Source organism: Myxocyprinus asiaticus, chromosome 12 (genome assembly GCF_019703515.2).
Source record: "Myxocyprinus asiaticus isolate MX2 ecotype Aquarium Trade chromosome 12, UBuf_Myxa_2, whole genome shotgun sequence".
Classification (NCBI taxonomy): Eukaryota; Metazoa; Chordata; class Actinopteri; order Cypriniformes; family Catostomidae; genus Myxocyprinus; species Myxocyprinus asiaticus.
Window position 1 is genome coordinate 6,545,015 of NC_059355.1, and position 217,479 is coordinate 6,762,493.

Below are 217,479 nucleotides of genomic sequence, written 5' to 3' on the forward strand. Positions count from 1 at the left end.
AACCACAACAGAAACAGAAGTACAGATATACATACCTGATTTTCTAATCTCTGATTCAGGTATTTTGTGTGTGTGTGTGTGTGTGCACATACAATAACAAGAATATACAGTATTTGAGCATGATCAGATTTCCATAGAAATAGGCCGGAGGGGGCTTAATGTTTTTGGTTCTCTCTCTCTCTCTCTCACACACACCTCTGTAAGCTAAGCACAGGACAAAGACTTAACATGGCACTGATTGTAACTGCCACATTTTAACAGACTAAAATAGGATGGATGTGCTGAAACACTACAACATATCAAGACAACTCACCTGAACCAACCATCATGTTTTCAGATGTCAATGAATTTGGGTTCATTATATGCACACTATTTAAAGATTTTTATGGAAAATTGTCATACAGCTGAAATGGGTAAATCCTAAAAAGAGTTTTCTGAGTGTGTCTGGTTTGCAGTTTTGACGTAAGCAACACGTCGTGCTGAGACTGTCAAAAAAAATGTATTTATTTTTTTGTTAAGGAAGAACCAGAATAAAAAAGATCTTTAAGGATTGTCATCTAACCGGTTAAGGATTTTAGTAGGAGTTTTGTCAAGAGTTTCGTTTACTTGTTGCATGATGTGTTTTTTTCAATGAAAGGAAGTCTCTCCTTGTAAAGGCATTTTAGCATTTAAAGACCTGGTGGCATGTTAAAATTTGTTTGCATCTTTTTACGCCTTACAATCACTTGTGCTGGGGTGTGGTTTGCTGTGATTGATCTGTTAGTGTTGACCTGAACTTTAGCAGCATGTAATCATCAAAAGTGTTGTTTTTTTTTTTTTGGTTTTTTTTCAGACAACTTTTTTTATGAGTTAAGGAGAGTTTAGAGTTGTCCTAAACATTGTTACAAGAGACACTGGCTGGAAAATCCTCTTATTGTAAGTGAACTTTCAGTAAGTAAAATGTTCAGCATATCCACAATGACTTGATTCCTGAAGTAACTTGTATATGACACAATGCCATTTTAAGTCCAATTGTGGTAGCACTCCATCTAATTCTTCTATTTCTTTGTACCACCAAGAATTGTGAGCATGAGTTGAATGTGAGTAACATCCAGTAGTCCAGTAACTTCTTTTAAGAACATTTAAAACAAAAATTAACAAGAGAGAATGTTACACAGTCAAAAAATTGTCTTGCCCCAAGCTCACATCTTCAAATTAAAAGTCCTAGTGAGACGATGTTGCTAATATTGTGCAACTTCACTGGAGCTTCAATTTAAATAAAAATAATAAACTGTTATAAATATTCAAATATTATATTATGCATTATTCTCAATTATTAAATCCACATCTATATAAAGTAAATAAATATTTGTATCTTAGTCTAATTTGTGGCTCTTACACCAATACATAATAAGACCACACACATATGCTATACAGGCATGCTAAACATATGTCTTACCTTTAGTCGTCAGTAGTAGTTGTAGGAGATCACATTGTCTTTTAAGAGATGACAGTAGCTGGGTGCATGAAACACTCAGGAAAGCAGCATTATGGAGCTGTTTTATTTTCAAAATGACAATTTTTATATAAAATTCAAATTACATTTATTTTTTAATGTGCATCAACCTACTAGCAGCTCACCAGGAAAAGTCACACCCCTCCCGAAGGTCAATCTGACAATGGTCTTTGTATATTTTCATCTTGAACTCTTATGAACGTATTCTCATGACTATGATTTATTTCATAAATGTCAAGCTGTTGCAAACCACATGCTGCTGCAGAACTGTGCATCAGACAGGGCTGTGAGCAATTCAGAGGCTTCTCAAGGTACTGTTTTAGTAAAGCCGCTATACATTAAATAGTGAATGAATCACTCCGTTTTAGTGAAACATTCTTATTCACATTACACATCTCCAACATCAGATTTAACCCTGGAACATGTTGACAATGAGGATATCAGTATGTATACTTACCATAGCAACACCAACATCTACTCCATTTATTCAAATAAAACATGACTTGTATTACACATAGACAAATAATATTGCCATTATATTCATGCTGTATAGTCAGAGGGGAACTGGCTCCCCCAGCTGAGCCTGGTTTCTCTCAAGGTTTTTTTTTTTTTTCTTCATTAACTAACATCTTATGGAGTTTTGTTATTCTTTCCACAGTCACCTTTGGATTTGAGGCCTAAAGGCAAATAATTTTTATGACATGATTTGCAATCACATTATTTATTTAAACCGCACAATGAGGACATTCAGACATTACAGCATAATTTTTTGTTACAGCATCACTTTCTGTACTTTCAAAAATGACCATAACCAGTAAACTACCCTTCTTTTACAGAATAGTAGGGTTAATCATGAGCGCCTTGAATTTTCTATACTTTTATTATAGGCTTTTTAAATTTGACACCACATATCAGGTCATGATATTGAATTTTAATCATGGCTGAAGCATATTTCACACAATAAGCTGGGATAAGTAAAAAAACAAATCTCAATGCTCAAACTCTATGAGTTTATGTCAAACTGATGTTTGCTCTGCTATTTATATGGACTCAGACATAATGAAAGGAGGAAGTGGATATTTGTGCTTTCAGTTTTGCAGACCATGGAATCCAAAGTATTTATTTAAAATAAATGTTGGGGGAAAAGTACCCTGTGTTTCCAATCAATGCTGCCTTTTTTAGGAAGACCTTGTTACTGTATGTGAATAATGTAATGTAAGCATACATACAGACACAATGAAAGACTATGTCAAACACATGCCACTACCTTGATAAAAAAACACACAAAAAAAAACACATTACAAATGCATTCACCAAAGATAAAAAATAAAACAATAAATTAATGTCTTCCACCAGTTATGAACCAATACAGAACTTAATAATATAAACATCATCTTGTTGATTAAGCATGGAATTAAACTAATAACCCCATCATGACCAGTAAAATCAACAAAGATGGCAGTTTGAAAATTCTTCCCTCAGTCTTTTTTCCACCAAAGTTCATAAATGCAAACTGAAATCACCACACCATCTCTTTAGCAGGAGAGTTGCCTAGAACCTCAATTAGTCAGTATTGATATCTGGCACACACTTGACAGTGCAGTGAACCTGTTCTTCATGTCTTGCCGATATTGCGTGACTGCAGTTCCTATCACAGGATGGTTCCTCATTCATTTTTACAGTTTTTAGATTCTTCTTTGTCCCATCGCCATGTGTTTCCAAGAAGCCACATGCAAATAACATTGTAAAATATTATATGTAGTACATTACTGTTTTAAAATTTCAGTAAGTAACATAAAACAGCATCTCTCTGTACAGCATACAAAAAAACTGCATACTGCTCAGTGCACTACTCTTATTATTTCTGCAATAATCTAGTATATCTTATATATACTGTATATATATATATATACTGTATCACTTCCCATTAAAGACACTATACATATTAGTTTTATTAGTACAATTATACAATTAATAAAGGTTTCTACATTATCATAATAAAAGATTGTAGTAGGTTTACCATCATATCTTTAATATGTAATAAAAATTAACAGTAAAAACAAATTGTAAAATAAATAAATAATAAAAAATAATAAATATAAAAAGATTGTACTGTACATAGTAAAAAAAAAAAAAAGATATGTACTTTTTTAATATATTTTCTACATTTTCTAGGTCTGTTTTGACCTCAATTTAAATGGCTCAAATTAAGGCATTTATTTAAGTCTTTTCAAACAAACTGAAACAAACATTTTTAAAGAAATAGATGTTAATTACAAAATTATTCGTCTTTTGTTTTTTTGTTTTTTTTGTTTTTTTGTACATAAACTTTCAAGTCATTCCAAAACACTTGCACTTTAGGAAAAACCCAAAATAAGTGTTTAATAGTTTCAGGGGTATATACAGTATATATATTAGGAGTGTATTTATTGTAATCCTCTCTACTAACTTTAAATCCATGCACAACTGTTAACTGGGTATATTGGATAGACAATCTTAGGTTAAAAGAAACCTTCACTCCTAGTTATACAATTCTTATGAGGTGTCATCCATACTTTGGTCCAGTCTTAACTTAAAATAATCCTTACCATACAGGTTGTAAATTCTTATTAAAGCATTTTACCAGGGCAATTTCCCTGCAGATTAAAATAATTATGCATTAAATAGTTTTTGACCTTTTGTCATTCTGATTGGTCAGTTCACAGCAGAAGAGACTTTAGGCTGTCAGGCTCCTCTGGCATTCATGCAGTGATTCCATGTAATTGTTAAAGCTCTACTTATCTCTACTCTTATCTTAACTCTACTCAACTTATCGATTTACTGGTAGTCTTTTTTCTCAATACAAATAGTTCCAATTTCCAAAAGAGCTTTAAAAAGAAAAGTGCCAAACAATGGCAAAGGTGACAGGGTGAAAAATTATTGAAGATGATAGATGAGGGCGAAACCTTTGTAGGTAATTATGAGAATCGTTCATTTTTCACATATCCTGCAACTGTTTAATGAAATAAAAAATATTCTGATAGCAAAATATTCATTTGTATTACAAAAGACAGGACAATTCAGTTTTACAAATGAACCAAATTTGGCATTTATAACCAACAATGCTTTCAAAAGTCTTTAAAATACTATTGAACAATACTCTGTTAATGGAAAAAGGCAAACAATATTTAACTAAACATACCAGGGTTGCTGCAGAGTTTTTAAAATCAAATTTAAGACTTTTTTCAAGACCTGAACAAATAAAATGAATACTGTATCCCCATCCCAAAACAAACCCACACAATCTCAAAATAAATCATGTATCATAGACTCTTACTTAAACAGGCAGAGGCACACATTCAACATGGCCTTAACATTGCTTATCAGTAAAACAGAGTAGGCTATATGCAAGTTTAAAACTTACATTTATATCACATTAAAATTGGTTTATGTACCATTATATAAATAAATACAAATTAGGGGTTGATCGATATTGGATTGTGCTGATTCGATAATGTGTTGAAAGGAAGCCAGTTAGTCTGCCAATAGTTTTTTTTTTTTTTAAATTGGTAGCCTATATTCAATGTTCTTAGTCTCTTTAAATAACAATTAAGACTTTTGTTGTATCATTTAAGGCTTTTTATGACCTTAAATTTTGGAAAACTGAATTTAAGACTTTTCAAGGATCCGCAGGAACCCTGCATACACTTCATTCATATGTGCAATCCTTAAAGTCCTCCTTGGTGATCAAAACCATTTCAGTTCAAATCAACTGACATCTCGATAAACTGCTCACAGCAAAAACCACAACAGAAACAGAAGTACAGATATACATACCTGATTTTCTAATCTCTGATTCAGGTATTTTGTGTGTGTGTGTGTGTGTGCACATACAATAACAAGAATATACAGTATTTGAGCATGATCAGATTTCCATAGAAATAGGCCGGAGGGGGCTTAATGTTTTTGGTTCTCTCTCTCTCTCTCACACACACCTCTGTAAGCTAAGCACAGGACAAAGACTTAACATGGCACTGATTGTAACTGCCACATTTTAACAGACTAAAATAGGATGGATGTGCTGAAACACTACAACATATCAAGACAACTCACCTGAACCAACCATCATGTTTTCAGATGTCAATGAATTTGGGTTCTAAAAATTACTGAAACCATGAGACCATGTTGAGGCAGTCATGCCATCCCTGATGTGTATGACTTTCTTTCTTCTGCATAACACAAATAAAGATTTTTAGAAGAATATCCAAATTTTATTTGAATCTCCAAAAATCACATAAAGGCAGCATAAAAGTAATCCATAATTCACCAGTGGTTAAATCTATATCTTCAGAAGTGATATAAGTGTGGGTAAGTCCTTTTTTACTAACAATCTCCACTTTGCCACATTCTTCTTTTGTTTTTAGCAATTTATATTCTTCGTGCACATTGGCACCTACTGGACAGGGAGGAGTAAAAAAGGATTTAAAAATCGATCTGTTTCTCACCCACACCTATCATATAGCTTCTGAAGACATGGATTAAACCACTGGAGTCGTATGGATTACTTTTATGCTGCCTTAATGTGAATTTTGGAGCTTCAAAGTTTTGGTCACCATTCACTTGCATTGTATGGACCTACAGAGCTGAAATATTCTTCTAAAAATCTTTGTTCTACAGCAGAAAGTCATGCATATCTGGGATGGTAAGGGTAAGAAAATAAGAGAATTTAAATTTTTGGGTGAACCATCCCTTTAATGATCTGTCAAAAATAGGTTTTTGATGATATTGTACAAAAAACAACTTCAAGAATTTAGTAATACCCCAAAAAAAAGTCATCATTTACTTACCCTCAAGTTGTTCAAACCCATCTGACTTGCATTTTATTTTATTTTTTCTTTAAAGTAATGACAGCCTCAGTCACTATTCACCTTCATTGCATCTTTTTTCCCTTTCATTGTGCAACCATTCACTTACATTGTAAGTCATACAGGTTTGAAACAATTTGCGTGTGAGAACATTATGACAGAGTTTTCATTTTTGGATGAACTGTCCCTTCCACACCATTACAGTCATATCTCTCCTCGTGAAATAAATCCACACACACATACACCTACGTGAGGCAAGACCCCTAGCATAGGCAAAAACTGATCTCTTTAGTCTTGCAGAGTACAGAGATCTGCTCCAGGAATGAATTGCATATAAAGGGTGAGTAAAGAACATTTTTAGGTATGACTCCTTTGCTTAAGAAGGTTGAATGAACAAACATGATATTTGTATTTCATCTCCAATCAGCGCCCACATGTTGAGAGCATCTTGGATCAGCAGCCCATAGAAATATGATTTTAATGGCGAACTGTTTCTATATCTCCACTTTCACGTTGTCTTCAGCCTGGCTTCCTCATCGTGACTTGGAGCAGGTTTTGTTGGTTTAGACTTCGTGACTGGCACATGTTTGAAGATCATCATCAGTGTCTGACAAATGGGCAGCTCTCTTCACAGGGTGGGTTACCTGAACACTCCCACATTGATCATTAAGGGCAACCTCTGGTTTGCAGTTTTTAGTTGGGCCAGACTTTTTAGGTCCCGTGTCTTGTGCACATTCTGCACTTGCAGAGTGCCCCCTAGTGGACAACACCAAATTAAATAGTCATTGAGACATAAGGTAAAAATGTAATACCATTTGTAATGTAATTTTGAAATGACTATACCCATTACCCTCTATCTCTTGTAATCTTTGGAAACAAAGGGGAAGAAAATGCACCTGGTCTTGTGATTGGCTACATCCTCCCTGAGTCTCTGCTGTCCAATCTCATCTTGCAGTGTACTGAATTCTTTATTATTGTCTACTAGCAGATTCTACATACAAAATAGACAGATACATATTGTTGATGACCTACTGTCTTAAAAATATTTCTTTAAAGGCTAACTGTGTAATTTTGGGGATTTTCTGTCATTCCAGTGTAATATACAGAGATAACTACTGTACAGATAAGCCATTAGTAGATTGATTTCCTTGAAAAGGGTAAACAGTAAACACTGATTAATTGGCACTAACAAAACATTGCTCTGTTTGTTTGTGCATTCCGACCAGCCCAACAAAGCAACATTAGCTCAACCAATACAGTATGCTTGAGTTGTGGGACTATCTGTTGGACCAACCAATGGAAGACCGGGAAATCTTTTTTATAAACGTTATTTTGGCAATTTGGCAACATTCGTGAAACAGAAACTACACATTTTACCTTTACATGAACAGACAATATAAGATTATTGTGATATTAATTATTATTGTGACATCATGATATTAATAGTGAATGTTAAAAAAGTTGACTTCGGGAGTGACAAACTAAAAACCTAACTGCATCTTTCATGAGCATGACAATAGCGCAGCAGTTTTCATAATGAAGAAAAAAAAAAGTGTCTAGTTTCTAGAAGAAAGTTATTTTTCACACTATATAATAATTTATTTTTTTTATAGAGTGCAGTCTGGTTCCGAAAGTTTAAATCATATTCATTTTTTTCCATAGAGGAATTGATTATTAACAATAACTTAAAACCTTTAAAAGGCAGACCTACCTTGAGTTCTGGGGTTGTTAAAGGGATAGTTTTCACAAAAATGAAAATTCTCTCATCATTTACTCGCCCTCATGCCATCCCAGATGTGTATGACTTACTTTCTACTGCTGAACACAAACAAAGATTTTTAGAAGAATATCTCAGCTCTGTAGGTCCATACAATGCAAGTGAATGGTGGCTAAAACTTTAAAGCTAACCCCCCCCAAAAAAAAAAACACATACGCAGCATAAAAGTAATCCATATGACTCTAGTGGTTAAATCAATGTCATTTGAAGTGATATTTTAGGTGTAGGTGAGAAACATGTTCAATATTTAAGTTAATTTTGTTATAAATTCTCCTCCCTGCCCAGTAGGTGGCGATATGCATGAAGAATGCAAATGGCCAAAAACAAAAGAAGAACGTGAATAGTGAAAATGGCAATTTATAGTTATAAAAAAAAAAAAAAAAAGAGCTTAAAATATTGATCTGTCTGTCACCTACACCTATTATATTGCTTCAAAAGACGGATTAAACCACTGGAGTCGTATGGGAAACTTTTATGCATTTTTTTGGAGCTTCACAGTTTTGGCCACTAGTCACTTGCATTGAATGGACCTACAGACCTGAAATATAATATTCTTATTTGTTTTCAGCAGATGAAAGAAAGTAAAAACACATCTGGGATGGCATGAGGGTGAGCAAATGATTGTGTTTAATAGCGGAACTGCTGGTGAAGAAAGTTTAAAGTTATTGATTATAAGTATAGAAACAATCTGAATCTTAATGCAAAATATTCAGATAATTGTAAATATATAAGTAGTCTGAGAGTGTAGGGAGACTGACTCGATTGCATCATTCACATTACGTCACGTGAGTGGGTGACCACTGCAGAGCTTGTTTGGGGTGCTTTGTTCACCATGATTCTCTGCTTGTTTGATTTTTCTCTTCTGGATCATAGGTAGTGTAGTTTTACACCATTTTAACTTCTTGAACCAGATAGTTAGGCACTATTGTTGCACTGTATTGCAAGTGCAGCAATGGATCAATTCATTTGTGTAATCACTCACTAAATACATTTTAAGTGTTATAAACCCAGTCAAATATATTTTTTAGCGTTATTTGTTGTGTTTAGTGTAACATAGTCACATTGATATGTGCTGCTCATGTGGGAAAAGTGAGTTAAAGGGTTAGTTCACCCAAAAATGAAAATTCTCTCATGGTTTACTTACCTTTAAGCCATCCCAGATGTGTATGAATTTCCTTTTTCAGCAGAACTAAAGCGAAGATTTTTATAAGCAGATCGATAAGGCCACTTCTGGACTGCTGGCAGGAAGCGATTTATTTTCAAGTTAATAAAGTTTTAATTATCAATTTGTTTCTTACACAAACCTATCGAATTGCTTCAGAAGACATTAATTGATCGACTGGAGTCGTGTGGATTACTTTTATGCTGCCTAAATATGCCTTTTGGACTGTAAAATAGCCAGCAGTCTGATGGCACCCATTTACATGCATTGTATGGACAAACAGAGCTGAAATCTGCTTATAAAAATCTTCACTTAGGTTCTGCTGAAGAAGGAAAGTCTTGCACATCTGGGATGGCTTAAAGGTAAGTAAATCATGAGAGGATTTTCATTTTTGAGTGAACTAACCCTTTAAGGGGCTTCCACATGACTCTGGCCATTCAACACTGCGCCAAGTGCTGCTTTGGTCTCCACACTGAAGAGAATGTCTTGTTTTGAAAAGTACTCTGTTGGGTCATTAAAACTTTGCTCATTTAAGAATCATGACCAGCCCAACACAGCTAAACTGGCTCAGCCAAAGGCGTGATTTTGGGCCGGGACCAACACGTTAGACCAACCTCTCAGCAGACTGGGGAAATGTTTGGGAGACCTGTTTGAAAATAGTCATCATTTCTGCAATTCCATTTGATGACACTAGTGATGCAGAATTTACACATTTCACCTTTAAATTGGGAGAAGACTGCGGTTTAGCAAGTTTCAAAAAAGCTCATAAGAACTGGTTAATATGTACAGATTCTTGATTCCATTTACCTTGACAACTATAATATCTCCATCTTTAAGATAGAAAGGAGCTGCCTGTAGACTCTCAGCTTTCCTCTTCTTCTTCCTTTTTGAGACCTGTTGAGTCTGATTATACAGAAGTGTTATTCGAAGTTAACCCGAAATTGAAAATTCATTTCTCATTTCTTTCGAAAGCCATATGACTTTTTTCTCCCCAATTTGGAATGCCCAATTCCCAATTCGCTCTAAGTCCTTGTGGTGGCGTAGTGACTCGCTTTCTCTAGTCTTCTCTAGTCTTTCTCTAGATCAGTAGTTTTTAACCTTTACAGACCCAGGGACCCAAATATTAAAACTATTTCTAATAACTTTCATTAAAAACATTTTCTTTAAGTATTATTAGGTGCTATTGGGTATTCAATCCGGGTGGCGGAGAACGAATCTCAGTTGCCTCCGCATCTGAGTCCGTCAATCCGCGCATCTTATCACGTGGCTTGTTGAGCACATTACCACGGAGACATAGCGTGTGTGGAGGCTTCACGCTATTCTCCGCGGCATCCACACACAACTCACCACGCACCCCACCGAGAACGAGAACCACATTATAGTGACCACAAGGAGGTTACCCCATGCGACTCTACCCTCCCTAGCATCCGGGCCAATTTGGTTGCTTAGGAGACCTGGCTGGAGTCACTCTGCACGCCCTGGATTCGAACTCGCGACACCAGGGGTGGTAGTCAGTGTCTTTACTCGCTGAGCTACCCAGGCCCCAGCCATATGACTTTATTTATTGGAACACAAAAGGTGTTTTATATAGTAGAATGTCCAAGCTGCTCTTCTCCATACAATGAGTAAATATGAACGGTGACCCCTGGCAGTCCATAATATTTCAGTCAATTTCAGTCTGTTTCTCACATAAAGCTATCATATGTCTTCAGAAGACTTGGAATATAGTGCACAAGTTGTAAGGACTACTCTAATGGTGCTTTTGTCCTTTTTGGATCCTCTGGTCACCATCCATTTACACTGTATGAAAGAGAGCAGCTCTGACATTCTGCTAAATCTCTTCCTTTTGGTATTCCATGTAAGAACAAATGTCATTCAAGTTTGGAATGACATAAGGGTGTGTAAATGAAATAATTTTATCCACTATTCCTGTTGATTAATCTCTCTATTGCCATTTTCACTTTTTTTCTCACCCAGTTGGAGATGGGAATCCAGGTGTGCTTGTCAGGCAGGTGTTTAGCCAGGAGCAAATTGTCAGGAGTGAGACTGTACTGGGAGGCCAGAGCAGCGTACAGGCCCCGGAGGGTGCCATCCTGCCCTGCGTTCCACAAAATCTCCTCCGCGGGATAATACGCTTTCTCTGCAGGCACCCCCATCTGGATCCTCAGCAATAAATCCTTCAGCCTGACCAGATAAAGAAAAGAGAAATCAGTTTCCTCTTCACACTGTAAAACATCTAATTTGCTGATGTTCTCACATGCCTTTGATCAGTCGCCTTATTTATTTGACATGCTGTCAGAATGCCTCACCCCAGGTCCTCCTCTTTCATCAGCCTCTGAACACACATCTCCATCCCATTCCCCAGCTTCAGCAAGGGTAGAAAGACATTAACCCCAGATACAAATTGGAAGTTTTGTCTGCTTTTCAGGAGAAATAATGGAGTCTGTGTTGAAGCTCCACAATGTTTTGCCCGCCTTGAATGTTATTCAACCTCCTTTTTGCCTAATAATATTGAGAAAAATATAGAACATATTGGCGTGAGAACATTGATACAACATTTTGAGGTAAAATCTTTCAATAGTTGGAAACATCTACAGGTATTTTTCCCTCCACCCGTATAGAGACGTTTGTATTCCTAAAACCTGGAAAAGAATTAGCAATATAGTAAGGAGTGCAACAAGTATGTGAGCTTACATGCTTGTCAAATTGGAAAAAAAGTTTGCAGCAACTTGGAATGGCAAATTCCCTATGCGCTCCAAGTCCTCGTGGTGGCGTAGTAACTTGAGGATTAATCTCAGTTGCTTCCATGTCTAAAACCATCAATCCGCACATCTTACATCTCACGTGGCTTGTTGTGCGTGTTACCGCAGAGATGCAGTGCGTGTGGAGGCCCACGCTATTCTCCGTGGCATCCACGTACAACTCACCATGCACCCCACCGAGAGCGAGAACCACATTATAGCAACCACGAGGAGGTTACCCTATTTGACTCTAACCTCCCTAGCAACCAGGCCAATTTGGTTGCTTAGGAGACCTGGAGTCACTCAGCACACCCTGGATTCGAACTCACGACTCCAGGGGTGGTAGTCGGCGTCAATACTCGCTGAGCTACCCAGGCCCCAGCAAATTATGTCAAATAGCAGCTTCAAAATTCTAGTATTGACTGAGTGTTATGTTAACGAATCTTGTTTTACTCACAAATTAAAAGCTGCTATTCTAAAAACCCATCAGAAATTTCAGAGAGAACCCATGGAAAATGTGTTGTTGGCCTTTATCAACATTACTTTGGGCGTTAAAATATGTTCTCAGAACTCATAAACAAAAGACTATGTTTATTATTAGGCTATACAGTAACAGTCCATTACAGTGCATCCGGAAAGTATTCACAGCGCTTCACTTTTTCCACATTTTGTTATGTTACAGCCTTATTCCAAAATGGATTAAATTCATTATTTTCCTCAGAATTCTACAAACAATACCCAATAATGACAATGTGAAAGAAGTTTGTTTGAAATATTTGCAAATTTATTAAAAATAAAAAACGAAAAAAAAAAAAAAAAAAAAAAAAAAAAAAAATCACATGTGCATAAGTATTCACAGCCTTTGCTCAATACTTTGTTGAAGCACCTTTGGCACCGATTACAGCCTCAAGTCTTTTTGAGTATGATGCTACAAGCTTGGCACACCTATTTTTGAGCAGTTTCTCCCATTCTTCTTTGCAGGACCTCTCAAGCTCCATCAGGTTGGATGGGGAGCGTCGGTGCACAGCCATTTTCAGATCTCTCCAGAGATGTTCAATCGGGTTCAAGTCTGGGCTCTGGCTGGGCCACTCAAGGACATTCACAGAGTTGTCCCGGAGCCAATCCTTTGTTATCTTGGCTGTGTGCTTAGGGTCATTGTCCTGTTAGAAGATGAACCTTCGCCCCAGTCTGAGGTTCAGAGTGCTCTGGAGCAGGTTTTCATCAAGGATGTCTCTGTACATTGGTGCATTCATCTTGCCCTCGATCCTGACTAGTCTCCCAGTTCCTGCCGCTGAAAAATATCCCCACAGCATGATGCTGCCACCACCATGCTTCACTGTAGGGATGGTATTGGCCAGGTGATAAGCGGTGCCTGGTTTCCTCCAGACATGACGCTTGCCATTCAGGCCAAAGAGTTCAATCTTTGTTTCTCATGGTCTGAGAGTCCTTCAGGTGCCTTTTGGCAAACTCCAGGTGGGCTGTCATGTGCCTTTTACTGAGGAGTGGCTTCTGTCTGACCACTCTACCATACAGGCCTGATTGGTGGAGTGCTGCAGAGATGGTTATTCTTCTGGAAGGTTCTCCTCTCTCCACAGAGAAACGCTGGAGCTCTGTCAGAGTGACCATCGGGTTCTTGGTCACCTCCCTGACTAAGGCCCTTCTCCCCCGATCGCTCAGTTTGGCCGGGCGTCCAGCTCTAGGAAGAGTCCTGGTGGTTCCAAACTTCTTCCATTTACGGATGATGGAGGCCACTGTGCTCATTGGGACCTTCAATGCTGCAGAAATTTTTCTGTACCCTTCCCCAGATCTGTGCCTTGATACAATCCTGTCTCGGAGGTCTACAGACAATTCTTTGGACTTCATGGCTTTCTTGGTTTGTGCTCTGACATGCACTGTTAACTGTGAGACCTTATATAGACAGGTGTGTGCCTTTCCAAATCATGTCCAATCAACTGAATTTACCACAGGTGGACTCCAGTCAAGTTGTAGAAACATCTCAAGGATGATCAGTGGAAACAGGATGCACCTGAGCTCAATTTTGAGTGTCATGGCAAAGGCTGTGAATACTTAAGTACATGTGATTTTTTCGTTTTTATTTGTAATAAATTTGCAAAGATTTCAAACAAAACTTCTTTCACATTGTCATTATGGGGTATTGTTTGTAGAATTTTGAGGAAAATAATGAATTTAATCCATTTTGGAATAAGGCTGTAACATAACAAAATGTGGAAAAAGTGAAGTGCTGTGAATACTTTCTGGATGCACTGTACGTCATCACTCCAGTGGAAACGTGGACCAGTTCCGAGATGTTTGCAGATTCCTCAGGCACCAGCACCATTTAAGTGGAAAAGTAGTAACAGAAAGCTTACACAAAAGGAAAGGAGAATGAAGAAAAGGCTAAATTATCAACCTGAGTGTCTGCAGTTTTCCTCTGAGTATCCTGATAAGCTTCTTTCCTTCCAGCAGCCACACACGCAGGAATGCAGGACTGGGCACACACACATCCTGAAGTGCCAGAAGAGTCATCACCTGCCAGAGCACAGACATGACTGTTATCAAGGGTTGATAGAGTAAATTCTGTCATTACTTTCAATATTTTAGTTATTTCTTTTCATTTCCATATAACAAAAGTGTTGAGCAATCAAAACGGCTGTCAAGCTCCAAATAGGACAAAAAAGCAACATAAAAGAACCATAAAAGTAGTCGTAGTAAGGAAATTATCATCATTTTTATTAAAGTTGAAGATTTGTGTGCTATACTGCATGCCTACTGTAGGAGTGAGGTGCTTTGGGCGAGGACATCATTCACTGAAAATCTTGCTTCCCTTAGGTCTCACATCCTTTACATTACATGTTTCGTGTAACATGAGTTTGAGTAGATGATTTCCATGTTCCATTTCCATGTCATTTGAAGGGATATTTTAGGTGTAGGTAAGAAACAGATCAATATTTAAGTCCTTTTTTACTATAAATCTCTACTTTTACTTTTAGTTTTTTTTAGCAATTCGTGCAGGGTGAGTAAATGATGAGAGAATTTTCATTTTTGAGTGAACTATCGCTTTAAGTTGTCATTTTCAGCTTCTGTCTGTGAGTTGGGAGGCCAACCTGAGATTTGAGGTCATCAAGTGACGCCTCTGATATCTCCACATGTCCAATGAATCGCATCTCTGATTCAGACCACTCTGAAACATCAAGACATACACAATAGCAAACATATACATAACTGTTCTGCGGGCTGAAATGGTCAAACATGACATGAACCTCACTTGCTTTACAAAAAGCATGGTACGTTTTTTTTTTTTTTTTTTTTTTAAGAAAGAAATATTGACAATGACTAGGCTGAAAGCTCTAACCTGTGGTGAGCACCTCATTGCTCTGAGACACTGCTGCCTGGTCCATCTCTGGAATGCAGGAGCCGTCAATCATATCCATGTACATCCTCACAGACAGCTTGAGGTAACCCTGAGATTTAGGTAAGAGAAAGAAAGAAGGCTTTAATGGTTGTTCATGGTTTCTTGGTAAGGATACAAATAAATAAATAATAAAGTTTCAGAGATTGTACTTTCAAGTTAGCCAATTAAAGAGCAATTTCTATGCGATTAAAGGAATAGTTCACCCAAAAATCAAAGTTCACACATCATTTGCTTGTGCCATCCCAGATGTGTATGACTTTCTTCTGCAGAACACAAAGACTTTTAAAAGAACTTCTAAGCTCTGTATGTCCATACAATGTAAGTGAATGGTGACAAAAAAAAAAACTGAAGCTCCAAAAAGCATATAAAGGCAGCATAAAAGTAATCCATAAGACTCCAGTGGTTAAATCTATATCTTCAGAAGTGATATAATAGATGTGGGTGAGAAACAGATCAATTTTAAGTCCTTTTTAACTATAAATTCTCCCTGCTCAGTGGGTGCTGAAATGCACTAAAAAAGTGAATCGCCAAAAACAAAAAGAATGGATTTTGATGGCTGTTTGAAAGTGGAGATTTATAGTAAGAAAAAGGACTTAAATATTGGTCTGTTGCTCACCCACACAGCTTTGTGTGAGAAACAGGCTGAAATTTAAATCAATTACAATGGAAGTCAATGGGGCCAATCCATAAACGTTACAATACTGTTTCAAAAGTATAGCCACAGGACGTAAACAATATTTGTGTTAACATGATTTTAGTGTGATAAAATCGCTTACTAACACTTTCTGTAAAGTTATATCCAATTTTAAAACTTCAATGCCATGGCGAAGTTATGCCGCAAACCTTAAAATGACTGTAAAAACAACGATTTAAACAACTTTACAGCTCAAATATAAAGCGAGTTTTAACAGAATTAATGTAAGTGCTTTTATAAAAATATAAGCTTCACATTTCTGCTTTTAAACCCTCCAAAAACTGGCCTCATTCACTTCCACTGATCACTGTAATGTCGATTTTTGCGTCTTTTTAAAAAAAAAAAAATTGTTTAAAGGAGGGAGGAATCAAAATTAATATTTGTGGTGGATCAACTGAATGCCAAAAATGCCATCAATTGAACTTAGCTTGTATTGAACCCGGAATATTCCTTTAAATTCACACACACCTGATCCCCGCATCACGTACACTTAAATACTCATAGACTACAACACACATACACACACATTTAATATGTAAAACCCTTAGAGTGATAACATTAGCAGGTTAGTGAATGATGCTGGTCACTTCTTATGATACTGTACCTGGAGGTAAAAGTTTTCCAGTTCGGTCCATTTGCCTTTCAACACCTATCCATGAATAAAAGAACTTTAAATGCAGTCTTTCTCTAGATCAGTAGTTTTTAACCTTTACAGACCCAGGGACCCAAATATTAAAACTATTTCTAATAACTTTCATTAAAAACATTTTCTTTAAGTATTATTAGGTGCTATTGGGTATTCAATCCGGGTGGCAGAGGACGAATCTCAGTTGCCTCTGCGTCTGAGACAGTCAATCCGCGCATCTTATCACGTGGCTTGTTGAATGCGTTACTGTGGAGACTTAGTGCGTGTGGAGGCTTCATGCTATTCTCCGCGGCATCCACGCACAACTCACCATGTGCCCCACCGAGAGCGAGGACCACATTATGGCGACCACGAGGAGGTTACCCCATGTGACTCTACCCTCCCTAGCAACCGGGCCAATTTGGTTGCTTAGGATACCTGGCTGGAGTCACTCAGCACGCCCTGGATTTGAACTCGTGACTCTACGGGTGGTAGTCAGCGTCTTTACTCACTGAGCTACCCAGGCCCCCACTATTGGGTATTATTGAGTGTTGTTACCACTGAGCTCATCCTGTAGGTGAACTTCCTCTAGAGCTTTCTCCTTCACCTCTGCCAGCAGCTGCAAGAATCACATATACCAAGTCAACCCAGGTGTTGAACTTTTGAAACAGCACACAACAGTCCTTATTTAGGTGTCTGTGTATATGTGCTCACTTACCATGTTCCCTGAAGCTGAGATTTTACACTTTTTCTTCTCCTGCTCCTCATCTTTATCTTCCTCCTTCATTCCACTCTGTGGACAAAACTCCACCTGCAGCCACCAACAGTCAGAAGGCGTTGTCACGGTAACTATGTCATCACTGAGGCTGAAACACAACGTGAGGGAAAACATCATGATAGAAACAGATCGATATTTAAGTAATTTTTTTTACTATAAATCTACACTTTCACTTTCACTTTGACATTCTGGTGTGGAAGTGACTTTTACTTTCACAGTCAGCCACCTACTGGTCAGGGCTGGTCAAAGGTGGAGATTTATAGTAAAAAGAACTTAAATATTGATCTGTTTCTCACCCACACTTATCATATCGCTTCAGAAGATATGGATTTAACCACTGGATTTGTATGGATTAATTTTATGCTTCAAAATTTTGGTATCCAATCACTTGCATTGTGAGGACCAACAGAGCTGAAATATTCTTATAAAAATCTTCATTTGTGTTCAGTAGAAGAAAGAAAGTCATACACATTTCGGATGGCATGAGTGTGAGTAAATGAGAGACTTTTCATTTTTGGGTGAACTATCCCTTTAAGTAATCACTTGAAAGAGTGTGTTTCATATAAATGAAACCCAGCTGGGACATTCTTAGCCAAGGTCAGTGCCATGTCTCCTTCCCAAAGATCCTGCATCTACAAATAAAGGTCAAATTTCAGAGAACTCGAGACATTTATTCAAAACATAATACTCCATCTTGCCTACACTCGACTCCAGTATCTCCCAGAAGATGGATTATGTGTAACAGAGTTAAAATATTTGGGTGAACTGTCCCTTTAATATGGCTGTGGATGGAGGACTAGTGACTGACAATTGATGTCACCTGGTAAATGGCCAATTGCAGGTCTCCGACAGTCTTCCTGTGGTCAAAGGTGACTGTGATGGAGTCATTGTCCGGGGCCGTAGGGTGCAGGGCTCCATTTTGGCAGTGGTAATGAGAGGCCAAATGCAGCCGCACCTCAATGCTGTTACTGCTGGCATCAAACTCGGCTCTACAAGAGACACAAAAGATTTTGAAATAGCAAAAAATGTGCCATGCTGGTGTGCGAGTGTTTATGTGTGTATGTGGAGCCACCTTCTCTGCTGCAGTCTTGCATTCTCCTCTTGCACCATCTCCAGCAGGTGATGGAGGCACTTTGACTCTTCCTGAGAAAAGGAACTGAAGTATTTATTAAGTACAGTTCATTAGTATAATTTATTACCCTTGGCCTGTCTGAAAAGTTTGCATATGACAAAAGTTGCAACAGTGCTTTGTGGCATTTCATTAATTCAAGTAAGGGATAGGAATGAGCCAGAATGGTCCACTACACATCCACTAAACCGAATGGTCGATTAGTGAGGTCAATCAGTTTATCTATCTTCTCAGATATGGTTTTAGCATGCTGACAGCATGCTGTGCTTAAGCTACAGATCACAAATATACATGCAAGTAACACTTAACTACTAAAAACTACTTAACACCTCCTATGGCTGCGAGCTCTTAAGGCGTACCTGAGCCAGAATGGATCCTCTGGCAATTCTGTAGAGACACTCTCATTCTTTCTTTCATTGGTTTTGGCCTCTTGTTTCTGGGTCTTGAATTTCACTTCTTCCTCCTGAGGACAAATTACAACAAAAAAAGACAAATGAGATCGGATCAGTGTTGGGGAAGCTGCTTCAAAATGGTAGCTTTCCAAGCTATAAGCAACTCATACATTTAAAGAGCTAAATTACTGTCAAGCGGGTTCATTCGCGTTACCGCACTGGATGCCTTTTCCTCTGGGTTTTGGGATCTGAACCCGACTCCTTTTCGATCAGGGTTCGTCCATCCCTTAGGACTGACTGACTCATGTTCAACCCTTAAGTAGTTATCTACACTACAAGTAAATATCAGATGATATTATTTACGGTAATAATTATGCAGAACAGAACTTATCTGGCACAAAAACAATGAACACTATTAATCAAGTCCCCAGACCTTACTACGGAACATTCCTTCCATTTGAGCAATTCAAGCTTGAAGTACCACCTGTATTCAGCAGGGGGCAGTAAGTGAAACTCCAGCTGAATAGGCAACAAACAAATGTACAGACCACAAACCACACTCAGGCTTGCTTGACACTTCATTTCAAAATAATAAATTGCTGTGGACAGTAGGCCAATGATAAGTAGTCTTCAATAATATAGAAATAAACAATATATTGCCTTCTAAAGCCAGTTTTTGTATGCTTTACTCATCTGCCTCTATAATGTAATGCATTTTAATTATTATATTTATAATATATTATTTATAATTATTTAAATATAACTGTAATTATTTAATCATTATATATTGAATTATTGTTAATTGAGGGCCTCTCCGCAAATATTTATAGAAGCAGTTCATTGCGATAAATTAATCAGCATTTCATGTAATTAATTCGATTTTAAAATTGTATCTATTGAAAGCCCTAAAATTTATATTAAATGCAATGTATACTAAATTGGACAATGAATGAACATAAATAAATGTATCCTAATTTTAACTAAATAAAACTAAAAAAGCCGCATGGACTTTTGCAGAGGGGCTCATGTTAATCGGTCAATTTTTTTTTTTTTTACTGGTTAATTTACATGAACTGTCCCATTGAACAGATTCACTTAAATATTTTGGACTTCCGTACAAAATATGAGAGAGAGAATGGTGAGGTGAGTGCATTTAATTATAACCAAAATGCAGCATTTTGTGACGCTACACCGCTATTTTTTGTAAAATGTAGCTCGTTACTAGAAAGCTATAGTGTTGGGACAAGAGCTACTGAAAAATGTAGTTAAATGAATTATTCATATCCTTAACTCACCCTTATGCCTTCCCAGATGTGTATGACTTTCTTCTGCAAAACACAAATGAAGATTTTTAGAAGAATATTTCAGCTCTGTAGGTCCATACAATGCAAGTAAATGGTGACCAAAATATTGAAGTTCCAAAAGCACATAAAGGCTGCATAAAAGTAATCCATAAGACTCCTATAATTTAATTAATGTCTTCTGAGGCGAAGCAATTGGTTTTGGTTTAAAAAAAAAAAAAAAAAAAAAGAACAAAATGTAACTCCTTTTTCACTGTACATCTTGCCATTGTAGTCTCTGAGCATGATCATGATTTCAAGCTCGATTACAGTTCCTTGTGCTTGTCGCATGCGCAGCACGCTAGATGGAGCTATGAGGTGTAATCGAGCTTTAAATCGTGATTGCCAAGGAGACGGCAGATGTCAAGATTTATAGTAAAAAAAGAGGGTTTTTTGTGTTGGATTGCTTCAGAAGACATGGATTAAACCACTGGAGTCATATGTATTACTTTTATGCTGCCTTTATGTGCTTTTGGAGCTTCAAAGTTTTGGTCACCATTCATTTGCATTGTATGGACCTATAGAGCTGAAATACTCTCCTAAAAATCTTCATTTCTGTTCAGCAGAAGAAAGAAAGTCATACACATCTGGGATGGCATGAGGATGAGTAAAGAGAGAGAGAGAATTTCATTTTTGGGTGAACTATCCCTTTAAATTTCAGGTATCATATGCCTTCAGAAGACTGGGAATATGACGCACGAGCTGCTTGGACTGCATTTATGATACTTTTAGGATCTTTTTTAAGCTTTAAAGAAAGTTAGCATCAACTGCCATTATATTGAGAAAAAAAAAACTGGTTGCCAACTCTTTCTGTAAATGAGGGTGAGTAAATTATAACAGAATGGTCATTTTTGGGTGAACTATTCCTTTAATCAACACACAAACTTTTATATACACACCTTTGCCTCTGGATTGTTCTTGTCAGCCAGACATCCTAATTCATCAGGTCCGAGGCTGAACAGCTCCTCTATGAGACATGAGTAAACAGTAACAATCACAAACATGATTCCATTCCATTTCCTTTTGAACCTCCTTTATCCAACTCACCCCTAAACTCTGGTGTGAAAAGTAGAGTCTGGATCAGGGAGTTCAGATAACAAGTGCCGCCTTGGTTCTTAATCCCTCAGAGTTTGAGTTTCCCTCTGGGCGGAGGAGGCTCAGACTCTCTCCTCTTCATAGCATTACCTGTGCCAGGTGTGGAGAACCCATCCCCGTCCTCTTCAAACAGATCTCCGAACATGGCCACTGCTGCCTTGTAACGCTTTTTTTGTCGGTATACCTCCGGTTCGTCAACAGAGTTTCGTTTAAAGAGAGAAAAGAGACAGTTTCACGTCTTGCTATCTCATCTTGGTCTTCCCCAGCTCTCGATTAACAATCAATGGACCCACTCTGGAATAAGATGATTTCACAGGGCTAAACATCGCTTTTATAAACCAACCGAGGTACGAAATGCTCTTTTCGCTGTGTTCAAACAGCGTGACGTGCCTCTGGATGAATCATGAGTGTCGTGAAATAATCTTAGTCTTTCAAACGCATAGTGGAAATCTGAGAGGTGACAGCACAACTTCCATATTTCAACGTTGAGATTTAATAAAACAGGTATTATTTGTTGACAGCCGCTGTATTAGTTTCGATTTATTACGGCACTAACGTAGTAACTAAAGAGTTTAGTCCGAATTGATCAGTTTTTTACAACTTATAAAGGGAGAAATTAAATCTGAGAACACTATGAATGTTTTTTTTTTTTTTTTTTTTTAAACGCAGCCACGTTTCCTTGATGAAGATGTGAAGTCGCTATGCATTGTGGTGTTTGTAGTTTTTCATGGTTAAGGCCCTCCTTTGTGCACGTGTTTTTGTTTAGTTTTGATTTGTTTTTATTTTATTTATTTTAAGAATTTCATACGGAAGCTCTGCCTAAGTAGTGCGGTTCGCAAGGTGAAAAAAAGAAATAAAATAACGGTGAAAAATAAATAAAATAAATAATAATAATAGTGTCTCAGTTCCTTTCTGAGTCTTAAATAAAATTCTCTCTTCCAAAATTATTTTTTTTCTCTTCAAAAACAAAAAAACAAAATAGTTTTCTCTCTTCAAAAAAAAAAAAAAAAATATTAAAATTGTTTTTCTCTCTTCAAAAAAAACAAAACAAAAAACTCTCTTCAAAAAAAATGCATGCGGTACCAATCTTGGCCACCAGGTGCCACTATCAGTAAACATGTAATCTTATGCTTTTAATGCTTTCTCTGTTGGTTTTTTTTGTTTGTTTGTTTGTTGTTGTTTTTTGAAAGAGAAAAAAAAATTTTGAAGAGAGAAAAAAATTTAAGATTTAGGCTTAGGAAGGAACTGAGACACTTTTTTTTTTTTTTTTCATTAGGGTAATTCAGGGCATGATGGGAAGTGTAGTTGCACTAAACAATTTATTTATATACATTTATAAACATATATAATATAATAATTTGAATGTGTACATAAAAATATAATAAATAATATAATATAAGGTGAAAAGGATAAGGTACAATATAGTCCCTGAAAATCTTTTTCTTTTTTTCAGTAAATGGTCAGTGAAATGAGGTTGCTAAACTTCAGAAATTGTTGATCGTCAGTCATAAATAAGTTTACTGATAAACGTATATTTCCCAAATATCAAAGAATTTTAATGTGTTTTCATCATTCTTACAAAAAGCTTGATAGCAGGTTTGAATGGTTGAGCATGAGGAATACTGTGAACACAATTTGTCTAAAAATTGAGAATGGAATTAAATTATTCACTTTCCTTCCCACCATGCTGTAGAAAGGTCCACATGATGCTTCATGGATGTCACAGTTCTAAGGAATGTTCTGTTCTTTATAACAGGATTAAAATCAGTATGTGGGACACATTTTACATTACGGTTTCGATAAAAAAAATTGGTGATATCAAAATAATGATGTTGTATATTTCAACAAAAAAGGGACATTTGATGAGTTTAAAACGAGTTACTTTTTAATGCTATGTTAATTCTATGTTAGACAATAGTTTATCTAACACACATAATAGTTCTCACTACAACAAACATTGGATTTTTGCCTCCAATGTAAAAAAAAAGTAGTAGTAATGGAACACCAAAGTGATCCCAATTTGAGAAAAGTGTCATAAATCATCATACTGTGTATTTAGGGAGAGACCGCACATATTCACATAAACTAGCTACGTAAATCAAAATAATTTTATTGTAGTGCAAAGAACAAATACTGTACATAAACATAATATATTATTACATTATTTTACTATACTGATTTCTTTTTCATCTTTATTATGTTCTGTGCCCTTATATCACCTTGGGGCACTGATGTCAGATGTGCACTGATGTTCATTTCTTGCAGAAACAAAACAGTCCTTTGCTGAATCACGATTTCATTTATAGCTGATTCACTACTCAAACTTCCCTTGCATCTTGACAGTCTTTTACAAGTAGATGAGGTAGTTTTCTGGAAATATCAAACTCCAACTTCCGCCCCTTGGCTATTGATTGCACCCTCAGTGAGTCCTTAGCTTGAAGACTTTGGAGAGCGGTGTTTTGGCACTGGAGTACATCAGGTATGAATCCACTGCTGAGGTAAAGAACTCCCAATCAATGCATCCAATAGTGGGTAATCGATGGACAGGGACAAACCCCTCATATCCCTGCCATCTGTCAAAGACAAGCGAAAATAGTGAAGTCAGTCTTTTACCCTATACTTACAGTTTACAGTGGTGTACTGGTGAACTCTTACACTGATCATTCATATCGCCATTTATAGTTGTTTTTCATCCTATGGTTGCTTTATAAGAAAGTTGTTTTTGAAGCTGCAATGTGTAATTTCTGCACCACTAGCGGTGTGTCTGCATGTTAAACTGGGATGGGAGAAGGCATTTTAACATGTGAAAAAATGATAAACAGCATCTTGGTTGTGATACAGCAAAATTTTACACATTTGTGTAGGTTTACTTGGCCGTTTATACCCAAACAAGTTGGTCTCGTCTCTTATATTACAGTAAGAAAGTGTTTGACTGAGGCAAGATCAACACAACTGTATTTTTAACACAGATAGACATGTAATCTTGTGTATATATACCATTTACGCTGTTGATCATTACCTGTATATAACACTGTTCAGAGAGTAGGACACTCCATCATAAGAGTTGGCAACCACTAAGAAGTGCTCATCTCCTATTGAAAAGAACTCCCAATCCACCGCACTGCCATACAAGAGGAAATCAACATGTCAATTAAGCCAAAAGATGTCCATTTTGAACACTATATTTCAGGCTTTACCTGTAAGTGACAGTATCTTGGAATTTAAGGAACATCTTTGTCATTATGTCCAGTTCATATATAGTTGAATTTGACATTCAATTACAGTGTGGGAGGTAATCGCCGTAAAGAAGAACAGCTCATATAGTCATGTCAATCAAAGTAGACTGCGGTCTCTGGTGTGCAGATTTTAAAGTAGATACACATGGAAGCAACTGCCCTATAATGAGCCACATCAGCTGATATGCCATTAAGAATAACAGGATTTCAAATCCAACCTCTGATGCAGTCAGATTTTGCAAATCCTGAATAAGCTACGCCAACTCAAACAGGTTTGATATCCAAAAGCCTGTACTTATGTTTAAGTCCACCTGAAGTTGAGCCAACTGAATTTCCAAAATGTCGAAAACATTTTTTGTATCTTTATGAAGTTGCATGTTGTAGATTATTATGGTAACACTTTATAATAAGATTCTATTTGTTAACATTAGTTAATGTATTGGGTATCATGAACTAACAATGAACAATTTATTATTTTTACAACATTTATTACTCTTGGTTAATGTTAATTTTTGAAACTACATTTGTTCATTGTTGGTTCATGTTAGTTCATAATGCTAACTAATTATAACCTATACAACTTTTAATATTTAAATTGTATAAGTAGAAATTAACGACCAAGATTAAAAAGTGCTGTAGAAGTATTGTTCATTGTTACTTTAACAATTGTGTTGATCTACCCACTTTCATGTCGCTCAAAACTCAAATTTTTTCCCCACCAGTGGAACCCAAAAGGGGTTCTCAAAATGTCAAAATGCTTTTATTCCTTGCAACAAAATTGTATGATCACTGGCTGTCACGTTCAATTTTAGACTAACTGTTAGACTTACATGTGTAACATTTAAATAAGTGTTTTTCTTTCTTTTTGTTGTGATTATTTTGTCTAAACCCAGGACTGTCAATGGTGCCCCCTTAAAAAAAATAAAATTAAAAAAATAAATAATAATAATAATAAAAAAGCCCCTGGAAATGTGCCAAAGTATCGATCTATGAAAGGGCAGCACACAGCATCAGTCCTCTTTGTACATAGTAAACACGAAAAACAATGCAATGCATTTTTCATGCCTTACAAGAAGAAAAAAAAAAGTCTTTCATAAATCTTTTTTTTTTTTATTTATTTCTTTTTACTGAACAATTCTTGAGAACAAATGATAGGAAATATACAAAGGATCAAATAAATTCAAAATTTCTTTGACATAAGTAATTATGGAGTTAGGGTGGGGCTTGTCTTCACCAGGAGGTAATTCCAGCTTTAAAAGTATAGTTCGGCCAAAAATGAAAATTCTGTGATTATTTACTCTTCCTCATGTTGTTCCAAACCTATATGACTTTCCTTCATGGAACACAAAACCTCCGTCACTATTCTCTTTCATTGTATGGAAGAAATATCAATGAAAACGAACTGAGACTAACATACTGCCTATTGGTATTCCACTGAAGAACAAAAGTCATAGGGGTTTGGAAGAGCATGAGAGTGAGTAAATGATTTCAGAATCATTTTCCTTTTAAATAAATCCAAGTAGGATTTTAAAGAAAAGACTCTGAATATGTGCATTACCAAATTTCCAACTTTGTTTCATATGAAATGTAATTGATTGTTTTAATAATTATTATAACTATTATTGAATTTGCATCCACAGACATAATCTTTTACATCATCCCAAATGATCAGTAATATAATCTATTTATAAACAAACAGTCGGATCTGATCTGAGTCTAAGTTGCTGCCTCATATGATTTTAATTATGATGCTTTTTATGATAAGGCATTGAAGCATGCATCAGCATACTGCCATCAACACAAAGCTGCATTTGTTATTTATCTCATAAAACTATGGACAGGTAAAACAAACAAATATAAAACCAAGACGGCAGTCCAAAATGGCTGTGAATCACTACCTTGTGTACTTGTTCTGTGATTGATGCTTGACTCTCTGTTGGAACACTGTCTGGTGAGTGTATAACATTTTGCATTCTTCAACACAAGCCGTTCTTCCACTCATCCACCCAATCACAGCAGAGGGAAGAGAGTATGAATAAAGTGCTCACACTGGTGGATGTACAGGGGATAGTACACTACAACACTCAGCACAGAGATTCTTCTCTCCTGTAGGAGGTTTGTGTCCTCATAGACATTCAACAGTCAATCCTCCCTGTCCTGGAGTGAGAGTGTGTGTGTGTATGTGTGTGTGTGTGTGTGTGTGTGTGTCTGTATTCAGGAGAGTCAGAGACCCAGAGATTTGCGCACAATCTGCTTGGCTAGCCGATTGAACTGTTCTCTGTCCTCACGCCACATCTTAGAAGCATCCACATTTGCTCCACTCTCGTCATTCGGCTCTGTAGGAGCAAAACAATAAATTAAGGACAAGCACTGCTGGGATGTAAATTATAATATGGATATTTTCTGTGTTTTTGCTTGTAGATACCCGAGAGTTACAGCCCTTCTTAAAAAAGCTTAAAAGAATGAGCTTCTGTTGTCCATACAATGAATGCTGATGATCATAATTATACTGCCAAGTTTCGAAAAGGACAAAAAAAGCACCATAAATGTATCCTAAGAGTAGTCCATTTAACATGCACTAAGTTCATAGACCGAAATAAAATGTTCCCCTCTACCACAGCTCTTAAATCTCATTTGTGATCCCATTTATCAAACTTGCTGCATCACAATGGGTAACGTGTCATGCAAGAAACAGTGGAGTTTGGAGCCAGCTTTGTCAAAACTGACAAGACGCCTAAATTATCAGTGAATAACGACTTCAATTTTGTTTTCTTTTTGTCACACTAAGCAATGTTATGGCTTCAGAAGACTTGGGATGTAGTGCATGTTGTATAGACTACTTTACGATACTTTTATGGAGCTGTTTTGGAACTCAGTAGTATTAACCACTGTCTACCTTCCCTGGTAAACAGAACCTCAGACATTTTACTGCTTTTGTGTTTCACAGGAGATCAAAAATAATATGTGGAACGACAAATGAATAAACCACAACAAATTTTCATTTTTGGGTCAGGGTGATCCATTCCATTACCACCAGGTCCACTGTGGCACAACACAATATAGGCTAAGTGATAAAAAAAAAAAATCTGTAGCATGCTGTTCCATGTTTTTGTCCTAACCAGTGTTGATCGCAACAAACGATTAGCAAGACAAGACATTTTGTTACTCACTTGGTTTCTATTTTTGCCATGCCACGCTGTGTGGCTCCAAATCTCATGAAAATAGCTGTATCTTAAACATCAAATGTGAAACTGTGTTGCTAGTTCACAGACGACTGCGATTTCAGTGAGGGCAGCAATTACTTCAGGGATAGGAATCGTAAGGATTTTAAGGATTTTGGTACTGATTCCACTTAACGATTCCAGTACCTTAACGCTTCCATTAACGATTAACTTTTGAGGAAAATTTTGTGGAAATAAGAAATGTAATTCTTATTGGATTTACAGTCCTCAGCAGCCTAATAGCAACTGATGAGATCATTTCATATTTTCACAGGACAAATTCTTTCAAAATGTGGTGCAGATATTTCATTAATTTTCATAAAATACCACTAATTACATCAAAACTCATAATGTGTATCTTTAACTACATATTGACAATCATCCAGTAATTACTTTGATAAGTCTTACAAGCCTTTCAAAACAGTGAAAGTTCTTTGCTCATTTCGAGTCGGACACGACGGAATCATTGACTTGTGGTTCAAAATAACCAACTCATAAGAGTAATTTCTCCAGGAAGCAAACTACGCTGGTTGCTTTGTATGTTTTGTGCTGCTGATTGAATAGTGGTGTTGCAGTGCCACTGAATTGTAGCCCAGGAAACATTGTCAGCACGGTGTTGCATCTGCATCAGTGAAAGAATGCACATTGGAGAACCATTAATGGAACCAAAAGTCATGAAAATCATTCAGTTCTTTGGCTGTATCTTTCCAGACCACTAAGCAATAAAGAGTAAACAATAATGAAATCAAAACACCACATAATAATGTAGAGGCATCCTGACTTCTTGGGGACCTCTTCTAGGAAAACAGGACTGAGAAGTAAACAATGGGAATCAGAATCCATCAGTAAGTGAATGGTAACTGACCAGCGAGCATGCTGACCACAGACAGCAGGATCTTCTCCACGCTCTGTACAGGACTCCACCTCTCAGCGCTGCTTTCGTAGCCCATGGGGTCATCACCAGGAGCATGCAGGATTGAGATACACACACGTCCATCTGGGTAGACTGCAGAAAACACACACACAAGCAATTAATCAACACTTTGGAAGAGTGAGTGTATGAGACACAGCTAAAGAGGATCGGGCCTCAATGAAACCATCCCCACACTGTATCAGCCGCTGGATGTTATCCTCACACAGCTGAGGATAGTGATCAGAATCTGAGTCGTCCAGCTCTGATAACTGCCTCCACAGTCCCGGCACCATCAGAGGCAGGTCTGCTGCTATCTGTGGCCTGCAGGAAGACCTTTTATCTGGGTCCACTTCCCTGAATACTGTATCCAACAGCTGGAGCAGAGGAAATGGTCTTACCATAAATAATCTTTGGGACTCTGATTCCGTACAGTTGTTTAGACTCTCAACAAGGATAAGGAACTTTTATTGCTTCAATTTGATTCGATTCAGGGCCCTGCGATTGATATTCCGATATTATGTGCCTATTTTACACAATCAATAAAAAATGTTTTGTCCTCAAATGCAACCAAAATATAATTTGAATATTTTATTGAGCTCTCTGAAAAGTGCAAATTTAGTATCCACACTGGGACATCCACAACAAAATAAGGTACTTCAGATGTTGAAAAAAATTATACAGATAATAAAATAAAAAATAACGTCACACACAAGTGATCATCAATTGATTGATTACAGCTTATTTTTCAGTTTAATCCAATTCAAAATACTTACTTGCCCATGACCTGTTTCCAACCACCCATGCTATCCGTGGTTTTCTTCCACAGTTGTAATGAAAAATTCTGTTACATTTAACTGGGATAAATTTTAGTAAGGGTGTTGATGTGTAAAGTCTTATAACTGATGCTGGATCTGAGCAGGTGTTCTCTTTCCCTCATTAGTGCTGTTCAGAATGTCGCCGTTGTCAAGACGTTTCACATGATGGTTGAACTGCTCCATGGTACATTTAAATAGCAAATTCTCATGTAAAATTCAAATGGGTTGCATGCGCAACGATATCGATGGAAGCCCCACATGAAAAGCATATCCCACATGAAAAGCATATTTAGCACTCATAAAGTGAAATTAATGTAATAAGGTTGCTTCATCGCGTACGGAAATGCTGACATGAGATTACCTTTATTAAAATAAAGGTATATCTTAAAAAAAATGTCTATATCGATATTTACAATGATCGTTGGTTATTGGATTGATGTATCAATCCAGATTGATGAATCGTTACACCCCTACGAATAATCGGCCGATAGTTTTTCAAATCTATTTATAGATATGAATATCTATTTATATAAAAAAAAAATCTTATTCTTTACTTACTATGACTGGCAGAGACAGAGGCTACAAGAGTCCAAAATTAATAAAATCCTAGATGCAGTTTATTGCGCAACCAAATTCCAATAATAATTAGAAAAAAATTAAGATTTGGTGCATAACACTGGACTTTTAACTATAAACAAGCCCAAAAAACACTATTGACTCTTATTTTGAAATTATGGAGACTTGGTTGCATTAATATGCTCTATATTAAGTTTTAAACCAAATTAAGTTTTTTATAGCCTATTTATTCACCAGATGTGTGTGTGTGTGTGTGTGTGTGTGTGTGTGTGTTATATACAGTTGTGCTCAAAAGTTTGCATACCCTGGAAGAAATTGTGAAATTTTGGCATTGATTTTTAAAATATGACTGATCATGCAAAAAAACTTTATTTTATTTAAGGATAGTGATCATATGAAGCCATTTATCATCACATAGTTGTTTGGCTCCTTTTTAAATCATAATGATAATAGAAATCACCCAAATGGCCCTGATCAAAAGTTTACATACCCTTGAATTTTTGGCCTTGTTACAGACACACAAGGTGACACACACAGGTTTAAATGGCAATTAAAGGTTAATTTCCCACACCAGTGGCTTTTTAAATTGCAATTAGTGTCTGTGCATAAATAGTCAATGAGTTTGTTAGCTCTCACGTGGATGTACTGAGCAGGCTAGATACTGAGCCACGGGGAGTAGAAAAGAACTGTCAAAAGACCTGCGTAACAAGGTAATGGAACTTTATAAAGATGGAAAAGGATACAAAAAGATATCCAAAGCCTTGAAAATGCCAGTCAGTACTGTTCAATCACTTATTAAGAAGTGGAAAATTTGGGGATCTCTTGATACCAAGCCAAGGTCAGGTAGACCAAGTAAGTTTTCAGCCACAACTGCCAGAAGAATTGTTCAGGATACAAAGAAAAACCCACAGGTAACCTCAGGAGAAATACTGGCTGCTCTGGAAAAAGACGGTGTGGTTGTTTCAAGGAGCACAATATGACGATACTTGAACAAAAATGAGCTGCATGGTCGAGTTGCACGGTTGAGTTGCCAGAAAGAAGCCTTTACTGCGCCAATGCCACAAAAGAAGTCCGGTTACAATATGCCCGACAACACCTTGACACGCCTCACAGCTTCTGGCACACTGTAATTTGGAGTGACGAGACCAAAATAGAGCTTTATGGTCACAACCATAAGCGCTATGTTTGGAGAGGGGTCAACAAGGCCTATAGTGAAAAGAATACCATCCCCACTGTGAAGCATGGTGGTGGCTCACTGATGTTTTGGGGGTGTGTGAGCTCTAAAGGCATGGGGAATCTTGTGAAAATTGATGGCAAGATGAATGCAGCATGTTATCAGAAAATACTGGCAGACAATTTGCATTCTTCTGCACGAAAGCTGCACATGGGACGCTCTTGGACTTTCCAGTACGACAATGACGCTAAGCACAAGGCCAGTGGTTACAGCAGAAAAAGGTGAAGGTTCTGGAGTGGCCATCACAGTCTCCTGACCTTAAAATCATCAAGCCACTCTGGGGAGATCTCAAACGTGCGGTTCATGCAAGATGACCAAAGACTTTGCATGACCTGGAGGCATTTTGCCAATCCTATATATATATTTTGAATATGTTGAAACCTCACACCGGGCGACGCACCCTGAAAACTGCACTGTTAGAATGCTTTCATGCTGAAGAGCCGCTTAAAAGTACGTTTTTTTTTTCTCTCTCGTAAATGTAAACGAGTATAAATGCCAACACCTACCTGACACACTCCGAGGAAGGCTGAAGGCCGAAATGCATCAGTGTGCAGTGTTTTAGTCATTTTAATGTTTGTATTGTGATAACCATGATCTGAATAAAGGCTTTTTAACTTTCTGGGACCGGAAGATGTGCCTTGAACTTTCTTCTAGAGTATATGTTTGAAACCCAACCAAAGAGCACCTTCTGGGATTACTTTGCAAGGTGCTTTCAGCAAGAAGTGTTCCAAGAAGCTTTCTTTGACCATCATATGTCGAAAGGATTGAAGCCTGTCACGCAAAACATGAGCTCACTGATGTCATTAAATATCATTCTGCTTTTTTATTCCAACCCTTACTCCTGGTCGGAGTCTGCCGTAAATATTTAGTTTACACGTAGGGTTACGTCCTAAGTTTAATGGTGCAATGCTCAAATATTTAGTAGTGCGTAAATTGTGACTTAGTGCCCATTTACGCCACAACTAGGCTAAGTTGTAACTAGGGCTGCCCCCGACCAAAGATTTTCCTAGTCGACTAGTAGGTGTTAATTTAAGCCATTAGTCGACTAGTCGCACGTTTATGATATTAATTTAATTACTTAAATATAAATATATTTTGGGGGGGCATCAGAAAATGGTTTGAGTTCCAGGGTTGAGAATGAATGTTATAAGTAACATTGCTAACACTGTTCTACATTACAGAGAAATACTAAACCGTAATAATGAGCCTTTAAAATATTAATTTTACAAGCGCACCCAGGAAGCGAGCCGCAGCGACACCGGCAAAAGCGGTAATGATTCTGAATGTGTCTGAAAAACTAGCAAGGAGACTGTCTGAACATTTTGTTAATTTATAGAGAGAAATACACATTAGGGTTGTGCCAACAGACGATGATCTCGGGGATTGACGATGGTCAGAGTGATCGCCAATAGCTGATGCCTTTGACGATGTCAAGACGATATTTGGCTCGTTTTCCCATGTATTAAATAATGATTATTTATTAGGCTATTATTATCAAATTAATATTACAAATAATTTGCCCACAGACACACAGACATGCACTTGAAGAAACACTATTATATTATTAAGAACAGATGACAGAAAAGCCATCTATGCGCATGTATGACGCACTGATACGGAGGCGTGCAGTCTCATTGAACATGCGCATCTAAAAGGATTCTCACTCTTTCTTTGTTTCTGTCTTCTGAATTTGTTTTTTTGCAAGAACAGTATCGTCTATGAGTGCTGCGAATGACCTCAGACATCTCAGCTCAGGAGGTGCTTCGAGTTCAGTTCACTTTATTTCTACAGAGCAGTTTATTGTGACAAACTCTGCAGCCTACAGCCTACATCTATGATTAAAACATAATACAAAAACACGTTCACCTCGAACCATTATTTATATTTCAGTGATTATTATCATCATTATAATTATTAATTTTATATTTATAATTGTTTTTATGTCTTCATTTGTGTAAGTAATTTTCCACCTGCATGTTTAGACGGATATATGCCTGACGGTAAATGGAAAGGTGTGTGTGTGTGTGTAATATATATATTATTCTTTTAATCACATTATTTTATTTGCTTTTTCGTTTCATCTGGAGTGCAATTTGAATTTAGAAATGTATTTGATTTAAGTTTTTTTATATAAATTAATTTAATTTTCAATGCAAAATCACTAAAGCAAGAATATTCACCGATACTTCAGCCCAGGGGTTGCCGATGTAATTGGATATTGTGAGATATATATTTATATATATATATATATATATATATATATATATATCGTGAATAAGGGAACAAAACTAATTTATTCGCACACATGATGTATTTTCCCAGACAACGAAATACTCGACCGGTAAAGAATGCACAGATGAAGTAGGTTCTTTGCCAGAGAGATGTTGACAACTGTTGTAAAACCATCTTTCAAAAAGTTGAACACCACACATTTTAATTGCACACTTTTTCCAGTTTCAATTGAATTTTTAGTTAAAATAAATAAAAAATAAAGTTCAAAGTTTGAAATCAAGGTGTCTTGCTTTATTGTGTAGGCTTAACCCTAACCCTGCTTAATGAAAATTACCCCATAGTACCACCTAGCGTCCAATACCGGTGTTCGTCTTTTTTATGTGGAGTTTTTCTGCGACCAAAAGGACAATAAAAACTTGGTCGACCAAGACTCTTCTCATCGACTAACGTTTGGTCGACTATCAGGGGGCATCCCTAGCTGTAACGTACGTATAGCTGGTGCAACCGGCCAGCTTATATTCTGACGCTGCAGTGTATTGTTCACCATGTTGCAAAAGGCAAATGTTAGCATCGTTGGCAACATTTGTTACCGTATTGTAACAGTAGACATACAAGGCACGGCGACCCCTCAGCACACTAGAGCAGAAGGACAAATAAAAATTGCCGTTTATCAAGAGCTGAAACTTTGCTTGGAGCAGAACAATCTGGAATAATGCTATTGAATCAGTCACCTCTTTGCAACCTGAACTTGTTCAGAACGTTAAATCTTTGTGACACATGTGCTAAAAACAATCTAGATGCAAGTTTTTGAGTGAAACAGCGTTTTTGAGACCTAAAGTTCTTTTTAACTTTTGACACTGTGTCTAAAAACGTGCCGGTCCTGTGAGACACTGAAGAAACAGCAAGACGCAGAGCAGCAGGCATGGACGTTTGTCCAGCACATTTACATAGGAAAACAATGGAAAAACAGAGCAGACGCGGGCAAAAAACACATTCGGTATGAACGGCCCCTAACTCATCCATTTGCATGTATCTGTGAGTGAAAGCATGTGGGCGAAACAAGTTCGGAAGGCCTGTATATTTTTTTTTATAAATTACAATCCTTAACTAAAAGTCCTACTTGAAAAACTGACCCAATCCGGTGGACCTCTAACATGAACAGCTCTGAGAGTGCTGACAACAGTGTATTTGCACATGACAACAGAACAACATGTGACATGCCACCCTTCACGCAGTTTTTGCGGAGCTTTCCTACTGGGGCGGGGGCCCCCCGATGTCCGGGGCCCCAAGCAATTGCATGGTGGTTAAAACCGCTACTGGCGACATGAGTCTCAATGTGTTTCAACTGAAACTGAAATAAATGTAGGATATTACAGACACTGTTTGATGTTCTTAACCGATTTACTTTAACCAATGTCTTTGTTTATATGGTTATTTTGCTGTGGTACCAAGTATGGTGTGTGTGTGGGTGAGATGAGAGCAAAAGAGAGAGAGAGAAAGAGAGGGTGCCCAAGGACATTTTTCAATCGAAATTGAAATAAATTTAGGATATTATAGACATTGTTTGTCATTCTTATCCGATGTAATTTACCAATGTCTTTGTTTTAATTGGTTATTTTGTTGTGGTAGCCTGTAGGGCTCTTTGAAATAACTGAAATAATTTGGCAAAGTGATATGGAACCGTTATGCGGTCAAGACCTGGAACTACTTTATGTAAAATAAGTGCACACATTGGAAAGTTCGTCAACCAATCAGAATCAAGCATTCATCAGACCTGTAGCATAAGACAGAATTGTCCTTTTTTGATTAAACTTTTCATTTAAAGTACATCAATCTTACACAAGCATATTTGAGACATCAAACACCTCATACAACGTCTGAGTGCTGAATGTGTTAATGTAGATCTAATTTAAGTTTAGATTAAAGAGCACTCACTGTTAGGATGGAACATGTCACAGGTGAACTTCATCTTGGGGGGGCTGAGAGGGTAATCTGATGGGAAACTGAGAATGGCAGGGAACACACCACCCTCAAAACATGTGTCCTCTGGTCCCCTGAAGAAAAAGCAAGGAAGGTTAACTTACTGCTTTTATATTTCCTACAACATATCCAGCACAAACACATGTAATCTGCAACTGAATACCTTTCAAACATTTTGAAAATAACCAACACTACCTAGGTGCTTTTTTACAAAGCTCTGTGTAACCGTACATAGGAAGAAAACAACTAAATGAAGCATTCCTGTAGTGAACACTCTGGCCCACCCTAAGCAGTGGCTACAAGTGGATAAGCTATTATTGTATTACCCACAAATCCCAAGAGTTTTATTACAGTATATATATATATTTGTATTGGTGATGTAGTACAAACAGATGGGTTAAGTATGAACACATTTCAACAACAATCCACCACATTAAAGCTTTATACACACATTATTTAAAGAATTGCTCCAATCATATTTTTCCAGAATGTAATAAAATGGACCTGCTGAGAGTCTCTCAGACAAGACAGTGCAATTGACTTCTGTAAATGGATATACAGTATATTAAGATGAAAACAAAATCCAGTTAAGTCTTTGTTTATTATGTTTTGAGGAGTGTTGGTTATTCATGTTTTTGAGACATTACAGACATTACAGCTGATTTTCTGTAAAGCTGCTTTGGAACAATCTGTACTGGGAAAAGCTCAAATAGAAAAACTACACTAATAAAACATTTTTTTTTACTTGATTTGACTTATGTTACAATGTTTTTTATACATTGGCAACAAAATCTCAATGTTCTCTCTTTGCACTGTCAAAAAAACAAGTAATAGCCAATGCGGAAACATTTTACCAATCAGAAAATGGTCAGCCTCGTCCGATCACTGCCAACCATGTTAAAATAAAATTAAGCATTATAAATTCTGAATCTATGTACTGATTACCATTGCCCCATGTCTGCTAAACATGTTGAGTGGTCCAAACATAATCTGCAGTCTGAAACTGAACTGTTGGTCGGAAGTTGGGAGTGAATGCACTTCTACAGGATGCTCCCTTGCTGCCTATTTAGTGAATGACCTCCAATGTACTGTCTGTATGCACTGGTCTCAGAACAGTTCGAAATGCACCTTATTTGTATCCTAACTCCATATAAAGCCTCTGTCATGTCGTTTTGTCACTTGACTCCTGAGTCAAATGTTTAACCCTTTACTGACAGCCCAGAGTGTCCTGAACTGAGATTAGTTGGTTTAAATGAAATGAAATTATGCATAGCGTATCGTGAAGACAAAACACACAGTCCATGTAGAAGGACACGGAGTCGCTCAAGGCCAATTTAGCATCTCTTTAATCATTAGGTCTAATTTTCATCTCTTTAACTGAATCATCCAAAACCTTCTAAACAAAATATCACCTTCCAAGTATGTTAGTTACCAACCTTTGTTTAGTCATGGTATCATTCTTGCTTTAAAGGGGTCTCTTTAAAGGTGCTATATGTAATATTTTTACTGTACTAAATCATAAAATGACCATAATATGTCATTAGAGAATTAGGAAACGAAAAGTTGAAATACTGGCTTCTCCGATAACAATGCTATAGCCAGTAAATTCTACTTTGAAGTTTCCATTCCGGGCTGGAATTTCTGTTTATGTTTTGGCCTGTGTGATCCCCCCACTGCCCACTCACCAATAGTATTTCGACACCACCGGGTTGACAGATTTGAACAAGTTTGCAGGCAAACAACACTGCGTGCTGCAGCCATGGAAGCCATCAAACTGGATCAGAGATAACAGATTCCACCTGACCTAAAAAGCCTCGCCATCCAGATAAAAACCACCATGACCAGAGGCGTAGTAAAACAAGGATAAATATTGGAGATGCCTTTGAAATATGGAGACAGCTTAAAGCCCAGAAATTCTTTAAAACGGATGCTGAGTTGGCTATTTGCGTGTAAACATTCTGGCAACCCGCATGAGCTTCGAGTCTGGGGCGGGGCAGACAACTCTCCAATATTTTGAATCTGGACTGCAGTACCCATTTCAAAGGCTTGTTGTCAATCTTACATATAACACCTTTAAGTCACTGAACAAGGCAAACAAATCTGTATGCCAAGAGTACCATTAAAATCCCATTAATTTTTCCATAAAGAAACTGATTCTTAACATAAACCTCCCAAGACCGACCTACCATGAGATTCAAAACTGTTAAGCAATGATCTTTGCTTTTAACTTTTCAACATTAAAAAACAAAAAACTGTTTAACTCATACATTTTCCAAGAAGTAAATCACAGAAATTCACTCACCACACCTACGAGTGGTGGTAGAACTTCATGGAATCATTCTCAAAGGCCCATTTGAAAGGCAAATATCTCTCCGTTTACTTACTGTACACAACTGTCTATCAAAAACGGTTTCTATGGGCAGATATTGATTAGTAATCGCAATGAGAAGTGTGCATCAATGGGCACATCAAACAAAAGCACAGAGTGAGAAACCATGGGGTACCAATAACAGCTCTGAACATTGAGCCCAAAGAAAACACTCCAACAACTCTGAAATTTGCTGAAACAGCTATTACATTGAAATGGGCTCATTGAGCCCTCTTGTGCAGCTCAACATCTATGCATAGTACGCCTTGTAGCACAGCTCCACCTCCAGACTCAGTGGGCCCCATGTTGCAACTGCACCTCTGGGATCAGTAAGCCACAGCCAATATAAAATAAATCCTTTGTGTTCTGAAATCTTTAGATTCTTTTGTATTTGATGTTGATTACATTTTACAGTTAACAACCATAACTGTTCAGATTGAGAATTTAACGCCATAAATTGTCTGCCACACTCTGTCGGATCGGGTGGGCATGCGTGTGCATGACTGCATGTGATGCCAAACTTTTTGCTACCACAGCAAAGGGGCAGTGTATTTTTGTAGGAGGGGCACCTCATCAAAAGGGCAGGGGCTCAAGGCCCAGAACTGCTGAATCTGTGTCTGTTTTTAAAACTCATTTGTACAGACTTTTATTACTGTGTTGTATTTTACTGAGTGTGTTTTGATTTTATGTTTTGTGAAGCACTTTGAGCTAAATTGCTAAAAGATGCTATAAAAATAAAGTTATTAAAGTTATTATTATTACAAAGGTAAAACAATGCCCCTAAAAATCAACTAAAATAATTAAATAAAATATTGTCAAATATTGAACCTTATTAAAAAAGTTAATTTTTGGCACTGTCCTCCACATCAAATTCCATGCCCTGGCATCATGGTGGCAAGTTTTATACTGGAAAGTACCACTCACATTTTTGTCAGAAAATGTAAAACGTTTTTAATTTAACACATTGAGTGTCTGTTTCTGTATTTCTAAGTTTGCCTGTTTGGCATCTGATTCATGGATATACAAATGACTAGCTAAGAATTGTAACTATCTACAAGATCTAAAATTTTAAATAATCAACAAATGATAAATAACTTAAAAAAAACTTTGAGTTTGGCGATATCCTGGAAAATTAGTCCAGTGATGCAGACAAGATTGAGTGAGTACTTGTGGCCCTCTGCTGGACACTGCAAACTGGATACACAACAAGACTGTCTAAAATTTTAAAAGTGGGTCATTACATTAAAACAAACAATATGTTAAAACAAAAGAGGTAATACCAGTAATAAAAAAGCTCTGTACTTACATAATCAGAGCCTCCCATTCAAAAAAATTCTCCTCGTTTACAGGCCCTGTGAGGAAGTGATGAGTGCCATTAATCAATGCTATAAATATAGTAATAAATACGTGAATAAAGAAAATTATTATTAAGATTCTTAAAAATGTACTGTAAATCCAGGTCAATAAAGCAGTTCCGTAATTGCACTAATTCCTACCTGCAACAATGCCTTCTGGAGGGTTGAGGGTTAGCTCTGCAAAGGAAGAAAAATGTTGAACACAACTAGCTGTATCCATGACATTATGTTGAGCAATAATTATGTGCAATACACAGCTTAGTCTATTTATATTTATCCAACATATCCTACCTCTTCTGCCATTACATTCCCTTGCACTATCTGTATATAACAGATTTGTATTTGTACATACGTGTGTATATATATATATATATATTTACACACACACACACACACACACACACACACACACACAGTTGAAGTCAGAAGTTTACATACACTTAGGTTGAAGTCATTAAAACAAATTTTTTAACCACTCCACAGATTTCATTTTAGCAAACTATAGTTTTGGAAAGTCGTTTAGGACATCTACTTTGTGCGTGACATGAGTAATTCCAACAATTGTTTACAGACAGATTGTTTCACTTTTAATTGAATATATCACAATTCCAGTGCGTCAGAAGTTTACATACACTAAGTTAAATATGCCTTTAAGCAGCTTGGAAAATTCCAGAAAATGATGTCAAGCCTAGGAAATTAGCCAATTAGCTTCTGATAGGCTAATTGGAGCCAAATGGAGGTGTACCTGTGGATGTATTTTAAGGCCTCTTTGCTTGACATTATGGGAAAATCAAAAGAAATCAGCCAAGACCTCAGAAACAAATTGTGGTCCTCCACAAGTCTGGTTCATCCTTGGGAGCAATTTCCAAATGCCTGAAGGTACCACGTTCATCTGTACAAATAATAGTACGCAAGTATAAACACCATGGGACCACGCAGCCATCATACCGCTCAGGAAGGAGATGCATTCTGTCTCCTTGAGATGAATGTAGTTTGAAGCAAAAAGTGTAAATCAATCCCAGAACAACAGCAAAGGACCTTGTGAAGATGCTGGAGGAAACAGGTAGACAAGTATCTATATCCACAGTAAAACGAGTCCTATATCGACATAACCTGAAAGGCTGCTCAGCAAGGAAGAAGCTTCTGCTTCAAAACCGCCTTAAAAATGCCAGACTAGTTTGCAAGTGCACATGGGGACAAAGATCTTACTTTTTGGAGATATGTCCTCTGGTCTGATAAAACAAAAATTTAACTGTTTGGCCATAATGACCATCGTTATGTTCGGAGGAAAAAAGATGAGGCTTGCAAGTAGTGCCCAACCGATTTATCGGTCAGCTGATATTATCAGTCGATATTAGCCTTTCACAGATATATCGGTATCGGCGTATATGTTTTCCGATATGCGCAGATATGAAAAAAAAATTCAGAACATATAATGCAGAAAACAATGCTTGGGGTGATTTAAAATTGATGTCATAACATAGTTTGTCCAGCAGAGTGTGCTCCGACTCCACTGTTTACAGAGCTGAGGTGACATGGTTCTGCAGACAGTGAGGAGTTAAGCAGTGTCTTCACAGTAAGGTGCTAACTAGTTTGTGAAATACATACTGGAAAGTTAATAAACAATGACCCCATCGTTTTCCCTTTTCAATATAACCAATATAACATTAACCCTGTCCCTGACAACCATGTCACTCATGTTTATCACATCTGTTTTCTATGTTAGCCAGCTATAGTTTGTCAGTGCAGACAGTAACATTGCAGGTTGAAAGGTAAACATCATCTTTTTGCAGACAACGGTGCAGTGGTGGATTGTGTCTGCTGAGTGTTGATTTCACGCTATGTTGTTACCTAGTTGGTGGGATGCAATGCTGGAAACTAAATAAACAACATCCGTCTTTTACTCTCCATAACAACGAGCTTTTAGCTAACTAGCTAACCACATAGCTACTTTCATAGCTTGTCAGCTGAGTGGAAGCTAATGTGTAAACATGTATTCACCAAACGGTTTTGTTCAGGATTCGCAATTTGGTACCCCCTTCAACCAAACAATTCCAGTCATTGCATTTACAAAATTTCATATACAAAAGTCTGGTTTTCCACCGTTGAATGTTTCCCCTGAACTTGTATATCAGAATACGGTGTAGTACCGCTACCGCTGTTTATCTCTTGACTCGGCAGGTGTAAATGCTTCTTGTTTTACAACCTGCCCATAATTGACTGGCAGTATAAAAACAGTCAACATCTGACTGATACCAAACAGTGCTGATGTTTATTTAGCTATTTATTTTATTTGAATTTAGTCTTTATTTTAATGGTCAGCCACTGACTGATACAAAACATACAGTACTGATTTTTATTTAGCTATAATTTTAATTTATTCTTTATTTAAATATGGTCACTAACTGATACTGAACATGCAGTACATGTTAATTTAGCCATTTATTGTATTTTTATTTATTCTTTATTTTCTCAGTGTTCATTTCTAGAATTGTTGAGAATGTATAATAATAATGTCATATATTCTTTGATAAAAATATTTGTTTAAGAAAGCAGCCTTGAGTACCTTTGCACAGTCATATGGGTGCAAAATCAGTGCACAATCCACATAGAAAAGGTCTGTTTTCATTGCCGCTCAAAATTGAACTATATCGGCCACCATATCGGTAATCGGTGAATTTTCCCCTTCTAAAATCGGTATCATCTCAAAAATCCCATATCGGTTGGGCTCTACTTGCAAGCCGAAGAACACCATCCCAGCTGTGAATCATGGGGGTGGCAGCATCATGTTGTGGGAGTGCTTTGCTGCAGAAGGGACTGGTGCACTTCACAAAATAGATGGCATCATGAGGAAGGAAAATTATGTGGATATATTGAAGCAACATCTCAAGACATCAGCCAGGAAGTTAAAGCTCGGTCGCAAATGGGTCTTCCAAATGGACAATGACCCCAAGCATACCTCCAAAGTTGTGGCAAAATGGCTTAAGGACAACAAAGTCAAGGTATTGGAGTGGCCATCACAAAGCCCTGACCTCAATCTGATAGAAAATTTGTGGGCAGAACTGAAAAAGCGTGTGCGAGCAAGGAGCCCTACAAACCTGACTCAGTTACACCAGTTCGGTCTGGAGAAATGGACCAAAATTCCAGCAACTTATTGTGAGAAGCTTGTGGAAGGCTACACAAAACGTTTGACCCAAGTTAAACAATTTAAAGGCAGAGCTAAGTGTATGTAAACTTCTGACCCACTGGGAATGTGATGAAAGAAATAGAAGCTGAAATAAATCATTCTCTCTACTATTATTCTGACATTTCACATTCTTAAAATATAGTGATCCTAACTGACCTAAGACAGGGAATGTTTTCTACGATTAAATGTCAGGAATTGTGAAAAACTGTGTTTAAATGTATTTGGCTAAGGTGTGTGTAAACTTTTGACTTCAACTGCGTGTATGTGTATGTATTATATATATGCTTACATTTTCTACTCGCTTTTTATCAGTCTTGTTGCTGTATTGTTTGTGCACTGGAAGCTTCTGTCACCAAGACAAATTCCCTGTATGTGTAAGCATACTTGGCAATAAAGCTCATTCTGATTTCTGATTCTGAACAGTAAACAAATATTATAAGAACCAATAACTTCTGCAGTAACACGATAGTACCATGATCTGAGAGCGTATCTGTCAAAGTAGCAGTATGTCACACAAGACACAGACAAAAGAAATGCTAAGAAGTCCTAAGTAGGACTTCATATGATTTGTTTACTTAACCGTGTTAATAATTAAAACTGCCAGCATGTTGGTGAAACCCACTGAAGTTCTGGAAGCATCCGAGTCTATATGAAGCAAAGCAGCTGACAAACTGTTGCTACCAGGACAAGTGTACATCCAGAATGTTTGCAGGTTTAGTTTGCTTTCTTTAACTTACGTTTGTACTCCGCCATGAGTCTTTTTAAAGCTGTTCCAGCCATTTTCTATCAGGGTCGACAAAGAAGTTGTTTTGGCACGAAGGGTGACGACAACTGACACGATGAAATATCGTGTTCTTCCGGGACAAAATAAGAGCAAAGAATTTCACACCACGCGGAATATCCACTTGACGTGCACTTCCGCACCCGGAAGAGAATGAGCATTTTCGAGCCGGTGGTACCCATTGGAATAACTGCAATGTTTTGTGTAGGAATAAATCTTTATTTTTTGATAACAGGTTTAGGAATGGGTTATTATTAGTGGGTCAGTTGTTTAATAATGAAAGGGCTTTGTTTGAGTTTGCAGAGTTTATTTCAAAATACCTATTACATTAAAATAATTTAATATGGTTACCAGCGCTATGGTGTAGGCATGCTTTTTAAAAAGAGTAACTATACGCATTCACTATCTGTCTGTCCTCCTAGATCTGAAAATACCCCAATTGGCTCCATTTGCTTTTCCGCGTTAAAGTCTAATATCTATAAAATTAGATCTTTATTTCTAAAAGAAAATATCTATACTCCCTCTGTTATCTTTTTACTGGAACAGTCTCTTTAATAATATAAACTGGACTTGGGTCTCAGAAATTCCTCCTTACAAATAAGTTGAAAGAAATGTCATACAAAATAATTCACAGAGTTTTTCCTACAAAACAGTTTCTTCAAAAATTCAGGAGTGATATAGAAATAAAATGATCTATTTGTTTAAGTTCCCATTTGTTTTGGTCCTGTCCATATACCCAGAGTGCCCTCTGAATATCGCGTCTCCCACTGACGTCACAGCAATTCCATTGGCTGAGGGACCTATTAATGGGTACTATATTCACTGCCTGAGTAGAAATCCTTTAAACTCGTTTTATGATGTTTGTCGATATAACTTTGTAAATGCGATATTTAATGACTTTTAAACCATAAGTTACACATAATAGTATATAACTGAATTTATAGATTAAAGATGAATTTAAAGATGTGTCATTGTTTGTGTTTTTCGGTTAGCCTAGACATAAATGACATGCTATCAGGATAATGTGATATGTTTTTGCTCAGGCATTACAAACGGTTACCCTCGATTTACCGGGCAGACTCAATTTATCATGACACCGGTTCCCTACACCTAATATAGACAGGTGAACAATGATAAAATATTAATAACAAAGTATCAATGGTAAATAAAATAAAACTGCATTAAGTAAAAAAAACAAAAACAAATGTAATTAAAGGTTTAAACAACTGAATATGAATAAACATAATGTCTTATCTCACATAAGACTTATTTTTTTTCCTACTGCTACTTTTCTCTCTCTCTAAAAATGTATTACATTTATTACCATTAGCATGATTTTTTAAATATATAATGTATAAAACAAAATGTATATAGGGAGCAATTACTTAATATATAAAGGTTAACAATGACAGACATTTAAGGTTTAATAGTTAAAACTTTAGGGTTCGGTTTTTAAATTAAGTCTTGAGGTCAGTATTGTAAAACACAATACACAAAGGCATTTTTGTTTGATATCATGTACTTATTAATGTACAAATGTAATGTTTTATGAAATTGTATATAACGCTACTACCTTTATTATTATAACTACTACTACTACTATTTCATCCTAAAGTTCAAAAGAATTTATCTCTTGGCACTTTGTATTTGGTCCTGTACTGTCAGTCCATCGCAGGTAGTTCACAACAACAGCTGCACTTGGGAACAGTGAAAAGTGGAACGGCTAAGCAATAGACCAACTATGTACGTAGTTAGAGCCACACTGGCCTCTAGCGGACGCGTCCGTGAAGTGCAAAAGAGTTGCAATGGCAACCATAACAGAGTTGAAGAGCGGTGAGTTGATTCTCAAGAAGATTGTAACGTACTATGTTGTTGTTCCAAGTTCATGATAATTTACAAAGTGTTTTATTTTATGTTGCCTCGTTTGATATTAATGTTATAATTAATTAATGTTATAAAAAATATCAAAATAATATTCCTGACTGAACCACCGAATCTTTAAACTGTTGTTGTGAAAGCTGCAGTTTTGCACATCAGCAGCCAAGTCACTTTCACTATTTCAAATAAATAATCTATAGCTTTAAAAGAGACACTGGAGGACCGCGGAGTCCTCGGGCACCTGAAGGCGAGGATCCGGGCTGAGTTGTTCAGCGCACCGGATGATCAGACCGCACCATGCATGCTGCTGTCCCACGTACCTAACCTCGGTTCCCTGAGACGAAGGGAACGAGACATTGCGTTTATTAACGCATATGGGGAGTGCCTTCTTACAGGACCTAGCTGAAACTAGTGATGGGTCGTTCATGAACGATTCGTTCAATTTGAACGAATCTTTTATGTGACACAGAAGAACGAGTAGTCTCAGAGAGTGATTGTTAATTTTGTGTTGGCCGCGCATGAACCTCCGTTCGTTTGTTAAGTGACAACCACATAGGCACTGTACAGGAAACAGAAATTATTAGTTCACCTTTCAACTCTTTTGGTCCGAGTCGTTCGTTCTTATGTCACTTGACAGCCGTATACACTATGCACACACACAGGAAACAGAAGTGATTAGTTCACCTCTCGAGTCATCTGGTCACGTGACAAAAGAACGAACGACTCGGACCAGATGACTGGAGAGGTGAACTATTCATTTCTGTTTCCTGTGTGTGTGTGCATAGCGTATACCGAGTAATCATTTTGAATGGGCGCTTAGTGAATGCACGATTTAAATGTCTCAGATCCAGGATTGGCCGAAGTCAGCTGTCTTTCTTTGGAACAAGAAAATAGCAGCTGTAAAACTCTTGTGTTTGACAATTTGGCACAATCTCTATCACATTTTTCACAATGAGATAGTGTATTACGGCTTGTAACATTGGTGCGTCTTTGGGTGAAACCGTGGAAGACGTTGATATGGTGTGGCCGGCATGCAAATTGGATCGTATAACCATGTTCGATCGTTTTCTCGAACCCATGCACCCATTCTGAAATACCCATTAGGGCTCGCCACACTTCCGCATAATGGGATAGAGGGCAATTGGTTTGCTCACCGTATTATATGATGCGACACTCACTATAGGGAAGCGGTTGCGCATAATGTGTGTGCTTTGAAGAGGAAAAGGGCTCTTTTTTGTGAATGTGTGAGCATCTCATGCATTTGCAATGAGTGCTGTTCTTTTTTGCACTTATTGCATTTTTTATTGCATTTATTTTGAACAATATTGTGAACAACAATATTCCTTTCCCGACAAACAGTAGTGGGGAGATGGGGAACAGTGTTTTGTGTCTCCAGTCGAGCCTTTTTTGGAGCAGACCCAGAGGGAACCGCAGTCTCTGCTTTCCACTTCAAAGGGTTGTGCCTGTCAGGAGCGCTTTTGCTGCACATGCTGATACGCAGGTGCCGGTGAGGCAGCAGGTATGGGGCTTTTAGTCAGGTGCTGGCTGTCTCATAGCCTGTGACTGCTGCTGAGTTGCGAAGTAATGCTCAGCAAATGTATTCACAGAGCCGCCAAAGAGGCCGGCTGGAGACACTGGAGCATCCAAAAGAGTGGCTTTTTCCTTATCACTCATTTCTGTGAGGATCAGCCATATATGCTGATTCAGAACCGCCAAGTTGCCCATGGACTTGTTGATGGCTTGCGCAGTGACTTTCGTGGCATGCAGCGCTAAGTCTGTAGCGGTGCAGAGCTCTTTGAATGTCTCTGGACTGAAGCCGTGCTCTTCCATTTGCTTGAGGAGCTTGGCTTGAAATACCTGAGGCACCACCATTGCGTGGAGTGATGATCCAGCTTGTCCTGCTGCTGAGTAAGCTTTTCCCGCCAGTGCAGACGTTTGTCGACACAGTTTGGAAGGATGTATGGGGTGTGATTTCCATGCCTTGTTACTCGCTGGGCAGAGGTATGCCGCTACCGCCTCCTCCACAGGGGGTAGTTGGGCATAACCGTTTTCTTCCCCGTGATCCACATTAGAGAGGATGGCGTCACTGCGCGAGCACGGCGAGAAGGGTGCGCACCAGGACATAGACAGTTCGTTTTGAACTTCGGGGAAGAATGGGGCAGATTTGCGGGATGCTGCCGTTTGACGGCATCCGGACTGCAGGAACCATTCGTCGAGGCGAGACTGTTCAGGTTCCACTGGGGGAGACCACTCAAGGTGAAGCACTTTGACCGCCCTTGTAAGGACACAGAGCATCTCCCTGTCAGTGGTGCGTGCATGTTCCTCTCCCTCGCTGGGGGGAGGGGCGGCAGCATCATCCACTGACCACACGCCTGATGCAGCGAGAGACATGACATCATCATTATTATCCCCAGCGTCAGAACCACTGAACGAGACGAGGCCACCCGCTCTTTCAGAAGGCTGGAGCTTGTCTCACACATAGCGTATCGGAAAACACGCGCTTCATAGTGAGCTTCAATTGAGCTAAACTTGTATTGAACCCGGAATATTCCTTTAATGACAACTTTGCAATGGTTTTGTCTTTCATATGTCCAATGTCTTTCAGAATCAGGTCAGCCTGAAGTTCCCCTGGACTGGCAGTTCATGGCCAATGAGCTCAATGTCGCTGTAGATTCAAGTGCCAAAGCTGTGTAAGTATGATTTGTGAAGAACTCCCTCAAAATCATAAGCCATTTGGTGAACCACTTGCTCATATTAAAGCTATAAAGCTGGGGTTTTAATTCAAACAGGAGCGTCCATTTCCAATTTTTACAACAGCTCCCACTGTTTCTAAATTGGGGTTTTGTGGCTATTTGTCCATGTCTGTTAGCTTTGAGGTCATGTTTATGATAGTGTTCTCTTAAAAGTTGATAAACTTAAACAGATATAAAATTTGCAGTCTTGCTCTTCTAGGACAACGGACCATAAATATTGATGACATTATCTTACACCTCCACATTTTTGTCCAATAAAATGTTCTCTAGAATGAGAACACAGCATGCCGCCATCTAGCAGTAGTAGCAAATCATAGGTCATGGCTTTAACGTAAACTAAAGCCCAATGGCTATTTATGTCCCACCCAAACTTCCTGTTAAGGAATTGCCTCAACACAGGAGAGAAAAATGTCAATTGGCAAGACATTTCATGGAGTCTTATGTTTGCTTTTTGCACTGCCAATTCTTGCGGTTGCTTTTCAGGCCTCTGCTGTATAGTTTGCTCCATCATTTCCTCAGCAGTAAGGAAGAGAGCAAAGGAAAACTCTTCCTAACAAGCTCCACAACAGTGCCTTCAAAAGAGCCACACAGTCATGTGAATGCAGATACATCATAACACTAATAGGTGAGTGAGAGAAAATAAAGTAAGAACAAGTCACTGAGCTTGAGTTTGCTTTTACATTTTCTTTTCTGTAAACCTCAATTTCTTCACTTCTAGATGTCTTCCAGTTTCTAAGAGGCAACATTTGCTGGAGGAAATCGTATGATCACAATTAATCTGTCAAGGCGCGATTTCGGTGTTAAAGTGGCCAAAATACTCTGTTCAGCTTACTCTGGTTTTAGATATTAAGTGCATTTTATTTGTTTTGTTTGTATTAGTGGTATCAGTTGTATGGCTTGATCCAAAGTGATTCAGTTTGACTTCTCAGCTGCACATCTGAAATAAGGCACAATGGGATTACAATGATTTTTTAGGTACAATAATTTATAATATAGCAATTTTTCAACTCTCAATGTAAATAGTCTTGACATTCAATCAAATGATCTTTAATTGTATGTTTTTGTACCATTTAAAAAAATAAAAGCAAAATAAATTTTACATATGTAGTAACTGGCTTTTGGGGGGGGGGGGGTGATTCGCCTCAGTCCGGGTGGCGGAGGATGAATCCCAGTTGCCTCCGCGTCTGAGATCCTCAACCTGCGCATCTTACCATGTGGCTTGTTGAGCGCGTTGCCACAGAGACATAGGCTTCACGCCATCCACCGCGGCAACCATGCTCAACTCACCACGCGCCCCACCGAGAACGAACCACATTATAGTGATCACGAGGAGGTTACCCCATGTGACTCTACCCTCCCTAGCAACTGGGCCAATTTGGTTGCTTAGGAGACCTGGCTGGAGTCACTCAGCACGCCCTGACATAAATCAGCTTCAACAAACATAAACACACAGACACACACACAGCCGCCACGTGTGTGTGTCTCTCTCTCGAACTGGCGCCTCCGACTCATCTTTATCCCCCTCCCGGCAGATTAGGACAATTCAGCGTCAGTCCTCATGGCCTGGCCACGCCCTCCCCCTCGTCACACTCAACCGCCCGATTCAGGCCAGGGAAACCTGCGGCGTGACGTACTCCCCTCCCTTCCACTCCTGGAGGGGAGGTGTTGCCCTTCCTACCATCTTTCTGCCGGCAGGTCTTCCCTGCCTCTCTGGAGCCTCTCTGGAGCCCTGGGAGAGATGAGGGGAGGGAGAGGGAAGCAGAAAAGAGCAAGGGGGAGAGAGAGAGAGAGAGAGAGAGAGAAAAACTTGCTCGCCGGTCCCCGGACATACCGTCGCCTGACTCCTCTGCCCTCTGGCGGATGACAGCCGCTCCTCCCCTGGCGGATGGTAACGGCTCCTCACCTTCCTGTCAGACGGCAGCAGTTCCTCCGACTCCCGGCAGCCAGCAGTGACTCCTCTGTCCCCTGGCGGACGGCTGCGTCTCCTCTGCTTCCCGGCAGACGTCAGCAGCGAGGACTTGACGACAGCGCATCCCTCCTTCCCGGGTTTCGGCACCAATGTAACATGGTTCAGGATGGGCAAGGAGGATGCGGGAACCTGCAGAACAGTCAACATAACTAATGACATAAATCAACTTAAACAAACATAAACACACAGACACACACACAGCCACCACATGTGTCTCTCTCTCTCTAATGTCTTTATCCCCCTCCCGGCTGATTAGGACAATTCAGCGCCAGGCGTGCGTCTTCACAGCCCGGCCACACCCTCCTCCTCGTCACAGTTTGGCTTTATTTCACCTCACAACAGCACAGCTCACAAACATTGTAAACAACATCTGTTGCAAAGTTTTAAAATTTCCTCACATTCCTTAAAAGGTAAGTCAGTACTCAGGGAATTAAGGAGTTCTCCCAGAGCAATGCCATGACTGTCATGGCAAGGAATTTTACTTGCCTCAAAAGGTTTAGGGTTAGCAAATATGCAAGAAGATCATGGTTAATGTTCTCTCCATTAAGCCTTAAATGCATGGCCGTTTTGCCAAACAGTATTATAAACCTTGGGTCTTTGGCGACCCGGCGCTTTTATCTGTCACAAATGGATCTACAAAATGCCCAGATAGAATACAATATATTCTGTTATATTTTGGTTTTATTTCCCATATATCAAAGAGATGATGCAACAAATGATAGAACAGTGACATTTTGTGAGACTCAGCTAGCTGTCAAACGCATATTGAAAAATTCACCCAAAAATAAACATTCTTTCATGCCATCCCAGATATGTATGACTGTCTTTCTTCTGCAGAACACAAACAAATATTTTTAGTAGAATAAATCAGCTTTGTAGGTCCATTCAATGCAAGTGAATGGTGACTAAAACTTTGAAGATCCAAAAAGCACATAAAAGTAGCATAAAAGTAATCAATACAACTCCAGTGGTTTAATCCATGTCTTCTAAAGCGATCTAATTGATTTTGGATGAGAGCAGACCAAAATGTAACTCCTTTTTCACTATAAATCTTACAATTATCAGTCTCCTTGGCGATCATGATTTCAAGCACGATTACACTTCCTATAGCGTCATCTAGCGTTCTGCGTGTGTGCTAGGAAGTGTAATCGAGCTTGAAATCATGGTCGTGCCAAACGCAAATTGAACATACAAGCTACATATACAGTTAAGTTACGTATATGAATTTTCTCAGGCACTTATTGAGTCTAAATAGATATACAACCTACAGAATTTCAGTAGAATACCCAACAGAAAGCTGAGGCTGCAGTGGGGCTACAATCTGTGTACCTCAACAGAAACTGAGATTCATTTGACCAGGCTACGTTTTTTTTCTCTCCAGTTTTTAACAGTCCAGTTTTGGTGAGCTTGTGCCCACTGCAGCCTCAGCTTTCTGTTCTTGGCTGACAGAATTGGAACCTGACGTGGTCTTCTGCTGTTGTAGCCCATCCGCCTCAAGGTCTGACGTGTTGTGCATTCTGAGATGATATTCTGCTCACTAAAATTGTACAGAGGGGTTATCTGAGTTACCGTAGCCTTTCTGTCAGCTCGAACCAGTTTTGACCTCTCTCATCAACAAGGCGTTTCCGTACGCAGAACTGCTGCTCATTGTATGTTTTTGGCCCATTCTGAGTAAACTCTATAGACTGTTGTGCATGAACATCCCAGGAGATCAGCAGTTACAGAAATACTCAAACCAGCCTCTTTGACACCAACAATCATGACTCGACCGAAATCACTGAGATCACATTTTTTTCCCATTCTGATGGTTGATGTGAACATTAACTGAAGCTCCTGACCCATATCTGCATGATTTTACGCATTGCACTGCTGCCACACGATTGGCTGATTAAATAATCGCATGAATATGTAGGTGTAAAGGTAGGTGTACCTAATAAAGTGGTCACTGAGTGTATATTGTGACACAATTACTTATCTTGGGTCACTAAATACCCTAAACACTTTTGGAAATAAAGCACTTCGTTCTTTTTTTTTTTTTTAGTTTTTTTATTGTAAGAAGATTCATAAGAGAAAAGTTGAGGAATACTAAAGAAATGTGGGCATAACTCCAAAAACTGGATGAGTTAAAGGAGAGGAATGAGGGCCCGGGTCATTAAAGACCTGAGGAATGCATTTAAGGGTTAAATGTTTCCTGTAATATGTTATCATCAAACATTCATGTCATGTGAAACATTCTGATTAAATATTAGCAGCAAAAATGTTTGCTTGCTCTCCTGCTGCTAAGTTGGAACTGTGTTGCAACAGAGGAAAATATATCTACTCACATATTGACCCTCAAAATATTTTGTACTTTCATGAGTTTTTCTCAGCAAACAGGCCATTTGTGTGCTATATGTCCCCATGACTCACTACTGATATTTACATGTACTAATCTAATAACTTAGCTTTTATCCAAAGCGACTTACAAATGAAAAACATCACAATCAATTATCAATATAATTATCAGATAATTACCAGAATGCTGAACATAATCACATTGTCTAATTCTACCAAAGTTTAGCTTTCATGCAGAAAATGTAGAATTTATTTTTATTATTTTTTTAACCCTGTTATGTTGTTACCTCAATTTGTATGTATTTGTGTTAAATTTGAAGGACATTGTCAAATGTTTTTTTGTCCACATGGTTCAAATAGATGTTTTTGATTAAGACCAGCAGTTAAATCAATAATCCCATAACATTGCTACAAAAAAAAAAAAAAAAAAATTTGAAAAACTGGCACATACACAAACTAAGATTTTTAGAACAATATATCAGCTCTGTAGGTCCATACAATGCAAGTAAATGGTGACCAAAACTTTGAAGCTCCAAAAAGCACATAAAGGCAGCATAAAAGTAATCCATATGACTCCAGTTGTTAAATCCATATCTTCTAAAGTGATCTTTTTGATTTTGGATGAGAACAGACCAAAATATAGCTCCTTTAAATCTTGACATTATAAGTCGCCTTGACGATTAAGCTTGATTACACTTCCTATAGTGCCATCTAGCATTCTGTGCATGCCTCAAGCACTAGGAAGTGTAATCTAACTTGAAATCATGATCACGCCTAGAGACATGTGACTGTGTGTCTTGCAATGGCAAGACACATGGTGAAAACAAGTTACACTTTGGTCTGTTCTCACCAGAAACTGATTAGATCATCACATTAGAAGAAATGGATTTAACCACTGGAGTCATATGGATTACTTTTATGCTGCCTTTATGTGCTTTTTGGAGCTTCAAAGTTTTGGTCAACACAGAGCTGAGATATTCTCTTTGTTTGAGTTCTATAGAAGAAAGAAAGTCATACACATTTGGAATTGCATGAGGGTGAGTAAATGTTGAAAGAATTTTCATTTGGGTAAACTAATCCTTCATTAAGCTATAATCAGCCATAGAAATTTACCAATGTCTATAGCGGTTACAGTGTGTGTATTTGGACTCTTTTATTCACTATATTACATTTATAGTACTCTGTTTTTGTATGTTTTTGGGTAAGCAAAACCCCAGAAAAACTTTGTTGCTGTACTCAGCTTCTGACATCATCAAATGCCATATACTGTACACTAAGATGGTGTTGTCTATTTTATTACTAATATAGGCAAATCTTAAAGCACCGGTTACTTTGAATGGTTTCAATCCAAATGAGTTTTTGGCCGGGTCTCAGGAGGCTATCTGCCCTGTGCCTTGCTCAGCTTTAATCTAGCACATATTTCCAGATCCCTCCTCTCCATTAGACAGTGTCAGGTCTAATTCCTGAGATAGGGTTCTTCAGTGCAGTTACAACTATGGTATGTATTTAGGACATCTTCAACAGGTTTTTAAGTGTCTCAATTACTGTAAATCTGCATATTGTCATTTCTTATGAAGCAAGCCACGGTGCAAAACATTTAACATTATTATAACACTTTAAGTAGATTCAATAAGACACAGGAAATACATTACAAACAGGGCCTTATAGCACATAATTCTGGGCCCCCTCACTGTTTATTGACCTGGGGCCCTTTAAAAAAAATACAGTTTAGTAATTGTTTTGGGCTCCAAAGATTATTCCTTAGCCTTTCTCTGACTTGCTTCTGCAAACTTTGAGTTTGAGCTTTATTGACATTTAACCATATGCAGATGCAATTGATAAACGACATATCGTTTCTCACAGACCATAGTGCATTCATAAAACAGAAATGTTCATAATAAGGTACACATTATCCTCAGAACAGACAGTATCAATTCACACTATACACATTGGAACAATGAAACAATGAGACATGGTTTGCACCGAGCTGTTTTGATCCGGAGTAGACACTGCGTCCACTCGCACAGCCATTTTTACAACCTTGAATGAAAAATTGAAAATACTGTAAAATACAAATGAAACTAAATTAAAAATCCAAAACTATAAAAACCTACCAGGAATGTGTCAAATGTACCTATTCACAGACATATGAACAGAGTTGGGAAGTAACAGATTACATGTAATCTGGATTATGTAATCAGATTACAAAAGACAAATACTTTTGTAATACTTGTGTTATCAGATTATAGTTACTTTTTATGGATTACATGATAGCATGGCCTAGTAATTAATTACTACTTTTCATTTCATGTTTGTTTAATACATTTACTTATGATCAGATTTACATAAAAAATGCAACATGTACTGCAAAAGTCATCCAAAAGATTGCTAATCAGATTAGACTGCCTGAAAAGTGTAATCTAAAAGATATTTGTCTTAACAATAACATTGCTCCTGCACCATATTTAGTCTTTTGGTGTTCCCTTCGAAACACAGAATACAGCCGAGATTCCAGGCAGACCCCATTGTCCTTATATGGCACAATAGAGATCTTACAGAGACATGCGTCTCCCTCCCTACCTGTCTCTCTCATAACCTCACACTTTTACTCTCACTGTACAACGCCAACCTCCTCTCCACCCCCAAGACACTTGCTCTACCTACTTTCCTTCCCTTCGCACAGAGGAGCTTGATGCTGACCAGAGACAGAGCCACTGCTTCGCTTGCAGACTTTGTTTTCTCCTTCATCTTTCTCTTGGGCCGCTGCAAGGCCTCAAGGCATACCAGCCATGGGCAGGGTTGGGGAGTAACGGGATTACGTATTTAAAATACAAAATATAAGTAACTGTATTCCACTACAGTTACAATTTAAATCATTGGTAATTAGAATACAGTTACATTCAAAAAGTATTTTGATTACTGAAGAGATTACTTTGCATTTTATTTGCATTTGTTCCATTTAATATTTAGTCCTTTTAGATGGAAAATATTTATGCATATAAATGAGGCGATCCAAAGTGCATTTGAACAGAGAAATAAGTTTGAAGTCAGTTTGGAGCAGAAGAAATAGAAATAAACCTTGTGTAAATTGTCAGCTTTACAATAAGATAAAATGCTATTTCTAGCCATTTTACATGCACCTTACCAGGCACGACCATATTTTTTTATCAAGAAAATTAACGTTGGATCATAATTTCTTTTTTTTCTAGTAAGACCTTTGATATTAGGGCAAAAATCTTATTCTTGATAATAATTTTTGTATTGTTTTCCTGTAAAAAACATCTAAAAATCCTTAAAACAAGATCAGTTTGATTTATCTTGTTTTAGAAACAACACTACATAAGATATTTAGGTTTTTCAGAGAATGTATTTTTAACATGTGTATTTTGTCTTACTGTACTGGCAGAGTTTTTATAGTCAAAACAAGTGAAAAAATCTACCAGTGCTGAAGAAGTAATCCAGAGTATTTAGAACACATTACTGACCTTGAGTAATCTAATGGAATACGTTACAAATTACATTTTACAGCATTTATTCTGTAATCTGTAGTGGAATACATTTCAAAAGTATCTCCGCCAACCCTGGCCATGGGCCTGTTCCCTGGAAACATTGCAGATGTGATTTACTGAACGCAATAGGAGATTGTCCTTATATAGGAAGTTCCATTAGATAGCAGGAGCACGTTGTGGGAATGGAGGGGACGGAATGCGATGTGCCTAATGATAAGGGTCCCAAAAAGGATCTCAGGGGAATCACCTCGTCCAGGGAATCTCCCTCTCCTCCCTCTCTCTCTCTCTCTCTCTCTCTTTCTTGCTTCCATTGAAGCACACAAGATGCTTGGTTGACTTTTCTCAAATCATGCTGGGATAACATGGATCATCGGGTTTTGCACAAACTTGTTGGTTCTATGCCAGCCTAAGTGCATGGTGCAAATACCAAATACTACATATTTTTAGTTTTTTCCTCTACACTTTTCACTAAAACTGTTATGTTGATAATATATTGGTTGAGTATTTTGTATTAATGCAAAACAGAAGCATTTCTACTAGTGGTCTTAGACATTTGGACCCCACTGTACATTACATATTTGGTATGTTATTTGGAGGTACAAACATAGCCTACGTGGCATGTTACACATTAGACAAAGCGGAAAATCTGGAATTGGTCCACATTCTGAGCATGCTAAAACATAAATTCTACTGATAATGATATTGTCAGCACAAAACAGTGGTTTCAGAAGTGTACGTACTAGCCCAGAAGTTAAATTTGACCATATTTATTGTGCAAATGCAAAGTACGTTTAACCAAAAAACAAACAAACAAAAAACTGTAAGGATTATGAAAAATGACAAGATCATTACATCGTGTAGCCTACTAATAGCCTACTGTTCATTTTTCCGTTTAATCAGTGCAGCCTCAAAACGGAACATTCCAGCAACACTGAAGCGTTAAACATTATCAGGTAAACTAGGACGTTTAAATGGATGCTGCGCGTGCCACTGTCGTTCACCTGACCTGTCTAAAGCGCTGACCAATCACAGTGCGGTTCGCCTGAGCGGCTCCGCCCACTCCATCCACAGCGCTCTTTAAATGATGTTCTCAAGCTTTTCCGTCTAATTTGGACTGTTCGTCTTTGGAGTACCTCGTTGTCGCAGGACTCTCCAAACCCTAACTTTCCAAATCACAACCGCTTTGCTCCAAGTTTTCATCAATCTTGTGAGTATGCTTTGAGTTTGAGTCCTATAATTACTTATACTTTACGTTTGATTAATTACGTATTCGATTCAGCTGTTTTTGTTGTGTATGCATGGCTCAGTGATGCCTTCAGATATGTAAATGATCTGTGACTGTATGCCAGTAAGTTGATAATGCACTGTTAAGTGTGAAAAGTTTCTTGGTTGCTGAACTGTGTGAGAAATTCACAGTGATCTGTCACTGAAACTTGCTGTCAACATTGAAATGTGTTTCAAGTGACTGACAGTTGTTCATTCAGTTATTTTATACTGTGATTTAATCTAGTAGTTTTTTTGAGCAGAGCATGCTCATACTGTCTCATCAAGCCATGACCTCCTAGTCAAAAACATCAACATAAAGTATCATCCATAAACTTTGCTCTTTAATTGATAAAGCAAGGCTGTCTGTCCACTCTTATGCGAAAGTTTGACTTCAGCAGAGTCTGTCATAGGAAATGGCTGGGGAAAGTGCACAGAGTGAGAAGCAGTGAGCATGACAAACCAAAGAGTTTCCTGTTCTCCAAATATGGTTGTCAAATGCAGCTTTTTACTGAATGTTGTGATAAACAGCAGACCGTTTCAACTGACTGTCTTCATGACATGTATAGACAGCCAACCATAGACAAGAATGTTATAAAGTCAGTCCAAGAAGCATCAATTTCTTGTAACAAAGTGGAGGTGAAGTAGTCTATGAATTCGGTTCTTTGTGTCTCAGTTTTTTTTTTTTTAATAAATTAATGGCTAGATCAGTCACATAAACATTCTTAAGAGTTATTCTGTGGTCATAAAATAAAGGTGAAAGTGATGAAAAATTATTGTGACCTATGGTAAATTACAGCTGAAGTCAGAAGTTTACATACACCTTAGCCAAATACATTTAAACTCAGTTTTTCACAATTCCTGACATTTAATCATAGAAAACATTTCCTGTCTTAGGTCAGTTAGGATCACTACTTTATTTTAAGAATGTGAAATATATTTCAGCATTTATATATTTCATCACATTCCCAGTTGGTCAGAAGTTTACATACACTTTGTTAGTATTTGGCAGCATTACCTTTAAACTGTTTAACTTGGGTCAAACGTTTTGGGTAGCCTTCCACAAGCTTCTCACAATAAGTTGCTGGAATTTTGGCCCATTCCTCCAGAAAGAACTGGTGTAACTGAGTCAGGTTTGTAGGCCTCCTTGCTCGCACAGGCTTTTTCAGTTCTACCCACAAATTTTCTATCGGATTGAGGTCAGGGCTTTGTGATGGCCACTCCAATACCTTGACTTTGTTGTCCTTAAGCCATTTTGCCACAACTTTGGAGGTATGCTTGGGGTCATTGTCCATTTGGAAGACCCATTTGCGACCAAGCTTTAACTTCCTGGCTGATGTCTTGAGATGTTGCTTCAATATATCCACATAATATTCCTTCCTCATGATGCCATCTATTTTGTGAAATGCACCAGTCCCTCCTGCAGCAAAGCACCCACACAACATGATGCTGCCACCCCCATGCTTCACGGTTGGGATGGTGTTCTTCGGTTTGCAAGTCTCACCCTTTTTCCTCCAAACATAACGATGGTCATTATGGCCAAACAGGTCAATTTGTGTTTCAATACATTTCTCCAAAAAGTAAGATCTTTGTCCCCATGTGCACTTGCAAACTGTAGTCTGGCTTTTTTCTGTGGCAGTTTTGGAGCAGTGGCTTCTTCCTTGCTGAGCAGCCTTTCAGGTTATGTCGATATATGACTCGCTTTACTGTGGATATAGATACTTGTCTACCTGTTTCCTCCAGCATCTTCACAAGGTCATTTGCTGTTGTTCTGGGATTGATTTGCACTTTTTGCACCAAACTATGTTCATCTCTAGGAGACAGCATGCATCTCCTTCCTGAGTGGTATGATGGCTGCGTGGTCCCATGGTGTTTATACTTGCGTACTATTATTTGTACAGATGAACGTGGTACCTTCAGGTGTTTGGAAATTGCTCCCAAGGATGAACCAGACTTGTAGTTGTTTTTCTGAGGTCTTGGCTGATTTCTTTTGATTTTCCCATCATGTCAAGCAAAGAGGCACTGAGTTTGAATGTTGGCCTTAAAATGCATCCACAGGTACACCTCCAATTCAGTACACCTCCTATCAGAAGCTAATTGTCTAAAGGCTCGACATCATTTTCTGGAATTTTCTAAGCTGTTTCTATTTCTAAGCTTAAAGGCACAGTTAAGTTAGTGTGTGTAAATTTCTGACCCACTTGAATTGTGACATAGTCAATTAAAAGTGAAACAATCTGTCTGTAAACAATTGTCGGAAAAATTACATGTGTAATACACAAAATAGATGTCCTAAATGACTTGCCAAAACTATAGTTTGCTAATATTAAATGGAGTGGTTAAAAAATGAGTTTTAGTGACTTCAACCTAAGTGTATGTAAACTTCTGACTTCAACTGTAGGTGTGACTGTAAATCTCTAGTAGAAACTATTTTAATACTTTGGAGAGAAATCATTTTAAGGAATAATTCACCCAATAAAAAAATTTATTTCATCATTTACTCACCCTCATGCCATCCCAGCTGATGCGGAATGCTGTGTCCTCCCAGACATAGGCGGAATGCTGTTATGGAACATGCACGACACGGACGGGTAAAGCCGTTGCGCACTGTCTCCAGGACGTGAACGGGGTCTGAGCTGAGGCGGCAAGTGAGGTGGGAATGCTAATTTTTAAGGTGGCAGCTACCACCCCGTGCCACCCTTCTTGCCCCGCCCCTGCAAGTGAATGGTGAACAAAAATTGTAAGCTCTAAAAAGAGCATAAAGGCAGCATAAAAGTAATCCATAAAACTCCAGTGGTTTTAATCCATGTCTCTTGAAGCAATCCAATCGGTTTTGAGTGAGAACAGAGAAACATGTAACTCCTTTTTCACTGCACATCTTACCATTGCAGTCTCTAGGCATGATCATGATTTCAAGCTTGATTACATTCTCTAGTGCTTGACGCATGCGCAGAGCGATAGATGGTGCAAGGAAGTGTAATCAAGCTTAAAATCATGATTGGCAAGAAGACTGCTGATGTCAAGATTTATAGTGAAAAAGAAGTTATACTTTGGTCTGCTTCAGAAGACATGGAGTCTTATGGATTACTTTTATGCTGCCTTTTATGTGCTTTTTGGAGCTTCAAAATTCTGGTCAACATTCACTAGCATTGTATGGACCTACAGAGCTGAAATATTCTTCCAAAACAAAAATAATAAAAAAAATCTTCCTTTGTGTTCAGTAGAAGAAAGAAAGTCACACACATCTGGGATGGCATGAGGGTGAGTAATTGATAAGAGAATTTAATTTTTGGGTGAACTGTTCCTTTAACAGCTTTTCCAGAATACCATTCATAATAACGGTAAAAGGTGTGTGTGCATGAAGCAGAAGTTTTAAGTAGGTAGAAAAAGGAAGTTGAAGTTAGACAGTTAGAAATATGAGCTTGTTAGACCTAGCCAGGTTTTACAGTTAGTTTGTAACTAATAATCAGTAGGTCAGGATAGCCAAGACTGCTGTTTGATTGATTTGGACTTTTTGGTGGATTGCACATTTGCTGTCTATATTTAGATTTGACTTGTTACAATTTCTTTTTATTTTTTTTTTATTTTTTTTTTTTTTACTTTGGCAACAAAATCTCAATGTTCTCTATTTGACAAACAAACAAGTGATAGTCAGTGCTGAAGTATATTACCAATCAGAAATTAGCATAATTAATTCTGATTCAAAGTAACAGCCAGTATCATCATGTTAAAATAAAATTAAGCATTATAAATTATGAATCTATGTACTGATTACCATTATCCTGTGCCTGCCAACCATGTTGAGTGATCCAAACATCATCTGCAGCCTGAAACTGAACTTTTGGTTGGAAGTTTGGAGTGAATGCATTTGGCTGCATTGGAAAGCTATAGGACGCTCCCTTTCTCCCTTTTTATTGACAGACTTAACCTCCAGTGTGCTGTCTGTCTACACTGGTCTCAGAACAGTTCGAAATGCACCGTATTTTCATTCTAACTCATAAAAAGCCTCTGAAAGCAAAAAAAAAAAAACGTTCTCAACGTGGAAATGCACAGTAAATATAGAGTTTCTAAGGGAAAAGTCCTCGTAAGTAGTCATTGTGTTTAATAGCGTGCTGTTTCGCAATAAATTGCTCAAATTTAAAAAATGGCATATTGAATTAAACTAGAGACAAATGTTGACAAACAGGTTTCAATGTAAAAACTTAATTAGGTTTCTTGCCAGATGTACAGTAGTTTTGTTGGTGTTTCTCCAAAAGAAAAACTCAACTGTGATCGGCGCCATATTGTTTTGTCACATGACTCAGTATGTTTAAACCTCTTCTGACAGCCCAGAGTGTTTTGAACAGATCAGTCAGTTTAAATTAAATTATCTATAGCATATAGCGAAGACAAAACACAGTGTCCTCGCAGAAGGACACAGGGTAGCATGAGGTTAAACTTCCAAAAAGCACATAAAGGCAGCATAAAAGTAATACATAAGACTCCAGTGGTTTAATCAAAGTCTTCTGAAGAAATCTTATTGGTTTTGGTTGAGAACGGACAAAAAAAATAAAAAATAAAATAAAATAGTTCCTTTTTCACTGTACATCTTGCCATTACAGTCTCTAGGAAGGATCATGATTTCAAGCTCGATTTACACTTTCTAGCACTTTACACATGCACAGAGCACTAGATGGTGCTTGGAAGTGTAATCATGGTTGAAATCATGATCGCCAAGGAGACTGCTGATGTCAAGATTTATAGTGAAAAAGGAGTTATTTGTTGGTCTTTTCTCATCCAAAATCTATTTGATCGCTTTAGAAGATATGGACTGATCCACTGGAGTCTTATGCATTACTTCTATTTTGCCTTTATGTGCTTTTTGAAGGTTTAACCGTGTGCTACCCTGTGTCCTTCTGCGCGGACATTGTGTTTTGTCTTAGCTATATGCTATGCATAATTTTATTTGATTTATATTATGCTTTTTGTAGCACCAAAGTTTTGGTCTCCATCCACTTGCATTGTATGGACCTAAAGAGCTGAGATATTCTTCTAAAAATCTTAATTTGTGTTCTACAGAAGAAAGAAAGTCATACATATCTGGCATGTGGGTGAGTAAATGATGAGATAATTTTTGTTTTTGGGTGAACTATCCCTTTAATAACAGAAGCTGAAATGACACAGCTGCTCATGAGAAAGAGAAAACCAGATTTATGGAATGAGAAAAGGATGAGGAGGAGTAGAGAAGAGAGGAAACCTTTCACAGGACCAAGGGTCACAAAAATCAATCCACACAACACATGATCACATGATCTTCTGGGAAGTTTGCCCACTTGAGCACAGGCCAAGGACCCTCAATCATGCCACCTTTATTTTCAGCCATTAAAAATATCAGAATGGCTGTTAAAGTAAACACAGGCTTAACTTCTTTAAATTGAGTGTTGTGCTGAATGTTTGCGTTTTATAGTGAGTAAAACTGCTGAACCATAAAGGCTAAATGAAAACAGAGTCTTAGAGGAATATCCCAGGTTCAATACAAATTTAGCTCAATAGCATTTGTTGCATAATAATTTTGATTCGTCCCTCCTTAATTGCCATGACGACGTAACAGCATAAACCCTAAACCCCTTGAAAAAACATACATTTAAACAGCTATTAAACCATCAAAAAATTGGTCCCATTCACTTCCATTGTAAGTGCCTCACTGTTACCCAGATTTTTGCTTTTTTTTAAAGAAATGGATGAATAAGTTGCAGTTATTTTTTGTGGTAATCAACAATTATGCCACAAATACTGTCGAGCTTAACTTGAATTTAACCCGGAATATTCCTTTAAGACAGACACAGGAACACAGGAAGTTCCCTGTTTTAATTAAATCAGCTTATCTTAGAAAACGTTGTTTGTTTGTCTCACCCCCAAATGATTAAAGGGCGTTTAAATGACCCTTTTCCCTCCGTTGTGTTTTTCAGTGGCCGATTATTTTCCTTGGTAGAAAAAAAGGAGAATTTAGGTATTCATTTTGCAGAAGAGCTTAATATTTTAGCATCTTAATGGTTCATTTTTTTCATAATTAGAATTAGTAAAGGAAGAGGTCCATGGAGCACTTAGCGCCCAACAGTCAACGAATGTAGAAAGGAAGTCCCGCCTTACAGTTAAAAGAGCCAATCACCTTTTAGATACAGACATCACCTGTCAATCAATGCATGTGCATTAGCTATACAAGCCGGGAAAATTGTGTTTATTAGTGTAATATGAGGTTAAAAAAAAATAATCACAATTTATGATTCCAGTATCGTCAGATTTTTTTGTTGATTTGAAATATGTTCTTTGATCTTAATCTTGACTAACGGTTTTTGAGATTTTGATCTTTCTCCATTCAAGTAGAGAGGAGATGCACTGGCATGACTGGAAATAGCCTCCCGAGAGCGTTCCAAAGATGGCCGACCTTTGCTAGAAAGACTTTGTCTCTTTTTTTTTTATTGTCCACTGCAATCCACTTCCTGGCTGTGAGTTGATTTACTTTAGAAGCTGGTTGCCTCTTGTCACTCCTTATCAGTAAACCGTCAGCATTTTAAACGTGTCTAGTCTCCTGTCTTCGCCTCGGCTTGCTCTACAGTACACACTCTCAAGATACACAATGGATGTCCATTTACTTTAAGTCAGACAACACCAAAAAGTTAGAGACTTTCTCCTTGGTCTAATTGAGCAAGTGTAACAACTGTCTAATTTTAGGCATTATTCAAGTTTGATTTGAGACATTATACAGATTGTGCTATATTTCAATGGTTCTGTATCTCTTTTTTAAAAATTTTTTTTTAATTTGGAATGCCCAATTCCCAATGTGCTTTTAAGTCCTCGTGGTGGCGTAGTGATTTGCCTCAGTTGCCTCCGCGTCTGAGACCGTCAACCCGCGCATCTTATCACGTGGCTTGTTAAGTGCGTAGCCACGGAGACATGGCACATGTGGAGGCTTCACACCACCCACCGCGGCAACCACACTCAACTCGCCACGTGCCCCACCGAGAACGAACCACATTATAGCGATCACGAGGAGGTTACCCCATGTGACTCTACCCTCCCTAGCAATTTGGTTGCTTAGGAGACCTGGCTGGAGTCACTCAGCATGTCCTGGGATTCGAACTAGCGAACTAACAAACCCCAGGGGTGGTAGCCAGCGTCTTTAACTCTGAGCTACCCAAGCCCTCCAATGGTTCTGGATCTCAACTAATAGAGCATGGTACTAGCAACATCAAGGTCATGGGTTTGCTTCCCGGAGAACACACATATTTTGAATGCACTGTAAATCACTTTGGATAACAGCGTCTGCCAAATGCATACATGTAAATGTTTGCGCTTGATGAAATGGAGGTAACTCATTCTGGTGTTGGATGGTACTAGCAAGCTTTTTAGTCTTCCACGTACAGAGCCCCTTAGAGGACAGGGAAGGAATTTATTTTCTGAAATAGTTTTGTCTTTCCTCACAATAGTTTGTGTTCCCTCGCAATAGTTTTTTTGCAAAACTTATTGCGAGGGAATGCAAAACATATTGCAAGCCAACGTAAAACTTATTTCAAGGGAACACAAAACTGTTGTGAGGGGTAATGCAAAACATATTGCAAAGCAACACAAAACTTATTGTTTGGGGACACAAGCTATTGCGAGGGAATGTAAAACGTATTGCGAGGGAATGAAAAACATATTGCAAGGGAATGCAAAACATATTGCAAGGCAACGTAAAACTTATTGCAAGGGAACACAAAACTATTGCAAGGCAATGTAACACTTACTGTGAGGGATAATGCAAAACTTCTTGCAAAGCAACACAACTTGTTGCAAGGAATGCAAAACATATTGCAAGGGAATACAAAATTATTGCAAGGAAATGCAAAACTTATTGTGAGGCAACGCAGTACTTATTGCTAGTGAACAAAAACTATTGTGAGGGAACACAAACTATTGCATGAGAATGCAAAATTAATTGCAAGGGAACACAAAATGTATTGCAAGGGGTAATGCAAAACTTATTGTGAGGCAACGCAAAACTTGTTGCGAGGGAATGCAAACTATTACGAGGGAATGAAAAACGTATTGCAAGGGAACGCAAAATTATTACGAAGCTACGAAAAATTTGTGGGGAGGCAATGCAAAACTTATTGCAAGACAATGAAAAATTAGCTGCGAGGGAACAAATAATTGTAAGGGAATGCAAAAATGATTGCGAGGGAATGCAAAGCTTATTGCAAAGGGGAACACAAAACAATTACGAGAGAACGCAAAAGTTTTTTGTGAGGGAACGGAAAACTATTTCAGATAATTAATTCCCTTCCTCTAAGGGGCTCCATAGTTAGCCTAAGTCCTACCTGCTAGACACAATTTCATAGTATCATAATTTCAAATATTATAAAAAAAAAAAAAAAAAAACAAAAAGAAAAATTGGGAAAGTTGAAGCAGTACACCTAACACTTCATTTAGCTTCTGCTAGAAACTATGCAGGTGGGAAAAGATTTGTCCTATTTTCAGTTACTTGCTGAAAGGCCATTAGATCATACAATGTAAATGAACAAACAATGGATAATTAAAAAATAATTTGTAAATGTAAAAGGAAATTGTTCATTTGGTTCATATCGAAAATGTAGCTTTAGCAATGTTTCCCAAAATTGCTTCTAAAGCTCCTCGGTTGCAAGAACTCGAAAGCTGCACCTGCTGCTTGATGCCTGCACACTACAAAATACTTGTATAAACTTCCCTATATCAGTCCACCAGAGAAAGAGAAGCGTGGGGGAAAGCAGGAAAAGTCCAGTTGTAGGCATACTATTCCCTATAAGGGCTTTGTTTGGGAGTTCACTTTATTCTGCTGTTTGGGTCGTCAGAACGTCCACTGCCTAGAAGGCAGCCTTATATGGGCATTGCAGCACGGGACCACAGCTGAACTGCAAAAAAAAAAAAAAACAAGAAAAACAGCTTGTGCTATCACACAATTATATATGTTTTGAGTATGAAGAATGTTTCATACTATGATATGTATGGCTAAAGTGATAAATTGTTTAATCAAAGAATACAAAATGATATTTTATTTCCCAGCCTTTTTATTTGTCATTTCATCTAAATAGGGGATGATAGTGGAGTCCCTTGTGACCTGTGTCATGTTTATTTAGAAAGATGGCTGGTATGATGGTTCAACTTGGCAAAAGGTATACATCAATGCTTCTGAATTACAACCAGCTCCAAAAATCTTCCATAAAATATTTGGTTGATGTTGCAAATTCCATCAGGAAAGCATATACAATACTAAAGCTAGCATTAGACCCTGGATGTTTAATTTCGTGTCATTAAATCATTAGCTACAAACTGTTTTACTTATAGACCATTATACACTCTAATGACCAAAAAAAAAAAAGAAAGAAAGAAAAAAACCCACGAGCTATATCACAATCCACCATCCACTCTACACTGTGAGTACTGGTCAGAGATTCTTGTAAAAACTGTATATAGCAATTGTGTGTTTCAAAAGTCTGTTTCTTTAATTTGTAGTTGTCTTAACCACAACCCCAAAATGACGAAAAAGAGCATGACTGAGGATGAGAAATTCCTTTACACGGACAAAGACTTCATTAACAGCCCTGTCGCCCAGGCTGATTGGGCGGCCAAAAAGCTGGTATGGGTCCCCTCCGAGAAACATGGTTTTGAGTCGGCTTGCATCAAAGAGGAACATGGGGATGAGGTGCTGGTGGAGCTGGCGGACAACGGGAAGAAAATCACAGTCAACAAGGACGATATCCAGAAGATGAACCCGCCTAAGTTCAGCAAGGTGGAGGATATGGCAGAGCTCACCTGCCTGAACGAAGCTTCAGTTCTCCACAACCTGAGGGAGAGATACTACTCGGGACTCATCTATGTGAGTAGGCATTGGTGATCTTATTTTAAGTCAAATAAATGCTCAAAGTATACACATAAAGCAGTAATAGTAGTAGACACATTAAAAGTAGTGTAGCAGACGAAATTGCAGTCCATTTGTTTGAGCTGCCTGACTGGACTGGACATAAAAACATTTGCCCAACCAATGGTGTGAATTTGGGTCAGGAATACCTTTCTCCAAACAATGGCAACACATGCGGCCTTCAAGAATCGCAAATATTGTAACTACATTAGTAAGTTCTGAGCACATTAAGGACCAAGCAAAGTTGTATTTAGTGGGAGAATCAGAATTCGAGATAATAACTGAGATTACGAGTTGCAGGACGCTGTCACAGTGAAAGATGATGCAAAGCAATGATTAGCAAAATTATTCAATTACAAATTATTCAAATTATTCAGTGCTTTATTTCAATAATATTCATTTGTTAAACATAAAAGATCATAAAGTCAACTAATGTAAAGCTAATGACTCAGCCTTTGCGGTATAGTTTATGCAAACTAATTAATAGTTTGTAAGATACCATGCATTAATAAATCATAAAAATTATGTAAAAGTGATGCAGGTGTATTTGCTTATGCTTATTCAGAATCAGAATCAGAATTAGCTTTATTGCCAAGTATGCTTACACACTCAAGGAATTTGTCATGGTGACAGAAGCTTCCAGTGTAAAGAGAATGCAACCATATATACATGCATACAAACATATATATATATATATAAACATATATACATATCCTTCATTGTGTATTTCTTTTAGTTTTGCTTGTTCTGTATTTGTTTCATACCCATGCGTTTATAATAACGAATGCCCAACTTGAACGTAAGAGCTGGTGCACTTGAAAGCAGCAACAGTCATTATTTTTGCAGTTTTATTTGTTGACGCTATTGGAGCACAAATTGCACACTTCAACTTTAGTGTTTTAGATCTGTTTTATTAAGTATTTGAGTAATGGCATTATAAGGCATGAGTACATTCTTGCTGATGTTAGGACGTCAAGTTAACACAATTCGTGCTTATAACACATTAATAACATCCAATACATACAATTTATGAAGAACGCTACTGTGGCCAGACTTGGGTCAAAATGTTGAATAAATAATTTTGCATTGGCAACATTTTAACATATAATGCACTTAAGTCTGTGCTTAAGGTACTAAGGCACATTTCCTTAAAAAGAGGGATTATATAACTTCCACAGGCCTCCAAACTGTGTGTAATTTGTTTTGGTAACAAACTATTTATTAACAACATTTTTGCTCCGAAGATGTCTTAGGAGTCTCTCGAACAGGAGTCTTCCCTACAGAATGTATATCACCAGAGCTTTCAAATACCAAGAGCTAAAACATACAGATTCAAAGCTAGCTTCCTTAGACCAAGACTACTTTGATGTCATGTCTGATTGTTGTTCTTTACATGATGGATTCATACCCTAATGCTATAAATGCAATGGGCAATCTGAAAAGTTGATACGTTGTCTTTTTTCAGACATACTCTGGGCTGTTTTGTGTGGTGGTGAATCCCTATAAAATGCTTCCAATCTACTCTGAGAAGATCATTGAAATGTACAAAGGCAAAAAGCGGCATGAGGTCCCTCCACATATCTACTCCATCACGGATAACGCCTACAGGAACATGATGCAAGGTAAGGCCTTTTGGAGTCTAGAATCTGCATGCTAACTCTTAGCATGCTACTGTAACTCTTTTAGTTGACAAGTATAACTGTTCTTGCTTATTCATTTAGATGTCAACAATAACTACGTTTCCATACAAGGATTTTTTGCGAAAAAAGTTTTAGCGCATCAAAATAAAGCTGATGGAAATGCAAATTATCGCTAAAATTTAAAAGTGTCGACATAATATTTTTCCGTTTAAATCTAGCGCATAAACTCTAGGTCGATACATCAGATGTCGCGAAAAACTGGTTTGGAAACACTTTTTGTCGAGAAAATTGGCATTAACGCAAAAATGTAGTTTCACATGACAGAATTTACCCCAATCGTTAGCCTGTGTTAATCATGACAACAAGGTATAGGATCCTTGAAAGCCAATTTATTGTACGTGATTATGGATTGATCTGAACAGCATAAAGATCCAATCACTGCAAACATGACACTTCCAGGAGTACCAACACAAATATCTCGTATCATGTACATGGACAAGTGCACGGAGAACAAATTAATGGTCACTGTTTGTGATTAATGTAATCGCGGTAGCCATCTTTTTATTTATTAAAGTTGCTTTTTCACACCATTCAAAATAATAGACAGCAGTCATGGAATTAGCCCACAATAATAAAAAAAAAAAAAGATATATATATATAAAATTTCTATGCAAAAAGATGTTTTAAATTAAAAATAAATACACAATACTAGGAGAAAAGCTTCAGTGTGCTTTTTTAGAACACGAACATATAGCACAATTCTATAAAATTATTGTTTAGCTTTTGAAAAAATTCTGGCCAAATTCCCTATATTAAATTAAATAAATTACCAAATGAAAAATGCATTAAATAAAAAAAATAAAAAAAATAAAATAATAAAAAAAAATATATATATATATATATATATATATATATATATATATATATATATTTTTTTTTTTAGACATATATATGCCCTTTCTTTACACAAACTTAAATTAGCCGTACTCTGTTCTGTAGATGAATGAAGTCGGCTGAATGACATTTTCTACACTTCAAGACTATAAACTATCCGAACTATTTGTCCAATGAGTTCACTTTCAGAAAACGAGCTTTTGAACCTTTTAAAACTTTTACATTTTTTAAATCTAACCCTCTTTACCTCGGATCGCATTTGCTGAGCTTCTTCAGAAAATGTAAATTGCATTATGACGCTAAAATTAATTTTAGATGATAATCAAGTTCAGCTGGTCGTTAAAAGTTGCTGGACAAATATGCAGGACATAATGCAGTTGAGATGGTGATGCTTTAGATTAGATGATTGTTCAAAATAGCCTATTGAATATCAGGAATGTATCATATGTAAACCCTGATATTACACCGCATCAGTTTTTCTTTAATAGCTGTGCACACAGCATATACACATGGATGGATGGTCCTTATGCTAAGACTAAAAGTTCCCCCACTACTTGGTGCAGGTTTCCAGCTTGAACAGGGCGTGATGATTCGCTTTCGGGTCGGAACCGATGGCAATTTGCAATAGGCGCAACATTAGGACCAATATTACAGTACTATCAGAAGGGCAACTGCTTCATTTTGATTGCAATTCCTCATCTTCTGATTGCATTTATTTGTGAATTAAAATGACAGTAAGCTGGTTAATTTCAATGAATTGTCTCAATACTCTCCCCATTTTACCAAAATTTCGGAGGAAACAAATTAGGGACATCTGGCAGGTGAATTAGCGATAAACATGCATTTCTAAATGGAAACGGCTTCAGGGCAGATTTCTTTTGATCTAAACCAAAACTTATGCGACAAAGTGTTTTTTTAGGCATGACGTCATCACGCACGCCATTTTTTATCGATAAAAGGCCATTTGAATGGAAACGGGCAGAAGACGGCAAATTTCTCACATTTTTTTTTTTATGCATTTTCACTTTGTTGATAACAAAATAGCGTGAAAAGTGGATGGAAACTAGGTTAATTCTTGTTAACCATTGTCCTCGATACTTCAAGCTCAAATGAAGTGTGACAATGATAAGCTATTTAAATTTAGATTTGTAGTTGTTTATATGGGGTGTGACAGCTCTAAGAGCTCACGTTAGCAAGTCAGTGGAGTGGAGTGTGTGCGTATGAATTTGCTGTCAGAGGCCATATGTCTAATGTTGTGTCTTGTAAACAGCTGTTGTCACCCACAGGGTCAAAACAACTGCAGCTTGATGCAAATACAGTGCATTCAGAAAGTATTCAGACCCCTTCAATTTTCTCACATTTTGTTATGTTGCAGCCTTATGCCAAAATGCTTTAAAAAAAAAAAAATTTCTTCATCAATCTTCACTCCATACCTCATAATGAAAAAGCAAAAAAAACTTTGCAAATTTATTCAAAAGAAAAAACTGATATATCACATTGACATAAGTATTCAGACCTATTGCTATGACACTTGAAATTTAGCTCAAGTGCATCCCATTTCTCGGGATCATCTGTGAGATGTTTCTACACTTTGATTAGAGTTCACCTGTGGCAAATTCAATTGATTGGACATGATTTGGAAAGGCACACACCTGTCTGTATAAGGTCTCACAGCTGAAAATGCATATCAGAGCAAAAACCAAGCCATGAGGTCAAAGGAACTGCCTGCAGAGCTCAGAGACAGGATTGTGTCGAGACACAGATCTGGGGAAGGCTACAGAAAAATTTCGGCTGTATTGAAGGTTCCCAAGAGCACATTGGCCTTCATAATTCTTAAATGGAAGAAGTTTGGAACAACCATGACTCTTCCTAGAGCTGGCCACCCGGCCAAACTGAGCATTCGGGGAGAAGGGCCTTGGTAAGAGAGGTGACCAAGAACCCCATGGTCACTCTGGTTGAGCTCCAGAGATCATGTGTGGAGATGGGAGAAACTTGCAGAAGGACAGCCATCACTGCAACACTCCACCAATCTGGGCTTTATGGCAGAGTGGCCAGATGGAAGCTTCTCCTCAGTGCAAGACACATGAAAGCCCGCTTGGAATTTGCACAAAAGCACATAAAGGACTCTCAGACTGTGAGAAACAAGATTCTCTGGTCTAATGAAACGAATATTGAACTGTTTGGCCTCAATTCCAAGCATCATGTCTGGAGGAAACCAGGCACCGCTCATCACCTGCGCAATACCATACCAGTGGTGAAGCATGGTGGTGGTAGCATCATGCTGTGGGGATGTTTTTCAGTGGCAGGGACTGGGGGACTGGTCAGGGTTGAAGGGAAGCTAAACGCAGCAAAATACAGAGATATCCTTAATGAAAACCTGGTCCAGAGAGCTCAGGACCTCAGACTGGGCCGAAGGTTCACCTACCAACAGGACAATGACCCTGAGTGCACAGCCAAGACAACACAATTGTGGCTTAGGGACAACTCTGTGAATGTCCTTGAGTGGCCCAGCCGGAGCCTGGACTTTAACCCATTCGAACATCTGTGGAGAGACCTGAAAATGGCTGTCCACCGATGGTCCCCATCCAACCTGACAGAGCTTGAAAGGATCTGCAGAGAAGAATGGCAGAAAATCCCCAAATCCAAGTGTGCAAAGCTTGTCGCATCATACCCAAAAGGACTTGAGGCTATAATCGCTACCAAAGGTGCTTCAACTAAGTACTGAGTTAAGGGTCTGAATACTTATGTCAATGTGATATTTCAGTTTTTTCTTTTTAATAAATTTTCAAAGTTATCAAAAATATGTTTTTTGCATTGTCATTATGAGGTATGGAGTGTAGATTGATGTGAAAAAAAATTATTTAAAGCATTTTAGCATAAGGCTGCAACATAACAAAATGTGGAAAAAAATGAAGGGGTCTGAATACTGTCTGAATGCACTGTATGTGATATTATTGAAAATAGTTGCTGTGCTAGCTGTGAAGAGCGAGAACCACAAGATATATTAAGCTGTTGACACATCAGCTTATGTTAGTAGTAAGCAGTTGTATATCTTCACATTTATAGTAATGCTATATTGTTTTTACAGTGACTACATTAATATAAATTTGACTAAAACGTGTGGAGTTATTGTGAAATTTCAAACTTGCAATATATACAGACAGCACATTACATGCCCAACCAGAGACAGAAATATACTGGATCACTGCTACACAACAATAAAGGATACATATTGCTCTGTCCCTAGAGTAGCTTTGGGACTCTCTGATCAATGTCTGGTTCATCTTCTTCCAAACTACAGACAGAAACTGAAATCTGCTAAGCCTATAGTAAGCTCTGTAAAGAGATGGACCAATGAAGCAGAGCTGGAACTACAAACCTGCTTTTACTGCACTGATTGGAGCGTTTTTGAGGCTGCAGACACCAATCTGGACGAGCTCACAGATACTGTTACATCATATATCAGTTTCTGTGAGGATATGTGTATCCCTACTAGGACTTATTTAATGTTTAACAATGACAAACCATGGTTTACAGCAGAACTCAGGCAGCTTCGTAAGGCCAGAGGATACTGACAGAGGTGGGGATAAAGTATTGAACAATCAGGCCAGGAACACACTGAATAAGGAAATCAGAGTGGCTAAAATAAGATACTCTGAGAAGCTGAAAAACAAGTTTTCAGCTAACGACCCTGCATCAGTGTGGAGTGGCATGAAACAACTCACAAATTACAGGACTCCTACCCCCAACCCTGTAGGGAACCAACAACTGGCTGACGACCTGAATGTGTTCTACTGCAGATTTGAAAGGCCCAATCTCACACCCCACACCCGCTCTGACCTTCACTTCACACAAACACCAACACCTCCTGCAGCCCCCTCCTGCTACTCAACCTGCACTTAAGATCTGTGAAAATGATGTGTGCCGTGTCTTTCGAAAACAAAAGATAAGGAAAGCACAAGGCCCAGACAGCGTTTCACCTGTATGTCTTAAATTCTGTGCTAACCAGCTGGCCCCCATCTTCACATTGATTTTCAATAGATCACTGGAGCAGTGTGAAGTTGCCTGCTGCTTCAAACTCTCAATCATCATTCCTGTCCCAAAGAAACCAAAAATCACAGGACTTAATGACTACAGACCTGTCGGCCTGACGTCTGTGGTCATGAGGTCATTTGAGAGACTGGTGTTGGCCCACCTGAAGGACATCACTGGACCCTTTCTAGATCCCCTTCAATTTGCTTATCGAGCAAACAGGTCTGTGGATGATGCAGTCAACTTAGGATTGCATCATATCCTGCAACATCTGGACAGACTAGGGACATATGCAAGGATCCTTTTTGTGGACTTCAGTTCGGCTTTCAACACCATCATCCCAGCTATTCTCCGGACTAAATTACACCAACTCTCTGTTCCCATGTTTGTCTGTCAGTGGATTACCAGCTTTCTGATGGACAGGCAGCAGCTTGTGAGACAGGGGAAATTCACTTCCAGCACCTGTACAATCAGCACTGGTGCCCCCCAGGGATGTGTGCTCTCCCCACTACTCTTCTCCCTCTACACCAACGACTGCATCGCCAAGGACCCCTCTGTCAAGCTCCTGAAGTTTGCAGATGACACCACTGTCATCGGCCTCATCCGAGACTAGGTTAAACAGCTTGCTGTCTAGTGCAGTCAAAACAACCTTGAGCTGAACACGCTCAAAACGGTGGAGATGATTGTGGACTTTAGGAGGAACACCCCAACACTGTCCCCCCTCACCATTCTAAACAGCGCTGTGGCAGCAGTGGAGTCATTCAGGTTCCTGGGCACTACCATCTCACAGGACCTGAAGTGGGAGACCCACATTGACTCCATTGTGAAAAAGGCCCAGCAGAGGTTATTCTTCCTTCGCCAGTTGAGGAAGTTCAACCTGCCACAGGCGCTGCTGATAGAGTTTTACTCAGCAGTCATTGAGTCTGTCCTCTGCACTTCAATATCTGTCTGGTTTGGTTCAGCTACGAAATTGGATATCAGAAGACTACAAAGGAGCGTTCGGACTGCTGAGAGGATTATTGGTTGCTCCCTGCCCTCCCTTCAAGAACTATACACTTCCAGAGTGAGGAAAAAGGCTGGAAAATCACTCTGGACCCACTCACCCTGCCCAATACCTTTTTGAACTGTTGCCTTCTGGCCGACGCTTCAGAGCTCTGAGAACCAGAACCGTCAGGCACAGGAACGGTTTTTTCCCTCAGGCTGTCATTCTCATGAACAGTTAAAACTGGCCCATTGAGCAATAATTAATGTGCAATATACAGCTTAGTCTTTTTATATTATCCAACACATCCAACCTCTTCTGCCATTACATTCCCTTGCACTGTATATAACCGATTTGTATTTAGATTTGCACTGTCTTTGTGGGTGTGTATGTATGTGTGTGTGTGTGTGTGTGTGTGTATGTATGTGTATGTGTGTGTGTGTGTGTGTGTGTATATGTATGTGTGTGTGTGTATATATATATATATATATATATAATATAATATAATATATTGTCTATTGTGTATTCTATATATACTTTATTTTCTTTTCAATATTTATTTATTTTTTATTCAATTTTTAAGTCTTGTTGCTGTTTTGTATTGTTTGTACACTGGAAGCTCCTGTCACCAACACAAATTCCTTGTATGTGTAAGCATACTTGGCAATAAAGCTCATTCTGATTCTGATATCAGCTCATTTAAACACAATTCTCACAGTTCTCACTCAATAACCGTCGAATGCATACTGCGGATCTTTTAGTAAAAGTATTATTTTATATATATATATTTTTAAATATATTATATACAGTATAGTGTATAGGGTCTTTAGTGACACAAGGTATGTAATAGTGTCGCACTATACTGCATATTTCCACTTCTGTAAATCAGATGGTTATGATTTTTATGATTTCATCTATTTAATCTTTACTATTTAAATTTGAGACAAATGAGTGCCATATTCATACAAATTACTATATCATAACATTTTCTGTGCTATGGTGGTGAATTGTCAGCATCCCATATGCATTACACATTCATATTGTACTTTACGTGTTATTTGTTACTCAAGGTGGCACTGATGTATTAATGATTTACTTGATTTACATTTGACATACAGTTGAAGTCAGAAGTTTACATACACTTAGGTTGAAGTCATTAAAACTAATTTTTTTAACCACTCCACAGATTTAATATTAGCAAACTATAGTTTTGGGAAGTCATTTAGGGCATCTACTTTGTGTATGACACGAGTAATTTTTCCAACAATTGTTTACAGATAGTCAATTAAAATTGAAACAATCTATATCACAATTCCAGTAGGTCAGAAGTTTACATACACTTACAGTTGTGCTCAAAAGTTTGCATACCCTGGCAGAAATTGTGAAATGTTGGCATTGATTTTGAAAATATGACTGATCATGCAAACAACTATGTGATAATAAATGGCTTCATATGATCACTATCCTTAAAAGACAGTTTTTTTTTTTTGCATGATGAGTTATATTTTCAAAATCAATGCCAAAATTTCACAATTTCTGCCAGTGTATGCAAACTTTTGAGCACAACTGTAGTTTACTGTGCCTTTAAGCAGCTAGCAAAATTCCAGAAAATGATGTCAAGCCTTTAGGCAATTAGCCAATTAGCTTCTGATAGGAGGTGTACTGAATTGGAGGTGTACCTGTGGATGTATTTTAAGGACTACCTTCAACTCTTTGCTTGACATTAAGGGAAAATCAAAAGAAATAAGCCAAGACCTCAGAAAAACAATTGTGGACCTCCACATGTCTGGTTCATCCTTGGGAGCAATTTCCAAACACCTGAAGGTACCACGTTCATCTGTACAAACAATAGTATGCAAGTATAAACACCATGGGACCACGCATCATACCCCTCAGGAAGGAGATGCATTCTGTCTCCTAGAGATGAATGTAGTGTGGTGCGAAAAGTGCAAATCAATCCCAGAACAACAACAAAGGACCTTGTGAAGATGCTGGAGGAAACGGGTAGACAAGTATCTATATCCACAGTAAAACAAGTCCTATATTGGCATAACCTGAAAGGCTGCTCAGCAAGGAAGAAGCCACTACTCCAAACCGCCGTAAAAAAGCCAGACTACAGTTTGCAAGTGCACATGAGGACAAAGATCTTACTTTTTGGGGAAATGTCCTCTGGTCTAATGAAACAAATATTGAACTGTTTGGCTGTAATGACCATCGTTATGTTTGGAGGAAAAAGGGTGAGGCTTGCAAGCCGAAGAACACCATCCCAACCATGAAGCATGGGGGTGGTTGCATCATGTTGTGGGGGTGCTTTGCTGCAGGAGGGACTGGTGCACTTCACAAGATAGATGGCATCATAGAGAGACCTGGAAATGGCTGTCCACCAACGGTCCCCATCCAACCTGACAGAGCTTGAGAGGATCTGCGGAGAAGAATGGCAGAAAATCCCCAAATCCAGGTGTGCAAAGCTTGTTGCATCATACCCAAAAAGACTTGAGGCTGTAATCGCTGCCAAAGGTGCTTCAACTAAGTACTGAGTTAAGGGTCTGAATACTTATGTCAATGTGATATTTCAGATTTTTCTTTTTAATAAATTTTCAAAGTTATCAAAAATCTGGTTTTTACTTTGTCATTATGGGGTATGGAGTGAAGATTGATGTGAAAAAAAAATGATAATACTTAAAAGCATTTAGCATAATGTGACAAAATGTGAAAATGTGAAAAAAATGAAGGGGTCTGAATACTGTCTGAATGCACTGTATGTGATATTATTGAAATTAGTTGCTGTGTTAGCTGTGAAGAGTGAGAACCACAAGATATATTAAGCTGTTGACACATCAGCTTATGTTAGTAGGAAGCAGCTGTATATCTTCACATTTACATAATGCTATATTGTTTTTACAGTGACTACATTTTTACTACTAAAATGTGTGGAGTTTTTGTGAAATTTCGAACTTGCAACATATCAGCTCATTTAAACACAATTCTCACAGTTCTCACTCATTAACTGTGGAATGCATATTGTGGGTCTTTTACAAAATTTATATATATATATATATTACATTTTTTTGTAATTATTTATTTTATATATTATATACAGTATAGTGTATAGGGTCTTTAGTGACACAAGATATGTAAAAGTGTCACACTATACTGCATATTTCCACTTCTGTAAATCATATTTTTTTATTTTTATGATTTCATCTTTTTAATCTTTACCATCTAAGTTTGAGACAAATGAGTGCCATATTCATACAAATTACTATATCATAACATTTTCTGTGCTATGGTGGTGAATTGTCAGCATCCCATATGCATTACACATTCATATTGTACTTTACGTGTTATTTGTTACTCAAGGTGGCACTGATGTTTCAGTGATTGACTTGATTTATTTTTGACATACGGTAGCTACTGGATGAAGAAGCAACATGAAAGTAAGCTATAGCAAGTATAACACATGAACAGTATGATATTGCTGTTAACATTTGGGTGTACTACTGAAATTCTGTAAGTTTTACGTCTATTTAGACTCAATAAGAGCAATACATGTGTTATGTTTAGCTTATGTGTTAAGTGTAGCTCAAAATGCGTTTGACAGCCAGTTGAGTAAAACAAATGTCAACGTGGAAGTATTGAATACCTTTCTATCATTTGTTGCATCATCTCTTTGCTAGATGAAAAATAAAACACCAAAATATAAAGATAGAAAATATTCTATTCTATTATTTTCTAAGTGTCTTAAAAATGCTTTGAAATTCGGGGGGCCTGGGTAGCTCAGCGAGTGAAGACACTGACTACCACCCCTGGAGTCACGAGTTTGAAGCCAGGTCTCCTAAGCAACCAAATTGGCCCGGTTGCTCGGAAGGGTAGAGTCACATGGGGTAACGTCCTTGTAGTCGCTATAATGTGGTTCTCGCTCTCGGTGGGGTGTGTGGTGAGTTGTGCGTGGATGCTGCGGAGAATAATATGAAGCCTCCACAGGCGCTGTGTCTCCACGGTAAATTTGCTTAACAAGCCACGTGATAAGATGTACAGATTGGCGGTCTCAGATGCAGAGGCAACTGAGATTTGTCCTCCGCCACCCAGATTGAGGCAAGCCACTACGCCACCATGAGGACTTAGAGCGCATTGGGAATTGGGCTTTCCAAATTGGGGAGAAAAAAATGCTTTGAAATTTTGTGGCGGGTTGCTAAAGACCCATGGTATGTAATCATGTTTGTCAAATCAACCATGCATTTAAAGGTTATAAAGATACTTGAGTCTGTGACATGGTCATTGAAAAGATAAAAATATCAGGGAAATTTCAAATAGTGATTTACAAGAATGTTTAAGTTATGGAAATTTCTATAGCGATGATTTTTTTTTTTTTTTTTCTAGACATGCTCAGCTCTAAAATATTTAACTGGCTAAAACGCATATTGTGGGTGCAGTCTGCATAAATAAAATAATAAAAATTTAAAATCCTTTTCACAACAGTAAATATCATGGAAAAGCCATGGAAATTCATTGGTCTAAAGGTGTGGTAACTGCTTTTGGTTTGTAATTGAGTCTCTCAGAAACCAGTATCTTACATGAAACATCAGAGCGTGTTAGAAATTGCTTTCAAAAGCAGAAGTAGATGATGCATTGTCACGCTGTCCCTCAAAGGTATAATGCTCTGACAGTACAGTTCTCATTAAACTGCTTACATTAATCCATTATATCCCTTTATTATACATAATTTTGGAATGTTAAGAATTTTAGAACTATTTTTAGCAATGATTGAATATGGACTGACATTTCCTGAAAAACCTCTCCAACACCATAAAGTCTGAAAATGTTCTCATTCGTTAAGATCATCGCAGAATGTCATGTCATGCTGCTACAACTGGACTAACTTCCTGTTATATGAAGACAGATAACCAATAACAAGAAATGCGTTTTGCAGCAACTAATTACCACATGGAAAGACAACCTAAATAAGTTTTGGGAGATTGCTATATCCTGAACTCCAGTGTATTGTGTGAGTCGATTGAATGAGTCGATGACAAGATTTAGAGTATCTTGATACAGCATAATCAACCTTGAGTGCCAGTGTTGCGCTCTCTCATTTGAGGATACTACACATTCCTACTCAGGGGCTTACACTGATCTCTCTTTGAAGTCCAGCGATGTTTCCATGCTTGACTGAGTATGACATGGCGTACCCTTGTCATAATTGAAAACATGAGGAGCTAGTTTTGGTTGGAATGGGAATCAAATGGCTACACATAGAATATTATAACTGTATATCACAATATGAGTCATTGTATATCATGGTAACTGTGTAATGTAACACAGTATTAACATTTATGCTGGAAATTCTTTACATATTACATAATCATGTGGGCATACATATTTTTTAATAATCCAGTGAATGAAATAGAAATGAAAGGTAAAATAATTTTTTTTCAGATTTAACATAAATTAAGCTCAATCGACAGCATTTGTGACATAATGGTGATTACTACAACAAATAATTTCGACTCGTCCTTTCTTTTCTTTAAAAATGGCAAAAATTGCGGTTATAGTGTGGCACTTACAATGGAAGTGAATGAGGCCAGTTTTTGGAGGGTTTAAAGGCAGAAATGTGAAGCTTATAATTTTATAAAAGCACTTACATTAATTCTTTTGTTAAAACTCATGTATTATTTGAGCTGTACATTTTTTTTTTTTAAATTTACGGTTGTTTTAGGGTTTACGGCGTTATGTCGTCATGGCAATAAAGTGGTAAAATTGGCTATAACTTTACAAAGAAAGCTATCACACTTAAATCATGACAACAAGCATATTGTTTACCTCTTTTAGCTATACTTTGAAAAAACATTGAGTAATTTACCTTTACGGATTGGCCCCATTCACTTCCAATTTTTTTTTTTTTTTTTTTTTTTAAGAAAAGGAAGGACAGGTCGAAATTGAGCTTAAATTGTATTAAACACAGAATATTCCTTAAATCTCATTTGTTTATTTTATCTTTTTAGTTAGAAATTTGTGGATGCAAACCAAAAGATAAGATTATTACAAACGACTGATGAGTCTGGTATCAGTGCAAAAAACGCTTCACATTAATGCATGTAACACTTAAGTTTAAAACAAAATACTTCAATACCTAAAGGTAATATAATAAAACAAATAGTTCTGATTCTGAATTCTGATTTCGGAATTCTGATTACTAGTATCTTGGATAAAACAAAACCTGCACATCTTGTTTTCCATCAAACGCTCTGGCTGAGGTGCAGTGTTACCCCATCATTGTGTTTAGATTTGGCTTTCTGAGTCCCGATTGCCCTGGTTTGTGCCTTAATTAGGAAGAAACAGGAACAGACTTCATGTGCATGGAAACCTGCCTAGCTTAAGTCATATCCAAAATGAGCAAAAGCCTTTCATTTTGTTTACAACAGACAAAGGATACATGAGCAGAACAGGCTTGCTTGCTCATATTCAGCTGATTAGGGTGTTGGTCCAACCTCCAGGATCATAGATAAAACTCAGTTTAGAGTTCATTGACTCAGGTTTCAGAGAGGTTCATATTTCTACAGTATATGAACTCTTTTGACTCTATTCAAATTCTTACTGGATCTAATAGCTTTTTATTTCAATTCCACCTTTATGATCATTAATAGAAGATCTGACGAAAGTTTAAAAACCAAAAATGGAGCCAAGATCATCTATGAAGGTGTTCAGCTTCTAATTTTAGAAGTGTAAGTTCAAGATGGTCCCACTGCTGAACACAGTTCTCACAAGAATTGATTCATTTCCCAAGTAAAAAGAGGAGCACATATTAATGGTATTTGACAGTACACTAGTTTAGTAGCATGGCACTTTCTTGACTTTAGAAAACAAGTTGTTAATTGGTTTGTTCTGGTCTTAAGAGTTGTCACCAGACCTTATATGTTCCATGATGTTCAGTACAAGTGTCAACATTTTTATGTATTCAGATAATTACATTGTATCATGTCTTGTCTCCTCATATCCCATGAGCACTAGCCTGACAGTTACCTTGACCCATTGTAATGTCTGTCTTTTCTCTCAACAGATCGAGAGGACCAGTCTATTCTTTGCACGTGAGTTTCATTTTTTTATTTGCATCCACCATTAACTGCCTATAGTCTTACTGGATCTAAAGATTTCACTTGTGACGAATGCCCCATACTGGACAGTTTGTACAAATTCTTGTACAAACATGGTTAGACGTGGTTAACTATTAGCTTAATTGATTAAAGCTTTAAAGATAAGGCTTGGCAGCACGGCCGGTACTAGGATGATGTTTTTGGTGGGACACTTGTATGTTTAGGGGGTGCAATGTTGATTGTTTTGCCGTCAGTCCGGTGGCAGAGTGCCCTTGATCATTTCGCTGTCAGTCATGGCAGGGTATCAGATGTTTCTGGGGGGGCTCGAGGCAAATCTAGGAGGGGAAATGACCCCCTGACTCCCCCATATACCCAGCCATGCCTTGCAGCCCAATTCTGAAGTGCACTTAACTCAGCTCTGTTTGTTTAAGTATCAAGACCTGCACTGACACTGCAACATTGGTTCAACCAATGGCGTTAGTTTCAGGCGACACTACTTGTTTGGTCGACCAATGGAAGATGGGGGGAGTGTTGAGGAAACAGTTATTATTTTTGTAATTCCTTTTGGTGCCACTGGTGTTGCAGAAATGACACACCCCATTTTTAAATCTGGAACTATTTCAAGCCCATCCTAATATAATGTTAAACTATAATGTTTAATTAAAATAAATGTTTGACAGCGACCAAATATGAACATACATCAAGCTTAGTATATGTCAACATGATAATAACAAATAGAGTTATCCTACTTGCTAGGATCCTGAGTTGGTTCAAATGTTCCTCTGCAGTGGGAATAAGGCAGAGTCTCCTCAGAGTTTGCCTTCTCACAGGAAATGTGCCCCCTGTCCTGATTCTAAATCCAGATTAACTGCACGTTGGCTTCATCGATATTTGTTTTTTAGTTCTGAGTCATTATGGAGCACTTGGTTAGCTCTTATTGAGTACTTGAAGCCCCCCACACATAGAAAACTGGCCAGTCCTGACAAAAATCCATCCAAAAATAGCAAATAACAATATAGCTGTTCACAGTTTATATCAATTGTTTCACATCATTGTGATAAGAAAAAATAAAAAAAAAATAAAAAAACAGTGAAATACAGTATGAGGATGTTAAAACACAACAACATGGTATTGATGCAATGGGTCAGCGTGGGAGGCTCCCACAGACACTGTTTGCGAATTTCCTCTGAATGTGGAAAAGGAAATGGAAGCTGTTTAAACTGTTACAGGGCAACTGCTGCTAGGGCATAGAACTCTGTAATGACATCAGGCTGTTTCCATATGTCTCAGCCCAACTCTCTCATGGTTTTGTTCTTTTTTTTTTTTTTTCTTGAAGCTGTCCCAAAGCAAAGTTGTTGTTTTTTTTTTTTTTGTAATGAGTCATTTGTACTGGGAATAACCACATAAAGTATTTACCCCCAGCAACCCCCCCATCCCCCATGTTTTTTTCCCACAATTCATATCTAATGCAGTGTGTAGACCAATACCTTAATCACCATTCAGTCAGATTGTTGGCATCAGTAAAATAATCATCATGAAATGTACTATACAATATATCATAAATGGTTTAAAACTGTGTATTTACAAACATTGCAGTATAAAGTACTGTATAAAATGGCTTTATAACTGTTGGATGTGCTGATCTAAGGGCACCCTGCTCCTGCCAAAGAACCCGCCCTTCGGCTGCAACAGAGCCTTGTGGATCCCAGACTCCACTTTCCTAATATGGAAATGTTGGCATCAGTCATATCACTCTCGGATATCATAGAAGGCTCATAGAACACTGTGAGGCGGTTAACTGCACCTCATAAGGCCTAGATGGAATCTGCTGACATATTTAGCATTTTCTGTGCAGATTTTTGTGGAAATTCTATGGAATTCTGCAGAAGGGATTTAAACAGTAAAATGTATTAAATGGAGCTGTGAGTACTACACTCCTATTGATAGTTGAAAGCATCATGAAATTATCCTAAATATTTAATAAACAAACTTATTTAAAAATTAGTCAAACTTTTTGAATGAAAGATGTCACAACTCTGTGAAAGAGTTTTCTGCAGAGTTCTGCACGCGCAGATTCCGTCTGGGTCTAATCATAACAGAGACAATTATTGTGTTTAATTTAACATAAATGTAATACCTTTAATTCCTGTTGCATATTCTCAATAACTATTTATTTAGCTTAAACAATTTTTAGCTTCTATTTTGTTTTTTTTTGTTTTTTGTGTGTTTTTTTTTTTTAGCTTCTAATTTTATTTAGCTTCTAATTTTCTCCTGAGAAATTATTTTGCAAAGTTTTACATCATGCTTTGAAAACTAAATTAGGCTAAAAGGCACCATTAAAAATAATTTGTAAATGCACTGTCAGAAAACAAGCTACGTACTGCACATGTGCATTTTTGTTCTCAAAGGAAAATTTTTAAAGGCACAAAAAAGGTCCAGGGTACAATTAAAGTAATAATTCACCCAAAAATGAAAATTCTCTAATTAATCACTTACCCTGATGTCATGTGGATGACTGTCTTTCTTCAGCAGAACTCAAATTAAGATTTTTAGAAATATATTGAAGCTCTGTAGGTCCTTATAATGTAAGTAAACGGGTGGCATCAGGCTGCTGGCTATTTCACAGTCCAAAAGTCATTTTTATGCAGCATAAAAGTAATCCTCACGACTTCTGAAGCAAATCGATAGGTTGGTGAAGAAAAAAATTCTTTTTTAACTTTAAATCATTGCTTCAGCCCAGCGCTGAATTTCTGTTTGAAATGAACTAACTCTCGCGTGACGTTCATTCCTCTGTTATATACAAAGAGCGCGCTTCAGACTTCACGCATGAACGTGCCATAGCGCTTACATCACTGATGGGTCGACTGCCGGCAGGAAGCGATTTTTTTTAATTAATAAAGTTTAAATTATCGATTTATTTTTTACACCAACCTATCAATTTGCTTCAGAAGACATTAATTGATCGACTGGAGTCATGTGGATTTTATGCTGCCTAATTATGCCTTTTGGACCATCAAATAGCCAGCAGCCTGATGGCACCCGTTTACTTACATTATAAGGACCTACAGAGTTTCAACATTTTTGAATGTAATAAGCATTCTTTATAAAGAAGTTATATACAAGTTATATTCAAAACCATAACTACAAGGTCCCCTTGTGGGCCCTTATTTTAAGCATTTTAACACCTTATTTTTTTTACCTTTATATACTGTATATATATATATACATACAGTGCATTCATAAAGTATTCAGACCCCTTCATTTCTTTTCGCATTTTGTTATGTTGCAGCCTTATGCTAAAATATTATAAAAAATTCACATCAATCTACTCTCCATACACCATAATGACAAAGCAAAATCCACATTTTTGATAACTTTGCAAATTTACAAAAAAGAAAAACTGAAATATCACATTGGCTTAAGTATTCAGACCCTTTGTTATGACACTTGAAATTTAGCTCAGGTGCATCCCATTTCTCTGGATCATCTTCAAGATGTTTCTACAATTTGACTGGAGTCCACCTGCAGCAAATTCAATTGATTGGACATGATTTGGAAAGGCACACACCTGTCTATATAAGGTCTCACAGCTGAAAATGCATATCAGAGCAAAAACCAAGACATGAGGTTAATGGAACTGCCTGCAGAGCTCAGAGACAGGATTGTGTCGAGGCACAGATCTGGAGAAGGCTACAAAAAAAAATTCGGCTGCATTGAAGGTTCCCAAGAGTACAGTGGCCTCCATAATTCTTAACTGTATAAATATGTATATATATTATTTTGAATCATGTCATTCATTGGAAAAATACATTTATCATTCCATGTTACTTTATTCCTAGTGGTGAATCTGGTGCTGGCAAGACAGAAAACACCAAGAAAGTCATACAGTATCTGGCATTAGTGGCCTCGTCCCATAAAGGCAAGAAAGACACAAGTGCTGTAAGTATGAACTTGGTTTGAAAACTTCTGACTCTGTTTGATAGCCACTGTCATCTCCTCAGGCCTGCTCAAATAGCTTCAGAGAGCATTAAGAACGAAATACATTTTAATCCACTGTAATGCTTTCCCCTTGCTTTGACCCTGTTCTTTCCGATCAGATTCTGGCATTTTGAATCTTTTCATAATTAGTTAAGTAATAATGTGCAAAGGTTATATTGTGAGTATAAAGTGAAAAGATAAGAAAACTCCCTTGAGTCTTTAAAAGTTTGAAATGAAATCCCATTTATAACAAGATTATGCAGGCTCTATGGGCTCAGGAATAGCCAGATTAAAAAAAGAAAATTATATATATATATATATTTATGATTTTCTGATGAGCCATTTTAATCGAGACTTCAGCAGACTCTAAGGGAGAACCAGTGAATGTAATAGAGTGTTTTTAGTTTACAATCATCTAATGACAAATTCTTTAATGAATTTCCTCACAGCAACATTCAGGACAACAGTTTGCCCATGTGAGTAAAAAGGAATGATCAAAATTCCTTCATGTGTGGGTTTGAAAAAAATTGCATGCTTGAGTTTGACACTAAGAGTGACATTAGAAAACAAGTCTTAATGGAGGGACCCTATAGAAAACAACCTGTAGGCTGCTGTTCAAACAGTTGTAAACAAATAACCTATGTGCCATAGGGCTGCAGTGTTCACAAGATGTCTTTTAAACAAAAAACAAAAAAGAAAAGAAAAGAAAGATTATAGCAACAGATCACATGTGTGCCATTCCCCCATCTGAGATGTGGTTAACTCTTTCTTTGCCAGAGTGGATGCCTGGCATTGAAACGGTCTGTCTGAACACAGTGTGTGTGCATGCCAATTCATAGCCTATAGAATTGATGATCTCATATCCTGTCTTATTTTTCCGTAATCACCTATTAATCTACCACAGGTTAATGTGCATCATCTGACAAGCTCATATGTGTGTGCATTAGGAATGTAATTACAGTAACTGTAGTTATAAATATATTGTAAATGTAAATCTGTAAATCTGATGATATACTGTATGAATGGGATACACAATGAACAAATACTTATGCACACATTATAGCTGTTTCATAACTCTTAATTCATTTGTAACTGCTATACATATGAGCTTAATAAGGGTGTCTGTTGTAGTTCTTATTTGAAAAAGTAGCTTTATTGTTATTGCTACACTTACTGTACATGCACAGTTTTTATATTTAACACTTCTGATACACTTATAATAGTAGTCCTCTGAGAAGTTAAAGGTTGAAATTATTAGTTTTCTTCTTTTTTTATTAAATTTTTTTATTTTATCCCCTTTTTTCTCCCAATTTGGAATGCCCAATTCCCACAATTTAGTAGGTCCTCGTGGTGGCGCGGTTACTCACCTCAATCTGGGTGGCGGAGGACAAGTCTCAGTTGCCTCCGCTTCTGAGACTGTCAATCCGCGCATCTTATCACGTGACTCATTGTGCATAACACCGCGGAGACTCCGCATGTGGAGGCTCATGCTACCCTCCGCGATCCACGCACAACTTAACGCACCCCATTGAGAGCGAGAACCCCTAATCGCAACACGTGAAGGTTACCCCATGTGACTCTACCCTCCCTAGCAACCGGACCAATTTGGTTGCTTGGGAGACCTGGCTGAAGTCACTCAGCACACCCTGGATTTGACCTCATGACTCAGGGGTGGTAGTCAGCGTCAATACTCGCTGAGCTACCCAGTCCCCCATTAGTTTTCTTCTTAAGGTTAAACCAAAAGAAGGTTAAAGGAATAGTTCAACCTAAAAATGTTGTTCCAAGCCTGTGTAATGGGAGCCAGCTGTATGTGATAGCTGCGCTGTATTTGTAAACCTCACTCCCCTGGCCTCAGGTGCACTAGCGACTAATGCTAGGGGCTATAGACTTTAGCCTCCTCGTTAGCGTGCCTGCCTCCCATGCCAGCTGATGTCGAATCCAGCTTGGAACGAGTCGTACAGCACCGGTTACAGTGGTACCGTGACCTGGATTGGAGTGAGGGTTAGGTGGGTGAGTGTAACGGGAGCCAGCTGGTACGTGATAGCCGTGCATTATGTGTAAACCTCACTCCCCTGGCCTCAAGAGGCGCACTAGCGACTGACTCTAGAGGCTTTAGTGTTTAGAACAGACTGAAATTTAAGTACCGGTAATTATTCTCTCTTATTACATGGCTCTCTGGAATACTCGATTCTGATTGTTCAATGGCGCCATCCAGCGGTCTGTACTGTAACTACCACACATCCGGGGTTTAAGACATATCAGACTGCTCATCCGAGTTCTGCGAGCCATCTCTCCTGCTTCTCGGCTCCCTGTGCAATTTCTACAAGTAAGCTAATAAAATAATTTCAACTCAAATCAATGTTTCATATTCATTTATATATTTATTTGGCAAGTAATCTTGTAATAGGCTGAATATTGAGGAGTCAGATGGTCATTTTAACAGAGTAAACACAAACAGAACTCCGACGCAAACCAGAGGTGGATTTCAGCTGTTCAGCGATTTATTTCTTCTCAAATTACATAATTTCAATGCAAATCAATATTTTATGTCCATGTATTAGTAGCCGTGTAATAACCGGGATAATGCACAGTCAGCAGGTTGTTATTGCAAAATAAACACCTTCAGGGTGATACAAGACCCCTCTGCTTCACGTTGGGGTCCTGATCACCCTGTCGGGGTTTATTGTGCGATAACAACCAGCTGACTGTACATTATCCCTTACATCTTCACGTCCACGAAGCTCACGTCGAGCCCACGTATGCGTCCAGTTAAAAAAAAAAAATTCAGCATTGAAGCCAAAATGGCACTAATTCTCTCATATGTATTAGCCAAACATGATGTGCCATTTTTTTATTATATGTGAATGCAAAACGAACTTGGGGTAGGCCAATATCATCAGTGAATAACAACTTAAATATCAGTCTGTTCATCACACAAAACTATCGTATCATATCGTAAAAAATAGCGCATACTTTGAAAGTAGTAATTTGTACGAGTTTTATGATACCTTTATGGTGTCATTGTATGGCAAGAGCTGCGTAACGATTCTTCAAAAAATTCAACTTTTGTGTTCCACAGAAAAAAATAACAGCATTCAGGTTTGGAACTACATGGGTGGGTAAATAGTGACAACATTTTTTATTCTTGTGTGAACTATTACTTTAAAGCAATAGTTTAACCAAAATTATCCTTCTCTCATCGTTTACTCATCCTTATGCCATCTCAAATTCGAATTACTTTCTTCCTTCCGCAGAACACAAACAAAGACATTTTAATAGAGATGTGATGCCTGTGTGTCCATTCAATGCAAGTAAATGGTGACCAAATTTTCAAGCTCCAAAAAAGGACATAAAGGCAGCATAAAGGTAAACCATGCTACTCCAGTGGTTTAATTAATGTCCTCTCAAAGTGTTCCAATCGATTTTTGGTGAGCACAGACCAAAATATAACTCCTTCTTCATTATAAATCTTGATATCATCAGTCTCCTTGGCAGTCATGATTTAAAGATCAGTTAGACTTCCTAGTGCCATCTAGCGCTCTGCACATGCGTCAAGCACTGGGAAGTGTAATCAAGGTTGAAATCATATTTTGGTCTGTTTCTCATCCAAGACGACTGGATCACTTCAGAAGACATGGATTACACCCCTGTCCTTTTTTGGAGTTGAAAATTTGGTTACCATTAACTTGCATTGTATGGACAAACAGACATCATATCTCCATCAACATATAATAATTAATTGTGTTCCGTGGAAGAAAGAAAGCCATACGAGTATGAAAAGACATAAGGGTGAGTAAATAATGAGAGAATTAACATGTTTTGGTGAACTATTTCTTTAATTGTACACTGAGGAGTGAAAGAGAACGCCTCTGTTCTCTATAAACACAGAGGGGTTGAAGCATCAGATGAAGTCAACATCTGCTACTTGCTGTTCTGTGCCTCAGGACCACTAAAAGAGACAGTCAAACCTTTTCCCAAAGTTTTCCTCTCAAATTGAAAGTGTTTTATTATGAATGTTTTCAGTCTTCACACTATCCTCTTTCTTCCCAACAATCCATGTTTAACTGTTTGTCAGCCTTATCATCATAAATGTCCCTTTTCTCTTTTTCTTTTCTATTTCACTTTATTGTTCTCTGTCAGTGTCTGAAGCTATCAGGAATATTCTTTCCTTTTCAGCGGCAAACTCTCTCTAGTACAGTCTTCTTTTCCTCAATAACTGTTTTGATTCTCATTAAGATGGTAATTGAAACTTTGTGTCATGGTTGAAACCTTGCACTGCACCATTTAAGTCTTTCTCCAAAATGAGAATCTTAATTATTACAACCCCAATTCCGAAAAAGTTGGGACAGTATGAAAAATGCTAATAAAAACAAAAAGGAGTGATTTGTAAATTATATTCACCCTTTGCTATATTGAAGCACTACAACTACACATTACATGATGTTTTACCTTGTGAATTTCATAGTTTTCTTTGAAAATGTGCATTCATTTCAAATCAGATGATTGCAACACACTCCAAAAAAGTTGGGACAGTCGATTGTTTACCACTGTGAAATATCACAATTTCTTCTAATAACACTTATTAAGCATTTGGGCACTGAAGACACAAGTTTGTTAAGTTTAGAAAGTGGAATTTCCCCCATTCATCCATTATGTAGGCTCTTCGTTGCAATCTAATGCACTTCATAATGCACCACACATTCTCAATTGGAGACAGGTCAGGACTGCAGGCAGGCCAATCTAACACTCACACTCTCTGCTCACACAGCCATGGATTTGAAATCCAGGCAGTATGTGGTTTGAAGTTGTCCTGCTGGAAAATGCAGGGACGTCCCTGGAAAAGACGGTGCTGGATGGTAGTATATGTTACTTCTAAATTTGTAGATATCTGTCTGCGTTCATGGTGTTCTCACAGATGTGTGAGTTACTCATGCCATGGACACTTTACATATAAGATGAGATCGAGCCCAGAGAAGTCGGCAGTGCTTCTGGACAGTGTTGATGTATGGCTTCTGCTTTACAAGTCTTAACTTGCATCTGCGGATGCAGCGGCAAGTGGTGTTGACTAACAAAGATTACTAAAGTTATCCCAAGCCCATGTTCATGATATCCATTACAGATGAATGACGTTTTATAAGACAGTAACGTCTGAGGGATTAGAGATCACGTGCATTCAGAAGTGGTTTTCGTCTTGCCCTTTACGCCCAAGATTTGACCAGATTCCTTGAATATTTTAACTATATTGTGTGCATAGTAGAGGGTGAAATGCCAAAAATCCTTACAATTTGTCTTTGGGGAACATTGATCTCAAAGTGCTGGATTATTTGCTGAAGCATCTGTTGGCAAATTGACAAGTCTCAAACAATCCTTGCTCTTGAAGTACTAGGCTGTTTTTGGAGCCTCCCTATATACTATGACACGACTGCCTCACCTGTTTAAGATCTCCTTTTTCACATCGCCTTGTTATTTCAACTCATCAAATTGTTATTAGTCTTAAACTGCCCGTCTCAACTTTTTTGGAGTGTGTTGCAATCATCTGATTTTAAGTTACTGTACATTTTCAAAAAACAAGGAAATTAACAAGGAAAAACATAATATAATGTGTAGTTGTAGTGCTTTCAATATAGCAAAGGGTGATTGTAATTTACAAATCACTCCTTTTCGTTTTTATTAGCATTTTTCATACTGTCCCAACTTTTTCGGGATTGAGGTTCCTTGGGATGCAAAGGCAGCATTGTCCTTTCTTAGGGTTCAATGATTCATCCTACTGAGTTTGAGATGGTGTTAGGTCACACAGTAACTTTTTTTCTTGTAAAGTGAACAAAATAAGAAAGATCTATTCTTGAGATACATTTCTTAAACCCCATTAAACTGGCCTCTCTCACCATGCTTAGTATTCCAGACTGACCTCAACTGCTCATTTTGACATCCTTGTGTGAAGTGGACCTGCTTGGCAGGCTTCTCAATGTTTGTAATTTGGCTGCAAAGATAACAGCACACTTTTGATCTAAAGTATTAGGCCCATCTAAATTGACACAAGCTCATTTTTTTGCACAGCTGAAGGTACTTGCAAATTAAATATTGCTTCAGGCCTTTGAATCAGTTCATGAAACTGAAAAAATCTACAATCCAAAGTTGTGTACTTTCATCAATAGCATGAGACTTTAAATTATTTCACAAGTCTTTTTGTGTTATTTTCTGATTCTGAGTTTTTTTTTAAATTATTATTATTATTATTCCAATTTTCTGGCATGTCCTTTTCCTTTTTCTGCATGGCTTGTTTTCTATGGAATAATTCTTTTAATTTTTAACCTTGGCAATTTAGGGTGAGCTGGAAAAGCAACTGTTGCAGGCCAATCCTATTCTAGAGGCATTTGGTAATGCCAAGACCATCAAGAATGACAACTCATCCCGATTCGTAAGTTTGAAAACACTATATGATACCAAATGTCATCAGATTTAAAATACTCTGGAACAAGAATGACAAAGATTGTAACTTATTTGAGTTCTCATATCCATTTTTTCCACAGGGAAAATTCATCCGTATTAACTTTGATGTCACAGGCTTCATAGTTGGAGCCAACATAGAGACCTGTATCCTTGAAGACTTCAACTTGAAGTCATACACAGATGCCATCTCACATCCTGAATTAGCTGACACATTAGTAGTATCATACACACTCCTTCTTTCTCAGATGTGGATGACTTTCTTTGCTCTGCAGAACACAAACAAAGATTTTTTTGAAGAATATCTCAGCTCTGTAGGTTCATACAAAGCAAATTAATGGTGTTCCAGAGCTATGGATCTTCAAAAATCACCTGAAGGCATCATAAAAGTAATCCATAAGACTCCAGTGGTAAAATCCATAACTTCTGTCGTGATATGATGGGTGTAGGTGAGAAACAGATCAATATTTAAGTCCCTTTTTTGTTATAAATCTCCACCTTTGACTAGCCGAGACCAGTAGGTGGCGATATGCCCAAAGAATGTGAATCGCCATAAAACAAAAGAATGATGTGAAAGTGGAGGTTTATAGTAAAAAAAGGACTCAAATATTGATCTGCCTCTCACCCACACCTATTATATCGCTTCTGAAGACATGGAGTCTGGAGTCGTTTGGATTACTTTTATGCTGACTTTATGTGATTTTTAGAGATTACAAGTTCTGGTCAGTATTCCCTTGCATTGTATGGACCTACAGAGCTGAAATATTCTTCTTAAAATCACTTTTTGTGTTCAACAGAAGAAAGAAAGTCATACACGTCTGGGATGGCATGAGGGTGATTAAATGAGAAGAGAATTTTCATTTTTGGGTGAACTATTCCTTTAACTCTACAATGTTTTACCTTAAAATCCAAACCACCTTAGATCTGTTGGAGAAATCTCGCTGTATCAGACAAGCCAAAACAGAAAGAACCTTCCACATCTTCTACTACATGGTAGCTGGAACAAAAGACAAATTACGTGGTAGGTGGAGACATCACCTCAACAAGTGTAGAAAATGTATATCTCTGTTCGTGGCTGCTAATATGCCCAGTGTCTTTCAGCATGACGTGTCAGATCTTTACAGATGTTGACAGTCAAAGTGAGACTGATGAAAGCAAAGCTGTGTTGAAATGTTCTTGTATAAACAGCACTGTTGTATTCTGACCAACATTGCAATGTCATCGTGATTTGTATCTTTTGACAGAGGAGCTTCTGCTCGAAAAATTTAGCAGTTACCGATTCCTCTCGGCTGGCCATGTCCAGATTCCAGGCAATCAGGATGATGAGATGTATGACGAAACCATGGAGGCCATGAATATCATGGGCTTCACTGCAGAGGAAAGAGCAGGTATTGAATGCAGTGAAATAAGCACTTAATGGCTTTGCAGGATGGTCTTAATAAAAACAGGCATTTTCTGCTCATTGCCATATAATGTAGGGATGGAATTAAACATAGGAACCAACATTGGCTCAAAATTAAGACTCCTTGGGTCTTTAGAAAGATGATCCATTGTAACAAATGTCATCTCCATTTTTCCTTGTTGTTAGATGTCCTCAAAGTGGTCTCAACTGTGCTGCAGCTGGGCAACATTGAGTTCAAGAAAGAGAGGAACCAGGAACAAGCTACCATGCCAGACAATACAGGTCAGCCACTATGGGGAAACTTCCAAATGACTTCTCAAGCTAATATAAATTCACTTTAGTGACTGAAATTACCTCTGAAATGTGTTTTCAGCTGCCCAGAAAGTTTGCCACCTCCAAAGCATTAATGTTACAGACTTCACAAGAGCCATTCTGACGCCTCGTATTAAAGTGGGCCGTGAGGTTGTGCAGAAGGCCCAAACTAAAGAACAGGTAAAGCGCTCACAAAGTAACTCTAATAGAATGCAACAGTCAGGTTCCGGAAGTAAAAACCTATTCATTTTCTGCATGGAGGTATTGATTTTTAATGATAACATATAAACCTTTAAAAGACAGACCTAGCGTAAGCTCTAAGGTTGTTAACTGATGGTTTATGCTTCTATTGAAGCCATCAGTCCACAATATCAACTTCATTTAAAAAAAAAAAAATTCCAGTAGTGGAATTCCTGGTGAAGAACTGCACTACCCATGATCCTGTAGAGAATGATCTACTAATAGGAGAATTGTGGCAAACAAGGCACGCCAAAAGAGCTATGCACCATGAAGAAACGTGAATTATGTAATCTGTTTACCCTCTCAAACTACTTTTTATTTTATTTAGCGGAATATTTTCAGTAAACAAAAAATATATTGTTTAGATATTTATATGTATACAAAATGAATGGGAAAAATATTTCCAAGATGGCTGAAACAGTGGGCAGGCACTGCAGTTGTGCTGTGAAGTTGTAAATATGGTTGATCAAATCTGGAATGTAATTAATGAAGCTGATTCCAAAAATCGACAACCCCTGCATGATGGACCATAATGGAAGGACATATTTTAACCAATGAATGTTTTTTTTAGTTATCCCATTTAATGTTTTTTCTCTTTACAGGCTGATTTTGCTGTTGAAGCCTTAGCTAAAGCCATGTATGAACGTTTGTTCCGTTGGATCCTTCAAAGGGTTAATAAGGCACTGGACAAGACGAAACGTCAGGGTGCCTCTTTCCTGGGGATCTTGGACATTGCTGGCTTTGAGATCTTTGAGGTTTGGCAAAATTGAAAAGAAAGACAATTGAATTTGGTAAAAATATGTGAAATGTTATGACAAATGGTATACTGCATTTCTCTTTCAGGACAATTCCTTTGAGCAGCTATGCATCAACTACACCAATGAGAAGCTTCAGCAGCTATTCAACCACACCATGTTCATCCTGGAGCAGGAGGAGTACCAACGTGAAGGCATTGAATGGAACTTCATTGACTTTGGTCTGGATTTGCAACCTTGCATCGAGCTAATTGAAAGACCGGTAAGTTTTTGTGTGTGTAGATTAGCAAGGACAGCATGATTCATATTCTCTGCATTTTTAAACAGAACCAACTGCTTCCAACAAAAATGTTATGAGTTGACCTATGTTTTTGATTCAATAAATTGTAAAACCCAGGGCATGATTGCGGCAACAAGCATGTTGCTAGTCCAACAACTATTGCCTTCAAGTTTACAAATGTCTAGTTTATATGATCTTTTTAAGATTTTGGAAATATATGGTTTTGGGAATACTTTTATTGGATGGATTAAGTTACTTTATAGAAGAAGAAAGCCTTTATTATTGTCACACATTATACATTTTCATATATACAGTGAAATTTGGATTGGATTAAGTTACTTAATCCATGGATTAAGTTACTTTATAGAAGAAGAAAGCCTTTATTATTGTCACACATTTTCATATATACAGTGAAATTTCTTTGTTTTCACATATCCCAGCTAAGCTGGGGTCTGGGTGCAGGGTCAGCCATGATACAGCACCCTTGGAGAAGATAGAGTCAAGGGCCTTGCTCAAGGGCCCAACAGTGGCATCTTGGTGGTGTTGGGGCTTGAACCCCTGACCTTCTGGTCAGTAACCTAAAGCCTTTAACCACTGAGCCACCACTGCCCCTTAGGGCACCCAGTAGACCTGTATGAGAGTGGAGTGTTGAGATCTTTTGAGAATTTGGTTCAACATTTTGGGATTCCCAGATCTCAGTTTTATAGGTATTTACAGCTGCGCCACCTGCTCTGTATTGTTTTTGGGAGTAGCACACTCCCCCATAAAGCGGCAGATACTCTGGGAGAGGTGATTACTGCTTTCGGAAAAGGTCACGAGGCATCAGTGTATTACTCCCTGCTAATTCTGAGTCTGGGGGATGGAGCTTCAACTCCTCACAAGAGATTATGGGAGAAAGATTTAAATTTGGTATTGGAGGAGGGTGTGTGGGATAGGATTCTAAAAAAGGTCAAGTCTACATCTAGAGATGCAAGGGTTCGCCTTATGCAATTGAAGATTTTACTTAGATTCTATTGGACCCCCGCTAGATTGTATAGGCTTGGTCTTAAAGACACACCCACCTGCTGTCGATGCCAATCAGAAGTTGGAGATTCAACCCATGTCTTTTGGGGGTGTATTAAGATCCAAGAATTTTGTTTGAAGGTTCAGAGTTGTTTGTGTGACGTTTTGGGCACTCAAATTTTACTTTGCCCCAGACTTTTGGGCGATGGGGCAGTCATAAATTTGGGGGTAAACATATAAAAAATTGGGTTCTGACCAGTATCATGATTGGCAGACATATTATTTTAAGGGGTTGGAAGTCGGACGGAGCGCCATCGTTTCCAGAGTGATGTGCGGAGATGGGGAGGGTGGCAGCTTTCGAGGAGGTGGCAAATAGAAGGCAGGGGTTTGGGGACGTGTTTGTCAGGAAATGGGGTAATTATTTAGTGTTTTTGGGGGACTCTCGTGGAGGGGATGGGGAGAGAGAAGTCTAATTTAATTATGTATGTTTATTATATATTTCATTTTTTTAATTTTATTTTTTTAAATTATTATTATATGTGACCACAGGGGTGTTCGCTGGGGGTTAGGGTGGGGTTGGTGATTGGGGAGTGATATTTGTGGGGGTTATATGTTGATTCATTGTGTATGTGATGTGTTTTTCTCTGTTGTCTATTTTTGAATCAATAAAAAATGTTAATTACAAATGTCTAGCGTATAAATTAAGCCATACACAATGACACTGTTACTGAATCTGTTCAACAGAACAATCCTCCAGGCATCCTGGCTCTGTTGGATGAAGAATGTTGGTTTCCAAAGGCAACAGATATCTCCTTCGTGGAGAAACTTTGCAACACTCATGTTAATCATACTAAGTTTGCTAAACCTAAGCAACTGAAGGACAAGACTGAGTTCTCTGTGCTTCACTATGCTGGAAGGGTGAGTTCAGACATGTGGAGAGCATCGAGAACAGACAATGAAAACACAATGGATATATACTATGTATTCAAAAACATGGCCGAAACCTATTCTTTCTCTTTCAGGTGGAATACAATGCAACAGCATGGCTGACCAAGAACATGGACCCTCTAAATGACAATGTAACAGCATTGCTGAATAATTCCTCCAATCCATTTGTGCAAGATCTTTGGAAGGATGGTCAGTATTAGCTATAAATATTTCTCACATTTCATATACACTGTCTAAGCTACAAATGAGAAGGATTTGGACCTAGTGAATTTTGACCACTGAATTTATGTTCATAATTGGTGTCACAAAACCTCCCTATTTAGTTGATCTACATCTAAATGTTAATAAAATGTAGTTTATCAATATAAAGAATAACTCGAATAAGAATAATGGCTGACATGTTTACTTTTCTTCCTCAGTTGACCGTGTGGTTGGATTGGAAACCATTGCCAAGATGTCAGACAGCTTTGCGCCAAGTGCCTCTAAGACCAAGAAGGGCATGTTCCGTACTGTGGGTCAGCTTTACAAAGAGTCTCTGGCTAAGCTAATGACCACACTGCACAACACACAGCCAAACTTCGTCCGTTGCATTATCCCCAACCATGAGAAAAGGGTATGTCACCTCGCTTTCAAAGAGAGTGCAAAATAGAATCTATAGTTCAAGGAGAAACTATAACCTATCTTATGCCTACCATGTTAATATCGGTAGTACCAAAGAAAGTACCAATGCCTTATGAGTACAGAGTGCAGTCTCAGACTAGTTGTGAGAAATACAGAGGGATAACAGCTATTTTTAAATGTAAGGTACTTTTTCCACTTTCAGGCAGGAAAGCTGGATGCCCACCTGGTGCTTGAACAGTTGAGATGTAATGGTGTTCTGGAGGGTATTCGTATCTGCCGCCAAGGGTTCCCCAACAGAATTGTCTTCCAGGAGTTCCGCCAGCGGTGGGTGCTTTACTCTTAATAATTTAGTTTAGTCATGACAGCTCTAAGAATAAATTTTAAATGTTATAATGGATGTGACAAGTTGGTAGGTTAGGTCTTGGTGGGCTAGATATGCTTACACTGCTGCATCTAGACTAGATCTAGACAGTGGTGCTGGGGAGAAGAGGGTTTTAGTGAGAAAACTATTGTAACGTACTGCAGTGAAACCGGCTTATCTGCAAACAACTGTGGCTATTTAAATGTCAGACAAATAGACAGTATGAAAGTTGATTGGCTAACAGATTACATTTCAAAGGACCTATCAGTTTGGGCCATACAATATGTGAGCCGATTGGCTATGATATAACATGTTCAAAGGATCCATCAGCTTGTGCCATGTAGAGTTTAAAAATCTGAACTTCAAAATCATTTGTAGTGGATTATCTCTTTAATGGACAAGTGTTTTTCAACTAGAGAGACTTGTAATAGACTAATAGATGGGGTGTCATTTTCTTGATATTATATCGACATACAGATATGAGATCTTGGCAGCAAATGCTATTCCAAAAGGCTTCATGGATGGCAAGCAGGCCTGCTGTCTGATGGTAAGATGATGTCAACCAATAAAACTTTATAACTGAGCATCACACAAACTCGTAATATAAACACTTCCTCCTACCCAACAACGTCTGTAGATCAAGCACCTGGACCTGGACCCAAACCTGTACCGTATTGGTCAGAGCAAAATCTTCTTCCGCACAGGAGTCCTGGCCCAGCTTGAGGAGGAGCGTGATCTGAAGATCACTGTCATAATCATTGCCTTCCAGGCACAGGCCAGAGGATTCCTAGCTAGAAAGTGTGTATAACTTAAGTTTTTCCAAACATTTTGAGATTAAGCTATATATAATTTGAATTATTTATATTTAAAACCCCATGTAGGGCCTTTGCCAAGAGGCAGCAACAGCTGACAGCAATGAAGGTGATCCAGAGGAACTGTGCTGCTTATCTGAAACTCAGGAACTGGCAGTGGTGGAGACTCTTCACCAAGGTGAGAGATTTCTTGTCCTCTGAATTTCTCGTCTGATGAATAGTGTCCACAAGCATGGTTTATATTAGCATAGTTTATTTAAGCATTGATTATACAGGGTATATAGTAGTATACAGGTTATACAGAGAATACATAGTTCCAGTAGCTCAACTGATAGCATTGTGGTTTACATACTGATACAAATGCATATCTTGAATGCACTTTAAAGGGATAGTTCACCCGAAAATGAAAATTCTCTCATTATTTACTCACCCTCATGATATCCCAGGTGTGTATGACTTTCTTTCTTCACCAGAACACATTTGAAGAAAAATATCTTAGCTCAGTGGGTCCTTAAAATGCAAGTGAATGGAGATTTCTCTTTTGAAGCTCTAAAAATCACAGACAATCAGCATAAATGTCATTGATACGACACCAGCTGTAAAATTAATTTCTTCTAAAAACATAAATATTTAAGTACTGTTTTTAACTCTAAATCATGCTTCCGGTCAGGAGCGGTATGCGTGTGTGATGTAATCGCATTGGCATTTGAAACACGCGAGAACTAAGGCATGTGCGTCACAGCTGGAAGAGCAGCGCTGTTTACAAGTGAGAAGGAGGAAAGCTATACAGTAGCTTGGTTGGTGTTGGTTTAGATCTGTATTTATTTGTTTCTTTACTCACAATGGTGCATTTGTGTGCTTATCCTGGATGTCTCAACCGAGTGGAGAACGTGCGATTACATCTGTATCATGGCAACGGAATATGTCACACGAGAGACCGCTTGGACTCCACCCTCTCCTGAAGCCGAACGGAAGCAACGGTTTATAGTTAAAAAGTACCTAAATATTGATATTTTTCACACCAAAAGTGATCATATCGCTTTGGAAGACATTAATTTAACCTTAAAATATCAATCCCTCAAACATACAATGGCCCAGCTTAATAAATTCAAGGTTGGTTTAATGAACACAAAAATAAAGTGAAACACCTTTCATGGCCTCAATCACAAGATCTAAATGTCATTGAACCTTTCAGATGTTTTGGAGTGCAGAGTGCAAAGTAGATCTCTTCAGCTCTGACTGAGAGTGTTCTGAAAGCATAACATAGCCCTACTGTTATTAGGGCCTTTATATGTTGTAAATAAGAATACTTTATACCTTTCTATGAATAAGATGCAGTTTCTATAATTTGTCCAACCCTGTCTAATGAAACAACTATCCAGGATCGGTTATGGTTACAAATTACTGCTCATCTAAACCCATCTCCATTGATGTCCACAGGTGAAGCCTCTTCTGCAGGTGACACGCCAAGAGGAGGAGATGAGTCTGAAGGAGGAAGAGCTCCAAAAGGCCAAAGAATCTGCACAAAAATATGAAATAGAACTAAAGGATATCGCACTGAAACACTCTCAGGTAAAGGTCCTGAAGTTATTCTGTCAAATGTGCCAATTTAATGACAATCATGCCCTGAAAAACATACAATCCTTGCACATCTGCAGCTTGTGGAGGAAAGGAACCAGCTCCAGGAGAAGTTGCAGGCTGAGACGGAGCTCTACGCAGAGGCGGAGGAAATGAGAGTACGGTTGGCCAGCAAGAAACAAGAACTTGAAGAGATCTTGCATGAGATGGAGGCCAGGTTGGAGGAGGAGGAGGATCGTGGTGCAGCCCTACAACTGGAAAAGAAGAAAATGCAGGAACAGATCAGGGTAAGTTTTTATTTATTGTCATAACTATGGTGGGCAGCCAACACTTTTTTGGAATGCTCCTCTGATATTGTGGCAGTATTTAAACATCCTTAAACTCTACCATTTAGTCAATGGCCCTCTTTTGTATCTAAATTTACATGTTCTAAGGACCTTGAGGATCATCTTGAGGAAGAAGAGGATGCTCGTCAGAAGCTGCAGTTGGAGAAGGTTACCTGTGATGCCAAAATCAAGAAGTTAGAGGATGATATCCTGGTGATGGAGGACCAGAACAACAAATTGCTGAAGGTTTGATGTCAACAAATTTCTCTTATCTCAAGATAGAATATCTTGGTGGGAATATTGTTTCATTATATTATATTACGATTTTTTTTTTAATTAAAAGTACTATATTTGCAGGAGAGGAAGCTTCTAGAGGAAAGGGTAGCTGATTATAGTTCAAACCTGGCTGAAGAGGAAGAAAAATCTAAGAACCTGACAAAGCTGAAGAATAAGCATGAGTCAATGATTTCTGAGCTTGAGGGTTTGTTTATTATTCAGTTTGCTAAAATACTCATTTGGATATTTGCTTCATAATAATATCACATTAATGTCTTATTAATAAAAACAGGAATTAACGATCCAGTTGTAAGTGATATTCCCTTGTTTGTTGTCTATAGTCCGTTTAAAGAAAGAAGAAAAGACTCGTCAGGAGCTGGAGAAAGCCAAGAGGAAGTTGGAGGGTGAATCCAATGACCTTCAAGAGCAGATTGCTGACCTTCAAGCTCAGATTGCTGATCTGAAAGCCCAGCTTGCCAAGAAAGAGGAGGAGCTCCAAGCTGCACTGGCACGGTATGCTGCTGTTAAAGGGATAGTTCACCCAAAAATGAAAATTCTCTCATCATTTACTCACCCTCATGCCATCCCAGATGTGTTTGACTTTCTCTCTTCTGCTGAACAAATTTTTAGAAGAATATTTCAACTCTGAAGGTCCATTCAATGCAAGCGAATGGTGACCAAAACTCTGAAGAAAAAAGCACATAAAGACATCATAAAAGTAATCCATACGACTCCAGTGGTTTAATCCATGTAATCCCTTTCACCATCAACCACTAGGAAGTGTAATTGAGCTTGAAATCATGATTGTGCATAGAGACTACAATGGCAAGGTACACAGTGAAAAGAAGTTAAAGTCTGTTCTCCCCCAAAACCGATTAGATCGCTGCAGAAGACATGGATTTAACCACTGGAGTCATATGGATTACTTTTATGCTGCCTTTATTTGCTTTTTGGAGCTTCAACATTTTGGTCACCATTAACTTACATTAAATGGATTTACAGAGCTGAGATATTCTTTTAAAAATCTTCATTTGTGTTCTGCAGAAGAAAGAAAGACGTACACATCTGGGATGGCATGAGGGTGAGTTAATGATGAGAGAATTTTCATTTTTGGGTGAACTATCCCTTTAATGCATTTGTCGTAAGTGTTGCAATAAAAGCCATTTAAAATGTTAGATGTTAAAGTGCATCATCTTGTGCTCAAGATGAATATCTACACTACAGTACCGATCAAATGCTAAATGCCTGAAATCAGTTTTGTAGACCAATATTGGTTGCACTTTATTTTACAATACATGTACTTTCAGTATACTAACAGTGTACTTACCCAAGAAAGTACTGTGTAATATTAGGTAACTATATGTACTTAATATGGGTTAAGGTTATGGTTGGGGTTAGGTTTAGGGTTAGTAATTACTGAAGTTGTTGTAATTGTATAGTATGTAAATGTAGAACAGTACTGTAAAATAAAGTGCTACCCAAATATCAGTTGTGCATATTTATGAATTACTTTACAAAAGTTACATTTTGACCAGTTAGAGAAGCAAAAGCAGCCAACAAGTGCCCAGCACATACTCCTTCAATACTTAAAAAAAAAGCATTTACATATTTAAAAAATATGTTTAAAAAGGATTAGATAAACATTTGTGTCATATTGGACACTGAAACTGAGAGTAACTGACTGAACTGTATTCTCTATCCATTTACATCAGACTTGAGGATGAAACAGCTCAGAAAAACAATGCACTCAAGAAGATCAGGGAGCTGGAAGGTCACATCTCAGATCTACAGGAGGACCTGGAATCAGAGCGTGCTGCCCGTAACAAGGCCGAAAAGACCAAGAGAGACTTGGGAGAAGAGCTCGAAGCTCTCAAGTCAGAGCTGGAGGACACACTGGACACCACAGCCACTCAGCAGGAGCTCAGGTGTGTATTTGTGAATGTGTGGATACAAAGAATTGTATTGTAATCTTATGTTTACACACTGACATACTGGATTCCTACAGGTATGCCTTAGTCAGCTTAACATTATGTTATCTGAAGGAATATTTCACCCAAAAAAAAAATATTCTGACATAATTTACTTACCCTCATGTCGTTCCACACCCATATGACTTTTGCTGTTATGCAGAACACAGTAGGTATAATGATGTTCCGGCCTGTCTTTTCAATGGCATGTTTTTCACTGAAAAAGTGACTTAAGTTGCAGGCTGTTTCTTACCAAAATCTATCAGATGCCTTCAGAAGACTTGGAATGCATTTCCTTGCATGGAGTACTTTTATGATACAGTACTTTTTGATACTTTTTTAATCTTTAAAGTGAGTCGCTATCCACTGCCATTGTATTATAGAAGACGTACCGGAATATTAATTTAAATGATTTTTTTGTTTTTTTTGTTTGTTTTTTCGCATAAGAAAGAAAATCATATACTGGAATGATATGAGGGTGAGTAAATCATGACAGAATTTTCATTTTTGGGTGAACTGCTCCTTTAAAACCATGCATCATGATTCTTTACATGATCCTATAAAATGTATACGATCTTAGATGGGGTTTACTAGACACCATGAACCTAATCATAAGGAGGCATGTTTTGTCAGGGCCAAACGTGAACAGGAGGTGACTCTCCTGAAGAAAGCCATGGAGGAAGAGAGCCGTGTCCATGAGGCTCAGGTGCAAGAGATGAGACAGAAACATACTCAAGCCTTGGAGGAGCTTACAGAGCAGCTGGAGCAGTCCAAGAGGGTAAGCACCCATATCCAACAATCAACTTTTTTCTGTCGATATGTTTAAACTTCTGAAGAATTCCAGTTGTTAAATGATGTGCTTTACGCTTCTTAGGTGAAGTCAAACCTGGATAAATCTAAGCAAGCTTTGGAGAAGGAGACGTCAGAACTCCACGTGGAGATCCGTTCTCTTACTCAGGCCAAACAGGATGTGGAACAAAAAAGGAAGAAGGTAGAGGGACAGCTTGCTGACCTGCAGTCTCGTTTTAATGACAGCGAGAAGCAGAAGGCGGAGCTTGGAGATCGGGTCTCTAAAATCACTGTGAGTGATGGAGGATGGAATACCATTCAGTATTTTTTATATGTTGTTGGAAGAATCTTCAATATGTTAGTTATTATTTAACAGACTGTTCTTGCCTTGTCCTTTCCAGGTGGAACTGGAGAGCGTTACCAACCTTCTCAATGAAGCCGAGGGGAAGAACATAAAGCTTAGCAAGGATGTGGCTACTCTGAGTTCTCAAGTCCAAGATACACAGGTACTAGCAATCAGTGCTGGGTAGTAAGTGATTGTGGAGTGGTGGTGGTGGAGTGGGTTAAAGCACAAAACTGGTAAGCAGAAGGTTGCCGGTTCAATCCCCAAAGCCACCATGATTGTGTTCTTGAGCAAGGCACTTAACTCCATGTTGCTCCGGGGGATTGTCCCTGTAATAAGTGCACTGTAAGTCACTTTTGGGAAAAGTGTCTGCCAAATGCATAAATGTAAAAGATTGATCTGTTGATTATTTCTTTGATTAATCGATTAATTGGATTAAAATGGCACATTTTATTTCCTACAATAAAAGATTTGATCTTTAATAACAAATATAAATGTATTTAAATTACTATTAAAGGGCTCATGACACGAGGAATCAAAATTTCCTTACATTTTTCCTTAATTTTCCTTTTGACATATAAGAGGTCATTGTACTTTAAAAACATACTGTAAGTTTCAGAACTCAAAACTTCCTCCTCACTGCAAAAAGAGCATTTGTTTAAACCAAGCTGCCAAAATGACTCGTTCTCTGCTTCCTCAACATTTTGAGTCACACTGTGGTAGACATTTGCATCTGACCGCCTCCACAACAACACATCAACGCCTACTTTACCTTATCACTTCTGTAGCTCACCCAGTAGCGGTGAGCAAATCAGAACCAATCATAACAGTGGCCGTTTACTGTAAAGTCTTAAAGGAGAAGCAGCACCAAAACTGAGCATTCTGAGTGTCAGAATGAGGGTGGAAAAAGATCATGTTTTACAAATATATGACTGTTTTGTTTTTTGTTTTTGTGCAAAATATTTTACTAATATTATAAGTGAATCTCAAGGAACATATTAAAATAATAATAAAAAAAGGCATGTCATGACCCCTTTAAATTTAAATTACAATTTAAGTTTTAACTGGTAAGGGGTAGAATTTTCTGCAGGAAACACACATTTACTCCACTCATAGTGACATGTATATGTCATTTCTTTATTCTAGAAATATTTTCATTATTGATTATTATCAATTATTATTTTTATTACTTGGTTTGAGATGTTTGGTCATGGTTTAGCTTGGATTTGGACTCTTGACACCTTGTGTTGGTTTTAGGAGTTGCTGGCTGAAGAGACAAGACAAAAACTCCACTTCTCTACCAAACTACGACAAATGGAAGATGACTGTAATGCCCTACAGGACCAGCTAGAGGAGGAAACAGAGGCAAAAAGGAATGTGGAGAGACATGTCTCGACATTGAACATGCAGGTAAGACATTATAACAAAATTAATATGCCTTGCTCAGTACACCTTATAAAGCTAAAGATGTTGAATATTTGAGTCCTGATTGTCCTTTGTATTGATAGATCTCTGACTTTAAGAAGAAGCTTGAGGAGGTGTCAGGTAACGTAGAATTTTTAGAGGAGGGAAAGAAGAGGCTGCAGAGAGACCTGGAAGCAGCCAATACTCAGTTTGAGGAGAAGGCAGCAGCCTATGATAAGCTTGAGAAGACCAAAAACAGACTGCAACAGGAACTTGAGGACACACTGATGGATTTGGACAACCAGAGACAGCTGGTGTCCAACCTTGAGAAGAAGCAGAAGAAGTTTGATCAGGTTTTTGATCGTTTCTCAAAATATACTTGAGCTGTGGTAAAATGGAAATCCAACTACACACACTTTGATGTGGTCATGTTCTTACCTTTAGCTGCTTTGTTTCCTTTCAGATGCTTGCTGAAGAGAAGAGCATCTCCAGTAAATATGCAGATGAGCGAGATCGTGCAGAGGCTGAAGCCAGAGAGAAGGAGACCAAGGCTCTTTCTTTAGCCAGAGCTCTAGAAGAAGCACAAGAAGCCCGCGAGGAGCTTGAGAGGGCCAATAAAGCCCTTCGCGTGGAGATGGAGGATCTGGTCAGCTCCAAAGATGATGTGGGCAAGAGTGTAAGTCCAAAATGCATCAACCTTTACTCCACTAACCTAAGGTGTCAATTTTGAAATGTTGCCAGGTAGTGTAGAAAAAAAATTGCCCTTTTTTTTTTTTTTTTTTTTTTTAAGGTGCATGAGCTTGAAAAGTCAAAGCGTGGCCTGGAGGCTCAGGTAGAAGAGATGAAGACTCAGTTGGAAGAGCTAGAGGATGAACTACAGGCTGCAGAGGATGCCAAGTTGCGTCTGGAGGTCAACATGCAGGCTCTAAAGGCCCAGTTCGAGAGAGACCTCCAAGGCCGAGATGAGCAAGGCGAAGAGAAAAAGAGGCAGTTGGTCAAACAGGTACAATGAGTCTTCTTCGCTCATTAAATTGTACTGTGCTATAAACACACAGGTTTATGTGCTATAGTGTAAATACGGGTTAAACAGATATCTTCAACAACAGGTGCGTGAACTGGAAACTGAACTTGAAGATGAACGCAAACAAAGGACTGTAATAGCTGCTGCCAAGAAGAAACTGGAGGGAGATATGAAGGACCTTGAGGGCCAGATTGAGACATCCAACAAGGGACGAGACGAGGCCATCAAGCAGCTCCGCAAGCTTCAGGTGAATGGATGGATGGATCATTATTGACTGTATCGATATAAATGTAATAATTTTTAGTAATTAGTTTAGTGTGTTTTTTTCACTTAGGCTCAGATGAAGGACTTCCAAAGAGAGCTTGATGATGCTCGAGCTGCCAGGGAGGAAGTTCTGTCCAGCGCTAAGGAGAACGAGAGGAAGGCAAAGACTCTGGAGGCTGAACTTTTACAGCTCCAAGAGGTGAGGCTTCTGTGAAGAACTTGCATAATTAATTTGCCAGAAAGGAGATGTGTAAGGTGCTATCTATAATCTCAACTTTGTTATTTCCAAATCAATACCACGTTGGGCTTTATTTGCATTGGCTAACACAGGGTTTCCCAACCAGTGACTTGAGTGCAACAGGTGCAATTGTGTGGAAAAATTACAAAGTAATTAATAACTGAAAAAAATCAAATGAAATAAAATACAAATAATTAGATATTTAATATTGACATTGTAATTGACATTTTAACATTAAAACCATAGAATAAAAACATAATTATATTTTACAAGTGAACATGGGAAAATGTAAAAGATATAATATTTAATGAAAGGTTTGCGTTACTCAAAATTTTAGATGGTACTTTAATTAAATAACTTCAGTCACTGGTGTTAAACAGAAAAACTGGGAACCACTAGGCTAACTGATTTGCATGATGATATTACCTCAGCTATTGAAGAGTTAAATTAAATTCTTTAAATGTAGGACTTGGCAGCAGCTGAGAGGTCTAAAAAGCAAGCTGAAGCTGAGAGAGATGAACTGGCTGATGAGCTGGCCAGTAACACATCTGGAAAGTGAGTACGGCGAAATGATTCCAGCATAAATCACCACATAAATGTTCTAATCCTTTGGAATTCATGGTAATCCTGTGATGTATGAACTTCCGTTGGAATCTGTGATTGACTGAAACAATTAATACGGCAGGCACACTTTAGTAGTGTGAAATAGCTCACTTTTTAGACATACCAGCATAGTTTGTGTCACAGTAACGAAACATTATAGCATAAATGTCTTCTATGTATATTCTGAATTCAGTGGTAATTGTTAGCTTCAAACTCTGATATGTGGCTTGACTGAACCTGAAAGGTCTGCTCTGGCTGACGAGAAGAGACGTCTAGAAGCCAAGATCCTACAGCTTGAGGAAGAGCTGGAGGAGGAGCAAGGCAATATGGAGGTGCTGAATGACAGGCTGAGGAGGAGTGTACAGCAGGTACATATATTATATAGGGTTAATATACTTAAAGTTAATCCAAGACCATTATTGGCAAATGTCACGAAAATAATGGTGATTTCTGATTTGGTATAAAAATACTTTGTCACATATAAGTCACATATTGGGATGAGGTCTAAGGTAAGTAACCATAATCACTGTCAACATTAGTCATGAAATTGCCATTACAGATATTACTATTACAGTCATTTTTATGAAAACCGTAAAGTCATTTCCACATCCTCCAGGTTGACCAGCTTACCAACGAGCTCCAGGCCGAACGCACCACATCCCAAAAAAACGAGAGTGCCAGACAGTTGATGGAGAGACAGAATAAGGAGTTGAAGGCTAAACTGCAGGAGATGGAGAACCAAGTCAAATCCAAATTTAAGTCCTCCATTACTGCTCTGGAGGCCAAAGTGGCCCAATTGGAGGAACAGCTCGAGCAAGAGAGCAGGCAAGTAGAAAAAAAAGGCTTGATTTGGAATCTGAGACTTTATATTTTTCTTTAATGTGAGCCTAAAACAAATCTTGTTTATTACTTCTAATGTCATATGTAATGCTTTACATTAACTCAATTACATAGTCCATCACATTAACTTAACTTTAAGCTGAAGTGTGTAATTTCTGTGCCACTAGCGCCATCACACAGAAATACAAAAATAATGACTGTTTACGAACAGGTTTCCCAAATAAACACCACCCCTGACATCCATTGGTCAAAACAAACAGATAGTTCTGTCCCACTCTTATGGGAATCTTAAACAAACAGAGCACTGCAATGAGTAATGCCAAAGAGAAACAAAGTTTACACTTCTCTGAGGGAATCAACCCATTAATCAAATCAAATTAATCATATTAAGCTGGGATATTATTGTAACATTGAAAAACAATTACACACTTCAGCTTTAAAACATACTTGAACCACTAAATCATATTTAAAGGGGTCATGAAATACTACTAGTTTTTATCTTCCCTGAGGTCCACTGCTAATCTTAGTAAGGTTTTTGCACCAAAACAGTCATAATGTAGTATTATAGGACTGACCCTCTGTCTAAAACTCTCAAATTTGACCTCAGCATCTCCTTTCAAATCTCAACGTAAACACCCACTTTAATGATTGGCAACATCGTGCAGCCCCTTGAAAACAGACATATTTTAAACTCAATCAGAAGAAAATGCTCCACAACATTATAAAAATAAATGTCAGGGTTTACACATAACGCACATCCATCGCATTGCATCTGAATATATTAAACTGTTCATCTCAAGTACATCAGCACCATACACAATCATAAAATTTTTTAATATTCATGAATGAAACTGTTTCAAATACTTACGTTTTTTTTTCCCGAATGGATCCAATAGTATTTTTAACTGCCCCATCCTTCAATAACAGTTCCTTTACAAAGCTTGAATTGTATTATGACTTGTTCACAAGCAATCCATGTAGATATGAGCTGAAATAAATGGTGCACTGGGCACACATTGCCGGAAACAAATCAAAATGGTCAAAGTCATCCATCTAGTGCATGTTTACGTACACCACCAATTAAAAATAGTGCAGATGGGTGCAAGAATGCGTCCAAGATGCATTTGTGCTCAAAACAGCAAGAGGCAGAGCAGCTGATGAAACCACGATGGAGTCTCCTTTTCAGAGTTGTAACTCAGTGGCGAATTCTCAGGGCCAGCAACGCCTTCTCTGCTGGCCTAACATGCCTGATAAGTATTTTTTCATCCTGTCATTCTCGTTCACCTTTTTGCCTATGTATATTATTATTTATTTATTTATTTTTTGTGATTAAATTTTTTTTATTGATTTACATATCAAACCAAGAAAAGCAAAACACAGAATCAACATTTAACCCCTCCCAATCCCCAACCCCACCCCGTCCCTCAACAAACACCCCTGTTGTCACACATGAGCACATACACACACACACACACACACACACACACACACACACACGCACGCACACAAAATATATATATATATATATATATATATATATATATATATATATATATATATTATATATATATATATCTATATATATATATATATATATATATATATATATATATATATATATATATATATATATATAATAATCACACACATTAATAACTACACCTCTCTCTCAACTGCCCCACCTCGAGAGCCCTCCAAGAACGGAAAATATTTGCCCCATTTCCCAACAAACAAATCCAAATTCCCCAGCATTCTAGATGACCCTTCTTCAAAAGTCGCCACCCTCCCCATCTCCGAGCACCACTCCTGAAATGGGGGCACTCCAGCTGACTTCCATCCCCTTAAAACAACTTGTCTAGTGACCCAATTTTTTATGTGTTATTCTCTATATTGATGACCACCCCATTGCCTAAAGTACATAGTCTGGGGCACAATGAAATTTGAGTGCCCAAAACTCTGAACCTTCAAATTCTTGGATCATAACACACACCAAAAAACATAGGTTGTGTCTCCATCTTCTGATTGGCATCGCCAGCAGGTGGGTGTGACTTTAAGACCAAGCCTATACAATCTAGAGGGAGTCCAATAGAATCAATGTAAAATCTTGAATTGCATAAGGCAAACCCTTGCATCTCTAGATGCAGACTTGACTTTTTTTAGAATCCTAGCCCACATTCCCTCCTCCAATACCAAGTTTAAATCTTTCTCGCATAATCTCTTGACAGAAGTTAAAGCTCCATCCCCCAGACTCCAAATTAGCAGGGAGTAATACACTGATGCCTCATGACCTTTTCCAAAAGCAGTAATCACCTCTTACAGAGTATCTGCCGCTTTATGGGGGTGTGTGCTACTCCCAAAAACAATACAGAGCAGGTGGCGCAGCTGTAAATACCTATAAAACTGAGATCTGGGAATCCCAAAATGTTGAACCAAATCTTCAAAGGATCTCAACACTCCACTCTCATATAGGTCACTGAGTGTATTAACCTCCCTCACAATCCACTCTGACCAGCAGAAAGGGGACTTATTAATACATAATTTTGGGTTCAGCCATATGCTCGAGGCAACATTTAAATAAATGTCTGAATGAAACACTCTGGACACTTTTGTCCATACCGCGTGCAAATGTGAGATAAAGGGGTGTAACTTAACTTCTCCGATTAGTTTGATAGAAAGGTTTTGCAATGGCAAAATAGGGGCAAGAACTTCCTGCTCAATACAAAAACCAGGGAGGGGCTCTCTCAGGTGGAAGCGACCAATGAACCAAATGCCTGAGACCGAATACATAATAATAAAACAAAATCTTGGGCAGGCCTAGCCCACCTTTGTCAATCGGCCTATGCAATTTACTGAAATGTAATCTGGGACGTTTACCATTCCAAATGAAGGACTTCGCTATGCTATCAAATTGCTTGAAATAAGAGAGGTGGATATCTATAAGGAAAGACTATAGCAGGTATTTGAATTTTGGAATACAATTAATTTTATTAACATTAACCTTCCCAATCATAGATAAATGTTATGAAGCCCACCTTCCCACATTGCTTGAAAACCTTTTTATTAATGGGTCAAAATTAACTCTGACTAAATCACACAAATTTGCTGGGAATAAAATACCCAAATACTTAATGCCCTGTTTGGGCCACTGGAAGGCGCCCGGCTGAAAAGCCGTTACCTGACAGTACCAAAGCTTCGGATTTAGACCAATTAACTCTGTATCCCGAGAATTTAGAAAAGGAATAAATAATTCTGTGGAGGCAAGGCATAGATCTAGTAGGGTCAGAGACGTATAATAAAATATAATCTGCATAAAGCAAAAGCTTATGCATCACACCTCCCCCCACCACCCCTGGAAAACATCCAGACAGAAAACAATAATGGGGAAAGAATGCAACCCTGCCGGGTGCCCCTATCCATAGTAAAATAATCAGAAATTAATCCATTCGTTTGTACCGCTGCTACCGGGTGTCTATAAAGTACTACTCAAAGTATGACTGTCTTGCCCTGAATAGCCAAAATAGTATAATATCTGTATTTCAATCAGGTCAATTCTCTGAGGATATCAGACAACATTTGGTGCTTCAGCTCTTCCTCGGCACTTTTAATATTCCCTTCCAACTCCACGAGTTCTCGTGCTTTGGATTTTTTGGTGAATGAGGCATACTGTATGATCCGGCCCCTAAGAACCACCTTAAGTGCCTCCAAAGCCACGCCCACAGAGGATACTGAGGACCAGTTGGTCTCCATATAAACATTGATTTCAGCCTTTAACATTTGTTGGAATTCAAGATTTTGAAGAAGGGATACATTAAAGTGCCAACTATATGATTTCCTTTTCTCCATATGTGGCAACACCTCTAAACTCACCAGAGCATGCTCTGAGACTAAAATGTTTCCAATTAAGCAATCAACAACCGATGAAATGAGGGACTTAGATATTTAAAAAAATCTATTCTAGATTAAAAATGCCCTGATCATCAAAGTTAGGTGCGCAAATATTAGCCAAAATAAGATTTTGCCCCTGAATTTCTGCTAAAACAATAATTACTCTTCCTAATTGATCTTTAATCTATTTGAGACATCTGAATTGTAAATGCTTACTTATCAGTGTAATGACTCCCCTGCTCTTAATCGAGCCAGCACTAAAGAAAACATGTCCTTATGGGATCTTCCCAAATTTTTCAGCATCCTGTGGGGAAAGATGCATTTCTTGAAGAAACACTATATCATATTTCTTACGCTTAAGAAGAGAATTAACGTTCCTTCTTTTTATGAGGTACCCCAGCCCATTCACATTCCACGTGGAGAGAGGCAATCCACTCATATTAACATTTGACATTTTGACAGAATAGAAAAAATAGATTGTGTGTCAAAAACAAATTTATAAAGCCCACATTCCAACATTAGTGCAACAATCAAAACTTAAACTTCCCCCCGAACCAAACAAACAGAAAAAAAGAAAAATTTGCGCATTAACCTTGCACATGAGAGTGCCAACTGGCATCACTCTAAGCTCAAACAGTCCATATTTGCCTACGAGAACCCCCGCGACAACCTTGCCATCGGATTGCTCAAGTCCGGTGATTCTATATAAATTTTGTGAGACATAATTACACAACAAATGATAATCTCTAAAACAAACTCCAGCTAATAGGCAGAATAAACACAAAGAACGTGTAGATTCATCCACTTAACTGTCCCGAAGGTGTGTTCTTCCACAAAATGAACTCCAGCTGCTAGGCGGACCCGACACACACAAAAAAAAGGGTGCTCAGTTTTCTCGGACAGTCAAATGAATGTTCAGTGAGCCGGTCCATTCAGCTGCTACATGAGTGCAACAAATGACCTAATCACTCCAATGACTTGCAAAAAATACTCCACAAAACAAACTCCTGCCAATAGGAGGCATAAGCACAAAGAACGTACAGCTTCACCAACAAAACTGTCCCAAAGGAGTGTTACTTCACAAAACAAACTCCAGCCGCTAGGTGGAACCAGCACCAAAAGAAACAAAAAAGGCGCTCAGTTTCCTCGGACAGTCAAGTGAATTTTCAGTGAGCCGGTCCACTCAGTCCACTCAACTACAACGTGAGTACCACAAAATAACTTACTCACTCCATTGACTTTATGAAGGACGTTGCTTGCTGGGGACACGTGAATGTTTTACGGCTATCCTTATCATCTATTCTCAATTTGGCCGGGAACATCAGTGCAAAAGCGACCTTCCATTGATGTAAGAGTTTCTTGCATTCCTTGAATGAATCACGTTTCTCTCTTGTCAAATTCGCAAAGTCTGGGAACAAGAAAATGCTGTGGTTCTTCCAAGAAAGCCTTCCTTTATTCCTCACCTTGCATAACACGAGATCTTTATCGGATGATCTCAGAAATTTGGCCAGAATTGATCGGGGCCTGTCTCTCTCAGCAGATCACTGAGCCAGAACCCTGTGAGCTCGCTCGATTTCCAGCTTATGGACTGTTATAACGAGCAGACTCGGAAAGAGCCCGTCCAGGAATTTCACCATATCCTGACTCTCTTCGGCCTCAAGAATTCCAATAATACGGACGTTATTCCGCCAGCTACGGTTCTCCAAGTCCTCCAAGTTTTCCCAGACATGCTCCAAATCCACCTTGGTCACTAGCAGATTAGCAGCTTATTCCCTCTCTGATGACTCCAGATAATCGATCTGTTTCTCGACATCCCCCACTCTTGTAACCACCAATTTCATCTCCATGGCTGTGATTGATTGACGCATTACAGCAAGATCCTCCATGTCAGCAATGACCTTCGTCAGCATTGCCGACATGTTCAACATTTCTCACCGAATTTCCCTCAGTTCTCCGACCCAATCGACTCCCGGGCTCAGGGTCTCTGGGGGTGTCAGCTTGAGCACTTAAGTGTCTTTTAATGTCTCCAGAGCCCAAGGATTTTGAATTTTTTGACATATTGTCCTCCTAGAACAGTTATGAAACAGATAACTGAGGCATGTTGTGGGGCATGTAAATACAACAGAGCAATGTCTCGTGACGTCACGAACACACATATTTCAAAACGAGATGTTTCAGCAGGGTGGTGACTATAAATGCTCTTTTTAGACTGGGGAGGAAGTTTTGAGTTCTGAAACATGACCCCTTTAAATCTAAAGCAAACCAAATGAAAAGTTAGTTTTTTTTTTTTAAACACATTCAAACACCAGTGATATAGTCATTCCATCTTGTTTGATGCAGCTGTAAATGACCGTAATGATGTAATGAATAATACTAATGGTTGTAAATGAATTAATTTTTCTCTAATGCAGAGACAAGCAGAACACAGCGAAGGCAGTGCGCCAAAAGGATAAGAAGCTGAAAGATTTGATGACCCAAGTGGAGGATGAACGAAAACAAGCAGAGCAACACAAAGACCAGGTTGGCAAAACTGCACTACTGGTCTCTCTGTCCTCTTTTCCCATAGTTTTCAAATAGTCTACTGCGGGATTTCAACTGCTGCCTGTTAATTCTGATGTCTCTTAGGAGCAAATTCACAAAAAAATTATGTCACTGTTTTTAAAAAGAGATGTTAGTGTACAGTACATTTCCTATTGATCGTAGCAGAAGTAGTTAATCAAATGATGCTCTGAAGCCTAAATCCAGATGTGTGGTGTACCGTTTTAAAGAGCCAGTTTAGGTGCCTGGATAAAAGTATGCCAGATCGTGGTAGTTTGCCAGATCCTCTACAACCTAACACTCAAAACTGACCCGCAAACACAATTTGCTTGGCGCAATTCCCAATCTTGTGGGTCAGTTCTGAGTGCTTGGTTGTAGAAGATACAGCAGACTACCACAAAATAGCATACTTTACTGGGACTACACGGCAACTGATTTCAACACCATTTCAGAATTAATTTTTTAAAAATTACAATTCTCTCATTTACTCACATTCATGCCATCCCAGATGTGTATGACTTTCTACTGCTGAACACAAATTAAGATTTTTAAAAGAATATCTCAGCTCTGTAGGTCTATACAATGCAAGTAGATGGTGACCCGAACTCTGAAGTTCCAAAAATCACATAAGGGCAGTATTCCATATGACTCCAGTGGTTAAATCCATGTATTCAGAAGTGAAATTATAAGTGTGGGTAAGAAATGGATCAATATCCTTTTAGGTCCTTTTTTTTACTATCAATCTCCATTTTCACTTTCACATTCTTCTTTTGTTTTTGCCAAATCACATTCTTTTTGCATATCGCCACCTACTGGGCAGGGAGAAGAATTTATAGTAAAATGGGACTTAAATATTGATCTGTTTTTCATCCACACCTATCATATCACTTCAGAAGATACAGATTTAACCACTGGAATCTTATGGATTACTTTCATGCTGCCTTTATGTGCATTTTAGAGCTTCAAAGTTCCGATCACCAACAACTTGCATTGTGAGGACCTAAATAGTTGAAATAGTCTTCTAAAAAATCTTTGTGTACTGCAGGAGAAAGAAAGCCATACACATCTGGGATGGCATGAGGGTGAGTAAATGAAGAGTGAATTAAAATTTTGGGGTGAACTATTCCTTTAAGCTATTCAATTCAGGATCCAGATTTTTTTAACTACATACCACTTTTCATGTTCAGTTCTTCTGAAGTGTAACCATGGAGTTCTGGCAACCTGGCTGCACTGAAACTAAGTATTTTTCTTTTGATCTCAGGCGGATAAGGCGAATGCTCGCGTGAAGCAGCTGAAGAGGCAGTTGGAAGAGAGTGAGGAAGAGTCCCAGCGAGTCACTGCCAACCGCAGGAAGCTTCAGAGAGAGCTGGATGAGGCCACTGAGGCCAATGATGCCTTGAGCCGTGAGGTCGCTTCCCTCAAGAACAAACTCAGGTACGCATACAATGCAGTCCAATGCCAAAGTGGCTTAGTACCACAGAAAGTACTGAAATCTTTGGACAATAACTACTCTGTGATTTTCAAGTGGCTTCTAGAAGCTTAGAACAAACCCTCAGCACTTGTTTGTGCAGCCCAAATCCCATTCTATTATAAACTTCAAACCAAAGATATCTCTGTTACAGAGGCAATCCTGAACCCACACAGTGACTATGCAGGCACCTCTGTGCTCAAAAGTTGACACAGAAGTTGTACTCTTCACAAATCTTCCCTTTTACTTGTCACAAATATATTTCTTGCCTGAGAGAGTGAAATATGGTTTATTACATACACTAAGGAACTTTATAATGTGTTGCGCAATGCAAATATAGTTTAAAAGGGAAGACTGGAAGGAAGGGAAAGGAAGCTTCCCTAAGCAATATGGTAAAAGAGGTTGTGCTATATTGTGAAAAGAGTCACAAGCAAGGGTGCATTTGTTTAATTAGGCAAATTTGTTAAAGGAATTGTTACCCCACAATGATAATTCGCTCATCATTTACTCACCCTTATGCCATCTCAAACTCGTATAACATTTTTTCTTCTGCAGAACACAAACTAAGATTTATTTTGAGGGATACATGATGTATTTTTGTCCAGACAATACAAGTCAATGGGGTCCAAAACTTTGAAGCTCAGAAAAAGACATGAAGGCAGTATAAAGGTAATCCATAAAACTCAAATGGTTTAATCCATGTCTTCTGAAGTGATACGATTGGTTTTGGGCAAGAAACAGACTAAAATGTAACTTCCATTTCACTATAAATCTTAGCATCTGCAGTCTCTTTGGTGCGTTCATGAGAGAAGCTTGTTCACACATCCTTACACTTGTATACAAGAAAACCTGATTGTATCACTTCAGAAGACAGAGATTAAACCACTCAGGTTGTATGGATTACCTTTATGCTGCCTTTATGTCCTTTTTGGAGCTTCAAAGTTTTGGACCCCATTGACACAAACACATCATATATCTTCGTTTGTGTTCCGCAGAAGAAAGTCATAGAGTTTGAGACAGCATTAGGGTGAGTAAATAATGAGAGAATGTTTTGCAGAAACTATGATAAACATTTAAGTGTCATCTTTTCGCTAGAAGATATAGTCTCTGACATTTAAATTAAGGTTATTAGTTGTCCTCTATGGGTGCTGCATAGTTATATACACAGTAGCTAGATGAACAGGTGTTTCACGTCATAGCTGTTCCTACATATATTGTGATTTCAGTATTGATCAACATCTATGAACAAAACTATCTATTTTATAATTAAACTGTAATTTAAAATGTATTACTTATTATTTGCTAATAGTAATCTTTGAAAGACAGTAACTTATCTTGGACCATATTTCCCTCTGTCCCACAGCATGGTTCAGTTTTTTTAACCAACCTCATTTAGCCTGTTTACAGGTTTGAAATGAGGTGGTAATGCTGCCTTGAGCCTCTTAAATCTTAAAGTAATAGTTCACCCAAAAATCTAAATCATTTACTCACCCTCATGCCATCCCAGATATTAATGACTTTCTTTCTTCTGCAGAACACAAAGTTTTTAAGAAAAATATCTGTGAGAGACAGATCAATATTTAAGTCCTTTTTTACTATAAATCTCCACTTTCACTTTCTTCTTTTTTGTTTTTTGGAGATTTGTTTTCTTTGTGCATATCGCCACTTATTGGTGGGAGCTGGTCAAAGGTGGAGATTTATTGTAAAAAAGGACTTAAATATTGATCTGTTTCTCATTCACACCTATCATATCACTTCAAAAGACATGGATTAAACCACTGGAGTCATATGGATAACTTTCATGCTGCCTTTATGTGCTTTTTGGACCTTTAGAGTTCTAGCCACCATTCACTTACATTGTATGGACCTACAGAGCTGAGATATTGTTCTAAAAATCTCATGCCATCCCAGATGAGAGAATTTTAATTTTTGGGTGAACTATTCCTTTAACTGAGTTCTACCACATTTTCCACTATAAAGGAAACACTTGCGGCTGTACTCTGGTGGCATGCCTAAACATTAAGATACTGGAACATTTAGATATAATATAACTTTTTGTATTTCAAACCCATATACAGTATCGCTGCAAGTAATCTAAGCCAATCAGTAGTAGAGTATTTGTCAGTTTCGTTGAAACAAAATCAGACAGTTATGTGGCTCTAGTTTTAGCTCTTATGGACTTTTAGTAAAACCTTCACAATCTTTTAAAACAAGGCCTCTGTAATTGTGGCAGATTTTTTTTTTAAAAGTATACTTTTAATAATAAAGCTAAGGTGCTAAGGTCTAACACAAATGAACCAGATACCAGGCCATCTAATATGAGAGTCATTGTGTCCTTACTTTTTTTAAGCTAAGATTTTGTTGTAAAATTTCAGGAGAGGCAATGAGCCATCATCTTTCAGCTGCACACCGAGGCGCACGGGAGGTGGTGGCCGACGGGGAATGATCGACAGCTCTGATGCTGCAGATGATGACATAGACATGCAGAGTGACAACAGCAGAGCCAAAGCTAGTGAATAGACACCCCTTACCACACTGTCCAAACATATTATTATTATTTTAAAAAAACCTTCTTATCAAAGAAACACATTTTTAATAATACATTTTTAAGGTCATTATTTAGATTCTAATTATGTTTTGATTTAATAGTTTTGTTCATGAAGCACAACCGTTTAATAAGCCCAATGAGTTTTACATTACTCCAATCTTGGGAAAAACAAGTACAAGACCATCAGTTTTTTATTTGTACAATGTCTCAACTGTGGGTAAATTGTTGTTCACTGTTTTGTACTGTGTAATGTCCTTGAAGTATACTGCACAGTCTCATTTATCCTGAATTGTATCCCTGCCATATATATATGGATCGGACAAGTTAGCAACTTGAATTTTCTGATAGGTTTTGCAGAGCAGTAGATTTATTTTTCCAATATTGAACTGATCCACCTGTTTCAGCTGTTAATCAAGTGATAAAGTGAAAACTGAAAACAGTGCCACCTAAAGTTTAGAACAACTGATACACAGCCCTATATGTTTCCCATGTCATCACTGTCGTTACTGTAGACATAAAACTCTTTATCTTTGTGTTTGGATGTAGTAGTTTGCACTACTTTCATGCTCAAGAATAGGATTTAAAGGGATAGTTCACCCAAAAATGAAAATTCTCTCATCATTTACTCACCCTCATGCCATCCCAGATGTGTATGACTTTCTTTTCTTCTGCTGAATACAAACAGTCAGGTATCTTGGAGAACTAACCAATCTTCTATAGCATTTTACGTTCCCTCTGAATGTTTGCTGTACGTATTATGTTATAAAGAAACTTTTTTTTTTTAAACAGACACATAATAGTTTTGATTCTCCTGCAAATATTTTAATATTTTAAAAAGTCACTCACAGTGAAAGCAATTCATATCCATCCTATCAAACAGATGTCTATTTCCAGACATTGCCTGTATAGGAATTTTGAATTAAATAAATATATATGTACTGTAAAGCTTTTCTTTTTTTCAACAATTTCACTTGTCACAAGTAATTTACTTTAGCAATAATATATCACTTATATTTACTTTTATCTATTAACTTGTGAAACCACATGCACATGAAATAAAGTCTGAAAAAATGCTGTTGTGTTTTCATTTGTCATTTGCTTAACAAACCAAAACCAGGAAAAAAAAAAAAAAACACACATATATATATATATATATATATATATTTGATACTGATTGTTTTTTATTCCTTAACCCTTTCATAGGTAGCATCACACATATGTGACGGTTAGTATCTGGGTCCAGCACAGTAGCGTCACACGTTTCTGCAACAGTAAGTCACGTCACAAGCTGCCAGATTCAAAACGGCATTTGTGCCATGCTGCTGACATGGAGAGAGACAGACTCGCTATGCAGTTCACAGAAACAGCTGCTCAAACATCCTTTTCAACCAAATAAGTCCTAACTGTTTTTATATTCTTTGCATTCTTATGAACATAATGTTGTATGCGTGAAAATAACTCTGTGGGGCATTCAGGGGAAATTAGAACCTACTCATGAAAGGGTTAAAGCTAAATCAAGCACCCCAACCTTTAAATAAAAACTACTGAAGTATGAACAAATACCAAGTATGACATTTTTAGTAACGGGATAAGAATTTATTATTTCAGGTGTTCATTACATATTTAATAGCTCCATCATTTCAGTTTAAAAAGCAGTAGTGTTCCCAATACAATGGTAGCTATCATCAGCAAAACCAGACAGAGATGCTGAACATGTCGGCAATGCTGATGAAGGTCGTTGCTGACTTGGAGGATCTTGCTGCGATATGTCAATCGATCACTGCCATGGAGGTGAAGTTCTCTGATGTGGTTACAATAGTAGGGGATGTCGAGAAACGGATTGATTATCCAGAGTCATTGGAGAGGAAATTATCTGCTAATACGCTAGCGACCAAGGTGGATTTGGAGCATGTCTGGGAGAAGTTGGAGGACATGAAGAACCATAGCTGGCGGAATAACGTCCGTATTGTCAGAATTCCAGAGGCCGAAGAGGGTCAGGATGTGGTGAAATTCCTGGATGGGCTCCTTCCGAATCTGCTTGACATAACAGGCCATAAGCTGGAGCTCAAATGTTCCTTCTCGGAGATCTGCGGAGGGAGACAGGCTCCGATCAATTCTGGCCAAATTTCTGAGATCATCCAATAAAGATCTTGTGTTATGCGAGGCGAGGAGTAAAGGAAGGCTTTCTTGGAAAAACCACAGCATTTTCTTGTTCCCAGACTTTGCGAATTCAACAAGAGAGAAACGTGATTGATTCAAGGAATGCAAGAAACTTTTAAATCAACGGAAGTTTGCTTTTGCACTGATATTCCCAGCCAAATTGAGAATAGACGCTAAGGATGGCCATAAAACATTCACATGTCCACAGCCAGTGATGTCCTTCATAAAGTCAATGGAGTAAGTCATCTTGTGGTACTCATGTTGCAGATGAGTGGACTGACTCACTGAACATCCACTTGACTGTTTGGGGAATCTGCGTGCTCTTCTTGTGCTGGATCCGCCTAGCGGCTGGAGTTTATTTTGTAGAGTAACACACCTTCAAGACAGTATTATGGATGAATCGACATGCTCTTTGTGTTTATTCCACTTATTTTGTTGGATGGCTGGATTTGGTTTTATAGAATACAGTATCTTTTACCATGTTATTCTGTCTCACAAAATTTGTATAGAAACAATGGACTTGAGTAATCCGACGGCAAAGTTGTCGCAGAGGTTCTCGTAGGCGTGCATGGACTGTTTGAATTTGGAGGGTTAGACACCTGTTGGCGCTGTCATGTGCAGGGTTAGTTTTTCTGGGTTTTTTTTGTTCCGGGAGATGTTCAGGTGTTGACTGTTGCACTAATGTTGGAATGTGGTCTTTATAATCTTGTTTTTGTCTCTCTTCACGTGGAATGTGAATGGGTTGGGGCACCCCATAAAAAGAAGGAAGGTTATTTCTTTTCTTAAGCGTAAAAAATATGATATAGTGTTTCTTCAAGAAACGCATCTTTCTCCACAGGAAGCTGAAAAATTTGGGAGGATATGGGGTGGGCATGCTTTCTTTAGTGCTGGCTCAAGTAAGAGCAGGGGAGTCATTACACCGATAAGTAAACATCTACAATTCAAATGTCTCAAACAGATTAAAGATAAATTAGGAAGAGTCATTGTTTTAGCTGAAATTCAGGGGCAAAGTCTTATTTTGGCTAATATCTATGCACCTAACGTTGAAGGGATGTTGCAAGCCGCTGGCACCCCTCATGATATAAACACTGGGAGGAGACTTTAATCTTTTGATGGACTCAGTCCTTGATCATAATGAAGCAAAATTGTGCAAGCCCACTAGAGCAACATTGACACTTCACAGGATGTGTAAAAATCTTGGTCTTACAGATATTTGGAGACTTTTGAACCCATCTGGGAGGGACTATAAATTTTTTTCATCAGTCCATAAGATTTACTCTAGAATAGATTTTTTTCATATATATATTTAAGTCCCTCATACCATCTGTTGTTGATTGCTCAATTGGAAACATTTTAGTTTCAGATCATGCCCTGGTGTGTTTAGAGGTGTTGCCACATATGGAGAAAAGAAAATCATATAGTTGGCACTTTATTGTATCCCTTTTGCAAAATCCTGAATTCCAACAAATGTTAAAGGCTGAAATCAATGTCTATATGGAGATCAACTGGTCCTCAGTATCCTCTGTAGGCGTGGCTTGGGAGGCACTTCTAGGGGCCGGATCATACAATACGCCTCATTCACCAAAAAATCCAAAGCACAAGAACTCATGGAATTAGAAGGGAATATTAAAAGTGCCGAGGCAGAGCTGAAACACTGAATGTCGTCTGATCGCCTCAGAGAATTGACCTGATTGAAAAACAGATATAATATTATTTTGTCACGAAAGGTGGAGTTTTGGCTATTCAGGGCAAGACAGTAATACTTTGAGTTGGGGGACATAGCAGGGAAGCTTCTGGCTAGATATATAACACAGAGAGAGTTTTTTTCTACCATTCCCTCAGTGAAATCTGCTGGTGATGATATATTTACCTCGGCCACTGATATTAATAATGCTTTTAAAGAATTCTATCTTGATCTTTATAGTTCCACATCTTCATCTACTGAAGAGGATATTAGAAACTTCGTGGAACCATTAGAACTTCCTAAACTGTTGGCTGAGCAAAAAAATTCTCTTGATTCTGAGATAAACTTGGAGGAGCTTGGCGAGATAATTAAGGCCTTGCCTACAGGCAAGGCTCCGGGGCCAGACGGCTTAGCTGCTGAATGTTTTTAGATCTTATGCTATAGAACTGGCTCCAATTTTGCTAGAAGTTTATATGGAATCATTAAAGAATGGAAAGTTTACGCCAACCATGACACAAGCCTGGATCAGTCTGATTCTTAAAAGGACAAAGATCCAAGTGAGTGTAAAAGTTACCATCCAATTTCCCTGATCCAGCTAGACGTTAAAATATTGTAAACAATTTTGGCTAACTGATTGATTCGATTATTCGGGGATGTAACTCTTCTGATAACACTAGGGGTTTCATCAATGTCATGTGGGCAGTGGCGAATGATCAGACTCCGGTTGCTGCCATCTCGCTTGATGCTGAAAAAGCATTTGATATGATAGAATGGGATTATCTTTTTAAGATTTTGGAAATGTATGGATTCAGGAATACTTTTATTTGGTGGATTAAGTTACTTTATGGACACCCGGTAGTGGCGGTTCAAACGAATATATTAATTTCAGATTATTTTACTCTGGATAGGGGCACCCGGCAGGGTTGCCTTCTTTCCACCTTATTGTTTTGTCTTGCCCTGGAACCATGAGCAGCCACGATAAGGAAGGAGGATGATTTTTCAGGGGTGGTGGCGGGAGGTATGGCTCATAAACTTTTGCTTTACGCAGATTATATTTTATTATTTGTCTCTGACCCTACTAGATCTATGCCTTGCCTCCACAGAATTATTCATTCCTTTTCTAAATTCTCAGGATACAGAGTTAATTGGTCTAAATCTGAAGCTTTGGCTCTGACAGCGTACTGCCCAGTAACAACTTTTCAGCCGGGCGCCTTCCAGTGGTCCAAACAGGGAATTAAGTATTTGGGTATTTTATTCCCAGCAAATTTTTATGAATTATAGTTAATTTGGACCCTTTAATAAAAGGTTTTTGAGCGATGTGGGCAGGTGGGCTTCATTACATTTATTTATGACTGGGAAGGTTAATGTTATTAAAATTAATTGTATTACAAAATTCAACTACCTGCTACAGTCACTCAATATAGATGTCCCCCTCTCTTATTTCAAGCAATCTGATAGCATAGCAAAGTCTTTCATTGAGAATGGTAAATGTCCCAGATTACACTTCAGTAAGTTACATAGGCTGATTGACAAAGGTGGGCTAGGCCTACCCAAGATTTTGTTTTATTATTATGCATTCGGCCTCAGACATTTGGCTTATTGGTCGCTTCCACCTGAGAGAGCCCCTCCCTAGTATTGAATTGAACAGGACGTTTTTGCCCCTATCTTGCCATAGCAAAGCCTTTCTATCAAACTAACTGGAGAATTTACACCCCATTATCTCGCATTTGCATGCAGTATGGACAAAAGTGTCCAGAATGTTTAATTCAGACATTTATTTAAATGTTGCTTCGAGCATATGGCAGAACCCAAAATTATGTATTAATAAGTCCCCTTTCTGCTGGTCAGAGTGGATTGTGAGGGAGATTAATACGCTCGGTGACCTATATGACAGTTGAGTGTTGAGATCCTTTGAAAATATGGTTCAACATTTTGTGATTCCCAGGTCTCAATTCTTTAGGTATTTACAGCTGCGCCACCTGCTCTGTACAATTTTGGGAGTAGCATACATCACCCTAAAGCGGCAGACACTCTGGGAGTGGTGATTACTGCCTTTGGAAAAGGTCATGAGGCATCAGTGTATTACTCCCTGCTAATTCAGAGTCTGGGGGACGGAGATTAAACTTCTCTCAAGAGATTATGGGAGAAAGATTAAACTTGGTATTGGAGGAGGGAATGTGGGCTAAGATTCTAAAAAACGTCCAGTCTACATCTAGAGATGCAAGGATGCGCCTTATGCAATTTAAAATATTACATCGATTCTATTGGACCCCCTCTAGATTATATAGGCTTGGTCTTAAAGACATGCCCACTTGCTGGCGATGCCAATCAGAAGATGGGGACACAACCCATGTTTTTTGGTGGTGTGTTAAGATCCAAGAATTTTGGTTGAGGGTTCAGAGTTTTGTGTGTGACGTATTGGGCACTCAAATTTCATTTTGCCCCATACTCTGTATTTTAGGCAATGGGGCGGTCATTAATATAGGGGATAAATAATAAAAAAAATTGGGTCCTAGCCAGTGTTATGATCGGCAGAGAAATCATTCTATGGGGATGGAAGTAGGCTGAAGCACCCTCGTTTCAAGAGTGGCACACAGAGATGGGCAGGGTGGCAGCATTTGAGGGAATGTCATATAGAAGGCTAGGTAAAATGGATTTGTTTAATAAAAAATGGGGCAACTATTTGGCCTTTTTGGAGGGTTCTCGGGGAGAGGCAGTGGAGGGAGATTTGTAGTTTTAAATGTATGATTTAATTTTTTTTATTTATACTTGTGTTTCCTCATGTCTGTTTTAATTTTTTTAATTTTTTTATTTGTATGTGTGTATACTTTCATTTTGTGTTGGACCACTGGATTTTGTAGTTGGGGGGTATGTTCAGGGGCAGGGACATATAATTTGATATAATTTGATTCTGTGTGTGTATGTTCTGTTTCTTCAATCCTGTTTTTTGAATCAATAAAATGTTAATATAAATTTTTTTTTTTTACTAAATTATATTTGATGGAATTTTGTTATGAAATTGAAATGCGTAAATCTTAAAATTAGTTTTTGGAGTGTAGGCAACATGCAGTGTATACTGCACAGTAGTCGATAAGTAGTAGCCAGTATTTCAATACAAACATAGCCCTCATCACCTCCTCTAAAAATGTGCTGCTTCTATTGTTTCAGTTGCTCTTGTCTTGGCCACGAGAGGGGTGAATTTCAACTCAAGTTCTTTGCTGTTTTTGGAAATCAATACAGCAACTGAAAATTGCAGTTTCTCTACTGGCTTCTACTAAATACAGACAGGTGTTGCTCATTATTCAGCTAACATTGAACATGTAAAATATTCAATAATTCTTCACTGTTAGCCATTACATTATAAACCACTCAGTTCCTAAATCTAGCTATGACCTTTACCTCGCTTATTTCCAGTAACTACTCCGCACACAACAGAGCGGCAGACCTTTCAGTCATTCACTGCCATCCAAAGATCAATAGTTGTAGGTAAATTTAGGCAATGGAACAGACCTTTACTCACTTATACATCAGGGTACAGACAAATGCACATACACACTCACCCTTACATGCGCAATCCCTCTGACACACCATTGACACTGTCAAAAATAAAGTATACGTTTGTCGAAACCGCAGAATACACTGCGTGATCGGTTTGTAATTACGTGAAGACTGCATTGCATGATTCAGACTGTCCTGCCTTCAGTGTTCCAGCATATGTACAAGTATTCGAACAATCAGATCAAGCACTTAGTAATGAGCAGTGACATTTAGGACTGAGAATGATACCAGGAACACTGTGGATTATTGCAACGGCTGGCATATGCTTAGGCATTCAGAGTACAGGTAAGTAAGCTATACATTTTCGATTTAATTCGATTAAGATTTATACATTTGTATAAATTTGCTAGGATCGCACTGCACTTAAAAATAAATTTAAAATAATAATTTTAAGATATATGCATTTCAATTTCTTAACAAATCACCATAAAATAGAAATTAGTAATTTTTAATAAAATTAAATAAAAAACTATATATTTTAAGTATTATTCATTTAATTTTGTCAAACATTACACATTATTCAATTTGATGACATTTTATAATTAAACTAAAATGCACAAACTTTAAAAACAGGCTAAAACATATTTTTAGTGTTTGTCTAAAATAGTGAAACTCGTTATTTAAAATATAATCATCATTTACTCACACTCATGTTGTCACAAACCCAAATCCTGTCATTTGTTCTTTGGAACACAAAAAGAGAATTGTTCAATAAATTTTTGACACTCGTACAACGACAATTCATAGTGACCATGGCTGTCATGCTCCAAAAAGGAGCAAAAACACCATAAAAGTAGTCCATGTGACTGATTACCTACACAATCTCACAAATGAGATTCAAGAGCTACGCCTGAGGGAAAGATTTTCAGTGAATAATGACTTAAATTTCAGTCCTTTTCTCATACACAGCAATTGTATGACTTCAGGAAACTTGGAATATAGCACACACAAGTCATTTGGACTACTTTCATGATACTACAGTATTGTGCTGCTTTTTTGTCCTTTTTAGAGCTTGGCAACCCCTGGTCGCCATACGCTTTCCTTGTATGGAAAAGAACACCCTATATACTCTACTAAACTTCTCATTTTGTGTTCCACATAAGAAGAAAAAGTCATACAGGGTTGGAAAAAGATGATGGTGAATAAATGATGACAGAATTGTAATTTTTGGGAGCAAAATTCCCTTCACAATTACTATCTCTAAGTTATTGTATGTTTCAGTTACAGCAGTTCATTTGAGGACTATGGAGCTCTTTATAACTGCTTTCCAGCACTTAGAAGATTTAAACCCAAGAATGAGTTCACTGGCTTTAGCGACAAGTCTACGCAAGATTGCAGGTCAAATTGATGATTTCACGTACAGTTTGGAATCATCTGACAATCACACTGCTATTCACTCTTCAAACTCCAACAACAGTTTTATCCCACAGCAGCTGAATATGAACAGAAAGCTCTTCAATTTCTTTAACCATACCACTCACTATTTTATAACAGACAGTCATGAGGAGGGGGGAGTTGTCCTGACTCCTGATGGAACGACTGTTGCCCTCGCTCCCCTCCTTCAAGGTATTGAGCTTGGCCTACAAGCTAAGGAAGACAGTAACCAGACTCATGGTTTCTACCTACTCCCACTGGCCAAGAGCCTAAGCTTGTCATTTCTGCAGTTTCAGAATTCAACACAGCCTGAGCGGCTTGGCCCTGAAGGTTGTTGGGATGATGTATCTGCTCCTATGGTTTTCACTCTTGCAGGGGTGCCATCTTTGGCCACTGATGCTCTGGTCCATGGAGGAATGGATGGAGCCATACTAGGGAAGCACCTTTCTTTTGTTAATAGCTCTGAAATAAAATTAAATGAAATGCTGAGGAGCTATTACTCAGGCAGCATGGAGGAGTTGGGTCACTCCAATACTGCTCTGAGAGGCCGCTATCGTAGACAGAATTTTCAAAAGATTACGAATCCATCATTGCTTCAAGAGAAGGTAGCAGAAGCATTACAAATGAATCAACAACAAGGGGACACTGTGGTGGAGAATCTTACAGAAGAGGGAATTAAAGAATTTGTGTTGCGATATATGGGTAAGTTCGACTGTGTTTTAGTGGCATGTTAAATTAAAAATAAAAAAGTACGATTTCGATAATAAAGTTGTAACATTACGAGAATTAAGTTGTAATGTTTTGGGAATAGTCTCATAATAGACATTTTACAAGGATTTGCAGAATAAAGTCGTAACATTAAAGGAATATTCCGGGTTCAATTCAAGTTAAGCTCAAACATTTATTTTGACACGTCCCTCCTTTTCTTTAAAAAAAAAAAGCAAAAATCAAGGTTACAGTGAGGCACTTTAATGGAAGTGAATGGGGCAAATTTTTGGAGGGTTTAAAGGCAGAAATGTGAAGCTTATAATTTTATAAAAACAATTCTTCTGTTAAAATTTGTGTATTATTTGAGCTATAAAGTTGTTTAAATCGTGACTTTTACTGTATTTTTACGGTTTTAGTGGTTACGGCGTTACGTCATGGCAACAAAGTTGTCAAATTGGATCTAACTTTCCACAGAAAAGGTTAGTAAGTGATTTTATGACACTAAAATCATGTTAACACAAATATTGTTTATGTCTTATGGCTAGACTTTTGAAAGAGTGAGTATTTTAACGTTCAAAAATTGGCCCCATTCACTTCCATTGTAAGTGCCTGTGCCTCAGTGTAACCCAGATTTTTGCTTTTTTTTTTTTAAGAAAAGGAGGGACGAGTTAATTTGTGTGGTAATCAGTATTATGCCATAAATGATGTCGATTGATCTTAGCATGTATTGAACCCAAAATATTCCTTTTAGATTGTTAACAGGCACCATATTACGCCAATTATGCTTAAGTCGGCAACGTGTGTGTTCATGTGAAGGTCTTAAACAGGTTCCCTTTATCAGGGTAAGGTCATATAGGATTTAAGCATAAACGGATCTGTGAATGTAGATTTTTGACCATTATCCCACTTTGGCATTGCATGTAAACACCTTTACCTGCATTCTTACCTGCTTATCCAATGTGTGCAAGTGCGCATGACTGTTTACGTTTTGACATCAAAAGCAGAGAATAATCTGATGATTTCAAATTTCATGCAAACACGGTTTTCTTGCTTGGTCAGATTTTTTTTGAATAAGCTGATATGCTGTAGCTATCGTCGTATTTGTGTGCATGTAAACTGACTCATTATGTGATTAAAGTAGTAATATTTTGAGAATAAAGTCCACATTATGCGAATAAAGTCAGAGCATTACGAGATCAAAGTCATAATATCATGAGAATAAAGTCGTAAGAGAAGTAACATCATGTGTTGTGGTGGAGAACAGCAAAGTTGACCACTGGATGCCATTTCAGATTGCACAAAGAGAAATTCCCTGAATGTCTGCCGGTTTTTTAGTCCTAAAAAAGTATAGTTTCCTTTTTAAACCGCTGCAGTGCCCGGATAATAATGAAAACTCAATGCTGATAAGCTAAAATACCAAGGATTTGTTGGTAAATCCTATCCTAAAGTATGATTTAACTAAATCCTCCAAATCTTGCATTGATAAAGCTGCTGCCTCTGTGGCCAATTCCCCCTGAGCCACCAGGGGCTCCCACAAAGCAAGGATGTTGTTTTTTTTAATATACTAAAAACTTCGAGTAAGACTCAGGCATCCGTTATGGCTCAATTTGACAGTTACAGGGGGCCCCCTTGTGGCCCGAGAGGGAAGGGAAAATGTAATGGTATTGCGGGGGGCCTCCAAGAAGGATTTTGCTTAGGGCCCCCATATGCTCAGAAATGGCCCTGCCTATTCTTATTGTGATAATCACACTTTTTCTCTTAATATTGTGATTTCTGTTCTCAAAATATTTATTTATGCAATTACGCATTTAATTACATAATTTTAGGATTTAATTCTCAAAATATTACTACTTTTATCCATTGCTCAAACTGTCTCACAAAACAAAGCCTGGTGCACTTGGGCATTTTTAGAATGATTGACAGAAAAAATCAAATTTGGATTACTTATGAAAACTAGGACAGAGAATAGACAACGTTGCGGTGTGTCAGACTCGGCAAAATAATTTAAACAAAAACTCGTGTTTTACGTTTCTAGTATTCTAGTTTCAATGAAACACCAGAGGGGTCCCTCTACCAGCCCCCACTCATTTCGAACACTGCTTTTATCTCATAATACTACTGGCTTTAGTCTAAAAATAATACTACTTTAATCTCATAATGTTATGAATTTATTCTCATAAAACGCCTATTATAATTTTTCTTTCTCAAAATCTTTATCAGTTTTTACTTTTATTTCAACATGGCTCAAAAAATCCCATTGTAGGGCAATTAAGGTGCATGTGGTTGGCCAAGTGTGCTCTCTTGCCATGGTCACGGTTAAAGGGACATTCAGTTGTTCTTCACTGTTTATGCATAAAATGAAGCTGATCAGTCTCATCATGCTGACAACAGTGTCCTCCTTCAGACTGTCCTGCTATCATTCCGAGATGTATGTGGGGAGCAGCACCGCCCAGTGTTCCTCTCGTTCCTCTGCCTCCATCCCTGCCTTTTCTGTACATTCACCATACAGCGATTCCCAGCCAACCCTGCCTAAACTTTCAGATGTGTTCCACAAAAATGAGAGCAATTCAACAATTCCACCAGAAAGGTCGTGGTTGGTATGACATCGGCTACAGGTGGGACTGCCTAATCCTGCATGATGTGTCACGTCACAATTTTGTCACAAATACAGTTAAATTAGGGCTGTCAAAGTTAAACCGTTAATGCATGCATTTACATGAATATTCCGGATGCAGTGCAATTTACGCTCAATCGACAGCATTTGAAGAGAACCAAAAATAATCATTTTCTTAAAAATAATGCACAAATCCGGGTTACAGTGAGGCACTTACAACGGAAGAGAATATGGCCAAACTGTAAACATTGAAAAGTTTTCAAAAGTATAGCCACAAGACATAAACAATATGCGTATTAACATGATTTTAGTGTGATAAAATTGATTACTAACCTTATGTGTAAAGTTATTTCCAATTTTACAACTACATATATAAGGATGACTTATTTATAAATCACACCCTGATGTGGTTTCACAAAAGTCATTTGCATTCTTTGTATGGTGAAATTTAATCATCAAAGCTCAACAAGAGAAATGCTGTTACCCACGAACGAGCGTATTTCATAGAAAATCTTTTCATAGAAAATCCATCTTCACACATAAGATTACTTCTACAGTATAAGGTGTGAGGAATTTTGTTTATTATAAAATTATTGCAGATTTGCAATTTTAAGTGTGCATTTTCTGTGTGCTTTGATGCAGTTTTAGGCTACGTCCACACTAATAGGTTTTCATATGAAAACGCATACATTTTGCTACGTTTACACCTCTCATCCACACTTGAAAGGCGTTTCCCACCACCGAAAACGGTGCTTCAAAAACACTCTTCATTACCGCATAGTTTGGAAAATGAATGACATTAGCAAACTGAAAACAGAGTTTTCAAACTTGGCCTGAGCAATATAGAATCTGTTTTTTGTTCGATTGAGATGAGTAAACAGCACTGTTCATAAATGTCTACATCAACACAAATTGTCGAGCCTATAACACAACAGCCTATTTAGTTTGCTTTCTATAAAAAAGAACTGAATGCGTTAACATGTAAACAACAAAAAGGCCACGTCTCACACTGATACGTTTTCGCTTAAAAGCGGATTGATGTTGCCATGTTTACGCCTCTCATCCACACTGGAATGGCGTTTTTTTCCACCGAAAACTGAGACTTTCGAAAACGCTCTCCATAACCATTCGTTTTTCAAACGAATACAGTTTAGTGTGGACGTGGCCTAAGAGAGTCACAGATTGACGGCCCTAGTATACGTAAAAAGTCTGTTGTATATTTCGGTTCGGCTCTAACCAACTTTGTGTTGTTGTACAACCTGACGAGAGCATATACAACCATTTTTTTTAGTACAATGCAACATATATTACAGTCAATGTAATACTCAGATTAATTTGCAAGTATTATGTGTATCTACTGTATATGTCTTCCAAAGCTTTTTGGTTGGGTCAGATGGGTACATCTACGCAGGTCGAGGTTGGATGTCACAAGGGGCTCATACTAGAGGACGAAATACTGTAGGGTATGGGGTTGCTTTCATCGGGAACTACCATGCCCATTTACCCTCCCATTACACAATGGAGCTAGTGCGCCATCATCTGGTCAAATGTGGAGTGTGGAATGGATTCCTGCAGGAAAATTTCACCATGCTGGGTCACAGACAAGTAGTAAACACAGGGTGCCCTGGGGATTCCCTGTACGCTGAGATAAAAACTTGGGAACACTACAAAGTAAATATACCTATGTTTTTATTACATATACTTTAATGCTAGAGATACTTAAGTCTTCCTTACTAACATTTTGTGTCTGTACCATATTTTCCACAGGATATGGATCCTTTAAAGTAACAATGAGGACATCTGCTGTCACTGACATGATATGATACGTCTTACAGTGCATGATTTAAAGTTTTTTTCACAGGCTATAATCCTACCACCCCTTAACCCTTATATGCATGGCCATTTTGCCAAACATTATTACAGTATATCCCTCGGGTCTTTAGCGACCCCGCACTTGTATATATCACAAATGGTTCTACAAAATCCCCAGATGGTGTAACACTGTCAAAGCATTTAAATAATAGAATAGGAAATAATAGAATAGAATAGAATAGAATAGAATAGAATAGAATATTTTCTATTATATTTTGGTGTTTTATTTTTCATATATCAAAGAGACGATGCAACAAATGATAGTTTTTCCCACACTGAAATCTTACAGTATGAGACTCAACTGGCTCTCAAACGCATATTGAGCTACACTTAATAAATTCACATAAGTTACACATATGTATTTATTCAGACACTTATTGAAAATAGCCATACAACTTACTGAGTTTCAGTAGTACATCCAAATGGCAAAAGCCAAATCATACTGTTCGTGTGTTATACTTGCTATAGTTTACTTCCACGTTGATTCTTTGTCAAATATCAATGTCAAACGTTAATCAAGTCGATCACTGAAACAACAGCACCACCTTGAGTAACAAATGTGTATAATATGTATGTGTGCTCTCATATAGGATACTGATAATTCACCACAATTGCGCAGAAAATCGTCATGCTATAGTGGTCATTTGTATGAATATGGCACTCGTTTTTTTTAATAAAAGAAATAGATATCCTGTGATTGTAAATTTAAACAGATATGAAATCATCATAAAAATATGATTTAGAGAAGTGAAAATATACAGTATATTGCAACATTTTTGCAAGAGGCATAAAAAAAAATAATAATAATAATAAAAAAAAGAGGTATAGGAGGTGGAATGAGGTCCTTGTTCATTAAAGACCCGAGTTATGCATTTAACGGTTAATCAATATGAAAATATTCCTAGAATTTAAAAGTAACTAGGTTGGAATTAAAACAAAGTTATCAGTATTCAACAGGTCTGAAACAGATTCATATTTTGGTTAAATAAATGAGAGTATGTTATGAATTGCTATTGTCAGTGTGAAAGGGAATTACATGTACAAAATTAAAAAGTATGATATCTCATATCTTGCATGTTAGATTTTACATGTGACTGTTTAGTTTGAAACAAAGATTGACTAGTTTACTTTGAGTCTTCAACACGACAGGAAGCGGTTTTCTTAGCAGGCCCCAGAGTAAGACAGGAAGCGTTGCTGGTGTGACAGGAAATTAAACCGTCATTGAACAAAACAAGTAGGTATTTTGCTCCATTTTATTGGCAAAATCTAGTTTTGACAATGTTTTATTGCCATGATAATCATAAGCATGTTTACAACCCACAACCATAACAGTTAATTTCAAACTTAAATGTAGTGTGTTCGGATGAAATATATATAAAATCAGATCAACAAAAGTTCAAATGAAAGATTTCAAAGCTTTGCTAAGAATGCCCTTAAATTGCACAAGAATAAGAAGACTATAAAAAAAGAACAAGAACATAGCATAAAAATTTCAGGGTTTGTTGGGTCAACCTGGGAAATATCCACACCCATCATGCCTTCATACAACCTTTGTATTTCAACCTGATTTCCCCACCCACATATTGACTGGTTTCCTGAATGTTGGATGACAAATATACGCTGAAAAAAAAAACTTACAACTACTAGCGCTGAGGACCACAAAGCACTGCATCTTGCATGATTTTGAACAAGGAGTACCAATTTAACAAAGACAAAAAAGGAATATTTTCAACAGTAGACCACTAGACGATTTAGGACAAGAAATGCATTACTTTCAATAGACAAGACCTTAGTGAACTGATAGAATTTTGAAATTGATGATGTGCAAAGGAAGTAGTCAAAAGGCAACGTGAGTGGAGGATGAGATCTGGAGCTTTGGGGACACACAGACGGTACTTGAAGACGTGGAGAGCAGCTAAATATTTTTGAATGCCTCTACAACTGGTAAGTGCAGAGGGAGCTTTCTGCAACAAAATACAGACTTTACATTCCACAAAAAGCATCCAAAACCCTGAATACTTACTAAGAGTTCACACGTGCGTAAAATTAAGATGGGTACAAACAAGGAACCGAGTGCTGAGCAGTCAGCTCCACAGATTGAAGAAGAGATGGAACAGTTCCCCGAGCAGAACAGTCCAGTTGAGGAAGAACCCCGACAACCAGAGGATGGTAAGCTACTAAACACTTACAAGTGGCACACAGGGGCCAAGACTGAGACGGTTGGACAGGGGACTATTGAAAGGCTAGAGAAAGGAGCTTCAAACAAATGGAGTAAAATGCAGAGTTGGCGCAAAGCTCTGAGTGAAGATGCTGGAGAAAAGTGCTCGACTGCACCTCGAGGGGCCGACAGCCCCTCAAAACCAGATAAGCCTGCGACTTCAAGGAAAAATCCTTTCCGCAGAGCTCTTTCTGAGCCACCAGGGTCCCTCCTGTCTTCGGTGTTGTCCTCTTCTTCAGCATCAGGGTCCAGCGTCCAGGAAACAACACAGAAGGGTAAAATAAGGAAGTATCTACAAACGGTCTCACAGAAATTCAAGAGGCCTCGTCTGCAGAGTACCATCAATGTAGATCATGGTAAGAGCTTTATATAAAATGTTAAACACAAAACACAAGCTTCTGTGGTACAAAGAAGCTAAAACCATTCAACTGATATAAAAGTATTTTTAAAATCTAAAAAGGACCTCTACCAATGGACAGCATAAACCTACTTTCTAAGAGATTGTACATGTAGATCACTTGCTACTAACTGGCAATAAAGATTAAGATTTCAACAACAGGATGTGCAAAATGGAGCAGTAAACAATGAAATAATGAGTCCATATAACTAAGATAACTAACATTGACTTTACAACAAAAACATGGTTGCAATTTTAGAGCAAAGAGCAATCATCTTATTTCTCCAATGAGTTACTGCCTTTGTGCCTGTAAAATGTCCTATAGAGATATTTTTTAAATCATTTTGGAAGATAAGTCACTGCTATTGTAACCAGTCCTACTTGACCCACACCAAGCGAGATTCGAACTGGGATCTCCAGCATGGGAGCTAACGAGGAGGCTAAAGGCTACAGCCTCCAGCTTCAAACGCTAGTGTGCTACTTGTGGCCAGGGTAGAGAGGTTTACACACTGCACAGACACCTAGCACCTGGCTACCATTACACTATTATAATTTTAACTGATTAAGCTGTATTGGTGTTTGAATTGGATTGCAATTGCTTTTTGATGCCTTTAAGGTGTGATGTTTGGGTGATTCTCACAAAACCAGTAAAGTAAATGACCTGGTCCTATTTTACTCCAAAATCAAAAGGAACAAGTAAGAAATTATATTTTGCATATAGAAAATGAAGCTTAGTTTTAGAGCCATTAAAAATGTTTTTTTTTTTTTTTTTTTTTTGGTTTTTGCATTATTTTCATGACAGTTATGCACAATTTACCCCCCAGTTTTAAAAAAAGACTGCAATTATGATATTCTCATTACCACAACGTGAAAAAATATATATTATTTAAATTGTAACGTATTTAAACAGTACATCATATTCATACTCCCTTGGTACTGCTTATCATTTTCTCTTATTTTAATTTAAAGTATCTTTGTACAACAACATCTTTTTTTACTGTAATAGGATGATGAGATCATTTTTGAATGATCATTTTCTATTATGAGAATCATCAGTAAACAATGGGAATAATAAAAGCAAAACTTTCGGAAGCATTACTGCAATGAGTATTTTATCTTTGCAACATCTGCTGTAGGTAATTTTAACTGAAATGTTGTTTTTTAACTTCAACTTCCACTTTTTTTATTTAATGAGAAGACAAAGTGAAGTGCGAGTTTGAGAATGTGGTCCAAGAGCCTGTTCGGCTCTCCTGGGCCCCCCAACAAGACGTTCCCGTCTGGGACATTAGCAACTGTTCCCTTCAAGATGGACAGATCTTTATCCCGCGTGAGGAAGAGGTAATGGACACACATTCAACAATGCTAACAGATGACACCATTATACTTAAAGGCATAGTTCACACAAAAATTAAAATTCTCTTATCATTTACATGCCATCCCAGATGTGTCTGACTTTCTTTCTTCTGCAGAACACAAATTAAGATTTTTTGAAGAATATTTCAGCTCTGTAGGTCCTCACAATGCAAGTGAATGGTGACCAGGGTGCATATTACAGAAACATTTGGAATCTATATCTTATTTGCTTTATTACCATGGCAATTTCAGTTAGGATCTCATTTAGGAAAAAAGCTATAACAGAACAACATTTCCTAAATGCATTATCTTAACTACAGTTAGGATTTGCTTCTGTAATATGAATTTGTGAAAAATCCTAACTTAACTGATCAGATCTTAAGTTAAGACTTAAGATAGGAAGTTTTCTGTAATATGCCCCCAGAACTCAGAATGTCCAAAAAGGACATAAAGGCAGCTTAAAAGTAATCCATAAGACTCCAGTGGTTAAATAAATTTCTTCAGAAGTGATATGATAAATGTGCGTGAGAAACAGATAAATATTTAAGTCCTTACAGTAAATCTACACTTTCACTTTCACTTCCACATTCAGCCACCTAATGGTTGGGACTGGTCAAAAGTGGAGATTGATAGGAAAAAGGGACTTAAATATTGATCTGTTTCTCACCCACACTTATCATATCACTTCAGAAGAAATGGATTTAACCACTGGAGTCTTTTATGCTGCCTTTATGTGCTTTTTGGACCTTCTGAGTTCTGGTCGCCATTCATTTGCATTGTATGGACCTACAGAGCTGAGATATTCTTCTAAAAATATTTGTTTGTGATCTGCAGAAGGAAGAAAGTCATACACATCTGGGAATGCATGAGGGTGAGTAAATGATGAGAGAATTTTCATTTTTGGGTGAACTATTCCTTTAAGAGAATAATTCAGATTAAGCTAATAGATGCATCCCAGTCAGTCAAGAGTCGGCCCAGACTGTTTAGAAATTCTACTTGATTTAGGTGAGCATATGCAGCCATAATTGTTTAATCTTTGACTTTATCTCAGCCTATGATGCGTGTACGAAACCGGGCCAGCAGTTGCCTCTCCAGCCTCAGTCTTCAGAACATCAGTGGAAGTCACACTGGTAAGTATCACTATCTGTCTGCTTACTGTCATTGATCTTTACGTTGGGGTCTTGACATTTACCAAGATGTATGTTTCAGCATGGTTTTACAATAAAAAAAGCTAAGATATATTTAAGCACACTATAAACAAGCAAGCACAAATGTTTAAGATCATCGGGGGATTGCAGTACATTTCACTAAAGTTACAGCCCTCTGAGTTCTGACAATTTACAAGTTGGAGATGGCTTTGAGAGATGAGAGGTATCATCTGTCTCTATCTATCCAATGGCTGCCTGTCAGTGATTGTAGTGATGCTAGATAACATATTCACAGAGGAAATGGCTGACGTGGTTCTGTGTGCGAGTGCTTGTAAAATAGCTTCCTTTGAGTTTTGGAAGATAGCATCTCAACTGGGTGTTCCAAAGCAGAGAACGAATGAAGCTTATGGGGTGTGCTGTCTAGCTTGCGCAACATAAGCATGCAGGACACTCACGTTAAAAGAAAAAGGTCATGAAAGGGCGTTTAAGAGTCTAATCTTTTGAAAGGAATAAAAGCTGTTTCTAGTCATTTTCAAGCATGGGTTTCAGGCGATGGATTGTTTGTGGAGGGGCACTAGGTGAGCAAAATTATTTATTTCATAAACGTTAACTTCTTAAATTATTGAATTAAATGATTTTGTTGGAGATTATAATGCATATGAGATGCTAGCTTTCTAATAAATTCTAATAAAGTTAATTCAGTTGTTTAGCAAGGGACAAATATTCATTATGAGTACTGTTTTCAAATGCAGTACAGTTTATTGAACTTGCAGTCTTTTGCTGGTACACTCGATATGAAGAGGGTGAACAAAATAACAGAAATGTCCAATGAATACATTTATAAATTAATAAGTGGCAGGGACATCAATTGCCATCACTACAGTCCAAGTCCTCCTAAGCATACCATCATACAAATCTTGATCTGTATTTGGTGGGAAGACATTTAGATTTGGTAATAATTGTGAAGACCATGGAAAAGACATTTAACTTCTAGTGTTTATGGAACCAAGCTTGATTTTGTTAAAGGGATAGTTCACCCAAAAATAATGGTAAGTGATGTAAATTATATCAGAATGTTCATTTCTGGGTGAACTATACCTTTAAGAAGTACATACAGTATGTGGGTATAACCATCTTGGGATATGACAACATTTTGAGATAGATACGCATAATATACCTGGTCATGTAAAAGTCGTATATTCCTTGACTGCAGAGACCATCCTGTCCCGTTATGGACAAAGTTGAAAGACTATCTGGTGAAGTGTCTGTCTATACATATCACAGAGTTTTAAACATTGTTCCTCTTTTCAAATGTGGTCTGTCCATATTTGTCAGAGGTTGTATTTATTTTTGAGACCTTTAACGTATATCATTTTGCAGTATTTGTAACCAAAAGACCAGTGATTTAGGCAGATAATTTTTTTTTTTTTTTTGGCAGTTGTGTCATGTTGCAAAGTGCAAACTTCCAAACCTATTTTACAGCAGACACATTTTGTTAATGTAACAAATATGACTCAACATTGCATTTGCATAGCTATTTTTGGTTTCTTTGTTTTTTGCGATTTATTTACTTAAAATTTAAGCATCTATATGCCAAACCCCGATAATCAAATAGATGGCTTTCACACTGTATTTGGTACAAAAATCTAAACCACATCCTCTGCATGATGCAACTTATCGTTACTGATCTTCTAACTTTCATAAAGGTACTTCGATGATCAAGTCAAAACATTTTTTGACATTTAAAAATTATGAGATTAGATGAGATTGGGCAGATTTAGTGATTTGGGGGCCCTATAGGCAAAGTACAGGGATGGGGCCCTCTTTAATGACACATATTTACGTCGGTTTTCTCTTAAAGGTGCTGTAAGAGAAATATATATATATTCCCAATTCCAAAAAAGTTGGGACAGTATGAAAAATGCTAATAAAAACAGAAAGGAGTGATTTGTAAATTATATTCACCCTTTGCTATATTGACAGCACCACAACTACACATAATATGATTTTTACCATGTGAATTTTATTGTGTTTTTGTTTTTTAAATGTACAGTAATTTCAAATCAGATGATTGCAACACACTCCAAAAAAGTTGAGACAGGGGCAGTTTAAGACTAATAACTATTTGACGAGTTGAAATAACAAGGCAATGTGAAACAGGAGATGTTAAACAGGTGAGGCAATCGTGTCATATACTGTATAAGGAGCCTGCAAAAACAGCCTAGTCCTTCAAGAGCAAGGATTGTTTGAGACTTGTCAATTTGCCAAGAGATGCTTCAGCAAATAATCCAGCACTTTGAGAACAATGCTCCCCAAAGACAACTTGGAAGGATTTTGGGCATTTCACCCTCTACAGTGCACAATATAATTAAAAGATTCAAGGAACCTGGTCAAATCTCGGTGCGTAAAGGGCAATGAAAACCACTTCTGAATGCGCATGATCTCTGATCCCTCAGACGTAACTACCTTAAAAAACGTCATTCATCTGTAATGGATATCATGAACATGGGCTTGGGATTACTTTAGTAAACCTTTGTTAGTCAACACCACTCGCCGCAGCATCCACAGATGCAAGTTAAGACTTTACTATGCAAAGCAGAAGCCATACATCAACACTGTCCAGAAGCATTGCCGACTTCTCTGGGATCGGTCTCATCTTAGATGGAAAGTAGAACAGTGGAACCATGTTTTTTGAAAAACACAGCCATCGTGTTAACCAGGCCAAAAAGGAAAAGGACCATCCAAGCTGTTATTAGCTTCAGGTCCAAAAGCCTATATGGACCAAGGATGCGTCAGTGCCCATGGCATGGGTAACTCGCACATCTGTGAGGGCACCATTAATGCAGACAGATATGTAAAAATTTTGGAGCAACATATACTGCCATCCAGGACCGTCTTTTCCATGGACGTCCCGGCATTTTCCAGCAAGACAACTTCAAACCACACACTGCCTGGATTACAAGTGCATGGCTGTGTAAGTAGAGAGTGTGAGTGCTAGACTGGCCTGCCTGCAGTCCTGACCTGTCTCCAATTGAGAATGTGTGGTGCATTATTAAGCACACCATCCAGCAACGAAGACCCCATACAACTGTGCAGCTGAAGACCTACATAATGGATGAATGGGGGGAAATTCCACTTTCTAAACTTAACAAACTTGTGTATTCAGTGCCCAAATGCTTAATAAGTGTTATTAGAAAACATTATGATGTTTCACAGTGGTAAACACTAGACTGAGAACTTTTTTTGGAGTGTGTTGCAATCACCTGATTTGAAATTTCTGTACATTAAAAAATAAATAAATAAATAAAAGAAATTTACAGGGTAAAACATCATATAATGTGTAGTTGTAGAGCTTTCAATATAGCAAAGGGTGATTATATTTACTGAATGAACTATTTTCAAATTATTAGACTAAAAGTTGACTTTGCATGTTTCCAGAAGGCTTTGATCAACTTTTAAATTTTAAAACATAAAAAAGTTAGCTAGATTTATGCTGCTAAATTAGGTGAAAACGAGTCAACAGTCTGAGAAAAAAGTTTTCTTATTTATGAGTGTCAATGCCCAGATCATAAACATCATCAACACTGTGTATTGGTGACTATAGTGAGTGCTGTGCTCATGGAAGCAGCAGTGGGTGGCAGTGCAGGCTGTGCAGCAGTCTGATCCATTTGGAAAGACAGTGTTACCATAGGAAGTCTTGATTCCGTTTAATTTTTTTCTCTCCACAAATTCAATTCAAACTGAACTAGCAACAATGTAGCTTAGCTTGACAATTGCACCAGAGTATACGGTGAAATCACACGAAACTGTCCGAGCGGTTTGGCTCACTTTCACCTTTTTATAAATTGTGGAGATGCATAAAACCTTGGAATATTCCATTACAGCCTGATCTGAGGGAGGAGGGGGTTGCTTGAAATGATGGTGCTAAAAATAACACCGATATCAATCATATCGGCATTGTAACCGTGATATCTAAAATTTTAGCACACATTATTTAGCATTAATGATAATAAAAAAGCATATTATTTGTATTTTTAGGGGGCCCTTGGCTTCTGGTGCCCTAGGCAGTTGCTTACCTTTGCCCAGTGCTAAGTCCGCCCTTGGTTAGATTTCCATTCAGTGCTGTATTAACGGAACTCAACCAGGGCCGGCCACGATATGGGGCCACATGGGCCGCCGCGTTATGCAGAAAAGGACAGCAACACCCCACCCACCCCCCCTCCCCCCACACACAACAACTTTTGGACCAGTTTCTGTGTAAAATCCTGGGCCAAAGTTTCTTCCCAGTCCGCCCCTGAACTCAGCTACATAACTTCACAGTTATATTTTCAGTTAAACTGTACATTATTGATCTGATCTGCAAATGGAGGAAGGAAATAGCTATGCTTTCTGTCATGGCCCACAGAATCTATTTTTGCCTTGAGAGACCATCAGACCGAAATAAACAGAAAGATATACAGTATGCACATTGACATATAAGCATAAATGGTCAACGACAGCATTATGGATATCTGTTTAAACAAAGGAACAGACTACCACCTTTTCAGGGTGCTTCAAATATCATATTGTGTACACGAGAAACAGTCTTTAGAGATCTTGCCGGAAAGTATGGGTTCCATTTTGTACGTTTCTCAGCAAACTGCATGGCAATCAAATACTGTCTTGAGTTTATTTTAAGCTGTGTCTCAAAAGACGCACTATACACTGTGCACTTACACTATGCACTATTTAAAGGGTAGTATCATCTCAAATTGAACACTTAAGTTTTTTAACTACATGGTCTACATGGAAGCATTTTCCACTTTTTAGTAGAAGAATGCAACATTTCAAACACATGTGATGCCGCTAGCTTTAGCTAGTGCTGTCTTCACATAATTTTCGGTAGTTGCAATATTCACCATTAATTACAATTGTTTTGTCAGGACAATTTAAGGCTAGGTAACTCCACCCCTTCCACTACGTAGTGCAAGTCGTGATCACTGAGTGCATGAAGTGTTCAACATTCCACACTCCGTTTTGACGGTTGAAGGAGGACATCATCTGGGTACATGTAGTACTTTTTCATGTTGCATTTTCCAGTGTGAACAGTATGTACAATACAAAATGACGTGGAATAGTGCAGAAGTCTGCAATTTGGGAAGCAGCTTTATTTTAAAGAGGAACAATTGGGTATCAAAAAGTGATCATCTAATACAGAAAGTGTTCCATTTCTCTCTTTAGAGTTAAACCCAGATCCTGTGGTCCCCTCAAGTGGTAGCAAAATAAAAGGGCAAGATGGCGGTGTCAAAGTGAGTAAACATTAGTGGGCCTCAAACATCAGTACAAATCTGAAACTCTTGCTCATGTTAATTAAATGCATGTATAAATATGTCTGTTTAAATATTAAATAATCAGTTTCTCTCTTCAACCCCATTCTTTCCTTGCCACTCCCTTTATCTCATTCTCTCTTCTTTTGTGTTGTCAGAACTTAATCAAACGGCGCTTACAGGGTGAGGATAGACGAAAAAGCAACACCCAGCTCAATACTGCAGGACTTAGTAGTGCTGGAAGGTGGGGCAATATTTTCATAATACTTTGATATAATAATTTGACCACAATTCAATCAGAAGCACGGTCTAATCTCTCTCAGAACAAGCATATATCATCCCATTGTTTCTCACTCTCTACCAAGGTATGGTTCCAAGGAATCTTTATCTATTCCCATCAGTGCTGCAAAAAGCCTGGATCTTAGTGCAGACCAGACCACAGTCATCAGGCCAGTCCATAGCTCTATTCTAGGAGAGAAGTACTGTTTTCAGGTAGATTTTGCTGTTGCCTCTATATTAAAGTGTAAACCATGCCAATCATTAGATCTTTATCTGAAACCCTAATCTTAAACAGCTGCCTCTTTTCTGGGTATCTCTTTGTCCAATTCATGAAAGGTCATAAACTCAGAAAATAACCACTGCTTTGGGTGCAGTTCAGCTGCAGAAAGAGACCGCTGGATTGAAGACTTGCGTCGTGCTGCTCATCCAAACAAGGTACAAAGATTATTCAACTTAAAAGCCCATCAAAATGTGTTATTATTTGTGTGTTAGTAAGAGATAAATCTCTGAATTGGTTTTATATTGTCTTGCTTTCTCTTGCTTCCTATTCAGGACAACTGTGAGCGCACAGAGAACTCACTGAGCCTTTGGGTTAATGAAGCAAAAGACCTTCCGCCGAAGAAGCGATATTACTGTGAGCTCCACCTTGATGGGACACTGTTTGCTCGCACCAGTAGCCGGGCCGTGGGGAAGTCCACTCAACGCTCCAGCCAAGCAGGTGATGGAGGATCTGGAGCAGCTGGAGCGGGCCATGGTGGTGGTGCTGGAGGTGGTTGCCAGCTATTTTGGGGTGAATTTTTTGAGCTTGACAACTTGCCCCCTGTCACCCAGATCACCCTGCATCTCTTTAGAGATGAGGATCCCAAGAAGAAGCGCCATTCCCGGGATGACTCTATCATGCATCCTCTAGGAAGTGTGGCTCTTGCTCTGGCAGACATAAAAGGACGGGCCTACCAGGAGAAGTGGTATCCCATCATTCCTTATAAGTCCCCAGGAGCAAGTACAGTGAAGGACCAAGTTGGATCACAGGCTTCACTACGTGTCAAGGCTAGATTCCAAAACTTGAAAGTTCTGCCTATCGAGAGGTACAAGGAATTTGCAGAGTATGTCACAGTGGATTATGTGGGTATGTGCAGCAGCCTAGAACCCCTCCTTAATGTGCGGGAGAAAGAAGAACTTGCAGTGGCACTTGTTCATGTGCTCCAGAGCATTGGGAAAGCCAAGGTGAATGACAATGCCAGTCATTGTTGAAAATACAGATAGCGCTCTTCGGATTTCTAAATTTTTCTTATATGTACAGGAGTTCTTGATTGATCTTGGCAGTGCAGAAGTTCAGCGCTTGGGAGAAAATGAGGCTTTGATTTTCAGAGAGAATACATTGGCCACAAAGGCTATTGATGAATACATGAAATTAGTGGGCCAGAAGTATCTCATTGACACACTGGGTAAGGAACATTGTACTGTATCTCAGCTGTTATAAAACTGCATGTATCATTTTCTTTACCTGTAATCTTCTGTTTCATCATGTTCACCCACAGGAGACTTTATAGCCAGACTGTACAGTGGAACAGAGAGCTGTGAGGTAGACCCACTGAAATGTTCTGCCTCTGAATTACCGATCAACCAGAGGCATCTAAAAGAGACATGTGGGGATGTTGTAAAGAGAATCACTGACATGCAGGAGTAAGATAAACCTAAACTAACACACTCTGAATATTTTTGACATTTGGGAAAATTGTGCGATTGGATTGTATTTTTCACTTTCCCCTCTATGAACAGTTCATTTCCTGCAGAGCTGAATGAGATTTTTTCCAGTTGGGTATCAGATTGTGAGGAACGAGGTCCAACAGAAATCGGACACCGTCTCATTTCAGCATCTCTGTTTCTTCGATTCCTATGCCCAGCCATTCTCAGTCCTTCACTCTTCGGTCTCACTCAACCCTATCCAGAGCCAAACATTCTTCGTACTCTCACTTTGACAGCCAAGGTCATTCAGAACCTTGCAAACTTCACCTTGTAAGTCTGTCCCTAAAGCAATATGTATGGACATGGTTTAGTGCTTTGCTTTCCGATTACTATGCACAGTACCATACACACCATGTGTCTTGTTGACTTGCATGAGGACTACAAAATTAAAAGTTGTATTCATTTATAACATATCCGCAAGGATTTAAGTTTTTGTAAGGCTAGTTCTCATGTGTTAAGAACCATATTTTTTCTTTACCATATGGTCCACCTTATAGGTTTGGTGAAAAGGAAGAATACATGCTCTTTATGAATGAGTTTCTAGAACAACACTGGGACACAATGCGAGGATTCTTACAGAGGGTGTCTGATTCAGAAAGTGAAATGACCATGGCTCGATTTGATGGCTATGTAGACCTGCCCCTTCGTCTAGCAGTCCTTCACAATCTATTGGTCGACATTATCTCTGCAATGAAACAGGTAAAAAATATTCCTACCCTCCAAAACATCTGGGATCATCTTTTGCTTTCATCTCAGATTAGACCACTATGAAATAACTGACATTTTTCCTTCAAAAATATCACATCTTGTGAATTAAACAACATACTCATGCGCAAAAAATATGTCTGTAGGACACAATAGACAACCTGCATCCCTTGCCTTCAATCCTGAACCAGATCACAGAATTCCTAGGCCAAGGTGCTCAGCAGATCCCGGTTAGCAGGTGAGGTTATTCCAAGAGAAGCTGGATCAAGCAATTAGCTTGACAATTTTTACCTGTTTGTTCAAAGTTCTGTTGCTTGACTGCAACAAGATTTCCAATTACGAACACACCTCTCACCTGTGTCTCTGTTCTTGCTAAAACAGCATACATGGAACACCAAAGCCAATGTATGTACCGCCAAGGGACTTGCCCAAGTACAGTCCCTTACATAACTCCATGCAGCAGCTTCCAGTGGATTCAAAGCCCAACCAAGGCAAAGAGCGTCAGCAAAAGCAGTTACAGCGGGCTTTCAGTGTCCCCAACAGACCAGCACGAAATCAGCGTCAACCAGTAAAGAGGCAGGCAAGCAATGAAGAGCTCCCTGCACAGTCCCAGGACTGCAACCAGGATCAAGGAACTGATAGGAAGTTGTCAATTTCATCCCCTTGGAATGTGAGTAAACTTGGTTACCAGACATTCTGGCCAGTGAGTCGGCTTCAGAGATATAAATATTTGATTTAATGCACATTTTCTCATCTTTGTGTAAAGGGCATAAACCACAAAGCTCCACCAGCTCCAGTACCCTGGATTGTAAACAACATCAACAAGGAGCCATATCAAATGACAAGGCAAGAACAAGAGCAGACAAACATATTGGACAGGGTGAGTTCTATTCTGTAGAAGCAACTGGCTTCATTTCCGTCAAGTTTATAATATATGCGTATAACAAAGCATGGTAATACACATTAATTCACTTTATGACAGCCTCTTGTAAGTGTATTTGTGTAACCAGACTGGTTTACATAAATCTTCTTCCTCTACTTTGAGGTTTGGTCAGAAATACTCTGGTGTAATGGAAATGGTGTAATAAAATGCCACAGTACTGTTCGTTGACAAAGATTTGGTGTCCCATAGCACGCGCAAGAGTTGGCCGAGTTGCGTTTAGGCGTGGAACAGGTGACTGAGCGTGAACTGGAGATGGCCAAGCGGTTAGAAGACTTCATAGTTCAGAGCCAGAACCAGAATACACAGCTACAAGCACAGGTTCAGGAACTCCGTAATCTGTTAGCCATCCGTGAGGAACAGCTGGCAAGCACAACTTTCAGGTAAAGAAAACAGTCTTTTTTTTTTAATGCTGAAAGAAGAACATTGTACAAATTTGTAAATTTGTATTTTACTCCAATTTGTTTGTCTAGACTGGGCGTCATTGAAGAGGAGAGGGAGGAAGATGAAAGAAAGCTGAATGTCGCTGTGGCTGCAGTAGAACGTATGAATGTTTTGGTAAGTGATATGATTTTCTCCTCTGCCCAGTTTTACAAGTGCATATGATTCAATCAGGCTTGTGTATCTGTTATGGCAAAGTTAACACTTGCATTTGTGCATTTGTTAACAGGAGGAGCAGTTTGCTGGATTGTTGAAAGATGTCCACCAACTCTACGCAGTTAATGCCGATGGCATAAGAAAGACTTGCATTAACACCTGATGCAAGACATGAACAATACTGATGGCGGTGCTACATGCTGCCATATTTCATTGCTTTTAGATTTTCAGACGACATTCATTCATTGGTAACATTGTACCTAAATAGGTACGTACCTAGATGTCAATATCATTGCAAAACTGGATTGTATAACAACAAAATTAATTGAGCTGAACATAGGACACCAATTTGTTGACTATTCATTTCATCTTAGCCTCAATTAAAATGTGTATTAAACAAATTAATTTGATTCTTTGCTCTCATTTATTTTATCTTCAGTAAGTGTTCCATCAGTCATTATAGCATACAAGCCTATTACTCGCAGCTTACCAGTTAAAGGAATGTTCGGGTTCAATACAAGTTAAAGGAATAGTTCTATGGAGCCAGATTTCTGCCAAAAGTAAACAAAGAAACAGAATGTTTTGCAAACAAACACAATCTGCTTCGCAAAGGAAAACTCGACTCTCAAAAAAACAGAAAGCGATTTGCAAATACAAAAGGCTATTTGAGAGAAAATGAAGAGTGGTTGTCCTGTACCACTGGCTTAACAAACAAATGCACAGTGTTTTACAAATATATATATAAAAAAATGTTTCATATGAGCCTACATCATATTTCACAAATAAATACAATCTATTCTACAAATTCTACAGGATTGTTGAACAAAATCTGACGTGAACAAATACATACCACTTGTGAGTCACGTGACTTTTGGCACAATGTTCTCAAACACAGTCCTGATTTTCTCACAAATGCATCACTGACTTTCTCACAAATGGGCAGAGTCATGTCCTCGTTTAAAACAGTTGATGGTGCAGTGCTGCCACATACTTTAACTCAGTTATGTCCTTACTACATATTACATGGTAAAAACAAACAAACAAACAAACAAAAATTAGATCCTTTCTAGTAATAACAAAATATGTAAAAAAAAAACATATTTTATCCTTATATATGTATATTTTTCCTGATCAGGTAAAAACTAGATATTTTCTACTAATAACAAGATAAAAACGTTCCGTCCCCTTCGGTAGTGTTCGCGGGCCGGGGCACCCTGTGATAGCAATCTCCAGGGGGCCCGCACCGGTTACGAGGGATGGGGAGGTAGAACCGATCGCCATGGTGCCCCCACATAAGCGCGGGGCCTGGTGCGACCGCACCAGTTGCACTGCCCTAAGGACGGCTCTGACGGAAGCTGTCTTATACAAAAGTGCTGAAATACAGACGAAACTTTCATCAATATGTCCAGGAGTATGTCTCATCAACACGAAAATAATGTATAAATGCTGGCAAACATGGAAATTGCATGTCATTTTGTCTAAATACGTATTAAGGTTATTGAACATTTATTTAATAAGGGAAACAATGGTGGCTTTGGGAAGAACAGGTTTCAGAAGTATTGATGCTCAGTTTCTTAGGGATTTATAAGAGTGGCCCGAGATAAATGCATTTAGAGTGACACTCGATTTTATCATTATAGTGGGCTCTTTTTCATCAAACCGCAGAATGAAGACTTTAAGACATTACAGCTTCATTTTTTGTTACAGCATAATTTTCTGTAAAGCTGCTTTGAAAAAATTTGTGTTGTGAAAAGCGCTATACAAATAAAAATGACTTGACTTGACTCTGCAGTAACCACTCCTTTAGTTGAAAACAGATGCAAACAGATATTCAACGATGGCCTCAGCATTGTAACTATTAAGACACTTCATTCAATCATTGGTCTTCTGGTTTCAGGTCTAAGCACTGTGTGTCGTAAAATATTGTAGCCCTCAATGTAAGATGATCTTTAAAGCATAAATTGCAACATTATCTGGAAACAGCTTTAGGCATAAATCTATTAAAATTTCTTTACGGTTAAAAGTAAGGATAATGTATAAATAGATCACTTAAATTAACTATGCTATTATGACTAAAAATGCTACTCCTGTAGGTCATTTTTATCTCATTATTAGTCTAAAATTTCTCATTTTTACGGAGAATATAAGGATAAAATATATTTTTTTACTAGAAAATATTGTAATTCATTGCATATTTTGTTATTACCAGAAAGGATCTAATTTTTGTTTGTTTGTTTTATCATGTAATATGTAGTAACGACATAACTGAGTTAAAGTATGTAGCAGCACTGCGCCATCAACTGTTTTTAAAGAGGACATGACTCTGTCCATTTGTGAGAAAATCAGGACTGTGGTTGAGAACATTGTGCCAAAAGTCATGTGACTCACAAGTAGTATGTATTTGTTCACATCGGATTTTGTATTTGTTCGACAATCCTGTAGATTTGTAGAAAAGGTTGCATTTATTTGTGAAATGTGATATCACATATGAAACACATTTTTTATGTTTTGTAAAACACTACGCATTTCATCGTTAAGCCAGTGGTACAGGACAACTACTCTTCATTTGCAAATCGCTTTCTGTTTGTTTGAGAGTCGAGTTTCCCATTGCAAAGTGGATTGTGTTTGTTTGCAAAATATTCTAAACTCAGCAAAAAAAAAGAAACATACCTTTTTCAGGACCCTGTATTTTAAAGATAATTTTGTAAAAATCCAAATAACTTTACAGATCTTTATTGTAAAGGGTTTAAACAATGTTTTCCATGCTTGTTCAATGAACCCTAAACAATTAATGAACATGCACCTGTGGAACTGTCGTTAAGACACTAACAGCTTACAGACAGTAGGCAATTAAGGTTACAGTTATAAAAACTTAGACACTAAAGAGACCTTTCTACTGACTCTGAAAAAACCAAAAGAAAGATGCCCAGGGTCCCTGCTCATCTGCGTGAACGTGCCTTAGGCATGCTGCATGGAGGCATGAGGACTGCAGATGTGGTCAGGTCAATAAATTACAATGTCCGTACTGTGAGACGCCTAAGACAGCACTACAGGGAGACAGGAAGGACAGCTGATCGTCCTCGCAGTGGCAGACCACATGTAACAACACCTGCACAGGATCGGTACATCCGAATATCACACCTGTGGGACAGGTACAGGATGGCAACAACAACTGCCCGAGTTACACCAGGAATGCACAATTCCTCCATCAGTGCTCAGACTGTCTGCAATAGGTTGAGAGAGGCTGGACTGAGGGCTTGTACGCCTGTTGTAAGGCAGGTCCTTACCAGACATCACTGGCAACAACGTCGCCTATGGGCACAAACCCACCTTCACTGGACCAGACAGGACTGGCAAAAAGTGCTCTTCACTGACGAGTCAGTTTTGTCTCAGCAGGGGTGATTGTCGGACTCGCGTTTATTGTCGAAGGAATGAGCGTTACACCGAGGCCTGTACTCTGGAGCGGGATCGATTTGGAGGTGGAAGGTCCGTCATGGTCTGGGGCGATGTGTCACAGCATCATCGGACTGAGCTTGTCATTGCAGGCAATCTCAACGCTGTGCGTTACAGGGAAGACATCCTCCTCCCTCATGTGGTACCCTTCCTGCAGGATCATCCTGACATGACCCTCCAGCATGACAATGCCACCAGCCTTACTGCTCGTTCTGTGCATGATGTCCTGCAAGACAGGAATGTCAGTGTTCTGCCATCGCCAGCGAAGAGCCCGGATCTCAATCCCATTGAGCACATCTAGGACCTGTTGGATCGGAGGGTGAGGGCTAGGGCCATTCCCCCTAGAAATGTCCGGGAACTTGCAAGTGCCTTGGTGGAAGAGTGGGGTAACATCTCACAGCAAGAACTGGCAAATCTGGTAGTAGTCCATGAGGAGGAGATGCACTGCAGTACTTAATGCAGCTGGTGGCCACACCAGATACTGACTGTTACTTTTGATTTTGACCCCCCCCCCGTTCAGGGACACATTATTCCATTTCTGTTAGTCACATGTCTGTGAAACTTGTTCAATTTATGTTCATACAGATATTTACACATGTTAAGTTTGCTGAAAATAAAACAGTTGAAAGTTAGAGGATGTTTCTTTTATTTGCTAAGTTTATTTGTTTGTTTACTTTTGGCAAAAATATGGCTCTATATTATAGTTCACTTAAAAATTGGAAAAAGATGTAAAGAAAGTGAATGGTGTGTGACTGAGGCAAACATTTTGCATAGCATCTCCTTTTGTGTTTCTCCTTTAGAGTAAAGACCTTAAGGGTGAATAAATGATGAGAGAATTTCCATTTTTGGTTGAACTATCCCTTTAAACTCTATCGACTGCATTTTTAAGTGAATTTACATATTGCCCAAATAGTGTCTATAACAAGTCTATACACTTTTGCCACCAATTATTGAGTCCTGTGTGGTGACTCACAAAATCCGTTTCTAATAGAGCGCAACAGTCAGGTTTCCGGAAGTAAATATCCTATTCATTTTCTCCATAGACTAATTGATTTTTTACGATAACTTACAAACCTTTAAACACAGACCTACCATGAGATCTGAGGTTGTTTAAAGATGGTATGTGCCTCTCTTGAAGCCATCTGTCAGCTTATTAAAACTTCATTGTTGAAATATCGTGTTTAATAGTAGAATTCCTGGTGAACTAGTATGCAATCTATGATCCAGAAGAGAAAGATCCACCAAACAGAGAACCGTAGCCAACAAAGCCCACCCAACGAGTTCAGCGAAGACCACCCACTTCCATGTTGCGCTGTGAATGACACAATTCGGTCTCCCATTATGCTCAAACTACTTATATATTTGTATATTTTAGAATATTTGGCAATAAAAGTGAAATATATTATTTCTATACTTATGATCAACAATCTAAAATAAATGGTTAAAATACATTTCCATCATTTTTTATTCGATTATGTCATTCGCAGTGCTTCATGGGATTGTAGATAGTGCCCCTGTGAAAGACGGTAAGTAAACCTTTTGCTTTTGGTCTGACTTTTAAAATACTTTTTGATTTAAATCAAAATTTGTAATGTTGTGATTCACCTCGGAGCTGGTTGGTTTAGTTCATGGCTTAGAACTTTTTTATGCAAAGCCTATGGGAAAAAAAAAATATTGGGAAAATACTTCCGGAACTCAGGCGGCCATATGGTTTGGGGAATCCATGTATCTCACTGGAAGTGAGTGGCTTACCTATAGCCTACCTGTACCTTCGTAAACAATTTTCAATTCTTTAGCTAGCATTTAATCTTAAAAATTCAGATTAAGCTAATCTTCTTAAATCAAACCATTTCATTCGCTATGGCCTTTTAAATCATACGGAATGCAACATCGTCGTACTCTACTACCTTCGTCCTCGTGTCGTGTTGTCTGTATCGATTAGTGCTGCCTAGTGCCACAGTTCAACTGTGCTCTTTTGATTAATGTGCCTGCCTTTCCTCCTGTAACCCCTGGTGACAGCGACATTTCACCACGGTAAGTTTTTTTTTTCTTTTTCTTTCTTTTTTTTTTTTTTTTTTACATTAATCTCTTTTCACCTTTTGTTTTAATATGGCTGACTACATGTTGCACACCGGGCAAATGTGTTTGATCAATTATCTTGCATGATAAATAATTAGCTCATGCTAGCTGCATGTGCGCGTCCGCGTTTTCACGAAATTGATGCAGGGGATAAAAAATATATATATCATTACCAACAAACACCAGTGAGTCCAGTCGTGGTTTAAATAAACGGTCTTATTCAGATTTGCCCACTATCCTTAATCAGAGGCGGAAATTTAAAACGAGCGAAGTGAACGAATGATTTGGCACTCCGTAAACATTCCCCTTGCATATATTCACCATGGTAACCATAACTTCCGCCAAACTGCATAGTTACTACAGTCATTGCTACTACTATATAAGCATAAAAAATCAATAGGAGATATCTATCAAACATAGCCTTTCTGAATGTCTGTAATTTTGATTTGTTTATTTATTTGTTTTTTTCTGTGAAAGTGGTGTGTAATACCAAATTATTATTATCACTAATATAATACCAGTTTTGTCGTAGTAACTGTAGTTAATATGTGTTTGGCTAAAACCATTATGAGTTTTGTAAGTTTTTTTTTAGTTTTATTATTTACATTTTATATTTTGCAGCTGTCCATGAAAATTATTAATATCTTTGTGCTGTATAATTTTTTTCTTGTCTATCCATAGATAAATTGCAATCTTGGAAGAGAGTGGTCTAAATGTGTCATCTGTGTTTTTCTTCAAGTGCCAGGATGAGATTCCAGCCATGGAAAAGACAGCACCAAATACAGGTGCATCTCAATAAATTAGAATGTCGTGGAAAAGTTCATTTATTTCAGTAATTCAACTCAAATTGTGAAACTCATGTATTAAATAAATTCAGTGCACACAGACTGAAGTAGTTTAAGTCTTTGGTTCTTTTAATTATGATGATTTTGGCTCACATTTAACAAAAACCCACCAATTCACTATCTCAAAATTAGAATACATCATAAGACCAATAAAAAAAAAACATTTTTAGTGAATTGTTGGCCTTCTGGAAAGTATGTTCATTTACTGTATATGTACTCAATACTTGGTAGGGGCTCCTTTTGCTTTAATTACTGCCTCAATTCGGCGTGGCATGGAGGTGATCAGTTTGTGGCACTGCTGAGGTGGTATGGAAGCCCAGGTTTCTTTGACAGTGGCCTTCAGCTCATCTGCATTTTTTGGTCTCTTGTTTCTCATTTTCCTCTTGACAATACCCCATAGATTCTCTATGGGGTTCAGGTCTGGTGAGTTTGCTGGCCAGTCAAGCACACCAACACCATGGTCATTTAACCAACTTTTGGTGCTTTTGGCAGTGTGGGCAGGTGCCAAATCCTGCTGGAAAATGAAATCAGCATCTTTAAAAAGCTGGTCAGCAGAAGCATGAAGTGCTCCAAAATTTCTTGGTAAACGGGTGCAGTGACTTTGGTTTTCAAAAAACACAATGGACCAACACCAGCAGATGACATTGCACCCCAAATCATCACAGGCTGTGGAAACTTAACACTGGACTTCAAGCAACTTGGGCTATGAGCTTCTCCACCCTTCCTCCAGACTCTAGGACCTTGGTTTCCAAATGAAATACAAAACTTGCTCTCATCTGGACTGTTGCCCAGTCCTCTTTTCAGTTCTTCTTCTCCTTAGCCCAGGTAAGACGCCTCTGACGTTGTCTGTGGTTCAGGAGTGGCTTAACAAGAGGAATACGACAACTGTAGCCAAATTCCTTGACACGTCTGTGTGTCAGTCCATTCCTTGTGAAGTTCACCCAAATTCTTGAATCGATTTTGCTTGACAATCCTCATAAGGCTGCGGTTCTCTCGGTTGGTTGTGCATCTTTTTCTTCCACACTTTTTCCTTCCACTCAACTTTTTGTTAACATGCTTGGATACAGCACTCTGTGAACAGCCAGCTTCTTTGGCAATGAATGTTTGTGGCTTACCCTCCTTGTGAAGGGTGTCAATGATTGTCTTCTGGACAACTGTCAGATCAGCAGTCTTCCCCATGATTGTGTAGCCTAGTGAACCAAACTGAGAGACCATTTTGAAGGCTCAGGAAACCTTTGCAGGTGTTTTGAGTTGATTAGCTGATTGGCATGTCACCATATTCTAATTTGTTGAGATAGTGAATTGGTGGGTTTTTGTTAAATGTGAGCCAAAATCATCACAATTAAAAGAACCAAAGACTTAAACTACTTCAGTCTGTGTGCATTGAATTTATTTAATACACGAGTTTCACAATTTGAGTTGAATTACTGAAATAAATGAACTTTTCCACGACATTCTAATTTATTGAGATGCACCTGTACAGCTAAGAAAAGTTCTGCCACTTTTCCCATAGAGTGTCTGAAGCCAGACTTAAATAAAGATATGGATGACTCGGGTTGTAAGTACTTAAAAGACACCAGAAATTAGATGATAAACTCTTCTTAACTCTGATACACAGGCTCAATTTATATTAAGGACTGGACATTGTTTTCTTTAGAGTCAATGTGAAATGCAACCAGTTTTACTTATGTAATTTGATATACACTCACCGAGCACTTTATTAGGAACACCTGTACACCTACTTATTCATGCGATTATCTACTTATTCATGTGATTATCTACTTATTTGTGCGATTATCTACTTATGTGATTTTCTACTTATTCATGCGATTATCTAATCAGCCAATTGTGTGGCGCAGTGCAATGCATAAAATCCTGCAGATACAGGTCAGGAGCTTCAGTTAATGTTCACATCGACCATCAGAATGGGGAAACAATTTGATCTCAGTGATTTCGACCGTGGTATGATTGTTGGTAACAGACGGGCTGATTTGATTATTTCTGTAACTGCTGATCTCCTGGGATTTTCATGCACAACAGTCTCAAGAATTTACTCAGAATGGTGCCGAAAACAAAAAACATCCAGTGAGCAGCAGTTCTGTGGACGGAAGTGCCTTGTTGATGAAAGAGGGCAATGGAGAATGGCCAGACTGGTTCGAGCTGACAGAAAGGCTACGGTAACTCTAAACCCTCTGTACAATTGTAGTGAGCAGAATAGCATCTCAGAATGCACCACATTGTCAAACCTTGAGGCGGATGGGCTTGAATAGCTGAAGACCACTTCGGGCACTTTATTAGGACCATAGTGTTCCTAATAAAGTGCTCGCTGAGTGTATATACAAGTGATACTGGATAAAATGTCCTGGGATTTTGATTTTATCCATCTGATTAATTGGATCATGAAAAGTAGGTTTAACACACCAGAATGAGGGCAGATGGTTAGAGAGATGGGGTTTGAAAAGTAATAGGGATTTGTGACGTCAGCCGAGAAGCATGGATGTTTCAGAGACCGTGCAAGTTATTACATTTTGGTAAAAGATTAGACAATGAAAAAGGATCAGAAAAAGAGTAAGGAAGTGAAAAGTGTACATTTTAATTTAGTGTTAACTATAAGTAATCGTTTGCTTGTAAGCTCTTTAAAGATCCCTGACATTCAGACCCTATTTACACCTAGTGTTAAGATGAATTTCGATTGATTCGATCACATGTGGTCAGCGCTAAATACAGGCCTAAACGGGTTCTAAAACGTTTTGTGATCGGAAAAGCGGCATACAAAGGTAGTCATAAACGCATATGACCACATTGCATTTGAGGTGTAAACACTTATCCATCCTGAATGCATCCCGGACAGCAGCAAAGCACCACCCCTCACCTGTCAATCAACTGCTGCGCTAAAACAAGAGTTGAAACTTTGCTGGATATGAGCGGCTTTAAAAGGAAATAAATAACTGTCCTGATGGAACATTTTATATAAAGCAGATACATACACAAGCACGGGAACTTCACAGATCTTCGTCATTAACTATGTTTCCATCCAAGGGTTTTTTTGTGACAAAAGGTGTAGCGCATCAGTTTACTGATAGCTGATGGAAACGCAAATTATCGCTAAAATTTCACAAGTGTTGACATAATATTTTTCCGTTTAACTCGAGCACAAACTCTATGTCGATACTTTAAATATTGTGGAAAAACTGGTTTGGAAACACTTTGTCGAGAAAATTGCCATTAACACAAAAATATTGTCACTTGACAGAATTTACCCCAATCGTTAGCCTGTGTTTATCATGACGACAAGGTATACATCCTTGAAAGCCAATTTATTATACGTGAAGCATTACTCGCACTGTTGTGGATTGGTCTTAACGGCATACCTGTACAGGTCCGATGCTGCAAACACATCTGCGTCATGACACTTCCAGGAGTGCCAGCACAAATATCTTGTATCATGCACCTATCATCGACAAGTGCACGGAGAACAAATGAATGGCCACATATTAATATTAATTTAATTTATTAATGTAATCGCAGTAGCCATCCGTTTATTTATTAAAGTTGCTTTTCCACACCATTCAAAATAATAGATAGCAGTCATGGAATTAGCCCACAATACAAAAAACATATAATTTCTGTGCACAAAGATGTTTTAAATAAAAAAAAAAAAATAAAAAAAAACGAATACTTGGAGAAAAGCTTCAGTGTGCTTTTTTGGAACACTAGCATGGCCTAATTCTATAAAATTATTGTTTAGTTTACTTTTGAAAAAATGCCGGCAAAATTCCCTGTATTAAATTTAAAAAATTACCAAACGAAAAAAACATTAAATTAAAAAAATAAATTACCAAACGAAAAAATTAGATTGTTGGGCATATGTAATTGCCTTTTCTTTACACAAACTTAAATTAGCCTTACCCTGTTCTGTAGACAAAAGAAGTTGGCTGAATGACATTCTCAGAATGTTCTGCACTTTTTTCAAGACTGTAATCTATCAGAACTTTGTCCAATGCTGAGTTCACGTTCAGAAAACGAGCTTTTGAACATTAGAAAACTTTTAAAAATATTTTAAATCTAACCCTCTTTAAAATGGATGGCATTTGCTGAGCTTCTTCACAAAATGTAAATTGCATTATGACGCAAAAATTTATTTTAGATGACAATCAAGTTCAGTTGGTCGTTAAAAGTTGCTGGACAAATATGCGGGACATAATGCAGTTGTGATGGCGACGCTTTAGATTAGAGGATTGTTCAAAATAGCCTATTGAATATCAGGAATGTATCATATGTAAACCCTGATATTACACCGCATCAATTTTTCTTTAATAATTGTGCACACAGCATATCGATGGATGGTCCTTATACTAAGACCGAAAGTTTCCCCACTACTTGGTGCAGGTTGCCAGTTTGAACAGGGCCATGATGATTCACTTTGGGGTCGGAACCGGTGACAACCGGCAGAAGATGGCAAATTTTGCAAAAAATATTTTTTTTGCATTTTCACTTTGTCGATAACAAAACAGCGCAAAAAGTGGATGGAAACTAGGTTACTGTGTCTGATATCAACACAGATGAGAAGCATGAACATCCGAAGCTCCTTTTATACAGGTAATCCACTAAAGTAATGGTTAATTCTGCTCAGAATGTTGCGTTTGTGCTTAGATTTCATTTCAACTGCATCAGGGAGTAAAAACGCGCCGGTTTTATTCACGCTTTCTTTGTCTTTTCTGATTTTTTTTTTTTTTTTTAGATTTATTATAATGCGGTAACACACTGACATAGTGATTGATGTATGACGTCATTAAATCAGAGACCCTCCCCTCGAAATCTGAACACAAGTGGTCACAGGAGATGCATTTAAGTGACCAGGTGTAAACAGCGATGTTATTGGTTCACCAGAGATGCATCTTAATACCAGGTATAAATGGGGTCACAGTTGCTGTTTTACTTGAACAAGATGGTTGTTAATGTTGTGGTAATTAAACTATAGATGCTTGAGAGAATTACAACTTTCAAATTAAAAAATCTGGATGCATTTGACATAAAATATTAGTTCACAATCCAAACAGGTGTCATCATATTGTGCATTATAATTTACTTTCTTACAGTAGGTGTCCATGTTTGTGAGGGGTGTGGGACCAACTTTGAGACAAGGCGAGGTCTCTCCAGTCACGCCCGATTTCATCTCAGGCAGCTAGGCGTGGCTGTGTCCGACAGCAGTGGAGCACCAATAGACCTCTTGTACCAGCTAATCAAAGAAAGAGGTGGAACTCTACCTAAACTCAAAACTCAGCACAGCCCTGTTAAAAAATCCAAAGCTCAGTCACCCATCATCAAAAAGGATGCTGGACCCAAACTAAAGATTAAAATATCCAACCTTGTTAAGAAAAAATATGCCATTTCCTCATCGTCCTCAACTGCTGTGAAAGGATCAGTCAAGTCTGGTCCACGTTCTTCGCCTCTGGTTGTAGCGAAACCTCGTAAAGTCTCTTCAGAGGGGACTGCAGTTTCCACGTCATCTTTATCCTCTGCTCTCTTCAAGGCTGTTGAGTCTGAGCTCAGTGATGCCAGTCCATCTACCTCCTTCTCACTAGCCTCAGTCAAGCCTCTCTGGGCCCCTCAGGAAACAGACGCTCCACTCAATTTAAGTAAGTAACAGTAAAGCATTTAAAGGGGTCATATCATGAGGAATAACATTTTCAATGACCTTTTGAGAGAAAAATGTTTATTGAACCATGTGAACACAATATAACTACTGGAAGTACTATTAACCTACTGGAAGATTATTTTTATAAGTAGACGGAAGTACAAGATGTTAGAAAACAAAAAACCTGGGCTCTGTAAAGCAGGCTAGTTAAACTGCAAAATGAAGCAAACTTGTGTGTAACGTTTGAATCAAGTTTGCAATGTGCTTTGCTTTTTCAACAGCAACTATGATGAATTCTATAGTGAGGGATGATGTCCATGTGTGTGAATTGTGTGGAGCTTGGTACGAGATGCGTAAAGGTCTCGCCAGTCATGCCCGGTCCCACCTGCGCCAGTTTAATGTGAACTTGGACTCTAAAGGTGCTCCCATAGAGGTGCTCCATAAATTTATTCAAAGTGAGGATTTCCAGAAACAGGCCAGTGCCGTGCAGCTGGAGGGTTTTACTGTCTTTGAAGATTATACTTCACCCTCCTCCACTCCTTCTACCTCTTTACCCACCAGCAAACATCCCTCTCTTTTCCCTGTCTCATCCAAAGGACTGACTTCCATGCATCGAACACCACCCCCAAAGAAAAAGAAGAAAAGTTCACTAGATGTATCAGAGAGCATGACCCTTGGTGGAAAAGCAGCATTGAAATTAATATCTTCAACCAAAAAGAAGAAAAGTTCACTAGATGTTTCAGAGAGCGTGACCCTTGGCGGAAAATCAGAATTGAAATCGCCTACCCCAACCAAAAAGCAGAAAATTTCACACAAGGTGTTTCAGGGAGCTTGCCCCTCAGCGGAAATAAAGAAATGATATCACCCTCTCAAGGTGAGTTTGTTTTTCCATTTTTATTTTTATTATTTTTTTTTATTTTTTATATTTTTTTTGGACTGTTGGTGGGCGTTTAAAAGCAAACATTTACAGTTATATATTTATAACAATGAATGTGCCAAATATTAAAGAAGAAATGCTTTTTGTCTTAAAATTAATCATTATGGCACACATCATAATTTAAACATTTTTATAGAAAGTGATTGAAAATAATTCCGAAAAGTCCTTTTGGCTTAAAACAACATCCAAAGTAATCAAACACACAATTGAAGATTGTATTTAAAAAGTCTTGTGAATTGTAATGAACATTTGTTATACAAAATAAATCATTAATATTTTAATCCAATCAAAAAATAACAATTCTTTCTTTTTAGTTAAACTTTTAAGTGGGCTGTGAATCGATAATTTTTTTAAAACTAATTAATCACATTTTTCTATGATTAATCGCAATTAAATTATGGTACATAATCATCATAAATATATTTACTTTATATTTTGTCTCAAAGAAATTGGTAAGTCATAATTTATTTTAATTATTTAAATATCTACATGTTAAAATGTACTTTTTTTTTTTTTTTTTTTTTTTTTTTTTTTTGCAGATAAAGTTAAACACATTTTTACAGGTATTAATCTTTGATACAAGTATATGTATACATGCCATAAAATCAGTGACATGTTGTGATTACAATTAGGGCAAAATCTTCTGGTGTTTTCCTGTGGACTTTTTTTTTTAATAATAGGATCAAATGGGCAGATTCAATTTATATCAAACTTTATTGGCAAGAGAAACTTAAGTGTACATTGCCAATGCATTAATATACACTATACATACAGATATAAAACATATTGAATGATTAAAAATTCTATTTATGCCAGTGTTAGCCACAGAAAGTGGGGAGAGAATTTTCACCCATTGTACAAAGTGCCTGGGTTTGTTCCTTGCAGGCAGCAGATGCCCTAACCCTGCCCCCCACCATAATCACAGCCTTTAAGGCTGAGTAGCCTGACAGGAACAACGTGGGGCACCTTTCTCCTATCACGTGAAGTTTTAGGAAGTAAAAAAAAACGGATACTGCATTCATATTTTTTAACACGTTACAAAATATTAATCGTAGAAATTAACACTAAATTTCCCAGCCCTACTTTTTGTTGTTTGCTTTGATTCTGAAGCAAACCTCTCCATCACACATTCCTTTGCCTAGTTTCACATTTTGATTGTAGCTTTCCATGGCATACAGGAGAGTGTGTTTACATGCACATCAATACACTGATAACTACCAAAAACATTGTGTTCAAAATATACAACAACAAAAGAAAACCGATTTAACATGAGTTTGTAAATTAGTAAAAGCATTGGGATCGTTCTCTACCTTTGAAGTCAAAACGTAAACAGGCATGCACACTTGTGCACATTGGATAAGCCGTCAAGAACGGCAGTATTGGTATTTACATACAATGCAAAATTTATATGTGCCGAATAGTTTTAGCTTAAACCGTTGATGAACTTACCCTGATAAAGGAAGGGCATTTAATAACATGACCACATACATTGTTGTCTTATTAAGCATATTCGGTGCAAGATCATGCATGTAAACGCACTCGTTGACAGCTAGATATAATAACGCTCTGTACAATAGAGTGGGATTTTGCACAACCAAACATTTATTCCAGTTGACAAGTTTCTATCAGTTTACTTTTTCAACTGGTTTATCACTTACCCCTATAGGTTTAAAACTTTGCAAGATTAAGAAATATTCTGCTGTGAGTGTCCTGTTACGTAAGTCTGCATCCAATGATGAACAAACAAAATTCTTAATTTCTATCTTTAACTACCCATGATACCATCAGATACAGTTATGTAGCAAAAGAAAAAAAGTGTCCTAACTCATATGGCTCTGATCAAATGAGACGTTCTTTTTTACACCCAAGGCGAATCATCAAAAGATTTCAAATGTGAGTTCTGTCACGAGACGTTTAAGAAGAGTCAGAGCTTGGCCAGCCACGCCCGCTACCACCTGCGACAGCTGGGCATCACCGAGTGGACTGTCCGCGGGTCTCCCATGGCCACTCTGCAAGAGGTGATGGCCCGCCGTGGTGCTTCTGCTGGTTCTCTCAAACCCCTTGGGTCACCCTCGCTGCCCCCACTTGCATCCCCTTCTTTGTCATCTACTGCACCGCCTCTGCCCTCATCCCCTAAACCCATTACTCAGTCTTCCTCTTCTCCTCTTGTTCCTCACAAAGTCCCGAAGGCCAGGAAAGGCTCAAGCACTGTGGTCCTAACACCAACGGATGAGCCTATGGAGGTTGATACCTCTATCTCAGAGTTTCCCAAGCCACGAAGCTCACTGACCATGCCTTTACCACCCCAAAATGTGTCTGATCCCACCACAGTTAAACCACCAGTGACAGGTGTGTAACATAATTGCAGTGCTATTCGCTGATACCATTCCTTTAACAAGTGGTGAATTCTTTCTCACATGCAATTGCTTTATTGGCTGTTAATGTGTTAAGCTTGTGATAGAGCAATATCAGAGCAGTCTTGGCACGGGAGAGAATGCAGACACTGCTACTTTTAGAAACGTTCCCCGCTCCGGGCAAAATTTTGCAACTGTGCTTCCCATGGCACACTGCTCATATACTCTGGCAATGAATTCAGTACCAAAATAATTTAATCGATTGATTCTTTTTAAACTTTATATTTCAGTCCAATTACTAGCCACTTGAAGTTTTTATGTTGTTTTGTGAATCACTTAGTTGACCTTGTTCAGTTTATAACGTCATCTGTCATTGCTTTCTGCAGCCCCCAAGCCTGAGCAGCAAGACCCCACTCAGTTTGTGTGCTGTGAATACTGTGGCGAGATGTTTGATAGTCGTAAAGCCCTCTCCTGTCATGCACGTGGTCACTTACGACAGCTGGGTGCGAAGTGGTCCTTAAAGGTGCCGCCCATAGAAGCCCTGTATGTGCTGATGCAGAGGGAGGGCACAAAAAGGGCATCAGAAATCAAACCAGAACCTGCCGTAGGGGCGGCAGTACAGTGGAAAAAGCCAGAATCCTCACCCCGCACGGTTACTCCATCACCTGAGAAAACAGCCTCGGAGAACACGACTACAAGTATGCAGAGCTAAGAATGTCACTTTTTGTTAGTTTCATAGCATCTGAAATTATAATGGCCCAAAAATGCACGCAAGGCAATTGGCATACTAACTAATATTTATGTAAGAAAATAGTATTTATTACGTACAGTATACTGTGCACAGTATGCAAGGAATACCCGAGTATTCCTGAATCATATTCCCTGAATTACATTCTGTGCCACAGTGTAACTAGACTGCATCCAGAGATTATTGTGAATTAGGGCTGCAACTAACTATTATTTTGATAATCAACTAATCTAACGATTATTAGAAGGATTATTCGACTATTCGGGCGATTATTGCAACGATTAATCATTAGCTCTAAACCGACTATTCAGCTTGTGCCCCAACTTAAAAGGTTGTATTAAGCGTGCTTGCTAACAATAAAGAGGACAAAATTGTTATTGTTATCAATTATCAAGTGTATTTGTCTTTTTCCATTTAAAATTGTCTAAAAATCCTTAAAACAAGATACATTTACTTGAGACGTAACGTATAAGATATTTAGACTTGCTTTAAGAGAATGTATCTTAAATATAAGTGTATTTTGTATATAACTGTATTTTTCACTTGGTTATACTTCTGCGAGTGCAGTAAAGACAAAATACACTTATATTCAAGATACATTCTCTAAAAGCAAGTCTAAACATCTTATATGCTGCTTCTCAGGTGAATGCATCTTTTTTTTAAAGGATTTTTAGATATTTTAAAGTATTTGTAGTTTTAATATTATATTCAACATTCTCAGATAAAAATAAATAAAAAAATGTGCAGTATAGCTGCTAAAGTAAATGTACGTTGTTTTAAAGGAGTTTTAAATATTTATATTGGAAAACAAGCCAAAACAAATAAAATGTATTTTGTTGCAGTGTATAATGGGGTGAAGACTACCCTCTCTCACCTTTTTGTTCACTTCAATCCATCTTTAACTCACAAAAAAACAAACTCTCTCTTATTAATAAAGCTGCGTATCGCCAATTTTCTTCACGATAAGAAATGCACAGTGACATATATTATGATTTAGTAAGTTGCCATCATGTTATAATCTAGCTGCATTAAGCGCACGCACTCGAGGGATGAGTGTCCCCGCGACAGAGTGTGCCTCGGCCGGGTGCAGTTTCAATCTCTCCCCCTTAGATCGGGACACTTCGCGCAACTCATAGAAGAGGCGCTGACCGCACAGAGAAATGCCAGTTTCCTTGTTATTTTAACTTTAATAAAGCTATAACGCATTAAATAGAACTGCATTAAAGATGTAACGCTGAGGTGTTTCCTTTAAAGACGCTCGACACGCAAGTTTTGCTTAAGCTGAGCATCAGCTCTGGCTCTGCTTATTCCACAACAAGAGTGCTTCTGTATTTACTTATTTTGTATTTTTGCATTATAATTCCCTCATACTTTGCGATCTACTTCACCTGAAGCTGTTTGGAAAGTTTAGAGTGCGTCTGGACTGTGAGATGTGTTTTCTTCCTCAGTCAGGCGCGAGCTGCAGTGCTGCTCTTGTGTGCAATCATTAGAGTTTCATATGATCTTATGTTACGATAAGATCAAACGACTATTCGACATTGAAAATTTTTGTCGACAACTTTTTATTGTCGATAATGTTGACTAATCGTTTCAGCCCTATTGTGAATGCTAACAGATGTTTTTATGCGAGTAATGTGTCATCTCCGTGTCATATCTTGTGTTCTCCACTCTTACCTCTGTGCTACAGGCTGTGATGCCACCTGTGAACTGTGCGGTTTTGATTTCGAAAATCGAAAGGCACTGGCCAGCCATGCAAGGGCCCACTTGAGGCAGCAGGAAGTGTATTGGAAAATCAATGGCTCTCCTATTGAGACCCTGACTGCCTGGATGCACAGTGAACCGGGGAAGGTAGCAGAGCTCCACAAACGCTACATGCAGGGGCACCTGCATGTAGACAGGCCTTGTTTAGACAGGCTGCATAAATCTTTCCTTTTTTTTTTTTTGAGTATCTGACTCAGATGTGTTCAGAACAGAAAAAAACACATCCAGACCACATTTGAATGTGGTTTGAAATTAATTTGAATTGTTTTTCCTCATTTGGGTTATGAACATCATACCAGTAGTGTAACTACAAGCAGTCCAGTGTGGGTAGCCGCCCTGGGGCACGGGGTGAAAGAGGGACCCAAGATGGCTGCCCCAAAGGGAATGATTAAAATGACCGCAAGCTTGAGGACCGATGAAAACGAGTGCCCCCAGAAGGTGGAAACGACGTTTTTGCTAGACATTTTAGTTGGAGGCGCAGCTCTGCTGTTCAAGAGATGCAGGCGAGGGAGATGAGCAGGTGCGCTGGTCAAACTCCGTTGGCATGGATTTCGAACAGCGCTGCCGAGTATTCACTTAGCGAATCTCTGCTCTCTTCCTAACAAAACAGACGAACTACATCTCCTCACCTGCACAAACAAGGACTTTTCAACCTCTGCTGCCTTGTGCTTCACAAAAACATGGCTGAGTGAAGCCATTCCGGACAGCCCGTTACATCTGCTGGGCTTCCAGCTGTTCAGAGCGGATTGCATCGCGGAGTTAACGGGGAAAACGAGAGGCGGTGGAACATGCTTTTATATCAATGAAAGTTGGTGTACAGATGTAACGGCGTTAAAGAGGATGTGGTGTCCTAATTTGGAAACGCCCTTTATTAACTGTAAGCCTTTCTACTCACCGCGGGAGTTTTCCTCATTTATTCTGATGAGTGTGTATATCGCACCAAACGCGTGTTTGAACACAGCGCTGCAACAGCTGGCTGATCAAATCACAGACACAGAACAACAATACCCGGACTCAGTTATTATTAGTCTTGGGGATTTTAACAAAGCAAATCTCACGTGAACTGCCCAAATACAAAAAGCACATCACATGCCCCACCAGAGACAGGAACATACTGGATCATTGTTACACAACAATAAAGGATGCATATCGCTCTGTCCCTAGAGCAGCTTTGGGACTCTCTGATCACTGTCTGGTTCATCTTCCAACCTACAGGCAGAAATTAAAATCAACCAAGCCAGTAGTAAGGACTGTAAAGAGATGGACCAATGAAGCAGAGCGGGAACTACAAGCCTGCTACGATTGCCCGGATTGGAGTGTTTTTGAGGCTGCAGCCACAGACCTGGACGAGCTCACAGATACTGTTACATCATATATCAGTTTCTGTGAGGATATGTGCATTCCTACTAGGACTTATTTAAAGTTCAACAATGACAAACTGTGGTTTACAGCAGAGCTCAGGCAGCTTCGTCAGGCCAAAGAGGATGCTTACAGGGGTGGGGATAAAGTCTTGTACAATCAGGCCAGGACCTCACTGAACAAGGAAATCAGAGTGGCTAAAAGAAGATACTCTGAGAAGCTGAAAAACAATTTTTCAGCTAACGACCCTGCATCAGTGTGGAGTGGCAACTCACAAATTACAGGACTCCTACCTCCAACCCTGTAGGGAACCAACAACTGGCTGACGACCTGAATGTGTTCTACTGCAGATTTGAAAGGCCCAATCTCACACCCCACACCCACTCTGACCTTCACTTCACGCAAACACCAACACCTCCTGCAACCCCCCTCCTCCCCACTCCTGCTACTCAACCTGCACTTAAGATCTGTGACGATGATGTGAGCCGTGTCTTTCGGAAACGAAAGACGAGGAAGGCTTCAGGCCCAGATGGCGTCTCACCAGCGTGTCTTCAATCCTGTGCTAACCAGCTGGCCCCCATCTTCACACAGATCTTCAATAGATCACTGGAGCAGTGTGAAGTCCCATGCTGCTTCAAAAGCTCAATCATCATTCCTCTCCCAAAGAAACCAAAAATCACAGGACTTAATGACTACAGACCTGTTGCCCTGATGTCTGTGGTCATGAAATAATTTGAGAGACTGGTGTTGGCCCACCTGAAGAACATCACTGGACCCTTTCTAGATCCCCTTCAATTTGCTTATCGAGCAAACAGGTCTGTGGATAATGCAGTCAACATAGGACTGCATCATATCCTGCAACATCTGGACAGACCAGGGACATAAGCAAGGATCCTTTTTGTGGACTTCAGTTTGGCTTTCAACACCATCATCCAGCTATACTCCAGAATAAATTACACCAACTCTCTGTTCCCATGTCTATCTGTCAGTGGATTACCAGCTTTCTGACGGACAGGCAGCAGCTTATGAGACGGGAAACACACTTCTAGCACCTGTACAATCAGCACTGGTGCCCCCCAGGGATGTGTGCTCTCCCCACTACTCTTCTCCCTCTACATCAATGACTGCATCCCCAAGGACCCCTCTGTCAAGCTCCTGAAGTTTGCAGATGACACCACTGTCATCAGCCTCATCCGAGATGATGATGAGTCTGCATACAGAAGGGAGGTTGAACAGCTGGCTGTCTGGTGCAGTCAAAACAACCTTGAGCTGAACACGCCCAAAACGGCAGAGATCATTGTGGACTTTAGGAGGAACACCCCAACACTGACCCCCCTCACCATTCTAAACAGCACTGTGGCAGCAGTGGAGTCATTCAGGTTCCTGGGCACTACCATCTCACAGGACCTGAAGTGGGAGACCTACATTGACCAAAAGGCCCAGCAGAGGTTGTACTTCCTTCACCAGCTGAGGAAATTCAACCTGCAATCTAATAAAGAATATAAGCAAAATATTGTTAATACACAGTGGATAAAACAAAAGCCTTAAAAATACCATCATAAATTAAAGACAATAATGATACTGTCGCTGCTGATACAGTTTTACTCAGGAGTCATTGAGTCTGTCCTCTGCACTTCGGTAACTGTCTGGTTTGGTTCAGCTACGAAATCAGACATCAGAAGACTACAAATGACAGTTTGGACTGCTGAGAGGATTATTGGTTGCCCCCTGCCCCCCGTTCAAGAACTATACACTTCCAGAGTGAGGAAAAAGGCTGGAAAAATCACTCTGGACCCCACTCACTCTGCGCACTACCTTTATGAACTGTTGCCTTCTGGCCGACGCTTCAGAGCTCTGAGCACCAGAACCGTCAGGCACAGGAACAGTTTTTTCCCTCAGGCTATCCATCTCATGAATGGTTAAATTGCCCCATTGAGCAATAACTATGTGCAATACACAGTTTAGTCTTTTTTGTATTTATCCAACACATCCAACCTCTTCTGCCATTTCATTCCTCTGGAAAAAAACAAACAAAAAAAAAAACATTTGCACTGTACATAACAGATTGTATTAGATTTGCACTACCCATGTGTATGTGTATGTATGTATGTGTCTGTCTGTACATATGTGTATTATTATTTTTTATTTTTTATGATTATCTATGTCTTGCTGCTGTTTTTGTATTGTTGTACACTGGAAGCTTCTGTCACCAAGACAAATTCCTTGTATGTGTAAGCATACTTGGTAATAAAGCTGATTCTGATTCTGATGTTTACATAGAAAAACCTTTCTAAAACAGCATATCAAGGCTACTAGTCGTGAAATCGACAAGTGTTTCTGTTCACTTGAAACACACTGTTTCCTATTCATGATAATCTTATGAAAAAATTGCAATGTAGTGTATAATTGATATTCACAAAAAGGCCTCTTTGTTTCCCTCTTTTAGGGCTCCAAAAGAAGCTCCTCCTCTCCACACCCTTCCTCAGACTCAGAGTCTGTCCATCTTGGTTCTCAGAAAGCTTCATCAGTGGCTCGAGTCTCTGCAGTTCAGCCCCAGGTATACCAGCTTTCTAAAGGACCTGCGGGACCAGTACCATTTAGAGAGGGCAAAGCAGGGATAAGCCACACTTCCTTATCACAACACAGGACACAGCCCTCACAGGGTGAAGCTTCACTGTCCTCAGACAGCATGATCCAGACCCCCGCGGCCCGCAGTGAATTTGGCTTTCACTCATCTAGAGGTAGGTGATATCCAAAAATATTCAAACTGTGTATATACAGTGGGTTACAATGGTCAAAGACCACTTTGTGAAAATGTATGTGTTATTTTATTTCTTCATTTACACCTGGAAACAGATAAATAAAAAGTTAAGATAAAAAAAAAAGTAATACAAATGGAATGAGGCCATTCCATTAAAATACACACTGTTTCAAAAGTATAGCCACAAGGCTTAAACATTATACATGTTAACATGATTTTGATGTAAGAAAATCACTTACAGGTTTACCGCCATCACGTCATCATGGCAACGAAGTTGTGATATCTGTGTAGTTATGTCCCATAAGGTTATGAAGCAATTTTACAACACTAAAATCATGTTAACACATATGTTTATATTTTGAGACAATTTGCAGTGAGTATTTGAATGTTAATGGACTGGCCCCATTCACTTCCATTAATGTAATCAAGTTTTTCTGCTTTTTTTTTTTTTTGTTTAATAAACAAACAAATTGCCCTTATTGTGATATTAATTTACAATTTTGAATTTAATGTTAACCAATAAAGAAAATATGCATAGTGCCAGTCACTGTCTGTGAAAGAAAATAATTAAAACAGTGTCATAAAACCAGCTAATCAAGGATCTTAAATGCAAAAGCATGCCATGAAATAACAGCCAGTTTACAGCCCGAATCACCACTCTTTCTCTACGTCTTAGGCTGTGAACGACATCCTCCTAACCATTTATCCCACCATGAGAGCATATCAGGGGAAACAGAGACTTCAAAGCCCTCTCGGGCAGGAAACATTCCGTCCTTGGTGCCTAGACCACCAGATACCAGCCTGGTAAAGCTGGTAGGGAAGGTGTACTCTCTCAAGTGCAGGTGAGCACAAGCTATTGCAGCCCTGCTATCTCTTTGTATTCAGTGAAGTTGGTGGATTTGCTGCCTGGATGCGGTGTTGAATATTTTGTGTTTGAAGTTTTAAAGATTGATCTAATAATGAAATGGAGGTTTTTCAAGGGCCACACTCCATACAGGAGGACTGGGTCATGCACTTACAGCAACACATCCTCAAGCTTAAAAACAATTCATCTTCATCACCCCAGTCGAGTCAAAGCAGGGGCCCCGTTCAGTCTCCTCTCACCCACACAGAAGCACCACTTCTTATCAGCTCACAGGCTGTGTAGATGCTCTCTCTGCTGTGGTCTTTCTTTTCATAAGTTTCAAAATATGCAGTTACACTACACTGATTCTTTATTGGGGATATAACTTCACTACCTGGACCTTAACTGTCAGCATTGATTTTGTTTTCAACTTTTAGCCATTATTTTATTTTTTTTACTTTTAAATGAGAATGTTTGTACAACACTACTGAAATAGATAATGACCACAGCTTTTCTCATCTATCGATTGTTTTCCAGAGATTTATCTGAATGTATTTTACAGTTTATAGTGTATTTCACTGTTTTATAATGCTATCACATTTTTAGCTGGTACTTTTCTTGGTTGGCAAGATTTCAACCATGTTTCGTACTGTACTAGGTAGATTAGTAGAAGTGCTTTAAGTTGAGTTTTAAAGATGTTTTATTTTTTTTATGAACAAATTTAAACATGTTCACCAGAATTTATGTGCTGAAATGTAGTAATAATTTTTACATTTTAATACAGTACTTAGAATTTGGAAAAACAGTGCTCTTCACATAAAAAAAAAAAAAAAAAAATGATATCTGATGTTTCAGTGCAGAAAAGTCAAATAAATGGATTCTCACATTACACTATGTAACACATTTTTTGTTCCTAGGTAGTAAGTGTTATTTATTAATTGCTTATGCCTCAAAAGTATAGAAAATGGCTATTATTCCCCACAAACTTTGCTTTTGTGACCAGAACAGTGATATTTTGAAATTTACCTATTTCCAATGAGAAAACGGGCAAATTTGTGTCTTTTCGTTCACATAAAGTCAGATAAAGTCACTTTATCTGTGGTCCAATGAAGACACCGGCTTTGACCTTTGCCTCAGACAGCTTAGGGAAGAAGTCTTGAAGGTACTTGACCGACTCCGTATCTAGAGCTCTGACAGATTGTTTCATAAGGCCCAATTTGATGTGCAGTGGTGGCATCAGCACCTTCCGGGGGTCCAACAGTGGCTCCCACTTGACGTTGTTCCTCCCCACAGTGAACTCGGTCTGCTGTGGCCAGTCCTGCCTGTGGTAGTGCGCATTGGTCTGCTGTCCCAAAGGCAAATATAGCAGGGAAACTTGGTAAAACCGTCTTGGAGACTCATCAGGAATGCCACCATTTTGAAGTCTCCTATGACCTCCCAGCCATACTCATCATACTTTAAGGCGTCCAGCAAGGTCTTGATGCTGTTGTAATCCTCTTTGAGATGCACCGAGTGAGCCAGGGGAAGAGACGGGTACTTGTTACCATTATGGACCAACACGGCTTTGAATATTACTTAAGTATAAATACATGTTCATTTGGATTCACATGTTGTTTTTTTCTGAATTTATGTGAACGAAAAGACACAAATTCACCCATTTTCTCATTGGAAATAGGTCAATTTCAAAATATCACTGTCCTGGTCACAAAAGCAAAGTTTGTGGGGAATAATAGCCATTTGAGGCATAAGCAATTACAAATAACACTTACTACCCAGGAAAAAAAAAAAAAAACATTTGTTACACAGTGTTATCATTTATATGCATTGATGTAAATTGTTTAAGGATTTTTACAAATCAAACCATCTTTAATAAACCAGCACTACTCATGATATGTGATCACAACATTAAATCTCTCTTGTCTTAACTAATTAATTTTTGGGGTGTTTTTCCTATATCTTTAACAATACTAGTTTAATTATTAGTCAACGGGCTACCTGTTTGACTGATCATTGACAGACAGGGAGTGTTTGGGAAACATGTTTGAAAACTGTCACTGTTGCAATTCCTTTTGGTGCCACTAGGTGTAGAAGTTACACACTTAACCTTCAACTTGACATTTGAGAATGTTCAAAATGTGGAAATTTATATATATTTAAGGCTTATCATTTAACCATCTACTTTGTCTCAGGCTTTGCCAGGATTTAAAATAGAGGTTGACCGATATATCTGTTTTACCGATAAATCTATGCTGATAGTTGCCTTTTGGAACTATCGTTATCGGAAAAATAATTGTCAATAGTTGCTGAGTTTTTTTTTAATTTATTATTATTATTATTATTAATATACCTGAACATTTTTATCCCTTAGGGCTAAAACCCTTCATCTGGTGAATAGATTTAGGCTTTAAAAAAGCCTAATTTGGTGAACAGTTACAAATAGAGCACTGTAATAGAGCCAAGTCTCCATCACCATCACTGTTTATGGATTAATACATGATTATTAATACGAAATGTTATTTAAAAAAAAAAAAAAAAAAACATATGAAGCATAGGTATTATTAAACATTTATTTATATAACCTTTTTTTTATTGTTGAGTTCATGAAGATTTTGAAAAAAAGTTTTTTAAATACTGGAATGCCCTGATATTTGACAAGCGATCAATGGTGATCTAGTATTGATGAATTACTGCTCATACAGTAGCCCATATGGAAATGTTTACTTTACTACTCTATTGTAATACATTGAAGATGATTGTAAGAGGTTATGTTTTGTTTCCCTTGTGTGTTTGTGTGAGCTGAGAGCACAGGAATTTTAAAATAAGAGTCGCCGGTGTATTTCGGACTTATAATTAAAACATCTTTACAAATCTGGTTATTACTGGGGTGCTAGCTGCGCAATAAATACAACACATCGCAACTCCAGTGGTAAAACCCATGTCTTCAGAAGAAAGGTGTGGGTGAAAAATAGATCAATATTTAAGTCCTTTTTTACTATAAATCTCCACCTTTGATCAGCCCCAACCAGTAGATGGCGATATGCATGAAGAATGCTGATCAGCCAAAAAAAATTTTTATAAATAATAATGTAAAAAATTAGATATATAGTATAAAAGGACTTAAGTATTGTGTTTTTTTTTTTTTTTTTTTTGTTTTTTTTTACCCACACTTATCATATCACTTCTGAAGACATGGATTTAACCACTGGAGTCTTATGGATTACTTGACTGCCTTTATGTGCTTTTTGGAGCTTCAGAGTTCTGGCCACCATTCACTTGCACTGATATTCTTCAAATAATCTTTGTTTTTCTGCAGAAGAAAGAAAGACATACACAGCTGGGATGGCATGAGGGTGAGTAAACAATGAGAAGTGTTTATTTCTGGGTGAACTATCCCTTTGACTGAATAAACCTGTCAATGAAAATACTTGTTTTCTGCAGCAATTTATTGCTTACCCAGAGTAAAGACACTCTAGGCATTCAGTGTCTGTACAGTTAAAGAACAAGTACACTAAATACGACAATTTGTTCTCAAGAAACACTGTTCTACGATGATGGAGCACACTGCCATGTAAGTAGAATGAATCTTCAACATGATCGATTCGTCATGATTGAACTGTATCCCTTCAATCTGAGACATTTCAAAAACTGATATTCCTAGACCTGCTCTCCGCCTCCACTCGCTGTGGCTGTTTTTCACTACTGAAGTTTGCTAATGTCATATTCCTGGGTAAATTAAACCCTGTTGTTTCAAGCATCTGCTTCCAGCAGTGAAGAGACTGTGTACACCAGCTCTGCTGAGAGATGGTAATTATAGGACATACTGACTGGGCCGATGACTTTATAGGGGTGCTGCATAAATAAAGTGTGTTTTCAGTTCTTCAATGTTGAAGAAAGTATGGTTAACTTGTAGAACAGGGTGTTCTGCATGGACTCATGAATAATGACTGTTTTACACATGCTCTAGCTCTGCTCACAGATTTTATATTTTGTTTAAGTAATCAAGATGCCTTTTAATGTATTAAATGAAGTTAGAAAATAATGTACTAAAAAATGAAATATTAGTACTTCTAAAAATTTATTTGTCACAACGCAGAACCATTTTAAATGAAATTGTGACGGCAAAAATTTGATATAAAATGGTGAAAAAACTAATGTAAAACAGTTACAAGATCTAATATATCCACATTCATATAAAGTTTAATCTAAAATCTTAAACCAACAAAAGTTCCGTTCAGAAGCTCATGGACATTTTTGCGCACAGTTATGCACCAACACAAACTGTAATGATGCTGCATACTGAAACGTAAAAGCAACTATCATTTATGCCATTAAAAAAAACCAACTATTTATGCATTTCATCACAAACTACAATTTATGGTCACTTTGAAGGACAGCGCACATTTTTCAAATTGCAAAATTTATTTTGCTTATTCAATGTGACTGTTCACATTGAGTCATCTTGGCTTAATCTTCCATTCCATTTATATCTGTCATTAGAGGCTTTCATTACCACACACACACACACACACACACACAAACACACACACAAAGGAATATAGTGGTTTCTAGCACAACAAGGGACCATTAGACAGATTGGTAGCCTAAAAGCAGCACATGCTGACCAGATGGATAGCTCTCTCCTAGACCTCCTTGGACTTATTAACTTGGGCAGTTGTCCTCTGCTATATTTTCCTTGCAACGTACAACAATCCAAAGACTTATGTAAAGTCCATGAGGTCTAAAAAAAAACCCAGGTTAAAAGTGGGAAATGACAATGTCGAGTTACAAAAGATTTTATTATGTTTATGTTGAAAATTTATGAATGAAATATTACAGTTTTTCATAACCTGACACCGAATGTTTGTATCTCAGGTCAGGGGATAGGTTGCCCTTATAGAGGTTTAAAAAAAAAAAAAAAAAAGAGTTCAGTATATGAATGGAGATTGAATAGAGAATGGATTAGTGTGGCAATTTAACATTACCTTCAAGTTCAAATGTTAAGTTTTAAGGAATAAGGGTAACACTTTACAATAAGGCTCCATTTGTTAACATTAGTTAACATGAACTAACAATGAACAATACTTTTACAGCATTTATTAATCTTAGTTAATATTAATTAAAACATACTAATACTTTTACTAAAACTAATACTTTTGTTAATATTAGTTAATGCTCTATGAACTAGCAATGAACAATTGTATTTTTTTATTTTTATTAACATTAACAAAGATCAATAAATGCTGTAAAAACTATATTGTTAATAGTTGTTCACGATCCCTAATGCATTAAGTAATGCTAACAAATGTAACCTTATTGTAAAGTGTTACTGATGAGCTCACACTGTACTTGTCAGGGGTCCGGGGCCCATGTGTTCAACTTCCTTTGGCAGTCCTGAGGCGTTGGACGCCCCTGGGGCACTGGTCCCACTCTTGATCTTGAACAGTGCCATGTTATAGTAATGGTATCAGATTGTTATACCGTAGCACTTTGAAATACACTGTGATGTTCAAAAACAATCATCATCATATACCATAGTATTTACAAGGTACTTCAAGTTACTTCAAAGGATAATATCCTTAAAGGATAAACCGTCATACAGTACATGTCCTAAAAACATGGTGTTACCATGGTACATGTCCAAACAACATGGTAATACCATTGTACCATTTCTAAGAAACATGGTAGCACCACGGACTTCTTTGTAAGCATTATAAAAAGCTCTGACATCAAACTAATGTTTTAAAAATGTTTTGAATGGGTTTAAATCTGGTAAGAATCACAGCTAAACATGAACTCTTTTTTATACCCTAAAGGGGCAGTGTATCCTGGGGGATGTAAACAGTAAAATTGAAAATAAAAGCAACATTTTTAATAAACTCATGAAATTGTGTTATATGGGCCCTAATGTATCAGAAATATATTTTTTAGGGTTAAACATTAGGGGGACGTTAGCCACATTGTAGCCTATCATATAAAATCATGTTACTAACATGTTACATGTTCAAAACTGTAAAACATACTGTCTTTGTGTGTGTTTGTATGTGTGGACGTGCATGTGTGCACAAACCCCATTTGAGAGGAAATTTTGCAATTTGTGGGGTAGATCCAGTCCTCAGTGGAGCAGGTGGGGAAGCTAGAGATCATTATGGGCCTAGGGGCTAAATCTGAGAAAATCTGAAATATTTTTAGGTCAGATTTGATTCATGAAAGGTCTCTAACCCATTAAGACAATGGAAGGAACAATTTGTTTTAAATTGTTATTTATGTTTCCAAAATACATTTTCTTTTTTATTTTGTTTGTTTTTATGGTCTTGACAAAGTCACAACGTTTGGTTCCAGTACTAAAAACTATGCAGTATAATGAATTCTTTACCTGTCCCGGGTCAAAAATGACCCTAAGACAATAGGAGGGTTATGCAAAAAGTGTGAAAAAGCATAAAAAGGATACATAAAATCCTTGCTATTAAATTAGCCTTAGCAAGACTAAGGAGTCTCACATTTTATTATAAAAATGTAATTTCCACCAAAGTATGTTATCAAACAGACTACCTAATTTGAGATGTGGTGAAAATGATATTTGTTAGTTCAGAAAAAAAAAAAAAAAAAAAACAGAATTCTGATGTATGCACTGTTAGACAAATTATAAGAATAACATTATTTTCTGAAGAACTTTAAAAAAAAAAAAAAAAAAAAAAAAAAAACAGATTCTGTATATGTGACAGTTGCTTTGAAACAAGGTATTTCTTTACCTGACCTTCACAAGAGAAAACATCTTTAAAAATGATGCAGAGGTATGTTAACACATGCTATAAATTGTTGGGGACAAAATGTTTTTGCTGGGCTGCTCTCTGAATCTCTGGTTTCCACTACTGATGACATAGTGATTCTTCATTTGGATGGACTGTCATATGACACGGTTGAATGGACCAGATCTATCTGGGGCATTTACCGGAGCAAAGCAGCACTGCCAAAAACAGGTAAGATGATCTCATACTTCCAAAGGATGTTTCATCTTTTTGATTAATCACATACTGTAGCTCTGCTCAAGGAGGCACGACTCATGTATCATGTATCTTGTATCCAGCATTGGGAGGGTTACTTTTGAAATGTATTCCACTACAGATTACAGAATACATGCTGTAAAATGTAATTTGTAACATATTCCATTAGATTACTCAAGGTTTTTTCACTTGTTTTGACTATAAAAACTCTGCCAGTACAGTAAGAAAAAATACACATGTTAAAAATACATTCTCTGAAAAACCTAAATATCTTATGCAGTGTTGTTTGTGCCATTGTAACTGATCTTGTTTTAAGGATTTTTAGATATTTTTACAGGAAAACAATACAAAAATTATTATCAAGAATATGATTTTTACCCTAATATCAAAGGTCTTACTAGAAAAAAATAATAATGATCCAACGTGAATTTTCTTGATAAAAAAAAATGATCGTGCATGTAAAATGACTAGAAATAGCATTTTAGCTTAGCATTTTACACAACGTTTATTTCTGTTTCTTCTGCTCCAAACTTACTTCAAACTTACTTCTCTGTCTGATTGTATGAATGTAACACATCATAAGAAAGTGTTTCACCGCTGTTCAAATGCACTTTGGATCGCCTCAGTTATATGTATAAATGTTTTCCATCTGAAAGGACTAAATATTAAATGAAACAAATGACAATAAAATGCAAAGTAATCTCTTCAGTAATCAAAATACTTTTTGAATGTAACTGTATTCTAATTACCAATGATTTAAATTGTAACTGTAGTGGAATACAGTTACTAATATTTTGTATTTTAAATACGTAATTCCGTTACATGTATTCCGTTACTCCCTAACCCTGCTTGTATCTTATGGCCAAAAACCATGTGTCTCGTGTTTGTTGGTAGCAGAGGTTGTGAACAATATTGTTCTCCTTTCATTATCCTATGCTATGACTTATTGTTGACAATATTATGTTTCTCAAGGACATTGAGAATACAGCATGTATTATTGCCAATACCAGCTAAGACATAAACATGACATTTACAAAAACATTTACATTGAGAAATTAAAAGCTATTTTCTCTCCCTGCTGAAGAAAAAGTGGATGTTTTTGTTTTTTATTACTTGGTGTTTTTTGTTTTTTTTTGGACAGGTCTTATGGAGAACACACTGTAAATGTCATGTGTATTTTGTTGATCCATGTCTTTTATTTTGAAATGTTTAGTTCCTGTTTCCCTTGTCATGTGATTCCAGTTTTCCCTCCATGTTCATGTGTCATGTTTTCATTGGTTTTTTGTTTAATTATCTTGTTATCGGTTCTGTCTGTTCATTGGTTTTCATTGTCATGTGTTCTCCTATGTCTTGTATTTAAGACCTCATGTTTTCCGTTGTCTTTTGTCAAGTATTGAATGAATGTGTATGTTCAAGTCAAGTCAAGTCAAGTCAAGTCAAGTCAAGTCAAGTCAAGTCAAGTCATGTTCCGTCAAGTCCATGTTTTGTTCATGTTTTTTAGTTAGGGTTTTTGGATTACTGCACCTTGTAAATAAACTGCACTTGGGTTCTTCATCTTCACGTCTTCGTCATCATCATTGCCAGCAGCCAGCACATGTTATAGTAAATGCCAGCTGCTGTCTGCGAAGAATAAAAAGAACATCAACTATAGGATTTTTGTTTTGGTAATACAGAACAGAATGGCATAAGATACAGCAGCCAGGAAAAAAATTTGACTTTAGAAACTATGTATTTTGTGTGACATTAGGAAATAACAGTCTGGACTGATACTGTCTTATGTAAAGTTTAAGTCAGTCAAGCAAATTAATGCAAATAAAATTCTGCATATCGGAGTGATAAAAAAATCACACTGGCCTAAAATGATTTGAGTCATTGCAAGAGATTTGTACATAGGGTTCAAGATGACTATTTAACTATATATAAAGACTATTAGACAATAATCTTAAAAAAATTAAATAAGGCAAAAGTTTCAGTCTGCAGTTCCAGTGAAGTTCAATTAATCAATGTTTCCATCCAATGTGGGGGACAGACAATTTTTTTACTTATTTTAATTTATTTTGCATTGTGACATATGATTTATTAAAGGTAATTTCTTTAGACAAGACTGCAGAAAAACTGTCCCTTAAAAGGGCATGAGTTTGTGAAGTCGATAAGCAACAGGAGCCAAAACATTCAGATTAGTTTATAATAAACACAGATGCAGGAGAAACTCGTAACAAAACAAAGGCTAGAAGTAAACATCACAATTAATATGGCATAACTAATTCCAAGTGAATAATGTTAAACCAATGACACATTGTGCAATTCACTGATTACAGCCACACAGCTCAGATAATTGGCTTTGCAGAACCATCACACACACTGGTTTACGTTGAGTGTTACTGAAGAAAAAAAAAAAAAACCCAGATGTTCTGATTAAAATATTACCCTTTTTAAGGGTAGTATTACCCTATTGTAAGGGTTTAACTTAAATGGTTTGTTGCATCTGGCTACTAAATGTTAAAGGTGCACTCAGTAATTTCTGGTTTATATTTTACTGGCCAGTACAACAGTGTCTTGAACTTTATGTTGAAACAGTGAGGGTGCAGCATCACACAAAAGCAAACATTTTCCATAACCAATGCCTTTAGCACCATTTACAGGCATGCCATCCATTTTATTTTTTATTCTGCAACTGAAAGTGTCTGATATAAAATGAGTAGTATTCAGTTGGTGATCTCTACATAGTGGCTGAGATCACGCTGACATAGTAACCACCATGACGGGACCACAATTGTGTATAATAAAATAGGTTTTTCTAGGCTTCTGATCTTATAAGTCTTCATCTCATATTATAAATTTGTCAAAAGTACTATCAATTTCTTCAAATGTAAAACTTTTAAGTGAAAAAAACTTCCTAGTACACTATTGTTTTCATTGTTTTACACATGAAGTTCAACTGATTGATTTAACAAAGCTCTTACTATTCTGAAACTTTCACACAACCCTTTTAAAAGTAGTTTGTTTTGAATCTGTCCTGAGGCATGTTCTACCGCCACACTTTCATGAAAGATGATCTGAGTTGTTCAAGTGTACTTATAAGACAAAGTGCATACAACAGTGTGCATGTTTGAATATTAATAATAACATCCTGAACAGCAAGTGCTCTGTCTGAATACATTTCCAGATGATTCCTTTTTTGATATTTGATATATTTACAGGTCCAGCCACCGCATTGACTTACAGATGGACTATTTTTGAAACAGAGAGGTTCAATGACAAATCCAGGCAAAGGGTCAGTGCATTCTAAATAACTTCTTAAAGAAATAGTTCACCCCAAAACAATAATTATCTCATTATTTACTCACTCTAGCCTTCTCAAAGTTATATGACTTTCTTTCTTCTGTGGAACACAAACAAAGATATTTTAATGGGAGTCACATGACGCTATGTGAGTGGAAGCAACCTAGTGGCGTTCTCCCCTACACTTTGCAACAGTTATCCTTTCAATCAACATTACTCGGTGAGAACTGACTTAGTTTTGATTGTTAAACTGCGCGGGAGTGTAGGATGTTGAATAATTCTAAATTGTCGGCCTGTGGGGACATTAAAAAGCTTTTACAGTCACACACATCTGACGCATCTCAAGAGCAAGATGGCGGAGGTCCGGTTGGGAATGACAGCGTGCCTCAGGATGTAGGTCAAGATATTGCGAACATTTATGCAGCGCTAAAGAAAATCTCAACCGACATGGAAGGTCTTGCAGAAATACATCGAGCGATCACATCTATGGAGGCGAAACTTTCCACCCTGATCACAAGAATGGACAAGGCTGAAAAGCGAATCGAGTCTCTGGAAGCAGCCGGAAAAGAGCTGCAGACTAATCCGCCGGCCACCAAAGCTGATATGGATCAGGTTTGGGGAAAATTAGAGGATATGGAAAATCGAAGCAGAGGTCAGCATGACTAAACATTGTGCATTTTGCTAAAGTGGTCTGAGAGGGTTTGTTATGCGGTTGATTCCCCACTGTCTATCTCTATCTACTTTATTTTTTTAATTATTATTATTATTTTATCCTTTATTGGCTTATTGTAGTGTTTATTTGTTCATTTTGTGAGCATGACGTTGTACTTTACTGGGGCCTATTTCATTGAAAACTTAAATGTGCGGTTCAATTGTATGGTGTATGTTAAAAAAAAAAAACACCGGTCTGAAGTAATCATGTAGCAATGGTGTCGCGGAGGGTCTCGAGTGCGTGCATGGACCGTCGGATTTCCGGGGGATGGACACCAGTTGGGACTGTGATGAGCAAGCTTGAAATGCCTTTTATTTCTGTTCTGTGGGTTATTAAGGATTTTATGGTTACATCAATGTTGAATCGTGGTCTATATACTATAATTTAGCCTTAGCTACACAATTTTTCTTTGCATGTCAATATGTCACACTTTAATATAGGTAAAATGTTTCTCTCCACGTGGAATGTTAATGGTCTGGGGCACCCTATAAAAAGAAGGAAGGTTGTATCTTTTCTTAAGTGTAAAACATTTGATGTAGTGTTCCTTCATGAAATGCACCTTTCTGCACAGGAAGCTGAAAAACTTGGTAGAGCATGGGCTGGGCATGTATTTTGCAGTTCTGGTTTGAATAAGAGCAGGGGAGTCATCACACTGATAAGTAAGCATTTACAATAGATCATTTAGGAAGAGTCATCGTTTTGGCTGAAATACAGGGGCACAATCTTATTGTAGTGTTTATTTGTTCATTTTGTGAGCATGACGTTGTACTTTACTGGGGCCTATTTCATTGAAAACTTAAATGTGCAGTTCAATTGTATGGTGTATGTTAAAAAAAAAAAAAACACCGGTCTGAAGTAATCATGTAGCAATGGTGTCGCGGAGGGTCTCGAGTGCGTGCATGGACCGTCGGATTTCCGGGGGATGGACACCAGTTGGGACTGTGATGAGCAAGATTGAAACGCCTTTTATTTCTGTTCTGTGGGTTATTAAGGATTTTATGGTTACATCAATGTTGAATCGTGGTCTATATACTATAATTTAGCCTTAGCTACACAATTTTTCTTTGCATGTCAATATGTCACACTTTAATATAGGTAAAATGTTTCTCACCACGTGGAATGTTAATGGTCTGGGGCACCCTATAAAAAGAAGGAAGGTTGTATCTTTTCTTAAGTGTAAAACATTTGATGTAGTGTTCCTTCGTGAAATGCACCTTTCTGCACAGGAAGCTGAAAAACTTGGTAGAGCATGGGCTGGGCATGTATTTTGCAGTTCTGGTTTGAATAAGAGCAGGGGAGTCATTACACTGATAAGTAAGCATTTACAATAGATCATTTAACAAGAGTCATCGTTTTGGCTGAAATACAGGGGCACAATCTTAGTTTGGCTAATATTTATGCACCCAATGCTAATGATCAGACATTTTTTATAGGTCTTGAGGGAAAGTTGCAAGCCGCTGGATCCTTTACAATATGGTGTTGGGTGGAGACTTCAATCATTTAATGGATCTGGTTCTCGATCATAGTGATGCAAAAGTGTGTAGACCCTTTAGAGCAATGTTAACACTACAGGTGATGTGTAAAAATCTTGGTCTTACAGACATTTGGAGACTTCTGAATCCATCTGGGAGGGACTACACCTTTTTTTATCAGTTCATAAGATTTAGGAAACTTTTTGCCATATACATAAAACAGATTTTTCCTTCAGTGAAGTCTTCTGGAGGCAATGTATGTACCTCTGCCACAGATATTAATAAGGCCTTTAAAAAATTATATTTTGATCTTTATAGTTCCACGTCTTCGTCTACCGATAAGGATATTAGCAACTTTGTAGAGCCATTAGAACTTCCAAAATTGTCAAATGATCAAAAAGACTTTCTTGACTCAGATGCTACACTTTGGAGGAGCTTGTTGAAGTAATTAAAGCCTTGTCAACAGGTAAGGCACCGGGGCCAGATGGTTTTGCCACAGAATTTTTTAGATCTTATGTCACAGTCCTGGCTCCACTTATGTTAGAAGTCTACACAGAGTTATTAAAGAAAGGTGAACTACAGCCAACCATGACATCAGCCCTGATCAGTATTATTCTTTAAAAAGATAAGGACCCAAATTAATGTAAAAGTTAACATCCAATTTCCCTGATCCAGTTAGATGTAAAAATATTGTCTAAAATTCTGGCTAATAGATTAAGTAGAGTAATTACATCTATTATACATATAGATAAAGTGGGGGTTTTATTCGTGGTCATAGTTCTTCTCATAATATTAGATGTTTTATAAATATTATGTGGTCAGTAGCGAATGATCAGACCCCAATTGCTGCCATCTCACTTGACGATGAGAAGGCATTTGATAGGCTGGAATGGGACTATATTTTTAAGATTTTGGGTTTAAGAATTTATGGGTTTGGGAACACTTTTATTGGGTGGATTAAGTTACTCTATAAACATCTGTTAGCAGCAGTGCAAACTAATGGATTAATTTCAGATTACTTTTGTCTTGGTAGGGGAACCGGCAAGGTTGTCCTCTCCCCTTTGCTGTTCTGTCTTGCCCTGGAACCATTAGCAGCCACAATAAGAAAAGAGGATGATTTTCCTGGTATTGTAGCTGGAGGTGTGGTGCATAAACTTTTACTCTATGCAGATGACATATTATTATTTGTCTCCGACCCTAGAAGATCTATGCCTAGCCTCCACAGAATTATTAATTCTTTCTCCAAATTTTCAGGATACAGGGTGAATTGGTCTAAATCGGAAGCTCTTGCTCTGACATCATATTGCCCTGCAACAGCTTTCCAACCTGGCGCCTTTCAATTGCCCATAAAACAATGAATGTAAATGATATGACCTCTCTAATTTATGCTTGGTGATCCTATCATAAATAATTATTTCTGTAAAACATTAACTCTTTAGTTAAGTACAAAATTGTTCTCATTCCCATGACAAAAGCTACAGTTTTTAATTCTATAGCTTCAAGATTAATTAATTCCCTTTGCATTATATATATAGTACTGTGCAAAAGTTTTAGGTACTTGTGAAAAATGTTGCATAGTGAGGATGTCTTCAAAAATAATGACATAAATAGTTTTCATTTATCACTTAATGTCATACAAAGTCCAGTAAACATAAAAAAGCTAAATCAATATTTGGTGTGACCACCTTTGCCTTTAAAACAGCACCAATTCTCCTAGGGACACCTGGACACAATTTTTCTTGGTTGTTGGCAGATAGGATGTTCCAAGCTTCTTGAAGAATTCACCACAGTTCTTCTATCTGTTTAGGCTGTCTCAATTGCTTCTGTCTCTTTATATAATCTCAGACTGACATGGTGTTCAGTGGGAGGCTTTGTGGGGGCCAGGACATCTGTTGCAGGGCTCCCTGTTCTTCTATTCTAATCTTTTCTATTTGCAAAAGTAATGTTTGGGATTTATATTTCTTATTGACACACTAAAGATAAAGATATAAATAACCATCTTAAGACAAATGCTTTTGTGAAACATCTTATGTGCCTAAGACTTTTGCACAGTACTGTATATATAGGTTGGGGAGTAATGGAATACATGTAACGGGATTACATATTTAAAATACAAAATAAAAGTAACTGTATTCCACTACAGTTGCAATTTAAATCATGGGTAATTAGAATACAGTTACATTCAAAAAGTATTTTGATTACTGAAGAGATTACTTTGCATTTTATTGTCATTTGTTTCATTTAATATTTCGCCCTTTCAGATGGAAAACATTTCTACATATAAATGATGCGATTCAAAGTGCATTTGAACAGCAGTGAAACACTTTCTTATGATGTGTTACATTCATACGAGCAGACAGAGAAGTAAGTTTGAAGTTTGGAGCAGAACAAATAGAAATAAACCTTGTGTAAACTGTCAGCTTTACGCTAAGCTAAAATGCTATTTCTAACCATTTTACATGCACGTTACCAGGCACGATCATATTTTTTTATCAAGAAAATTCACGTTGGATCATAATTTCTTTTTTTCTAGTAAGACCTTTGATATTAGGGCAAAAATCGTATTCTTGATAATAATTTTTGTATTGTTTTCCTGTAAAAAAACATCTAAAAATCCTTAAAACAAGATCAATATAGGGGGTCTGGATAGCTCAGCGAGTATTGATGCTGACTACCACCCCTGGAGTTCACGAGTTCGAATCCCAGGGTGTGCTGAGTGACTCCAGCCAGGTCTCCTAAGCAACCAAATTGGCCCGGTTGCTAGGGAGGGTACAGTCACATGGGGTAACCTACTCATGGTCACTATAATGTGGTTCGCTCTCAGTGGGGCGCGTGGTGAGTTGTGCGTTGATGCCGCGGAGAATAGCGTAAAGCCTCCACACACGCTATGTCTCCGCGGTAACGCGCTCAACAAGCCACATGATAAGATGCGCGGGTTGACGGTCTCAGATGCGGAGGCAACTGAGGTTGGTTCTCCACCACCCGGATTGAGGTGAGTCACTACACCACCACAAGGACTTAGAGCGCATTGGGAATTGGGCATTCCAAATTGGGGAGAAAAAGGGGAACATTGATTTTGAATTAAATTTGATTTATCTTGTTTTAGAAACAACACTGCATAAGATACTCTATCAATTAAACATTATTAGTAAAAAATTACATCTTAGTAGATCGAATGGTGTACACCTTAGAGCTACAATTTTGGTACAAGTATATTTCACAAATAAATCTCCATTGTGACAGGAGCAGTCAATATGTGCCATTCTTCTCCACTTATGCAAAACAATTTCTTGCTGTACTACAGTTGTTTAGGAAAGTGCTGTAGTGTTTTCATTGCTATGTAGTGTTTTAGGAGAAAATAGCATCCAAAGGATGCTGAATCTTAGAAAATGAAGAATATGTTTTGGTCAGATTTGACTACAGACTTACAAAAAAATTTTTACAGCTGCTTAACATCATGAAAGGTCAAGGATAAAGGTCATAATTGGTTTATCAAAAATAGGTTCCCTCACAGATGTAACTATATAAAAAAGTTATTTCTATAAAACAATTCTAAAACAATTTGTTGCATTTGTTTAGATGTTCTTGACAAGGTCATAAAGTTTGGTTCAAATACCAAAAAAAAGATATAGTGCATTTGAAGGAGAAAGAATCTGAGTTATTTGTAAAATGTAAATGCATGTCAGTGGATTTACTACAGGCCTTTTGAGTTTAGTTTATCTACAATACATTATTGTGGTATGTCTTTCTTTCAAAGATCTTTTATGTGGGGTATAAAATTGTGACTCTAAGGAAGCTCAACTACAAAGTGTGCCTTCTGAGAAAAAGTTGTATGTATAACTGAATCCTTTGAGCACTATTTTGTTCTTAATAATGAATCTCAGGAAGCACAAAAGATAAGGAATCACACTGTGCATGAGGGGATGAAGGCTTGTTTCTGTGCAAAAGCATCATGCCCATTCAATCTCACGTGACTTTTAGATTTTTTAATGCAACTAAAAAAAAAACTAAGGATTTGTTTATTTGATAGTTAAAGGTATAGTTCACCCAAAAATTATCATTCTCTCATAATTTACTTTTATGTCGTCTCAAACTCGTACGACTTTCGTTTTTTTGCGGAATGCAAATGAAGGTATTTTGATGGAAATGTGGTGTGAATATATCCATACAATACAAGTCAATGGGGTCCAACACTTTCGAGCTCCATAAAGGACATAGAAAACATGGATTAAACCACATAAATCATATGGATTACCTTTATGCTGTTACTAAGCTATTGATACTAAGCTGTTTATGTGAAAACAGACCAAAATGTAATTCCTTTTTTCACTATAAATCTTGCCATCTGCAGTCATCTCGGCACAATCATGATTTGAAGCTTGATTCAACTTTCTCGCATTCGACGCATGCATCAAGCGCAAGGAAGTATAATAATTGTAGACTTAAAAAATTATTACGCAATAACTGTAGGTTTAAAAAGGAGTGTTCGTCTAAAATTTTGAAGCAGAAATCAAGTTGAATCGAGTCTCACTCTTTACACAGATCATTTGCTTTAAAGGGTACCAAGTAAGTCAGGACCATCACTGGTGCCACAGCATGTTAAATTAGCTATTCTCTGCACCAACACCAAACTGCTGCTATCTTCTGTTAATCAATTAGCCATCTGCATGATGTATAATTCCAATAAGCCTCAGTCTCAGAGAACACAAAGACCATTTGTGTTTTATTTAAGGAACACAGATTGGCTGTGACTGTAAACCCAACCACAAACACCGGTGTGTGCTTATTCAATGATGAACTCAAGATCTCTGTTGAATTCAGATGAGTTATGTGACAATTTGTCATCATCTCACTTTTATTCAAAATCCACAATTCATTTTGGAGATGTATGTCCTGTCATGATTAATAGTTTTAGACATGCTTTATTTCTCAGGAGACTTCAAAGAGCACATAGCCCTCAGAAAGACCATATCCGTTGAGAAATACATTGTGTGTTCCAGAGATGTGATCCAGTATTCACAGTGTGATGTACAACAAGACATATTCCAGATGCAAGCTAGTTTAATCCTTGAGATCAAATGAAATCATTCATAATTAATCATTAAAATCATTGTTATGAGAGAATCATGTAACCATATGAGTATGTATGTGTGGGATGTACAATGTATTAAGCTATAATTTCAAAGCATTGATTCTTTAGTCAGAGAGCAAGTGTTTGTGCGCAGTTTACACAAAATACTTCAATCTTCTGGATTTAATCTTCTCATTTTCAGATCCAGAATGTTTAGAGAGCTGTTCAAAAGAGAAAGTATGTGTTAAACTTGGCAGAATGAAATAGAGGGGAATTAAGAGGCAGCTGCCTGAATGGATATGTAATTCATGTGAATGTGGGGGTCCATGGTTTTGGAAAAAAAGGATTAAAGCTGGAATGCAACCAGGTCAAACAGGAAGAAAAACAATCAAGGTCATGGCAGTCTGCGACCATTATACCTCACATCTTGAATTCTCACAAATGAATTCAATTAAAGAGAGCAATGAGAGGTTTATTGTTGTCTGAGTAATGAAAGATTGAATAAATACTGCTTACATGGACATCAAGAAACATAAGAGGAGGATCATTAAAGGGTGAAAAGAAAGTACCAAAATACGAAAGATTTCTGCTGGGAAGGTCTAATGTTCTGAAAAATCCACTTTATAGCTCTAATTAATTTATTGTCTTTTTTTATGATGGATGATTACACGTCTGTCTGCAATACCTGATTCTGACTGGTCAATCGCAACGGTCTGTAGTCCAATCTATAAGAGAAAGCTAAAATAATGAATTAATGCACTCAGTTTTTCCCCATCTACAATTCTTCAGGGGGGTTTGACTAATGAAATACAAAACTGACTAAATTAAATGTTAACAAGACCTTTAATACCTATTTAGGGAGCAGATTTCCCAAATTACAAAAATCTGATCATTCAGGGTCTGGATACTCTCCAGCTGTAATTTAAAATGCTTGCATCAGCAGAGAGCTGTGGAAGAACAATGACAATAAAATCAAGAAATATTTGGGAAATCTGATAAATTGCTGTAAATGTAAACATTGGGGAAGTTCATGTCAGGTTTTACTATTTCTTATGCTTTGATTTAAAGTATACTTGTATCACATGTTACGATGTAGTTTCATTCATGCTTTGCAGAACTACGAGCAGAACATTTTTTTTTTTTATTTATTATGTAATACCACAGGGGGCTGAAACTCTTTCAACGGACTTTCAGAAGGATGACTATTGGTAAACATAATTGCACACACACAACTCTGCAGACAATTTCTGCTCTCACACAGGAAAGATGTTCAATGCAGATGAAAAGGTCTTGCCCGTCCCAGTGTAGGCTCAAGCACAATAGTTGTTCTGTGTTTTGAGTGTTTCAAAGAACAAGCCTGAAAATTCTCATGAAAGTTATGTAACTGTAGCAACATTTTTGCCAAATCTATTCCCTGTACAAGCATCAATATCATGAATGTACTATTTTACCTAAAAGCCCTTTTCCACAAATATCTTATAAAACGTGCTGTCAAATGTGAAACAAACTCCTGCACAAATGAACATTTATATTATTATTTGCTCTCTGCTCTCTGCTCTCATCATAAGAAAACTTTTCCAATATTTCCAATAGGTGAAATGTAAGTATTTTCTGCAGAAATAGTGACTAATAAATTAGTTTTGATTAAAACGGATGACTGTTGTACACAACCAGATTCTTTGATCAGAAGACATTGAAACACTTTCTTAACATCAATCATTCTGCCCATCCATTGGGCAGCCCATATATGGGCAGCAGAAAGCTGCGCACATCAGTTTGGGAGTTGTCTGTTTGTCGTGTGAGAATGCTATTTTGCTGCCTGGCCCACCCTATCATGCGGTTGGCCTACTCTGGCAACCACCCACCAACCACCTCCCCAACTATCTGGCCCACCCAGTGAGTCCAACGGCCCACCTCACATCTTAGAAGTAATATTATATATTACTTCCTGCTTCGCTACTGTTTGAACACTTTTGCTTACTGCTCCAGGCTTTGCTACCTTGCTTTTGTAGTTTAACCTCTTATTTTGATATCAGCAATTCAGCACAGGTGAGACTGAAATATTTCTACAAAAAGTGGATTTTCTGATTTCCAGCCTCCTACTACCGGCAGTTTACATTCCTGAAACGGGACAACACAGCTGCCTTCACACAGACATAAACGATAAAGAAAAATCCTCCTTTCGCCTCAAACTCCATTTGCTGCTCAAACTGCCACAGACTTCTACAAAAGATTGCAGTTCTTGAAGCAAAGTTACTTGCAGTTCTGCCACCCCTGAAGGAAAACACAGGAGAGCGTCACCATGAAACCCCAGTGCCTACAGCCGGTGAGTCCTGTGAATCTAATGTTCCTAGACAGGATATACGGAGCCTAGATAAACCAGCAGAACAGGTGCCAAAAGTAACTGGTGAAAGTGAGAGCACAAACCGATGGCATAAACGGAGCTAGACCCAAAGGTGCTCGAGATATCAGGCTGTCAAGAGTATCACATATTGCAGCATTGGCATCATACAGGGTGTATGGATACGGCTATGACTCGACTAGACAATACTGGTATTCTTCCACCCATGATAAGTCTTGAAAATAGATTTGAACCTTTAATGTATGTGGATGAAGATACCCAGAATGTAACCGGACAGAGATCACATCAAGATCACGCAGGCGCTCAAGGATGAGCAGGCATTGGCAGATTACAACCGAGCCGAACACTCTGATAGTAGGTGACTCCATCATCAGAAACATTGATAACAGGGATTCCACTACTTGCTACCTTCCTCGAGCAATGGTTTCTGATGTAAATAACTTCAGAACATTCTGATGAATCATAAGACTGTAAATCGGGTTATTGTACATGTGGGGAAAAATTATATTTGGAAGGAGCTGTCAGAACTCCTTAAGAGGGATTTCAATTAACTCTTTGAAACATTTGGGAGATTACATGTTCAGTCATTCATCAGTGGACTGCTCCCAGCACAAGAAACAAATATGTTTTCTCGGTTGCTCAGTCTAAACATTTGGCTGCACAAAACCTGCAACATGAGAGGACTGAACTACATTGACAACTTTAATCTTTTCTGGAGTCAAAGAGAACTATTAAATCAGATTGCCTGCACCCAAACAAACTTGGTGCAAAAGTGCTAAAGGACAATATCTACTTTTCCCTCCTTTATCCTTCTGCATCGTGCACAAATCCACTCAACCTGGATGGCACACAAACACCACTGCAGTGTCAGGATGACCACAGGAGCGAATTTCAGTGCCTGGATGGGCATTTGATCAACAAATCCCACAATAGCACAGCACAGCCGTAACATCCACTGCTCAGGGACACAATCCAGGCTGAGCCCCACACACAAAGCATACCACAGATGGCAGCCATATCACCCTGTAGCTCAAGACTGGTTGCCCACTGAAGCTAAGCAGGGTTGAGTCTGGTCAGTATCTGGATGGGAGACCTCCTGGGGAAAACTAAGGTTACTGCTGGAAGAGGTATTAGAGAGGCCAGCAGGGGGTTAACACTTTTAATTATCCATTCATTAAAGAACAAGTCATTTTTAGTCAATGACCTCATCACCACAAACAACCTGGATTTTATGTTTCTAAATGGAACTTGGTTAGTTAACAACTGCAGTGCAACAGTCCTCAGTGAATCAGCCCCTCCGAATTTTACTTTCATGAGTTGTCAGGAGAAGTGGAGGATTAGCTGCAATATTTATAGATGTCTTTCAGTGCAAGCAGGTGTCCCTTGGTGATTACTTGACCTTTGAATATCTAAGTATTGTACTAAAAGATGCTCCACAAATTCTATTTATAATTATTTATAGACCTCCAAAATACTCTCCAGCCTTTGTTGATGATTTTAAAAAACTGTTTTCAGCAACTTCCTCTGAATTTGACTGGTTTGTTATTGCTGGGGATTTCAACATTCATTTAGATAATCCTGAACACAACACTGCAAAAGAACTCATAACAGTTTTAAACACTTTTGATCTGACTCAACATGTAGATGGACCCACACACAATCATGGACACACTCTTGATCCACTCATTTGTAAGGGTCTGAACATTTCATCCACTCTTATTAGGAACATAATGCTATCTGACTGTTTCTGTACTTTCTTTGATATATTGATTTCTCCTGTCACTGAAGTTTGATCTGTCTCTGTCAAAAAGTGGTACATAAATGAGAATACTAGTGTGCAATTTATGAAGGTTATATCTATAACACCAAGTATATCCACAGACTGTGTTGATGTTCTCCTCGATGACTTTAACTCAAAAGTTAAAAATGCTATTGATGGCATTGCTCTTGTAAAGGTCAGGATGATTACTGGCAGGTGTAAAGCACCTTGGAAAAACAGTAATACAAAGCATGAAAAGAAAATGCAGGAAAGCAGAATGAATGTGGCAGAAAACAAAACTTGAAGTCCATTATAACATCTACAAAGACAGTCTTCATGCTTTCAATTTGGAACTAGGCACAGCTAGACAGACTTTCTTCTCAAACATTATAAACAGCAAAATAAACAACACCTGCACCATTTTTTGCTACTGTAGAGAGACTGACTAACCCCCCCCCCCCCAAAAACAGGTTCCCTGTGAAATGCGCTCTGGCAGCAAATGCAACGAGTTTGCATCTTTTATTTTTCATGAAGAAGATCAATGATATTAGAATGACGATCAGCTCGTCCACATGTTGCGCTGAGATTAGACAGCACCCACCACAAAATCTTCAGAATTTAGTCACTATGTCTATGTCTCACTATTTTGAGGCAATTGATGGCAAAACCTTGGAAGAAACAGTACAGCATCTTAAAACATCAACCTGCTGTCTTGACACTCTCCCCACATAATTTTTCAAAAATGTGTTTAACTGTCTAGAAAAAGATCTGTTAGAAATAATCAATGCCTATGCCAAGTCCCTAAAAACTGCAGTTGTTAAGCCCCTCCTAAAAAAGAACAATCTGAATAAATCCATTTTAAACAACTACAAACCAATTTCAAATATTCCTTTCACAGGAAAGATCATTGAAAATGTTGTTTTCAATAAGCTGAATACATTCTTAAACTCAAATGTCTACTTGGACAACATCCAGTCTGGTTTCCAATAGCATCATAGCACAGAGACAGCGCTCATAAAGATACTCAATGATATTCGGCTAAATACTGATCCAAGCAAAATATCAGTGCTGGTATTACTAGATCTTAGTGCTGCTTTTGACACTGTTGACCACAACATTCTCATAGATAGACTGGAAAACTGGGTAGGGCTCTCTGGGACGGTCCTCAGCTGGTTCAGGTCATATCTAGAAGGGAGGGGTTACTATGTGAACATAGGGAACTATGAATCTGAGTGGACATCCATGGCGTGTGGAGTCTCACAAGGCTCAATACTTGCACCACTCTTGTTCAACCTGTATATGCTCCCACTAGGCCAAATTATGAAAAAGAACCAAATTGCGTACCATAGCTATGCAGATGACACCCAGATCTACTGTACCTAGCCCTGTCACCAAATGACTACAGCCCCATTGACTCTCTATGCCAGTGCATTGACGAAATTAACAGTTGGAAGTGCCAAAACTTCCTTCAGTTAAACAAAGACAAGACAGAGGTCACTGTATTTGACAACAAAGGAGACATTCCAAAGGTGAACCCATACCTTGACTCCAGGGGTCTAAAGACAAAAACCCAAGGCAGGAATCTTGGTGTCATTTTGGAGTCAGACCTTAGATTCAGTAGTCACATCAAAGCAATAAATAAATCAGCATACTATCATCTAAAAAATATAGCCAGAATAAGATATTTTGTATCCAGTCAAGACTTAGAGAAACTTGTTCATGCATTCATCACCAGTAGGGTAGACTACTGCAATGGACTCCTCACCGGCCTTCCCAAAAAGACCATTAGACACTTACAGCTCATTCAGGACGCTGCTGCCAGGATTCTCACCCCAACAAAAAGATCTGAGCATATTACTCCAGTCCTCAGGTCTTTACATTGGCTTCCAGTTACATTTAGAATTGATTTTAAGGTACTATTACTCATTGGTAAATCAGTCAATGGCCTAGGACTTAAATACATTGCAGATATGATTGTTGAATATAAACCTAACAGACCTCTCAGATCATTAGGATCAACTCAGTTAGAAATACAGAGGTTTCAGTCAAAACAAGGTGAGACAGCGTTTAGCTATTATGTCACCTGCAGCTGGAACCAGCTTCCTGAAGAGATCAGATGTGTCCAACAGTAGCCACATTCAAATTCAGACTGAAAACACATCTGTTTAGTTGTGCATTTATTCACTGAGCTCTGTGCTGCACTCACTGATTGCACTGCATAATTTTATTTCTGTATTTATTTTTCTGTTTTATTCATTTTTAATCATTTTTACTTTTTTAAATTTCTTTTATTTCTTTTTATTCTTATTTCTTTCTTCTTAACTGGTTTTAAAATGTATTTTCTATTTTCTTTATCTTTTTTATGTAAAGCACTTTGAATTGCCATAGTGTATGAAATGTGCTATATAAATAAACTTGTCTTACCTAATACGCGCCAAAGAACTGCAAACAATCTTCAGAATTATTGTTAATAACAAATGTAATTTTTTATTGAAAAAAACAAAAAAACAATACAAATAAAAGCAACAAGCCACTCCAGGCAGTGTGTCACAATGATTTTGTAAAAGGGTATTAGGTACTCTGCTTCACATCATGCCTAAAGAACACCCCTTACCTCTGGTAAAATCACTGTAACACACATCCTTGAGTAGATTATTAGTAAAGCAGTTCAAGCAAGAGTATAAGTTTGTTTAAAAAAAGAGTTATTTGGGGCCTGGGTAGCTCAGCGAGTATTGACGCTGACTACCACCCCTGGAGTCACGAGTTTGAATCCAGGGTGTGCTGAGTGACTCCAGCCAGGTCTCCGGGTGGCAGAGGACAAGTCTCAGTTGCCACCATTTCTGAGACAGTCAATCCGCGCCGCCTCTTATCACGTAGTTCATTGTGCATGACACCGTGGAGACTCCGCATGTGGAGGCTCATGCTACTCTCGGCGATCCACGCACAATTATCATGCGCCCCATTGAGAGCGAGAACCACTAATTGCGACCACGTGGAGGTTACCCCATGTGACTCTATTAGCAACTGGACCAATCTGGTTACTTAGGAGACCTGGCTGGAGTCACTCAGCACGCCCTGGATTCAAACTCGTGACTCCAGGGGTGGTAGTCAGCGTCAAAACTCGCTGTAATTACACGACAGCAATTCAGAAAACACAACAGCAATACAGAAAACACAACGGTAAGACAGAAAACACAACAGCAATTCAGTCAAAACGGAAAGGGTAGGTTCCATAGTTTCTCACCTTGATTGGCTGTGTGAATGAGACCTAGTCCTTTCTTCAGGATTGGTTCACTGATAATATCAAAATCCACGCCAAAAGTAAATCATTTGGAGTATTTTCTCTCTTGGGAAACAGTAACAGGAAACTTTATTACACAGAGAGTGAAAAAAGTTCATTTTTGGTACGATGTTCATCTATGGTCTTCTTGGTTCATCTAGTTCATAAAGGACCATCTTAAAGTCCACAACCTGCACTAAAACATTGGTGGTGTCCAAGCGTTCATTCAGTTTGCATGTTCTAACTTAAAAAAACTTTTTTTTTGTTTTTTTATTAAAAATCTAAATTATAAAAGTTCAGGTTGCTGCCAATGGATAGATTTTCCAAGTATATCTAATTATATGGATACATATAATTGTAATTTTTACATTGCAAAAGTTGCCAGTGGTGTGAATGACTAACTTATATTGTTTTTATTATTATTATTATTATTTAAAAAATAATTGAATATTGTATATGTATAATTCCACATCCTGGGAAAATCTCACCTAGAGTAAATCAGCATATCTAATAGCAGCCTTCTACAACCTTTACAATATGAAAATAATATCTTGGTAAAATTTCAGCAATTTTCTAAAATAAAATAATTTAACACCGTACTCATAATTGGACATGCTGGCTTCAAATGTAGAAAGTGGGCCATCACGCCGGCAGTCTACTGCAGCCTTTAGAATGAGAAAATGCTTTTTAATAACAGTGTTTGTTAAAACTTTTCCCGCTCGCTGTTTTTACTCTCTTTGTTATAAAGTGTCCCATTACTGTTTTACTGAGTGACAAACCACTCACAATGTTCAGTAATTAAGCATTTGGAATTAATTTTGAAATAATTGCGCAAGTGAGCAGAGAACCAGTCCTGAGGAAAGGACTAGGTATTCTCCACACAGCCAGTCAGGCGAGAAGCTACAGTACCTACCCTTTCTGTTTCGAATGAATTGCTGTTGTGTTTTCAAACTTGTTGTTTTGTTTCTGGATTTGGTGTTGTTTTCTGATTTGCTCTTTTGTTTTCAGATTTCCCATTGTGTTTTATGATTTGTTGATGTGTTTCTGTATTGTTCCTTTGTCTTTGGATTTGCCGTTGTGTTTTTAGATTTGTTGTTTTGTTTTGCACTTCACAGCCACCGTAGATTAGGTAGTTCTTTGGCTGAGAAACACTTCTAGGTGATTGTCTTCATCTGCCTTAGAAGAAATAAGATGATGCTTGAAATAGTATTTGCATCTAACGTCACATACTGTATATAGGCATTTATTATCATTAGAAATCTTTACAGAGAGAGAGAGTGAGAGAGTATCTGTGCGTGCGTGCATGTTCATCAATCCCCATTTGTGAGTGCATTAGTGTTTGTACACTGTAAAACAAACAAACAAACTGCCAGCAATGGTTTCTAGAAATTCACTGTGCAAAATAAGGTAACAATGTTTCATGGTTTTTACAGAATGGCATTTTGGTGCTTGTATGTTTAAGTTCTGTATGTTTCATTTACTGATTTAATGTGAATATACTATAATATAGTATATTATAATTCTTTCTATGTCAGGAATGCAGAGAATGACTAAGCGCAGAGTTGAAAATCAGAATTTATTCAAACAAACACAAACTACCCCGTAGGGGATAAAAGGTAAGGGCTGGGGCAGAAGGCAGTGGGGAACAGGACTGACCGGACCGGGTAAGGATGAACAGGACAGGAAGCTAGACCGACCGACAGACAGACTGACTGGAACAAACAAACAAACACATAGGACTGACTAGAAACATGACTGGAAACAAGACGAACTGGCAATGGACAGCAAACACAAGGAGACTAAAATAGGGAGAGAAATCAAATGGGTTAACATGACAGGGCAGGTGTGACTAATAAACTAATAATAGGCAAACAAGGAGGCGGGGTATGATGTAAGACAGAGAGACACGCGACGATATAGAAACAAAACAAAGCCACGTGTTCTCACAAGACAACAAAACACTGAATGGTATGAGCGAACATTGGCAAGACAATAAGGCAATATACGTCCATGCCAACAGACAAACAAAACGAGAGAATGCGTAGCAAGGCCAAACAAAGCGATGCCACGCATTCTCACACTAAACGAAACCTGAGCGTACATCGTGAGGCAAACATCACGTGATGCACGCAACAGGCGACAAAATCAAGACAGGACACCTGTGCGAGAGTTCGGCCACACACAAACCTGAAATCTCAGACCAAAGTGACCGAACCTCAGCACAACGTGAAGACAGCTCGTGACCCGCGAGGCGCACCCATTTTCGCGAGTGACAGACATAAACTAATGCGAATGCATGCTGCCAAGATGCCATAGGCGCGATGCACCCATGTCAGTAACAGACAGACATGGAGCATGAGTGTCTTGATCCCGACACAGACCAAAACCGAACCAGACAGGAAGTCAGGACCCAGACACCATACTCGAGACATGAAACAAGACAGACCAAAGAGCGCACAGCAAGGAATACAACCGAAACCAGTTGACAACGAAACACAAGACAGACATGGGACGATGATGCAACGGTCCTGTCAGACAAAAACCCAGACTGACAGAGTGACAGGACCGTGACATCTATAGTATGCTTCTCCTACTAAATTCTACTTTAATGAAAACCACCATATTACATGATATAGTACAAAAGAAGCCCACAAGATGATTTACAGTTCAAACAAATATGTGTTTAATGAACAATGGCTAATTATGACAATGCAATGTGTTATTATATGATAATTCACATAATGTACTTCCAAAAAACCAAATTATATGTATTGTCCCATCAAATTAAATATCGGAACATTTTACACCATCTATGATAATGTAACATACAGTTTACCAAGTAGAATTTTTACATTTTGTTTTTTACTAAAATTGCAAACCATTTTACACTGTACTTCTATAGAGTCCTGTAAACTTGGAATAAACAACCTATATTGGGGTAATTTGTCCGATTCATGCTGGACTTTATGGTTGGTAACCAGAATATTAATCTTCTTACACATTGCTCCCAATGTAATTATGGTTCCCCCAGCCCTGCTCACCACACACAAATCTTTCAATTTTCATGCTCTGTGACAGTCTTACAAATTACATTAAACTAGTGCATAATGGACCCAAGGTTGTTATTGCAGGTTATTTATCAAATACTACTGAAGATTACACTCTTACTAGCTTTGCTCAGCTAACATTTTATTAAAGCATTTCATACAACTGAAATGTGATTTATTTATTTATTTATTTATTTATTTATTTTAAATACAGGCCATATAGAAGACAGCAGTACAAGCATGTTTCCACAGTCCTATTAGGCTTTCTTAGGCAACATGATCCATATTGAAGAAACCAGAGGCAGTAAAACAAGTGCCAAAATGGAGTGAAAAATAACAGTCTCACATATAGTAATGCTAACTTGGCCATTCTGAAGGAACAGCAAACATAAAGTCAGCTAAAGTGACAGAATATGATCTAGGTCCAGCACATATTATTATTTGGTAGCAGACCACTCCAATACTGAATCAATTAAAGGGATAGTTCACCTAGAAATGAAAATGTTCTCATCATTTAGCCTACTCACCCTCATGCCATCCCAGATGTGTATGACTTTCTTTCTTCAGCAGAACACAAACAAAGATTTTTAGAAGAAAATCTCAGCTCAGTAGGTCCATACAATGCAAGTGAATGGTGATCAGACCTTTGTAGCTTCAAAAGTGACATAAAGGAAACATTAAAGTAATCCATATGAATCCAGTGGTTAAATCCATATCTTCAGAAGCAATATAATAGGTGTGGGTGAGAAACAGGTCACAATTTAAGCATATTTTTTCTCTGAATCACAAGTGGTGCCTGTTTAGTTTCACTTTCACATCTGAAAGTTAAAGTTAAAGTAGATATTTAGAAGAGGAAAGGACTTAAATATAGTTCTGTTTCTCACCCACACCTATTATATCCCTTCTGAAGATATGGATTTAACCACTGGAGTTGTATGGATTACTTCTATGTTTCCTTTATGTGATTTTTGGAGCTACAAAGGTCTGATCACCATTTACTTGCATTGTATGGACCTACAGAGCTGAGATATTCTTCTAAAAATCTTTGTGTTCTGCTGAAGAGAGATAATCATGCACATCTGAGATGGCATGAGGGTAAGTAAATGATGAGAGAATTTTCATTTTTGGGTGAACTATCCCTTTAAGTGTGCACAGCAGACCCTGAATTGAAATTGTTGTTCGTTTTGTCTTGGGGGGAAAAAAAGGCCTGATATTTAAGGATCAGTTTGAACACTTAATTAAACAAGAAAAGTAATTCTCTAGATGGCTAAAACTTGAATTACTTGAATTACTTCTTTATTTTTAGCTATGGGTGTCTTGCAAAGGTAGCCTAGGGCTACTCCTGTCCTTGCACTCTCTGTTCACTATTAAAATAGAGTATTTCAAAAGCAAGGATTAAAATGCATGTTGAAGCAGAATTTGATTTCAATGGATTTGCCATTGAAAAGATGAAGCTTTTCAGTGTTCTAATGTGGGTTTAGCAAGCCTTTTGCCCTATTAGGCAGAGCCCTGAGGCTGACAGATATGGAAGATACCAAGAGCATGATACAGACCACATAGCTTTAAGAAGTTGGAGTTTTGCTTTGTTTTTTTCTGACCAATATGTGCAATTGATTTCCAGAGGTTCATGTTCAGGTGAGAGCAAAGCGGGATGAAACAGTATGAGCAAAGGATCCATTAGGTCATTCTATGAGATGTGTGCCTTTTCCATTCTGATGAATATTGATTAAAACAAATTATAAATATGTTTAGGTGTAAAAATGTTGAATATACAGTACTATGCAAAAGTTTTAGGCACTTGTGAAAAATGTTGCATAATGAGGATGTCTTCAAAAATAATGCCATAAATAGTTTTCATTTATCAATTAACATCATACAAAGTCCAGTAAACATAAAAAATCGAAATCAATATTCGGTGTGACCACCTTTGCCTTTAAAACAGCACCAATTCTCCTAGGTTCACCTGGACACAATTTTTCTTGGTTGTTGGCAGATAGGATGTTCCAAGCTTCTTGGAGAATTCACCAAAGTTCTTCTATATATTTAGGCTGTCTCAATTGCTTCTATCTCTTTATGTAATCTTAGACTGAATCGATGCTCAGTGGGGGGCTTTGTGGGGGCCATGACATCTGTTGCAGGGCTCCCTGTTCTTCTATTCTAATCTTTTCTATTTGCATAAGTAATGTTTGGTAGTCTAACATTTATATTTCCTATTGACACACTAAAGCTGAATATATAAATAACCATCTTAAGACAAATGCTTTTGTGAAATATCTTATGTGCCTAAGACTTTTGCACAGTACTGTATGTTAGGGAATCTTTATTTAGACAGGAAACAGGGTTTACCATAACACCATTTCTTTTGGATAATTTGACATTAGTCTTGTGCATAAGGTCTGAGAATTCAGCGCTGATATTTCAACAAATTATATTATTTTATGTTTAATGTATCTTTATATTTAATTTATTTGATATTTCATTTATCAATTATTTGCTATCAAAAATCATAACAAGGTTGACATTTTAAGAAATGTTTTAACCCTTTCTAACCAATCCAACAAGTGGAGACTATCACTTGTCCTTGAAGTGTTCTTGAAAGGATGATGATGTGATTACATTAAGGTTTTATTTTTGTTTGTTTATGGAATAATTAATTCCTTTATAAAGGGAAAAAATATGGTAACAGGGTTGACATGTAACTAGGCAACAACATAAAATCTTTTTAAAACATGTTGAGGGGCACAAATGGAACACATTTTGTAGAATGACCCTGCAAGACATTAAAGAAGTCACTCGTGGATGTACACTGCTTCTATTTCAAAGAAAGGCGTTCGCACAACAACTGATGTATTCATTATGTTGTTAAGTGGAATCCCAATAAGCCTTAATCTCTTTCTTTTGGTCTGTCTCTCTCTGTTCATCTGTCTGCAATCTCTAACCAACAATTCATCCTGACAGCTCCAGTAGATGGGAGAAAATGCTCTGTTTTGTTCTGAACATGGCGTTCTAGTGGGTTCCAGTAAACTGAAGAAAGTATTTTCACTGCGTATCAAGTTTACATGAGGACAATACACAGAGACTTTTTAGATCTTGATAGGACCTTAAACTACAAATGCACATTTTGATCACCTACTTCACACTCTTAATAAATGTTCTTAACATGTGTATGTAGGCTACTATTGGATGGAATGCATGTATTTACCCTGAAATCAACCTACTCTGGTGTGTCTGCTCTGTTTGTTTGAGCATCCCAACCAGCCTGATTCAGCAACATTGGCTCAACCAATGGCATTAGTTTGTGGGTGGGACAATTTGTTTATTTGACCAATGGCAGATGTGGTGAGTGTGCAGGAAACCTGTTTGAAAATTATTGGTGCAATTCTATTTGCTGACGCTAGTGGCGCAATTGAGTTTACAGACTCAAGAATCCCGCTTTATTGCCGTTTAAAGAGCTCTTTTTGCAGTTTTGTAGCTCTTTTATTATATTTCTCTTCATTGACTTAAAGTATTATATATGCAGCCAGAATAACTCATTAAAAACATTCCCACAACTTTTTTGTTTTGAGAGCAAGTGACCAAGATCAGCCCTGTTGTAGCCAATGGTGGCCTGTGGTTTCTCTCCATACCTTTGCACCCCTCACACCACACCACATTGCCGTTCTGTTTTGTGGGTCAAGCACTGGAAGGGGGAGGCGTTTTCAAAACCCTGACATTTTTATGTGAATGTGGTGAACCACGCTTGATTTGTAAAAGATTCATGGCTGGGTGGAATTTGAGATGGTTTTGCATGTCTCTTGCCTTCGATCCAAAGATTTAGCCTGTGGGCATGAAGAGGATAAAGGTTAAAAGCAGAAATAGTTTCTGGAAAACTTCCTGACCTATTTACACACTATTAATCATATTTTATGTGATTCAGACTGCTCGACGGGATCTTTTTAAAGATTAACTTGACAGAACTCAGCATTTATTTCCAGGAATTAAAGAGCACCTATTATGTTTTTTAAACATGCCTAATTTTGTTTTAAAGGTCTCATACAATAGATTTACATGCATCCAAGTTCAAACAACACTTTAATTTTCTCATAATTTAAATTGCAGCATTACCTTTTTTTCTCCTCCTTTCAGAGAGCCTACTCTGCTCTGATTGGTCAGATGTCCCAGTCTGTTGTGATTGGCCTACTGCTTAGTGTAGTGTTTTAGGGCGGGTCAAAGCTGTTCGCGAGCAGCCAGTGAAGACCAGAGGTGGGTTTTTTTGTTATCAAATTACGTAGGTTAGTACAGGAAGTAAGTCTGGAATTACTAACGACTCGTTTTAGGTGTTCAGAATCGGTTCTTTCTTTTGGGAGTCAATAACTCCATTTGTCATGCACTTTGATTTTTGAAACGTTGCAGAATTTTTACATTCACAAACAGCTATATAACACACTACATGAAAGGTAATATTTGAAAAACCATAATAGGTGCTCTTTAAAACGTTTAGAGCAACTGTAATTTTTGTTAGCTCAACACAGCACCAAAGTTGTTTATTGTGCAAAAGTAAACAAAATTCATCATTATCAAAATTATAATAAAGGCCCAACAATTTGCTAAATTATTAACATGCTGAAGGCTGTTTATATTAATAGGCTGAATAGGAACTGATAATTTTGTGTCTGCAGAAGAACCATGAATCATCCTGTATGGAACAAACACTGAGCCAAAAAATTTATTAGTATTAGTTGGATTTGAAGTGACTTAAATTTGTGGTAAATTTGTGCCAAAATGCTATTACTGTGAGTTTGACTGGATGCACATAACGGTTTTCTCCTCCCTCATAAAAGTTGATAAGTTGATTGCAATCCAAAGTACTGCATCCTTACATGCAACCTTGCCATTTGAAATACTGAATAAAAAACAACAATTCATACATCTACATGTGCCATTTTTGAACAGCTGGGTACATCAATCTTAAAATGATTGCAAGATTCCAAGAATCCTGCTCCTCTTTCCATTTGGCACCTTGGTTTCTCTCACATCTGCAGTCAAGACACTTTACAATCTTCCCTCATCTGCAACCGGTTTGCTGACTGGTTAAGGAAATAGCTTTATTTGTTTCCTACTGTGATGTCACATAGACAAACCGGGGAAGACTCTGCCCTTTAAGAAATCATATTACTGAGATGCTTGATGGCTTCATTCAAATGAGGGCTTTTCCAAAGTCCCTTTAAAGGTGCACTCAGTAATTTTTCCTCATTAAAAAAGTTTTAATCCTAAAATTTTAATTTTGAAATATATTTATAAAATCATGATTACTCACATGAGATAAAGACTCCAGTAATATCAGTAATCTTATAAAAACTGTTTTATTTTACATGTAAAGGGTCCCCTCATGCAGGCTGCCATGTTAGAATCACATGACCAGCTGAATACAACTCGCTTTAAATTTTACTCAGCAATAAAATCTTACTAAACAATAAAACACGAAACAATACTATTATAAACGGTCCAGTTAATACTCATTCTCGGGTAAACAAACAAGCGATTTCATAAAGGTGATTGGCTCTTTTAACTGTAAGGCGGGACATCAATTCCGAAAGCTGCCATATTAAAGGTATAGTTCACTCAAAAATGAATTATCATTATTTACTCACCTTCATGCCATCCCAGATGTGTATGACTTTCTGCCGTCTGCAGAATGCAAAACACAAAGGTTTTTAGCAGAATATCTCAGCTCTGTAGGTCCATAAAATGCAAGTGAATGGTGACCAAAACTTTGACGCTTCAAAGAGCATATGAAGGCAGCATAAAAGTAACTCATAAGACTCCAGTGGTTTAATTGATGCCTTCTGAAGCAATCCAAAAGATTTTGGGTGAGAACAGACCAAAATATAACTCCTTTTCAATATAAATTGTGACATCAGCAGTCTCCTTGGCGGTCATGATTTCAAGCTCGATTACACTTAATGCCATCTAGCACTCTGTGCATGTGTCAAGCACTAAGATGTGTAATCGAGCTTGAAATCCTGATTGTGCCTAGTGACTGCAATGGCAAGATGTACAGTGAAAAAGGAGTTACGTTTTGGTGGTCTATTCTCACTCAAAACCGATTGGATCACTTCAGAAGACATGAATTAAACCACTGGAGTCTTATGTAGTACTTTTATGCTGCCTTTATGTGCTTTTTGGAGCTTCAAAGCTTGGGTCACTGTTAGGCGTTTCGTTCAGGAGCGGGTTTGGTTATTAGCAATAATTAATAATTATCAAAGATAATAGAACATTGATTAGAATCAACATTAGCTTTTTAATCCTTTAAATCAACAATCATCAAAAATAACTATCAATTATCAAAATCAATAGAATATTATTTATTATCAAAGACAACTATTAATTATTCAAATCAATAGAACATTGATTAGAATCAACATCAGCTTATTAATCATTCAAATCAACAATTATCAAAGATAATTATCAATTATCAAAATCAATGGAATATTAATAAGGATTAATATTGCCGGGGCACCACCCTGGAATCAGGGACTAATAACCAGACAGTATTGCAGTCTCACTTTAGGATTGTTATCTTAGGAAAGTTGACATCCAGAGAACATCAACATTCAAAAGGAAAACAATGAAGGCTTGAATCCGAGCACTGACATCCTCTGCCAGCCCATGACACAGGTGCATGCAGAACAATACCAAAACACTTCTCTTTAAAGTATAACAAAGTTTATTGATGCAGTAATATCAATTAATAATGAATACAATGCAGTCGATAAACTTCCGATTTCCAACTACAAACCAAACAGTAACATGATTAGATATGGTAACAGATAAGTCTATAATACATGAGAGGAGGGTAGGTGTGTGTGTGTGTGTGTGTGTGTGTGTGTGTGTGTGTGTGTGTGTGTGTGCGTGTGTTTGTAAGGAGAGAAGGAGGGCACAAAATGGTCTCGTTCAGATCCGTTATCGTGCTCGGTGGAACATGGAGAAATCCAGGGAGATGGAGAGTGTATGGCCAAAGTTCAGGTACGTATGTTACTTCCTTGGGCAACGAGGCTACACCTGGGAGCAGCAGGTCTACAATTAGATGTGGCGCATACGGTCGCTGGAAGCAAAGCTTAGAAGGATCTCTGAGGTTTTACACTCTCGATGACATCATGGTTGAGGGATGCATTCTGTTGTGCATTTCATCCAATAGGAGTTGAGTTTGATCCTTCAGAATTTCACACCTAGGTGTAAAGTGAGCAAGGCTTGATGGGATCTGTAGTCTGTTTTGGACTTCCTTTGTTTGATTTTGGCGCCGTTTGTGTTATCAGGCTTTTAGTGTTCCAACAGGCCACTGTCAGGCTCTATGACTGTATGTAGGCCTGCCTTTGTCTGCTATCTGTGTACCTGAGGCCTACCAGTCACCATTTACTTGCAATGTATGGACCAACAGAGCTAAAATATTCTAAAAATCTTCACTTGTGTTCTGCAGAAGAAAGAAAGTCATGCACATCTGGGATAGTAAATGATAAGAGAATTTTCATTTTTGGGTGAACTATTCCTATAAGTGTAGTCACGCGTAGCCAGATCTTTAACTATGGCAAATGCTACAGTGCAGAAAGTACAGATTATTTCACAGTCATAACTAAGATAAAGAAAAAGTTATCTTGGAAGTTGTCAAACCAATCAGGTTAAGGCTTTTTAGATCAAGAAAGTGTTCATGCCTCTATCAAAAAATGCAATCGATTCATTCAAGGTGGGAATACAGCCGCCATGTTTAGCGTTCCAATTTCTCCCATTCATATGGATATGAGTGAGATTTCTCAGCTCCTTATAACGTCTCTGGCTTTTCCAACAGGTCACAAAAACAGATGTACAACTTTGAACCTGTGTAGCCTGCGTTTGCAATGGTTCTACCCACAGCTCATTCCTTGTGTCTTGTTTCAGCTCCAGTGGGATGCTAAAATGCACAGCATGACCTGGAATTTATTGTTTTCTTGTTTAACGTCTCATCCAAAATTCCAAGATCTAGTGCGAACAAATAACCTGTCGGTGAACATTTATAAGCAGAATATTACAAAATGTCCATGAAATTAGCCTCATACAATGCAGACTACCTAGAGCCTAAAGCCCACTTAAGAATCGTTAAATAAAACTGCCCACTGATCCACACAGACCACATTCCAATCCACAGAGATCCATTTCTGGATCAGAATGTACAGGGGCATGCCAGGATAAATTCCTGTTTTCATTTCTGGTGCCAGAGGGAATAAAAAAATTTGCATCTGGGTTGATTTGTAATGTCTGGCCAGTTGTGAACAATGTTCCACCTCTGTGGTAAATTGGGAGCCACTGTATTTTTCTGACTTGTGCCTGTGGTAATGGCTGGTTCTAACTGCCCTGGGGATGTAAATCAAACCAGGTCTCGATCTCTAAGGTTTGCAACACATTTTCATTTCAAGCTGCAATTTTGTTATTTTTATTAAAGAAATGATCTTACCCTCATTCCAAGGTCAAACTTTATTAGGATCAAACTTATTTAAGATTATTCTGAACAAATTGACCATGTTTAAAATTACAAGTTTTTATGCCTTGGATTTCAGATGCAGAATGCATTGTTCCAGTAGAGGGCAAAACTTGAGAAAAGTAACTAAGAAATAATAGAAATTAAGAAAGCTTGAGAAAATATTAACTGAAGGAATAGTTAAACCAAAATTAAAATTTGCTGTCATTATTTACTCACCCTCATGTTGTTACACACAATGACAAATCTGCCGTGGTGCTTTGAAGCACAATTTTTTTAATCTGAACATGAACGCAAAATAAAAATGTCAGAATTTCGGTGAAGGGGAAGATTGTCAGTGAATAACTTCTTAAATTTTGTCTGTTCCTCACACAAAGCTATTGTATGGCTTCAGAAGACTCTGACTATATTGCATGAGTCGCATGAGTCTTTTGGACTACTTTTATGGTGCTTTTATTGTGTTTTATTTTGTCCTATTTTAAAGAATGACAGATGTGATAATTACGAACTGTCATTTTATTTAAAAAAAAAGTGCTGCATGAAGATTCTTCACAATTTTTCCTTTAGTGTGCTTTGAGCACTTTGTGCTCATAAAAATTATCATTGAGCACATCCTTAATTTCCAACAATAATGAATCCCATACTTAGATGTTGATTGACTCTTTGGTGCCCTTTTAAGACAATATTCTGCTCAAAATTTGTTGGTCCACTGTTTTCTGCAGTTTGACCTGGAAAGAGAAGCTTCAGTTTAAAAGCCTGTGGTGGTCACTGTCTGGGATTCAGAGCTTTTAGACTTGGTCTTGGAGACTGAAATTAAACAGGATCCTAAAGAGTAAAAGACAAAACACTGTTCAAAAGATTATTAAGTGAATGGGAGAATAGTGCCTCTCTAAATGGAAAATTTCTCTAGCCAGACACCCGACCATATTCCAATGTCAATAGTCTAATAATGAGCTTCTCAAAAGCAAAATCCCTGTCTGATAACATAATGATAGAGAGACAGGTGGTTCCAAAACTTGCAGAATTTGGGATCATTGATGTGGGTGTTATGTGACCCTATTCTAAAACATGCATCAATTCCAAGTACAATCAAGTGCTTGCAGCAAGACAACAATCTGGCTGTACAATCTCCTCTTACTTGAAAGAAAAGTTTATTTTCTGTAAGATCAATACAAATTTTGCTTTATGACTGCAGCTTATTCCCCTCCCCTTTTAAAGTTTTATTCTGCCATTCTTCTGGATTTTTCTTGAGTGATTTTACCACTCAAATCATGTTTGTATTTTGTAGATTTGCGTACCTTTAATGGCATATCCTTCTTTGTTACATACAATGCCTATGTCTGCATCTCATCAAAAGTTGGTAAATTGCATTTTGACCAAATTTGTTCTCTACAGTAACAAACCCTTTGATTTGCTGCAAATCTGCTGATATTGCAGCTCTTCAGTTTAACTAAACCAGCAATGATCCTCTGTACCAGGGGTCAGCAACCTATGGCACGTGTACCAGCATTGGAATGCAGAGGGATAATCATTGGCATGCCAGCAATGGCGAGAGAGGAGTAGACTATTTTATTCATATGAAATTCTGCACCTGCATTCCAATCTACATCTTGATGTAATCCTTCCTCACTGGATTTTGCAGGTGTGATTCACTGAAAAGGGCTAAACAGTTGATCGGCTTGTGATGCACGAATGGCTTGCACGCACAGCACGAGTCTTGTCACATTTTAAAAGTGTTTAGTCTCACATTCAGCTGATGAAAACGCACTGCGTGATCATGAGGAAGGATTACATCAAGATATAGATTGGAACTGAGCCCCTAAAGTTTCAGGGAAAAATTATTTGGGTGGAGGAAAGAAATAAGCAAAGTTTTTGCATTCTCTTGCAAAACATTGTCTTCCCCCAATAATTTTTGCATGCTCTCGCAAAACTTTTTCATTCTCTCACAAAACATTTGCATTCTCTCACAAATTATTTTGCATTCTCTCACAAAATGTGCATCATAAAAACAGTCTTCTGCTAGCTCTCCTATGAGTATTCCAGGATTACTCCAGCTTTTGAGTTCAACAAGAAGAGAAAGCAGTGAAAGAGTGAAGCCCAAAAGACAATACTTATGCAATGCACAAATCATAATCTTCAATTTATGAATGTGTGAAAACAAAGACAACACTGAATAAATGCGAGTGGTCTAATTGAAATGGAATGCTGTGGCACACAATTGAATTGCATATTATTTTTGTTGTTGTTGTGATGGTGTTTCCAATAAATGCTTCCTTATGTGTGGTGAGTGAAGGTTTTGAATCACTTTTAAATGGGAGCAGTGGTGGCTCAGCGGTTAAGGCTCTGGGTTACTGGTCAGAGGTTCAAGCCCCAGCACCGCCAAGATGCCACTGTTGGGCCCTTGAGCAAGGCCCTTGACCCTATCTGCTCCAGGGGTGCTGTATCATGGCTGACCCTGCACTCTGACCCCAGCTTGGCTGGGATATGTGAAAAAAAAGAATTTCACTGTATATGTGCAAATGTGTGATAAATAAATATAATTAATTATTTGTGTTTGGAACAACCCTTTAGTTTAGTCACCATGACTGTGCATGATAAATGGCCACATAGACATACATATAAAATAACAGATGATATTTGAGCATATGATATTCAAATTCCATTAGGCCTGTAGTTTGGGAATACATGCTACATATATAATAACGGTTGTTTTTTGCATATGCCATATATCAGATTTATGTATGATGTAATGATGCAAAACAGAAAGGAGTCATTGTATCTTCTCACTCTTTACATGTTTACAAGATACAGTTTTCCACAAAAAGCAGGCACCGGCACCTGCCATCTCGACTTATCTCTCATATATGCAATAGCCTGCAGAGCATTCAGGAGTGGGAATGCATACGAGAGCACAAGTTTTGCGAGAGAATGCAAAGTTTTGCAAGAAAACACAAAATAATTTGCAAGAGAATGCATAGTTTCTTGGGGGAACAGAAAAGTTTTGAGTGTGAACACAAAGTTTGTCGGGGGAACGCAAAGTGTTGTGAGAACAGTAAAGCATTTGCATATTTTTCCCCCATGCCACAAATTTTTTCCCCATCATCATGGCCGTTTAGGGGCCCCGTAGATTGGAATGCAGGTGCGAAAAACTTCATATAAGTAAAATAGCCTGCTCCTCTCTTACTGTTGCTTGTGTGCTAGTGAATACCCCTCTATGTGATTTTGAAAAATGTATGACATAATATATGAAATATTTAAGATTCCTCACACTTTTGTGATCAGTAATCAAATAAGCAAATTTGTGACTAACTGTGTTAACTAATTTTGTACAAAAGGACAGGCTTTCTTTCATTAAAGCATGCAGGTTTTTCCAAACTTTTCACTCAAATAGAATTAGTAATGAAAAATAAATGATTAAAATAGATAAATGCAACATAGAAACAATTTCACAAGTGGTCTCAAACTTCGGAAAATCACATATTGAATAGTCATAGCTGCACAATTATGATTTTTAATTTTATTTAGTAAAAATGTACACAATCAATTTTTCAAATAAAATGTTCATCCTCTTATTTTAAATAAATGTTCCTGTACTTTGTACTATAAATTTGTTTTATCATATTGTTCATTATTATCATACAGTATGTTAAAGATTCATCGCATATTCAAATTTAACATAACTTAAAACTAATCTTTAATATCTTAAATCTTCAAACTTCTCTGGTCCATAACATCACAGTTTCTCTTCCCTTCGTTAATATATTTGGGCATTGTATAAACATTGCTCTTAGTCAGAATTCAAACCACAAGTGTGGAACCACTCTAGTTTGCCAGAAAGTGAAGAAAAAAAAATTAAGCAAATAAAGACACCTGTCTTCAATGTGCAAAATCTGGTTTAGTGGAACATTTTAAAGCATGTTCAAGGTTAGCCCTACAGTGCAGGTCAAGTTAATCAAATCACAAAATAAAATGTGTCCAGTAACTCATACATGCACTGCTGTACATTTGCGATTTTACTTGGTTTATTGGAGTCTTTCGGTATTTGAACTTGAACCATTTCTCGCTGCCTGGTGACATTCACAGTAGGCTAACAGCAGGCAGTCCTGTGATAAAAATAGTAAAGTTCCCTATCGATTCAGTTCACTCAACATTGCCGTAAGCACTATGGGGAAGTCCTTCTAGACGACCTTGTTGAAACCCTTATTCAATCATGCCAATCTTCTGATTGGCAATGGTGTCTGAGCCCTGCCCCTTTAGTTGCGCAGTTGGCCTATATAAGCAGGCACTCAGTCACCATTTCTTCAGAATTTTCTTCCTTCTGCTTTGCAGTCGATATACACTTACAGCAGATGGAACTTCTCAGCAAGACACGAACAGGAAGACTTGTCGCCTGTGCCTAGCTCCTGCACTGAGATGATTTCTGCTCCCTTGTGTGTTCCGGTGAAGAGTTCTCCACATCACCATCGAAGACCATCTCGGTGAACAGGTTCTTCGCTTCAGACACTCGTTGTTGATCAACGCGGCGCTTCAGTGAAATTCTACCTGCTTCCCACAGTGCTCCGGCTGGAGTTACTGTATCCTTTTTATATATTTACAATATTAACTAAAGAGCCGCTTGCGTGATACGCATCTTTTTAAAGATGTCCTATGCGAACGGCACATCCCACCATCTGATGAGCACGAGAGCTGTGCTCACTGCCTGGGTCGCGCCCACGCACAAGCAGCTCACATGGAGACAGACTGCCCTCACTGCGAGGGCATGAATCTCCAGACATTGTGCTCTAGGATCGACCTCGTTCTGAGGGAAGATCCAGCCTCTTGTGACCTCCCATCCACCTCTTCTGCGTTAAGTCCCGAGAGACCACATGAGGAGGCACACGGGGCAATAAGGTTGAGCTGGAAGAATTAGAGGATGATCTCGTGCCAACGCAAGCCCTGCGAGTCTCCTGAACTTCCGATCTAAGGTGCCTCACCTGTGCAATAAGCACGTGATGAGCTCGGGCCCTCTATTGGAGCGCACGGCCTCATTACATTTGGCAGCTCTGACGATGGGGATGATGCTATGTCACTCGCAGCTTCAGGCGAGTGGTTCACAAGGATGTTGCCATCTCTTCTCCCAGCGAGAGTGAAGAATGTGCACACCCTATGGACAAGGAGCTATTTCAAGCTCTCGAAAGAGCGTTGAAAAGCTCGGTCTTGAGTGGTTCCCTCCAGAAGAGCCAAAAAAGTCTTGCCTGGATGATTTGATTTTTGCAAACCAGCCGTTGTCAACAGACCACGGTCCGGAGGAGTGCACCATTCTTCCCTGAGGTCCATGCGAAGCTCACAAAGACCTAGTGTTCGCCCTACTTTTTGCGCACTTAGGTCGGAAATGCTGCCATCCTCACTAAAGTGGACCACGCAGAGTAAAAAGGTTACTCAAAGCTTCCTATGTTGGAACAGGTGGTTGTAGCTCACCTTAGCCATAATACTGCCATGGGATGGAAATCCCACCCCACCCATCCCTCCAAGCCGTGTCTACTGACTTCCGCACTGGCTGGAAGAGCTTATACATTCGTTTGAACTCCCCTCGCCCTGCTTTGGTGCAAAATTCGGACTTGAATCTGGTGCTTAAGGCACTCACGAACTTCCTGTTCGAGCCAGTGGAATCTGTTGAGCTGCAGGTGCTTTCCTTAATGACCGCACTCCTATTGACTTTGACCTCATTTAAACGGGTGGGTGACATGCAGGCACTGTCGACTGACAGCTCATGCCTGGAGTTTGGTCCAGATCTTCAAAAGCCACAATTAAACCTAGAAAAGTCTACGTGCCAAAGGTTTTATCAATGCCCTTCAGGGCTCAGGTGGTTCGTTTACAAGCCTTCTTTCCCCCATCATTTAATTCAGATGAAGAGCAATCTATGCATATGTTATGCCTGGTGAGGGCATTGCATACATATGTTGAGCACACCTGTTAGTTAAGGTTGTTGGATCAGCTCTTTATTTGTAATGGAGGATGCACAAAAGGTATGTCCGTCTCCAAACAAAGGCTTTCTCGCTGGATTGTTGATGTGATCGCCCTCGCTTACGAATGACAGGGTGTGAATTGCCCTATTGGTGTCAAAGCGCATTCAACCAGAGGCATGGCCTCTTCATGGGTGTGGACAAATGGTGTGTCCTTACAGGACATATGTTTGGCAGCAGGATGGTCCTCACAAACACATTTGCGAGGTTTTATATCTTGGACGTGGTGTCCATCTTTTCACAACTCCTCTCTGTATAGAGTGCTTCTTACTTTCAAGCAGGTGAGCCCAAGCCCTTATTACGGGTGGGCTACCGACTATAATCAACACAGCCACCTAATTATATGTTGTTGAACTGCTTCTTTTAAAGTCATAAGCACTCACATAAGAAATAAAACCTTCTTTCCCAACCTTGTTGTGAGAGGGTTAATAATCCATACTGTGTTTATCTATATGGTTCATATAGATCCCAGACTTCATTAGTTTCCATCTGCATCCGCCATGTGGAACTATTCGTATACACTTAAATATGACATACTGTATAAGTCATCGGCCTGTGGCATGTGACTTCTTATGAATATCTCTATTTAGTGTTATAACTCTGGGAGTGTAATGTCACGTTGTGCGGTGTAATGGGATACTGTTCCCCATAGTGCTTAAGGCAATGTTGAGTGAACTGAATCGATAGGGAATGTCTCCGGTTACACATGTAACCTCAGTTCCCTGAGATGAAGGGAACAAGACATTGCCAAAGCTGGCCGCACTACTAGTTTCATAATACAAGTGATTCACTCTTGTGCCTCAGTCAGAAAATTCTGAAGAATTGGTAACTGATAGCCCACTTATATAGGCCAACTGCGCACCTATCAATCAGAAGATTGGCGTCATTGAATAAGGGTTTCAACAGGTCGTCTTGAAGGACTTCCCCATAGTGCTGTTTACAGCAATGTCTCGTTCCCTTCATCTCAGGGAACGGAGGTTACATGTGTAACCATAGACATTTTGTATTATATTGGTGGTCCGTCACAGGTAGCAAGGATGGCTGTCTTAAAAAAATATTTTAAAAATTATATAAAATTGACAGTTGTTTTGATCAATTTAACTTCAAGTGTGCATAGGCTAATACATATAGGCTAATGCGAAAATGTGTATTGCATTTATTTATTTTTTCATACATGATAGTCCAGGCGAGTTTGAAAGGTGCTGCATAAATGCCAGAGGAGGCTGACAGCTGTAGTCAAGGCTCCGCTTAGTAAACTGAACAATAATTTTTTTTTAAAGTTTAGTTTCAAATGACTCAATGTCAATGGTTTCCACCTAAAATGTGACAGAATAAGGTGAAATGATGTTTGCCTCCTTCCACATTAATAAACAATACTTATCTGAGGTGAACTTTCAAGCCAAGCTTTCAGTATCACATCAGCAGGCCTACATCATCAAGCCTGGTTGTGATTAACGCGACAGATGAAGAAAGTGATATTTAGCCAAATATCAATAAAACCCAAATTATTGAAGGATCAGAAGTGAAAGACTGAAGAACATACTGTATATTTGCGCTCAATGAAGAAGTGGAGGATGGAGTTGCTCTTCACATACAGTATGATGAGTTGATCTGTTGGAATGGGGCCCTCCATTCTTTTATTAATTGATCAGTCTGTACATGTACATGCACTGCGTGATTGATTTGATATATTCTTTATATCAACAAGTGTTTGCTTGGAGTTCAGAAAGATTTAAACGTATAGTTTATTATCAAGACTAAGCGATATCACGAAGAGCTCATCTGTGTATATAGAAGCATAATCATCAGTTGTTAAAGAACGTCCGGTGGTAATTTTGGATGTTTTGGGATAATATAAAATAAAATGTGCTTTTTAACCCAGGGGAACTTTATAATAAAAAGAGATGCTCCAACATAGGGCAACACCGCTAATCTGCATCCTGGGCGCAGAATATTGTGCTTCAATGTAACTGGAGAGCTTGGAGTTGTTTCAAAAGTTTACTTTAGGTGAAGGTAATCCCCCCAATAATCAAAAAAAGCAAGCATGGGGCCTGGGTAGCTCAGCGAGTATTGACGCTGACTACCACCCCTGGAGTTGCGAGTTCGAATCCAGGGCGTGCTGAGTGACTCCAGCCAGGTCTCCTAAGCAACCAAATTGACCCGGTTGCTAGGGAGGGTTGAGTCACATGGGGTAACCTCCTCATGGTCGCTATAATGTGTGGTTCTTGCTCTGGGTGGGGCGCGTAGTGAGTTGTACGTGGATGCTGCGGAGAATAGAGCGTGGGTCTCCACACGTGCTACGTCTCTGCAGTAACGCGCTCAACAAGCCACGTGATAAGATGCACGGATTGATGTCTCAGACACCGAGGCAACTGAGATTCGTCCTCCGCCACCTGGATTGAGGCGAGTCACTACGCCACCACGAGGACTTAGAGCGCATTGGGAATTGGGCATTCCAAATTGGGGAGAAAAGGGGTGAGAGAAAAAAAAGCAAGCACAACTCCTCAATTATTTATAACATGATCAATGGAAACATGTAAATGCTTCATGCTGCAACCCAACGGTATTAAAAACAATATCAACTTTCTAACAAATAAATTAGTTTAGGCATTTAGGCTACCTCTCAGTGTTATCGTAATTCACAGGCACCTAAAGAGCAGTGCGTGGTTCATCAGGGAGGGGTTGTATAGTCGCCCGTGTTCCCCTGCGCTTCATAAACACTGTACTGAACCGAACGTGCGCGTCTGCAGTAAGAATGTAGCGCCTTGAAACTTACTAACGTATCTTTACTGCGTCATTTAGGAAAACATTATTGATATTTTAAACCTAAGCGTCCCTATTGCTTTACTTTTTTCTGTTACTAAAACGATGACCAGGAGCTCATTTGGAATACTATATGGACACGAGGATGCACCGCAATTACCGGAGTATTTCTTCTGCATTAACCACTTACTGAGGACTATAACATTGTAATCTTCAAGAAAAAAAAAAGAAAAAAAAACTTGGAACATTGACAATTATATTAAATTATTGTTGATCAAAATATCTGCAACGACTTCTGTTCGTACCTCTTAAAGAACTTTGGCGATTTTAATTTATCTTAAACCAGGACACACACTTATGATCTACGACATGATGTTTTAATCCCAATGGAAAATCATTAACTTTGAGGTAAGTGATTAAAATATGTCTTAATTGTGTCGAGTTTTACATAAATACCATACACATATGTTGTGACAGAAGAACCCAAATGAACTCTAGGCCTACAGCAACATGCTTATTTATAGAATCTTTTTGGAAAGTGTTTGATCAATGTTTTACAATGCATCTATGCAACAGCATTTTATCATGCTCACATAAATGACTCACTATGAAATGACTCACTGTTAGTGGTCTTTAAGGGAGATGTTGACTCCAGGACCAGAGAATATCATTGAGAGGTCAAATTCAGGGGATATGAGCCTTGAGGAATGTTTTCAAACAATTTGTCGCTGTTAGTAGCCTCTGTCAGAACTTGCCTGTTTGTCTAATCTGTCAGCTTTGGTGTGGCCCTGTATCCCCCCTATTTTTACATTAAAGGGATAGTGCTCCCAAAAATGAAAATTCTCTCATCATTTACTCAACCTCATGCCATCCCAGATGTGTATGGCTTTCTTTCTTCTGCAGAACACAAATTAAGATTTTTAGAAGAATATCTCAGCTCTGTAGGTCCATACAATGCAAGTGAATGGTGACCAAATTTTTGAAGCTCCAAAAAGCACATAAAGGCAGCATAAATGTAATCCATACCACTCCAGTGGTTTAATCAATGTCTTCTGAAGAAATCCAATCAGTAATCCAGTCATATGGATGACATGTATAGTACCTCTATGTGAGTTTTGGAGCTTCAAATTTCTGGTAAACATTGACTTGCATTGTATGGACCTACAGAGCTGAGATGATCTTCTAAAAATCTTTGTTTGTGTTCTGTTGAAGAAAGGAACTCATACACATCTGGAATAGCATGATGGTGAGGAAATGATGAGAGAATTTTCATTTTGGGGTGAACTATTCCTTTAAGGTAAAAATAAGGGGGAAACAGGGCCACGCCAAAGCTGACAGAACAGACAAACAGGCAAGTTCTGACAGAGGCTACTAACAGCGACAAATTGAAAACATTCCTCAAGGCTCATATCACCTTAATTTGACCTCTCAATGATATTTTCTGGTCCTGGAGTCTTTTTATTGCTGAAATTCAAAAGCATGACAGTTAGATCTATAAATCTCATTTATGCTTCTTAGCAAAGCCTTCTAAGTTGCAAATTTTATTCTATGTCTTAATATTGTCTGCGCTAATATACTTCTCCACCCTATCAGCGGCCCTGCGTGAAGATGGGACCCTCGCAGCTAAACACTCCACCGAGTTAGCCATGCATCACGGTAATTCATCAGGCACTGTGCCACTCAACCCCTTTGCCAATCACAGCCAGTGGACAGGGCAGGTGACCTCTCCATCACTTGCCAGTCTTGAGAATGTCACTTCGGAGAGACCAACCCTGAGCGGCCCCATAGCTGCAATGCTTTCGATGACCCTGGGCATCCTGTCTAACATAGTTGCTTTACTCATCCTGGCAAATGCATATGCCCACCTGCGTCGACGATCCAAAGCTTTCCTCCTGTTTGCGAGCTCTCTGGTGGCC

At 38.1% G+C, this 217,479-nt stretch overlaps 6 protein-coding genes, 1 long non-coding RNA gene and 1 pseudogene across 15 annotated transcripts in view; 6 read left to right on the top strand and 2 right to left on the bottom strand.

Moving 5' to 3' along the window:
- Positions 1 to 4,495: 4,495 nt before the first annotated feature.
- On the bottom strand, positions 4,496 to 22,137 carry LOC127449535 (ubiquitin carboxyl-terminal hydrolase 40-like; annotated as a pseudogene).
- Positions 22,138 to 25,818: 3,681 nt separating this feature from the next.
- On the bottom strand, positions 25,819 to 43,471 carry LOC127448764 (ubiquitin-conjugating enzyme E2 G2). Its single transcript, XM_051711612.1, has 6 exons — positions 43,339 to 43,471; positions 39,556 to 39,591; positions 39,366 to 39,411; positions 35,647 to 35,765; positions 28,807 to 28,947; positions 25,819 to 27,056 (listed from the first exon to the last, which is right to left on the bottom strand). The coding sequence occupies exons 1-6, from the start codon at positions 43,379 to 43,381 to the stop codon at positions 26,944 to 26,946; spliced, it is 498 nt and encodes a 165-aa protein (XP_051567572.1). The 5' UTR covers positions 43,382 to 43,471; the 3' UTR covers positions 25,819 to 26,943.
- A 1,673-nt stretch (positions 43,472 to 45,144) lies between these two features.
- LOC127448765 (uncharacterized) lies at positions 45,145 to 49,112 on the top strand. The gene is made up of 4 exons (XR_007898583.1): positions 45,145 to 45,215; positions 47,866 to 47,950; positions 48,497 to 48,638; positions 48,732 to 49,112. It is a non-coding gene; the product is annotated as an uncharacterized LOC127448765 (long non-coding RNA).
- A 7,788-nt stretch (positions 49,113 to 56,900) lies between these two features.
- Positions 56,901 to 119,958, top strand: LOC127448763 (myosin-11-like). Its single transcript, XM_051711610.1, has 41 exons — positions 56,901 to 57,032; positions 66,596 to 66,959; positions 68,467 to 68,623; positions 81,607 to 81,634; positions 85,480 to 85,579; positions 91,944 to 92,036; positions 92,149 to 92,212; positions 92,988 to 93,086; positions 93,310 to 93,453; positions 93,654 to 93,749; positions 93,841 to 93,959; positions 94,622 to 94,774; positions 94,863 to 95,036; positions 96,801 to 96,974; positions 97,079 to 97,193; positions 97,424 to 97,617; positions 97,828 to 97,949; positions 98,464 to 98,533; positions 98,624 to 98,784; positions 98,868 to 98,976; positions 100,239 to 100,370; positions 100,457 to 100,663; positions 100,811 to 100,948; positions 101,060 to 101,183; positions 101,320 to 101,491; positions 102,691 to 102,903; positions 103,579 to 103,723; positions 103,820 to 104,026; positions 104,136 to 104,240; positions 105,335 to 105,487; positions 105,586 to 105,834; positions 105,945 to 106,157; positions 106,272 to 106,484; positions 106,588 to 106,749; positions 106,837 to 106,965; positions 107,471 to 107,559; positions 107,852 to 107,975; positions 108,224 to 108,432; positions 114,744 to 114,852; positions 116,132 to 116,304; positions 118,714 to 119,958. Exons 2-41 carry the CDS (start codon positions 66,618 to 66,620, stop codon positions 118,856 to 118,858), a joined length of 5,925 nt encoding a protein of 1,974 aa, XP_051567570.1. The 5' UTR covers positions 56,901 to 57,032; positions 66,596 to 66,617; the 3' UTR covers positions 118,859 to 119,958.
- A 6,315-nt stretch (positions 119,959 to 126,273) lies between these two features.
- On the top strand, positions 126,274 to 133,207 carry LOC127449101 (N-acetylmuramoyl-L-alanine amidase-like). Of its 2 annotated transcripts, XM_051712265.1 has the most exons (5): positions 126,274 to 126,573; positions 127,510 to 128,364; positions 130,775 to 130,985; positions 132,361 to 132,655; positions 132,752 to 133,207. In XM_051712265.1, the coding sequence occupies exons 1-5, from the start codon at positions 126,510 to 126,512 to the stop codon at positions 132,770 to 132,772; spliced, it is 1,446 nt and encodes a 481-aa protein (XP_051568225.1). In that variant the 5' UTR covers positions 126,274 to 126,509; the 3' UTR covers positions 132,773 to 133,207. The 2 variants fall into 2 exon arrangements, with proteins under 2 accessions (XP_051568225.1, XP_051568226.1); XM_051712266.1 differs by lacking the exon at positions 132,752 to 133,207 and having other exon boundaries at positions 132,396 to 132,561.
- Positions 133,208 to 134,481: 1,274 nt separating this feature from the next.
- On the top strand, positions 134,482 to 147,955 carry LOC127449100 (RAS protein activator like-3-like). The gene is made up of 18 exons (XM_051712264.1): positions 134,482 to 135,430; positions 136,667 to 136,809; positions 137,876 to 137,954; positions 143,193 to 143,260; positions 143,437 to 143,522; positions 143,644 to 143,770; positions 143,894 to 143,992; positions 144,110 to 144,781; positions 144,858 to 145,002; positions 145,096 to 145,240; positions 145,337 to 145,573; positions 145,801 to 146,002; positions 146,155 to 146,246; positions 146,390 to 146,678; positions 146,775 to 146,888; positions 147,141 to 147,331; positions 147,422 to 147,506; positions 147,619 to 147,955. Exons 1-18 carry the CDS (start codon positions 134,908 to 134,910, stop codon positions 147,706 to 147,708), a joined length of 3,387 nt encoding a protein of 1,128 aa, XP_051568224.1. The 5' UTR covers positions 134,482 to 134,907; the 3' UTR covers positions 147,709 to 147,955.
- A 7,299-nt stretch (positions 147,956 to 155,254) lies between these two features.
- LOC127449088 (protein Wiz-like) lies at positions 155,255 to 169,428 on the top strand. Of its 8 annotated transcripts, none has more exons than XM_051712245.1 (8): positions 155,255 to 155,480; positions 155,782 to 156,099; positions 159,022 to 159,561; positions 159,842 to 160,434; positions 162,164 to 162,214; positions 162,367 to 162,846; positions 163,238 to 163,549; positions 169,166 to 169,428. In XM_051712245.1, the coding sequence occupies exons 4-8, from the start codon at positions 160,416 to 160,418 to the stop codon at positions 169,291 to 169,293; spliced, it is 990 nt and encodes a 329-aa protein (XP_051568205.1). In that variant the 5' UTR covers positions 155,255 to 155,480; positions 155,782 to 156,099; positions 159,022 to 159,561; positions 159,842 to 160,415; the 3' UTR covers positions 169,294 to 169,428. The 8 variants fall into 8 exon arrangements, with proteins under 8 accessions (XP_051568205.1, XP_051568206.1, XP_051568204.1 ...); XM_051712246.1 differs by having other exon boundaries at positions 159,025 to 159,561; XM_051712244.1 differs by lacking the exon at positions 155,782 to 156,099 and having other exon boundaries at positions 155,259 to 155,480.
- A 46,107-nt stretch (positions 169,429 to 215,535) lies between these two features.
- The window catches only part of LOC127449090 (prostaglandin E2 receptor EP1 subtype-like), an 11,473-nt gene continuing 9,529 nt past the window's right edge, over positions 215,536 to 217,479 (top strand). Inside the window, exons 1-2 of the mRNA XM_051712249.1 lie at positions 215,536 to 215,971; positions 217,157 to 217,479. The exon at positions 217,157 to 217,479 is cut by the window's right edge and continues 582 nt beyond it. Coding sequence (XP_051568209.1) covers positions 217,210 to 217,479 — 270 coding nt within the window. The 5' untranslated portion in view covers positions 215,536 to 215,971; positions 217,157 to 217,209. The remainder of the gene's footprint in view (positions 215,972 to 217,156) is intronic.

Bases quoted from the DNA above. Each gene is read 5' to 3' on its own strand.
- LOC127448764 (XM_051711612.1), bottom strand. From the start codon at position 43,381: ATGGCTGGAACAGCTTTAAAAAGACTCATGGCGGAGTACAAAC. The intron at 35,766-39,365 runs GTAAGTACAGAG...CTTTTTCTTCAG, and splicing joins GAATGGGAGGCTCTGATTAT to GGGACCAGAGGACACATGTT. The intron at 27,057-28,806 runs GTCAGTTACCAT...TTGCTCCTACAG, and splicing joins TGTGGTCAGCATGCTCGCTG to AGCCGAATGACGAGAGTGGA.
- LOC127448763 (XM_051711610.1), top strand. From the start codon at position 66,618: ATGACGAAAAAGAGCATGACTGAGGATGAGAAATTCCTTTACACGGAC. The intron at 100,664-100,810 runs GTAAGTTTTTAT...ACATGTTCTAAG, and splicing joins AAATGCAGGAACAGATCAGG to GACCTTGAGGATCATCTTGA. The intron at 100,949-101,059 runs GTTTGATGTCAA...CTATATTTGCAG, and splicing joins AGAACAACAAATTGCTGAAG to GAGAGGAAGCTTCTAGAGGA.
- LOC127449101 (XM_051712265.1), top strand. From the start codon at position 126,510: ATGATACCAGGAACACTGTGGATTATTGCAACGGCTGGCATATGCTTA. The intron at 128,365-130,774 runs GTAAGTTCGACT...GTCCTCCTTCAG, and splicing joins ATTTGTGTTGCGATATATGG to ACTGTCCTGCTATCATTCCG. The intron at 130,986-132,360 runs GTGGGACTGCCT...TGTCTTCCAAAG, and splicing joins TGGTATGACATCGGCTACAG to CTTTTTGGTTGGGTCAGATG.
- LOC127449100 (XM_051712264.1), top strand. From the start codon at position 134,908: ATGGGTACAAACAAGGAACCGAGTGCTGAGCAGTCAGCTCCACAGATT. The intron at 143,771-143,893 runs GTAGATTTTGCT...AATTCATGAAAG, and splicing joins GAGAGAAGTACTGTTTTCAG to GTCATAAACTCAGAAAATAA. The intron at 146,003-146,154 runs GTAAAAAATATT...ATATGTCTGTAG, and splicing joins TTATCTCTGCAATGAAACAG to GACACAATAGACAACCTGCA.
- LOC127449088 (XM_051712240.1), top strand. From the start codon at position 158,795: ATGTTATTGGTTCACCAGAGATGCATCTTAATACCAG. The intron at 158,832-159,021 runs GTATAAATGGGG...ACTTTCTTACAG, and splicing joins GAGATGCATCTTAATACCAG to TAGGTGTCCATGTTTGTGAG. The intron at 159,562-159,841 runs GTAAGTAACAGT...CTTTTTCAACAG, and splicing joins AGACGCTCCACTCAATTTAA to CAACTATGATGAATTCTATA.